General features: G+C 42.5%; 1 protein-coding gene across 1 annotated transcript; it reads left to right on the top strand.

Annotated features, from left to right (window-relative positions):
- Positions 1-1,123: 1,123 nt before the first annotated feature.
- Positions 1,124-195,407, top strand: LOC311146689 (receptor-type tyrosine-protein phosphatase N2-like). The gene is made up of 25 exons (XM_084183223.1): positions 1,124-1,370; positions 10,247-10,297; positions 28,831-28,950; positions 59,747-59,870; positions 60,508-60,652; positions 61,858-62,230; positions 62,954-63,066; positions 63,259-63,460; positions 63,758-63,804; positions 64,397-64,561; positions 67,018-67,235; positions 69,487-69,573; positions 73,051-73,130; positions 122,921-122,985; positions 156,189-156,401; positions 163,110-163,316; positions 170,500-170,647; positions 171,136-171,209; positions 178,998-179,075; positions 182,413-182,532; positions 182,928-183,094; positions 186,813-186,866; positions 189,631-189,695; positions 191,966-192,039; positions 192,973-195,407. The coding sequence occupies exons 1-25, from the start codon at positions 1,286-1,288 to the stop codon at positions 193,042-193,044; spliced, it is 3,147 nt and encodes a 1,048-aa protein (XP_084039349.1). The 5' UTR covers positions 1,124-1,285; the 3' UTR covers positions 193,045-195,407.
- Positions 195,408-237,243: the final 41,836 nt, after the last annotated feature.

The raw sequence follows: 237,243 nt of genomic DNA, 5'->3' as shown, positions 1-237,243 counted from the left end.
CCACTGTGTTCTTGGGGACCTTCAATGCTGCAGACATTTTTTGGTACCCTTCCCCAGATCTGTGCCTCGACACAATCCTGTCTCTGAGCTCTACGGACAATTCCTTCAACCTTATATAGACAGGTGTGTGCCTTTCCAAATCATGTCCAATCAATTGAATTTACCACAGGTGGACTCCAATGAAGTTGTAGAAACATCTCAAGGATGACCAATGGAAACAGGATGCACCTGAGCTCAATTTTGAGTCTCATAGCAAAGGGTTTGAATACTTATGTAAATAAGGTATTTCTGTTTTTTATTTTTAATACATTTCCAAAAATGTATAAAGACCTGTTTTTGCTTTGTCATTATGGGGTATTGTGTGTAGATTGCTGAGTTTTTATTTTTATTTAATCCATTTTAGAATAAGGCTGTAACGTAACAAAATGTGGAAAAAGTCAAAGGGTCTGAATACTTTCCGAAAGCTAAAGTATCAGGTCCGTTAAAATTCCGGTCCTGGAGAGCCAAAACACTTATGTTTTTTTTTCTTCTACCTGGTAGTTAATTGCAATCACCTGGTGTCCCAGGTCTGAATTAGTCCCTTTATTGGAAGGAGAGGATGAAAACCAGCGACATTGAACAGCTCTGTCCTACATTCTAACAGAAGACGCATATTGGCAATTGGCACATTCGGCTGTTCAATACTTTTCAGGCAAATTTTACAAAGTTAAACAGGCTAGGTTACTTAGTACAGTACCAAACTACAATCATAATATCACCATTTTTATTATCAGTAACCAGCTTCTGTTGACATGTGCCTCTTATAATGGGTTAATGTTCATCAGACCAGAGAATCTGGTTTGTCATGGTCTGAGAGTCTTTATGTGCCTTTTGGTAAACTCCAAGCGGGCTGTCATGTGCCTTTTACTAAGGAGTGGCTTCCGTCTGGCCACTCTCTGCTAAATGAATAAAATGTAAAATGTAAAATGTTAATAAAGACATTTAGGGTGGCTGTATAATGGTGTGCGCTCAATGATGCGTTAGCTGCGCTCTCAGCATGTGCGCTTCTCCTTGGCGTCAGCTAGGAGGGGCCAACGCTGGTATGTTCCTAGTGCTGATCATCGTAGTGAGACTGACTGCAGGAGTCGAGACCCATGGAGCTTCTGCCTGAATCGCCTTGCATCCTCCCCCTACCTTCCAACCTCCATCTCTCTCCCTGATTCTGTCTCTCCTCTCTCCTTTCATAAAACGAAACGAAACCATAGACATGAATTGTTAACTACTGCATGTGTGTCATGGATCAAGAATGAGAAACATGGATTCGATTTACATTCTTCTCGTCCTCCTTGCTTTCCAACCCTATTTTTTAGCCTCTGCAGACAGGAAATTCGGTGAGTAGCCTACATTTATTTATATGAGGAGCATAATGTTCCCACACTGTATCAGCTGCCAGGAGACGCACATACGGTTATTTTGGGTTTGTGTCAATATTTTATTGGCCATTAGACAGTCGATTCTACGACTCCAGCTCTTGTTTAGAGTAAGAGATAGGCTAACAGCTATATCTATAATGGTGGATCGGTGTAATATAGAAACATTTGCAATAAATAGTCTAGAATCTAGGCCTATATTATTGTTTAGACCTGTTGTTTGCATGTACGTCTTTAACGTGCAGGCTAAAGCGCACCTATCAATATATCAATGTCAATTGTTTACTACTTTTAATGATGACTATTTTAATAGCCACTGAGTAGCCTAACTGTTTTGTAATGTAATAAATGCCATTATTTAGGATACAGCATAGCTATTTTGCAGGGAGAAATACCAGAGAATCACGTTAGGCCGTCGTGATGCGTTTGCTGTCTAATATCTTTCTATCACGAAGATGGTGAGAGTCAGTGAGGGAATAGCCGTGGTAGTATCCGAGGCAACATGCCTGCTATGGCGACCAGGGAGGGTAGCTATGCTCATTGGGAGGAAAACCAAAACATTATTAGGCTCCAAACCTTCCAAACCCCATTAGTTTGTAGCCATATCTATGATTAAAAAGAGACGCATTTTAAGAAGAGAGATGTAAAGAAATCCGATTTTAAAACGCCTCCTACTTTTAGTATTAGATAGGGTATAGGTGGACTATTTCTTATATATTTTAAATGCATTATTTTTTACTTACATATGCTACTATTCTGTATAGGCTATGCAATACAATACTCAGCCCATATAAACCATATTTTCCATATCAAACCGTGTCATATCAAACAGTGATTTCCCTTTATTTCAATTTCTGTTGTTCACCGTTCAATTTAATGTTGTAGCCTCCTAAGAAATGTAATTACATTTTTGATAACTGCCACCATGCTACATTGTGGATTTTTCATTGACTTCGATAACTTGCCCTTGTTTGACACACAATAATTCAGGGAATTGTTCTCCATACTATATTATAAAGAGGGTGTACAGTAATATCATACTGTGTTAGAAAAGTTGTCAAGAAATATATACACAATGCCACGGACTAATCTATAATACTTAACATTATGCATCTGATTACACCTGTGTAATAACCTATTATTACTCTAGTAATATTGTATAAACATGTTGTAGCCATGTAGCCTAGTAATTACGGTGTTACTGCACAGGTACAAGAGCAGCCTTAGTATCACCAGCTCACTCTGGCTGTTCTACCCTCCATAGCATTTACTCTCTAAATATTATGAACCATATTGTACAATACACTGCCTTGCCTGTATCACTTCCCATTTGTTTTATTGCATGGGATGTAGGGTCGTTTTCCCGGACACAGATTAAGTCTAGTCCTGGACTAAAAATAACTTTCATGGAGAATCTCCATTGAGTGTGCCTTTTAGTCTAGGTTTAGGGTCAGGGAAAGAGCCCCATAATGTTCAACATTTTATTTGGGTTGCAGTTAATGGAGTGGTCGTTCTACCACCACACTCGGAGGATAACAATAACACACTGATTTAAAAGCACTTGTGGTTATTTTTGGATGCCTGTACTCCACTGGCTGAGTCACTTTCACTTCCTGCGTCAGTTGATCAAAAGCATTTCTTAATTGGCTGTAGTTTCACTTATGTGCAATTGCTGATCAGATGAAGAGGCCTAGTGGGAAACTAAACCTACGTTGTTGTGTTGCTTTTTTAAGTAATGAGTTTCTTCCTGGGTTGGTTGCTTAAGTTGAAAGCATACTTGGATCAATTCCCCAATGACAGCAGGGAGAAAGAAGAGAGGGCATTATCATCCCCACTGTATCCATAGTGACTGGGAACCAACAGCCTACAGAGATGTAACTTGTCTGAGTACAGGGTTAAACTGGAAGGTGAAAAACAATCACGTTGACAGAGTGTAACTTTCAATTGGTCAATTTAGAGGGGTGCACAGATAGTGGTTTGGAATAGCAGTCCCGATATTTGCTCCATTGTTTGTGGACCTTGCCAGAACTACCCTGGAAAATAACAGTTTCAATCAGGAGGTGTGCTCACACAAAGCTCTTTAAATTGATAGTAATCTCTGTGTGTTTGTGGTGCCTGACTAACTGCCCCCTTTAACACCCTCCTGCTCTCATCCCTTCCTCTCTCCTCCTGAGACTGACAGCCTGATCCAAAGCTCCAGCATTGATCCACCAGACTGGAGCGTGGACACGATACACAAAGCTTTTCTCAATCTTCTGAAGTCTCAGCCACAGCCTGTATCCACTGTTCACTGTCCTTGATCTCAAGGCACATTTATTCCCTTTTGCTTTCAGTTTTTAGTTGTTTGGTTTATGGATATTAATAATTTCAACTCAATATACATTAAATTGGCTCCATATATAACACTACCTCAGGAATAGGTAATAGGCCTGTCACAATAGGTAAGGGCATTTTAATATTGCTCAGACTGTTCTGCAGCTTTGGTATTTCATGAGGACAGTCTGTTTATATGCTGTGACGGGGTCATGTCAGGGTATATCCTCCTGTCCATGTAGTTTCCAGGTGCAGCCAGGTGATGTCAACCGCGATAGTTGTCAGTCGTGCCATATGCAACTGAACAATCAGCATGAATTAAAGATGTTAATACCTGTTTCTATGGACACGGGTGCACAGGCATGCGTGGGATGACCTTTTCCGAGGCCTTGGCGAGCTAATGATTACAATATTTGATTTGGTTTCCCTCTATTCTAAGTATTTCTAGTCAGGCCGATGGGTTAAGTTATTTGGGGTGACTGACTCAATTTCCACAAAGATAATAACTAAAGACTGTCTGTGACTGAAAGCAATGTGTTGTGTAACGAAGTTGAATGTACTCTACTTTCATTCAAAAAGCATGTCTGCAGCCATCATTGGAATGTCTCCAATAGGCATGACACTGAGTAACGTTTTACTTTTCATAAAGGAACCTCTGAACTTAAAAAGAGCAACTCCTTATCTTTATTTTTGCTTCGTTGGCCTAATGATTACGACCCTGGGCTCTGTCCTTCAGGAACAATAGGTGTCTGGTCAGAATAGGCAGATTGTAGCGTGGGATATGGATGCATCCCAAATGGCACTCTATTTTAAGGGAATAGGGTGCCATTTGGGACGTGGACTTGGACTCTCGTTTGTTAGAGAGATAACAGGTTGAAATGGTTATGTTGCTTGGCAGCATTAAAGCCAGGGTAAGGACAGTGCTCTTTGCACACAGGGTGAAGTTGATTGAAAAATCCATCTCCCATTTCCAATTCTTATTTGTCTGGTGTTCCGCCCACAACCTATTTCACACTCCGCAGGCCCACAGAGCAAGGCTCAGAAGGACACAAATGTCAGATCAGACTGGTTAAAAATACCAATTTCACATTGGTTTCTCTGTTTATATGTGTTGCTCTGTTTGTAATAAGTTATTTGGCATGTTAAAGATGCACTCTCAAACTTTTGTATAATTTCAGCCAGTAGTTTTGAAAGTGGTGCCCACTAGCCAAAACATGTCCCCGTTGTTTGTATACTACGTCATCCAATTTGTGTGATATGTTAAGAATTTAGCAAATCGTATGATAGGTTCCTAATCAAATTCGTGTAATATGTTACACATTTATTGTGCTTAAGATCCCGGAGTGCATTACTTGTATCAAAGACCACCACATCAAATCTGTGACCAGAGAGAGTAAAACCCATGCAGCTGTGGATTTCAAAATGACACAAAAATAGGATGAAACTATAGGTAGTAACATGCTATACAGTAGAGAGTATGTCTGTCTCTGAAATATTGTACAGTAACATCTTACTGTATTTCTTCAGAGCCAAAATAGGGCCATGTTGAATACAAGAGAAAATGTAACAGAAACTGACATGGATCGTAAACAAGGGCACACTTCAGGGAAAAGGATGGCTACTATTATTAATTCACTTTACAATAAGGGGTGGACATGAATGCAATGACTCAAACTAAATGTCAAGTGACAAATGTGATGGAGAGGAGGGGAGGGCGTTACTGTTGTCATTGTTTGAATCACAACAGCATGTAATCACATGTTGCTTTACATGTTGTCACATGTTGTCACATTAACGTCATGTAAGATCACGTGTTTTGTGAAATTCATGTGGTTTTTCCGTAAGGGCCTACTTTACCCCATCGCTCTCTCTCTGTTGCCTCCCTACACAGGTCTTATGAAGGTTGACAGTCAGTGGAAATATAGATACTTTTATCAGTTATGACAGTAATGTGCACAGTATGACTTGTGTCAGCATTTTTAATGTAACTTTGTTTGGTAAAATATTCAACAGCATCCAGAAACGTTACTTGATCTCTTGATTAGCCTCTGTGTGTTCTGTAGGTGTAGCCATGTTTAGGTGTGGCTACGCTCTTTCAGTCGTCAATAATTATTTAAGCAAATGTTGACAGTCAAAGAACACAGACACAGAATATATAGACACAGTGTATATGTCTGACAATGTCAATCAACAGGCGGCAGCCATTTGAGCAACAACGGTTGTAATGTATATACGCTAGGAGTCAGGAAGCAGGTGCAGAAGGTAAGTTTAATAATGAGAATAAGCAGATAAACAAAACAGGGGAAGCGTACTGAATGTGAAGAAAACCAATACTGCCCGAAGACTGAGGCTACTGAGGCTGCTGAGGGCTAAATAAAGGGGAAGTAATCAAGGTAACGATGGGGAGCAGGTGTGCGTAATGATGGTTGCCAGGTGTGTGTAATGTGGGTTGCCAGGACCGGTGGTTAGTAGACCGGCGACGTCGAGCGCTGGAGAGAGGGAACGGGAGTAGCCAACGGTCAGTGTATTGGGATGAAATCTTTAATGCTCATTTAAGATACCAATAAACACAGAGACATTTATCTGTCTTTTACACAGAGATCAAATTTTCCAGATGGACAAACTTTATTCCTTTGCAAGTAAAGAGCAAATCCAAGATAGCCTTGTGGAAAACCACCCACAGTGTTGTTAAATTATTAATTTGTCAGAATGACTTTTTTAGTAGCTACATCCTTCACTTGTGTGTGCCTATAAAAATAACATCTTGGTAACACTTTACTTTGAGTGGTGATATGTAGCATTCATAAAGCAGTCGTAAAGCCTTTATATGCATGGCATAATGAGTCATAATGCCCTATATCACCACTCTAGAAAGTCTTGGTGTTATTACTTAGCCTCACAATCAACTTCAGCTATCACTTAGTTTCCCCCAAGGTTACCTCTGTGCTCATTAGGTTGATCAGTATGCCAAGCACACTCTCCTCTTGATGTTTGGTTTTGGTGCTGTTGCTTTCTGAGAAGCTTCTATTTCGCCTACGCACTACCAGCCCACTCCCAGACACAGACACAGGAAGGAGCAGAGCAGACTCCTTCATCAGTAGCAGGCCACGATGAAAGGAGTCTGAGTCTGTCTGTCTGACTATCTGTCAGACTGTCTGTCTGTGTCTGACTAAGAAATAGTATGTGGGTCCCTTCTTAGTCATACAAGTACCTCCAAAATCTCCTTTCACACTCAACTTCAAAAGTACACCATTTTTAAATACGTTAAATTTCAAAGGCACACATACTTTTTTTTTTGTCAGTATTGCTAGCATGTGTAATACAGTCACATCAGCACCAAGGCTGTAGAAACAACTACAGAAGGTGGTGACTTATGTATGATGCACAGCACACGTTGTGTCTTCGCTCTCCATCATGTTAGTGGTAATTGGCCACGCCTCCCTGCCTGGGGTGTCCTATGTGGGTGTCCTATGTGTCCTATGGAGTGTGTCACCAGTGGTACTGCTGAGGTATGACAGCAATGTGACATATTGAGCCCAAAACACCCCCAGAAACACTGCAGGGGATGGTGGGTGGACTGGATGTGTGTACTGTAAACCCAGGCCCTGACCCTTTCCTCAGCCCCCATCCGAGGACCACATGCTGTGACAAGAGTGCTTTATATAGCATAGTATCCTAGACTGGCTCCCAAATGGCACCCTATTCCCATAGGGCTCTGGTCAAAAGTAGTGCACTACATAGGGAATAGGGTGCCATTTGGGACAGCAGCTCCCGACCATAATAAACAGTGTATCTTTCTAAATCCCTTATGATGCAAAAATGTGTTCAGGAACCACTGGGGAGAAAATGAATCACTAAAAACTAGAGATAACAAAACAAATATTTATATAAACTTGAGGAAACTGTGACATCGAGGAAAGTGGATCCATGCAGCCTCCCACATCCCATCCCATCATATAGCTGCTTTGGCCCCAGCCTGAGACCGATTTAATACTGCAGTTCAATGGGATTTATGGACAGGGTTATAAATTGTGTCCTACAGTGAAGGTAAGGGGTTGTCAAATGGAGAGAGAACATTGTGCCCCGATAGGCCTGCTCTTCTCCTGGCTGTCCTCCTCTCCTCTCCCCTCCTCTCCGATCCCCCTCTCCCCTCTTCTTTTCTATTCCCCCTCCCCTCTTCTCTCTTCTCCCCTTCTCATCTCCTCTTCCCCTCCTCTCCCTCCCTCCCTTTCCCCCTCCTCTAGCTGTATGGATGGAACAAAGATGTGTATTAAATGGCCTAAGGGCAGTGTGTACTGCCAGATCCCTGTTAAGCAGAAATGTCAGTTACGAACGGCTGCTGGAGCACCTAGTGAGATGGATACAGAAACAGCATCCCCCAGCAGCCTGCTCCTCCATGTTAATGGATCACCCTGGAACACTGTGGACGTGTCCCAAATGGAACCCTATTCCCTATATAGTGCACTACTTTTTGACCAGGGCCCATATGGTTCTGGTTAAACCATTGTGCACTATGTAGGGGTTAGGGTGCCATTTGGGAAACAGTCTGTATTTTATGACTGGCCTAAATGTTAACTTAGAATAATGGCCCCATGGCTGTGCTGTTTATGCGTTGTAGCTGTGAAACACAGTGCTGTATGACATTGTAATCCATGACGCCTCGCCCACGCAGGAAGATGGCTCATCAGTGGGATATTATATTGTATATCTCTGCTCTTTTTATAGATTCAGCTATAGCCTATAGAATAGCTGCATCTATAAAAAGCTGAGATGTACAATACAGTGAGGGAAAAAAGTATTTGATCCCCTGCTGATTTTGTACGTTTGCCCACTGACAAAGAAATGATCAGTCTATAATTTTAATGGTAGGTTTATTTGAACAGTGAGAGACAGAATAACAAAAAAAATAATCCAGAAAAACGCATGTCAAAAATGTTATAAATTGATTTGCATTTTAATGAGGGAAATAAGTATTTGACCCCTCTGCAAAACATGACTTAGTACTTGGTGGCAAAACCCTTGTTGGCAATCACAGAAGTCAGACGTTTCTTGTAGTTGGCCACCAGGTTTGCACACATCTCAGGAGGGATTTTGTCCCAGTCCTCTTTGCAGATTTACATTTACATTTTAGTCATTTAGCAGACGCTCTTATCCAGAGCGACTTACAGTTAGTGAATACATTTTTTTTTTTTTTTTTTATACTGGCCCCCCGTGGGAATCGAACCCGCAACCCTGCCGTTGCAAACGCCATGCTCTATCAACTGAGCTACATCCCTGCCGGCCATTCCCTCCCCTACCCTGGACGACGCTGGGCCAATTGTGCGCCGCCCATGAGTCTCCTGGTCGCGGCCGGCTGCGACAGAGCCTGGATTCGAACCAGGATCTCTAGTGACACAGTTAGCACTGCGATGCAGTGCCTTAGACCACTGCGCCACTCAGGAGTTAGATCTTCTCCAAGTCATTAATGTTTCGAGCCTGACGTTTGGCAACTCGAACCTTCAGCTCCCTTCACATATTTTCTATGGGATTAAGGTCTGGAGACTGGCTAGGCCACTCCAGGACCTTAATGTGCTTCTTCTTGAGCCACTCCTTTGTTGCCTTGGCCGTGTGTTTTGGGTCATTGTCATGCTGGAATACCCATCCACGACCCATTTTCAATGCCCTGGCTGAGGGAAGGAGGTTCTTACCCAAGATTCCACGGTACATGGTGCCGTCCATCGTCCCTTTGATGTGGTGAAGTTGTCCTGTCTCCTTAGCAGAAAAACACCCTCAAAGCATAATGTTTCCACCTCCATGTTTGACGGTGGAGATGGTGTTCTTGGGGTCATAGGCAGCATTCCTCCTCCTCCAAACACGGCGAGTTGAGTTGATGCCAAAGAGCTCGATTTTTGTCTCATCTGACCACAACACTTTCACCCAGTTCTCCTCTGAATCATTCAGATGTTCATTGGCAAACTTCAGACGGGCCTGTATATGTGCTTTCTTGAGCAGGGGGACCTTGCGGGCGCTGCAGGATTTCAGTCCTTCACGGCGTAGTGTGTTACCAATTGTTTTCTTGGTGACTATGGTCTCAGCTGCCTTGAGATCATTGACAAGATCCTCCTGTGTAGTTCTGGGCTGATTCCTCACCGTTCTCATGATCATTGCAACTCCACGAGGTGAGATCTTGCATGGAGCCCCAGGCCGAGGGAGATTGACAGTTATTTTGTGTTTCTTCCATTTGCGAATAATCGCACCAACTGTTGTCACCTTTTCACCAAGCTGCTTGGCGATGGTCTTGTAACCCATTCCAGCCATGTGTAGGCCTACAAACTTGTCCCTGACATCCTTGGAGAGCTCTTTGGTCTTGGCCATGGTGGAGAGTTTGGAATCTGATTGATTGATTGCTTCTGTGGACAGGTGTCTTTTATACAGGTAACAAACTGATGTATGTATAGTACAGTAGGCTACTGTTGATGGGTCTTAGGATAGCATGATATTATAAAGTTGCAATGTACAAATTGTTTTCTCCACTTTTCCAACAGGTTGCCTGTTTGAGAACGAGTTGTGCACACCATACGAGATCTGTGTCAACGGTAAGCTATTTTAATTTAATTCAGAAACCATACAGCTATAAAGGAGAGCTCACAAATCAAAGCCATCTGTAGACACTCAAATATATTTAATCTAAAAGGAAGTGGACATTCATGGCACAATATCAGATGACAGTCAATTGGAGAAAAAACTCTATTGAACTGAATATTTTCTCTTCACTTCTCCGCTTTGAATGGTTGGTTCAGAACACAGGACTAGAATTAGATTATATTTCTATGGTTTAGAATGCACAGGTGGCAACACAACAGGTGGTCAGTTCAGAATGCACAGGTGGCAACACAACAGGTGGTCAGTTCAGAATGCACAGGTGGCAACACAACAGGTGGTCAGTTCAGAATGCACAGGTGGCAACACAACAGGTGGTCAGTTCAGAATGCACAGGTGGCAACACAACAGGTGGTCAGTTCAGAGTGCACAGGTGGCAACACAACAGGTGGTCAGTTCAGAATGCACAGGTGGCAACACAACAGGTGGTCAGTTCAGAATGCACAGGTGGCAACACAACAGGTGGTCAGTTCAGAATGCACAGGTGGCAACACAACAGGTGGTCAGTTCAGAATGCACAGGTGGCAACACAACAGGTGGTCAGTTCAGAATGCACAGGTGCAGCCACAGGAAAGAATAGATAAGAGAACGCCACAGACAGACACAGCTGGTGAGATGGTGTCCACCTCTCTTCCTGTGTGCTCTCTTTGGGCCTCTACTCCCTCAGAATTAATTTGTTTAGGCTGTGTCCCAAATGACACCTTATTCCCATTACATTTACATTTACATTTTTTTCATTTAGCAGACGCTCTTATCCAATAGTGCACTTCTTTTGACCAAAGCCCTTTCAGACTTGGTCAAGAGTAGTGTACTATATAAGGAATAGGGTGCCATTTGGGACCTTTTCCTCATTTGAAATGTGGCCTTGTCTCTGATCTCATTGTGATAGGAATAAAACAATGCCCTGTGCTGCTGGGGGGAAATCATATTCATAGCTAAACTATTTTTGGCCCAGTTCAGCTCTCAGTCTCTGTTTTGTCTGCGCTAGTTGTAGCCTGGGTTTGGCCATTTAACAGGCCATATGTCATAGGAACACACTCATATGACAGGGATTCACTAGTTTTCAATGGGGAAAGTGCATACTGTCTGATGGGCTGTATTAGATAGACACTATGTCCTTGAGGTGAACATAGTTTCATGAATATTGTTCTTCTCATGTAAATATAATCACTAGAATGGACATATCCCCCCAGACCATGGTGATGGTTCTACCTCCGTTGACCTGATTAAACATCTGGTTGAGGGACTATTGACCTAGTAGGTATGCCAGGGGGGAGAGATTTTTAAACTTCTCGTGAAGGTATCTCATAACTTCACTTTTATTAGTTCTGTGTGGGTTAAAGTACAGTGAGTACAGGGAGGTAGGTTGTATTGTAGGTGTTGCTGTTCGCACCCTTCATAACACACTCAGTCACACTTACCAATGACTCACCGATAGCACCAAAGTAGTTATACACATCAAAGCAACACACTGTCCATATTTAGGTGCCCTTCTTACAACAGTAATTAAGCTATACTGTATTGGCAATTGAGATCATATGAGCCATAAAACTTTATTTGATGTGAACAACATGGCATATATTATGCCTGATATGTTACATATTTTTACACCACTCCTAATGGCTGAATACGTTTAACCTTCAGACAAAATAAAAAAAATCAGCGTAGATTGACGTGCTGCCTAGCGACAGGCTGGAAGTGCTACTTTGAGTGTATGCCAGCCACTCTGACGTTTTCTCTCTTTGACTACCTGTTTGAAGCTGCTACTATAAATGTCAACTGAGCTGAGGTTAGGCTGACACTTGGACAACGCTGTGGAAAAGCTACAGTGAGTGAGCACCACCAGCTCAGCCTTGGTCTTTCTCTCTGTGGTGTGTGCCAGTGACAGCCAGCCAGTGTTAATGACAGTTGTCAAATTACCCTGGGACGCTGTCGCTGCCTGGTAGGCACATTGTCTGTCTGAGTGGCAGTATCAGGACACACATGCTCCCCAGGCTAGAACCACAACTACAACTATAGACGTCCCAAATGGCAACTTATTCCCTATATAGTGCACTACATTTGACCAAATGTAGTGCTCTATATAGGGAATAGGGTGCCATTTGGTACAAACCCTAATACTGTTGTTTCCAGGCAGGGAAATGAGATGCACACAGAGGCTAATGTGTGATGATGGGACACAGCCCCTCTTATCTCCTGCTTGTTGGTAAGCTACTGGTGGTTTGCCTGCCCACGACTCTCAGTTGTTCTTAGTTTGTGCCCAAATGCAACCGCTCAGTAGGCGGTTGCATTTGGGGTGGGGTGGGGGGGCAATGCAAATAGTCCGGGTAGCCATGATTAGCTGTTCAGAAGTCTTATTGCTTGGGGGTAGAAGCTGTTAAGAAGCCTTTTGGACATAAACTTGGCACTACGGTACCGCTTGCCGTGTGGTAGCAGAGAGAACAGTCTATGACTAGGGTGGCTGGAGTCTATGATCATTTTTAGAGCCTTCCTCTGACACTGCCTGGTATAGAGGTCCTGGATGGCAGGAAGCTTGGCCCCAGTGATGTACTGGGCCGTACGCACTACCCTCTGTAGTGCCGTGCGGTCGGAGGCCGAGCAGTTGCCATACCAGGCAGTGATGCAACCAGTCAGGATGCTCTCCATGGTGCAGCTGTATAACTTTTTGAGGATCTGAGGACCCACACCAAATCTTTTCAGTCTCCTGAGGGGGAATAGGCTTTGTCGTGCCCTCTTCATGACTGTCTTGGTGTGTTTGGACCATGATAGTTTGTTGGTGATGTGGACACCAAGAAACTTGAAGCTCTCAACCTGTTCCACTACAGCCCGTCGATGAGAATGGGGGCGTGCTCATTTTTTTTTCCTGTAGTCCACAATCATCTCCTTTGTCTTGATCACATTGAGGGAGAGGTTGTTATCCTGGCACCACACGGCCAGGTCTCTGACCTCCTCCCTATAGGCTGTCTCATCGTTGTCGGTGATCAGGCCTACCACTGTTGTGTCGTCGGTAAACTTAATGATGGTGTTGGATTCGTGCCTGGCCATGCAGTCATAGGTGAACAGGGAGTACAGGAGGGGACTGAGGACGCACCCCTGAGGGGCCCCAGTGTTGAGGATAAGCGTGGCAACTTACCACCTGGGGGCGCCCCTTCAGGAAGTCCAGGATCCAGTTGCAGAGGGAGGTGTTTAGTCCCAGGGTCCTTAGCTTAGTGTTGATAGAGTAACAGGGTTACTACACAGGCATAAGAGCAACCTATTGTAAACTGTTATAATTTGGTTATTATGTGAAACAAAGATGAGGATTTGGAAAAAACATACAGATGAAATTGCCACCAAGCTACAAAGATTCTGCAGTTTTTAGGAAGTAGTTTAAAACTGAACTAAGGCAACCGTAAGGCAGATCATTGATCAAAGACACATTAATCAGAGACACTGAGAGCTCTCTGTGTGCTTTCTGCTCTCTCTCGCCATGTGCAAAATGAATCCTTGTTTACACTGAACATCAGCTTCTGATGAAGCTTCCTGGATCCTGAGATAGAGAGGCATATTAGTGGGTTTGGCCATTTTTATGTTCTAGAACACATCTCCCCACCAACAGGGGTGTGTCTGAAATGGCACCCTATTCCCAGCACTATAGGGCCCTGATCAAAAGTAGTGCGCTATAAATGGAATAGGGTGCCATTTGGGACGCAGCCCAGGTCTGATAAAGAACACAAAAGGAAAGGGCAGTCTCAATGGTCGGTCGGCAGTGAAGAGGCTAACTTTGATCAGTGACTTGACATTTTCACTGTGATAGTTGTCTGAGGATGAGCAGTCCTAAATTTGGAGCAGGATGACCAAGTGTTCTGTGACATTATAGGCACATCTCATGATTCTCAGTTACCTGTCTTCAGCAGCATGGATGGAGGCAAGCCTGGACAGAGAGATAAGGGCAAGGTAGGGTCTGCAGTCAAGATCCGTCCCAAATGGCACCCTATTCCCTATATAGTGCACTACTTTTGACTAGAGACTAGAGCCTAGAGTGCACTATATAGGGAATAGGGTGCCATTTGGGACATAATTGTTGTTCTATAATCTGCTCCCTGGTGGTCACTCCCAGGTGTTGCATGTGACACAAGATTTTCAGTAGCCTATATCAGGGTTTCTTAAACTATTTCAGCTCAATACCCAAATGAGCAATTGACCACCCTCCGGTGACCCAAATCATCCTTAAACGACCCAAATTAAGAAGAAACAGTGTGTGATTATAGATAACTCGCGACCCACCTCGCACGTGCCCAGGGCCCACTTTGGGTCCCCACCCATAGTTTAAGAAACCCTGGCCTATATGTTGGTTCTATCTAGGTGTTGGAGTGGTCAGCTCAGGTCAGGTGCAAATAAGCTGTGGAAAATCAGCCTAGGCGGTGGAAAGTGTGCACTATGCACACCCTATTTGCTTAACCCAGTTTCAGCTTGATGTGGTAGGTGTGATGTTGCTATCAGATAACATACACTACATGAACAAAGGTATGTGGACACCCCTTCAAATTAGTGAATTTGGCTATTTCAGCCACACCCGTTGCTGACAGGTGTATAAAATCGAGCACACAGCCATGTAATCTCCATAGACAAACATTGTCAGTAGAATGGCCCGTACTGAAGAGCTCAGTGACTTTCAACATGGCACCGTCATAGGATGTCATCTTTCCAACAAGTCAGTTCGTCAAATTTCTGCCCTGCTAGAGCTGCCCCGATCAACTGTAAGTGCTGTTATTGTGAAGAGGAAAGGTTTAGGAGCAACAACGACTCAGCTTGCGAAGTGGTAGGCCACACAAGCTCACAGAACGGGACCGCCGAGTGCTGTAGAGCGTAAAAATCATCTGTCTTCGGTTGCAACACTCACTATCAAGTTCCAAACTTGCCTCTTAACGTCAGCACAAGAACTGTTCGTCAGGGGCTTCATGAAATTGGTTTCCATGGCCAAGCAGCCGCACACAAGCCTAAGATCACCATGCGCAATGCCAAACGTCGGCTGGAGTGGTGTAAAGCTTGCCGCCATTAGACTCTCGAGCAGTGGAAACGCATTCTCTGGAGTGATGAATCACGCTTCACCATCTGGCAGTCTGACGGAGAAATCTGGGTTTGGCGGATGCCAGAAGAACGCTACCTACCCCAATGCATAGTGCCAACTGTAAAGTTTGGTGGAGGAGGAATAATGTTCTGGGGCTGTTTTTCATGGTGCGGGCAAGGCCCCTTAGTTCCATTGAAGGGAAATCTTAACGCTACAGCATACAATGACATTCTAGACGATTCTGTGCTTCCAACTTTGTGGCAACAGTTTGGGGAAGGCCCTTTCCTGTTTCAGCATAACAATGCCCCAGTGCACAAAGCGAGGTCCTACAGAAATTGTTTGTCGAGATCGGTGTGGAATAACTTTACTGGCCTGCATAGAGCCCTGACCTCAACCCCATCGAACAGCTTTGGGATGAATTGGAACGCCGACTGCGAGCCAGGCCTCATCGCCCAACATCAGAGCCCTACCTCACTAATGCTTGTGGCTGAATGGAAGCAAGTCCCCGCAGCAATGTTCCAACATCTAGTGGAAAGCCTTCCCAGAAGAGTGGAGGCTATACTTAAGTATCAAAAGTAAATGTATAAATCATTTTAAATTCCTTATATTAAGCAAACCAGACAGCACAATTTAAAAAAATTACGGATAGACAGGGGCACACTCCAAGAGTCAGACAACATTTACAAATGAAGCATTTGTGTTTAGTGAGTCCACCAGACCAGAGGCAGTAGGGATGACCAGATATTTTCTCTTGATAAGTGTGTGAATTGGACCATTTTCCTGTCCTGCTAAGCATTCAAAATGTACTTTTGGGTGTCAGGGAGTAAATGTATGGAGTAAAACGTACATTATTTTCTTTAGGAATGTAGTGGAGTAAAAGTAGAAGTAAAAAATATAAATAGTAAAGTACAGATACCCCAAAAAACTACTTAAATACTACTTTAAAGTATTTTTACTTACGTACTTTACACCACTGCTGAAGTGTACACTACCAGTCAAAAGTTTGGACACACCTACTCATTCAAGGGTTTTTCTTTATTTTTAATATTTTTTACATTGTAGAATACAGAACCTTACAATCACCTTGCACTTTCACCACCCTGTGAAGTTCATAACTTACTACATTGTAGAATAATAGTGAAGACATCAAAACTATGAAATAACACATATGGAATCATGTAGTAAACAAAAAAGTGTTAAACAAATGAAAATATATTTTATATTTGAGATTCTTCAAATAGCCACCCTTTGCCTTGATGACAGCTTTGCACACTCTTGGCATTCTCTCAACCAGCTTCACCTGGAATGCTTTTCCAACAGTCTTGGAGTTCCCACATATGCTGAGCACAATTTGGTTGAGGTGGGGGGATTGTGGAGGCCAGGTCATCTGATGCAGCACTCCATCACTCTCCTTCTTGGTAAAATAGCCCTTACAAAGCAAAGAGGTGTGTTGGGTCATTGTCCTGTTGAAAAACAAATGATAGTCCCACTAAGCCCAAACCAGATGGGATGGCGTATCGCTGCAGAATGCTGTGGTAGCCATGCTGGTTAAGTGTGCCTTGAATTCTAAATAAATCCCAGACAATGTCACCAGCAAAGCACCCCCACACTATAACACCTCCTCCTCCATGCTTTACGGTGGGAAATACACATGCGGAGATCATCCGTTCACCCACACCGCGTCTCACAAGGACACGGTGGTTGGAACCAAAAATTTCAAATTTGGACTCCAGACCAAAGGACACATTTCCACCAGTCTAATGTCCATTGCTCGTGTTTCTTGGCCCAAGCAGGTCTCTTCTTATTATTGGTGTCCTTTAGTAGTGGTTTCTTTGCAGCAAATCGACCATGAAGTCCTGATTCACACAGTCCCCTCTGAACAGTTGATGTTGAGATGTGTCTGTTACTTGAACTATGTGAAGCATTTATTTGGACTGCAATTACTGAGGCTGGTAACTCTAATGAACTTATCCTCTGCAGCAGAGGTAACTCTGGGTCTTCCATTCCTCTGGTGGTCCCCATGAGAGCCAGTTTCATCATAGCGCTTGATGGTTTTTGCAACTGCACTTGAAGAAACTTTCAAAGTTCTTGAAATGTTCCGTATTGACTGACTTTCATGTCTTAAAGTAATGATGGACTGTCGTTTCTCTTTGCTTATTTGAGCTGTTCTTGCCATAATATGGACTTGGTCTTTTACCAAATAGGGCTAGATTCTGTATACCCCCACCTTTTCACAACACAACTGATTGGCTCAAACGCATTAAGAAGGAAAGAAGTTCCACAAATTAACTTTTAAGAAGGCACACCTGTTAATTGAAATGCATTCCAGGTGACTACCTCATGAAGCTGGTTGAGAGAATGCCAAGAGTGTGCAACGCTGTCATCAAGGCAAAGGGTGGCTATTTGAAGAATCTCAAATATAACATATTTTTTGATTTGTTTAACACTTTTTTGGTTACTACATGATTCCATATGTGTTATTTCATAGTTTTGATGTCTTCACTATTATTCTACAATATAGTAAGTTATGAACTTCACAGGGTGGTGAAAGTGCAAGGTGATTGTAAGGTTCTGTATTTATTTTCTTAGTTCACCTTGTGTTCTTGAACGTAGCCTTGCCTTTCATTTTTGTTCATTGATTTCACCTGTGTTAGTTACTCACCTGGTCTCATCAGCTCCTTATTTAGTTCTGTTCATTCTGTTTGTGCCTTGTGAGGTATTGTTCATTTTGACTCTACTAAGCCTTTTCCTAGCTCGTTTGCGAGAACCAGTTTTAGCCATCCGTCCTAGTTTTGTTTCACCTGCCTGTTTGCCTACCTGTGTATGACCATTGCCTGCCTGTGACCACGATTCCTGCCTTCTGCGAAGGCGTAATAAACACCTGCCGCGCTCTGCCTGTGAATCTACACCTTTTTGTGGAAGACAATTCATATTTTGGTTTGTTTGTTTGCAAGACTCACTCACAGGGTCCTGCTGTTTTGTTTACTTAATATTTCTTTGCTTGACTGGGATTCTCATAAATTTGCACGCTGACACACGCTCATGGTTCATATTTTATGTTTGTTTCACGTGGGAGGAAGATATCATTGCTGCTTGGAAAAGGGATATGTGAAACAGGATATGTGGTGAATAGGGTGATCTGTGCTACTTGAGAATGGATATTCATATTTATAAAATGACTGAAATCTACTCATCAGCAATGCATCGCAAACATAAGTGATTTGTAGCAATGGAAAATCCATAGTACTCTCTAGGCTACAGCATTTGACACAATACATTTCACTTGTATGGTCAGTTAATCCCCACCTAGTGGTGCAATTAAGGACTGTTTCATAAATCTACCACAAAACACTCAAGACATACAGTGCCTTGCAAAAGTATTCACCCTCCTTGGCATTTTTCCTATTTTGTTGCATTACAACCTGTAATTTAAATTTATTTTTATTTGGATTTCATGTAATGGACATACACAAAATAGTCCAAATTGGTGAAGTGAAATAAAAAAAATTACTTGTTTCAAAAAATTCTAAAAAATTAATAACGGAAAAGTGTTGCGTGCATATATATTCACCCCCTTTGCTATGAAGCCCCTAAATAAGATCTGGTGCAACCAGTTACCTTCAGAAGTCACATAATTAGTTAAATAAAGTCCACCTGTGTGCAATCTAAGTGTTACATGATCTGTCACATGATCTCAGTATATATACACCTGTTCTTTATTATTATTATTATAAAAAAATGGAAAGAATATGGCACCGCAACAAACCTGCCAAGAGAGGGCCGCCCACCAAAACTCACGGACCAGGCAAGGAGGGCATTAATCAGAGAGGCAACAAATAGACCAAATATAACCCTGAAGGAGCAGCAAAGCTCCACAGCAGAGATTGGAGGATCTGTCCATAGGACCACATTAAGCCGTACATTCCACAGAGCTGGGCTTTACGGAAGAGTGGCCAGAAAAAAGCCATTGCTTAAAGAAAAAAATAAGCAAACACGTTTGGTGTTCGCCAAAAGCTATGTGGGAGACTCCCCAAACATATGGAAGAAGGTACTCTGGTCAGATGAGACTAAAATTGAGCTTTTTGGCCATAAAGGAAAACGCTATGTCTGGCGCAAACCCAACACATCTCATCACCCCGAGAACACCATCTCCACAGTGGTATTTTTCATCGGCAGGGACTGGGAAACTGGTCAGAATTGAAGGAATGATGGATGGCGCTAAATACAGGGACATTCTTGAGGGAAACCTGTTTCAGTCTTCCAGAGATTTGAGACTGGGATGGAGGTTCACCTTCCAGCAGGACAATGACCCTAAGCATAGTTATGCACGCTCAAGTTTTCTGTTTTTTTGTCTTATTTCTTGTTTGTTTCACAATATAAAATATTTTGCATCTTCAAAGTGGTAGGCATGTTGTGTAAATCAAATGATACAAACCCCCCACAAATACATTTTAATTCCAGGTTGTAAGGCAACAAAATAGGAAGAATGCCAAGGGGGGTGAATACTTTCGCAAGCCACTGTATAGCAGGGCTCTCCTACCCTGTTCCTGGAGAGCTACCCTCCTGTATGTTTTCACTCCAACCCCAGTTGTAACTAACCTGATTCAGTTTATCAACCAGCTAATTATTAGAATCAGGTGCGCTAGATTAAGGTTGGAGCGATAACCTAAAGGACGGTAGCTCTCCAGGAACAGGGTTGGAGAGCCCTGACCTGCAGTTATGCTTTACTGATTCTGAATGATTGCTACAAGAATAGTTGATGTATAAATATATACAATGATATTGAAAGTGTGCTGGATGTGTCTAGATTATTCTCCTCTGTTTGATTAATTTCCCTGTAAATATTAATCAGTTTCCTAAGCTGTATTGTGTACTGTGTGACTTATAATTAAATACCGGTAGTGCAGAACGCTTCCTCAGCCTGTCTTCATTCCACAAGGAACACCCTCTGTGTGCTCAAGAGTGAAATTGAAACATTGTGTTCCCTGATACAGGAAAGACTGTAATCAATAAGTGTTCAGTAGAAGTATACATAGAAGTGTACAAGGTGCTTTTTTACATTGTTTATGGAGTCATTTTGCAAAGCATCAATGCAGAACTAATGTGGTCTTGGTGTGGTTTTGTAACAGTGAAGTACAGGTCTTGGTGTGGTTTTGTAACTGTGAAGGGCAGGTCTTGGTGTGGTTTTGTAACAGTGAAGGGCAGGTCTTGGTGTGGTTTTGTAACAGTGAAGTACAGGTCTTGGTGTGGTTTTGTAACTGTGAAGGGCAGGTCTTGGTGTGGTTTTGTAACTGTGAAGGGCAGGTCTTGGTGTGGTTTTGTAACTGTGAAGTACAGGTCTTGGTGTGGTTTTATAACTAATAAATTCATACTGTCGTTTATTACGTTAGGACCTATAGGTCTCTGTTGAACGCACCTGTCTGTAGTTTTGCTGTCTTTGCAAAAATATGGTTTTGGATGAGCCATTTATGCATGCTTGGCTTGCTTAAGAAGGAAAGGGATATTTGCATAACATGTTCAATCAATCAAGTAGGATCACACACACACACACACACACACACACACGTAGACAATGTATTCTATTCTTAACAATAGAGAACCGTGGAGAGCAGATGTTCCACAATTTAGCGCCAATTTATGATCATTTCCATGCATGTTTATAATTAATATAAAACCATTAAGATTCTGCTAGGACAAGCACATACTGTGATTTCCTTAGAAGTGCCTGATGTTGGCTAGGTGAATCCAACCCCCTCTCTCTCAGTAAAACAACAGACTCCAGGTACTCTTTGAGATGAGCGGTATAAGAGGCATCAGATGTTGATGCCTGTTGAAAACCTGCTGGAGCTCCACACAAACAAAAGAGGATGCTCTTCTCTGTTCCAGCTCCTACTCTGATTAGCTAAATGGGAGTAGGGAACAAACACATCACCATGGCAACTGGCAGAACAGGGAACATAACTAAATTGGCCCATTACCCAGCTGTGTCCTCATGTCTTCATCCAACATGTCACAAACTGATTCAGATTGCTGTGTGACTCCTCACAGCTACAGGTGTAGCTCTTAATTTGACCTAGCTACCTGTATATTGGCACAGCAAAATAATCCTGCAGCAACAGCATTTTTACGTTTAGTCCATAATGTTGCTTGATCGGTGGTTAGGCTATTAGCTGGCCAAAAGTAGACTACATGAAAAGTGCAACAATGTTCATACAACTGTGTGTTAGTGCGGGTTTTCAGTGAATTCATGTAAATGACAAAGCTCATCTGCACTTCCTGCGGTGCAGGAAAATTCTCAGCATCAAAAGATTGATCAAATTAAGATCTGTAGTAGGTTTTGGTCTCTGATAACAGGAAAGCCTGTCTCTACCAGCTCTAAATTTACCAACTCTTATACCGATTAGATAAATAAATAAATAAACTCAGCAAAAAAGAAACGTCCTCTCACTGTCAACTGCGTTTATTTTCAGCAAACTTAACATGTGTAAATATTTGTATGAACATAACAAGGTTCAACAACTGAGACATAAACTGAAGAAGTTCCACAGACGTGTGACTAACATTTAATAAATGTAATAATGTGTCCCTGAAAAAAGTCAAAAGTAACAATCAGTATCTGGTGTGGCCACCAGCTGCATTAAGTACTGCAGTGCATCTCCTCATGGACTGCACCAGATTTGCCAGTTCTTGCTGTGAGATGTTACCCCACTCTTCCACCAAGGCACCTGCAAGTTCCCTGACATTTCTGGGGGGAATGGCCCTAGCCCTCACCCTCCGATCCAACAGGTCCCAGACGTGCTCAATGGGATTGAAATCCGGGCTCTTCGCTGGCCATGGCAGAATACTGACATTCCTGTCTTGCAGGAAATCACGCACAGAAAGAGCAGGATGGCTGGTGGCATTGTCATGCTGGAGGGTCATGTCAGGATGAGTCTGCAGGAAGGGAACCACATGAGGGAAGAGGATGTCTTCCCTGTGACGCACAGCGTTGAGATTGCCTGCAATGACAACAAGCTCAGTCCGATGATGCTGTGACACACCGCCCCAGACCATGACGGACCCTCCACCTCCAAATCGATCCCACTCCAGAGTACAGGCCTCGGTGTAACGCTCATTCCTTCGACAATAAACGCGAATCCGACCATCACCCCTGGTGAGACAAAACCGAGACTCGTCAGTGAAGAGCACTTTTTGCCAGTCCTGTCTGGTCCAGCGACGGTGGGTTTGTGCCCATAGGCGATGTTGTTGCCGGTGATGTCTGGTGAGGACCTGCCTTGCAACAGGCCTACAAGCTCTCAGTCCAGCCTCTCTCAGCCTATTGCGGACAGTCTGAGCACTGATGGAGGGATTGTGTGTTCCTGGTGTAACTTGGGCAGTTGTTGTTGCCATCCTGTACCTGTCCCGCAGGTGTGATGTTCGGCTGTGCAGGTGTTGTTACACGTGGTCTGCCACTGCGAGGACGATCAGCTGTCTGTCCTGTCTCCCTGTACGGACATTGCAATTTATTGCCCTGGCCACATCTGCAGTCCTCATGCTTCCTTGCAGCATGCCTAAGACACGTTCACACAGATGAGCAGGGACCCTGGGCATCTTTCTTTTGGTGTTTTTCAGAGTCAGTAGAAAGGCCTCTTTAGTGTCCTAAGTCCTGTGACCTTAATTGCCTACCGTCTGTAAACTGTTAGTGTCTTAACGACCGTTCCACAGGTGCATGTTCATTAATTTTTTATGGTTCATTGAACAAGCATGGGAAGCAGTGTTTAAACCCTTTACAACGAAGATCTGTGAAGTTATTTGGTTTTTTACGAATTATCTTTGAAAGACAGGGTCCTGAAAAAGGGACATTTATATGTTTTTTTCTTCTTCTCACAAATAAAATAATACATAGGCTATAATGAGAAAATAACGGTTTTATTCTGGCCCTCCTGCTTAGGCTACTGTAATGCTCTTGCTGTCAGATTAAATGTTCTGATATGAGAATTGTCATGCCAGCTCTGTGGTAAATGTGTTTGCTTGGATGCACTGCTCCTTTTTTTTCAATTTTAGCCTAAAATGACATACCCATCATACCCAAATCTATACTGCCTGTAGCTCAGGACCTGAAGCAAGGATATGCATATTCTTGATATCATTTGAAAGAAAACACTTTGAAGTTTGTGGAAATGTGAAATTAATGTAGGAGAATATAACACATTAGATCTGGTGCAAGATAATACAAACAACAAAACATGTGTTTTCTATTTATTTTTTTGTTGCATCACCTTTGAAATGCACCAGATGGCAGCAGATGGCAGCAGATGGCAGCAGTGAGTGTGCAAAGTTTCAGACTGATCCACTGCTCATTAATGGGAGAACACTTCAATGGACCACAGATGTAATGCTTTGTATTTAGCATGGAAAGCCTTCCGTTAGGAATACCCACCTCTGAAATAATCATGAACCTAACATATTTGTTTAATAATTTACTATAGAGGGTCACCACAGCAGCAGACTCAAGCTGTTTTCCTGGCTGCGTTGTGTTCTTTTGAATGTCGCTCCTCTGCTGTGGGATGTGGGAGGGGAGCTAGAAAAGAGCCCATGTCTGTGTCCGTTATGGGCCCAGGTCAAGAGTAGTGTACTATATAGAGTGCTTTTTGGGACGCAGCCCATATCTCTACACTGAAGCCTAATGAACTGGATCAAGATCTTTTACAGGGCCGGCCCCTGAGGGCCAACCAGAGACTGACCAGACTATAGCCATACAGAGTCCCTCTTTTCCCAGACCACTCAACCAGATCGATTACTCTGGCCTCCCCCGGCACAATCTGACATGTTTATTAACACTGTCCACATCCAAATGTCGCTCTGTTCCCTATATAGTGCACTTCTTTTGACCATACCCCAGGCTGGGCTCTGGTCAAAAGTAGTGCACTATATAGAGAAAGAATAGGGTGCAATTTGGGACACAGACACTGAGCTGGATGGGAAATAAAAGTCCTCCTACTCTGGCAGCAGCTAGCATCACCATGGTCCATTAACTCACAGCCTCCCACTCAGAGAACCTTCTATTGGCTATAGCATCACTCACATGATTGACTGCATCGACTGATGCCGTGCATGGCTTTGGTCTACAACACACACTGGATAAACATCTGAAGTGTAGTGCAATGCAGAGATCTTTTTTTTCTATTTAGGCTTAAAGTATCATCTTGTTTTTTTGTACGAGACAATCAGAATTCAGTGCACTTATCCATTTCCTGATCATTCATTTATTGGTTTACCCTTATCATTTTTGGTGATATCGTATAGATAGATGGAGATGGATTGGTCAAGTTGCATCCTATTTACTTGATTGAATATGGGAGTTGTTTACAGTTGCTCTAGCTGTACAGACCGGTGTAGCACAGCAGAACACGACCACCTGGCCACTTCCAAGCAGAGATAATACATCAACAACAATTCAATGAGGCATTTCTAGACTACAACCAGCGAGCATCTCCTCAATCATAATGCAAACCACTCCCATGACAATGGCCTTTAAATTCTCATTTGCTGTAATTCCACGCCGTAAATCAAGTGGAAGGAAGGGGGTTCTGGCTCTGAAGTACAGCTCCAGGTACGGGGGCGAAGATAGATGAGAGAGAAGCTGTTCCTGACTTAAAAATGGATGGCTATAATTACGAGTAATAATTCAAACGTTGCCATAACTAGAGTACAGTACAGCAAGTGGAAGATATGAAAAGCAGGGGCTCCAAAGATGCAAGCCTGATACAACTGATGCTTTACTGAATGACATTTGATAGGATACAGTAGATTATTCTATGCTATGTTTTGTGAATATAGATTGGATTCAGTTAGATTCATTTACTTAGTCATAAATTAACAAAAACAAGAAAATCGTCTTCCTGTTCGTACATAAGCAAAAAAAACATACATTACACAATATTGACAACACATACAATACAATAAAATGTGTCATTGCACAAGTAGCAGTGCTAAGTGCATAGGTTACAGTCTCTTATCTCTCAGGGACTACAGATGAAAATTAGCTAGCTATCTAAATCTGGTGCAATGGCATGTTGTAAGTGGTCCCTGACAAATAAACAAATAAAGAAATAAATATGTCCATTATAGAACATAGGTGGTAACAGAGAGGGAGTGCTTGATACAGGCAGTAGAGAGACTGATTTGACACCATAGAGCCAGGCCACAGGTCACTCTCAACTAACTAGTGAGTATAGCTCCTCCTCTTCTCCATTTGATAGCGATGGTTACAATGTGTGGTAAAAAAAAGACTTGGCTTTTACCATGGAGGATTGCAATTATGTAACTTCATCTGAGGTGCATACTCTAAGGGTTATTGATTTGTTAACCCTTCGTTCACCTCGGCAGCGCTATAGCAACCCACCCTATAGCAACACTAGAATACTGAATTGAAATGAGGAACATTTATTTTTACCTGGCCCTCACTGAGCGTTTGAAAAAAAAAAACATGTAACCGTCCCCCTCCAAAATTATCATTAAAACAAAATAGCAGGGAATATTAAATCCCTTTTTAGTAGAATATCATTGTTGCAGTTGTGATTTCTATCAAATCAACCTGTGGTTGAGAACCCCTGCTGTATTCATACCATATTCATGTTATCCGCTAGAAGGTGGCATTTACCAATTTAAGTGTTAAGGACCATCCACACCAAGGATGAAAACTATAATGATAAAACTATAAAACGCTGGCGAGCATCCACACTAGAGGAACGTTTATCGTTCTACAGCCTACACCTGTCAATCAACTGATCAAAGTTTCCTACTACATGCTACATGCTGTATCAATCACAATTATATTTTCTGTTGTATTTTTGACTTTATGTTTTTTACCCCATATGTAACTCTGTGTTGTTTTTATTGCACTGCTTTGCTTTATCTTGGCCAGGTCGCAGTTGTAAATGAGAACCTGTTCTCAACTGGCTTACCTGGTTAAATAAAGGTGAAAAAAAAAAACAAAAAAAAAACAAAAAATCAATCACATTTATTTTTCAATCAAATCTATTTATAAAGCCCTTTTTTTATCAGCAGATGTCACAAAGTGCTTATACAGAAACCCAGCCTAAAGCAAGCAAGCAATGCAGATGTAGAAGCACGGTGGCTAGGAAAAACTCCCTAGAAAGGCAGGAACCTAGGAAGAAACCTAGAGAGGAACCAGGCTCTGAGGGGTGGCCAGTCCTCTTCTGGCTGGCTATTAAAGCTAGATAGTTTTTCAAGATGTTCAAACGTTCATAGATGACCAGCAGGGTCAAATAAAAATCACAGTGGTTATAGAGGGTGCAACAGCTCAGCACCTCAGGAGTAAATGTCAGTTGGCTTTTCATAGCCAAGCATTCAAAGGTCGAGACAGCAGGTGCAGTAGAGACAGTGGGAGAGAGAGAGAGCGAGCGAGAGGGAGGGAGGGAGGGAGGGAGGGAGAGAGAGAGAGAGAGAGAGAGAGAGAGAGAGAGAGAGAGAGAGAGAGAGAGAGAGAGAGAGAGAGAGAGAGAGAGAGAGAGAGAGAGAGAGAGAGAGAGAGAGAGAGAGAGAGAGAGAGAGAGAGAGAGAGAGAGAGAGAGAGAGTAAATACAGTTTTTACCTGTCAAAGTGCAAGAAAAAAAACCTTGACAGATGATGAAATGGCAGATCTGTGCATTCCTCCAGGCTACGCGCTGCAGCAGTTGGGCATGCAAAGCCCCTCTACTGATTAGGCCTACGTTTTTAGACAATAACATTATTCTACCTAGGCTACAACAACACAGTGCAATAACAAAAAACTTTATTGTTATCAAGTGACTACACAATTATTGGCTAGGGCTGTAAACTGTAGGCTAATTAGATTACTTTTTTTTTTATTAGGATTAGCTGTGGCGATTGCAGCAGCTACTCTTCCTGGGGTTCACACAGAACATGAAACATGACATAATAAAGAACATTAATGGACAAGAACAGCTTAAGAACAGAACTACATGCATTTAAAACGCCACACCTAGCTGGTGGGGTAAGTGTTGTGTGTAAGTTGTTGCAGGCTAGCTTCCCATTTCATCACTACAAGTGCTATTTGATTCGCCAGATACGCTACACGCCCACATTCTGGATATGCTAAGCACAAAGAGGGACTGATCAAATACTGACATTTAATAGATTACAAATTACATAACCCTCCCCTGGACTAAGTTAATTGCACCATTTGAATTGGATCTCACTCAGCGATGGAAGTTATACTTGTGAACTAAAAACAATGATGAATTTGCAGTGTTACTCTACTGTGCTTTTACCATGCACAAAACATTTAAAGGTGAATTTCCCCCTTAAATTAAGTGAAAAAGTTAAGGGTGCCCATGAGGACCCTTAACTGCTTCATTCAGTATGGATATCAATGTAAACAGCATTTGCGGAGGTGAATGTTGCTTTCATTTGCTCTGGTTACAAAAGAAAAACATCAACCAGCTAGCTAGCTACTTAGCTAAACAATGGAAGGTGCACAATCCATGGCTACAAAGCTAGCTTGCTAGTTAGCTATAGATACTCTTTAAGCTAGCTTGATGTACTAGAAAGTAATATAAACAAGTTGAGAAAAAAAGTAACTACAAGAAACATGGTTTATTATCTTCTGAAGCAATTTGGTTATCCTGTCTTGATTGTAGAAGTTCTATTTTGCTATCTCACAAAATGAAAGAGATCTCTTTGATGGAGACTTTTAGTCAGTGAATCAGGTCATCTCTATGGTAACCAGATACTCTTTCTGCCATACATGCCTTCAAACTACCGTAAAACCCCTTAAGTATGCCCTTACCTAAGGAAATATTTGAGGGGCTCTATGCAACACCCTTAAACAATTCCCTTAGGTAAGGGAAAATTATTCCTTAAGGTAAACCCTTAAGGAAAACATTCAAGATGTCTTATGCAACTGGGCCCAGGCCCGCTGATATGGAGAGAAGGCTAGATGAGCCTTCACTGATAACGTCTCTCTGTTGATGAGCCAGTGCTTATCACCATGCTGATAGCATCCCCTGTAACGTGAGAAGCATTATCTCCCATTGAAGAATATCTCAATCTCTGACAAAAGCTGCTCTATCAGCGTTGATACTGAAGAAGAGAATGTTGTGCTTCTTGGTGAGAAGCTTTTATAAAAATACATACTTAAAAAAAAGGCTACTTATAATAATGATTTGTATCAAAGTATGTTTATTGGTACCTAACATTATTACTGTTTGAAGTCTCTGGGTGGGGAACATAAAAGGCAGACTTTAGTAGTGGTCCTTTGTAGCTCAATAGGTAGAGTATGGCTTGTAACGCCAGGGTAGTAGGTTAAAATGGTTAAAATGTATGCACGCATGACTATAAGTCGCTTTGGATAGATGGCATATACTGTATATTACCATACTGTATGTTCCTGACTCTCTGTCCTTCTTTCCCCAGATGGAATGTTCGGGAGGTGTCAATCCACGCCCGTTCCGGTGGCAGAGGTATACACGTATGATGTGTCTCCGTCTGTGGTTCAGCGCTTCAGGTCTTTGCTGCAGAAACTCACCGACAGAGGTAAGTACAGTACAGTACACCAACGCTATCACTACCGTTTCTGCTGCTGCTACTGCTGCCGTCACTGTCAGGGTATGTCAATGTAACGTTGCCTGGCTACCCAGACTCCTTGCTCCGGTCAAACTCTACACCACGCCCACGGACGTTAGTTTCTTCTCCACAATGAGTCTGGATTTGAGTACCTCCCCGACCCTTCACCAAATGCGAATACATTCGGGACCGTCTGATTGGTCCCGAAACCGATGGGTTGGTCCAGAGCCAGAACACACATGGGTAAAGGGGCGGTTTGAAAATGTGTCATTGGCTTTGATACTGTGATTGCAGTGGCGGTCGGTGCCGTTTAAGATTAGGGAGGAAGATGTATTTTTATGAGCATAGTTTTATTTCTAGTACAGCATATTGGATGACTGTTGGATCACCCAGCTCAATGTAACATCGATAGGTTTAGGCTACTACATGATACTCAAATCTAACTCATCTAGGGTGTATGTAATCATTACAAACTGTTGCAAAACAAGAGTTTCTATTGGACAAATTTGTGTAGGTCTATCCACGTTTCGTTCCTTTTGCTTCCGTTTAGGAAACTTTTTCAACAGAATCGGCGGAATGAATACACCAATGATCAAATCAAATCAAATTGTATTGGTCACGTTCACATATTTAGCAGATGTTATTGCGGTTGTAGCGAAATGCTTGTGTTCCTAGCTCCAACAGTGCAGTAATATCTAACAATAACCAACAATACACACAAATCTAAAAGTAAAATAATGGAATTAAGAAATATATAAATATTAGGACCAGCAATGTCGGAGTGGCATTGACTAGAATACAGTAGAATACAGTATATAGATATGAAATGAATAAAACAGTATGTAAACATTATCAAAGTGACCAGTGATTCCATGTCTATTTACATAGGGCAGCAGCATCTAAGGTGCAGGGTTGACTAACCGGGTGGTAGCCAGCTAGTGACTAAGTTCAGGGCAGGGTACTGGGTTAGTGATGGCTATTTAACAGTCTGATGGCCTTAAGATTGAAGCTGTTTTTCAGTCTCTCGTCCCAGCTTTGATGCACATGTACTGACCTCGCCTTCTGGATGATAGCAGGGTGAACAGGCCGTGGCTCGGGTGGTTGATGTCCTTGATGATCTTTTTGGCCTTCCTGTGACATCGGGTGCTGCAGGTGTTCTGGAGGGCAGGCAGTGTGCCCCCGGTGATGCGTTGGGCAGTCCGCACCACCCTCTGGAGAGCCCTTCGGTTGCGGGCGGTGCAGTTGCCGTACCATGCGGTGATAAATCACGACAGGATGCTCTCAATGGTGCATCTGTAAAAGTTTGTGAGGGTCTTAGGGGCCAAGCCGAATTTCTTCAGCCTCCTGAGGTTGAAGAGGCGCTGTTGTTTCTTGTTCACAACACTGTCTGTGTGGGTGGACCATTTCATATTTTTTGTGATGTGTACACCGAGGAACTTTAAGTTTTTTACCTTCTCCACTATGTTCCCACAATGTGGATGGGGGCGTGCTCCCTCTGCTGTCTCCTGAAGTCCACGATCAGCTCCTTCATTTTGTTGACGTTGAGGGAGAGGTTATTTTTCCTGGCACCACTCTGCCACACACAGCCATACACAGTTCACACACAGTTCACTTTCATAGCAGCCACATACAAACAGCATCATCACTTTGTTCGTTGTATAATTCCTTCTCGCATCTACGCGCTCTCCTCCTCTCACCTTTTCCCTTATCTTGTGGACTTCAGTGCACAACACAACAGCTGTCTGTGACCAGGTGAAAAAAACTCTCCAAGCCAAACCTTCATACCATAACTGCTAACTGCTACACACAGCCTACATCGTTGTCACCATATTAGCTAACGTCAGAGTCAACATAGCTACTAGAACCAGTATTGGATAGCCTTAGCCAGCAAGCTAATATGGCATTCCTCTCTGTTTGAGCCAGGTGTTTGAATAGGCTGAATTAGCTATCTGCATTAGTTAAGTAAGTGAAAGTGAAAAAAATTAAACAAAATATACCTAGCTCTCTCTCTCTGCTGCTTCTCATACATTTTTGAATAAATTAATTTGTTCAAAACCCTTAAACTATTGTATTTTTCTCTCTTTGAGTTAGCTACTCACCACATGTTATGCACCGCAGCGCTAGCTAGCTGTAGCTTATGCTTTCAGTACTAGATTCATTATCTGATCCTTTGATTGGGTGGACAACATGTCAGTTCATGCAAGAGCTCTGCTAGGTTGGAGGATGTCCTCCGGAAGTTGTCATAATTACTGTGCAAGTCTATGGAAGGGGGTGAGGACCATGAGTCTCCTAGGTTTTGTATTGAAGTCAATGTACCCAGAGGAGGACGGAAAATAGCTGTCCTCCGGCTACACCATGGTGCTACTCTACAGAGTGCTGTTGAGGCTGCTGTAGACCTTAATTGAAAAACAGTGTTTTTTAATCAGTTATTTGGTGACGTGAATATATTTTGTATAGGTCTATCTAAAAAGGCTAACTTTTTTAATGTTTTAACTATTTTTATTTTTATGAAATTCACTGAGGATCCTCCGCTGTCTGATTGGTTAGAGACGATCCAATCACTGATGACTTTGTTTTGTACAACGCCCCTTGTGCCCCTCATCACCACAAACGACTTCAACGATGGCAGTCTCAGGCTAAAGTATGTAGCGAACGACAGAGCAGTGGATTAATTTAGTGAGAGTCATCAGGCTAAATGTAACGCACCATTTGGAGGGTTCAAAGAGTGGAACGTCAACTAGAAGGCAGGATATAGGAGGTCATAAACGTGAATTCATTCTTAAAAGCAACACATTATTGGAATTTATAGACATTTGTCAGGCATACTAATCAATGATCATTAACTCAAATTTCCACTCTTACACCAGCGCTACCACTTACTGCTGCTGCCATCACTGTCTGCCACAGCCCTCTCTGAGGCATCCTCAGAGACCCAGCCACCCCATTGGTATTGGTGGGGAAATGTCAGCAATGCATAATTGTGTGCTTGCTTCAGTCAATACTTCTTCTACTACACTATGCTCAATTTTACAACACTGACAATTAAAACTTCTAAACTTCTTCCACTACCATAAAAATAAATTTTAAGAACGCTGAACAAGCACACAAATGTTCATTTTCTAGTTATTAATGTGCTTGCTACAGCAAGACCACTCTATATATTCCACATACTTCTGATTCATTATTAGTATGACTTTCTTCAGCACAGAGGTCCGTACAGTACACCCACGCTACAGCTGTCACCGTCACTGTCTGTCGATCAGACCTCCTGAGGCATCCTCAGCACCCCAGCCCTCACTGGCATTGGTGGGGAAATGTCAGCTATGCATAATTAGATTGGTATATTCCTGTATTCCCATCATCAGAAAGCAGATGTTTCTTCCTGATGTCCTGTCTTCACCAGGAAACTGTTGAATCAGATTACAGTGGGGAAAAAAAGTATTTAGTCAGCCAACAATTGTGCAAGTTCTCCCACTTAAAAAGATGAGAGAGGCCTGTAATTTTCATCATAGGTACACGTCAACTATGACAGACAAATTGAGAAGAAAAAATCCAGAAAATCACATTGTAGGATTTTTAATGAATTTATTTGCAAATTATGGTGGAAAGTAAGTATTTGGTCACCTACAAACAAGCAAGATTTCTGGCTCTCACAAACCTGTAACTTCTTCTTTAAGAGGCTCCTCTGTCCTCCACTCGTTACCTGTATTAATGGCACCTGTTTGAACTTGTTATCAGTATAAAAGACACCTGTCCACAACCTCAAACAGTCACACTCCAAACTCCACTATGGCCAAGACCAAAGAGCTGTCAAATGACACCAGAAACAAAATTGTAGACCTGCACCAGGCTGGGAAGACTGAATCTGCAATAGGCAGCTTGGTTTGAAGAAATCAACTGTGGGAGCAATTATTAGGAAATGGAAGACATACAAGACCACTGATAATCTCCCTCGATCTGGGGCTCCACGCAAGATCTCACCCCGTGGGGTCAAAATGATCACAAGAACGGTGAGCAAAAATCCCAGAACCACACGGGGGACCTAGTGAATGACCTGCAGAGAGCTGGGACCAAAGTAACAAAGCCTACCATCAGTAACACACTACGCCGCCAGGGACTCAAATCCTGCAGTGCGAGACGTGTCCCCCTGCTTAAGCCAGTACATGTCCAGGCCCATCTGAAGTTTGCTAGAGTGCATTTGGATGATCCAGAATAGGATTGGGAGAATGTCATATGGTCAGATGAAACCAAAATAGAACTTTTTTGTAAAAACTAAACTCGTCGTGTTTGGAGGACAAAGAATGCTGAGTTGCATCCAAAGAACACCATACCTACTGTGAAGCATGGGGGTGGAAACATCATGCTTTGGGGCTGTTTTTCTGCAAAGGGACCAGGACGACTGATCCGTGTAAAGGAAAGAATGAATGGGGCCATGTATCGTGAGATTTTGAGTGAAAACCTCCTTCCATCAGCAAGGGCATTGAAGATGAAACGTGGCTGGGTCTTTCAGCATGACAATGATCCCAAACACACCGCCCGGGCAATGAAGGAGTGGCTTCGTAAGAAGCATTTCAAGGTCCTGGAGTGGCCTAGCCAGTCTCCAGATCTCAACCCCATAGAAAATCTTTGGAGGGAGTTGAAAGTCTGTGTTGCCCAACGACAGCCCCAAAACATCACTGCTCTAGAGGATATCTGCATGGAGGAATGGGCCAAAATACCAGCCAGCAACAGTGTGTGAAAACCTTGTGAAGACTTACAGAAAACGTTTGACCTGTGTCATTGCCAACAAAGGGTATATAACAAAGTATTGAGTAACTTTTGTTATTGACCAAATACTTATTTTCCACCATAATTTGCAAATAAATTCATAAAAAATCCTACAATGTGATTTTCTGGATTATTTTTTCTCATTTTGTCTGTCATAGTTGATGTGTACCTATGATGAAAATGCAGGCCTCTCTCATCTTTTTAATTGGGAGAACTTGCACAATTGGTGGCTGACTAAATACTTTTTTCCCCCACTGTATTTATTTCCCCTTCCCTCACATAGACCCATACCTACTGTAGTTGGGGTTTTGTGTGGATCATATCAGGTACATTTCGTAAGCCTTTAAGCATAACCTTAAAATTCATCCACTGACTTTTATTCCACAGACAAAGTATAAAGCCATACTGACAACTGATTTTCTACAGTATGTTCTAGAATGCCATGAACTTCATACCTCAGACTGTGCTTGGCAAATGGGGCTGTAATGACCATAAATAACCACCAGAGGGCGACCAATGCCTCTGTATCATAGACCATATATATGCTGTGGATTCCATCCTCCCAACAGCAGTATGTCGTTGATGTATAAAGAGAGTAGACATGTAAGGACATGTTTATACAGCACATGAAGAGCAATATTGCAGAATTGGAGAAAGACATGACTTTTTAAGTTAAATCCAATTTTACACAGCCACCAAGTCATCATGTTTAATATTTACTGAGCTATTGACAAATTATGATTGTTGTTTTATATAGATAAAATACCTTATCCTCTAGCAAGCCCCTGAAATCTACTTACATTTCTAGAAATCAGCTCTAGATGGGCAAGCTACATAATGATATTCAGATTCCATAGTGCACAGTGCTGATTAATTTTGAAGAGTTTATCAACATATCCAGCTGAAATGAAATATGCTAATAGCAGTGGCGGCTGGCCGATAGAGGGCGCTAGGGCGCCGCCCCCTTAAATAAAATTATTTTAAAAAAATAAAATAAAAAATAAATAAAAATAATAATAATAATAATAAAAACATCAGTATGTCAATATTTGTGTGTTTGAAATATGGAATGCACACAGTAATATGTGTAAGATATGATAGAAAATCATATTCGCAACCTTTCCTCTGCCTGTCAAACGCCTCGTCAGCTCTGGGCGATACAGAAAGTGCCCCGAGGAGGCGGGTCTACGTAGCAGTTAAGCCAATTGCTAATTTAAGATATGAATGTATGACATAAAATGTAGCTAATCAGCGATTTTAATTTGAATCCAAGGAGGGCGATTATTTTATCGCCCCAAGCTCGCCCCTGATAAAATAAGGACCGGGCTCCAGTGGCGCCATTTTTACTAGACGACAATGGTGAGCGCAAACGTTACTCCTCCAAGACCCAACCCTAACTCGGTGAAATCTCTCCTCCAAGATCCGTTTGAGAGGAGAACTTTGTCAGAGAAAGTTCGGGTGAAAGAGCTGGGCCCAGATCAACCTGACCTCTCAATCAGACAGCAGGCTAGCGAGAAAGGGAAGCAGTATATGCGCGGCTTCTCCCGTAGCTGGTACACCAGGAAGGCTTGGCTAGCTGGGTGCACTGATGCTAATGCTTTATTTTGCTTTCCGTGCTTGCTTTTTAAAACGACGGGCCGGACGGGGTCAGATTCAGCATGGACAGGTACCGGAGTGAGGGATATGAAGCACCTGTCAGAGAAGGTAAAGAAACATGAGAACACCAGGGCACACATGGACAACTCTGTAAAGCTAGCTGTATTAGGAAGGGTGAACATTGCTACGCAGCTGGATGACGGCCACAGGATTGCGGTGAGGAAACACAATGAGGAGGTGGATAAAAACAGGCACATTCTATCCAAAATTATCGATTGTGTGAAGTTCTGTGGGGCTTTTGAGTTGGCCTTGCGTGGGCACGAGGAGACTGACTCCTCGGACAACCCCGGCATTTTCCGGGGCTTAGTGGATTTTGTTGCCTCCCTCGACAGTGTGCTGGAGGAGCACCTGAAGACAGCTACCGTTTTTAAGGGCACGTCAAAGACGATACAGAACGAGCTGTTGGAATGTATGCTGTCAGTGCTTAAGGATTACATCCTGGAGGAAGTAAAGAGTGCTGATTTTATCGCCATTCAAGCTGACGAGACGACTGACGTTTCCACCCACTAACGTGTTTCCAGACCATCAGAGACTCTGGGAACTTTGATGCCCCGACTGTCAGAGAGGCGGGGGGCTTTGTGAGGATGCTCGAAGACGAGGCTTTCTGTTTTTTCCTGGCACTGTTCCACAAGATCATGCCAAATGTGGACATGCTTTTCAGCCAGCTGCAGAAGAGGAACATCGACCCTGTCTTCATTAAAGCACTTGTCCAGAGGTTCACAGACAGCATGCTAACAATCAGGTAAATAACTATATTTACTATTGGCTGATAAAGATGTTGTTAGAAAGATGAATAGTTCACTTACAACAGTTTAAAAGCCTAAATGTGTCTGGTCATCAAAGTGAGTGATTATCATAGAGCCGTCACAATTATATTTGTTTTAGTATTTTAAAAGGAAAGAGAAGACACAATCAGACGTTGATAATAATGCAGGAAAGTACTACACAGTTTGTAATAATTATTCAGGTGTCCACCAGGTCAATTTCTAGAAGAGGCTGTGATACTCTGGCTCCATGGACTTTGATTATTTGAGCCAGGGTTGTTCATTTTCATTGTTTGGGTGTATTTCTATGTTGGGTATTCTAGTTGTTCATTTCTATGTTTGGGTATTGTTCTCGATTAGTCATATGACTCCCAATCGGAGGTAACGAGTGTCAGCTGTCGGCTCGTTATCTCTGATTGGGAGCCATATTTAAACTGTGTGGTTTCTCCTTGGTTTTGTGGGTTTTTGTTCCATGTTTCTGTCAGTGTTACAGAGGACTTCACTATCGTCATTTGTTGTTTTTCATTTACATTACATTTTACATTTACGTCATTTAGCAGACGCTCTTATCCAGAGCGACTTACATTATTATTATTTTTTTCATACCCCCTGTGGGAATCGAACCCACAACCCTGGCGTTGCAAACGCCATGCTCTATCAACTGAGCTACATCCCTGCCGGCCATTCCCTCCCCTACCCTGGACGACGCTGGGCCAATTGCGCGCCGCCCCATGGGTCTCCCGGTCACGGCCGGCTACGACAGAGCCTGGATTCGAACCAGGATCGCTAGTGGCACAGCTAGCACTGCGATGCAGTGCCTTAGACCACTGCGCCACTCAGGAGACATATTTTTTCGTGGTTGCTTTATTAAATAAAGTCATCATGTTCACTCCACGCGCTGCGTATTGGTCCGCTTCTTCAGACGATCGTGACAGAAAAACCCACCATCAAAGGACCAAGCAGCGTGTCAAGCGGCAACAGGACCCAGCTCCAAAGGCTTCCTGGACATGGGAGGAGATTTTGGACGGAAAGGGGTCCTGGACTTGGGAGGAGATCCTGGATGGGATGGATCGCCGTCCATGGAGCGAGACGGTGGAGAGGCGACGGCGAGAGGAGCAACGGCGTCAGCAGGGCCATCGTCGGAAGGACGAGAGGCAACCCCAAAAAGTTTTTGGGGGGGGCACATGGCTTGGGCGGCTGGGCAGCAGGAGGCTGCCACAGGGCTGACGGAGGCAGTGAAGGGGCGAATTCAAGAGGCAACCAGGTTACGGGGGTCACTGGCCAAAGTAGGGAAAGGAGATGTAGAGGCACGGCGTGAGAGACTGAGGTGTGTATCCAGTCCGGTCCGGCCCGTTCCAGTTCCCGGGGTAGAGCCAGTGGTGTGTGCCTCCAGTACGGTCCGGCCTGTTACGACCCCTCGCACCAAGGATACGGTGCGCTTCGCCAGCCCGGCCCGGCCTGTTCCGGCCACTCGCACCAGGGATACGGTGCGCTTCGCCAGCCCAGCCCGGCCTGTTCCGGCCACTCGCACCAGGGATACGGTGCGCTTCGCCAGCCCAGCCCGGCCTGTTCCGGCCACTCGCACCAGGGATACGGTGCGCTTCGCCAGCCCAGCCCGGCCTGTTCCGGCCACTCGCACCAGGGATACGGTGCGCTTCGCCAGCCCGGCCCGGCCTGTTCCGGCCACTCGCACCAGGGATACGGTGCGCGTCGCCAGCCCTTTCCCACCAGTGCCTACACCACGCCCCAAGCCTCCTGTGTGTCTCCCGAGTCCTGTGCGTCCTGTTGCTGCTCTCCGCACTAGGCTTAATGTGAGTCCCCAGGGTCCAGCATGCCCTGTTCCGGCTCTCCGCACTAGCCCTTATGTGCGTTCCCAGGGTCCAGCATGCCCTGTTGCTTCTCCCCGCACTAGCCCTGAGATGCGTGTCCTCAGCCCGGTACCTCCAGTTCCGGCACCACGCATCAGGCCTACGGTGCGTCCCCAGGGCCAAGCATGCCCTGTTGCTGCTTCCCGCACTAGCCCTGAGATGCGTGTCCTCAGCCCGGTACCTCCAGTTCCGGCACCACGCATCAGGCCTACGGTGCGTCCCCAGGGTCCAGCATGCCCTGTTGCTTCTCCCCGCACTAGCCCTGAGATGCGTGTCCTCAGCCCGGTACCTCCTGTTCCGGCACCACGCACCAGGCCTACGATGCGCCTCAGACGGCCAGAGTCTGCCGTCTGCCCAACGGGGCCTGAACTGTCCGTCTGCCCAACGGGGCCTGAACTGTCCGTCTGCCCAACGCCGTCTGAACTGCCCGTCTGCCCAACGCCGTCTGAACTGTCCGTCTGCCAAGCGCCGCAGGAACTGCCCGTCTGTACTGAGCCTGCAAAGCCGCCCGTCTGCCATGAGCCTTCAGAGCCGTCCGCCAGACCGGAGCCGCTAGAGCTCTCCGCCAGACAGGAGCAGCCGGAGCCTTCCGCCAGACAGGAGCAGCCAGAGCCTTCCGCCAGACAGGATCAGCCAGAGCCTTCCGCCAGACAGGATCAGCCAGAGCCTTCCGCCAGACAGGATCAGCCAGAGCCTTCCGCCAGACAGGATCAGCCAGAGCCTTCCGCCAGACAGGATCAGCCAGAGCTTTCCGCCAGACAGGATCAGCCAGAGCCTTCCGCCAGACAAGATCAGCCAGAGCCTTCCGCCAGCCAGGATCCGCCAGAGCCGTCCAGCCAGGATCCGCCAGAGCTGTCCAGCCAGGATCCGCCAGAGCCGTCCAGCCAGGATCCGCCAGAGCCGTCCAGCCAGGATCCGCCAGAGCCAGCCAGCCAGGATCCGCCATTCAGTCCGGTGCTGCCCCTTAGTCAGGTACTGTCCCTTAGTCCGGTGCTGCCCCTTAGCCCGGTGCTGCCCCTTAGTCCGGTGCCGCCCCTTAATCCAGTGGGGTTTAATTGGGGGGTGGTCAGGTGGAGGGGGCTACGGAAGCGGATAGTGACTAAGGTGGGGTGGGGACCACGACCTGGGCCAGAGCCGCCACCATGGACAGACGCCCACCCAGACCCTCCCCTAGACTGTATGCTGGTGCGCCCGGAGTGCGCACCTTTAGGGGGGGGTACTGTGATACTCTGGCTCCATGGACTTTGATTATTTGAGCCAGGGTTGTTCATTTTCATTGTTTGGGTGTATTTCTATGTTGGGTATTCTAGTTGTTCATTTCTATGTTTGGGTATTGTTCTCGATTAGTCATATGACTCCCAATCGGAGGTAACGAGTGTCAGCTGTCGGCTCGTTATCTCTGATTGGGAGCCATATTTAAACTGTGTGGTTTCTCCTTGGTTTTGTGGGTTTTTGTTCCATGTTTCTGTCAGTGTTACAGAGGACTTCACTATCGTCATTTGTTGTTTTTCGTGGTTGCTTTATTAAATAAAGTCATCATGTTCACTCCACGCGCTGCGTATTGGTCCGCTTCTTCAGACGATCGTGACAGAGGCCTAGTTGTTATTGAAGATTAACATTATTTTTAAGTACACAGCAGACCAAAATTATGTTGCATTAAAACGTAATAACATCAGTTAATTATGTACATCACAGGTTAAAAGCAGTTACTAGACATAGTTTGTGTGTATATACACACTGTCTGTCTGTCTGTCTGTCTGTCTGTCTGTCTATATATATATAAAATTCCTGTACAAATAAGATGACAGACACACACACACAGAGCAGCTCTGGCCGCATGTTTCTTTGTATATAGTTGACCTTAGCATAAAAAATCCAGTTATATATGGTACTCTAGAAAGTCTTAATAGTGTCTTTGCTAATATTACTGTATATATGTTGTTTTGTATCAATTAATTGTTGCAGTTCTGGAGCACATTAACAATTAGTCACATTTAGTATGATCATAAAATACTGTATGCTATTCTTCCAGTCAAAGGTTTGAGTTCAACCACTTGATATCCATTTCTATATTATACATCCTTTTATACAGTGTAAGATTTCCTATAAACTTTATAATAATTTCATGTTATTGTCCACTTTCCACTCTGTTCTGACAGCATGCCTGTTGCGTTGCCTGTTTACTACCAATGGTGAAAAGTTCACTTTAAATGCAAATGAAAGGCTTGGGTTTGTGTAATATGTTTTTGTGTAAGAATGCCTCAACTTTTTAATATTGGCATTAAATAATTACTGAATGTTTCACTGAGCACTGCTTTCCTGCAGTTTGTGTTAAAATATATCGCGATGGTTACAGGAAAAAAAAAGTATGGCACAGCCCCACCGAGAATATTTTTCACCAGCCGCCACTGGCTAATAGTTATTTTACCCTTGCTGTCTGAAAAACCATTAGGGGAACAAAACTGCAAAGAGCATCTGCATTTCAATCCCAGAACAGAGCACAGCAAAGCAACATGATGAGCAGAGCAGCACAAACCTAGGCTGCATCCCAAATGGCATCCTATTCCCTACACAGTTCACTACTTTTGACCAGATCCCTATGGGCTCAAAAGTAGTGCACGATGTAGGGAATAGGGTGCCATTTGGGATGCATCCTAATAGTCTCGGAACATTCAACATAACAGCCACCGCTGCCTCTGCTCTGACCCTCCGAGTGCTGGTCGGATGAAACAACAAAAACAGAAACGCCTCCACAGTTCTTGTTTCTCCTCATCACAAAAACACAAACACTGCTGATGGAGCACAGAGTTATGGGGCTTAAACTTAACACTGAGGTTTTCCAGAAATCTTGGTTGGGAGACTTCTGGATGTCCTGCTTCTCCCTCATGATTCTAGGAATCTGGGATTTTCTGGAAAACCTGGAAATTTGGGGAAAGTTACTAGAATTATGCAACTATTTCTGTTAAATCAGCCCCATAGCTTATACGTCTAATACCCAAACCCTAACTCCCTCCCTCTCACAGCTCTATCTCTGTTAACCCCAGATGCCCAACCAAGCAGACCTCTTCTTTATGTTCCATTGCTATGGACCCGTATTGCCTGCGTGGTTGTGAAAACCTAAGCTGTGTGTGAATGACTTGGCAGGGGTTACAGTTAATCACGCTGCCGTGCCACATAGCGTCTGCTCCTGTGAAAACACTGACTGTGCTCTCCTCTCACACAGACAGCCATCAGGGCCCCATTAAAGCCGTCATTGAGCACAGTTATTTTCTGTGTTTGATAGTCTACCCTGTTTTACTGAGCCAGACCTGCTCTGAGAGATGTGTGGCAGACAGGCCAAGCTGTAGCAGCAGACAGCAGTATGGTGGATTCCGTGTGTTCCATGTGTTCTATGTGTTCCGTGTGTTCCGCTGCTCCTCCCTCCTCAGGCTGTGGTGGATCTAGTGGTTGGCTGGGTTCCAGAACCCTGGCCTCTACCTTCTGTACTCCGCTCAAAAGCATCATGGGACCCACCCACCACTGAGTGATCTGCATTGCTTGATGCTCTCATCTGGTAGCCATGATAGTACATTTGCATACCTAAGTAGCTAAAAAGGATATATAATTTTAGACCAATGTACCGATATCGACATATTTTCGAATCCATCCATATTATTTTATTTAGTTTGTACTGATTATACTACATTTTTAAGAGTGATAACCCGTAACAATGCATGTTATATATATATATTTATAAACTGGGTCGTTCGAGCCCTGAATGCTGATTGGCTGACAGCCGTGGTATATAAGACTGTATATCACGGGTATGACAAAACATTTATTTTTACTGCTCTAGTTACATAGGTAACCAGTTTATAATAGCAATAAGGCACCTCAGGGTTTTGTGGTATATGGCCAATATACCACGGCTAAGGGCTGTATTCAGGCACTCCGCGTTGCGTCGCGCTTAAGAACAGCCCTTAGCCATGGTATATTGACCATATACCACATCCCCTCGTGCCTTATTATTATTATTATTATTATTATTTTAGGAGGTAGATCAGCTTTAATATTTCAGATAGATTGAAACTTCCATCAATGTAATTGTCTGCATCACTTCCAATCCCCCATATATATTTGAGAGAGAAAAAACATATATATATATATATACAGTGGGGAGAACAAGTATTTGATACACTGCCGATTTTGCAGGTTTTCCTACTTACAAAGTATGTAGAGGTCTGTAATTTATGTAGAGGTCTGTAAAAATCCAGAAAATCACACTGTATGATTTTTAAGTAATTAATTAGCATTTTATTGCATGACATAAGTATTTGATACATCAGAAAAGCAGAACTTAATATTTGGTACAGAAACCTTTGTTTGCAATTACAGAGATCATATGTTTCCTGTAGGTCTTGACCAGGTTTGCACACACTGCGGCAGGGATTTTGGCCCACTCCTCCATACAGACCTTCTCCAGATCCTTCAGGTTTCGGGGCTGTCGCTGGGCAATACGGACTTTCAGCTCCCTCCAAAGATTTTCTATTGGGTTCAGGTCTGGAGACTGGCTAGGCCACTCCAGGACCTTGAGATGCTTCTTACGGAGCCACACCTTAGTTGCCCTGGCTGTGTGTTTCGGGTTGTTGGCCAAGATCTCGAGATACATGGCCCCATCCATCCTCCCCTCAATACGGTGCAGTCGTCCTGTCCCCTTTGCAGAAAAGCATCCCCAAAGAATGATGTTTCCACCTCCATGCTTCACGGTTGGGATGGTGTTCTTGGGGTTGTACTCATCCTTCTTCTTCCTCCAAACACGGCGAGTGGAGTTTATACCAAAAAGCTCTATTTTTGTCTCATCAGACCACATGACCTTCTCCCATTCCTCCTCTGGATCATCCAGATGGTCATTGGCAAACTTCGGCCCTGGACATGCGCTGGCTTGAGCAGGGGGACCTTTTGTGCGCTGCTGGATTTTAATCCATGACGGCGTAGTGTGTTACTAATGGTTTTCTTTGAGACTGTGGTCCCAGCTCTCTTCAGGTCATTGACCAGGTCCTGCCGTGTAGTACTGGGCTGATCCCTCACCTTCCTCATGATCATTGATGCCCCACGAGGTGAGATCTTGCATGGAGCCCCAGACCGAGGGTGATTGACCGTCATCTTGAACTTCTTCCATTTTCTAATAATTGCGCCAACAGTTGTTGCCTTCTCACCAAGCTGCTTGCCTATTGTCCTGTAGCCCATCCCAGCCTTGTGCAGGTCTACAATTTTATCCCTGATGTCCTTACACAGCTCTCTGGTCTTGGCCATTGTGGAGAGGTTGGAGTCTGTTTGATTGAGTGTGTGGACAGGTGTCTTTTATACAGGTAACGAGTTCAAACAGGTGCAGTTAATACAGGTAATGAGTGGAGAACAGGAGGGCTTCTTAAAGAAAAACTAACAGGTCTGTGAGAGACGGAATTCTTACTGGTTGGTAGGTGATCAAATACTTATGTCATGAAATAAAATGCAAATTAATTACTTAAAAATCATACAATGTGATTTTCTGGGTTTTTGTTTTAGATTCCGTCTCTCACAGTTGAAGTGTACCTATGATAAAAATTACAGACCTCTACATGGTTTGTAAGTAGGAAAACCTGCAAAATCGGCAGTGTATCAAATACTTGTTCTCCCCACTATATATATATATATATATATATATATATATATATATATATATATATATATTTATATATATATATATACATACACATACACATACACATATACACACACACACATACACATATATATACATACATACATACTTACATACATATATACATACATCCATACACACACACACATATCCTTTTTAAAATTATATTTCCCGTCATTACTTTCCAACCCCTTCCCCAATTGGAGTAAACTAGTGAACAACAGCGCTTAGGCCTCTACTTCCAGCCCATACATACTATATATATTTTATGGACACAGTCAAATTCTACAATAATTATATTTTGTTTGTTTTTACTCCTGAACTTCCTCCGATCATTTTCATGATGTCCATCTGGTTTGCTTCTATATGCCATATTTTTCTAACTGTGCTCTTTCACAAAAGCTATCAACCTATAACCAATATACTTATTATGGACACAGTATGCTTTACATTAGTTATCTTGTTGTTATTAGTTGTTGTTATTAGTCCCATCCTTCAGCTTCATTCAACACCTCCCATCTATCTCGTAACACCATCCATATTGGATTTCTATTTGCCATATATTTTTCAACTGTACTGTGATGTTTTACAAAGGTTCTGAACCTTTCTATTCTCATTGTTTCTACAGATCGTAAATTGAATATAAACATTTTTGCTAAAAGTATTATTATATTATTGATCTATTGACTATGACTTTTCAGATCACCCAGTAGTGCTATCTGCAGGGTTAGCTCCAGGTAAATATTGCAATCCTTTAGCCATTCCTGGACCTGTGTCCAAAAACAAGCTACAAATGGACAGTACCAAAACAAATGATCTAATGAAACTGTCTCTTTGCAGCAATATCTGCAGAGCTGGGAAGATTGTATCCCCCATATAAATAACATTCTATTGGTAGCAAGAATTTTATATAATTATTTAAATTAAAAAATTCTAAGTTTTGAATCCGGCGTCGTTTTGCGTCTCAATTCATAAACACTATGCCATGGAATCGGTACGTCAAAAATCTCTTCCCAACTATTTTGCAATCTATATGGGACGGTGTCAATCCTTTGGTCCTTAAATGAAACTGGTATACTTTTTTATTTATCACAATTTTCTTTAACCAATTATATTCTTTAATGCATGGCCGACAGACAAGTTCCTTACTTTTTCCCCCTTCCACTTTCCTTTTCCATTTTTGCGGTAATGCTGCAATTATTTGGTTGTAATTTTGGGTAGAGCAGACATTTCCATATGTTATTGTTAGCTGCATGTGCGACATAACTCCACCATTCCTACCGATAATATAATTTACGAAGATTATACCTTTTTTAAACATTTTGTCAAATTTGATCAATTAGTATATTTGAGTTTAACCACAATATTTGTTGCATTATTTGTTCTGTCGTTTCTGGAGGATTAAATTGAAATTGCAACCAACTTTCTATGGCTTGTTTTAGAAATAGTGATATTTGGGAGATTATTTCCTTTTCAAATAACTTAAAGTGAGAGGTTGTAATCTGAATAAAGGGAAAAAGGCCATTCTTGAACATTGGGTGAGACAATCTTACTAATTTGCTAGAGAACCAGTTCTTATTTAAGTATAACTTTTGTATGACTGAAGCTTTTAGTGATAGGTCTAACGCTTTAATATTTCATAATTTCCGTCCTCCGAATTTATATTCATTATATAAATAGGCCCATTTAATTTTGTCTGGCTTGCCGTTCCAAATAAAATTGAATATTTTTTTCTCTTATAATTTAAAAATCTGTTCGCTAGGCGTAGGCAAGACCATAAGCAAATAGGTAAACTGGGATAATACTAAAGAGTTAATCAGGGTGATTTTTCCACAAATTGACAGGTATTTACCTTTCCATGGTAGCAAGATCTTATCTATTTTTACTAACTTTCTATTAAAATGTATTGGAGTGAGATCCTTTATTTCATTTGGGATATGTATTCCGAGTATATCCACATCACCATCAGACCATTTTATTGGTAAACTACATGGTAATGTACATTTTTTATTTTTTAGTGATCCAATACGTAATATAGTACATTTATCATAATTTGGTTGTAATCCAGAGAGGTTAGAACATGTATCTACGTCCTCTATGAGGCTGTGAAGGGATTCAAGTTGTGGATTTAAAAGAAAACATTAATCATCAGCATACAATGACACCTTTGTTTTTAAACCCTGGATTTCTAATCCCTTGATATTATTGTTGGATCTGTTTTTAATAGCTAACATCTCGATGGCAATAATAAATAGATATGGACAACCTTGTTTCACTCCTCTTGACAGTTTAAAACTTTCTGAGAAATAGCCATTATTTACTATTTTACACCTAGGGTTACTATACATGATTTTAACCCAATTTATAAGAGATTGTCCAAAATTGAAATGCTCCAGGCATTTATATATAAACCCCAGCCTTTTCGAAGTCTGCTATGAATAGTAGGCCTGGTTTCCCAGATTTTTCATAGTGTTCTAAGCTACAGGACTGTTTTGCTAGCACAGACTGGAACATGTTCCGGGATTCTTCAGACAGCATTGAGGAGTACACCACATCAGTCACTGGCTTCATCAATAAGTGCATCGATGATGTCGTCCCCACAGTGACCGTACGTACCCACCCCAACCAGAAGCCATGGATTACAGGAAACATCCGCACTGAGCTAAAGGGTAGAGCTGCCGCTTTCAAGGAACGGGACTCTAACCCGGACGCTTATAAGAAATCCCGCTATGACCTCCGACGAACCATCAAACAGGCAAAGAGTCAATACAGGTCTAAGATTGAATCATACTACACTGGCTCTGACGCTCGTCGGATGTGGCAGGGCTTGAAAACTATTACAGACTACAAAGGGAAGCACAGCCGCGAGCTGCCCAGTGACACAAGCCTACCAGACGAGCTAAACCACTTCTATGCTCGCTTCGAGGCAAGCAACACTGAAGCATGCATGAGAGCACCAGCTGTTCCAGACGACTATGTGATCACGCTCTCCGTAGCCGATGTGAGTAAGACTTTTAAGCAGGTCAACATTCACAAGGCCGCAGGGCCAGACGGATTACCAGGACGTGTACTCCGAGCATGTGCTGACCAACTGGCAAGTGTCTTCACTGACATTTTCAACATGTCCCTGACTGAGTCTGTAATACCAACATGTTTCAAGCAGACCACCATAGTCCCCGTGCCCAAGAACTCTAAGATAACCTGCCTAAATGACTACCGACCCGTAGCACTGACGTCTGTAGCCATGAAGTGCTTTGAAAGACTGGTCATGGCTCACATCAACAGCATAATCCCAGAAACCCTAGACCCACTCCAATTTGCATACCGCCCCAACAGATCCACAGATGATGCAATCTCTATCGCACTCCACACTGCCCTTTCCCACCTGGACAAGAGGAACACCTACGTGAGAATGCTATTCATTGACTACAGCTCAGCATTCAACACCATAGTGCCCTCTAAGCTCATCACTAAGCTAAGGATCCTGGGACTAAACACCTCCCTCTGCAACTGGATCCTGGACTTCCTGACGGGCCGCCCCCAGGTGGTAAGGGTAGGTAACAACACATCTGCCACACTGATCCTCAACACGGGGGCCCCTCAGGGGTGCGTGCTCAGTCCCCTCCTGTACTCTCTGTTCACCCATGACTGCATGGCCAGGCACGACTCCAACACCATCATTAAGTTTGCCGACGACACAACAGTGGTAGGCCTGATCACCGACAACGATGAGACAGTCTATAGGGAGGAGGTCAGAGATCTGGCCGTGTGGTGCCAGGACAACAACCTCTCCCTCAACGTGACCAAGACAAAGGAGATGATTGTGGACTACAGGAAAAAAAAGAGGACTGAGCACGCCCGCATTCTCATCGACGGGGCTGTAGTGGAACAGGTTGAGAGCTTCAAGTTCCTTGGTGTCCACATCACCAACGAACTATCATGGTCCAAACACACCAAGACAGTCGTGAAGAGGGCACGACAAAGCCTATTCCCCCTCAGGAGACTAAAAAGATTTGGCATGGGTCCTCAGATCCTCAAAAAATTCTACAGCTGCACCATCGAGAGCATCCTGACTGGTTGCATCACCGCCTGGTATGGCAACTGCTTGGCCTCTGACCGCAAGGCACTACAGAGGGTAGTGCGTACGGCCTAGTACATCACTGGGGCAAAGCTCCCTGCCATCCAGGACCTCTATACCAGGCGGTGTCAGAGGAAGGCCTTCAAAATTGTCAAAGACTCCAGCCACCCTAGTCATAGACTGTTCTCTCTGCTACCGCACGGCAAGCGGTACCGGAGTGCCAAGTCTAGGTCCAAAAGACTTCTCAACAGCTTCTACCCCCAAGCCATAAGACTCCTGAACAGCTAATCATGGCTACCCGGACTATTTGCACTGCCCCCCCACCCCATCCTTTTTACGCTGCTGCTACTCTGTTAAGTAAGTATTTATGCATAGTCACTTTAACTCTACCCACATGTACATATTACCTCAACTACCTCAACTAGCCGGTGCCCCCGCACATTGACTCTGCAACGGTACCCCCCTGTATATATAGCCTCCCTACTGTCACTTTATTTCACTGTATATATAGCCTCCCTACTGTCACTTTATTTTACTTCTGCTCTTTTTTTCTCAACACTTTTTTTGTTGTTGTTTTATTCTTACTTTTTTTGTTTAAAATAAATGCACTGTTGGTTAAGGGCTGTAAGTAAGCATTTCACTGTAATGTCTGCACCTGTTGTATTCGGCGCATGTGACCAATAAAATTTGATTTGATTTGATTTGATTCTATTGTTTCCAGTACTTGCCTTATATTACCTCTGTCACGATCGTAGGAGGAAGTGGACCAAGGCGCAGCGTGATATGCGTACATACTTATATTTATTATTCACCACACGAACAAAACAACAAAACGATAACGTGAAGTCCTTGGTTACATACACAAACCAACACGGAACAAGATCCCACAATACACTGTGGAAAACAGGCTGCCTAAGTATGGTTCCCAATCAGAGACAACAAGCAACAGCTGATACTCGTTGCCTCTGATTGAGAACCACCCCGGCCAACACAGAAACACATGAGCTAGATAATAAACCTAGAAAACAAACCCATAGAAACTACACACCCTGGCTCAACATAACAGAGTCCCAGAGCCAGGGCGTGACAGTACCCCCCCCCCCAAAGGCGCGGACTGCGACCGCGCCAAACATGAACAGAACAGGGGAGGGCCGGGTGGGCATTCCTCCTCGGAGGCGGTTCCGGCTCCGGGCTTGACCACCACCCTCCAACAATCCCCCCGTAGCGCCCCTGGTCCGGTCTGGCCCCGCTGGCTGGAGCTGGACTGGACATCGGTGGAGCGGATTGCTTAGGCTCCGGTGTGGAGCAGCTGACCGGTACCTGACCAGGCACCGGTGACCCAGGCACGGGCTGTGGCGGACTGACGACGCGCACCATTGGCTTGGTGCGGGGGGCAGGAACAGGCCGGGCCGGGCTGGCGACGCGCACCATTGGCTTGGTGCGGGGAACAGGAACAGGCCGGGCCGGGCTGACGACGCGCACCATTGGCTTGGTGCTGGGAGCAGGAACAGGCCGGGCCGGGCTGGCGACGCGCACCATTGGCTTGGTGCGGGGAGCAGGAACAGGCTGGGCCGGGCTGGCGACGCGCACCATTGGCTTGGTGCGGGGAGCAGGAACAGGCAGGGCCGGGCTGGCGACGCGCACCATTGGCTTGGTGCGGGGAACAGGAACAGGCCGGGCCGGGCTGGCGGCGCGCACCATAGGCTTGGTGCGAGGGGCAGGAACAGGCCGGACCGGGCTGGCGACGCGCACCATTGGCTTGGTGCGGGGAGCAGGAATAGGCCTGGCCGGGCTGGTGACGCGCACCTTAGGCTTGGTGCGGGGAGCAGGAACAGGCCGGGCCGGGCTGGCGACGCGCACCATAGGCTTGGTGCGAGGGGCAGGAACAGGCCGGACCGGGCTGGCGACGCGCACAATAAGCTTGGTGCAGGGAGCAGGAACGGGTCGGGCCGGACTGGGAACACGCACCACTAACTTAGTGCGGGGAGCAGGAACGGGTCGGGCCGGACTGGGAACACGCACCACTAACTTAGTGCGGGGAGCAGGAACGGGTCGGGCCGGACTGAGAACAAGCACCACTAACTTAGTGCGGGGAGCAGGAACGGGTCGGGCCGTACTGGGAACACGCACCACTAGCTTAGTGCTGGGAGCAGGAACGGGTCGGGCCGGACTGGGAACACGCACTACTAACTTAGTGCAGGGAGCAGGAACGGGTCGGGCCGGACTGGGAACACGCACCACTAACTTAGTGCGGGGAGCAGGAACGGGCCAGACCGGACTGGTAACACACACCACTTGCTTGGTGTGAGGAGCGGGACTGGGTTTCTTCATAACCCTCCGCTCCCTCAGCTGCCTACACAGTTCCTCTCGCCGTGCCTCTACTCTCTCCTTCTCCCTTATCGCCTCCAGTAGCTCCTCCCTCTGACCCACTAACTCCTGCTCCCTCTGGACCAATAGCCCCCTTAACCTGGTGGCCTCCTCTCCTATTCTCCCGATACGCCCTGTAGCTGCCTCCTGCTGCCCCGTCATCCATGCCGTGTGCCCCCCCCCTAAAAATGTACATACATTTACATCAACATAACAGAGTCCCAGAGCCAGGGCGTGACAATCTCCAATGTATCACCCATGTAAAAAACCTGTCTGATTAGAATGAATAATGTCCGACAATACCTTTTTAATTCCATGCGCTATACAAATCACAACACTGAAGTGTAAGGGGCCGGCAATTTTTTTAAATGGACTGGATCTTTATATTTTCCACTTGTATCCTGTTTCAGTAATAATTAAATCAGACCTTTTTCTTGAGTGTCTGATAATCTACCATTTACATAGGAGTGGTTAAAACATGCAAATAACGGTCCTCTGAGTATATCAATTTTTTTTTGGTATACCTCAACTGGTATGCCATCCAACCCTGGAGTTTTCCCGGACTTAAAGTCTTTAATTGCATCCAGAAGTTCCTCCTCTGTAATTTCACCTTCACATGAGTCTTTCTGCATGGCTGTTAATTTTACATTATCAATAGAAGAAAACAAATCTACAATTTGCTTCAGTTAGAGGAGATGGAGGCGACTGAAACGAAAACATATGCTTAAAGTACTTTGTTTTCTCCTTCAAAATATAATTTGGTGAATCATGGGTGACTCCGTCATTTGTAACCAGTTTCAATAAATTATTTTTGGTAGCATTCCTATGTTGAAGATTAAAAAAGAAGTGGTGCATTTTTCTGAGCGTCTATTTTACAGTTTTTATTGCTATCTATCTGTTCTGTTAGACCTTCTATTTCCTTTGTTAGTGTGGACTCTTTTGACCTAAATTGCTTTTGTTTTCGAGATGAGTACTGAATTGCATGGCCTCTAAAGGCACATTTAAAGGTGTCCCATACAATAAGGGGGTTTGCTGTACCTATTTTATGTCAGAAAGAATCAGTTATAAATTCCTCTGTCCTAGTTAAAAACAAGTTATCATCCAATAGGCTTTGATTAAATGTCCAATATGCTAGCCCAGGTGGAAATTCAGTAAGAGTAATTATATGCCAAGTATATGATGATCCGACCGCATTCTGTCCCCTATCAACACTTTTTAAACTTTTGGTGCCAACGAAAATGACATAAGAAAGAAGTCAAGACGACTAGTTTGATTGAGTCTCCGCCATGTATATCTCACTAGATCAGGATATTTAAGCCTCCATATATCTACTAGTTCTAATGTATGCATGACATTCACGATTTCCTTAAGAGCATGAGGGTAATTGTTTGTTGTGTGATTTCCTTTACGGTCCATTGAGCTATTTAAAACGGTATTATAATCTCCCACCATAATAATAGAGTCTTGAATTGCTTGCAGAGTTGATAATTTATTTTAATATATTGTCAAAGAAGTGTGGATCATCATTATTTGGTCCATAAAGGTTAATGAGCCATATCTGTTTATGGTCCAATAACATATTTAAAATAATCCATCTACCTTGCGTATCTGTTTGGACAATTTGCACATTCGGATCGAAATTACTGTTAATTAATATCATCACCCCTTTTGAGTTTCTTAGCCCATGGGAGAAGTATATTACGCCCCCCCATTCCTTTTTCCACGCAACTTCATCTAGAATTGTTGAATGAGTTTCCTGTAAACAATAGATATTATATTCCTTCTCTTGGAGCCATATAAATATTGTTCTTCTTTTGTTATTATCTGCTAAGCCATTACAATTATAACTGGCTATACTTATTTCACCTCATACCATAATGGGATACAAGTTTCAAATCTATTTATCATTATATATGTTTGTAAATTTACCAATAAAAAATACCAGAGCGATTGACTGTCCATATACAGTGAGGTCAAAATGACAAAGTCATGATCAGTCTATAATTTTAATGGTAGGTTTATTTGAACAGTGAGAGACAGAATAACAACAAAATAATCCAGAAAAACGCATGTCAAAAATGTTATAAATTGATTTGCATTTTAATGAGGGAAATAAGTATTTGACCCCTCTGCAAAACATGACTTAGTACTTGGTGGCAAAACCCTTGTTGGCAATCACAGAGGTCAGACGTTTCTTGTAGTTGGCCACCAGGTTTGCACACATCTCAGGAGGGATTTTGTTCCACTCCTCTTTGCAGATCTTCTTCAAGTCATTAAGGTTTCGAGGCTGGCGTTTGGCAACTCGAACCTTCAGCTCCCTCCACAGATTTTCTATGGGATTAAGGTCTGGAGACTGGCTAGGCCACTCCAGGACCGTAATGTGCTTCTTTGTTGCCTTGGCCGTGTGTTTTGGATCATTGTCATGCTGGAATACCCATCCACGACCCATGTTCAATGCCCTGGCTGAGGGAAGGAGGTTCTCACCCAAGATTTGACGGTACATGGCCCCATCCATCGTCCCTTTGATGCGGTGAAGTTGTCCTGTCCCCTTAGCAGAAAAACACCCCCAAAGCATAATGTTTCCACCTCCATGTTTGACGGTGGGGATGGTGTTCTTGGGGTCATAGGCAGCATTCCTCCTCCTCCAAACATGGCGAGTTAAATTGATGCCAAAGAGCTCGATTTTGGTCTCATCTGACCACAACACTTTCACCCAGTTCTCCTCTGAATCATTCAGATGTTCATTGGCAAACTTCAGACGGCCCTGTATATGTGCTTTCTTGAGCAGGGGGACCTTGCGGGCGCTGCAGGATTTCAGTCCTTCACGGCGTAGTGTGTTACCAATTGTTTTCTTGGTGACTATGGTCTCAGCTGCCTTGAGATCATTGACAAGATCCTCCCGTGTAATTCTGGGCTGATTCCACACCGTTCTCATGATCATTGCAACTCCACGAGGTGAGATCTTGCATGGAGCCCCAGGCCGAGGGAGATTGACAGTTATTTTGTGTTTCTTCCATCTGCGAATAATCGCACCAACTGTTGTCACCTTCTCACCAAGCTGCTTGGCGATGGTCTTGTAGCCCATTCCAGCCTTGTGTAGGTCTACAATCTTGTCCCTGACATCCTTGGAGAGCTCTTTGGTCTTGGCCATGGTGGAGAGTTTGGAATCTGATTGATTGATTGCTTCTGTGGACAGGTGTCTTTTATACAGGTAACAAGCTGAGATTAGGAGCACTCCCTTTAAGAGTGTGCTCCTAATCTCAGCTCGTTACCTGTATAAAAGACACCTGGGAGCCAGAAATCTTTCTGATTGAGAGGGGGTCAAATACTTATTTCCCTCATTAAAATGCAAATCAATTTATAACATTTTTGACATGCGTTTTTCTGGATTTTTTTGTTGTTATTCTGTCTCTCACTGTTCAAATAAACCTACCATTAAAATTATAGACGGATCATTTCTTTGTCAGTGGGCAAACGTACAAAATCAGCAGGGGATCAAACAGTGGCGGCTCCTGAAAAAATTCTCAGGGGGGGCAATTTTTCTGATGATTTAGGTGACCTACACACATTTTAAAAAAGATATGTCCAGCAACAACATGAAGACAGGGGCAGCATATAAGTCAATACCAGAAGCATTTATTGACTGATCTCAAAAGTGTTGGCTTACCAGGGTTGGTGGAGCCCTCAGTTTCATCTTTTTAAAATGTCTGCACACAATGTTTCGGGGCTCTCTTCAGATAATAATAATAATAATAATAATAATAATAATAATAATATGCCATTTAGCAGACGCTTTTATCCAAAGCGACTTACAGTCATGCGTGCATACATTTTTGTGTATGGGTGGTCCCGGGGATCGAACCCACTACCTTGGCGTTACAAGCGCCGTGCTCTACCAGCTGAGCTACAGAAAGTGGATACTCATGGATGCGCATCGCAATTGTAAAATGTCAACACAATTGGCGACACCACGTCATTTTTGGAGACATGTTATTGACAGTAAACTATTGTAGATGCGACTGCTAACTAAATAAAACATTTTAGCTGGCTAGCTAATCATCTTAGCTAAATGTGGGGCAAACAATTCAGTTATTTACCGTTAATTTGAGGGATTGGGGTGAAAGAAATCGAGTTACATAGTGATACTTTACGATATACTGTATTGACAATATCGCAATATTTTAGCGCTAGTTGGCTGTACCTGCACCAAAACACCATTATTGTTCCTTCATAGCTTGTTCTCAATCTTTTCACATTGGGAGCCAATTTGTTTTCAGCACTTTTATTTCCATGACTGATCAAAACTCGTTCTCATGGCTTTCTGATCCCTCTGCAACAGACATATGGTGCGCAATAAAATCACAGTATCGAATCGCAATACGTATAGAATCATGAGACTCGCAATGCATATATCTTATCGTGAGGTTCCTGGCAATTCCCAGCCCAAGTTCATTTGCCACAACAAATCTCTTCGCTAGCAAACGCGATGTCTTCTCCAAAACGGCAATGTGTCTCCAGCAATGTTTACTTTTTTGACGTTCTATGGCATCTCCACATTCCAAGCATATATGACCACATGTAATATTTTGGTAAGTGATGCAAATAGTGAACTATGTAGGGCCAGGATGTAAAATATATGTAGCTGCAGCAATTTCTCTTATCTGATATGGTAAGTAATGGGGCTTAATGTATAGCTCCCTAAGAGTTTGACGAACGGGTCCGTGCACGCGATTCCAGATATCTTTACCTCTGAATAAACTGCCTTTATTATACCATATCCACCCTGTCCAAAGTCTCTACTTGGTCTCAGTTCTCCAGTAAACTTGTGATTATCAACACTAACCTCATCGTTGTGGCGGCGGACAGCTAGCCTGTATCCCTCATCCAGTTGAGTGGCAATGTTATTTTTCCGTTCGTACCAATTTTTGGAAAATCCTCGGGTGTAGGACTTTCCGCCTTTAGTAGAAACCTGTTGAATTATTAAATTTGGTCTGGGAGGTCCTAATTGTTTCGTTGCCAATTTATCTTCATTTGTTCGCCGACAAAAAGGAACTTCTTTCAAAGACACAATCGAGTTGCATACCCGCTCTTTTCTTAGTTACGTTCATGGTTACGTTACGTATGACGAAAGCGCGTAAGTGCAAGCCCTCAGACACCCATAGAGATTGTATTGAAAGCTCTGAAATTTGAAAAAAATAGATTTTACATGGGAGTCTATGACAGACTTCTGGGCGATTTTCAACCTGACTGAAATCGCCCCAAAAGGGGGGGTGGCCATTTGAAGCACGACTTTAGCATGATTGGACATTTAGTGGCAGTGTGGCACTGTGGCAGATTAGACGTCTAGATTACAACACTGATAACTACTGTTGCCGTGATATAATTGATTAGAAAAAAAATCCCTTCCTTTTCCCGTTTGGCAGTGCGTCGCCCATATCGCCCTATTGAACAGGCCGCCCCTGGGATCAAATACTTTTTTTCCCTCACTGTAGCTGTACCATGATATTTGCATTGCTACTAAGTAACCCTCCAATTGTTCTCCAGTAATTCCCCCGCTAAAGCCCCTCCCTATCCCAAGTTGGGCCATCATCCCGGTGTTCAGCATACCACCCCCGTCCCCCCGAATCCCTAAGCCCCCGAGAGGCCAGGACCCATCCATTGAAAACAGCACACAGTGCCACCCACAAAACAGAAGCAGGTTAACCGCCAAAAGCATTTCCAATGCTCTCACCTCAATATATATATATATAGCTATTTAAAAAATATATATCCATTCAAATATCTTGCATATCTTATTTTCCATCATTATCGATTAATATGCGTAATAATGTCAGCAATTCATGCGTAGGATTTTAACCTATAACCCGGATTGACATTGTATTACATTACATTTTTGACAAGCAATTATTATTTTAGCAAACAATTATTGTGGTTCATTCTATATTCTCCCTAACATCCTTACCCCCTTGCAACAGATGTGGGATAAACATACACACACATACTCTAACACACTCAACCACTTTCCTCCACAATCAACCATAAGATCAGATGCTCAACGGTTTTTCCCAAGCATCTCCGTGCAGTCAGACCTTTGATTATTTTGTGTCACCTGGGCCACAATTATAAGCCCCCTCTCTGATTGTCCGAGTGTGACCCCTTCCCCATGGGTTACTGCAGCCAGTGTTGCCAGCACTGCCACTACCTGGGTGGGGGTACCCCACCGGAATCCCCACTGGCTAGGTACAAGGTCTTCAAGGTTCTCATTAGCAGCTTTGAGAATTGCCTTGTATATTATGCTCTCCCATCAGGGGGCTCTGGCTTTGTAGGACCAACCCTGCCAGGCAGGCTCAGAATTTTGAGGGGGCGGTGCTGCTCAAGTAGGTCTCTGACTGCATTTATTTTTCTATTTAGGCTGCATATAGGCAACTCACAGCAGGTCCATAAAACAGATGGGAACTTCTCTTTGGTGTATGGGTCACTCAGGTGGGTGTCTAGGATATAGGGTTGGGGATCGTTCCATCATGATAGGACAATAAAAAAATAGATTAGATGTATACTATATTTTAAAATGTATATCCCTCATCTGCACAAAATTGAAAGCTGTCTCTCACAACCCCTGCTCACAGACACACGTTGGTTCTTGGATATGCAACCATTTCCTTTCTCACTCACTTAACGCCACACTTATTCAAACACAAAATGGACACCACACCTTCCATCACCATTCATCCACACATACCCACATACTGTGCCTTCTATGTCTTCTGTTCGCTATGTTTTTATCTTCACTATGTTGATTGAGTACGTGTGTTCTAATTAGTTGTATTTGAAGATGTATTATTTTGCTTGTTATATTTTCCCCTCGTGCCTTATTGCTTAAATATATATATTTAGCCTTTTGAGAAGTGTAACTTGGTATAAAAAAAAACAGTTGATTTCAACATTCTTTCATAAAGAGCACATATACTTCATAAAAAATACGTATTCCCATCTCAAGAGAAAAAAAAGAAAAAAAAGACTATAGTAAGTGCCTATTAAGTGCCAAATAAAGTAACATGGTTGACTGTAACAGGGTTGACAATTTTGACAGGGCGAATTGAAGCTTGTTGTGTGCAACAGGGTGTGGCATTTGAATGCAAGCTTCATCCCCAAAATCTAATTGCTAAAACATTTCTAGCCTGTCTATCTATTGGTAACAGGGTTGATGTTTTATGCTCGACCCGCTCATTTTTCCACCACAAAACACCAGAAAATTGCCACACATTCTTTGGAATAGTTTCACCATATTAAAACGAGAGTTCAGTTCACGTAACAGGGTTGACCTTAAAATGAGGGACAGACATAAATGAATCACTAATCATGAACTAAATAATAATCTTCAGAAATGACTTTGTCAAAGCAATAAAGTAACTAGGGGTTTACAATGATGGTGAAACTTGGATAATTGTTTTAATGAAGTGGGTTGAAATCTTCCTAGAAGTCACAGAGGGTGCACAGAGGGACATGTCAAAATCCAGAATTTTGGCACTTTATTCATATATAAAAATCTGATTTATTACATTCTCCATGTGTTCTATATTAAAAGGCGATTACACTTCCTGATTTGGCCTCGTTTTAGATTTGGATCATTAAGAAATGCTAGCAGCCATGACTGAATTAAAATGTGAGTTGGTTTCGGGGTGTGGTTTGATGTGTGTTCGCAGATGGGTAGAGTTAGCCAAGTAATTTAGCCAATTAACTTCAGCCAAATTGTGTGCAACCGTGGCAAAGTTGGTTTGACTTTGGATAGCCTATCTCTGGGGATAGTTAGGGACCATCAATAAATTACACAATGTAAATGGGACAATATTTTCATGTAGCACATATTTTAGTTGTCTCATTAAATTCTTTCAATAATTTATAGTTGGTTTGAGGTTTTTCAGTCATTGAAATTTGGAGCTATTTACCTTTTAAAATATTGTCCTATGTATACAGTATTATGTAATTTACTGATGGTCTATAACTAGCCCCGAAGAGAAAACGAATGTCATACCAAATTGACCATAGGCATTACGATAAACCCAACCCACGGAAAACTGTTACGGTACCCTTCATTCTGTGACATACCATTTTTTCTTATCCTCTCGCAAATCTCTGTTTAGGACAAGAAAGATTTATGACCGAAATGATCCTATTTACACTTTATAGTCAATTTTGACACTACAATAAAAAAAAAAAAATCTGACTCATATCGATGCCATATAGGCCATTTTCAAAACGAGGAGTTGCTTTTTAGGGGCAGTCGCTCTTTAAAGGGCACTTCATATTAATATAACATGCTTTTAACATTCAAAAATGGGGTACAATTTCTACTTAAAAGAGACACACTCTTTTTGTGGAATGACCCACATGCCTTCTTGGAAAAATGTGATTTATAGAAGCCAAGCTTATCTAGCCAAAATGCTCACTTTAAACAATAAGATTCACTGTGCAAAGTGACGTGTGTCCTGCATTCCCCGTTCCTACTATTACAAGATAATGATGTCATTGCAGATGCTATTTGCTGTGCATTCTAGTGTTGCTTGTATATTTCATGAATGCTGCTTCTCATCTGTGGAATGTCTCTGTTGAATTGTTTAAGTGTGCGTGGCCATATTCTGGGTTACATTTGGTTCCGCCACCCCATCTGGTATTGGCACCCATCCTCAGTTCGGTTGCCAAAATGTGCTGTAGTTAAAGAAACAGAGGGGAGTACATATGTGGCCCATCATGTAGCCTTTAGCCTTGGACACCTACTAACATGATGAAAGAATATTACAGAATGAGAATGACTTAGGATGTGTCCCAAATGGCACCATATTACCTTTATAGTGTGTTACTTTTGACCAGAGCCCTATGGAGAATAGGCTGCCACTTGGGACACACCCTAAGTCATTCTCATCCTGTAATATTCTCTCAGCATGTTAGTAGGTGTCCAAGGCTAAAGGCTACATGATGAGCCTCATGTGCATTCCCCTCTGCTTCTTAGTGACCTTTGACCTAATCCACCAGGGATAACATTTTTTAACACCTCTTTCTCTGTGTTTCCTTTTGAGATGTCAAATGATGCAATATATAGTACATGTTCAACCACTTGAAGAGTTTATTTCCAAAACACTATATCCACCAATTTTTCACCAGAAATGATTGCTTGTGGGTACCTTCATGTGTGTGTAAAATATTACTGTTTTTGGATTTTTTATTCATATATTTTAGGTGTGTATTAAAATGTGTTTTATTGCAAAATGCTATATGTCCAATAATTGTTTTTTAAACATAGCTAATTTACCAACATTTAAGAAAATGTATATATAGCGTTTTGGAAAAAAAACTCTTAATTTGTTCTAGTCATTCTAGACATTATGAATGTTCCTGTTGATGTGTTGTGTGCAGGGTTGAACTGGGAGGATATCATATTTATTATCAGACACCTCTTAGTCTCTTCTCCTAACCTGTCTTTGTTTCCTTCCATTGTTTGTCACATAATGAAATACATGTTCAATGTATTTATATTTGCTGGTTCTAGTCTGACATTCTGTGTTATTCCTGTTGATATGTTGTGTTGCAGAGTTGACCTGGGAGGATGAGACCACCCAGCAGATCCTATCCAAGGAGCTGTCTAAGCTGAGGAAGATCCCCTACAGACGCCTACAGGACTCCAGCCCCCCTGTCTACAGCAGCAGCAAATCCAGGTCTCTGTTCTGGCTGCCAGCACAATACATTACACCTGGTCATACACACACAGACTAGTGGAGGCTGCTGAGGGGAGGATGGATCACAATAATGGCTGGAACGGAGCAAAGCACCTGGAAACCATGTATTTGATGTATTTGATACCATTCAACTCATTCCGCTCCAGTCATTACCACGAGCCCGTCCTCCCCAATTAAGGTGCCACCAACCTCCTGTGACACGGACACACACCTACGCACCCAGACAGGCAAGCATGCACATATGTATGCACACACACACACGCATATAGTGGAGCTCTCAATAGGACGTTGATTTACACTTCAGACTCCAGGAGGGCACATGTAATGAGATGACTGATGAGCTACAGTAGCCGCCTTGAATGGATCTAGTCTATCTCTGGATAGTCCATGTTATCTGTCTGTCTCTCTCTCTGTCTCTAGTACTCTGTTTCTCTGTCTTCATGTGTCTCTTCCTGTCTCTCTCTCTTTCTCTCTCTCATTATTTATTTCTCTCTCTTTCTGTGTCTTCATGTGTCTCTTCCTGTCTCTCTCTCTTTCTCTCTCTCATTCTCGCTGTCTCTGTCACACTCAGCCACACCACTCATTCTTACTCTCTACGTCTGCTTGTCTGGTCCAGGCCCTCTACCCAGGCTATGGACCCAGGAGACCGGAGGATCAAGCCAGTGGAGGTGGAGCTCAGTAGAAACCTCCAGAACTACCTGCAGCGTCTGGGCTTCCTTCCCCAGGCCTCCTCCCCCGACAGACCCAAGAGCCCCAGCAAGGTGAGGGCCCCTGGGGGCCACTGGCCATCCTCAGGCCCCTCCAGACCCCTCCACGCACCTGCTTTAGCCTGCGACGAGCAGCTGGACCATGTTTTACTTCTACATGCATGGACATCTCTAAATATGCACACACACACACTCACAAACAAACACACTTATGTACACACACAGACACACACACACACACACAAACTGATACAGCGGGAGCTGTGGATCATCTTTAGTACTCTGTATTATTATCTATCTCACTTCTGAAGGTTGGTGAATGGCTGTTGGTTGACCATTCACAGGGATAGTTTCCTGCTGGAGTATTATGAGGGAGATAATGCCAACTGAGGGTTCAGGAGTTCAGTTCCTTAATTAATAACGTCTCACATGATGGACTCTGTGTCATTTCTGTTCAGGGCGGTGACCAACATGGCCTGGCTGAATGAGACGGCCAAGCCCCTGCTGAGGGCCAGGCATTGGGGGGTTGGGGAGGGTACCCCTTTATTTATCAAGGATGGGGTTGGGGAGAGTACCCCTTTATTTATCAAGGATGGCAAGAGTACCCCTCTATTTATCAAGGATTGGGTTGGTGGCAAACAAGGGGGAGTTGCCTTTAGTTTGAGATGAACGTGTGGAAGATGGATGGATCTTGGAATGTTGTTGACCCATCCCTATATTGTACTTCAATAGGAGATCATATAGGCTTATCCCACTGTTAACATAATAAATTAACCTTTCATTTGATGCTGGTGTATTAGCTGGGGATTTAAGTGAAGCACTAAGTAAAGACGAACACATTTGATTTATTTGGTCATAGCACTTTTAATGCTAGGATAGTGGGTTCGATTCCCGGGACCACCCTTATGTAAATGTATGCATGCATGAATGTAAGTCACTTTGGAAAGAAGGGTCTGCTAAATGGCATATATTATTATTATATATTATTTGGTAACTCTTTCTATGAAGTGTATATTATGCTTTATAACGTCCTTTATAATGCCTTATAATACATTTACATTTTAACATTTTAGTCATTTAGCAGACGCTCTTATCCAGAGCAACTTACAGTTAGTGAGTGCATACATTTTTCATACTGGCCCCCCGTGGGAAACGAACCCACAACCCTGGCGTTGCAAGCGCCATGCTCTACCAACTGAGCTACAGGGGACAATTATAATTATAATACACTTATAATGTGTTTATTTATTATCTTGCAGAGTGACCGTTACCCATCTGGGGTTTCCTCTGACTACTACTGGCCCACATCCCAGGGAGAGGGAAACTTCTCCCCACTGATGTCCTTCAAGCCTCCCTACCAGGACAGATCTTCTGTGGGGGGTGGAGACCTCCTCTTGGCTGCCCTCAGGCACTACCTGTCTGGGCAGGTATCATCTCAGACCGGTGGGGCCACCAACGACCCGGCCCTGCCCTCCCCTCGCCTACGCCCCTCCTACAGCAACAGGATAGACAGTGCCGGGCCAAAAGAGACCTCTCAATCTCATACACCTAACCTGGACAGACTTCTACTCCTCCAGACAGCTGAGGCCAGCCAACCCTCTGCTCCCAAGGACCCCCTCAGTACAGTGGATGGTATGTGGCTCATTAAAAAGCCTTTCTTACTCTTTTTTACTGTACAAGTTGTTCCTCATTATTTCACTATGAACAGATGATCACCATTAGTAGTCATGATACTGTATGCATCCACTGGAAATAATGGTATAGCATGCTATTAGTTGTTAAAGGAATAGTCCACTCCCAAAAGAGTTGGGGGTATTTGTTTTATTAGTCCACTGTTGATACAGTCCCAAAATGTTTTGCATGTCAGCAATCAAGTTTTCAAGATATAGAACTTTCAAAACGCTTATTGTCACTGCCGGTGTCATGCATTTTGTATTTCTGCCTGCTTGAACGGCAATAGCTCAGATACACATGAAAACATGAAATGATCGATATAACATCTCTCAGACATGCACAAAAACGATATAACATTCTAAATGTGTGAATCTTTCCTTTCTGTGGAGGAGGGATTAGGAGAAGGGGGAATGAGAGGAGGAGGGAAGAGGAGAAGGGATGAAAGAGAGAAAGGGTTAGAGTACCTATGTCAGTGGTTGTTTCTCAAATGGCACTATTTTCCCTATAATGCACTACTTTTGATAGTACCCTGGTCAAAAGTAGTGCATTATAAGAAATATGGTTCCCTTTGAGACACAACCATTGATATAATGTAGGTACTCTACCATAGTTATAACCCTTCCTCTCTCTAATCCCTCTTCTCTCCTCTTATCTCCACTTCTCTTCCTCCCTCCTCCACAGAGGTGTTCATCCAGAAGGTTCTGAAGAACGTGGGCAGACAAAACGTGGACGTGGACGACCTGAGTCCTAAAGACCTGGACCAACTCTCTACGCTGATCACTGACGGCCTACAGGTAGAATAAACAATAACATCTTGATACTTCTTGCAGTAACGCTCCCACTTTTCTTACCAGCTCTGATTTCACTGTTGTTGTTTTTTAGGTTGGTTTTACTTGGAATGAATGTGATATGTGGTTGTCTTACCTAGCTACCTTAGTTGAATCTGTCTGCAGTTGTTCTGGATAAGAGAATATATGTAAATGCAGGTAGTGGATCAAGAACAGACCCAGGCCCAGGCCAGAGCAGGACCCAGAGACCTGGGGAAGGAAGAAGAGGAGGAAGGGAATGAGGGGCCTGGAGAAGAAGGGCCTGGGGACCAGGAGGAGGAGAAGGAGGAGAGTGTCCCTCCATCCGCCACAGAGAAAACGGCTCCGAAGAGCACTCCAGTAGAGGAGGCTGTGGTCCAAGGTACACAACCCTGACCGACTGGGAGAAGCCTTCCATCTGTAGTATTATCCCATAGTTCTCTCCAACACCTTTATCTGCTCCTTGTCTTTCGATGCCAACTTCAGGGTGACAGGTTCAAATGAGCTGTTCTGTTGATTTTAAATGCAGTCAGACTTACTGGCAAAAAGTATCACCTGAAAGGAGTGAATGGGAGAATATATCTGCATGTTATTTGAGATATGCAAAGTTGGTGTGCTTTCTGCTTAATATTATTCTTGTTGTCAGTAAACATAGTAATTCTGTGTAATTTCCTGACAGAGCGACAAATGGAGGGAGACAGAGAGCCAGCAGACTCCAATGACAAGGTACCCCATTTGGACTCTTAAAGAGATAAATGGTTTGAAAGCTGAGTGTAAATGTCAAACGGAAGAATGACATTCTAAACGGTGATATTATACTGTGTGTAGGGTATGAATCATCCAGAAGAGGTGGTTTTCAAAATGATTTTAGTAATTTTATGTTACATCTGCAATGTAGACAGTAAACCCGTTGGTATACACAATTTAGAGAAGAAGTAGATTTTTAAAACGGATTAAAAACGTTTCAAGTGTTGTATTGACTTATTTTTCAAAAGGGAATGTTGATGCTGTCAATTTGCAGTCCTATCTTTCAGATGAGGATTATTGGCTTGTATCCTATCGCTCCATGTATTCTTAGACTTTGATGAGAGAAGCAAATCGCCTCTTCTCCCCTATCAAAATAGTTCCTTTATTCAGTACACATGCAATATAAGAAAAAATGTCTAATCATAATCAAGATGAGAAAAATCCATAGTGTAATTATTATTTGATTCGTATTTGTTCTCTTTCTGAGATCACCATGACTTGGGATCACTATGACGGTGATCTAGCTGTAGCTGTAGCTAGATCACCGTGACATTGTTCCGTGTTATTTCAGCCCCAGGATGCCGTCGGCTTATTTGGCAAGCTGCTGGTGTACCTGGATAATATTGAGTCCCCAGCCCAGAGAGAGTCCCCAGGCCAGGCTGGTGTGGGTGCAGGGTTGGGTGAGGGAAGAGGTGTTGGTCTGGAGAACGTACGCAGCAGGACCACTCAGGCTGAGGTGAGGACCACAATGTAAATAAGTAGGATCATAATGAAAATAAGTAGGACCACAATATAAATAAGTAGAACAATAATGGAAATAAGTAGGACCACAATGGAAATAAGTAGGACCACAATGGAAATAAGTAGGACCAGAACGGAAATAAGTAGAATCATAATGGAAATAAGTAGGACCACAATGGAAATAAGTAGGACAAAAATGGAAATAAGTAGGACCACAATGGAAATAAGTAGGATCATAATGGAAATAAGTAGGACCACAATGGAAATAAGTAGTACAACAATAGAAATAAGTAGGACCACAATGGAAATAAGTAGGACAACAATGGAAATAAGTAGGGCCACAATGGAAATAAGTAGGACAACAATGGAAATAAGTAGGACCACAATGGAAATAAGTAGGACCATAATAGAAATAAGTAGGACAACAATGAATATGTTGTTAAACTTTATTATTCTTTTAATTTTTAATTTTTTTGTATATATACAGTGGGGAAAAAAAGTATTTAGTCAGCCACCAATTGTGCAAGTTCTCCCACTTAAAAAGATGAGAGAGGCCTGTAATTTTCATCATAGGTACACGTCAACTATGACAGACAAAGTGAGAAAAAAAAATCCAGAAAATCACATTGTAGCATTTTTTATGAATTTATTTGCAAATGATGGTGGAAAATAAGTATTTGGTCACCTACAAACAAGCAAGATTTCTGGCTCTCACAGACCTGTAACTTCTTCTTTAAGAGGCTCCTCTGTCCTCCACTCGTTACCTGTATTAATGGCACCTGTTTGAACTTGTTATCAGTATAAAAGACACCTGTCCACAACCTCAAACAGTCACACTCCAAACTCCACTATGGCCAAGACCAAAGATCTGTCAAAGGACACCAGAAACAAAATTGTAGACCTGCACCAGGCTGGGAAGACTGAACCTGCAATAGGTAAGCAGCTTGGTTTGAAGAAATCAACTGTGGGAGCAATTATTAGGAAATGGAAGACATACAAGACCACTGATAATCTCCCTCGATCTGGGGCTCCACGCAAGATCTCACCCCGTGGGGTCAAAATGATCACAAGAACAGTGAGCAAAAATCCCAGAGCCACACGGGGGACCTAGTGAATGACCTGCAGAGAGCTGGGACCAAAGTAACAAAGCCTACCATCAGTAACACACTACGCCGCCAGGGACTCAAATCCCGCAGTGCCAGACGTGTGCCCCTGCTTAAGCCAGTACGTGTCCAGGTCCGTCTGAAGTTTGCTAGAGTGCATTTGGATGATCCAGAAGAGGATTGGGAGAATGTCATATGGTCAGATGAAACCAAAATAGAACTTTTTGGTAAAAACTCAACTCGTTGTGTTTGGAGGACAAAGAATGCTGAGTTGCATCCAAAGAACACCATACCTACTGTGAAGCATGGGGGTGGAAACATCATGCTTTGGGGCTGTTTTTCTGCAAAGGGACCAGGACGACTGATCCGTGTAAAGGAAAGAATGAATGGGGCCATGTATCCTGAGATTTTGAGTGAAAACCTCCTTCCATCAGCAAGGGCATTGAAGATGAAACGTGGCTGGGTCTTTCAGCATGACAATGATCCCAAACACACCGCCCGGGCAACGAAGGAGTGGCTTCTTAAGAAGCATTTCAAGGTCCTGGAGTGGCCTAGCCAGTCTCCAGATCTCAACCCCATAGAAAATCTTTGGAGGGAGTTGAAAGTCTGTGTTGCCCAGCGACAGCCCCAAAACATCACTGCTCTAGAGGAGATCTGCATGGAGGAATGGGCCAAAATACCAGCAACAGTGTGTGAAAACCTTGTGAAGACTTACAGAAAACGTTTGACCTGTGTCATTGCCAACAAAGGGTATATAACAAAGTATTGAGAAACTTTTGTTATTGACCAAATACTTATTTTCCACCATAATTTGCAAATAAATTCATAAAAAATCCTACAATGTGATTTTCAGGATTTTTTTTCTCATTTTGTCTGTCATAGTTAACATGTACCTATGATGAAAATTACAGGCCTCTCTCATCTTTTTAAGTGGGAGAACTTGCACAATTGGTGGCTGACTAAATACTTTTTTTTCCCACTGTATATATATATTTTTTAGGGGGTTGACCAGCTTCAATATTGCAGATAGATTATGGCTTCCATCAATGTAATTGTCTGCATCATTTCCAATCCCCCATATTTCTTGGGTAAATATAAAATATATATACAGTATATATTTTAAAATATATTTTCATTTATTATTTTCCCCTAACCCTACCATCCCTACCCTAATTGGAGTAAACTAATGGGCAACAACACTTAGGCTTCTACTTCCAGCTTATACATACTATAAACATTTTTGTTGTTCAACTTTTTTGTGTTATCCTCAATTACTTTAAATGCATTGTATCCACATGTGTGGTTGAATTGTGTTTTTAAATGGTCAAATAAATCTAATCAAATCAAGGTGGCAGTGCAGAAGAAGTCGACCCACTCAACAGACGTGGAGGAGGTGGCTGCGGTGGAGGGCTGGATCCAGGCAGTGGAGCCTCCTGCTGCCAAGGTGGTCTACCAGGAGCCCCATCAGAAGAACGTGAACGTCCAGGAGCTGCAGCTAGATGTCAAAGCTGCTGTGGCCACGAAGAAGACTGATGATGACTATGGATATGTCATCACCGACACAGAGTGAGTAGTGCCTGTTATAACCAATGAATGAGGCAACAACAGCTAATCAATCAATGTTCTACAGTAGGTCTTTGTGGAATTGCATGTAGTATAGTACAAATGAGTCTTTTTTAGTCCAGGGTCATCTATGGTGAATTGAAAGGTGTCAACATGTTGCATTGCGTTGCTGTCTGATGATTATTAAAATAATTTTTTTACATTACATTTAATGAAGGCAGTAACTCCCCTCAATGTACATTTTATGACTCTAGGACCATGGAAATGTATTCAAAATAGCTTCTGAAGTCTCATAAATGTACAGTACCAGTCAAAAGTTTGGACACACCTACTCATTCAAGGGTTTTTCTTTATTTTTTACTATTTTCTACATTGTAGAATAATAGTGAAGACATCAAAACTATGAAATAACACATATGGAATCATGTAGTAACCAAAATCAAAATATATATTATATTTGAGATTCTTCAAATTAGCCACCCTTTGCCTTGATTACAGCTTTGCACACTCTTGGCATTCTCTCAACCAGCTTCATGAGGTAGTCACCTGGAATGCATTTCAATTAACAGGTGTGCCTTGTTAAAAGTTAATTTGTGGAATTTATTTCCTTCTTAATGCGTTTGAGCCAATCAGTTGTGTTGTGACAAGGTAGGGGTGGTATGCAGAAGATAGCCCTATTTGGTAAAAGACCAAGTCCATATTATGGCAAGAACAGCTCAAATAAGCAAAGAGAAACAGTCCATCATTACTTTAAGGTCAGTCAATCCGGAAAATGTCAAGAACTTTGAAAGTTTCTTCAAGTGCAGTTGCAAAAACCATCAAGCGCTATGATGAAACTGGCTCTATGTAGATATTCCATTAAAAAACAGCCGTTTCCAGCTACAGTAGCCATTTACAACATTAACAATGTCTACACTGTATTTCCGATCAATTTTATGTTATTTTAATGGACAAAACATTTGCTTTTCTTTCGAAAACAAGGACATTTCTAAGTGACCCCAAACTTTTTAACGGTAGTGTATTTTGAATTGTTTAACACTTTTTTGTTTACTACATGATTCCATATGTGTTATTTCATAGTTTTGACGTCTTTACTATTATTCTACAATGTAGAAAATAGTAAAAATAAAGAAAAATTAGCAAATGACAAAATGATTTATCAAGACCATACCCCAGTGTGGTATATTATATGCATGTGTAATAAACATCTCACATGCGTATCATTCAGTAGATATTAGATAATGATTTAATGGTGTTCAGGTTCAAGTCCCTCTCCAGGGCACAGAACCCACAGTCCATCAGGCCACCCTGGACTAGAGCCCACGTCCCTTCACTGCTCCATAATTATCATGTCTGGAGTGCCTCCACTCTCTATAGGGGGCTGGGGATGGTGGCTGTGCTGCTGCTATGGAATATCAATATCTGTATATATAATGTCTCTAGAATTCTTGCTTTAATCTCCATACTCCTGTTATGTGATGAACTAGGACAGTGTGGTTTATAGCTCTATACGGTATGGCTTATCACCACCAACAGGAGGAAATATAAACAAGTCAAACTGAGTCATTTACTGCTATACTGTATGCACAGTAGCAGGTACTCCTAATGGCCCTGGTCAAAAGTAGTGTACTATATACAGTAGGGAATAGGGTGCCATTTGGGACTCAGACCATATTAGCTAAAGGCAGGGCTGAACTGAGCCACCTCCTCACCATCCCATCTGAACCTTTATGTCTGGCCTGTAGTCTGAGAGAGTGGCTGTGTATCAAATTGCCCCCTATTCCCTATATAGTGCATTAGTTTTGACCAGGGCTCTGATAAAAAGTATTGCACTATATATCGAATAGGGTGCCATTTTGGGACACGTTCAGAGCACACAGGTGATTCATCATGCCGGAGGGAATGCCTGCTCCCCCAGCTCTCACACCTCACCCCCGCCTCATATCCTCCCTCTCTGTCTCCCTTTCGCTCAACTACCTATCTGGCTCTCCTCTTATGGCCTTCCTCTTATGGCTCTCCTTTCTTTGGCCCTCACTCCCTTCCCCCCTCCCTCATCTCCTCCCCCTCCGTCCCTCCATCCCTCTGATCTCCATGCCTGTCGCCCCGCTCATGTCCCCATTTCTCTCCTCTGAGTGTGACAGGAATGTCATGTGTGGGAGCGCTCACCCACACTTAACAGGCTTAGGTAACAACTCTGTGGGGACCTTTAGGAGAAAGGCCAGTATTGATGAACTCTGTATGTTTCTCTCCCCAGCGCGTTGCAGACTGATGAGGGCATCCACTTGATGGAGATTCTGACACGACGCGCCAATCTGCAGATGACTGACTTCCTGGAGCTCTCGTACGTATTTTTGGTGGTCATTTTTTAAATAGATTTATCACACACTCAATACAAAGAACAAACAGTACAGACCCAACCAACAGAGTCAACACCACTCTTGTATGTATTTAACCTTTTTATGTAGATCTATTCATTTTTGGCTGCATGCTTAAGAGACATGACTAGATTTTCCCCAGAAAGCTTATACGGTTCAGGGCAGAATCTAAAAGGGGCATCTTTAAATAGTAATTCCCCGTAGCAGGTAGATAGGTGTACATCCAGTGAATAATGCAGACTGAAATGCAGAGCAGTGCATGGAGGGAGTTTATACAATATACTGTATAAAAATACCTAAAACCAAACAACTGTGTTTTAGGTGGCAAGTGCACCATGTCATGTCAAACATTACCTGAGGGGCTTAAACACTTTTATTGCCAAAAATAAATAAATAAAATAAAACAGAAACACTCAAATAATTTAAACTGTCAAACAGGTTGAAAGCTGAAAAAAAGCACCCTTACTGAGAAACAAGATATGCAGGGACACTTGTCTTATTCATATTCTGTAAACATTCGAGCTGGAGGGTGAAGATGGGAAACTTGCTCATGCACATTATTGACATGAGACGCCATATAGAGTCTTGGCTGCAATCATTTATTAACGAGACTGAACTTTTCATGAACCTCCCTCTCTTTCTCCAAAATCGTTATGTTTTTCCCCGCAGGTATCTGACTTTGAACACCACACACACGCACATGCGCACACACACACACACACACACACATACACACACACGCGCACACACACACACACACACTTAGAATGCAATGAGGCTTTTAAAGCCACCCACAACAGAAATGAGAATCTAGTGACATACTGTGATGGCCTGTGTGTTCAGTGTCATCTCTTTCACATACTCTCACCAACAGCTACTCTACACACATTTTACACACAAATGCACAGCTAGATATTGCACCGAAGCACATTATTCAAAGATGACATTCAAAATAACATCAAAGAGAAAATCATATCCACATTCTATAGAAACATGGCGCCATAACCTGTCACATGTTCATTTCCCCAACCATCATGCCCTGTACCCAACAACTACACACAGCTTTACAATGGGCCTCATTCTTACATTACTTATGTTCAAGTCTGACATTGTGGTCATTGTAATGCGTTCATTCATCAAATTAACATACACTGCCATACTTAATAACCTTAGCAGTATGAATGCAGTAACAATTTACCACCATTAAATACAGTGGTGACGTAACGTGCTGATGACAGGCATAAGAAAGATAGTGTTGAATGGGCTGGTAGGCCGCCTTTCTGTCTTTCTAACTACTAAGCTTGTTTGTTGGCGGTAAAGGTAGCGATTGGTCGACTCTGTATCATGTGACCCTATTTTAGTATGGTTCTGAAAATGACATTGTTTCTGAAGTACCTCACGGCGCTAGGGCGGTATACACTGCTCTGTATTCAGCCCTTCAGCCCATGGGTGGCCCTACAGGGCCGGGCTAATGTACCTTTTGTCTTTATCCGTTTCTGGAGCTGAAAGGGCGTTGGTATGGGAGAGTGATAGATTGGGTGGGAAAGAGCCGGGGCCCTTTGTCAGAGCGCCGAGCCGACCCAACAGGGGCCGCAGTCTGGACAATTTGTCCAAGCCACCACGCTTATTTTATTTCCTGCTCCTTGCAGCTAACCGCTGCCGCTCCTAGACCACGACCCCACCTAGGAGCCTGGGAGAATGGCCGTCCCTTAACTCAGCCCGGCCAGCATGGCTCCTCTCACCCTTCATGTTGACTCATTTGTGTTAGCATGACTTAGTCCTGTAGGGCTTTGAAATGAGTGTCTATCATGTTTTTCATATTGAAGGAAAATATGGATGCATACATACAGGGTAATTCATTGTTACTGTAGTACTAACACAGTATGCAAGTCACAAGGCCAAACATTACACACACAAGTTAATCAATCATAAAATCCATTATTATTTAGTATGACTGATGATTGACAGAGGAGATGCTGTCAGAATCGTCTCATAATATCTGGAATTGATCATGTCAGGCTTGAGTGGTTGAAAGCAGATACGTTAGTTTTGATGTGCCAATGTGGGTGGTTTGCTTCAGAACCCTCTAGCATTAGTTCCCTCTGAATAATAGTTGTTGTGCAACCATTACCGACTTTAGTCAGACTCCAATTTGAAAAAGAAATGGAGGTGACGTAATGTCTGACTTCATATGCTGCTCATTTCAAAGTATAACCACTAGGTGGAGAGATGCATCTATGCTGGTTGCTTGTAATGCAGTCTATGTAGTACTGAACAGACATGGACTCATTTACTTTCACAGTAGAATTATAGATTACAGTTGATGAACAATGACAGTTTGACATTTCGATACTTGATGTTGTAATGTACAGTAACTGGCCAGTCAAAAATAATGATTATATATGTATTCTAACAGACTAAAATGGAGTGTTTCGCTTCGACAGTGGAGTAATACTGTGCTAAAGAAAAGCATGAGCTTCAGTTTGAAAACCACAAGGTCATTTTTTACTTTTGCTGTATTGAATTTTGAAAAACGTTCATTGGGTGGCAGTGGCGTAGGTCAGGAAACACATCAATGTGTTATAAAGTCACAGTGAGTGATATTCCTCTTCAACCGCTAATAGACCACTATGGCAGGTTGATCTATCTCCTAATATATGTGATAGATCTATACATCTATAGCTTTTACGGAGGTAAATATAATATTATGGTTGAAAGGCTGGCTGCTGGTTGAAGTATCCTCCACACATTGCTAGAGATCTTAACCTCCTGGCTGGATACATTCTGAGTCTTTGACTTCAACATACAGCAAAGCACATTCTGTTCAAATAAATGTACAACATTTTATGTTCAATATGTTGCCATTACCTGGTTTTATTCAGGGTGGTTCACCCATGCCCTCCTTCATCACCTTTAGCCCTTTTCAGCTCAATATATATTTTTTACAGCCTGAAAGTACCTGTTTAGTGTCCACCCTAGTTTTGCTCTTTGGAAATACATTGTGAGGGGAAAATAATATTTGTACATTTTATTTGTACAGCACTTTTCATTACATGCAAAATTCACAAAGCTCTGTACATCAGCAATTGTCCCTATGACTGTCGTTGAAGGAACAAGCATTACGTATGTGTATCTCATTGTAGACCAAAACCCCCCATCCTTGTCATTTGTTGTTTGTAAAATGCCCGGAGGCACATTGAGATTCAAGAGGGTATCCGGCGGCTCCTGTGGCTACAGGGATTCTAACTGCTGGGGTAGCCAGAGGTGAAATAGTATTCAAGCACCGTGTGTGTACAGCTCTGCTTTAATGACCTGGGCTGTTTTTTTTATGCAAGAGGGTAGAAAAATAATGCTTCACCACCATGAAAAATAGATTCCTGCTCATGTTTGGATTGTCTCATCTCACTGTGTGTGTGTGTGTGTGTGTGTGTGTGTGTTTACAGAGTGGTAGGCCCAGCTGTGACCTTCAGAGTACGACCTAACGCCCAGAACGTCAGCACCGCAGATGTGGCCAATGTAGCAGGTAGGTCAGAGCTTTTCTGATAGATAAATATGATGTAATGTATGAAGAATTTCATTCCAAAACGCTATATATCCAATTTCAGAAATGTTGGTAAATTAGCTTTTTTTTGTTTAAAGAACTTATGAAAGAGATTGGTGTTAAATGACAGAAATATATTGATTTGAAACCTATCACTAGATAGTTTAATTTCAGAGAGACAAACAATCACATTTTGTTGCAAAAGGAGATATATCTGCCTCACTCTCAGAGAAAATAGTCTAATGTGACAAACAAAAAAACAAAAAAATATATATAAAGAACTGCACAAATTATACATTTGTAACATCAATATTAGATCTCATCTGGGCTCTGGTCAAAAGTAGTGCACTATAGGGAATAGGGTGTCATTTGTGACTAGACCTAACTCTAACTAAACACTATAGCATGAGGCTAGATTTATGATGTGTTGAATTTATATGTTAAATTTATAGGATACGAACATTCCATTCCAGCTTAACAATTGATGTATAGCGTTTTGCAACAAAACCAATTGTAATACACATCTAAAATCTACGAATGAAAAATCTGAGGACAGTAATATTTTGCACAAACATAAAGGTATCAATAAGCAAACAGTTCTCATGAAAAAAACACAAATGTGAAAAATTGGTGGATACAACGTTTTGGAAAAAAACTTTTCATATATAACTTTACAAAAAAAGTTTAGTCCTTTAGTGGAGCATATTGGATCTGAAATGGACATTTGACCTTTTATCAAATACCCAAGGTTTTGTTGTCATGTTGGAACTGAAATGGACATTTGACCTTTCATTTGGCGTCCGTTCAGTGTAATCTGCTCTACCTTTGACCTCTATACTATGCACCAATCACATTCCTCTATGGTGAATTAAATACAGATATGCATTGTCAAAGAACCCCCAAGGAAAGGAGAGAAAATAGCTGTATTTGAGCTGTATGTGGTTAGTATTACTGACAAACGTACAAGGCTGCATCAACAGGTACAGAGAAAATATGGATATAAATATGAGAAGGTCATGTTTTTCTCCACTGACTTAGATAAATATTAGATGCTTGCCATTATTGTATAAGACCTTTTAGCTCTGGTCAAACGTAGTGCACACTATAAAGGGAATAGCAATATAAATGGAATGTTATTCCCTAGGAGGGACCGGCTAGATTCTCATAATGATCCCTGGCTGGGGCTGTGCCGGGATCTAGACTACCTCCTCCAAATCACCTACACACACACACACACGCACGCACACGCACAGACACACACACACAAGTTCATGAATAGCTAAACCTTGTTTTTTTCCCTTATTGATGACAGCTTTGATAATTGAACTCCACAGCCCACACTCTTGATGATGTGATTATGTAATGGCTACTTCACCCACCTGTTTCGTAAGTGCTATTGTTCTTGTTCGCACCGTCGTTTCTCATTTCCAGTGTTTCTAAGTTTTGAGAGGTCATGGATGAGCCTTGATTGATATTAATGCAAACAGTTGACAGAACCGCACTTGAAATGAAATATATCTGCCTCTTACCTTAAATGCAGTACTGTGGGTGAGATGCTGTCTTTAAAGCATCATTTGGCATAGTCAACAAGAATATCGGCAGAGATTATTTAAATAGCCCCAGTTTATGTTGTTTTTCTGAGACATTAAGCAATACAAGGCCATCATTTTATCATAATTTTACAGATTCTTCCAGATGCATTGGAGAAATCTGTGTTCCCATCTTTTAAGCAGTTTGAGACTAAACACATTTTGAGAGTCTTCACATTATTTCATTTAAATGGCACTATAAGATATTTCAATATGACATCATAGGCCACCATAAATAAGATGTTTTTAGTGTTATTATACCATTATAAAAAGAAAATGTTTTGGGGTGTATCCCAAATGGCACCCTATTCCCTATATAGTGCACTACTTTTGAACACTACTTTTGACCAGTGCCCTGGTCAAAGTAGTGCACTATATTGGGAATTTGGGACACATCCTTGGACCGGCTGGACAAAGAAGTCAGCCTTATCATTCTTCTCCTTCAAGTGAACAATACTGGATCGATAAAGAGCCAGCCTCCCGGGCCATGGTGGAGGAGGGTGCTTGCTGTCTGACAACGGTGCTGCAGTATGGCCCAGTTTGCGTCCCAAATTGCACCCTATTCCCTATATATTGTGCACAACTTTGACCAGGGCCCATAGGAATAGCACTATGGGCCCTGGTCAAAAGTAGTGCACAATATATAGGGAATAGGATGCCATTTGGGATGCAGACCTGTATGGTCCTGGCCTGCTGAGTAAAGAGCCCTGGAGTGGAGCTTCTGGAGCTTCTGTCACACGTACCCGGCCATTGTTAGGTACCCAGGGCCAGGCGAGGGCCATTGTCAGAGGGGATGTCAAGATGGTGGGCAGCGGGGTGATGACCCTCATTGTCAGGCCTATTCATGCGCGCTGCAATGTTGCGGAGTGGCAGGCCCAAAGGCCACTTCCAGTGGTGTGTCCCGGCCGTGAGAACCGGCCTCCTCTATGGGCTGGAGGTCAGGGTCAGGCCAGCCGGCAGCGTAATTAGCACTTTAAGCAGGAGGACACCAGCTGAGGACCACTGACACTAAAAAGCAGAAAGACACACAGACACACACCACCTGCTGTCTATCTGAAACCCAACCCTTATCAGCCTCAGATGGCTACTGTAGATATGCATGTTGTCGTTAACAAACAGTGGAGTAAAACAAGTAAGCTCATGAGGCATTTTTAAGTTATATTCTTCAAGAATCAATGGCTATATATCATTAATTTAAATTCCCACAAAAAGTCCAGAATAAAATGCATATATGTGTTGTCTATAAACTGTCTCCACTTTGAATGTTATTTAGTCAAATAGATTTTTTAAGGCCCAACTGGTTTGACTGACTGTGCATTATTAACCATTAAACTGAGTCTCTTGTGTTTTCTATGAAGAGGAGTAAATGCATTGTATTCCCTGCAAATAGCTAGTTACTCATTCACTGGCTAAGTGTAATATCTGAGATTTGATTTGTATGTTGACATGGAAATAAGTCTTTGTCACAGAGGTCACAAACAGTTCAATAAGTTATAAAGGCGGTTTCCCATTGGTGAATGGCTGAATTTGTATGCTAATTGATGGAATTACCCCTTTTAAAAAGTAGAGAAATCATGATCATTCTGATATTTTTCACATACATCTATTAAACCAGTTTTTCTTCTGTCAGTTCCTCACGTATGCAGACAGCTCTGTAGAGCTGCCCTGTAGCTCAGTTGGTAGAGCATGGCGTTGCAACGCCAGGGTTGTGGGTTCGATTCCCACGGGGGGGCCAGTATGAAAATTTATGCACTCAGTAACTGTAAGTCGCTCTGGATAAGAGCGTCTGCTAAATGACTAAAATGTAAAATGTAAATGTTGTTTGAATATACTGTATCCAAAACCGTTTTTCCGCTTTACACCTATGCTTATTCACTTCCTGTCTCTGGTAGCCTCTTGTCCTAACTTTCCCTTGAATCTCAATCACCTCATCCACTATGAACCATGAGTCATTTCTGATCACTGGTTAATACATGTGGCACTCAGGAGTTGAAATGAAACCCTAATTCCTCAGATTTTTACAAAGACCATTGGTTGTATTTTTTCTCTCTCTTTTCTTGTCTTTTCGCAGTTCAGTGGTTTAGCATAGATCTCATAATGCTGACAGCACTGACCTTCACTCTAGCTAAACACATGTCAAAATGTAAAATCTAATTACCTGGCTCTTTAGGAAAAAGTCATGTGATTTATCTACCTAACTTATCTTCTCCTTATTGATGTGGAGAAAGCCTTCAACCTATGGTTGGCTCAGTCTTAGCGGTTAGCTTTTAGGGCGCTGACTTGTCCTAAGTGTTTGTATTTTCATGACATTTAATCCATAGAATGGTCCTTTGGGGGAAGGATTGTAGACATACACTCCCGTTCAAAAGTTTGGGGTCACTTAGAAATGTCCTTGTTTTCCATGAAAACATACATGAAATTAGTTTGAATAGGAAATATAGCAAAATGCATAGGAAATGTAGTCATTGACAAGGTTAGAAATAATGATTTTTAATATAAATAATAATTGTGTCGTCAAAGAATCCTCCATTTGCAGCAATTACAGCCTTGCAGACCTTTGGCATTCTAGTTGTCAATTTGTGGAGGTAATCTGAAGAGATTTCACCCCATGCTTCCTGAAGCACCTCCCACAAGTTGGATTGGCTTGATGGGCACTTCTTACGTACCATACGGTCAAGCTGTTCCCACAACAGCTCAATAGGGTTGAGATCCGGTGACTGTGCTGGCCACTCCATTATAGACAGAATACCAGCTGACTGCTTCTTCCCTAAATAGTTCTTGCATAGTTTGGAGCTGTGCTTTGGGTCATTGTCCTGTTGTAGGAGGAAATTGGCTCCAATCAAGCGCTGTACACAGGGTATGGCATGGCGTTGCAAAATGGAGTGATAGCCTTCCTTCTTCAAGATCCCTTTTACCCTGTACAAATCTCCCACTTTACCACCACCAAAGCACCCCCAGACCATCACATTGCCTCCACCATGCTTGACAGATGGCATCAAGCACTCCTCCAGCATATTTTCATTTGGTCTGCGTCTCACAAATGTTCTTCTTTGTGATCCGAACACCTCAAACTTCGATTAGTCTGTCCATAACACTTTTTTCCAATCTTCCTCTGTCCAGTGTCTGTGTTCTTTTGCCCATCTTAATATTTTCTTTTTATTGGCCAGTCTGAGATATGGCTGTTTCTTTGCAACTCTGCCTAGAAGATCAGCATCCCGGAGTCACCTCTTCACTGTTGACGTTGAGACTGGTGTTTTGCGGGTACTATTTAATGAAGCTGCCAGTTGAGGACCTGTGAGGCGTCTGCTTCTCACACTAGACACTCTAATGTATTTGTCCTCTTGCTCAATTGTGCACCGGGGCCTCCCACTCCTCTTTCTATTCTGGTTAGAGCCAGTTTGCGCTGTTCTGTGAAGAGAGTAGTACACAGCGTTGTACGAGATCTTCAGTTTCTTGGCAACTTCTCACATGGAATAGCCATTATTTCTCAGAACAAGAATAGACTGACGAGTTTCAGAAGAAAGTTATTTGTTTCTGGCCATTTTGAGCCTGTAATCGAACCCACAATTGCTGATGCTCCAGATACTCAACTAGTCTCAAGAAGGCCAGTTTTATTTCTTCTTTAATCAGCAGAACAGTTTTCAGCTGTGCTAACATAATTGCAAAAGGGTTTTCTAATGATCAATTAGCCTTTTAAAATGATAAACTTGGATTAGCTAACACAACGTGCCATTGGAACACAGGACTGATGGTTGCTGATAATGGGCCTCTGTACACCTATGTAGATTTTCCGTAAAAAATCAGCCGTTTCCAGTTACAATAGCCATTTACAACATTAACAATATCTACAGTGTATTTCTGATCATTTTAATGGACAAAAAATAGCTTTTCTTTCGAAAACAAGGACATTTCTAAGTGACGCCAAACTTTTGAACGGTAGTGTATATTTGACATTTGTATCTAAAAACATAATTGAGAAATAATTGATCAAAGTTGACACATTTAACATTTTGGTCTTACCCAGGCCTCCTTTAAGACTTCATAATGATTTATCTGTAGGTGCTACAAAGCCAACATTAGTGTCATATGAAGCGTTACTGCTTGCTCTGTAATATAAGTAGTATTTTGATTTCAATAACAATTTTCTTACATACATTGATGAATATTGAAAAATATAAACATGAATATTGAAAGATTGTTTTTGTTGATTTGGTAAATTTGTCAATACATTGTTGAACATAATATACTGTACGGGCATATCAAAGTTCCAGAGTGGGGTCTCTGCTACATTTAGAGTTATTATCTAATTTGTAAGCATTACAACAGAGTGAATGTGAAAATGGGCAATGATACAAATAAAAGGAGGGCTGTGATTGGTTATTGCCTACAATGCCAATTTCTCTGTATAAAATGGGCCATAACTTACAAACTAGCAGAGATCCCACTCTGGAACTTTGATATGCCCATAGAGTATATAATGTTCAACAATATATGGAAAAATGTGCCAAATTAATTTGTTTTGCTTTGTAACACCTACATATAAAACATTATGGAGTATTCAAGGAGGCCTGGGTAAGGCCAATATGTCAAGGTCAATATGTCAACATTGATTAATCATTTCTCAATTATGCTTTTAAATACAAATGTGAAATATATGTCAACAATCCTTCCTCCAAACGACCATTCTATGGATTAAATGTTGTGAAAATCTCAAAAATCATGGTATTTTTTTATCCTGGTTTCGCGATGAATCATCCATGCAGCTGTACAGAAAAAGGGAATATTATTTATACCTCTTTAACATGATTTATTGTCATCTGTGTGACTGTAAACGTGCATGATGTTGATGTGCAAAGTGAGATTTGTGACATGGTGTCATGCCCTGACTCAGGGGACTCTTATATGTTGAGTCAGGGTGTGTATATTCCTTGTTGTGCTTTTTCTATGTGTGGTATTCTAGTATGTGTATTTCTATGTTGGCCGGTGTGGTTCCCAATCAGAGGCAGCTGTCGCTCGTTGTCTCTGATTGGGGACCATACTTAGGCAGCCTTTTGGCACTGTCTAGTTGTGGGATCTTGTTCCGTGTAAGGTATGTTGTGTGTTCTACCTTGGACGTCACGTTTCGGTTGTTGTTTTGTCGGTTGTTTATTCGTGTTAAATAAACATGTACGTATATCACGCTGTGCCTTGGTCTGACCCGTCATTAAACGAACGTGACAGAAGATTCCACCAAACGAGGACCAAGCAGCGTGCCCAGGAGCAGCAGACACTCTGGACACAGGTGGAGTAGCAGAGAGTATGGACTTGGCGGGAGATAAGAGAGGATCTGGCAAGGCAGATGGAGGCCCTGAAAGGGATCAGGGTGGAGAAGGAGAGACAGCCCCAAGAACATTTTTGGGTGCCGGCTAAAAGGGTGGTCGGGGAGCGACAGAGAGGAGCCCCGACCACTGCACTCGTGGGGGCTCAAGGAGGAGTCCTCACTGGAGGAGGACGGGGCGCGGAGTGTAAAGGACGGAGACAGTCATAGACCTCCAGCGCCGGTTGCCAGTCCGGTACGCCCCGTACCTGCTCCCCGCACCAAGCCAGTGGTGCGTGTTCCCAGTCCGGCCTGGCCTGTTCCTGCTCCTCGCGCCAAGCCTGTGGTTCACGTCGCCAGTCCGGCCCGGTCTGTTCCTGCTCCTCGCACCAAGCCAGTAGTGGGTGTTCTCAGTTCGGCCCGGCCTGTTCCTGCTCCTGGCACCAAGCCAGTGGTGCGTGTTCCCAGTCCGGTCTGGACTGTTCCTGCTCCTTGCACCAAGCCTGTGGTGCGCCTCGCCAGTCCGGCCCGGTCTGTTCCTGCTCCTCGCACCAAGCCAGTGGTGCGCGTCGCCAGTCCGGCCCGGCTGTTCCTGCTCCTCGCACAAAGCCAGTGGTGCACGTCGCCAGTCTGGCACGGCCCGTGCCCGTTCCACCGGTGCCTGGTTCGGCACCGGTCAGCGGCTCCACTCCGGAGCCAGAGCAGTCCGCTCCACCGGTGCCTGCTCCACTCCGGAGCCAGAGCAGTCCGCTCCACCGGTGTCCAGTCCAGCTCCGGTCAGCGGCTCCAGTCCAGACCATGACGTCAGCCCCTCTCCAGGTTCGGGGTCTCCCACACCGGGGTCCATGCGGGGCCTGGCGTGTCGTTGGAGGAAGGAGAGGGGAGGCAGCGCGCCGGGGTCCAGACCGGACCGGGGATGAAACAGGGAGGCGGAGAGTGGGGGGGTCGTCACGCCCGGAGCCAGACCTGCCTCTGAGGCGGAATGCCCACCCGGCCCGTACCCTGTTATGTTTATGTTGTGCGGTCGGAGTCCGCATCTTTGGGGGGGGGGGTACTGTCACGCCCTGACTCAGGGGACTCTTATATGTTGAGTCAGGGTGTTGTGCTTTTTCTATGTATGGTATTCTAGTATGTGTATTTCTATGTTGGCCGGTGTGGTTCCCAATCAGAGGCAGCTGTCGCTCGTTGTCTCTGATTGGGGACAATACTTAGGCAGCCTTTTGGCACTGTCTAGTTGTGGGATCTTGTTCCGTGTAAGGTATGTTGTGTGTTCTACCTTGGACGTCACGTTTCATTTCGGTTTTTTGTTTTGTCGGTTGTTTATTCGTGTTAAATAAACATGTATGCATATCACGCTGCGCCTTGGTCTGACCCGTCATTAAACGAACGTGACACATGGCATTGCAAATCTTGTCGTAACGTTACTTCTCTATGGTCATCATCAGCAGCAGCTTAATCCTTTTGCATTATCTGAGAGAAGTCACTTGCCTACCATAAAAGTACCATATACATTCCATTTTGAAGTCTTCCTAGATCCCTGTATGCTTGTCTGTTTTAACATACAAAAGCCTAACACATTAGTGTATAAAAACACATTTTCCACCTCCGTACTACTCCCCCCAAGCAGGCCTGGTGCCCTTTCACATAATCCTCATCAGTAGCAACAAGGCTGCATCCCAAATGGCACCATATTCCCTATATAGTGTACTACTTTTGATAAGAGCCCTATGGGTATTCAGACCCCTTGACTTTTTCCACATTTTGTTACGTTACAGCCTTATTCTAAAATGTATTCAATTGTTTTTTTCCCCCTCATCAATCTACACACAATACCCCATAATGACAAAGCAAAAACAGGTTTTTAGAAAATGTTGCTTATTTAATAAAACATTTTTGGGGAAATATCACATTTACATAAGTATTCAGACCCTTTACTCAGTACTTTGTTGAAGCACTTTTGGCAGCGATTACAGCCTCGAGTCTTCTTGGTTATGACGCTACAAGTTTGGCACACCTGTATTTGGGGAGTTTCTTCCGTTCTTCTCTGCAGATCCTCTCAAGCTCTGTCAGGTTGGATGGGGAGCGTCGCTGCAGAGCTATTTTCAGGTCTCTCCAGAGATGTTCGATCGGGTTCAAATCTGGTCTCTGGCTGGGCCACTCAAAGACATTCAGAGACTTGTCTTGGCTGTGTGTTTAGGGTCGTTGTCCTGTTGGAAGGTGAACCTTCATCCCAGTCTGAGGTCCTGAGCGCTCTGAAGCAGGTTTTCATCAAGCATCTCTCTGTACTTTGCTCTGTTAATCTTTCCCTCAATCCTGACTAGTCTCCCAGTCCCTGCCGCTGAAAAACATCCCCACAGCATGACGCTGGCACCACCATGCTTCACCGTAGGGATGGTGCCAGGTTTCCTCCAGACATGACGCTTGGCATTCAGGCCAAAGAGTTCAATCTTGGTTTCATCAGATCAGAGAATCTTGTTTCTCATGGTCTGAGAGTCCTTTAGGTGCCTTTTGGCATAAAGGCCTGATTGGTGGAGTGCTGCAGAGATGGTTGGCCTTCTGGAAGGTTATCCCATCTCCACAGAGGAACTCTGGAGCTCTGTCAGAGTGACTATCGGGTTCTTGGTCACCTCCCTGACCAAGGCCCTTCTCCCCCGATTGCTCAGTTTGGCAGGGGGCCAGCTCTAGGAAGAGTCTTGGTGGTTACAAACTTCTTCCATTTAAGAATGATGGAGGCCACTGTTTTCTTGGGGACCTTCAATGTTGCAGAAACTTTCGGTACCCTTCCCCAGATCTGTGCCTCAACACAATCCTGTCTCGGAGCTCTACGGACAATTCCTTCGACCTCATGGCTTGGTTTTTGCTCTGACATGCACTGTCAACTTTGGGACCTTATATAGACAGGTGTGTGCCTTTCCAAATCATGTCCAATCAATTGAATTTACCACAGGTGGATTCCAATCAAGTTGTAGAAACATCTAAAGGATGATAAATGAAAACAGGATGCACCTGAGCTCAATTTCGAGTCTCATAGCAAAGGATCTGAATACTTACAGTACCAGTCAAAAGTTTGGACACACCTACTCATTCAAGGGTTTTTCTTTTTTGTACTATTTTCTACATTGTAGAATAATAGTGAAGACATAAACACTATGAAATAACACATGTAGTAACCAAAAAAGTGTTAAACAAATCAAAATATATTTTAGATTTTAGATTACTCAAAGAAGCCACTCTTTGCCTTGATGACAGCTTGGCACACTCTTGGAATTCTCTCAACCAGCTTCACCTGGAATGCTTTTCCAACAGTCTTGAAGGAATTCCCACATATGCTGAGCACTTGTTGGCTGCTTTTCTTTCACGCTGCTATCCGACTCATCCCAAACCATCTCAATTGGGTTGAGGTCGGGGGATTGTGGAGGCCAGGTCATCTGATGCAGCACTCCATCACTCTCCTTCTTGGTAAGATAGCCCTTACACAGCCTGGAGGTGTGTTGGGTCATTGTCCTGTTGAAAAACAAATGATAGTCCCACTAAGCCCAAACCAGATGGGATGGCGTATCGCAGCAGAATGCTGTAGTAGCCAGGCTGGTTAAGTGTGCCTTGAATTCTAAATAAATCACAGACAGTGTCACCAGCAAAGCACCCCCACACCTCCTCCTCCATGCTTTACGGTGGGAAATACACATGTGTAGATCATCCGTTCTCCCACACCACGTCTCATAAAGACACAGCGGTTGGAACCAAAAATCTCAATTTGGACTCCAGACCGAAGGACACATTTCCACCGGTCTAATGTCCATTTCTCGTGTTTCTTGGCACAAGCAGGTCTCTTTTTATTATTGTTGTCCTTTAGTAGTGGTTTCTTTGCAGCAATTCGACCATGAAGGCCTGATTCACGCAGTCTCCTCTGAACAGTTGATGTTGAGATGTGTCTGTGAAGCATTTATTGGGCTGCAATCTGAGGTGCAGTTAACTCTAATGAACTTATCCTCTGCAGCAGAGGTAACTCTGGGTCTTCCTTTCCTGTGGCGGTCCTCATGAGAGCCAGTTTCATCATAGCGCATGATGGTTTTTGCAACTGCACTTGAAGAAACTTTTAAAGTTCTTGAAAATTTCCGTATTGACTGACCTTCATGTCTTAATGTAATGATGGACTGTCATTTCTCTTTGCTTATTTGAGATATTCTTGCTGTCGTGACGTGACTTTCATTATTGTGTTGGCTATTATTTATCGAATAATTACCTACTATGTTTAATTGTTACTAGATTCAATTAATCATGTAACAATTAACTTATTAGGAATTTGGGGCACCACAGGAAAAGTTGTTTAACGAGTTACCATTTCTCGAATTAACTCTAAAGATATCTAGATATCTCTTATCATTTAACAGTCATTTATTAATCATTTACCTCATATCAGTCTCATTCTGAAAGTCGTAGACTCTTTAAGTCTGCACGGACCCGGGACTTACTGATCATTCCATACCACACAAATGTATTTAATTATTTATTGACTAACTAATTAAAATGATAACACAAGATACAAACATGTACACGGTATAGGTAGGGATTAGAAACTTAATACAATGAAAACGGTTCCCTAGCGGACTATCACAATATCACACATCTACAAAAGATGGCGAGTTAAAGAGAGAGAGAGAGAGAGAGAGAGAAAGAGAGAGAGAGAGAGAGAGAGAGAGAGAGAGAGAGAAAAAACACTTGGATACACATGGAACTACGCTCACAATAATCCTAATACCTTGCCCCGAACTGCCACCCGTTTGGTAAGAAGTAATGTATGTATTTCCGTGTTGGAGGTATTTTTCGTGTATCTCTGTTGGACCCAGGTCTTCGTGGGAAGGGGTCGATTGGGCCTTCTCTTTCGGATGGCCTTTTAGATGTAAGGCTCTGATTGTCCACAAGAGGTCACAATGTCCTTCTTCTTAGTTGTCTATTTACTTTCACTCGTTCTTGAAGTGGTCTTCTGAGAACGTCTAATCAGCCGTGTCGATGATCCCCTGTGGGGTGATGAGAGCAATGTAGTAGACGATGGTTTGAAGAGAGTAACAGGGTGGTCCCACTTAAATTCACCTTCTTAGAAACAGTACTTAGAACAGCTACTCAGCCGTAACATTGATTGTTAGTGGAGGCAACTTTGTCGTCTTCACCTCGTGTTGATTTTCAGGGTCGGGACCAATATGGACCTCGCTGCAGCTTGAGGTCCGTCTAGTCTGATCTGATAATTCTTAACTCAATCTTTTATGCACTCTGGTAAAGAGGGGCGTTTCCGTCATACTGACACGCTCTCTGAGCTCCTTCGGGCGTGGCTAGTTACGAGGCAAAAGTATTATCATCACTATGATCTTGTTAGAAAGCTAAAATCACATTCCTATCTTCACAAAAACACTATCTTCCTCCTTGATATTTTCTACACAAGGTAAAGGATGTAAGCCTGATATCCACAGTGTAAAAGCTCTTCAAGTCACAATGTTTTCATTATAACGCCTTTATACCATTGTTAATGACATCACAAAATATACATTAATTTTCCATATTCCATTTCTCATCATTCCCATCATTTGGATGTTTAAATATATTGTCCCAATGTTCATTGTTGGATGTTGATGTCTTTGGGCAGCAAAAAGTATCTGAAACAAGGCATTCCTTTCACCATACTAGAGTGCCAGAGATAGATTCTCCTCCTCTGTAATTTATGGCAGTGTTAAGGTGTCAAGACCGGCACAAGACCGGCTGGTTGAGAGAATGCCAAGAGTGTGCAAAGCTGTCATCAAGTCAAAGGGTGGCTACTTTGAAGAATCTCAAATATAAAATATATTTTGATTTGTTTAACACTTTTTTGGTTACTACTTGATTCCATATGTTATTTCATAGTTTTGATGTCTTCACTATTATTCTACTATGTAGAAAATAGTACAAATAAAGAAAAACCCTTGAATGAGTAGGTGTATCCAAACATTTCTAGAAACCTGTTTTCGCTTTGTCATTATGGGGTATTGTGTGTTGATTGATTTGATTTTTATTTATTTAATCCATTTAAGTCTATGGCTGTAACGTAACAAAATGTGGAAAAAGTCAAGGGGTCTGAATACTTTCCAAATGCACTGTATAAGGAATTGGGTGACATTGTCTCCATTGATTTCCTGTGTGATTGCATTGGAGGTCTCCCCAGTGGGACTATGGGCCCACCTAAGCCCTACAGGAGCCACCAGATCCATTGAAGTTAACTTCATGTACTTTGGCTGTTGATCAGTTCTCATGTAATGCTGAAGGATAGTCAATTCAGAATTTTCTTTCGCTAGTAGCTGATAGCTAGCTGTTGGTCAAAATGTGCTCAAAATTAGTGGGAAATAAAATGAAAAAAAGGGTTTCCTGTTGTTTATTCATGTAACAGGTTGGTTTTGTGATTTCTGAGAAATCCCTACAAGCGAGACCCCGATCGTTTGTGTTCCCTGCGGTTCAGTCACTTCAGAGAGAGCTGGGAGGGTGTGTGGTGGCATCCTCCAGAGCTTTGGGAGCAGGGGCGGTGTGTTCATTAGGGCGATATGGGCGACGCACTGCCAAACGGGAAAAGGAAGGGATTTTTTTTCTAATCAATTATATCACGGCAACAGTAGTTATCAGTGTTCTAATCTAGACGTCTGATCTGCCACTAAATGTCCAATCAGGCTAAAGTCGTGCTTCAAATGCCCCCCCCCCCCCCCCCCCCCTTTTGGGGCGATTTCAGTCAGGTTGAAAATCGCCCCAGAAGTCTCTCATAGACTCTCATGTAAAAACATTTTTTTTCAAATATCAGAGCTTTCAATACAATCTCTATGGGTTTCTGAGGGCTTGCACTTACGCGCTTTCGTCATACGTAACATAACCATGAACGTAACTAAGAAAAGAGCGGGTAGCAGCGTCAATCAATTCACGTACTACTATCAAGATGGCTAACGTTCAGTGCAACTCGATTGTCTCTTTGAAAGAAGTTCACATCAAAGACCATTCAAAACGAGCTACTGGAGTGTATGCTAGCGGTCATGAGGGAACATATTGTGGAGGAGGTGAAGTCGGCGAACTTCGTAGCTATCCAAGCTGACGAGACCACGGACGTTTCTACACAGACACAGCTGGTGCTTGTGCTGAGGTACATAGATAGCAACCACAAAGTGCAGGAGCGCTTTTTTGAGTTCCTTCCCATCTCGGAATCAACCTCAGTCTCAATCGCCAGTGTGCTTTTGGAGAGACTGAACGGTATTTTTGCCGACGACTAGAAAGTCAAACTGTGGTGCACTGGCACTGTACCAGGTTCTCATGAGCTACAACCTCCAGGAGACGTTCTCTGAGACTGACTCTGTTGAACATCCTCATAACTACTCCCATGACAACAGCTGAAGCTGAGAGATGTTTCTCAACTTTGACACGAGTTAAGACATTCCTGCGAAATTCAATGGGCCAGGAACGTCTGAATGCACTGGCCATGCTTTCCATGGAGAGGGAACTAGTCCTCAGCATGCCTGATTTCAATGAGAAAGTCATTGACCGCTTTGCTGCATTGAAAGAGAGAAGAGAACAGTTTCAGTACAAGTAATGTAGCCTCTCTCTCTCTTTGTCCCTCCCTGTCTGTCTCTTTAACACACACACGCCCAAATCAGTTCACAGTTGATGTTGTTTAAAATAGTTATTTTTCATTTTAAAAAAAGTTTTAAAAAAAATAATAATCTGTTCATGTTCATTTTTACAAATCTATATAATTGGCCAGAATATGGTTGTTCATATTTACAAATCTATACAATTGGCCAGAATATGGTTGTTCATTTTTACAAAGCCATACAGATAGCTGTGTTTACCTTTTCTATAAATTATTTTCAAATTCTGTTTTCAGGCAAAATGTCTATCACTGTTCATTTTCACAAATATATACAAGAGGGCAGAATATGGAAGTCTATAAAAATTTCTTATTACCAATAACTTGCATCAATGTTTTCAGTAGCCTCTATCAAAAGCTCCTGCTTGCTTGTTGTGAATTATGCTCAGGTGCACATATTTCCAATTCAACCATGAGGCAAAAAATGTGGTAAAAGCTCTTGTTGATCCTGCAATCTGAACAAATACCAAGATGCTGTATTTTCAGCTGATATTTCATTTGTTTATGGAAATGCATATTGTTTATGCAGTGTTGAGGAATGTGAAAGAACACCCTTGATTATTTTTACTGTGATAACTTATTTTGCTTTTGTAAGCCAACACTTTTGAGATCAGTCAATAAATGCTTCTGGCATTGACTTATATGCTGCCCCTGTCTTCATGTTGTTGCTGGACATATCTTTTTTTAAATGTGTGTAGGTCACCTAAATCATCAGAAAAATTGCCCCCCCTGAGAATTTTTTCAGGAGCCGCCACTGTTTGGGAACATCTGTGATTCCTGCTGTGGAGAAGGTGGAACACAGGTGTTGTGTGGAAGCTGAGTTTGTTCAGCAGCAGTGGCAGCGCGGGCGTCATGGTCCTCAGCCAGCCCTGTCTGGGCAGGCCTCTCAGGGTCCAACTCTCACAGCTGACAGCTCTACTGTGGCTACGTCCCAAATGGCACCCTATTCCCTCTGGTTAAAAGTAGTGCACTATATAGGGAATAGGGTGCCATTTGGGATGCAGCCTCTGTGTTGGCCCTGCTCCTGGAACTCCAGCTTCGGCTCGGGTTCCATTCCGTTGGCAGCACTCCTACAGATGGCACCCTATTCCCTATATAGTGCACCACTTTTGATCAGGGCCCATAGTGCACTATATAGGGGAATATGGTGCCATTTGAGTCTCAGCACTCCTACAGATGGCTTGATTGACTGGATCTCATGCTGGCTCTGCTGCCTGCATGGTTCCACTCTTGCATCGTTCTATGGCAGGCAGCGACTGGCTGGCTTGGAGAGAGAGAGGTAAAGGGAAAGCTTCCATTTTGCTGCGGTCTGTTTCTCTGTGCTAAAAAGGCAGTACGTGTGGGATGTGTGAATGAATGCTCTAAGCTTGGATGTAGGTCTAGTTCACATATGAAGATGATGGAAAATAATGAACGGCGTGGAAGGTGGGTTCGACGATGCACTAGCAGAGTTTTCCAGAGAACCCATAGAGCCCCGAGTTGATTATCCCTTTTATACCATGGCTATAATTTAACACATTTGCCACTAGAAATGTGTTCATTTGCAGGTAGAAATGTGTACAACATCCACTGAAGTAACTAGCTAGCAAGTTGTCGTGGAAATTCATGTATACTGAGAGAGACTTGGACAATTATTAAAACAATTCATCTTTATTTAACATCGATTAATTCTTGCAATAATGAAGCTGGTTGACCGCACACTCTGAAGTGTGTGTGCTGAGAGCTTGATCTTACAGAGGAATCCTGGTTCTTATATAGCTGACACTAAAATGCTTAGTCATGGCTGGTTCCACCCTTCCCATGCAGATCGGGTGGCATCATAAGCCACCTTTGGTTAATCCTATGGTTATCTGCACCTGGTGTTGTTTTAACCCCCAGCCTGGCTTAGTTTCTCAGATGCAAGAATGATTAGAAACAATGAGGGGTTTAGCTCAAGCTATCTCTAGTGACCATACGCCCAGATTAGCTGCAGGGAGCTGAAGTGTAAACCATCCCTTTACCAAAACACAGCATTAGTAGAACAGAAATGTCTTACTCTTTGTTAAGTATAGAATTGTTAACTATTAATATCAAACAAATCAGGTAAATACGTAATCTTTCTCTCACATTCCCCTCTCAAGAAACTCAGTTTCTTCTAGAAAAATGTAAGGGTACAAGCATTACATAATTATTGTTAAACATACAAATAAACAAACAAAATACATATTTCTGGTGCCTGACATTTCATCCATGGTAAACAACCTTCCTTTAGGTTGCTGAGTTTTAGACCTTTCTTATCAAAACACAGTCAATCTGGAACAGAAAATGAAACATAAAAAATAAAAAATCACACACAAGCTTCTTTACAGCAAATAGGACAGTCACCACACTGGCACCATGCACAATGGTAGGGGTCAGCATGATGAAAATGTCCATCCTTACCATTCATTGATTTTTAACACCAAGAACACCTACCTTTCTTGGGACATTTGCTACAAACTGAGTGGACCATTAGTTTAATACCCTTAGCCCTAAGATCAGGGTTGGGGTCCTCATCATCAGATATGTAATCATGACTGGGAAATAGGTCTGGAAAATCAGGCATTCTATCATTTATAGATACATCATCATTATTCTCATCATCAGATTCAGCATGATCATCAAGCAATAGCATAGTGAGGGCAGTATCCAGCACTTTTTTTTTTTTTTTTTCACCTTTATTTAACCAGGTAAGCCAGTTGAGAACAAGTTCTCATTTACAACTGCGACCTGGCCAAGATAAAGCAAAGCAGTGCGATAAAAACAACAACACAGAGTTACATATGGGGTAAAAAAACATAAAGTCAAAAAAAAAAATACAACAGAAAATATATATACAGTGTGTGCAAATGTAGCAAGTTATGGAGGTAAGGCAATAAATAGGCTATAGTGCAAAATAATTACAATTAGTATTAACACTGGAATGCTAGATGTGCAAGAGATTATGTGCAAATAGAGATACTGGGGTGCAAAAGAGCAAAATAAATAACAATATAGGGATGAGGTAGTTGGGTGGGCTAATTTCAGATGGGCTGTGTACAGGTGCAGTGATCGGTAAGGTGCTCTGATAACTGATGCTTAAAGTTAGTGAGGGAGATAAGAGTCTCCAGCTTCAGAGATTTTTGCAATTCGTTCCAGTCATTGGCAGCAGAGAACTGGAAGGAATGGCGGCCAAAGGAGGTGTTGGCTTTGGGGATGACCAGTGAGATATACCTGCTGGAGCGCAGACTACGGGTGGGTGCTGCTATGGTGACCAATGAGCTAAGATAAGGCGGGGATTTGCCTAGCAGTGATTTATAGATGGCCTGGAGCCAGTGGGTTTGACGACGAACATGTAGTGAGGACCAGCCAACAAGAGCGTACAGGTCACAGTGGTGGGTAGTGTATGGGGCTTTGGAGACAAAACGGATGGCACTGTGATAGTCTATATCCAATTTGCTGAGTAGAGTGTTGGAGGCTATTTTGTAAATGACATCGCCGAAGTCAAGGATCGGTAGGATAGTCAGTTTTACGAGGGCATGTTTGGCAGCATGAGTGAAGGAGGCTTTGTTGCGAAATAGGAAGCCGATTCTAGATTTAACTTTGGATTGGAGATTCTTAATGTGAGTCTGGAAGGAGAGTTTACAGTCTAACCAGACACCTAGGTATTTGTAGTTGTCCACATACTCTAGGTCAGACCCGTCGAGAGTAGTGATTCTAGTCGGGTGGGCGGGTGCCAGCAGCGTTCGATTGAAGAGCATGCATTTAGTTTTACTAGCGTTTAAGAACAGTTGGAGGCCATGGAAGGAGTGTTGTATGGCATTGAAGCTCGTTTGGAGGTTTGTTAACACAGTGTCCAATGAAGGGCCAGATGTATACAAAATGGTGTCGTCTGCATAGAGGTGGATCTGAGAGTCACCAGCAGCAAGAGCGACATCATTGATATACACGGAGAAAAGAGTTGGCCCAAGAATTGAACCCTGTGGCACCCCCATAGAGACTGCCATAGGTCCAGACAACAGGCCCTCCGATTTGACACATTGAACTCTATCTGAGAAGTAGTTGGTGAACCAGGCGAGGCAGTCATTTGAGAAACCAAGGCTATTTAGTCTGCCAATAAGAATGCAGTGGTTGACAGAGTCGAAAGCCTTGGCCAGGTCGATGAAGACGGCTGCACAGTACTGTCTATTATCGATCGCGGTTATAATATCGTTTAGGACCTTGAGCGTGGCTGAAGTGCACCCATGACCAGCTCGGAAACCAGATTGCATAGCGGAGAAGGTACGGTGGGATTCGAAATGGTCGGTGATCTGTTTGTTAACTTGGCTTTCAAATACTTTCGAAAGGCAGGGCAGGATGGATATAGGTCTGTAACAGTTTGGATCTAGAGTGTCACCCCCTTTGAAGAGGGGGATGACCGCGACAGCTTTCCAATCTCTGGCGATCTCAGACGTTACGAAAGAGAGGTTGAACAGGCTAGTAATAGGGGTTGCGACAATTTCGGCGGCTAGTTTTAGAAAGAAAGGGTCCAGATTGTCTAGCCCAGCTGATTTGTAGGGGTCCAGATTTTGCAGCTCTTTCAGAACATCAGCTGTCTGAATTTGTGTGAAGGAGAAGCGGGGGGGGCATGGGCAAGATGTAGCGGAGGGTGCAGAGTTGGTGGCCGGGGTAGTGGTAGCCAGGTGGAAAGCATGGCCAGCCGTAGCAAAATGCTTGTTGAAATTCTCGATTATTGTAGATTTATCGGTGGTGATAGTGTTTCCTAGCCTCAGTGCAGTGGGCAGCTGGGAGGAAGTGCTCTTATTCTCAACTTTACAGTGTCCCAAAACGTTTTGGAGTTAGTGCTACAGGATGCAAATTTCTGTTTGAAAAAGTTAGCCTTTGCTTTCCTGACTGCTTGTGTGTATTGGTTCCTAACTTCCCTGAAAAGTTGCATATCGCGGGGGCTATTTGATGCTAATGCAGTACGCCACAGGATGTTTTTGTGCTGGTCAAGGGCAGTCAAGTCTGAGGAGAACCAGGGGCTATATCTGTTCTTAGTTCTGTATTTTTTGAATGGGGCATGTTTATTTAAGATTGAGAGGAAATTACTTTTAAAGAACAACCAGGCATCCTCTACTGACGGAATGAGATCTATATCCATCCAGGATACCTGGGCCAGGTCAATTAGGAAGGCCTGCTCGCTAAAGTGTTTTAGGGAGCGTTTGACAGTGATGAGGGGTGGTCGTTTGACCGCGGACCCGTTACGGACGCAGGCAATAAGGCAGTGATCGCTGAGATCCTGGTTGAAGACAGCGGAGGTGTATTTAGAGGGTAAGTTAGTCAGGATGATATCTATGAGGGTACCCATGTTTACGGATTTAGGGTTGTACCTGGTAGGTTCGTTGATAATTTGTGTGAGATTGAGGGCATCTAGTTTGGATTGTAGGATGGCCGGGGTGTTAAGCATATCCCAATTTAGATCACCAAGCAGTACGAACTCTGAGGATAAATGGGGGGCAATCAATTCACATATGGTGTCCAGGGCACAGCTGGGGGCTGAGGGGGGTCTGTAGCAAGCGGCAACAGTGAGAGACTTATTTCTGGAAAGGTGGATTTTTAGAAGTAGAAGCTCAAACTGTTTGGGCACAGACCTGGATAGTATGATAGAGCTCTGCAGGCTATCTCTACAGTAGATTGCAACTCCACCCCCTTTGGCAGTTCTATCTAGACGGAAAATGTTATAGTTGGGGATGGAAATTTCAGAATTTTTGGTGGCCTTCCTAAGCCAGGATTCAGACACTGCTAGAACTGTGTGCTAACGCAGTGAATAACTCAAACTTAGGAAGTAGACTTCTGATATTAACATGCAAGAAACCAAGGCTTTTGCGATTACAGAAGTCAACAAATGTTAGCGCCTGGGGAGTAGGAGTGATACTGAGGGCTGCAGGGCCTGGGTTAGCATCTACATCACCAGAGGAACAGAGGAGGACTAGAATAAGGATACGGCTAAAGGCTTTAAGAACTGGTCTTCTAGTGCGTTGGGTACATAGAATAAAGGGGGCAGATTTCTGGGCGTTGTAGAAAAGATTCAGGGCATTATGTACAGACAAGAATATGGAAGGATATGAGTAAAGTGGAGGTAAACCTAAGCGTTGGGTAACAATGAAAGAGATAGCATCACTGGAGGCACCAATTGAGTCAGTTTCCGCGTGTATGGGGGGTGGGACAAAGGAGCTATCTAAGGCAGGTTTAGCTGGGCTGGGGGATCTACAGTGAAATAGTACAATTAGAAATAACCGAAACAACAATAAGCTAACCATATTGACATGGGAGAGAGGCATAAAGAAATCACAGGTGTAATTTGAGAGAGCTAAGACAACAGCTGGTAATGACGACACAGTTTGGGCTGAGGCTAAACATAAACAGAATGCGGTACCGTAAAAAGGAACAGTCCAGCAGGTATCAGCTGTATAGCTGAGTTATCATAAGGTCCGGTGAACAGCAATAGGATAGTTTGGAGGTAGTTCGGGGGCTGCTAAAGCACTAGCGAGCAAGGGGCCATGGCTAGCGTGTGCTAGCGGGCCGGGGCTAGCAGATGGAATCTTCGTGTTCGACGTCGTAACGGGAAGCCTGTTGTAACCACATCAGACGATTTCGTCGGCAGACCAGTCGTGTAGGATCGGCGGGGCTCCGTGTCAACACTAGGTGGTCCCGTCCGGTTGACAGAGAGGTAGATAGCCGGGAGATGGGCCTAGCTCAGGATGATTAGCCAAACCACAACGTCCATTTTGTTGCAGCTATCTGGTAGCGATGAATCCGGAGTTAAAGGTCCAGTGATTCAGTGATTCCGGCAGAAAAACTGATATGTTCTGGGTCGATAACGCACTGTGCAGACAGTGCAGACTGGCCGAATAATAGTCCAGGCTAGAGCTGGCTGGTAGGTGGTGCAGGCCATGGACAATGGTGAAAAACCGCTAACGGTAGCTGATAGCAAGTAGCTAGTTAGCTGGCTACTCCCGTCCGGTAGACCGAGAGGTAGATAGCCGGGATATGGGCCTGGCTCTAGGCTAGCTCGAGGCTAACTGGTGCTTGCATCGGGGCTGTGGTGATTAGCCAAACAGCAACATCCATTCGGTTGCGGCTAGCTAGTTGCGATCCGGTGATTAATGTCCAGTGATTAAATTATTCCGGCAGAAAATCCAATGTTCTGGCTGAAATACCGCTAACTGTGGCTAATAGCAAGTAGCTAGTTAGCTGGCTAGCTAGTTTCAACTGGAGATTCTAGATAAAGATAAGTCAATAATAGAATCCGTTCCACATTGAGTGAGGCGGGTTGCAGGAAAGTATATTTTGTAGAAGGATGAAAAGTCTGATAGGGAAATATGTACGAAAAATACAAAAAAAACTGGGTATTTACAGGCTATTTACAGACACACGACAAAAACAGGACTGCACTACTACGCCATCTTGGATTTTTTTTTACACCGACAATGAGAAATAGCACAGCAAAAAAGATTACTAGGCCATAAATGAGCCAATGGAAAACTGTTGCTCCCATAACACCAAATAATGACTGAACCCATCCAAACAGATTCCAATCGTTGTCTGGTTGGTGTTCTTTTGCGAGATCGCTGCTGAACTCTTTCAGATGTTCCACTATAATAGTCAAGTTACCCTCACCCTGGTGTAAGAATGTACAACAATGTTCACCTATCATTTGGCACACTCCCCATTCTCATGCTAGTTATATGTCAAGTGCTACTCTATTCTGTATAGCTGTGAGGTCTCATTATTGAAAATCCTGAAGTGGTTATATTTACCAAAGATTCTAAATGATATCCCAATCGGTCTAAGTCATGGACATTTTCCGATGCCCCATACCAAGGAATTAACCCACACTGAAACTTTTTGAGGATCGTCATGACTCAATTGTAACGTCATTCAATTGTGAAATGCTCCTTCTAATCCGTTTTAATCTGCTAGGAATGGAGGCATTAGTTTTATGCATTACAACAATGGAGATATTTAGTTTACCAAAAACAAAGCACCCTGTCCAATTTGTTGGTAGATAAACGTATGCCTTATCACCACAGATCCAATAATGATCAGTAAACGTGGCTGAGCCATATAGCGATCGTCTGTTTCCGTCCAAATAGTGGTGTGCCCTAAATTCAGTTTACCGGGCCCATTAGAAATGCATGTTCCATTTATCCGGCTACATCCTATTGGGAAGACTCTGTAATTAACACATGTTGACATTCCCAGATAGGATTCATTAGATTGTGATATGGAGATATTACTTGGGTTGTGACAATGCCAGGTTCGGAATGGGGTTCGCCGGGGTTGGATTATAATAGGTTCTGGTACACGATGTCTAGGTTCTAAAATAATTTTGGTGCACCAATGCTTACAATCAAATCCGCCACTCATATTTCTTGTCAATCACCAGTAATGCATTTTTCCTTCATAGTATTACCCTGTGAAGGTCCACCCCATGAAGTTTCATTTGATAAGAGCACTTCCAGTGCATATAGAGTGTCATTAATGCTGGCCTCTACCGAATACTGTAAGAATGGTGAGATCGCAGTGTGGAAAAAGACTACATACATACAGTGGCTTGCGAAAGTATTCACCCCCCTTGGCATTTTTCCTATTTTGTTGCCTTACAACCTGGAATTAAAATTGATTTTTGGGGGGTTTGTATCATTTGATTTACACAACATGCCTATCACTTTGAAGATGCAAAATATGTTTTATTGTGAAACAAACAAGAAATAAGACAAAAAACTGAAAACTTGAGCGTGCATAACTATTCACCCCCAAGTTCAGTTTTTACTGTATAGTTAAGCAGTGACCACCAAGTGTTTCCCTCATGATTCCGGCTGTGATGCTCATCCAGTGGATGCATCGATATCCACCTTCTTTTGGTCTCAGGGCGGCTATTGTTTACTGGACTCCTGTCCTGAGCCTGCCATTGGCTTGAGCTGAAGCCGCTGTTATTTAAGTTCCGCCATGGGACTGCGGTGGCATTTGGGCCTTCCTCCCCTCTTGCCTGTTCCCCTCTCTGCAGGGTCCAAACAGTCATCGTGATGAAGAGGCTGGCAAAGAATGCAACTACCAGGATTCTTCTGACTTCATCCTGATTTTCCCACAGCCAACTAGGTCGTGGTGGGCGGAGGCCCATCCTCCAGTACATCTGGAACTGGATCATATGGCACCTTCCTGCAGTGGCTGGTGTGAACCCACGTCAATCTCTCAGCCACTCGATCAGCGGTGGGGGTTATCAGCAACACCTGGAATGGGTCCAATGCTTCCTCCTCAATTACTTGACCAATACCCAGTCACCAGGTTGAAGCTTATGTAGGATTCCCACCAGGGGCTGAGGCAAAGCTGCTTTCACCCTGGAAAAAATAGCCTTCAGAACATTGTTTAGAGCAGTACAGTAACTTACCATGTCGTCGTCGCAGCCCATCAGATTCGGCTTGTTCTGATGGAAAGGGGTATTTAGTATCCTCATAGGTCTACCAGTCAGTATCTCATGAGGGGCCAACCCAGTGGTTCTATGAGCCCACCCCCTCATGTACATCAGCGCCAAAGGCATCACAATGACCCAGGGGAGGCCAGTCTCTGCCAAAAGTTTAACCATCTTAATTTTCAGGGTCTGATTAGCACGTTCAACTAAACCCGCAGACTGAGGCCTGTAACTGCAATGGGTTCTGAGGTCTGTCTGCAGACTATCAGACAGGTTTTGATTCACAAAATGGGACCCATTGTCACTGGTTAATTTGGATGGCAGCCCCCACCTGGGTATGATCTCTCTCAGGAGGTTCTTGGCTACAGCTGTATCTGTAGCATGTCTGCAGGGGAAGGTCTCTACCCACTTGGAGAAGGCATCCACTACAACCAAACAATACTTGTAACCCTGACAGGGTGACATTTCAATGAAATCCGTCATCACATGCTCAAAAGGCCCTTCTGTGATTGGATGACCAGATATAGGCATGGGCATTCCCCTTCCTGCATTGTTATTCATACAAATCACACAGTTTGCACAATATTGTTCAGCAAACACAGAAAATCCAGGTGCAAACCAAAAATGATTTACAAAATCAACCACTCCCCCCTTTGACACATGGTCCTGGCCATGTGCCAACTTAGCAAGATAGGGGAAACAATAACGTGGTAAAGTTTGTAGCCCAGCCGGGCCCAACCACAGTTTCTGCACCTGGTCGTATGTACACAGCCTCTTCCATTTCCTCAGCTCGACAGGACCTACAGAAGACTGCAAATCAGAAATGTCAGTGGGAGAGAAGAGGTTCTGAACTGGAAATGAAACCATCTGTAATACGGGTGAGTCAAAAGACACAGCCGCAGCTTTGGTTGCCAAATCAGCCATAGCGTTTCCATTGGAGACAGGATCAGAGGAGTTAGTATGTGCCAAACACTTACACATTTCAGGGGGAAGAAGATTTGCTTTCAACAGGTTATCAACAAGTTTGGAGTGAGCAATAGCCTTGCCGGAGGAGGTGAGGAAGCCACATTGTTTCCACAGAGTTCCAAAATCATGTACCACACCAAATGCATATCTAATGTGTGTGTAAATGGTGACTGACTGGCCTTTAGCCAATATACAAGCTCTGGTGAGGGCAAACAACTCTGCAGCTTGTGCAGAAAGGTGGGATGGTAATTAGCACTCTTCAGTGTGGTTGCTGCAGTGGTAACTGCATAAGCAACAAGTGGTTTCCCTTTCTGAGCGGAGCCATCCACAAATATTTCCAGATCAGCATTCTGCAAAGGAACATAAGTCAAATCTGACCTTGGTTTAGACACAAGCTCCACCAGAGCTGTACAGTCATGTGGCTCTCTGTCCTCCTCGGTTGGCAACAATGTTGCTGGATTGAGCACAGTGCACCTTTTCAGGGTCACATGAGACATGGTTAGAAGCACATTGTGATAGTGGAGTAGCACCTCGCTGGAGTCAGATGAGCAGTCTTAGCCTGTGAGATGAGAGCATGAACAGTATGTGGCACATGCTAGTACAGCTTCAGTAGCCACAGCCACCGCCCTCAAACAACATTTTAGTCATTTTAGCAGACGCTCTTATCCAGAGCGACTTGCAGTTAGTGAGTGCATACATTTATTTTATTTTAAATCATACTGGCCCCCCGTGGGAATCGAACCCACAACCCTGGCGTTGCAAACGCCATGCTCTACCAACTGAGCTACACAGGACTGTACACACACCTAACCTCTCGCCCCACTATCCAACAGCTTAGAATAATAACCCACTGGTCTCTGTTTCCCCCCATGGTCCTGAGTCAACACAGAAGACATAAACCCATTCTTCTCACACACAAACAGATTGAAAGGCTTAGAATGGTCAGGCAGACCCAAACATGGGGAAGTAGTCATGAGCTGTTTCAGTTACGTCAAGGTAGTCAGTCCTTCAGGGGTCCATTTAATCTTGTCATTCATAGCCATCTTGTGACCATAGATGAGATCTAAGAGAGGCTGGACAACCTTGGCATAGTCAGGCAGCCATGCCCTACAGTACCCTGCCATACCAGCCAGTGACATCATGTGCTGTTTGGTAACAGGCTGTGGGACAGAGAGAATAGCTCTCTCTGGACCCATCCGCCTGCCATTGGGGATGATATCATGTCCCAAATACTTTACAGTTTGGGAGACAAGTTGCAACTTCTTTTTTGATACTTTGTGGCCGTTCAATGCCAGAAAGACCAAAATAGCTCGAGTATCAGTTTCACACGCCTCAAGAGTTTCAGAGCACAATAACAAGTCATCAACATACTGTATTAGAGTGTTCCCCTCCGGGGGAATGAAACCCTCAAATGTTGTGAAAAAATTGCGGGGGACTCAGTGTACCCCATAGGGGCCACAGTCCACATAAATCTCTTACCGAGGAATGTGAACGCAAACTAGAACTGTGACTCTGGTGCGACAGGAATGCTAAAAAAAGCATTAGCCAAATCCACGACAGTAAACCAATTAGCTGTGGCTGGAACTGCAGATAACAATGTAGTTGGATTGGGAACCACAGGGGCACGGGCAAACACAGCATCATTGACAGATCTCAAATCCTGCACAAAACGCCAATCAACTGAGGCTTTTCTTACTGGCAAAATAGGGGTATTGCAAGGTGACTCTGGACACAGGACTAACGCTCCGTGCTCTAACAATGAAGCATGAACAGGAGTAATACCAGCAATAGGTTCTTTACTGAGTGGATACTGTGCTCTGGAGGGGCACCTGGTATCTTTAGGAGTAACCACAAGTGGCTCAACTCCCTTCATCCTCCCAAAATCATACTTGTCCCTTGCCCATAGGCAATCAGGGACCCCTCTCAAGAGGGGTGAGTCCTCACTCAAAAGCATGATGTTGGTGACAAATGAGGGATGGTCCAGTCCATGCACACCCCTATCAACTGGTGTGTCCGAGTTGAAAGGGTAACAAAACGTTAGTGTGCTGGGTGAATGGGTTGACCCATCTGGATGCATTTCCCAATCAACAGCATTTACCAGCCCCTTCATCTAAACCCCAGTATCCGCCCACTCAACTCTGTGTGATTTTGCCAGGGACACATGTGGTGTGCTATCTTCAAACATGTAGAGCTCCCTCTGTGCAGGGGTTAAATTAACCTCTAAGGCACAGAAGTCGCTGCTACAGTACAGACCCTCACACTGTACTGATTCTGGCGCTACACTTTCAACAGCCATTTGTTCTCATATCTCAGGTCTCTTGTCAAAAGAAACTCTCCTTCCCTATGCCACAATTGCACCTGGTCCAGAATGTCCCTTCCCCACTTATCTGCTATAGCCTTCAGGGCCCCCATTTTGGGATCTGGAATGTCGTGTTCTTTGCTACTGTGTGCTCCAATGGTTCCTGCTCCTTCACTCACACACTCACAGAAAACACAAACACAGGACACACAGGGGAATGAGACAGACAAGAGAAAAACCGGTTAGTGCTGTTTTTAGATTTCAGACCCTGTCTATATGAACAGGGTAACCCATACCATTATCAGAATATTGCCTAATTAGTGGTCCCACAACAGGGTGTTGGATCCACACTGGGATATCGCCTACTGCGATTACTGTGGTATAGATTATCTTACGTCTATCCAAATGTGCAGAACTACCTATAGAGTACCCATGTCTTCTATCTAATTGCGTAACATGGCCCCAAAAATCCAATCTTACCTCATATTATCTAACCTCCACCTCAGGTGAAGTGCCAGGAATAACAAACACTCACAATAACACCTAACAATAGTAACCCAGGGCATGCCAGTTTACCTCATTTATCAAAACATTTCAACAAAACATTACACGTTATAATTTGAACTTTCACCAAGCCTGATGCCCTCGCAAGACATGACCTGCGCTCTAGTCCCTCGTTCAATGAGCTTCACCAAGCCGAGTTTTCCCGCAGGATTACTCGCGCTCTAGTCCCTCATTCCACGTTAACCTCACCAGTCCTACTGTGATCAACCCGGTACCACAGATCTGGACTTTTGGTTGCCCGCAACTGGCTAATTAACAATGACGTCCAATGATACCTCACTCTTATCAACTCAACTCAGTCCTGCTAGTTACCTCAGCTGTGGCCCTCTTAAGGAAGCGCTCACTCTGAGCGTACCCTCAACAGGGGCTTCTTAACCTATTGGGAGATTGTCCAAGTTCACTTCTCTCAGTACCATTTTCTGGATCAGGCATCCACCTGCGCCCACTTCCTCTCAGATCTTAGGCAGGTCCAGCTGCTCTTTCATGAGTGTGGTTTCCCTGGGATCCCAATTGCGGATCCCCTCTGCACAGTTTACCCAGATCTTCAGGAGAGGTCTACAGGTGAAGTTGCAGATCCCATCCTCGTCGCCAAAATTGTTGTGGAAATTAATGTATACTGAGAGAGACTTGGACAGTTATTCAAACAATTCATCTTTATTTAACATAGATTAATTATTGCAATAATGAAGCTGGTCGACACTCTGAATTGTGTGTGCCGAGAGCTTGACCTTACAGAGGAATCCTGGTTCTTATATAGCTGACACTAAAATGCTTAGTCATGGCTGGTTCCACCCTTCCCGTGCAGATCGGGTGGCATCATAAGGCACCTTGGGTTAATCCTATGGTTATCTACACCTGGTGTTGTTTTAACCCCCAACCCGGCTTTGTTTCCCAGATGCAAGAATTATTAGAAACAATGAGGGGTTTAGCTCAAGCTATCTCTAGTGACCATACGCCCAGATTAGCTGCAGGGAGCTGAAGTGTAAACCATCCCTTTACCAAAACACAGCATTAGTAGAACAGAAATGTCTTACTCTTTGTTAAGTATAGAATTGTTAACTATTAATATCAAACAAATCAGGTAAATATGTAATTTTTCTCTCACAAAGTTTACTAGATAGCTACAGTAGTTACCTTGGTAACCAAACAAACATACTTGCTAGTTTAGCTAACCAAACCATCAGTCCTAGCTTGCTATTATAAAAATCAAATTCAGCAATGCCAATAATGTTTTCAATTCGACTTTTGCTTTCAAAAACAGCTCAAACATAGAACATGTAAGCCATTGAATTTTACCGTGCTGATATACAGTGCATCCGGAAAGTATTCAGACCCCTTCCCTTTTTCCACACTTTTTTACATTACAGCCTTATTCTAAAATTGATTAAATAAATACAAATCCTCATCAATCTACACACAGTACCCCATAATGACAAAGCTAAAACAGGTTTTTAGAAATGTTTGCAAATGTATTACAGCAATACCTTATTTACATAAGTATTCAGGCCCTTTGCTATGAGACTCGAAATTGAGCTCAGGTGCATCCTGTTTCCATTGATCATCCTTGAGATGTTTCTAAAACTTGATTGGAGTCCACCTGTGGTAAATTCAATTGATTGGACATGATTTGGAAAGGCACACACCTGTCTATATAAGGTCCCAGAGTTGACAGTGCATGTCAGAACAAAAACCAAGCCATGAGGTCAAAGGAATTGTCCGTAGAGCTCCGAGACAGGATCGTGTCGAGGCACAGATCCGGAGAAGGGTACCAAAAAATGTCTGCAGCATTGAAGGTCCCCAAGAACACAGTGGCATCCATCATTCTAAAATAGAAGAAGTTTGGAACCACTGAGATTCTTCCTAGAGCTGGCCGCCCGACCAAAATGAGCAATCGGGGGAGAAGGGCCATGGTCAGGGAGGTGACAAAGAACCCGATGGTCACTCTGACAGAGCTCCAGAGTTCCTCTGTGGCGATAGGAGAACCTTCCAGAAGGACAACCATCTCTGCAGCACTCCACAAATCAGGCCTTTATGGGAGAGTGGCCAGACGGAAGCCACTCCTCAGTAAAAGGCACATGACAGTCCGTGTGGAGTTTGCCAAAAGGCACCTAAAGGACTCTCAGACCATGAGAAACAAGATTCTCTGGTCTGATGAAACCAAGATTGAACTCTTTGGCCTGAATGCCAAGCATCACGTCTGGAGGAAACCTGGCACCATCCCTATGGTGAAGCATGGTGGTGGCAGCATCATGCTGTGGGGATGGTTTTCAGCGGCAGGTACTGGGAGGCTAGTCAGGATCAAAGTAAGATGAACGGACCAAAGTACAGAGAGATCCTTGATGAAAACCTGCTCCAGAATGCTCAGGACCTCAGACTGGGGCGACGGTTCACCTGTAGCGTCATACCCAAGAAGACTTGAGGCTGTAATCGCTGCCAAAGGTGCTTCAACAAAGTACTGAGTAAAGGGTCTGAATACTTATGTAAATGTAATATTTCAGTTGTTTATTTTTAATACATTTGCAAACATGTCTAAAAACCTGTTTTTGCTTTGTCATTATGTGTGTAGATTGATGAGGGGGAAAAAACAATTTAATCCGTTTTAGACTTTTTGAAGGCTGTAAAGTAACAAAATGTGGAAAAGTCAAGGGATCTGAATACTTTCCAAATGCACTGTACCTTGCGTTATAAATAATGCACGCTCTAGAATGCCCTTCAAGCCAATCAGAAACTAGTATTCAACAATGCCATGCAGTGGAGGCTCCTCAGAGGAGGAAGGGAAGGACCATCCTCCTCAGTGAATTTCATAAATATAAAAATAGTGAAACATTTAAAAAGTTATCATTTTTAGATAAAACTATGCTAAATATATTCACGTCACCAAATAATTGATTAAAACATACTGTTTTGCAATGAAGGTCTACAGTAGCCTCAGCAGCACTCTGTAGGGTAGCACCATGGTGTAGCCGGAGGACAGCTATCTTCTGTCATCCTCTGGGTACATTGACTTCAATACAAAACCTAGGAGGCCCATGGTTCTCAACCCATTCCATAGACTTACACAGTAATTATGACAACTTCTGGAGGACGTCCTCGAACCTATCAAAGCTCTTGCAGCCTGAACTGACATGTTGTCCACCCAAACAAAGGATCAGAGAATGAATCTAGTACTGGAAGCATAAGCTACAGCTAGCACTGCAGTGCATAAAATGTGGTGAGTAGTTGACTCAAAGAGAGAGAAAGACAATAGGTGAACAGTTTTTAACAAATTAATTTATTCCAAAATTAAGGAGAAGGAAGAGAGAGAGCTAGCTATATTTGGTTGTATTTTTTTTCACTTTCACTTTCACTTAGCTAGCAAATGCAGCTAGCTAGTTTAGCCTACTCAAACACCCAGCTCAAACAGAGAGGGATGCTATGTTAGCTAGATGGTTATGGCTATCCAACACTGGAACTCTTCCAAGTCAAGGTAAGCTTTTGGTTTTATTAATTTATTGCCACCGGGGCCCACCAGTGTAACTGGTAACTGCTAAACTGCTTTCTGACTGTACACTGTACTGCAGGATTGTCGTCCACAAGCGAAGGGAAAAGGTGAGAGGTGAGCGTCTAGATAGTTGTGAGAAGTAATGATATATACAACGAGCAAAGTGATCATGCTGTTTTTATGTGGCTGCTATGAGAGTGAACTGTTTGCGTTTAATCAGGGGTGTATTCATTCCGCCGATTCTGTTGAAAAACGTTTCTTAAACGGAAGCAAACGGAACAAAAAGGGGATAAACATACCTGAATTTGTCCAATAGAAACTCTAATTTGCAACTGTTGGACTAATTATTACACCCTAGATCAGCTAGATGCAGGCAAGAGTGTGCAAGGCGGTATTGAATGTGTCACTGTCTGTCATCTTGATTACTCAAAATTCTCTCGACCTGTGCACCTACGTTGTAAACTTTCATTCATAGACTAGGTTGTAGCAACCTCATGATGGGTATAGGGATAATTTGAGCATCATGTAGTAGCCTAAACCTATCACAGTTACATTGAGCTGGTTGAATGAATATGAATGACAGTCATCCAATATACTGTAATATAAATAAGGCCATGCTCATTAAAAAAAATAAAAAATCCTACCTCATCCTTAAACTGCACCGACTGCCACTGATGCCATGGTAGAACACAACATTAATACGGGGGTTTCTGTAACCATTTATATAACATTTACTATTCCATCACTATCACTATGTTATTACTGCAGGATGGATAAAACACCCTGCACAGTCCCTTGTCACATCAGCCATGACAGTCTTCTCTGTAGGTCTGTAAAAAAGCCATGTTCCTCCAAACTTCCTAGTCAAGGTTCCTCTCTCGCTCTCTCTCTCTCTCTCTCTCTCTCTCTCTCTCTCTCTCTCTCTCTCTCTCTCTCTCTCTCTCTCTCTCTCTCTCTCTCTCTCTCTCTCTCTCTCTCTCTCTCTCTGCAGTGAAGAACGTTATTAGAGGCTGATGAAATGCTCCTGTTGTTCGCTCACCTTTGGTGGCCTGATCAGGCTACAGCCCGCTTCTCGTAGTGGGCTCTGAGATCCCTGATGAGAACAGAAGCAGACAGCTGAATTGATTGGCCCACTTCAGCGTATGAACCTTGATTACAGCCGCATTCAAGTGTTGTTCTGTTCTCTCCACTGCTCCTTCACTCATCAGAGCAGATACAGGAGAGAAGAGAGGAGGAGAGAAAAGCAGAGTGACTCACTAGGATTAGGCTGTCTGTCTGCCTGCTGCACATAGCCAATTGGCTGTGTTCCCCTCGAAAAACCTTCACACACAGACCAATGTATTTCCCTGTATTATATGTTGTTAATGTAGTTGCATATAGGTAGGCTAAAGATTTAGGATAATACCAAAGTATCTGTATGCACTGTTCTGTTCCCAGAATAAGACATCTTTCTTGTAATTTGGAAAAAGATTGATGCCGACCTTGAATGAGTAACATAACACGTAGTGATTGATGGCTTCAACAATATGTTATTAGTACTGTCGTTTTTATAAGTACGGACAGTATGTTCTACAGTGTGATTCACAAATGTCAATGTGTGCTGGCTGAGTGAGTGATAGAGAACGTTTGGGCCATACAATGGCTGTTTGCCATTGAAAGGTAGGGGTTGCTGTCTCCATAAGATTACAGTAGGAGGTGAAGAGCGTTTGATGGTTGGAGCCAACATGAAATGTCCCATTGAAACCCTGTCTGGGGTTTCTGTCTGTCTGGTAAAGAGTGTTTTATGTATTCTAACAGAGAGACAAAGGCAGCCCAGGAACATCAAAGCTGCTGGGTGACATTTAAGGCTCTGCATCTTCAAAGGCCCTCTCCCTGCTTTTGTACTTTATGTCTATAATTAATGTACTCCTTCTATTCCTCCTTTCTAATTCCGAGCGGGATTAGAGCGCCAGATTATAATTAATCGTCCTCCTCATAATTTTAATTTGCATCCCAGAGACTAAGCACCAAATCACCAGGAACTGGGTGGATTTACTGGTAGTGTCATTGCATGATCTATTGAAAGGACTAGTGTACAGTGGGGAAAAAAAGTATTTAGTCAGCCACCAATTGTGCAAGTTCTCCCACTTAAAAAGATGAGAGAGGCCTGTAATTTTCATCATAGGTACACGTCAACTATGACAGACAAAATGAGGAAAGAAAATCCAGAAAATCACATTGTAGGATTTTTAATGAATTTATTTGCAAATTATGGTGGAAAATAAGTATTTGGTCAATAACAAAAGTTTCTCAATACTTTGTTATATACCCTTTGTTGGCAATGACACAGGTCAAACGTTTTCTGTAAGTCTTCACAAGGTTTTCACACACTGTTGCTGGTATTTTGGCCCATTCCTCCATGCAGATCTCCTCTAGAGCAGTGATGTTTTGGGGCTGTCGCTGGGCAACACGGACTTTCAACTCCCTCCAAAGATTTTCTATGGGGTTGAGATCTGGAGACTGGCTAGGCCACTCCAGGACCTTGAAATGCTTCTTGCGAAGCCATTCCTTCGTTGCCCGGGCGGTGTGTTTGGGATCATTGTCATGCTGAAAGACCCAGCCACGTTTCATCTTCAATGCCCTTGCTGATGGAAGGAGGTTTTCACTCAAAATCACACGATACATGGCCCCATTCATTCTTTCCTTTACACGGATCAGTCGTCCTGGTCCCTTTGCAGAAAAACAGCCCCAAAGCATGATGTTTCCACCCCCATGCTTCACAGTAGGTATGGTGTTCTTTGGATGCAACTCAGCATTCTTTGTCCTCCAAACACGACAAGTTCTATTTTGGTTTCATCTGACCATATGACATATGACATTCTCCCAATCCTCTTCTGGATCATCCAAATGCACTCTAGTAAACTTCAGACGGGCCTGGACATGTACTGGCTTAAGCAGGGGGACACGTCTGGCACTGCAGGATTTGTGTCCCTGGCGGCGTAGTGTGTTACTGATGGTAGGTTTTGTTACTTTGGTCCCAGCTCTCTGCAGGTCATTCACTAGGTCCCCCCGTGTCGTTCTGGGATTTTTGCTCACTGTTCTTGTGATCATTTGGACCCCACGGGGTGAGATTTTGCGTGGAGCCCCAGATCGAGGGAGATTATCAGTGGTCTTGTATGTCTTCCATTTCCTAATAATTGCTCCCACAGTTGATTTCTTCAAACCAAGCTGCTTACCTATTGCAGATTCAGTCTTCCCAGCCTGGTGCAGGTCTACAATTTTGTTTCTGGTGTCCTTTGACAGCTCTTTGGTCTTGGCCATAGTGGAGTTTGGAGTGTGACTGTTTGAGGTTGTGGACAGGTGTCTTTTATACTGATAACAAGTTCAAACAGGTGCCATTAATACAGGTAACGAGTGGAGGACAGAGGAGCCTCTTAAAGAAAAAGTTACAGGTCTGTGAGAGCCAGATATCTTGCTTGTTTGTAGGTGACCAAATACTTATTTTCCACCATAATTTGCAAATAAATTCATAAAAAATCCTACAATGTGATTTTCTCAATGTTTTTTCCTCAATTTGTCTGTCATAGTTGACGTGTACCTATGATGAAAATTACAGGCCTCTCTCATCTTTTTAAGTGGGAGAACTTGCACAATTGGTGGCTGACTAAATACTTTTTTTCCCCACTGTATGTGTGTGTGTGTGTATGTATGTATGTTAAAGCTGGGCGATATGGACAAAAAGTCATATAACGATAAATGTAACTATTTTGCTCGATAACGATAAATACAAAGATATACTGTATATTATTGTTTTATGGACTTTCCATTAGTGGCAGGTTTGTTTTCCCAGTGCCAAGAAAGACTATAGCCTACAGTATGATTCAAAAAGTAAGCTATTTCATCTAACATATACAGGGAATGCATGATTGATATTTTGATGTGCAACCTGTCAAAATAGGATCCAAAATAATCAGATTTATTTTTGGCTCTTCAGAGATGAATTTGCCGATGTCTTTGTGCATAGTCCTATTGGCCCAGGCTATACTATTCACCACCTGAGGAAGTGGGAACTCAAAACACTTAGCTAGATTGCTAACTGTAAATATGATCTTATTGCTAGATAGCCATGTAGGCTAATTGATTAATCTATCAGTAGATGTAATGTAAAACTTTCCAGTGCTAGGCCTAGGCCACTTGATGTAGGCCCCTTCAGTGCAAATGGCGCGCTCCGCTCAGCCAGGCGCATCAAAACCATACTCTGGTTGCAAAGTGGTGCCATGAACTCAATATTAAGAGGTAAGAAATAAATTATATACTCACAGAAAGCTGTGACTCTCCGCTCTGTAGCTAAAACAACAGTAGTTGCTTTTAAAACTGTCTTTGTCCAGCAATTGCATTTTGAGCAACGGTCATATGCTTGTGGTTATCAGATAGCATCTCTCCCTCCTCCTGTGCGCACAGTGGGGAGAGGGAGTGAGTGGCTTGCTCACACAGCAGCGGACAGTGAAACAGGGCCAGGCAGATACTTTCACAGCAGGAATCAACATACTGCAAAGGCTATTACTGTTGACCAAATAATGGTTTTAGAAAACAAAAACATCTGCAGGAACGTTGTGTAGCAAAAACACCGAAAATTACCAACCTAAGCAAAATGTCGGTTTCGGTAATTTTCGGTTTATTGTCCCAGCTCTAATTATGTATGTACAGTATGTATGTAGCTATAAATTGGGTTTTGGTAAGATTAGCCATTTATCTTATTGGTAACATCCATATTGATCCAATAATTTTACGCATCACATGCATGTGCCCACTGCAGCCTAGGATCTGTATTTCTCTTGTACTGACTCAATGTGCCACTTATGTGTTTTCCTACCTGAACTATATGGACATTACTCTGTCTCATTCTGTGTGAATGGATCAAGTATTTTCCACTGGCAAGAACAGATCTGTTCATTCTGCTTTAATGGATCAAGTATTTTCCAAAGGGCAAGAACAGATCTGTCTGGAAATTGAAAGGGTTTATTTTTCTTCCCATCATGAAAGAAAGAAAGGAAGGGGTGAATTATGTATGGGTTACGAGAGACGAGTCTTCAGCTCATTCTCACCCCCTGGATCGAGGCTCAAATTGATCTGTCTGTAGCCATAGGTGATGTAGGTCAATGTGGCTCACGCCCCAAATGGCACCCTATTCCTTGTGTAGTGCGCTACTTTTGACCAGGGACCATAGGGCTCTGGTCAAAAGCAGTGCACTTTATAGAGAATTGGGTGTCATTTGGTACTCAGCCTATGGCTCACCTCATGCCATGCTGAAGGGATCAACATCACATGATGAAACTCATTCCTATCTCGTTCCTGATGGACAGTGGCTGCCATGTGGTCTGACAAAAACAAAGTCTGCATTTGTTCAATGTAAAGTGCATCATACACTCTTAGAAAAAAGGGTTCCAAAAGGGTTCTTTGGCTGTCCCCATAGGACACGTTTCAAACTCATTCCACGGAGGGCAGAGTGTCTGCTGGTTTTCGCCCTTCCCTTGTACTTGATTGATGAATTAAGGTCACTGATTAGTAAGGAACTCCACTCCCCTGGTTGTCTAAGTCTTAATTGAAAGGAAAAACCAAAACTCAGCAGACACTAGGCCCTCCATGGAATGAGTTTGACACCCCTGCCATAGGAGAACCCTTTTTGGTTCCAGGTAGAACTATTTTGGGTTTCATGTAGAACCCTCTGTGGAAAGGGTTCTACATGGAACTCAAAAGGGTTCTAACTGGAACTAAAATAGGCCTCCTGTAGCTCAGTTGGTAGAGCATGGCACTTGCAACGCCAGGGTTGTGGGTTCGATTCCCACGGGGGGCCAGTATGAAAAATGTATGCACTCACTAACTGTAAGTCGCTCTGGATAAGAGCGTCTGCTAAATGACTTAAATGTAAAAAAAAAAAAAAAAAAACGGTTCTTCAAAGGGTTCTCCTATGGCAGGGGTGTCAAACTCATTCCATAGAGGGCCTAGTGTCTGCAGGTTTTGGATTTTTCCTTTCAATTAAGCCCTGGACAACCAGGTGTGAGGAGTTACTTAGTAGTGACCTTAATTCATCAATCATGTCCAAAGGAGGAGCGAAAACCCGCAGGCACTCGGCCCTCCGTTTGATGAGTTTGACACCTGTGTCCTATTGGGACAGCTGAAAACCCTTTTAGGTTCTAGATAGCACCTTGTTTTCTAAGAATGTATAGATAGCATTTTTGGTCTTGATCCAACATCGTAGAGACAGGGAAATCCCATAGTCACCTCGAATAATCTATGTGAAACTGAATGAACACCCAGCACCAATGACGCTGTCCATCTGACTGGCTCTATTCAATATTCATGCCTAGAAACAAGACAACTGCCTATTAAAGTGAGCTTCAAATGGGTCTGCTTATCTTTTTAATTAGAGAGCCAGTTCAGAGGAAAGCAATATTGTCCTGTTGGCTGATGTGTATGTAATGTTGAACGGCTGCAGTCTTATTGATCATAGTGGAGGAGAAAGGAGGCTGTTCAAACGGTGAAGCAATTAAACAATGATGATAATACATAATATTGAGCCTAAACCTGGCAGAGGAATCAGATAAAACCTTTATTATGCACAACCATTGGGAAAGTACTAGCTAATTATTTACTGTGACAAGCCTAGTGACATGATTTTACATAGAATTTGTATCTGGCTAAACAAATAAAGAGTATTTTTATTTATTGTTTATTTGCATGAACTGATTCATGAGCAAACAGGCATAAAATAGGGGTTTTGTCTAACTGATGATGTTTATAATCTTTTGGAGTTGTTTCTTCTGTTTTGGGACAGTTAAATTACTATTACTCCTGTGTGAACTGCCCTCGTTACCACAGTGTAATAGACAATATGAAGGCTATTTATACTTCAAGGTGCTAATGCAACACTTTCCACATCTTATTACGGGAAAGAGGAATTACAACCCAAAGTGATATGACAACAATCCCCTGTCCCAGACAAGATGGTCTGTCCCAAATGACACCCTATTCCCATTATTGTGCACTACTTTTGACAAGAGCCCTTTGGTAGTAGTAGATCCCTATGTAGTGCACTATATAGGGAATAGGGTGCCATTTGAGATGCACACATACACACTGACCTTTACAGCAGACAATTACATTGTTGACTTTATTCTCCATAACAAAAATGTAATTTAAGGCATGCAAATCAGGTGATCGTATTTTGCAGCAGAGAGAGAACGGATTTTCCTGAGTTCTGGATGAGTGATTTCAGATCTAATAATGGTCTTGTTGCATTTTATCAGAACAGCAGCAACTGTGACAAACTGTGTTTGGTTTGTCATTTACTGTGGCCTGCAATTCAGTCATATACAGTCGGCTTAATTCAGTGAGGTTGAGGTGACCCGATATTCAATTGTAGACATTGTACAGTTACATTTGGCCACCCCTCTGGGCCTGGTTCCTCTCTAGGTTTCTTCCTAGGTTCCTGCCTTATAGGGAATTTTTCCCTAGCCACTGTGCTTCTGCCTCTGCATTGCTTGCTCTTTGGGGTTTTAGGCTGGGTATCTGTTAAGCACTTTGTGACAAATGCTGATGTAAAAAAGGCTTTATAAAATAATGTTGGTTGATTGATTGATTAAGGGTGCCATTTGGGACACAGACATTGTGAATCAAGAAAAAGCCTACTCTACCTGCTGTAGTGCTGTGATTTGGTGCAGCTGTAGTGCTGTGATTTGGTGCAGCTGTAGTGCTGTGATTTGGTACAGCTGTAGTGCTGTGATTTGATGCAGCTGTAGTGCTGTGATTTGGTGCAGCTGTAGTGCTGTGATTTGGCACAGCTGTAGTACTGTGATTTGGTACAGCTGTAGTGCTGTGATTTGATGCAGCTATAGTGCTGTGATTTGGTACAGCTGTAGTGCTGTGATTTGGCACAGCTGTAGTACTGTGATTTGGTACAGCTATAGTGCTGTGATTTGATGCAGCTGTAGTGCTGTGATTTGGTATAGCTGTAGTGCTGTGATTTGGTACAGCTGTAGTGCTATGATTTGTTACAGCTGTAGTGCTGTGATTTGATGCAGCTGTAGTGCTGTGATTTGGTACAGCTGTAGTGCTGTGATTTGGTACAGCTGTAGTGTATCTGTGATAACACATTCCTTAAGACACGTGTGCAGGCCATTGTATCCCCCTCTGCCACATGCTACTCAGGAAGCTGGTTGGCAGGAGTGTGCCACCTGTCTTTGTGCCACCGCCACCACCCCTTCCCCTTTTAACCCACCACACACATACACACACACATACATACATACATGCAAACAAATGCAAGCATGCTCTCGCTCTCACAAACACACACATACATACTCTGTACATTCATATATTCCACTTTGAAATGTCAGATTTGATTTGCCCTTGTGCATTAATTATAATCCACATAATAATTCACATTTCCTATTGCTGAAGGATAATTTTTCTGCTGTAGCAAACTGGCTCCACTGTTGGCTGGCAGGAGACCAAGTAATGCATAATGGTTCTGCCAAGGCCGATATGTTAGCAAGTTAACTGCCAGGCTCTCACACTGCCGCTACCACACACATGCACTCACGCACACAAGCACGCACACACACACACACACACACACGTACGCACACCCACACACACACTGCTGCTTCGACAGGCAGAAGCCATGAACAGCTACAGCTTCTGCAGCCGCTGAGCTCAGCAACCCTGTATTCTTAGAACACTGCTGCCTTGCTGTTCACTGCTCAATGTGGGCCACTGCAGTTGATATAATATTTATATTTATTTATATCATTTATTTGTTCATTCTATTAAGTAACCTAAGTGCAATGGAAGATAATTTCCAGCTTCCCCTTTTCATGGATTTCAATGCAGTAATTCAGTTGTAATATACATTTCCCAGGTGAAATTCAGCAGTAAAGCTCATAAGGTTGTTACTGTAATGTTGTAATTCAGTAACTGTCCGTTTTTATGTAGTTTACAGTGATATATCACAGCACATAGCCATTCTAGAGATCACAAGGTGCTGAGAAGACTGCTTAACTACGTGATAAATAAACTCTCTCGCTTCGCAGCCTAGAGGATCAGACACAGTGTGTAACCTCAGCAACCTTAGCTTATGACTGTAGCCGAGTGTTGATACAGCCTGGTCAGCTACAGGTCATCTTTGCCTTTCCTGGTTGCGTCGCGAATGGCAATCTACTCCCTACATAGTGCACTACTTTTGACCAGGGCTTTGGTTAATGGTAGTGCACTATATAGGAAATAGGGTGCCCTTTGGGACACAGCTATACTGTAGCTTAGCTCTGCCGGACAGAGAGATTTCCAGCTGGAAAATGAGATCACAGATTCTTCTGACTCCAGGGTCACTGATCATGAGATGTCAGTAATGTCTGTCTCTACTAGTGTCTGCAGTGTCAGGGCTTCCTATTGGCTTCCTGGGTTTTGAGTGACACTGCGTGTGATTTATCATGACAACCGGAACAAATTCTGTTAATGAAGTCACCTTGGGTTCTAGATCAACTGCCTGACTTCCATTTCTCCAAGAAATCACAACCCACCATGTTAGACTGCGTCCCAAATGGCACCCTATTCTCTGCGCTACTTTTGACTGCACTACTTGGGCTCTGGTCAAAAGTAGTGCACTAAGTAGGGAATAGGGTGCCATTTCGGACGTAGTCTTAGAGTCATCTAAATGAAAATGTAGTGCCTACCGCTTGATAAAGGGGAAAGGACAGAAACAAGATAGCTGTCTATTGTCCTGGTTTGATATGTTTCCCTGTGGATTTTGATTTTTACCTTGTTTCCATCTTGAAATAGGAATAGAGTGTTTTCTAGGATTCTGTGGTATATTTTGTATTCTTCTCTTTTCTCTTTTGTCTGTGAGCCCATTCCTGACTCAGTTCTGAGGGTTACAACGTGGGTGTGCTTCAGTATACACCTCTCTTCCACTGCCTTCTGTCCCATGGGCATCAGCAGGCTGGCTAATACCTTTCATCTGGCTGTGTGTGTGTGTGTGTGTGTGTGTGTGTGTGTGTGTGTGTGTGTGTGTGTGTGTGTGTGTGTGTGTGTGTGTGTGTTTACGTGTGTGTGTGTGTGTGTGTGTGTGAGATGAGTGAGTGAGAGAGAGCGAGAGAGCAAGAGAGAGAGAGCGAGAGAGAGAGAGAGACTCAGCGTCTGAACACATAAGTAGTGCCCACTTGCCGATGGGCAGACAGGGAACAGAGGCAGCTCATCTCAGTGTCTGAAAGCATACACACACACACTCCAGAAGAAACACCAGTGAAAGTGGAGAAGAGAAGCGTGGGGGAGGGGTATCGAGGGCGTCAAATTCTCCTATTGCAGAGGAGAATAGTCATGAACATATTCACATTAAGTTCATGAAAAATATGCTTTATGAATAATAATATTGTCACAAATTAATTTATATGTGGTTTGGCTGACCTAATGTCAGAGGTGTAGGTGGTAGACAGAAATGCAGCATCTCCCTGGACCAGTACAGATCTACTAGTATTCAACACAGTGTGGTAAACTGGTTTCTCCTCTCCTGCAGGTGTAGCTAGGCCTTGGATATGTTATCCAGGGGGGTATGAATCTCTGCTTCTCATCCTTTGATACCATCAAAAAAAAAAAAGAAGGTAGTTTACACTGAGTGGGCACTGCCTGCCAGCGCTGTGCTGCCAGGGACTCACTACACTGCCTGGTGCCTTCTCTTCGTTTTGTAGTCGCTAGCATCTGACGAGCACGGCAGGGCCAGGCGGGAGTCAGAGCCACGCAGGCTTGCCCCTAGGCTTTCCTTTATTTACAATCTGGACTCCATCGGCTCCATTCCTCAGGGGAGAACGAGGCGAGCGAGCCAGCGATCTAACCACTCATAAAGGCAGCGTCTGGCCAGTCTCCAGCCTCCCTCTAACCGCTCATAAAGGCAGCGTCTGGCCAGTCTCCAGCCTCCCTTCCTCCGCTCATACAGGCAGCGTCTGTAGCCCTGGGCTGGGGTGATACAGGTGTGCTCCGCTGCTGTCCTCCCAGCATAGTGACATTGTCACGGTCTCCTGGTGTCCACGCAACTGAGTGTGTACAGCTGTCCAAGGGTGCTAGGTTATTATTACGGTGTTATTAGTAGAGGTCTGACTGCAGGTAGTGTACACACCTCTCAGGACAATGGATGACTGTCCTAAAAGACAAGTGAAATAATCTGGTTGGACTGGACACGCCAAGCATGTGGAACACCGTTGTCAGAGCCTTGAGCATTATGAATTCCTGCAGTGTTTATTTTCCTATTATCAAGTATTCTACTTTCAAACGTGTGCAAATGCATTTTACAGCTGACCCCATCCTACCCACACATTCAGTCACATAATGATTATTTGACACAAAAGGTCATGGACACCTTAAAGACTGTCATACAGAATGGATTGTTTGTAATAAGCATCAGCCGATATCCACTGTCTGAAAAACCGAGTACAATTGACATAATACAAACAATATGAACAAACCCAGCACAATCTAAGAAATAACCTGCATTGGATATGGAGCTTCCAGTGCTTGGAAACAATTGAAAGTTCAAGGTTTTCCCAGTATGTCAGCCCTTGTCCTCCCTGCAGCAATAATAGGAGACATTTCCTGTAAGTGTGATTTCAATGGAAAGGCTCTGACTGCACTGCAGGCTCCACAGTAAGTGCATCTCCTGCCGAGATGGCCTTGACCATGGAACTGTGCCAGAAGGCTTTAAGTCTCTCTGCTTTCAGACACACACGCGCGCGCCCCGGCACACGCAGGTAGCAGGCACACACACGCACACACACCAACACCCACACATGCACACAAAAGGATAAACTACAAACACATTTGAAAGCATCAGATAACCTTGTGTAATGTTTTGTCTATTTTTCTGCTTACAACTGTGCATAACCTCTGTTAAAAATACAATTTTGCTTACAAAAAGAAGCAATCCACAAACCACAAGGTTTCTCACACTAAGAATGAACCATCTATCTTTTACTCTAGCCTTTATTGGACTATTGACATGTATTGGGCTGTCAAAGGGTCTTTAAAATGCTTGAGTGATCATGCAGCAATCATATCTGAGCGAGCTGAAGCTGGCTGGCGGCTGCTGCCAGCCGGTCGGTCCTCACTCACTCAATCGGCTGGAGAGATGAGAGATGAGTCAGACGTAAAAGTCACCCCTCGGATGTGCTGAGAGGGAGGAGAGAGAAAGAGAGAGGGAGGAAAGAGAAAGTGAGATAGAAAGAGAGAGGGAGGAGAGCAAGGCGTTAAGTGTTTGCCAGTCCGTGTGACTTTTCCTGTCATGAACAAAAGTAGTCTCTAATTCGGAAAGATACTGTATTGTACTGCGTCCCAGGTTATGGTTATGTCACAAATGGCACCCTATTCCCTTTGGGGTCTGGTCAAAAGTAGTGCACTATATAGGGAATAGGGTGCCATTTGGGATACATACTATCTCCTTCCTCCTCCTCCCAGTATCCAACTGGGTCAGGCCTGGTTATGTGGGAAGTGGTGTGTCAATGGTTCCTGACAGTCGGGTGTCTAGGACAAACACTCCTGATAAGACCAAACGCCTTTTTTACATCCCAAATGACACCCTATTCCTTATATAGTGCACTACTTTTGACAAGGGCCCATAGGGCTCTGGTCAAAAGGTAGTGCACTAAGTAGGGAATAGAGTGCCATTCGGGATGCAGACCTTCGCTTTACCAGGAGTCCCTGTGGTCTAAAGTCTACAGCTGCTAGTGGACTGGAACTGGCTAACAGGCCAGACTACTCTTACTGTCACTGCCCTGGTTTATGTTGCTGGTACTACCAGTGTTATGTTATATATTTGACCTTTTATGCTAAAACTATTGAATTAATATGAAAAAAGGGATTTACAGTAATGTTTTTTTTTGTTCTGTTTTAAATTAGAGTACCTTATGGAAAACAGAAAAGGTAGAATGACTATTTGAAGTTGAAGATGGAGTGCAGTGTCTTTATGTTTCTCAATGTGAGCGCCCCCTGGTGGTTCAGATCCCTGCTGTGGACAGGCTGATACTGTCTGTCCTGGCGGTTCAGATCCCTGCTGTGGACGACCTGAAACTGTCTGTCCTGGTGGCTCAGATCCCTGCTGTGGACGGCCTGAAACTGTCTGTCCTGATGGTTCAGCTCCATGCTGTGGACGGGCTGAAACTGTCTGTCCTGGTGGTTCAGCTCCATGCTGTGGACGGGCTGAAACTGTCTGTCCTGGTGGTTCAGCTCCATGCTGTGGACGGGCTGAAACTGTCTGTCCCATTTGTTGTTGCTTATCTGCTGCCAGTGAATTATCATCACCTCCACTTATCAAACCTCAATGCCCTCTCTCTCCCTCCAGCCCTCCATCCATCCATCCATCCCTCCCTCCATCTCTATTTCCCTCCCTCCCTCTCTGCCTCTCTGCCTCTCTCCCTCCATCCCCGGATAGGTGCAGTAAAATGTGTTGTTTTACAGCAGGGATCATCAACTAGATTCAGCTGCGGGCCGATTTTTTCTTGAGCGCATGGTCAGGGGGCCGGAACATAATTACAAATATTTTGTAATCTGCAAATTGACTACAAGAAGCCCAAACAGATAGAATGATTGACTAAAACATAATAATTTCAAACCTTGCTTACATTTGTATACGATCAAATCAAATGTTATTTATCACATGCTTTGTAAACAACAGGTGTAGACTAACAGTGTAATGCTTACTTACAGGCCCTTCCCAACAATGCAGAGAGAACAAACAGAGAAATAATAACACAAGGAATAAATACACTGAGTAACGATATCTTGGCTATATACACGGGGTACCAGTACCGAGTCCATGTGCAGGGGTACGAGGTAATTGAGGTAGATACTGTATGTACATATAGGTAGGGATAAAGTGACTAGGCAACAGGATAGATAATAAACAGTAACAGCAGCGTATGTGATGACTCAGCATGGGCATACTTTGGAACAGATTCCAAAATGTAAATCACTTAGAGCTGTTTTGCTGGTGTTTTTACAGTCTTTTATGTCCCCCCCCCCAAAATAAAAATATAACAACTTTTTGCTAAAAAAACTTGGGGGGACAAATAAAATCACCTGCAAGCCAAATTCGCCAGTTGGGGAACCCTGTTTTACATGGTCAGCCATACTACTACAGAGCCCCTGGAGCAAATTGTCGGCTCGGGTATTCGAATCAGCGACCTTTCGGTTACTGGTCCAATGCTCTAACCGCTAGACTACCTGCCCACCATCACACCATCCCTCACACAGAGAAAAGTGAAACAGCCCTATTCTATGAATCATGGTGGATGAGACAGATGGGCAGAATTCAGATGAGGACAGGAAGCCCACATGGACTCTGTGCAGACTAGACATTCTCTTACTTTTAAAGATATCTTCTTTTAGACTGTGAGATCCTTCATGAGAATGTATAGATATTCATAGATCTTTGGGCTTAGTTCTTATATAGTATGTGTGGTTTGCTAAATGTATGCATCACACTAATACTTGGTTCATTACCCATCACATGACAGCGTTAACAGCACTGTACGGCATTAAAGCTTCCATTACAGATTGTAATATGATGCTGATTGCTGTTGAAAGTCGAGGATGTGATGTCGTAGTCTGTATTACATCTTAGTGCAGTAACCTCAATTAATTTATGCAGGGTCATTAATTGTTGTTGGTGGGTGTTGTTGTTGTTTACCCTCTGTAGGACGGTTGTTTGTGTCATAGGCTGCATCCCAAATGGCACCCTTTTCTCTATATAGTGCACTACTTTTGAACAGGGCCCATAAAATTACAGTTTAGAACCTGCATCTAAATGCAACAGAAAAATAACAGCCAGTGTGGAGTGACAACATTACATAACATGTCACCATCTAATACCCCCCAAAAAATATGAATAACAACATCTAATAGCCAAAATAAAATATGAACAACATCTAATACCCCCCCCAAAATATGAATAACAACATCTAATACCCAAAGAAAATATGAACAACAACATCTAATAGCCAAAGAAAATATGAGTAACAACATCTAATAGCCAAAGAAAATATGAACAACAACATCTAATACCCAAAGAAAATATGAACAACAACATCTAATACCCCCCCAAAATATGAACAGCAACATCTAATACCCAAATAAAATATTAACAACAACAAAACAAAAGTATTGGCTCAACAAAATTGCTCAGATCTTGCATAAACTGCTGTGTTGTGAAAATCTGTATCAGTTTCATATTGAGACCAAGCATATTCTTAGATACCACGTAACAGTAACTTACAAAGTGTGTAAAATGTTTAAGGAATATCATTCCATTCCCAGTGTAAGCCAGACTCTCCAAACAGTGGAGAGTGATGATAAATGTTTCGATAGAGATGGAGCTTGTTTACCATTATTCAGCTGGCAGACAGTGGGTGCTTCCCAAACGTTAGCTTATTCCCTATGTAGTGCACTACTTTTGACCAGAGCCCTATGGCACTATAAAGGGAATAGGGTGCCATTTGGGATGCAGACAGTGTGTGATGGAGTACTGCTCTCTCCCCTCCATAGAGAGTTAATGGCTCCTTGCCCCAGGTGGCCTGGATGCCATTTCTCCCCCTGCTTTTAATTTGATTACATATTGCATTGTCTTTGTGATGCTCTAAGTCGTCTCCCATTGCTCATTGCTTCATATTGCAGTTTAAATTACTGGAGGCAATAAGGCTAGGGTGTTGGAGATTGGAGAAAAACATCATTTGAAACAGATTGAAGGCTGAAATGTTGATATCAAAAATCTAATTAATGCAAGTGAGACCTCCGAATACAATATATAATTAAAAGCATTTGAAAAATGACTCTGGAATTGGTTTTGACAACCGGATGTTGGGGATGGCGACATGGTCTTTAGACTAAATGAAGGTTCAGGCAGGAAAAATAGAAATATTACTTATCGGGGCTGTTGTTGTTTTTTTTTTCTCCTTCCTTCTCACTCTGTCAAATATTTTGTTCAATCCACAAGACAGTGACACTTGGCTTGAACAACATTTCAGGGAGCAGAAAACACACTGCAATATATTAGAATTTGTTTAGGGATCACTGCTATCATGATCAGGTAATGTGATTACATCTGTGTACTGTATCACGGTGATGGGGTTGTTCCTCCTTGCTCCTCACCTTTGAAGGATGGCGTTGTTTTCTTCTCCTCAAATGTGCTCAGAAACAGTCTCCGGTGCGACACAGCATCCCATTCTGGGCTCTGAACTCATAGACCTCATAGAACCAGGCCTTTTCCTTCAGTCAATGGTGAAAGATTGAGCGTTTTTTGAATCCCGGCTGCTTTGTTCCCCTCAAGGCACCTCTGATACATTGAGTTAACATAAAGCAGAACTCAGGACACGGGGTGACAAATGAAACTCCTGTGTATTTTCGAAGGAAAAAAGGCAGCTACTCGCTCATAGAATGAGATATATTTATTCCGCTGCCCACTGTTTCTTATACAACATAATCTGGCATGTGATACTGTGTAACAAAAGATGGAGCACACTGAAAATGGTATATATAAAATGGAATGATGTGGATATGGAAATAATATAACACATGCAATGAAAATATGAATATAGTTTACTTTTGCAATTTGTATTCAAAATGTCTCATCATATCTCAGACTTATTTCGAAACCTGCAGGTATGCAAAAAAATTGCCAATTTGCCCTCACCTGCTTTGTAGTTTGTTAGTAGTTTCAAAGATCCATCCATGCAGGTTGTGATTTGGGAACCACTCAGTGTGGTACAAATGAACCTGCTCATTCTGGCTGTTGAGTTGCCGTGCTCTAGTTAGGCTGCTACTCATTAAGAGTCTGTGGGAGAGGAAATGAGATGAGATGAGATGAGATGAGAGGAGAGGAGAGGAGAGGAGAGGAGAGGAGAGGAGAGGAGAGGAGAGGAGAGGAGAGGAGAGGAGAGGAGAGGAGAGGAGAGGAGAGGAGAGGAGAGGAGAGGAGAGAGGCAAGGAGAGGAGGCTGGATGTGGGGAAGCCATGCTCCACACTGTGGTGTTGCGATGCCAAAAGTATTGTCTAATGAGAGACTGTCTGGCTGTAATTACATCACATTCAAGCACCAGGAAGAGAAGTCCCACTTGTTGCTGTGTACTTGTTGGATCACTCCCATGGAGAGCATGGGGAGTCTTTTCATGTTCATTTGTCTGTTTACTTGTTTGATTGTTTATTTTATGCTCATCATGCTGTGATGTATGGTTGTAGTTAATTGACTGTCTGGGTTTTATGTCCATGTCTTTGTGGGCATGTCTCACTTGCTAAGGCAATGCGTTACCACTGGCTGCACCCAAGTGTCTGCTCTGCAATGTATTTACTGGACAGTGGTGTAATGGCCATGGAGTAGACTGACTCCAGTGGTTGTGGTTCAGTGGAAACGGCCCAGTGCTCATTACGTTTGTGTGTAGCCCAGGTGGTCTCGCTCTGACAGCATTATTAAGACATCCTCTTTGACAGCCTGATCCATGGCAGACATGGTCACACTCCCCTCCTCAGGTTCACAGCTTAGTTCAGTTCAATCAAATCACCCATCTGAAGCCGCATGGCGCAATTATACGGGATTCTGCATAAATTGACAAGAGCAAAGAATTACTGTGATAGATTAAAACACTCATTAGGCTATTGGATGGATTTGGAGAACATTATAGAGTTGAGGGTTGTGTCTCAAATGGCACCCAATTCCCTACACAGTGCACTACTTTTGACCACAGCCCCAGTCAACAATAGGAAATATGATGCCATTTGGGACCTAGAAGAGCTCTCCCCAGGTTATTTGCATATCCTTCATCTACCGGATGCGTCAACAAAGGAGGTGCTTTCACATGGAAAACAAAGTGAATGCCAATTATGCACAGTTTTTCATAACATTTTGTTCTTCCTTTAATATTAGTCCTCCATGAATTTCAATTAAACCTCACAATTATTTCCTCTTAAGGAAGGAAGGAAGGTTTCAACGTGAGTTTTATAAATCTATTTCAGGGAAGATTTGCCTTAATATATTCAACGGTTGAAAAAAGAAATGGAAATATAATTTATCAGGAAGAAAATATACATACTGTACTGTATTGCTAGTTCAATCAACAAGAGGAAGATAAACCTTGATTTAGTTTTTATATCAAATACTCTCAGGCCTATTTGAAATACACTCAATACCGTACGCACATTATTTAATCTATTGCTAGTTATTAACCAATTGCGTAGAAATAGATTAGTAGACAGTGGTGGTGTGTGTCCCAAATGGTACCCTATTCCCTATTGAGTGCCCTACTTTTGCCCTTGGTCAAAAGTAGCGCACTATATTGGCATAGGGTACCATTTCGACATAGACTTTCTCTACTTGGAGCTGCTCCTCTAACCACGAGCTTCACATATTCTACTATAAGAGTGATTGACAGAAGTCTAATCTCACACATGCCCCTGTTTCTCCCGTTCCCAGTTCGCCAGAAGGATGCAGTGGAGAAGGAGGCCAAGGTGATCATTCTGGAGGCTGGAATCACAGATGTAAGTACACTTCTTTATATGGGTGGCATCTCAAATGGCACCCTATTCCTTAAATAGTGCAATACTTTTGGGGAATCAGCTATGATGTTAGACTCTGTTGAGTTTATTATTCGTTGTTTGAATTGTCCTATGTCATTTATTTGAGAGATTTCCTCATGGCCTGCTACAGCAAAGCATATTTGTGAGGAAGTATGTTTTTTTTTTAGCATAAAGACATATAGTACCAGTCAAAAGTTTGGACACACCTACTCATTCAAGGGTTTTTCTTTAGTTTTACTATGTTCTACATTGTAGAATAATAGTGAAGACATCAAAACAATGAAATAACACATATGGAATCATGTAGTAACCAAAAAAGTGTTAAACAAATCAAAATATATTTTATATTTGAGATTCTTAGCCACCCTTTGCCTTGATGACAGCTTTGCACACTTTTGGCATTCTCTCAACCAGCTTCACCTGGAATGCTTATCCAACATTTTGGAGTTCCCACATATGCTGAGCACTTGTTGGCTGCTTTTCTTTCACTCTGCCGTCCGACTCATCCCAAACCATCTCAATTGGTTTGAGGTCAGGGGATTGTGGAGGCCAGGTCATCTGATGCAGCACTCCATCACTCTCCTTCTTGATAAAATAGCCCTTACACAGCCTGGAGGTGTGTTGGGTCATTGTCCTGTTGAAAAACAAATGATAGTCCCACTAAGCGCACACCAGATGGGATGGCGTATCACTGCAGAATGCTGTGGTAACCATGCTGGTTAAATGTGCCTTGAATTCTAAATAAATCACAGACAGTGTCACAGCAAAGCACCCCCACACTATAACACCTCCTCCTCCATGCTTTACGGTGGGAACTACACATGCGGAGATCATCCGTTCACCCACACTGCGTCTCACAAAGACACGGCGGATGGAACCAAAAATCGCAGATTTGGACTCCAGACCGAAGGACACATTTCCGCCAGTCTAATGTCCATTGCTTGTGTTTCTTGGCCCAAGCAGGTCTCTTCTTATTATTGGAGTCCTTTAGTAGTGGTTTCTTTGCAGCAATTCGACCATGAAGGCCTGATTTACACAGTTCCCTCTGAACAGTTGATGTTGAGACGTGTCTGTTACTTGAACTCTGTGAAGCTTTTATTTGGGCTGCAATTTCTGAGGCTGGTAACGCTAATGAACTCCGGTCCGGGTCTTCCATTCCTGTGGCGGTCCTCATGAGAGCCAGTTTCATCATAGCGCTTGATGGTTTTTGCAACTGCACTTGAAGAAACTTTCAAAGTTCTTGAAATGTTCCGTATTGACTGACTTTCATGTCTTAAAGTAATGATGGACTGTCGTTTCTCTTTGCTTATTTGAGCTGTTCTTGCCATAATATGGACTTGGTCTTTTACCAAATAGGGCTATCTTCTGTATACCCCCCCCTACCTTGTCACAACACAACTGATTGGCTCAAACGCATTAAGAAGGAAATACATTCCACAAATTAACTTTTAAGAAGGCACACCTGTTAATTGAAATGCATTCCAGGTGACTACCTCATGAAGCTGGTTGAGAGAATGCCAAGAGTGTGCAAAGCTGTCATCAAGGCAAAGGGTGGCTATTTGAACAATCTCAAATATAAAATATATTTTGATTGGTTTAACACTTTTTTGGTTACTACATGATTCCATATATGTTATTTCATTATTTTGATGTCTTCACTATTATTCTACAATGTAGAAAATGGTAAAAATAAAGAAAAACCCTTGAATGAGTAGTTGTGTCCAAACTTTTGACTGGTTGTGTACTTTGACAGATTTTGTGTGAAACATACATGTAAACAGCGACCATGATAGAGCAAATAAACTGGACAAATTCTTTAGTTTGTCTGACTGACTGGCTGGCTGGCTGGCTTTCCTGGCCTCAAGTCGTGAACATTACCATTCTCTGCCACGTCTCTTTTAAATATACTGTGGAGTGTCTCTCCTATCTCTGTTACTGATTCAGCAGTAAGTATGTCTCAATGACTGTGTCACATTCAGAGAGAGAGAGAGAGAGAGAGAGAGAGAGAGAGAGAGAGAGAGAGAGAGAGAGAGAGAGAGAGAGAGAGAATTCAATACTAGGCCTGAATGGAGCCTATTATCACCAATTGAACTGCTGTTGTGAGAGGGGAGGGCAAGGGTCCCAAATGGCTCCCTATGTAGTGCACTACTTTTGACCATGGTCCATAGGGGTCTGATCACATTTTACGTATGAGTGGCCCCGGAAAAAAGTAATATTGCAATATGTTGGGAATTTGGTGCATTTGGGACACAAATAAGGCCTATTCAGATGATGTCTGGTGCTGCACTGCTACTGCTGCCCCAATCTCCCTCTCCTTTGCCTAGCCTGGGTCGGGTGGAGAGAGTTACTCCATTTCACGATTCTGCTCTGAAATGGATTATCTCAGAACTCTGAGATCGATCATGTCTACTGTAATCAGACAGAGGAGACTGAGTTAAGTTTTGTCAAAGTGCCCACCTTCAAGGTTTTTCTATTCTACATACTTTATGTTCTGTTGGATATACTATATATTGCTCATTGTAGATTGTAGGAGTCAGAAAAGGTCATGACGGGTAGAGCACTCATTTAATTAGTCAATATCTGAGTTTGAAATAAAACAGAAATTCACATTTGATGTTATAGCTACAGTGAGGGAAAAAAGTATTTGATCCCCTGGTGATTTTGTACATTTACCCACTGACAAAGAAATTATCAGTCTATAATTTTAATGGTAGGTTTATTTGAACAGTGAGAGACAGAATGACAACAAAATAATGCAGAAAGACGCATGTCAAAAATGTTATAAATTGATTTGCATTTTAATGAGGGAAATAAGTATTTGACCCCCTCTCAATCAGAAAGATTTCTGGCTCCCAGGTGTCTTTTATACAGGTAACGAGCTGAGATTAGGAGCACACTCTTAAAGGGAGTCCTCCTAATCTCAGTTTGTTAACTGTATAAAAGACACCTGTCCACAGAAGCAATCAATCAATCAGATTCCAAACTCTCCACCATGGCCAAGACCAAAGAGCTCTCCAAGGATGTCAGGGACAAGATTGTAGACCTACACAAGGCTGGAATGGGCTACAAGACCATCGCCAAGCAGCTTGGTGAGAAGGTGACAACAGTTGGTGCGATTATTCGCAAATGGAAGAAACACAAAATAACTGTCAATCTCCCTCGGCCTGGGGCTCCATGCAAGATCTCACCTCGTGGAGTTGCAATGATCATGAGAACGGTGAGGAATCAGCCCAGAACTACACAGTAGGATCTTGTCAATGATCTCAAGCCAGCTGGGACCATAGTCACCAAGAAAACAATTGGTAACACACTACGCCGTGAAGGACTGAAATCCTGCAGCGCCCACAAGGTCCCCCTGCTCAAGAAAGCACATATACAGGCCCGTCTGAATTTTGCCAATGAACATCTGAATGATTCAGAGGAGAACTGGGTGAAAGTGTTGTGGTCAGATGAGACCCAAATCGAGGTCTTTGGAATCAACTCAACTCGCCGTGTTTGGAGGAGGAGGAATGCTGCCTATGACCCCAAGAACACCATCCCCACCGTCAAACATGGAGGTGGAAACATTATGCTTTGGGGGTGTTTTTCTGCTAAGGGGACAGGACAACTTCACCGCATCAAAGGGACGATGGACGGGGCCATGTACCGTCAAATCTTGGGTGAGAACCTCCTTCCCTAAGCCAGGGCATTGAAAATGGGTCGTGGATGGGTATTCCAGCATGACAATGACCCAAAACACATGGCCAAGGCAACAAAGGAGTGGCTCAAGAAGAAGCACATTAAGGTCCTGGAGTGGCCTAGCCAGTCTCCAGACCTTAATCCCATAGAAAATCAGTGGAGGGAGCTGAAGGTTTGAGTTGCCAAACGTCAGCCTCGAAACCTTAATGACTTGGAGAAGATCTGCAAAGAGGAGTGGAACAAAATCCCTCCTGAGATGTGTGCAAACCTGGTGGCCAACTACAAGAAACGTCTGACCTCTGTGATTGCCAACAAGGGTTTTGCCACCAAGTACTAAGTCATGTTTTGCAGAGGGGTCAAATACTTATTTCCCTCATTAAAATGCAAATCAATTTATAAAAAATTGTACATGTGTTTTTTTTGGGATTTTTTTGTTGTTATTCTGTCTCTCACTGTTCAAATAAACCTACCATTAAAATTATAGACTGATCATTTCTTTGTCAGTTGGCAAACATACAAAATCAGCAGGGGATCAAATACTTTTTTCCCTCACTGTATACCATAAGTCAACGCGAGCATCGGTTGTGCCCAAATGTCACCCTAGTCCCTATATAGTGCTCTAGTTTTGACCTAAGCTCTATGGGGGCACTATATAGGGAATAGGTTACCATTTGGGATACAACCATTGTTGTTTCCAAACTTCTTCTACACCGGTCCAATTATGAGTAGTGTGAGATAAGGAGTCTGGGCAAAACCCAGATTATAATTGTCCTGGAGAAACTACCACTAATCCCAGTCAGTCCCCTGTGCTGCAACGCTGCTTTGTTCAGCTTGAGTTGTTCTCCTTCCAATCTGTCATCAAAACTGTGTTTTAGACAGCAAGGGGAAGGAATTAATCAAAGAGAAACACAGGAGCGTGGTTTGTGATTAGATAGCCCCACACAGCCATTTGAATTGATTACAACCGTGGTGGCTACAAGGGCCCTATCCTGGGAGAGACTGGATAGTGTCCCAAATGGCACCCTATTCCCTATGTAGTGCACTACTTTTGACCAAAGCCATACAGGCCCCTGGTCAAAAGTAGCACATGAAATAGGTTATAGGGTGCCATTTGGGACAAATCCACTGACTGCACAACTCTGTCTACAAAAAGGATTAAAGCTATCTTTTATGGTTTTGGCGCTCTAAATACAATACACTTTATTGCCTTTACTGTGTGGCTGCCTCCTGATGACATGTTATAATTGTTTTGATAGTAATAAACAGACAAACATTGATTGCATTTTAAATAAATAAATAAATAATGATTATTTAATTATACGGCTGTTTACACCCATTTCACATTGATTTCCAATCTATCTCATGCCTAGATGCCCTATCGCAAACATTTGTTGATATTGGATAGGAATATTACAAATTATTCATTAATGTGAATGATGGAGACCCATTTCAATGGATCAAGAAAAAAATGAAATATATACAGTACCAGTCAAAAGTTTGGACACACCTACTCATTCAAGGATTTTTCTTTATTTTTACCATTTTCTACATTGTAGAATAATAGTGAAGACATCAAAACTATGAAATAACACATATGGAATCAAAACATGTTAAACAAATCATAATATATTTTAGATTTTAGATTCTTCAAAGTAGCCACCCTTTGCCTTGATGACAGCTTTGCACACTCTTGGCATTCTCTCAACCAGCTTCACCTGGAATGCTTTTCCAACAGTCTTGAAGGAGTTCCCACATATGCTGAGCACTTGTTGGCTGCTTTTCCTTCACTCTGCGGTCCAACTCATCCCAAATCACCTCAATTGGGTTGAGGTTGGGGGATTGTGGAGGCCAGGTCATCTGATGCAGCACTCCATCACTCTCCTTCTTGGTCAAATAGCCCTTACACAGCCTGGAGGTGTGTTGGGTCATTGTCCTGTTGAAAAACAAATGATAGTCCCACTAAGCGCAAACCAGATGGGATCTTGTATCACTGCAGAATGCTGTGGTAGCCATGCTGGTTAAGTGTGCCTTGAATTCTAAATAAATCACTGACACTGTTAACAGTGAAGCACCCCCACACCATCACACCTCCTCCTCCATGCTTCACGGTGGGAACCACACATGCGGATTTCATCCGTTCACCTACTCTGCGTCTCCCAAAGACACGGTGGATGGAACCAAAAATCGCAGATTTGGACTCAGCAGACCAAAGGACAGATTTTCTCCGGTCTAATGTCCATTGCTTGTGTTTCTTGGCACAAGCAAATCTCTTCTTATTATTGGTGTCCTTTAGTACTGGTTTCTTTGCAGCAATTCGACCATGAAGGCCTGATTCACGCAGTCTCCTCTGAACAGTTGGTGTTGAGATGTGTCTGTTACTTGAAGTCTGTGAAGCATTTATTTGGGCTGCAATTTCTGGTAACTCTAATGAACTTATCCTCTGCAGCAGAGGTAACTCTGGTTCTTCCTTCCCTGTGGCGGTCCTCATGAGAGCCAGTTTCATCATAGCGCTTGATGGTTTTTGCAACTGCACTTGAAGAAACTTTCAAAGTTCTTGACATTTTCCGGATTGACTGTCCTTCATGTCTTAATGTAATGATGGACTGTCGTTTCTCTTTGCTTATTTGAGCTGTTCTTGCCATTATATGGACTTGGTATTTTACCAAATAGGGCTATCTTCTGTATACCACCCCTACCTTGTCATAACACAACTGATTGGCTCAAATTCCACAAATTAACTTTTAACAAGGCACTCCTGTTAATTGAAATGCATTCCAGGTGACTACCTCATGAAGCTGGTTGAGAGAATGCCAAGCCAAGAGTGTGCAAAGCTGTCATCAAGGTAAAGGGTGGCTATTTTGATTTGTTTAACAATTTTGGGTTTTCTACATGGTTCCATATGTCTTATTTCATAGTTTTGATGTCTTCACTATTATTCTACAATGTAGAAAATAGTAAAGATTAAGAAAACCCCTGGAACAAGTAGGTGTGTCCAAACTTTTGACTGGTACTGTATATGTTTTTATTGTCACATACACAAGATAGGTGCAGTGAAATGTGTTGTTTTACAGGGTCTGCCATAGTAGTACGGCACCCCTAGAGCAAATTAGGGGTAAGTGCCTTGCTCAAGGGCACATCAATAGGTTTTTCACCTTGTCGGCTCGGCTATTCGAACCAGCAACCTTTCAGTTAGTGGCCCAACCACTAAGCTACCTGCAGCCCACTACTAAGCTGCCTGCCCAGAGAGAGTAGGGTTTTCTGTTTACCGGCACACAGACGTTATCCCAGCTCAAATTTCCATTACAAATAGAGAAAAATATTGGGACATCAGCGCGATGGAGAAAAATACATCTGCATCTATTGTAATAGATACTCAAATGTATCTATGTGAAAATTTAATCAAGAGGCTATTGAAGTGCTACCTCCATTTTTATGCCGAAGATATCAGCATCTAAATAGGGTTTGATATGGTAATAAGGCCCATTGTGGATCCAAAATGGCATACCTTTCCCTATATAGTGCACTACTTTAGACCAGACCCCTAAGGGCCCGGTCAAAAGTAGTCTATCATATAGAGAATAGGGTGCCATTTGGGATGCATCCCCACTATGAGGCCTGTGGCCAGGGGGATGCTGGGATAGCTCTGGAGTTGTTCACCACATCAGATGCTGCTCCTGGATCGCTGTGGTGCTGTTGCACATAACTATAAATACAGTGGCTTGAGAAATTATTCACCCCCCTTGGCGTTTTTTCTATTTTGTTGCCGTACAACCTGGAATTAAAATTCATTTTTGGGGGGTTTGAATCATTTGATTTACACAACATGCCTACCACTTTGAAGATGCAAAATATGTTTTATTGTGAAACAAACAAGAAATAAGACAAAAAACAGAAAACTTGAGCGTGCATAACTATTCACCCCCCCCCCAAAGTCAATACTTTGTAGAGCCACCTTTTGCAGCAATTACAGCTGCAAGTCTCTTGGGGAATGTCTGTATAAGCTTGGCACATCTAGCCACTGGGATTTTTGCCCATTCTTCAAGGCAAAACTGCTCCAGCTCCTTCAAGTTGGATGGGTTCCGTTGGTTTACAGCAATCTTTTAGTCATACCACAGATTCTCAATTGGATTGAGGTCTGGGCTTTGACTAGGCCATTCCAAGACATTTAAATGTTTCCCCTTAAACCACTCAAGTGTTGCTTTAGCAGTATGCTTAGGGTCATTGTCATGCTGGAAGGTGAACCTCCATCCCAGTCTCAAATCTCTGGAAGACTGAAACAGGTTTCCCTCAAGAATGTCCCTGTATTTAGCGCCATCCATCATTCCTTCAATTCTAACCAGTTTCCCAGTACCTGCCGATTAAAAACATCCCCACAGCATGATGCTGCCACCACCATGATTCACTGTGGGGATGGTGTTCTCGGGGTGATGAGAGGTGTTGGGTTTGCACCAGACACAGCGTTTTCCTTGATGGCCAAAAAGCTCAATTTTAGTCACATCTGACCAGAGTACCTTCTTCCATATGTTTGGGGAGTCTCCCACATGGCTTTTGGCGAACACCAAACATGTTTGCTTATTTTTTTCTTTAAGCAATGGCTTTTTTTCTGGCCACTCTTCCGTAAAGCCCAGCTCTGTGGAGTGTGCGGCTTAAAGTGGTCCTATGGACAGATACTCCAATCTCCGCTGTGGAGCTTTGCAGCTCCTTCAGGGTTATCTTTGGTCTCTTTGTTGCCTCTGATTAATGCCCTCCTTGCCTGGTCCGTGAGTTTTGGTGGGTGGCCCTCTCTTGGCAGGTTTGTTGTGGTGCCATATTCTTTCCATTTTTTAATAATGGATTTAATGGTGTTCCGTGGGATGTTCAAAGTTTCTGATATTTTTTTATAACCCAACCCTGATCAGTTCTTCTCCACAACTTTGTCCCTGACCTGTTTGGAGAGCTCTTTTGTCTTCATGGTGCCGCTTGCTTGGTGGTGCCCTTTGCTTAGTGGTGTTGCAGACTCTGGGGCCTTTCAGAACAGTTGTATTTATTTAACAAATTATGTGACTTCTGAAGGTAATTGGTTGCACCAAATCTTATTAAGGGGCTTCATAGCAAAGGGGGTGAATTTCCGTTATTTATTTTTTAGAATTTTTTGAAACAAATTTTTTTTTTCATTTAACTTCACCAATTTGGACTATTTTGTGTATGCCCTTACATGAAATCCAAATAAAAATCCATTTAAATTACAGGTTGTAATGCAAAAAGGGGGATGAATACCTTTGCAAGGCACTATACAATGGGTAGGTGACTCTCACAGTTCAAAACCAAACAGACTCACATATATCAATCACAATATCCATCTCTCTGTCTCGATCTCTCAATCTCCATCTTGTTTCTGTGCAATCATGGGATTTTAGAGCTGTAATGCAAAGAGCTGTACTGTATTTGTCATGTCGTTCAAAATGACTTGCAGTCGTACCATCTCAGCCTCAGTGATCTCAGCAGGGACTCACTGTTGGTAGTGACATATGTGTTTTGGGTCTGTAATGTGTAATGTATTGGTATGTACTCATAGGGTACATTTTTTGTCTTCTTAACAGCCCTCGCAACTCACTATTTTCATTATTGGGAGGGGGGAGGGAGGAGCTGAGCAGTGTGAGTTCATTCCTGACCTTTAGAGCAGGTGGGTTCCCAGGGCTGTTACGGTCTGAGATATGAGGAGACAGTTTGTCATCATCAACTCCTTCCCTTCTGCTTTGTGAAGACATTTAGCATCATCATGTGACTCAGGAGGGGTTCTCATCAGATGCTTTCTGCAGAGATACATCCGAAAAAGAAAGAAAAAAACCTATACCGGTTTGGATAGGAGCTTTGGTTTTTCTTTGTATTTTATTAGGATCCCCGTTAGCTGTTGTGATAGCAGCAGCTACTCTTCCTTGGGTCCACACAAAACATGAAATAATACAGAACATTATTAGAGAAGAACAGCTCAAGGACAGAACTATATTAATGTAAAACATCACACATAGCCTACATATCTGTGCATTCACACAATATCTAGGTCAAATAGGGGAGAGGCGTTGTGCGGTGAGGTGTTGCTTAATCTGTTTTTTGATACCAGGTTTGCTGTTCACCTTAATGGAAGGGAGTTCCATGCAATCATGGCTCTATATAATACTATATGTTTTCTTGAATTTGTTCTGGATTTGGGGACTGTGAAAAGACCCCTGGTGGGGTAAGTGTGTGTCTGAAGACGGAATCTAAAACAAAAATCCAGAAAATGACATTGTATGATTTTAAAGTAATTAATTTGCATTTTATTGCATGACATAAGTATTTGATACATCAGAAAAGCAGAACTTAATATTTGGTACAGAAACCTTTGTTTGCAATTAGAGAGATCATACGTTTCCTGTAGGTCTTGACCAGGTTTGCACACACTGCAGCAGGGATTTTGGCCCACTCCTCCATACAGACCTTCTCCAGATCCTTCAGGTTTCGGGGCTGTCGCTGGGCAATACGGACTTTCAGCTCCCTCCAAAGATTTTCTATTGGGTTCAGGTCTGGAGACTGGCTAGGCCACTCCAGGACCTTGAGATGCTTCTTACGGAGCCACTCCTTAGTTGCCCTGGCTGTGTGTTTCAGGTCGTTGTCATGCTGGAAGACCCAGCCACGACCCATCTTCAATGCTCTTACTGAGGGAAGAAGGTTGTTGGCCAAGATCTCGCGATACATGGCCCCATCCATCCTCCCCTCAATACGGTGCAGTCGTCCTGTCCCCTTTGCAGAAAAGCATCCCCAAAGAATGATGTTTCCACCTCCATGCTTCATGGTTGGGATGGTGTTCTTGGGGTTGTACTCATCCTTCTTCTTCCTCCAAACACGGCGAGTGGAGTTTAGACCAAAAAGCTATATTTTTGTCTCGTCAGACCACATGACCTTCTCCCATTCCTCCTCTGGATCATCCAGATGGTCATTGGCAAACTTCAGACGGGCCTGGACATGCGCTGGCTTGAGCAGGGGGACCTTGCGTGCGCTGCAGGATTTTAATCCATGACGGCGTAGTGTGTTACTAATGGTTTTCTTTGAGACTGTGGTCCCAGCTCTCTTCAGGTCATTGACCAGGTCCTGCCGTGTAGTTCTGGGCTGATCCCTCACCTTCGTCATGATCATTGATGCCCCACGAGGTGAGATCTTGCATGGAGCCCCAGACCGAGGGTGATTGATCGTCATCTTGAACTTCTTCCATTTTCTAATAATTGCGCCAACAGTTGTTGCCTTCTCACCAAGCTGCTTGCCTATTGTCCTGTAGCCCATCCCAGCCTTGTGCAGGTCTACAATTTTATCCCTGATGTCCTTACACAGCTCTCTGGTCTTGGCCATTGTGGAGAGGTTGGAGTCTGTTTGATTGAGTGTGTGGACAGGTGTCTTTTATACAGGTAACGAGTTCAAACAGGTGCAGTTAATACAGGTAATGAGTGGAGAACAGGAGGGCTTCTTAAAGAAAAACTAACAGGTCTGTGAGAGACGGAATTCTTACTGGTTGGTAGGTGATCAAATACTTATGTCATGCAATAAAATGCAAATTAATTACTTAAAAATCATACAATGTGATTTTCTGGATTTTTGTTTTAGATTCCGTCTCTCACAGTTGAAGTGTACATATGATAAAAATTACAAACGACATGCTTTGTAAGTAGGAAAACCTGCAAAATCAGCAGTGTATCAAATACTTGTTCTCCCCACTGTATGTATAAATACACATACATACACATACATACATATACGCATATACATATATATATATATATATATATATATATATATATATATATATATATATATATATATATATATATATATATATATATATATATATATACATACATATCCTTTAAAAATATATATGTTTCCCTTTATTACTTTCCAACCCCACCATCCCTTCCCTAATTGGAGTAAACCAGTGAACAACAATGCTTAGGCCTCTACTTCATGCTTATACATACTATATACATTTTATGGACACAGTCAATAATTATATTTTGTTTGTTTTTACTCCTGAACTTCCTCTGATCATTTTCATGATGTCCATCTGGTATGCTTCTATATGCCATATCTTTCTAACTGTGCTCTTTCACAAAAGCTCACAATATATAACCTATATACTTATTATGGACACAGCATGTCTTACACTAGTTATCTTGTTGTTATTACTTGTTGTTATTAGTCTCATCCTTCAGCTCCATTCAACACCTCCCATCTATCTCTTAACACCATCCATATTGGATTTCTGTTTGCCATATATTTTTCAACTGTACTGTGATGTTTTACAAAAGTTTTGAACCTTTCTATTCTCATTGTTTTTACAGTTTGTGAATTGAAAATAAACATTTTTGCTAAAAGTATTATTATATTATTGATCGATTGACTATGACTTTTCAGATCACCCAGTAGTGCTATCTGCAGCGTCAGCTCCATGCAAATATTGCAATCCTTCAGCCATTCCTGGACCTGTGTCCAGAAACAAGCTACAAATGGACAGTACCAAAACAAATGATCTAATGATTCTGTCTCTTCACAGCCAAATCTGCAGAGCTGGGAAGATTGTATCCCCCATACAAATAACATTCTATTGGTAGCAAGAATTTTATATAATAATTTAAATTGAAAAATTATACGTTTTGAATCCGGCTTTGTTTTACGTATCAGTTCATAAACACTATGCCATGGAATCGGTACTTCAAAAATCTCTTCCCAACTATTTTGCAATCTATATGGGATGGCTGTAAATCTTTTGGTCCTTAAATGAAACTGGTCAACTTTTTTATTTATCACAATTTTCTTTAACCAATTATGTTCTTTAATGCATGGCCGACAGACAAGTTCCTTACTTTTTCCTCCTTCCACTTTCCTCTTCCATTTTTTGTGGTAATGCTGCAATTATTTGGTTGTAATTTTGGGTAGAGCAGACATTTCCATATGTTATTGTTAGCTGCATGTGCGACATAACTCCACCATTCCTACCGATAATATCATTTACGAAGATTATACCTTTTTTAAACATTCTCTCAAAAAATAATGTTTTTTTAATCAATTAGTATATTTGAGTTTAACCACAATATTTGTTGCAATATTTGTTCTGTCATTTCTGGAGGATTAAATTGAAATTGCAACCAACTTTCTATGGCTTGTTTTAGAAATAATGATATTTGGGAGATGATTTCCTTTTCAAATACATGAAAGTGAGGGGTTGTAATCTGAATGAAGGGAAAAAGTCCCTTCTTGAACTGTTCGGATTTAAGTATAATTTTTGTATGACTGAAGCTTTTAGTCATAGGTCTAATGCTTCAATATTTAATAATTTCTGTCCTCTTAATTCATATTCATTATATAAATAGGGCCGTTTAATTTTATCTGGCTTGCCGTTCCAAATAAAATGGAATATTTTTTCTCATATAATTAAAATAACTGTTCGCTAGGCGTAGGCAAGACCATAAGCAAATAGGTAAACTGGGATAATACTAAAGAGTTAATCAGGGTGATTTTTCCACAAATTGACAGGTATTTACCTTTCCATGGTAGCAAGATCTTATCTATTTTTGCTAACTTTCTATTACATTTTTGGGGAGTGAGATCATTTATTTCATTTGAGATATGTATTCTGAGTATATCCACATCACCATCAGACCATTTTATAGGTAAACTACATGGTAATGTAAAAATTGTAGTTTTTAGTGATCCAATACGTAATATACTACATTTATCATAATTTGGTTGTAATCCAGAGAGGTTAGAACATTTATCTAGATCCTCTATGAGGCTGTGGAGGGATTCAAGTTGTGGATTTAAAAGAAAACATGAATCATCAGCGTACAATGACACCTTTGTTTTTAAGCCCTGGATTTCTAATCCCTTGATATCATTGCTGGATCTGATTTTAATAGCTAACATCTGGATGGCAATAATGAATAGATATGCCGATAGTGGACAATCTTGTTTCACTCCCCTTGACAGTTACATTTTTTCTGAGAAATATCCATTATTTACTATTTTACACCTAAATACAATGCTCTTAGTTTAAGAGATGTTCACGACTAGTATATTACTAGCCACCAATTCTAAAACTGATTGCAAATCTCTGTTTAGGGCTGCAGTGATTTCACTAACTGTGGTTGCTGATGTGTATAGGGTTGAATCATCAGCATGCATAGACACACAGACTTTGTTAAATGCCAGTGGCAAGTCATTGGTAAAACATTTAAAATAATAGAGGGCCAAGAGAACTGCCCTGTGGTACACCACCCTTTACATGTTTAGCATTAGAGAAGCTTCCATTAAAGAAAACCCTATGCGTTCTATGGCAGAGGTTGAAATGCCATAACACATACGTTTTTTCCACAACAGGTTATGGTCAATAATATCAAAGGCCTCACTGAAATCTAACAGTACAGCTCCCACAATCTTCTTATTATCAATTTCTTTCAACCAATCATCAGTCATTTGTGTCAGTGAATGTGAAGAATGTCGTATACATACCATGTGACTGCTATTGTTGTGTTGAGACATCCTCCTAGCCAAGTAAGAGGTAACCATTGCATATTCTATTTAATGATACCATGCTTTTCAAAACATTGGGCAATGTGCTCAATGACCCGTGAAGGCAATTTAGTTGTCAGGCTATGTTGTCTTCCATGCAAAATAACATCGGCCCATAAGGCTCTGGTCAAAAGTAGTGCTCTATATGGGCTACACGATGAGAGAACTGGAGACAACTACAGTTGATATGGATTAGCTTCTGCTTCTGTACTCATGCCAGGAGAGACAGTGCTTGGGACCTTTAAACCATGTTATGGTATGATGTTCATGCTTTTTGGTAGTGAGACGGAAGAGGAGCCATCCTAACTGACAGTCTGCTGTACAGTACAGTATGGTCCTCTGACATTGACTGGACCTGACTGAGTTACGTAGTCTTCTTCAATGGTCATACGCAGTAGTTTGATGTGATGCTCTCCCTCCATCGCTCCATCCCTCTCTCCCTGCATCCTCACTTTCCTCCCTGCCTCCCTCCCTGAATCCCTCCCTTCCTCCCTTGGTCTCTCCCTCCCTGACTCCCTCTTTCCCTCCCTCCCTGCAACTTTCCCTGAATCACTCCCTCCGTCCCTACCTCCCTCGCTCCTTCCAGAGCTATTTATTTATCTCATATATACATGTTGTTTGTTTGTTTATTGTGTGTCTCTACTTGGGGTTCTATTTAATCCGCATCGCGGAAGTTCAGCTTTACAGTGTGATTGAAATTTAAAGGCAATGCTCCCATTTAGCGGAGACTTCATTCGCGCTAAGTGCTGCCTATGTCAGCTCAATCGGAAATTACCTTTACATTTCTATCACGGAATCTGTTACGCTTCAGCTTTACAGATTGAATAGAGCCCTTTGTTTTAATAAGATCAACATTACAGCGTTGTCTCGCATTAATTTATCATTATATTAATTGAATTGAATTGAAATCATAAAAGGTCAAGGTAACATTTGTTCAGTTGTAGGCTGCTACTGGTATTGTTGCTCAGTTGTTTTATGTGTGCATTTAATACATTACTTTGGTCGTAATCTTGTTGTTTGTCTTCCTCCTATGTCGGAGGAATTTAATCAGAGCATGCAGTGGATGCTGAACAATTAGCTGGAGTTAATTTTCCCTTTAGCGTATTACTGGTGTCTGTTATATTCCCTACCTGATCAAACACAGTAGGATGTCTACATCTCTATTATGATTAGCAATTGGAGAGAGAGAGAGAGAGAGAGAGAGAGAGAGAGAGAGAGAGAGAGAGAGAGAGAGAGAGAGAGAGAGAGAGAGAGAGAGAGAGAGAGAGAGAGAGAGAGAGAGAGAGAGAGAGAGAGAGAGAGAGAGAGAGAGAGAGAGAGAGAGAGAGAGAGAGAGAGAGAGAGAGAGAGAGAGAGAGAGAGAGAGAGAGAGAGAGAGAGAGAGAGAGAGAGAGAGAGAGCAATCTGCCATCGGATTGACCTTGGTAGTTTTTATCAACTAATTACTGAAAAGATTTCATCATTTTGATGGCAATACAACTATTTACTGCTCACCCCCAAACAGTGCATTTATCCTATCCCAGAGCAACAAAAAAAAACAATTTCACTATTGACAGATTTTATCAAGTTTATAATTTGGATCACAGTGTTTTATCTGTTGCCTCTCAAAGGGCATCTCAACACACCCCTGTAGGATAGAAAGGTCTCAGTGGAGATCAGGTACTTTCACTACCAAGAGAGACATTTAAAATGAGTAGCTAATAATTACATATTTTCATTTTAATACGCATAAACAACAAAAGTAGAACAGGCAGGCACCATGAAATGAGCACAAGCCCAAATGTAATGGATGGATACCTGTCGGAGGTATCTGTCTCAAGTGACTGATTGCATATCAATTATAAATGCATAAGGAGAAATTTGATTAGAATGTTTCTTAAATTAAAATAGAAGGTTCAGGAGTTTCCCTCCTCCCTTCTTCCCACATACCTGTCAGTCAATGAGTAATAAAAGAAAGGCAACATTTATTTGGAATATTATTTGTTTTTCATTTTTGTTTGTAAATATATTTGAATTGCGCATTGCAGAGCTGTGCAAGAGAGCTACTGTGCTGTAAAATGCTTCTTAGACCTGAAAAGGATCCTGTGGAATATTATATGTAGTAGCACTCTTCATTACAAATTCATGTTTGCTTAAGGGTACAAAGTCTTCATGTAAAAAGAGTATCAAGCTCAGAAACAAATCCTAGATTCTTATTCCAACACCCTGTCCTGACATTCCCCCATGTTGCTGCTTTGTGTGTGTGTGTGTGTGTGTGTGTGTGTGTGTGTGTGTGTGCCAGCACATTACCATTGGCCACACTTCCTCAGATTAGCACTAATTAAACTGTGAAATCAGAGCCATTGCCTTAAGTCACTCTGTACACCATGAGACACCACCAGACATGAGCCAGGCTGGATGGCCAGAGAGAGGGGTGGCAGAGAAGGGGACGGCTCATGCTCAAGCGCCCTGGCCCACTGCCACTCTCCCCTCCCTAACCATCAGAGACATGGGGTAATGTATATGTCCCAAATGGCACCCTATTCCATATATAATGCACTATGCTCTGGTCAAAAGTAGTGCACTATGTAGGGGATAGAGAGCCTTTTGGGAAGCAACCATAAGCTACTTGCCCGGAGGACATTTTCAGTTGAAAGCGGGTCACATTGGTGTTTGGTGTTTGAGGGGTGGAGTAGGGTAGGGTGGGGAATATTGTTGTCATGACAATGACATGGGCCTGGCCCAGAGGGGGTGCAGCTAATTATGAATAATTATGCACGCTTTTATTGTTTTCTTTTTTCTCTCCTTCCCGTTGTGAAAAATGTGACCGCGCCCCCTTCCTGACTTGTAGTGTTAAAAAAAAAAACATTATATTGATAATTGTGAGAAGGTGATTTGAAGGAGTCAGGTGCAGGAGGGTAAATCACAGAATACAGAGTTTATTCCGTAGTACACAGTTACGCTGGATAGCGTCAACAGTCCAGTGCGCAAAACAGGCGCACTGGAACAAATACAGGCACACGGGGAAAACTACCCCGGCAATACAAAGAACGGGTAGCTCCACCGAGCTCCACTCCTCTCACATAAAACAATCACCCACAAGGACAAGGGGGCAGAGGGAACACTTATACATGTACTAATGAGGGGAATATGAACCAGGTGTGTGTAATTGACAAGACAAGACAAATGGAATGATGAGATATGGAGCGGCAGTGGCTAGAAGGCCGGTGACGATGAACGCCGAAGCCTGCCCGAACAAGGAGGGGAGGCAGCTTCGGAGGAAGTCGTGACAGTACCCCCACCTTGACGTGCAGCTCCAGCAGCGCGCCGACCCCGTCCTCTGGGACGGCCAGGAGGACGTGGAGCAGGGCAAGCCGGATGGCGAAGGTGGAAATCCCGCAACAGGGAGGGATCGAGGGTATCCCTCACCGGGACCCAGCACCGTTCCTCCGGACCGTACCCCTCCCACTCCACGAGGTACTGAAGGCCCCCCAACCGATGCCGTGAATCCAGGATGGAACGGACAGAGTACGCCGGGGCCACCTTGATGTCCAGAGGAGGCAGAGGGACCTCCCACACCTCAGACTCCTGGAGCAGACCAGCCACCACCGGCCTGAGGAGAGACACATGAAACAAGGGGTTAAAACGTTCATCAGGGGGGAGTAATAACCTATAGGTGACCTCGTTGATTCTCCTCAGGACTTTGAACGGCCCCACAAACTGCGGGCTCAGCTTCTGGCAGGGCAGGCGGAGGGGCAGATTCTGGGTTGAGAGCCAGACCCGATCACCCGGTACGAAGACCGGGGCCTCACTGCGGTAGCGGTCAGCGTTGGCCTTCTGACGACGCACAGCGCGTTGGAGGTGGATGTGGGCAGCGTCCCACATTTCCTCCACGCACCGAAACCAGTCGTCCACCGCAGGAGCCTCGGTCTGGCTCTGGTGCCACGGTGGCAGAACCGGTTGGTAACCTAAAACACACTGGAATGGCGTTATGTTAGTGGAGGAGTGACAGAGAGAGTTCTGGGCATATTCGTCCCATGGCAAGAACACCGACCACTCCCCCGGCCGGTCCTTGCAGTAGGACCGCAGGAACCTACCCACATCCTGATTTACCCATTCCACCTGCCCATTAGACTCGGGGTGGAAACCAGAGGTCAGGCTGACCGAGACCCCCAGACGTTCCATGAACGCCTTCCAGACCTTGGATGTGAACTGGGGACATCGGTCAGAGACTATATCCTCTGGTACCCTGTAGTGCCGGAAGACGTGTGTAAACAAGGCCTCCGCAGTTTGCAGGGCCGTGGGGAGACCGGGCAGAGGAAGGAGGCGACAGGCCTTGGAAAAGCGATCCACAACGACCAGGATGGTGGTGTTACCTTGGGAGAGGGGAAGATCAGTTAGGAAATCAACACTCAGGTGAGACCATGGTCGTTGTGGAACTGGTAAAGGTTATAACTTACCCGCTGGGAGTTGCCTAGGTGCCTTACTCTGGGCGCACACCGAGCAGGAGGAGACATACACCCTCACGTCCTTAGCCAAGGTAGGCCACCAGTATTTTCCGGTCAGGCAGCGCACTGTAAGGCCTCTCCTCTGTGTCATACAGCCGTGACAATGCGTCTGCCTTCACGTTCTTCGTACCCGGGATGTATGATAGTGTGAAATCAAACCGGGTGAAGAATAGGGCCCATCTGGCCTGGCGAGGATTCAGCCTCCTCGCTGCCCGGATGTACTCCAGGTTACGGTGGTCCGTCCAGACGAGGAAAGGGTGTTTCGCCCCCTCGAGCCAATGCCTCCACACGGTCACGGCTCTGAAAACAGCCAACAGCTCCCGATCACCAACTTCGTAGTTCTGCTACGCCGGGCTGAGCTTCTTAGAGAAGAACGCACAGGGGCGGAGCCTGGGTGGCATGCCCGAGCGTTGAGATAGGACCGCACCTATCCCTACCTCGGACGCATCCACCTCCACTACGAACGGTAGTGATGGATCGGGGTGGGCCAGTACCGGGGCTGAGGTGAACAGACCCCTCAGGTTACCGAAGGCCCTGTCAGCCTCAGCAGACCAGCGGAGCCGGGATGGCCCACCCTTCGACAGAGATGTAATGGGAGCTGCGACCTTGCCAAAGCCCCGGATAAACCTCTGATAGTAGTTGGCGAAGCCAAGGAAGCGCTGCACCTCCTTAACCGTGGTGGGAGTCGGCCAATTACGCACGGCTGAAATGCAATCTCCCTCCATCTCCACACCTGAGGTGGTAATTCGTTATCCGAGGAAGTAGACGGACTGCTGGAAAAACATACACTTCTCTGCCTTGGCATAAAGGTCATTTTCCAACAGTCGGGCCAGCACTTTGCGAACCAGGGACACATGTTCGGCGCGCATAGCGGAATACACCAGAATGTCATCAATGTAGACCATTACCCCGTGACCAAGCATGTCCCGAAACCCCTCGTTCACAAAGGACTGGAAGACGGATGGAGCATTCATCAAACCGTAGGGCATCACCAGGTATTCATAATGCCCCGTGGTTGTGCTGAATGCTGTCTTCCACTCATCCCCCTCTCGGACACGCACCAGGTTGTACGCACTCCTGAGATCTAATTTGGTGAAGAGGCGCGCCCCATGCATTGACTCGATCACTGAAGGAATGAGGGGGAGAGGATAACTAAATCTTATCGTCTCTTTGTTCAGTGGTCGGTAATCAATACAAGGGCGCAGACCGCCGTCTTTCTTCTTCACAAAAAATAAACTTGAGGAGGCGGGTGACGTGAAGGGACGTATATACCCCTGGTGCAGGGACTCGGTGACGTATGTTTCCATAGCCTCCGTTTCCGCCTGTGACAGGGGATACACATGACTCCTGGGAGGCACAGCATCTACCTGAAGGTTTATCGCGCAATCCCCCGCCCGATGAGGTGGTAACTTGGTCGCCTGCGTTTTAGAAAACGTGTGCACCAAATCGAGGTATTCGGGGGGAATGCGCACGGTGGAGGTACTGTCTGGACTTTCCACCATGGTTGCAACAACGGAAACATCTAGACACCTACCCTGCCTGCCGCCTCCAGACCCAAAAGAACGCTGACGACAACGTGCTGTGTAATGTCCCTTCGTGCCACCAGAGTGACACTGGCGCTGTCGTCCTCCGCTCTCTCGGATCGCGGTTCCACCCAGCTCCATCAGCTCGGGATCCGAGTCGGCCGGGGTGGGAACGGGTAGACCCCCTCCAGGACGTCCTCCCGCAGATGGCACCAGAAGTGGTCGATAAGGGCCCGCTCGTTCCACCCGGACCCAGCTGCTAGAGTCCGAAACTCCAAAGCGAAGTCCTGCGCAGTCCTCGTCCCCTGCCTCAGGTGGACCAGCTGCTTGCCCGCCTCTCGACCTTCGGGCGGGTGATCGAAGACAGCCCGAAAGAGGCGAGCGAACTCCCCGTAGTTGTCCAACGCGGCTCCTCCTTCGTTCCAGACCACGTTGGCCCACTCCAAGGCTTTCCCCGAGAGGCAGGAGACGAGGGCGGACACCCTCTCCCGCTCCGATGGGGCCGGCCTGATGCTGGAGAAGTAGAGCTCCAGTTGGAGGAGGAATCCTTGGCAGAGAGCAGCCGTCCTGTCGAACTCCCGTGGTCGGAATATATGGATCCCTTTGGGTGCTGGGGTGTGGGTGGCTGGATCCGGTTGCCCAGCTGGTCTTGACAGATCGGGTCCTCTCCTCTCTAGGCGTTGGACGACCTGAAGAACCCGATCCATCGCTTCTCCCAAGCTGGCTATCATCATTGAATGCTCCTGGATCCGTGCCACGACTCCAGGCATGCGCTCCTCTCCCGCTGTCTCCATTATGGTGGGTGATTCTGTGAGAAGGTGATTTGAAGGAGTCAGGCGCAGGAGGGTAAATCACAGAATACAGAGTTTATTCCGTAGTACACAGTTACGCTGGATAGCGTCAACAGTCCAGTGCGCAAAACAGGTGCACTGGAACAAATACAGGCACACGGGGAAAACTACCCCGGCAATACAAAGAACGGGTAGGTACACTCCTCTCACATAAAACAATCACCCACAAGGACAAGGGGGCAGAGGGAACACTCATACATGTACTAATGAGGGGAATATGAACCAGGTGTGTGTAATTGACAAGACAAGACAAATGGAATGATGAGATGAGGAGCGGCAGTGGCTAGAAGGCCGGTGACGACGAACACAGAAGCCTGCCCGAACAAGGAGGGGAGGCAGCTTCGGAGGAAGTCGTGACGATAATGGCCACAAAATTGTTGCAAAATATGTGCCACAATGTTACCCTCTGGCTGTGTAGCAGATGTTGTTACTAGTGCTCTCAGGTCATCAGTGTTTAAAAGTCACCCAGTTGTCTGTTTTCTTCTTCACCTAATGTGGCTAATAAAACACAGCCAGCACCACACGCGCTGCATAAACAACACTGTGAGGGTCAGGTGATGAAACATGTCTGTACCAAGGGGGAGGCCTATCCTGTCTCTATTACAGTACAAGAACATTAAGAAGTCAATATTGTATTTTCTTTCTTTGTTTCTGTAAGTTGAATTATATTTTAGTTATTGTATTCCTTACTGTATTTCAGTGAGACTCTTATATCTTTACAATAGAATAGAATAACATAATTTTTAGGTTCTGTATAAAGTATATGACTAACAGCACAGCACATCCCCTCTAACATTATGCCAGTGAAATGCATGCTCTCGGAGAGCAATCCTATTCAGTGGATATGCATTAAACATCCTGCTCACTTCATTTCAAGGTTTCTTCATTCACCCCAGCACATACACATGGTCAGTCAAAAGACACTTGGGAGAGAAAACGTCTCCTCCCAACAAAAACTATTTTCAGAATGCTAATTGTGTTCGTAGCATGCATAGAGCTTTTCAACATAGAGCATGCGCGCGCACGTACACACACAACTGAGAATGCCTCAGAGTCTCCTAAATGAATTGGCTCTTTTTGTTTGACGCAGGCTGAGGGGATTGTGATAACAATAAGGTCCTTGCCAATTATAGGCTTTTTTACATCTGGTAGTCCTTTGCTTTATGATGTACACCCTTCTTATGGAGCCAGACCTCAGTCTACTCAGTACCAGTCTACTACTACTCCTCTTCTTGTTATACTGTGTAGTGGCAGAATGTGCTAAGTAACTGTACCTTATCTGAACTACTGATTCCTTACACTCTCAAGCACTAGCTGTTTTTTCTATTAACTCAAATCCTACATTCTGGATACAATTTATGCTTATATAACCATGGGATAAAGGGTGTGACTGTAAGAATTGATCATTCATTTATTTGAGAATTAATTGTGAGAAAATAACTAGAATACCTAGGTGGCAGATTGAAGGGGTGGAGTATGTTTTCTAATATGTTTTCAAATGTAAATTAAAGCCTACCTGTATTAGCCCTTTTTTTTAAGGACTGATCACACTATTCTGTGATCAACCAAGGACTATGTGACCTGGGTTGTGAAATCAAGCACACAGCATGAAATGCTCAATTTGGTGGAAATCCTGGAGACACCTGTCAGACTGCAGACAGAGCCTGAGCCCGGCCAGTCTCTCCAGCACACACACACACACACACACACACACACGCAGGCTGGTTATGTGGGCTTGCTTGTCAAACAATTTTCCACCTTGTGAAGTGAGCTTACTCTGGTCAACAGCAATGCACTATACAGGGAATAGGGTGCCATTTGGGACACTGGCCTCTGTGTGGGCTGTCTGGACAGGTACGGCTTGAGCAGCGTGAAAAAGCACCTGGACTGCAGAGAAAAGAGGTTTCCTTTGCTTGCTTATTGTCTCTGTGGCCAATCTTTTTCACTATCACTATAAATCCTCTCTGCCCATATGAAGTGCCTCATCACAGTTGGTTTTTTAGCAGCAACGATAGGATGTGGAAGCGAGGTGTTATAGGTGCATAATGATGTACTGCAGCCTATGTTGAGTGGTTACGAAGGTTAGCCATGGGCCTGGTCAAAAGTAGTGCACTATATAGGGAATAGGGTGCCATTTGAGACTCATCCAGGCTTTTGCTTTGCATGTTTGCTTTGTTCAGAATAATAAGAGACACAGGGGCTCATGGGGGATGGGAAATCAGTGGTCTCTGAAAGGTGGAGAGATTAGTTTGGTGGGCTGCTACTGAATATGTGCTCTCAGCTTGGCAAAATAAGTTACACTTATTTTTCCCCATCTCTCATATCAAACGTATTGCCATAGCATGATGGACAAGAGAGGTCAGGGAACTCACTGCAGTTGGTTTTAGATCTGTACCTCATTCGGAGCGGAAGCTATGAATAGTAAATTAATATAAATTAATACATTCCTAAACAACCTTTTGGACCTGAGTTCATTTTCACTTTTTTAACTCCAATGTTTAATCCACCACATAGTTTTCTTGCTGTGTCTTGCCTTTTAAGATGCTGCTTAGAGGGAGAAAACCCCTGGGCTAGACAACCTATCCTAATGGAGAGTGTTTGCATGCTACTAAGGGGGAAATTATATATTGGAGCTGTAAGCTGTAGCTGGCTGTGGCATCCTTTCTGTTTGTCCGAGTGCGGCCCAGTGCAGAATGAAAGGGCCCTGTTTTGTCCCAGAGCTGAGCCTGTCACCTCCAGCTGTCACACAGGGGAACAATGGACCAACGAACGCAAGAGTGGGGCCAGAATAGAAAGATACACTGAAACGTCCCACCAAGACATGTCATCTGCATTAGGCAGGATCTCCTTCTCTCCCCTTCAAGGACTGCGTCCCAAATGGCACCCTGTTCCCTATATAGTGCACTACTTTTGACCAGGGCCCCTATGGGTAGTGCACTATATAGGGAATAGAGTGCCATTTGAGACTCATCCAGGCTTTTGCTTTGCATATTTGTTTTGTTCAGAATACCAAGAGACACAGGGGCTCATGGGGGATGGGAAATCAGTGGTCTCTGAAAGGTGGAGAGATTAGTTTGGTGGGCTGCTACTGAATATGTGCTCTCAGCTTGGCAAAATAAGTTACACTTATTTTTCCCCATCTCGCATATCAAACGTATTGCCATAACATCATGGACAAGAGAGGTCAGGGAACTCACCGCAGTTGGTTTTAGATCTGTACCTCATTCGGAGCCTGGGCCCTGGTCAAAAGTAGTGCACTATATAGGGAACAGGGTGCCATTTGGGACGCATACCTTCTTTAACCCTTTCTCTTCCCTCCACTGCTCCCCTCGCCCTCCCTCCTGGTTTCTCAGACCAAGCAACCCAGCCTTCCTTCCCCCATGTTTGCTGCAGCTGTTGCCCTCCATAGAAGCAGTCCTTTCTGGTGCTAATAACTAATTACCAGTATTTGTTGATTGGTTTTTGAGGGGATGTTTGCCCCTGTGTGTACTGTAGCGGAATAAGTCTCTGCTCCCTCTCTCTGCATACTGTGGTCTTTTGAGGATAGGAAATTGTGAGTCACTACTGCAGTGCATGGTCAATGCTGACACTTGCAAAACCAAAAATCAGATACATAGTTTTGTGTCTCAGCAGGACTGACATAAGACAGCAGGAATGATGGTTGTCAGGTTTCACTTTTTATGATGGAAATATTTTTTGGAGCAGGTGAATGATAAGGTAGGCTACAGTTGAATAGCATAGGCCTACTGTAAATCTGAGGACAACATGGACAGAATACAGTTGAACAGGTAAAGGATGATTTTCAACCCATAGATATAAAACTAATTATATGGTTTCACCCCTTAACTTCCATTAATTTGGTCATTCCATGAAATGAGTGCCTTTTGGGGTAGTGTAACTTGGTGAAAAAAAAGGTTGACATTCTGTCATGAAGAGCACATGTTCAACTTAATAAAAAACATGTTTTCCTATCTCAAGAGGTTAAATAAAAAAATTACTATAGTAAGTGCCTACCAAGTGACATAAAGTAACAGGGTTGACGATAACAGAGTTGACCATTTCATATTAAATCAGCTATAAATCCCCTTTTGACAGGGTGAATAGAAGCTTGTTGTTGTGTTAACAAACCTCCAAACGAGCTTCAAAGCCATACAACACTCCTTCGGTAGCCTCCAACTGCTCTTAAACACTAGTAAAACTAAATGCATGCTCTTCAACCGAACGCTGCTTGCACCCGCCCACCCGACTAGAATCACTACTCTCGGCAGGTCTGACCTAGAGTATGTGGACAACTACAAATACCTAGGTGTCTGGTTAGACTGTAAACTCTCCTTCCAGACTCACATTAAGCATCTCCAATCAAAAGTTAGATCTAGAATCGGCTTCCTATTTCGCAACAAAGCCTCCTTCACTCATGCTGCCAAACATGCCCTCGTAAAACTGACTATCCTACCGATCCTTGACATTGGCGATGTCATTTACAAAATAGCCTCCAACACTCTACTCAGCAAATTGGATGTAGTCTATCACAGTGCCATCCGTTTTGTCGCCAAAGCCCCATATACTACCCACCATTGTGACCTGTTCTCCAAACCCACTGGCTCCAGGTCATCTATAAATCACTGCTAGGCAAATCCCTGTCTTATCTTAGCTCACTGGTCACCATCGCAACACCCATCCGTAGTCTGCGCTCCAGCAGGTATATCTCACTGGTCATCCCCAAAGCCAACACCTCCTTTGGCCGCCATTCCTTCCAGTTCTCTGCTGCCAATGACTGGAACGAACTGCAAAAATATCTGAAGCTGGAGACTCTTATCTCCCTCACTAACTTTAAGCGTCAGTTGTCAGAGCTGCTTACCGATCACTGCACCTGTACATAGCCATTCTGAAATTAGCCCACCCAACTACCTCATCCCCATATTGTTATTTATTTTGCTAATTTGCACCCCAGTATCTCTATTTGCACAACATCTTTTGCACATCTATCATTCCAGTGTTAATACGAAATTGTAACTATTTTACACTATGGCCTATTTATTGCCTTACCTCCATAACTTACTACATTCGCACACACTGTATATATATTTTCTGTTTTTTTTTTTACTTTATGTTTTGTTTACCCCATATGTAACTCTGTGTTGTTGTTTTTATCGCACTGCTTTGATTTATCTTGGCCAGGTCGCAGTTGTAAATGAGAACTTGTTCTCAACTGGCTTACCTGGTTAAATAAAGGTGAAATAAAATGTTTTAAAAAAATACAAACAGGGAGGGGCAATTGAATGCAAGCTTCACAAAAAAATGGACAAAATGTCTAGCCTGTTTATCTATGGGTAACAGTTTTCTGCCACAAAACACCAGAAAAGTGCCAAAAATAGTAGAACCAGTTCACCTGCTTTTACACTATGATTTGACTATTAGATGTTCAATGTTTCTTTAGAAAAAAATATTTAAAAAGGAATAGTTTCACCATATATATATCTTTTTTTTACCTTAAAATGAATCACTAGTCACATTAAATAAATAATAATCTTTAGAAATGAATTTGTCAAAGCAACAAAATAACTAGGGCTTTACAATGATGCAGAAAGCTTGGAGAAATGTTGGGGTTAAGTGTGTTAGAAATCTTCCTAGAAGTCACGGAGTGCACAAAAGGACATGACAAAATGATGAATTTTGGCACTTTAGCAAGTCTTTATTCATATTAAACATCAGATGTATTGAATTTGCCATGTGGTCTATTTTAAAGGGCACTTAATTTAATATAACAGGCTTTTAAAATGCAATATTGGTGCACAATTTCGACTTAAAATATCAGAGGGACGCAAAATGCACTAATTTCGTGGAACGACCCAATTAGTAATCATATCCAAGAAGGAAACAAAAGAAATAGAAAGAAAGCCTAGTTTGGCTATTCCATAAAATAACCCTAAACAATTTTACAAATGAGAGGTAAGCAATTGCGCAGGGTCCATTCATATTCCCGACAAGCTTTTCAACAGCCAGCTCTGAGCTCTCCTCAAGTTTTCACTATGTTCACAACACTGTCCGCAACATGTGGAGGCATCACCATAGCAACCAGTGGATGTGACGTGATGTGTTACAGACAGGGACTCGAGGACCACTGAATATAAGGAGCCTCTCACTTTCTAATCTTCTAAAGCGAAAAAATCACCCACAAGCTTCTCTTTTCCGCTTGAGCAGCTTTCAGCGTGCTGGTAGAGTTGAGACTTATCTTACTACTGAGTTTGTCTAGGAAAAAAAAATCTGTTGGTGTATTACATTTTTCTCCAAGGTTTCACCTCATTTGAGAAATACGGTGCAGGGCAACCACTGCGGTGTGTGCGCCTTTGTCACGGATGAAATGAATGGAAGAGAGAGGCTGTGAACTTTTTGAGAGACGAAAGCCAAGATTCATTCACGCTGATGTCGCCGCCGCTGCTAGTGTCTGTGCATCGGCTGCCGTGTCGCGCGTGCTCTCAGATGGAATAGGGAATAGCTGAAGCTCAAGGAATCTCTGTAGCATCTCAACATGGATTTGGGTAAATACTCGCATACGCTTACGCATTATTGCAACAGAATTTGGCTTCGCTTCTCTCTATCTCGAGATAGCGCATGTTCAGCAGGTGCATGTTGTGTAGGCTATTGATCATAATTTTGATTGTGCTTTGAGATCATATGCTTATCTATTAACATATTTTGTTTGTCATGCATAGGCTATAGCCTAGGATACAGCTCATATGGATAATTGCGCACTACCCATTACGTTTTTGTATTTCATATGGTGACCATGCGTAGTCCTCCGTTGGTAATATTGTATATTAATTAACCAAAGCCTGAAATATAAATTCAATAATATGCTCTTATTTTTATGTCTCTCACGTTTTCGATCTATTTTGACCACACTTCTATAGCAATCTGAAGTTAGCACGGTGCAGTACCTGGAGTTTACGCATTATGGTGATGGATGGCTCACAGTTGCCAGGGGTGGACTCAGTGCATATTTCTGTAGCCTAGACAGTCTTTAGAATTATAATTTTTTATCATAACGTTTATTTTTGTCTAGTCTATTCAGTATTCTCTGGAATTACATTTACATTTGAGTCATTTAGCAGACGCTCTTATCCAGAGCGACTTACATGAGCAATTAGGGTTAAGTGCCTTGCTTAAGGGACATCGACATATTTTTCACCTAGTCGGCTCGGGGATTAGAACCAGCGACCTTTCAGTTACTGGCACAACGCTCTTACCTACTAAGCTACCTGCCGCCCACATATATTGAAGTGAACAGACCTTATTGAAATATAGAACAGTTATTATGCCTGCAATAGTGGCACTTCATGTTGTAATTTATATGGATAATTTACTTGTTTTAATGTTGTGTACATATAATACATTTGGAGGACCATCATGCATCACAATGTGAGTGTGCATAATATCAAAGTTGTATAGCTATGTTTTCCAGTTTTCCAGACTGAGATCCAAAGAACAGAATAGAATGGAAGCAACTTCCAGTAGAGTAGGCCTATATATATTTGATATTATGTGTGGTAAATTGTGTGAAAATTGTGTTATCAATTTATACAATCTTGAATTGTTAAATTGCTCTCTTGAAAAGTGTGTGTGTGTGTGTGTGTGTGTGCTCACACGCCTGTTTGCTGAAAGGTTTTGTAAATGGGGCTGAACTTTTCAAAGGCATTGTATTATCCTAGGTTAGGGAGAGATCATTTTTTCCTCACAAGTAGCTGGCTGGGAACAATAGTTAGGCGCCTCTCTCCCCCTGACCCTTTTTCAATGATTTTGAATGAGCCAGAGCTGTAGAAATCCATCTGCCTTTTATCTAAGGGAGCCTCACTAATCCGCCATACCCCCTCACCAAGCCAACCAACATCCCTCAACTCAAGCCCTCTCTCTATGCCTTCTATTTCAAATGTAAGAATTGAAGAATTGAAACACGTATTGGATGGGATTTAGGAGGTCTCTAATTTTGCAAGAGAGAAGAAGAGACCTTGGTCTCAATATGACTCCCTGTTAAAATAAAGGTGAAATAAAAGTGAAAATAAAGAGCCCGTTACTCAAATCCACCTCTGCATTTGTATTGTCCATGTTTTTCTGCCCATTTAATTCAAAAGTTTTAGTATCTTTATTTTGTATGTCTCGCTATAGAACAGAAAAAGATCTTGCTTAACAGTTTTCTGTCATCATATTGTAAACCTGTATAACCTACGGATTGTAGGAGAAATACACTTGTCTTATATGCTGACCATATTGCAGCAATAAATCATCTATTTGAATGAATTTATCTGCATCACCCCTCAGATCATTAAGTATCCTTTCTCTCTCTTTTTTGAGATTATTGCAGCCTATAGGATATTCTTTCTCTTAGGAGAATCAGTGTTATTTTGGGCAGACTCGCCTACATCTGATATGTGTTGAAATGAAAAGCTTGAACCCAGAATGTGCAGCATCCATCCTTGACGGCTATGCTAATGTTTTTCTCCAATGCATGCTGAGGAGGAGCTGTGTATGTCAGATCACATTTGCCTATGTGATATGGAAATTTGCAAGTACAATCACTTTAGGACAGATGGACAATAGACCTCTCGTCATAAAAGGATATCCCTTCTCTTTTGCTCTCAGACAATATTTTCAGCTTATTCTATATATTTTTTTGCATTGCATTAAAAAGGATTGAAACTAAATATGTATTTCTTAAAATGGAGCTAGACAAGTGTAAGTTAAAAACCCAACAGTAGCCAAAGTGATTTATATTATTACAAATTATCTTCATACCAATCACATTTGTTTTCAAGGAATGTGTGTCAATTTATGAAAAATAGTTTAATAATGATTAATATTGGCACATATATATTTTTTTGTTAATCTATTTTTGACCAAACATAATTAAGCAATGCAAATGTTTTTGCATTTCTTTCCATATATAATGTGATTCAGTCTTACACAGTCCTCTGTGCGTCAAGATGTTGCCATGTAATTTGATTGAAAGTGCTAAGCCTTTGGCGAGAGAGTAGGAAATGAAGGCCCTGGAGCTGCAGTATTGAAGAGAAGATTCTGTCTGTCTGTCTGTCTGTCTGTCTGTCTGTCTGTCTGTCTGGCTGTCTGTCTGGCTGGCCTGCCTTTCTGTCTGTCTGTCTGTCTGGCCTGCCTGGTAATCTCTATTCTTTGTTGCCTTTGTACTAAATAAAAGGTAACACATTATCTTGGTGTTTAATTTTATTTGTAAATGCATGAAAGAATGTAGGCCTTCAGATAATAATCACACACACTGTATATACATATTTACTTTGAACATTCTCCCTCCACAAGCTTTTTGCTTTTCAATTATTATAATTGTTTTGCTCTATGCTACAGCATCTGGTTCTGTGGTTCTGCACCACAATCAGAACCTCAGCTCCTCATTTTTCATAGACGTGATTTAGAACATCCCTACTACACTGACAACCGCACCCAACGTTGATTAAGCAGGTGAAGTCAGGCTACATTTATTTGAATCGAGAGAGAGAGAGAGAGAGAGAGAGAGAGAGAGAGAGAGAGAGAGAGAGAGAGAGAGAGAGAGAGAGAGAGAGAGAGAGAGAGAGAGAGAGAGAGAGAGAGAGAGAGAGAGAGAGAGAGAGAGAGAGAGAGAGAGAGAGAGAGAGAGAGAGGAAGGCAGCTATGAAGAAGAGAGTCAGTATGTGTTAGAAGCTAAAGCATCTGTCCAGTGAGGACAGTTACAGATTGAAGACTATATATGGCCATTACTATCCAAGCAAGATGCCATCGATCTTTCTCTATGAAATTTAATTTGACAAAACAATGAAATGACAAAAAAAATACAAATTAAGTCATTTGATCCGTGGAAAAATATATTTTATATCAAAGCAAGTGTGTCATGCAGTTAAAATGTATTATTAATGAGTTTGTTTACAATAAACATTCTGCTCAGTTTATTTTTCAATATTTCTGTAAGATACATCAGAGCGTTACATTATTTTTTTTCTCTCCCAGAGACTGAGAGAAGGTCACTGGAAATAGAATGTTAAGAATCTTTTAGAATATAATCTTTAGAAAGAATATTATCTTTTTCGGATTCTATCTCCCAGACTGAGAAATGCTAGTTTTCATCATAGCACTGAGGGCCTTAGTGAGACAGAGATAGGAGAGCTTTCCACTGTTTCCTTTTAACACCATCACATTACCATTCAACCAGGCTTTACAGTAGGACTTAATGCTCCCAGGCAAGTTGGACCCCATAAAGCATTGGGCAACTGATGTCTCCCTTTGTGGGGCTTTCTGCGTCCATTCTTTTAAGGTACTGGATACAGCCAGCTATGAATGAAATCAGGGGGAACAGATCTACACCGCTCAGTGTAGTGGTGGGGTACCCTGCTTTACAGCCTCACAACACAAGGCATTCCAGAACAATCCTTTTGCAGCGTTCGTTGGCCGCCCCTTCCCTTCCACCCTTCCACCTCCCAGGGGCTTACACGTCTGTGACAGGCAGGCATGCCCAAGCAGAGCCCATCTCACAGGCTGCGTCCCAAATAGCACCCTATTCCCTATATAGTGCACTACTTTTGACCAAAGCCTTGGTCAAAAGTAGTGCTCATATATGGAATAGGATGCCATTTGGGATGCCGTCACAGCCTCTTTCAACACACATTTCCATTAACTGGGATGCAGACTGGTCCGGCCCTAATCCCTATGACCCCTGGCCTGCCACCGACCGACCAGGTTCCACCAGGCCTTTTTGTTTTTTTTAGACCAACAATATTTGCTTGCCAGGTCTTTATGATGCAGAGATAAAAGAGCCTTCACTGTAAATGAGGGCCTTGCATTTCTGCAATATAATACAGGGTAGAAAATAGAATGTGGCACGCTGAATACATAGCATTCAATTACTATTAGAACAAGATAATGAATAGCCTAGTGAGGCATTTATAATGGTGAGAGAGGGGGGGGTTGGAATGTTTTTATTTTGTAACACTACAATGAGGATGTAAAAAAGAAGAAGAAGAAATCGGTTAACGAATTATTCCCATCTTGTAGCAAGCAGCAGAGTGTCAAGCCAAGCAACCAAGCCTTTTTCGCTATTGATTTCTTTTGATAATTCTGTATAAAGGGGAAATTGTAGGTCTGGTAGTTGGGATTGCAATTTGCAGCTCTCGTCTCTTCATTCTTCCCACTGCTCCATATTGTTGCTAACATCATTTATGCTGTCTCTAATGAGAGAGAATTATCAGGCTATTGTTGATTTACTGTGGCTGGGGCTGTGTCCCAAATGGCACTTTATTTCTTTTCCCAAATGGCACCCTAGAGACCTTGTTGAAAAGTAGTGCACTATAAAGGGAATAGGATGCCATTTGGAACGCACCCCAGTTAGAATGGAGCAGGGCCATTATCCATAGATCACTGGCCTCTGAAATGAATTCCATGTAGCAGTAAGACAGTCTGCTTTTAATGAATAACATAATGAATTTCCCTTCTTTAATATGTTTTTGTAAATGTAGTGCTTTTTCCATATGTAGCCTATTTGGTTGTAGGTTTATATGGTGTTTTAATTTAGCACTCTGTATATTGTTGGGCTTTCTTCCTAGCAATGTACTGTATCAAATGAAGTAGGCTATTTCACATCCCAATGTTTGCTTAGATGTATTGTTCTTGGCAGTGGATTAAGTGCTTGACAGGTTGTAGCTACTCGACTAGTCATTGGCTACGAGTCGCAGGTCCTATTGTTTGTAATGATGTCAAAAAAAATACAGTGGTTGGGTTACTGATTTTCAAAATATGTTATTTTATTCAATATGTTCCTAAATCATCTACATTTTGGGGAGCTTATCTATTTGTGGAGTGTATCTATTCAGTGCACTATTACACACAGATGATGGAACAAAAACATTATCTGATTTCTATCTGCAACATCGATGTGCATACCTATGTCCAACCAAACCATAAACATTTTTAGATAAGGAAAATGTGTGAAGTCTGAAAACATCCTCCCATCATGTAATCCTCTCTCTCTCTCTTTCCCCCCTCCCTCCCCCTCCCTACAGAGAAGCCAGATAAACCAGATCCCCACCAAGTACAGCACGGCCGAGTCCACCAAGTACATGATCCTGACGGTGGTGTCAATCCTGTGTATCGTGGCTGTGCTGCTGGCCTCCACCGTGGTCTACTGCCTCCGACACCGCTCTCACCACAAGCTCAAGGAGAAGCTCACCAACCTGGGAACAGACACAGGCAGCGATGCTACCTCCACCTATCAGGTAAGAGGATATATATCAGACATTAGTTAGTCTTTATTTCAATGTCCCAAATAGTACCCTATCCCTATGGGCCCTGGTCAAAATTAGTGTTCTATTTAGTGAATAGGGGACCAGTTGGGACTTACACAAAAAAAAATATAGATGACTTGATCTTCTTGGTCATTTTTTTTCATTGATAAAAACGGAGAATCACAGGGAATGTTAGATTGTTTTGAGTGTGTGTACACTTGTTAGTCTACTTGGATTGTATAATAGATAAAACATTTTGTGGTGTAATTTATGTCTGTATTTGACATGTTTCTTACTGTGGAGTAGTATATAGTTATTCCATTCCATTCTGAGTGTTTGGGAATTGGGAAAATGGAAAATGATATGAACCCAACAGGTTTGTGGGTGGCGTTGTCTGTTTGTGCTGGAAGTCATTTCAATTCCCCTCTAACTGGTGTAATTATCCAACGGCCTGCAAGTCCAGGTGTGAAATTCAATTTATAGAATCCAATATTAAGTGCCTTTTTAAGCAAAGAGTTCGATTTTAATTTCCGCCACTGACCTTTCGCCCTTATTTTTTAAATTAGAGCATTGATTTAAGAATGCCCATCTCTTTAGTACTTACATTTACAGTACTGTAGGTGCTTTTCTCAAGTCATTCTTATTTCAAAAAATAATACTAGTTTAGGGTATTTTACTTTTTAGTCATATAGCAGATACTCTTATCCAGAGTGACTTACAGTTAGTGCATTCATCTTATCATAGCTAGGTGGGAAAACCACAGACCTCAGTCATATTAAGTAAATGTTTTCTCAATAAAGTAGCTATCAGCAAAGTCAGTGGTAGGAGGAAAAGGCCAAGTGTTAGTCTTAGTTCATGAAAGGCAAGAGTGCTAGTTATGTTTTGGGGGGGGGGGTTCAGGGTGGGGGGATGAGGTGGGGTTTCTACTTTGAAATATGTATGTTTTACTGTGACATTATAGGATGTATTTCATATTAACCAACAAGGTGGCTGGATAGTTTTATTAGTCTTAAATCATTTTCATGATCCACTTACTGCTGGGCTCCTGCACATTTCCACTTAATTGATGTTTACTGGGCCTTTACACAATTCGAGTAGGAGTCAGTGGCTTTTCCTAATGCATTTACCACCTTGGCCATGCAACTAAAACACTCATATTTTAAATGTGTGTGTGTGTGTGTGTGTGTATGTGTGTGTAGCCCAGCACAAGGAAGCAGGGGACTCTTTAGAGCTACATGCAATTAAAGCAGACGGGTAGCAGCGGGCAGCCTGACTTCCGTACTACACACACTCACACACACACACACACAAACACACACATACATATATACATACACACACACACACACAAACACACATTCTCACAGTATCGCTGCATGCTAATGACCAAGGCCCTGGGTGTGTCTGTCTGAGGCCATGCTCACACACACACACAGACACACACACACATACACACACACACACGTCTATATGACTAACCTGTACCCCCGCACATTGACTCGGTTCCGGTACCCCATGTATAAAGCCTTATTAGTGTTATTTTAGTGTGTCACTTTTTTTTTTCTTTCGTTTATTTAGTAAATATTTTCTTAACTCTATTTTCTTAAAACTGCATTGTTGGTTAAGGGCTTGTAAGTAAGCATTTCATGGTAAGGTCTACACCTGTTGTATTCGGCGCATGTGACAAATAATATTTGATTTGGATTTGATATACCCCCACACACAACGCTCCCCTTGCGTCAGTGTCCAACCAGCTTACTGTTTATCACAGAATCCTCTGAGCCTTAGCTAGGTCTCCAAGTTGTCAGGCATATTTTCCTGTGTTATGAAAGTATGATGTTGACAATGAGATAGAGAGCTTGACTGACAGGCTGCCTGTTGTACCTGAGTGCTTGCTGTTGGCTTTCATCTGGGAGGGATATTGTGGATGATGCCTCTCTGTCAGTCTCCTTCTCCCTGGATAACCAAGAGAGACATGGGAACTGCCAGTCATACTGTTGAACAGTCTACTGAGGCTTATGTTATCCCTCCCTGGCCTTCCTCCTCTCTCCTCCTCCTCCTCCTCTCTCCTCCTCCTCTCTCCTCCTCCCTCTCACTCCTCTCTCTCTGCCCACCCAACCTCTCACCCTCTCACCCACCATCTCTCTCTCTCTCTTTCTCTCTCTCTCTCTCTGCCCACCCACCCTCTCACCCACCCTCTCTCTCGCGCGCCCGCTATTTCCTCTCTCTATCTCTCTATCCACCATATTGTGCCAGAGGGCCTTTGTATGTTTGTTTTAGCATGGGGGCAAAGTGGTGAGAAAGGCCCCTATATTTGTTGGAGGGCGTGCAAACACAGGCGCCCTGTGCTGTTGTAGCCTTGCTACCCTCTGCCACCCTCCCTATTAGCACTCTATTATAGATGGCCTGCATCCCAAATGGCACTCTATTCCCTATATAATGCACTACTTTTGGCCAGAGCCCTACGCGTAGCAGTACACTATATACGGAATTGCATTCCATTTGAGACGCAGCGATGGACTGGTGTTGGAGGCTCGCCCACACTGGTCACTCTTCACAGACACTCCCACTGCCCAGGGTGATGTATGGATGCTTCCCAAATGGTATTCTATTCCCTATTTAGTGCACTGCTTTTGACCAGAGCCCTATGGGAATAGGGTGCCATTTGAGACACATTTGGGAGTCATGTGACTCATAGGCCTCTTTTGTCTTTGTCTTTGTTATTATTTTATGTCAGGCCAGACTTTGTTTTGTGAGATAGCTAGTGCTTTCTGTATCATCTGAACCAAACGCATTGGAATACATTTCCATCATAAAACATTTTCTAAATTTCTACAACGTATGCTTTAACAAAACATCGGTGTTAAATTCCCGATTTTTGTGAAATATAAGATAACACATCCATAGCTTGTTTACAAAAATCATTTGGAAGCATGAATAATAAAACATAGTCTGTCTCTGGCTCACACTGGAGGACCGATGTATCTTTTCATGCAGGATTTTGTTTTCAACATTCCTCCATATCCTACAATACAACATGGTGATCAACCTTGTACAGTGGGGGAAAAAAGTATTTAGTCAGCCACCAATTGTGCAAGTTCTCCCACTTAAAAAGATGAGAGAGGCCTGTAATTTTCATCATAGGTACACGTCAACTATGACAGACAAAATGAGCTTTTTTTTTCTCCAGAAAATCACATTGTAGGATTTTTTATGGATTTATTTGCAAATTATGGTGGAAAATAAGTATTTGGTCAATAACAAACGTTTCTCAATACTTTGTTATATACCCTTTGTTGGCAATGACATAGGTCAAACGTTTTCTGTAAGTCTTCACAAGGTTTTCACACACTGTTGCTGGTATTTTGGCCCATTCCTCAATGCAGATCTCCTCTAGAGCAGTGATGTTTTGGGGCTGTCGCTGGGCAACACGGACTTTCAACTCCCTCCAAAGATTTTCTATGGGGTTGAGATCTGGAGACTGGCTAGGCCACTCCAGGACCTTGAAATGCTTCTTACGAAGCCACTCCTTCGTTGCCCGAGCGGTGTGTTCGGGATCATTGTCATGCTGAAAGACCCAGCCACGTTTCATCTTCAATGCCCTTGCTGATGGAAGGAGGTTTTCACTCAAAATCTCACGATACATGGCCCCATTCATTCTTTCCTTTACACGGATCAGTCGTCTTGGTCCCTTTGCAGAAAAACAGCCCCAAAGCATGATGTTTCCACCCCCATGCTTCACAGTAGGTATGGTGTTCTTTGGATGCAACTCAGCATTCTTTGTCCTCCAAACACGACGAGTTGAGTTTTTACCAAAAAGTTATATTTTGGTTTCATCTGACCATATGACATTCTCCCAATCCTCTTCTGGATCATCCAAATGCACTCTAGCAAACTTCAGACGGGCCTGGACATGTACTGGCTTAAGCAGGGGGACACTGCAGGTTTTGAGTCCCTGGCGGCGTAGTGTGTTACTGATGGTAGGCTTTGTTACTTTGGTCCCAGCTCTCTGCAGGTCATTCACTAGGTCCCCCCGTGTGGTTCTGGGATTTTTGCTCACCGTTCTTGTGATCATTTTGACCCCACGGGGTGAGATCTTGCGTGGAGCCCCAGATCGAGGGAGATTATCAGTGGTCTTGTACGTCTTCCATTTCCTAATAATTGCTCCCACAGTTGATTTCTTCAAACCAAGCTGCTTACCTATTGCAGATTCAGTCTTCCCAGCCTGGTGCAGGTCTACAATTTTGTTTCTGGTGTCCTTTGACAGCTCTTTGGTCTTGGCCATAGTGGAGTTTGGAGTGTGACTGTTTGAGGTTGTGGACAGGTGTCTTTTATACTGATAACAAGTTCAAACAGTTGCCATTAATACAGGTAACGAGTGGAGGACAGAGGAGCCTCTTAAAGAAGAAATTACAGGTCTGTGAGAGCCAGAAATCTTTCTTGTTTGTAGGTGACCAAATACTTATTTTCCACCATAATTGGCAAATAAATTCATTAAAAATCCTAAAATGTGATTTTCTGGAAAAAATAATCTCAATTTGTCTGTCATAGTTGACGTGTACCTATGATGAAAATTACAGGCCTCTCTCATCTTTTTAAGTGGGAGAACTTGCACAATTGGTGGCTGACTAAATACTTTTTTCCCCCACTGTACAGTATAACAGACTGATACCAGGGTTGCGCCTTAAATGGCACCCTATTCCCCCTTCGGCCCTGGTCAAAAGTAGTGCACTAAAAAAGGAATATGGTGCCATTTGGATCGCAAGAGGCATAACAGGGACCATAAATTGCTGATTAGTGTGTATAGATGAAAATCAATAACCCATAAATGAGGATACATCTGAACTGCATCTCAAATGGCACCCTATTCCCTATAAAGTGCACTACATTTGACCAGGCTCTGATCAAAAGTAATGCACTATATAGGAAATAGGGTACTATTTGGGACGCTGTTAATTTTTCCATTGCCTGGGCAGTGCCATACTAAAGCTGTAAATATGTGTTATTCAATGTCTGGTTAATTTGGGCTTTTTGCAGGCAGCTTATTGAATATCTCAGGAGAGGCCATTTTCATATGGGGCCTTTTCTATTAGGATATATCTGGTAACAACAAAGTTAGAGTTGTTTTAATGTGAATGTTAGAACCTGCGGTAATGGTGGGGCTGTCTGGCTGTCTGGCCATCTGGCTGTCTGGAATGGGGCTGTAGCAGGGAGGTGGGGGAGAGGCAGGCCCTCCCTGGGGGTTACTGGGACAGATAAGCGAGCTAGCTGGCAGACAGACAGGCAGGCAGATAAACGGTCAGGCAGGCAGGCAGACGGTCAGGCAGGCAGACTGACAGGCAGGCAGGCAGAAGGACAGGCAGGCAGGGAGGCACACGGACAGATTTTCATCAAATTTAGTGGTTATAAGCTACTAAACGTATAGCATGTTAATAGAAATATGACTAGCAGGATTCCTGAATTTTTCTATAACGTTGCAGATATTGAGTGTGCTTACACTGAAGCAGATTGTAACAACACCTTATATACTCTTACCAGTTAATGGTACTAAGTTTATGGTTGCTGGTAAAACAGAGACAGACCTAATTGCCGTGGTTATAGTTTAGACGACAGCCAATAGATCAATGTCACAGGGAAAATGAGGATTAGTGAGATAAGATATCAACTGTAATGGAGGGATGGTGACATGACTTGTGTTGTCACTCACAGCAAGTGTTAATCATGATCATCTCTCTCCTAATGACTGAAGCATGTGTAGCTAGACGTCCTCTGACATTAGCTAGGTTACATCACCAGCTGCATTAGATCACTGCTACCCCAACAGATATCCTCACTCAGCTGTGACTGAGAAAAATTATCATTTGAACTCAATGTCTTGGAGAAAATGTCATTCCATAGTCTGTCCCTGGCTCACACTGGAGGACAGATGTCTCTTTTGATGCAGGTTTTTGTTTTAAACATTCCTCCATATCCTACAATACAACATGGTGATCAACCATATACAGTATAACATACTGACACCAGGGTTGCGTCTTAAATGGCACCCTATTCCCTACATATTCCCCTTCGGCCCTGGTCGAAAGTAGTGCACTAAAAATGGAATATGGTGCCATTTGGAACGCAACCCAGATCATGAAGCAGAGAAAAATAATCATTTGAACACATTGTCTTGGAGAAAATGTAATAACTATTTCAGTATTCCTTAAATATTCCTCAAATAATATTTCAGTATTACTGAAATAGCAGGTTGAACCCATGCTGGAATACAAAATCCAACATCATGTAAGCTGATAGTATGCAAACTGTAAATGTTAATGTGCGCATTAGCAAATATTATATGACAGCAGTCAAACCCCCATTGATTGTGAATGTGCACTCCCAGAGGTAGTGTATAATAGTGACGTAACTTTAGCGACGGATGCCGTTTCCTTGGAGATGGTCATTAACATAGTCATTAACACTAAAACCGCCTGGACTTGACGCATTCAAGAAGCAGCCTATGACGCCTTAGGAACATCTACATTTTTAACAGCCTATTAATAATCAATTTAATGTATACCATAAAAATCCATTGTTTCTGTATAGGTAGGTCTTCAAAAACATTAGGATATGAAAAACATGTATTTCAAAACAACAGAATAAGTGTGTTTACTTTGTTACTGTGCTCATAGTCTGCCGTGTCCCTCCTTCTGCTCCTAGGAGCTGTGTCGTCAGCGGATGTCGGTCAAGCCGCCGGCGGAGCGTCCAGAGCCGATGCACAGTGTGTCGTCACGGCTCAACAGTGTGTCGTCCCAGTTCAGCGACGGGGGGCCCATGGTCAGCCCCTCGGCACGAAGCTCCACCTCCTCCTGGTCTGAGGAACCCGTCCACTCCAACATGGACATCTCCACTGGACACATGATCCTGGTAAACATCACTATACCCTTATAGCTGTCTGACTGTTTGTCTGTCTGTCTGTCTGTCTGTCTGTCTGTCTGTCTGTCTGTCTGTCTGTCTATCTATGTGTCTGTCTGTCTGTCTGTCTGTCTCTCTCTCTCCCATCTGTCTTTCTTTTTCTTTCTCTCTCTCGCACATAGTCTCTTTCTTCCTCTCCTCCTACTCCATCTCTCTCTTCGTTTCTATTCATCTCATTACAGCCACATTTCAATGAGCAGGCTTGTTCCACATGTCTTCTTTTCCCACAGATTAAAATATCCATTGATTCTGAATAACTGTCTACCATAATTGCAATACATAGCTATTCTTCACATAACCCTGTCCTCCTGCTCTGAGGCTACATGCACAATGATAGAAGGACCCTGGGATGTGTTCAATAGGCATGAAGCTCTTAATTGCCCTTGAGATTTACATATCGGGGCAATACATATCATATATATGAGACACACAGACATGAGCACGCACACACACACGCACACACCCACACACACAACGGTTGACCCTCTGTCTGGCTGGGCTATTCTGACTGACTGGCAGTGAGTGGAGCAGCAGTGTAACGTGAGAGAAAGCTCCGTGTGCTTCAGTACCTCGGACAGCTCCCTGGCAGCAGATAGCAACGTGCTGCTACTCAACTGAGCCCATTTTCAACGGTTTGGCCAAATTGTTTGTCCCGTCCTCCCACGTACGCCAGTTTAAATATGAGAATGAACTGGGCCACGAGGCCGTCATTGGAGAGATTCTGTTCAGTGTTCATGAGACTGGGGCTATGGTGGGTTAGTATATATAGGAGCCAGCTAGGGCAGGGAAGCAAAGGCAAATTACCCAGGAGGTGTGAGCCACGCTCCCTGTCTTCCCACTGCCGACTGTGCCCCTGGCCCCTCCCCCCGTCCTGCTTCATTACATACTGCAAGAGACTGGGGCAGATCCAGGGGCACGCCTCTCTCTTCTTCTGCAATGAATCCCCCCTCTCTCCTCTCTCCTCTCTCTCTCTCCTCCTCCCCCTCTCCTCTCTCTCCTCCTCCCCCTCTCCTCTTTCTCTCCTCCTCCCCCTCTCCTCTCTCTCTCCACCTCCCCCTCTCCTCTCTCTCTCCTCCTCCCCCTCTCCTCTCTCTCTCCTCCTCCCCCTCTCCTCTCTCTCTCCTCCTCCCCCTCTCCTCTCTCTCTCCTCCTCCCCCTCTCCTCTCTCTCCTCCTCCCCCTCTCCTCTCTCTCTCCTCCTCCCCCTCTCCCCCCTCTCTTCTCCCCCCACTCCCCTCTCTCTCTCTCCCTCCCCTCTCTTCTCTCCCCTCTTCCACTACTCTTCTCTCCAGCCCATTTTCATCTCCTCACAGGGGGTCCCTTTCTCACAGCTGAACTGTCTCTGTCTTAGATATTAACTACAACTACAGGCCAAATGCAGTCAACAACAACAACTGCTACTGTGATCCACCTGCCAGTAAAATCAACACTGAAGTCCATAATGCACTATATCATTATGCCCTCAAATGCCCTTTCTTAAAAGTGATTGTTCATCTAGCCACAGTAAATGTTCTGAGTAGTTTCCTCAGACATATCATATGACCAGAGTCAGACCAGCACTATTCTGAGCTCATATTGAGTTTTCATAAGCAGTACATAAAGACAGTACCAACAGTACAAGCTGCATACTTACAGTACAGTACATTGTAGAGTGATTAAAACTGTGGGGGTCAGAAAAAAGCATAATTGCTTACTAGGTTTCCCCCCCAAAAAACGTAATTGCCTTCTGTAAAGCTGCAAATCCCACATCATCATGATCCCCGACTGTTTTTAATTTGAGAAATGCCTTGCACTATCTTATCTATGTTAATGTATTACTTTTTCCCATGTGACTTGTTCAGAATATGACTTCATACAGAGACTTGGCTATGTCTTAAGCGGACTAACTTACTCTATATAAAAATCATATTATCTTGTCTTTTGTTGCTGGCCAGTAAGTGTTATAGATTATACTGCGTGGAGTCTATATAGATTAGGGGTTTGCGAAGCCGGCGAGTAGGAAGTTATTTTGAAGCTAGCTGAGTGTGAGGGGTGTGTGCCAAGTTGTAACTTGGAGTGTTGAATTATACCAAAATGTCGCAGGCACCATGTGTGTGCCATATATGAAGAAAGATGTTGTTTAATCACTTTAATACAGGACAGTGTCAGAGGAAAGCCTATCGGGAGCATTTATGTTGGAAAGCACAATATGTGTTCAGGAGCAGGTCTTAATCTTCCATGATACCCCCTATTCCATGTCTGCGTCCCAAATGACACCATATTCCCTTTATAATGCATTCCTTTTGATGGGCTCTGGTCAAAAGTAGTGCCATCTGGGACACATCCCATATAAACTTAATCCAGGATTTAAAAAACTGTGCCTTATTAGAACCATGTGATACTGTAGGTACCTCACTGTACTGTGTAAGCTGCAATTGTACACTAGTTCCCTTCCCTTTCCTGGCATCTCCATGTGTGCGTCCGAAATGGCTCCCTATTCCCTGTTTAGTGCACTCCTTTTGATGGGTTCTGGTCAGAATTAGTGCATTACACTCCTTTTGTGACACACCCCATCAGTGTAAAACCAAACAGCTTATATGTGCAAATGGCCTTCTCTCACCCAGGTGCTGTAGTCTAGTTCATTATGAGGCTCTAGCCCTGCCTCGACGTCATTGACAGCTCTGAGCAGCCCTGAGACGAGGGCTAGTTCCTCATCTAGCGTTATTTCATTCTGATTTTATTGAGCACCTTTGGCAGCTGTAAACCCAGCAGTAAGGGGATTAGCCAGTGTTTGCCTGACACATGGTGATCTCAGCACCTCCAGATTGGATTGGAATAATCCCTTTACACAGTACAAAACCCCATTACTCTGGCATTAGCACAGAGGAGAGTGTGTCTCTCTGATGCCCTGGCAGGTAGGGCTGGTGGAGGAGGAGGGGGGATGCAGGAGTAGAGGAGAGGAGGTGGAGGAGGAGGGGGGATGCAGGGGTTGAGGAGGGGAGGTGGAGGAGGAGGGGGGATGCAGGGGTAGAGGAGGTGGAGGAGGAGGGGGGATGCAGGGGTAGAGGAGAGGAGGTGGAGGAGGAGGGGGGATGCAGGGGTAGAGGAGGTGGAGGAGGAGGGGGGATGCAGGAGTAGAGGAGAGGAGGTGGAGGAGGAGGGGGGATGCAGGGGTAGAGGAGGTGGAGGAGGAGGGGGGATGCAGGAGTAGAGGAGAGGAGGTGGAGGAGGAGGGGGGATGCAGGAGTAGAGGAGAGGAGGTGGAGGAGGAGGGGGGATGCAGGGGTAGAGGAGGTGGAGGAGGAGGGGGGATGCAGGAGTAGAGGAGAGGAGGTGGAGGAAGAGGGGGGATGCAGGGGTAGAGGAGGTGGAGGAGGAGGGGGGATGCAGGAGTAGAGGAGAGGAGGTGGAGGAGGAGGGGGGATGCAGGGGTAGAGGAGGGGAGGTGGAGGAGGAGGTATTTGGGATGGAGATAAGTGCAGAATGAAGCTGCTATTCGATAAGGGGCTGAATCAAGGAAGGGCGACGGATTCGTGCCCTGCTAAAAAATGTCGCCCGTTTCCCAGACTGTGTTCAGTGTTTTCAGCACATAATGTAATAAGTGTTGATATGATATGGAGACCGAGGCCAAAATTGCACCCTATTCTCTAGTGCACTACTTTTGACCAGGGTCCATACGGCTCTGGTCAAAAGTAGCGCACTATACCCTGTTAAGAGAAAGTCTATTAAGCCTCTTTGAGTAATGAACATGAATCCAGATTATGTCCCCCCCCCCCATTTGTAACCTTCTGTTATTAATAGAATGACATTAGGGCTGTGTCCTAAATGGCAGCCTATTACCTACTGTATATAGTGTACTACTTTTGATCAGATCCCTATGGGTAGTATGTTAGTAGTGTACTACATAGGGAATAGGGAGTCATTTATGACGCAGACATGGAGTCCGTTTTAGGAGACTATTTTATTTAATTAATACAAATTCTAATAGTTCACCTAATTTAAGTTTATGTGACAAAACAAGCAATGTAGAGAATCATTGTACCATCTAAAGTGTTGTGAAATATATTTTCAATAACCAAAAATATTGTATTTTGAGCTGTTTGAAACTGGTGTACCAAATCGAAAGTACAGTGGGGAAAAAAAGTATTTAGTCAGCCACCAATTGTGCAAGTTCTCCCACTTAAAAAGATGAGAGAGGCCTTTAATTTTCACCATAGGTACATGTCAACTATACAAAATGAGAATATTTTTTCCTGAAAATCACATTGTAGGATTTTTAATGAATTTATTTGCAAATTATGGTGGAAAATAAGTATGTGGTCAATAACAAACGTTTCTCAATACTTTGTTATATACCCTTTGTTGGCAATGACACAGGTCAAACGTTTTCTGTAAGTCTTCACAAGGTTTTCACACACTGTTGCTGGTATTTTGGCCCATTCCTCCATGCAGATCTCCTCTAGAGTAGAGATGTTTTGGGGCTGTCGCTGGGCAACACGGACTTTCAACTCCCTCCAAAGATTTTCTATGGGGTTGAGATCTGGAGACTGGCTAGGCCACTCCAGGACCTTGAAATGCTTCTTACGAAGCCACTCCTTCGTTGCCTGGGCGGTGTGTTTGGGATCATTGTCATGCTGAAAGACCCAGCCACGTTTCATCTTCAATGCCCTTGCTGATGGAAGGAGGTTTTCACTCAAAATCTCACGATACATGGCCCCATTCATTCTTTCCTTTACACGGATCAGTCGTCCTGGTCCCTTTGCAGAAAAACAACCCCAAAGCATGATGTTTCCACCCCCATGCTTCACAGTAGGTATGGTGTTCTTTGGATGCAACTCAGCATTCTTTGTCCTCCAAACACGACGAGTTGAGTTTTTACCAAAAAGTTATATTTTGGTTTCATCTGACCATATGACATTCTCCCAATCCTCTTCTGGATCATCCAAATGCACTCTAGCAAACTTCAGACGGACCTGGACATGTACTGGCTTAAGCAGGGGGACACGTCTGGCACTGCAGGATTTGAGTCCCGGCATAGTGTGTTACTGATGGTAGGCTTTGTTACTTTGGTCCCAGCTCTCTGCAGGTCATTCACTAGGTCCCCCCGTGTAGTTCTGGGATTTTTGCTCACCGTTCTTGTGATCATTTTGACCCCACGGGGTGAGATCTTGCGTGGAGCCCCAGATCGAGGGAGATTATCAGTGGTCTTGTATGTCTTCCATTTCCTAATAATTGCTCCCACAGTTGATTTCTTCAAACCAAGCTGCTTACCTATTGCAGATTCAGTCTTCCCAGCCTGGTGCAGGTCTACAATTTTGTTTCTGGTGTCCTTTGACAGCTCTTTGGTCTTGGCCATAGTGGGGTTTGGAGTGTGACTGTTTGAGGTTGTGGACAGGTGTCTTTTATACTGATAACAAGTTCAAACAGGTGCCATTAATACAGGTAACGAGTGGAGGACAGAGGAGCCTCTTAAAGAAGAAGTTACAGGTCTGTGAGAGCCAGAAATCATGCTTGTTTGTAGGTGACCAAATACTTATTTTCCACCATAATTTGCAAATAAATTCATTAATGTGATTTTCTGGAGAAAAAAATTCTCAATTTGTCTGTCATAGTTGACGTGTACCTATGATGAAAATTACAGGCCTCTCTCATCTTTTTAAGTGGGAGAACTTGCACAATTGGTGGCTGACTAAATACAAATTTTCCCCACTGTAAAAGGCACAAAAACGAAACTTAAGATCGGGAAGCATAGAAAAGCGCACATAGAAAATATCTACCGCTTCTTAGACTTGTTTTCAATGAGAATGACAGATTTATTACTCACATTTATATGTGAATTTGGTCTGGTCACCCAAAAAGTTACATATTGCAGCTTTAAAGAGACATTCCTGGTGATTGTTTCCTGCCTGTTTGTGTATGGACCCTGGATAATCATTGATGTCCAACAACCATCTCAGCCCAACTGTCCTCTATCAACAGAGAGGAACAATAGCTAGCCTACCCTGTTGGCCCCCATGCTAAAACATGCTAGGTTTCACATTTAGCTTTGACAATCTCATTAGCGACAGTTAATCAAAGTCAGTGCTCCTGACTTAATGATGAATACAGTATGAGAGGTAATGGGCTCGGTTGAATAGCTTATCATTTAGAGGGAACTATTCCTGTTCCTGACTACAGATGTAGGATCTTAATTTGAGCCAGTTTGCTACACCAGGAAAATAATCGTGCAGCAACAGGAAATGTTAATTATTATGTGGATTATAATTAAAGATGTGCTATGCAGAAATCGCTCTGCCATTTCCTGTTTGCTAAAATTCTAATTGTTCACTTAATTTCAGTTTGTGACAAAAGTATCATTGTACCATCTAAAATGGTAAAATATATATTTCTATAATCAAAAATATTTTATTTTTGGCTTGTTTGAAGCTGGTGTACAAAACTGAAAGTAAAATATTAAAAAAAGAAAAGATTGTGAAACATAGAAATAGTGCACATAAAACCTACCACTTCTTAGACTTGCTTTCAATGAGAATAACAGATCTATAACACACATTTCTCTGTGAATTTGGTAGGGTTGCCCAAAAACGTACATATTGCAGCTTTAATGGACATTTTTGTAGGGGTTGATACATTTTTCGGTAGGGCAAATCAAGTCAAATTTCAAAGTGGAAATGACTAAGTATAGAAGCCTTTTTAAACAAAAAACACAGTACAAGATTGCATATCCTGCTGTGCAAGAAATTTCTCAGCAACAAAAGAGTGATCAGATTTAGATCCTACATCTGTACGGCTAGGACTACATAGAGACCATAGATAATAGAGACCATAAACAACAATAATAAAGACCTCGGAACCAAATGCCACAACACATTAGCATTATTATTCATATAATTATAAGAACATTTCTACTGGCTCATCTTTACTCCTGTTGAATTAAGAATATTCTATTTTGAGTCCTTGTTGTTTGTATAGCTTGTTGGTCAGGTCATTATTGTCAAAGAGAATGTGTTCTCAATTTACTTACCTGGATAAGATATTATCTTTCCTCGACCTACCTTGTCTTACATTGAGGAGGAATACACACCAACTGACAAACATGATGGGTACAACTATAGTTATTGAATGCATATTGACTCCGTCTTCTCTTTCCTCGCTAGTCTTACATGGAGGATCACCTGAAGAACAAGAATCGTCTGGAGAAGGAGTGGGAGGCTCTGTGTGCCTACCAGGCTGAGCCCAATGCCTCCACTACAGGCCTGGGTGCCGGGAACACCAAGAAGAACCGCTCCAATGCTGTGGTGGCCTGTAAGTTATCATCCTTCCGTATTCTTCCATGTTTATTGGATAGAGAGGAAAGGTAGACGAGTGTGTGCTGAAAGAGCAGTGAATGGGATTTGAACCTATGGTCACAGCAGTACATCAGGCAGCAGCTTAGACCACTAGATCACCCCAGGTCACAAGGCCTGTAAGTTCTCCTCCTGTTCTCTATACGTTGACCTTACAGAGCCTTACCTTCTTAATGCACTTGGATTTGTCCCTGCATTATAGGTGACTGACCTCTGAGTTAAAATACTGTTCTAAAATGCTCTTAGATATCATGTTACTGTCAATTGTACCCATCTTAGACTATTTCAAATTATAAGATATATGGAGCAGGTTTGCTTTTGGTTCGAGGTTATGTTTGAGAGTGTTTTGAGTATTTGAGCATTCCAGTGCAGGCAGGCCGGGCAGGGTGATGAGTCCTTGTAGAGGAGGTTGAGTTGGTGCGATAAATTCCTCCATTTATATTTCAGATGATCACTCAAGAATAACCTTGAAGGTTGAAAACAGCCACAGCAATTCAGATTACATCAATGCCAGCCCAATCGTAAGTACCTTTTCAGTATACTAAACTCTACTTTATAGTGTTGTGTGCTGTACTGACAGTCCCACAGGGATTTAGAACGAACAAAAGCAAAGCAGTGCTTTACAATATACAATTTGATGCAACAGGTTGCTTAGCTTTAGTAAGATACATTGTATTGCTTATGCACACTGTGTTTCATGCGTTGAATATTAATGATTGTTTTATAAGAAATAATGAGTGAATATTCACATGGGGAAGGGGTGGGGAAGGGTACCACGCATGATTCACCCTATTCACCCCCATTTTGAAAGAACAGTTGATCTTTCACTATTATTGACCTTGAATTATGTTAATGTAGACTGTTTACTGTTTGGCACAGCTATGCAGTTCAGTTTTGTTGTGCTTTGATGTTGCCTATATACACTGAGTGTACAAAACATTAAGAACACCTGCTCTTTCCATGACATAGACTGTCCAGGTGAAAGCTATGATCCCTTATTGATGTCACTTCAATCAGTGTAGATTTTTAAATGTTTATTTAACCTTTATTTTAACAGGGAAGACATATTGAGACTTACAGTAGGTCTCTTTTGCAAATGCGCCCTGTATAATACAACATAAATATACACATTATACCCCAAATAAATAAATACATACATATATATATATATATATATATATATACTGTACACAGGAGGTTGGTGGCACCTTAATTGGGGAGGACGGGCTAGTGGTAATGGCTGGAACAGAATAAGTGGAATGGTATCATTCCAATCACTACGTTCCAGCCATTATTATGAGCCATCCTCCCCTCAGCAGCCTCCTGTGATACTGTATATATACATTACATGACCAAAGGTATGTGGACAGTTGCTCGTCGATCATTTCATTCCAAAATCATGGGCATTAATATGGAGTTGGTCCCCCCTTTGCTGCTATAACAGTCTCCACTCTTCTGGGAAGGCTTACCATTAGATGTTGGAACATTAATGCAGGGACTTGCTTCAATTCAGCCACAAGAGCATAAGTGAGGTCGGTCACTAATGTTGGGCGATTAGGCCTGGCTCGCAGTCGGCGTTCCAATTCATCCCAAAGGTGTTCGATGGGGTTGAAGTCAGGGCTCTGTGCAGGCCAGTCAAGTTCTTCCACACCGATCTCGACAAACCATTTCTGTATGGACCTCGCTTTATGCACGGGGGCATTGTCATGCTGAAACAGGAAAGGGCCTTCCCCAAACCTTTTCCACAAAGTTGGAAGCACAGAATCGTCTAGAATGTCATTGTATGCTGTTGCGTTAAGATTTCCCTTCACTGGAACTAAGGGGCCTAGGCCGAACGATGAAAAACAGCCCCAGACCATTAAACTTTACAGTTGGCACTATGCATTTGGGCAGGTAGTGTTCTCCTGGCATCCGCCAAACCCAGATTCGTCCGTCGGACTGCCAGATGGTGAAGCATGATTTATCACTCCAGAGAACGCGTTTCCACTGCTCCAGAGTCCAATGGCGGCGAGCTTTACACCACTCCAGCCGACGCTTGGCATTGCGCATGGTGATCTTAGGCTTGTGTGCCGCTGCTCGGCCATGGAAACCATGGAAACCCGAACAGTTCTTGTGCTGACGTTGCTTCCAGAGGACTCAGTAGTGAGTGTTGCAACCGAGGACAGACGATTTTTACGCGCTACGCGCTATGTGCTTCAGCACTCAGCGGTCCCGTTCTGTGAACTTGTGTGGCTTACCACTTCGCGGCTGAGCCGTTGTTACTCCTAGACGTTTCCACTTCACAATAACTGACTTGTTGGAAAGGTGGCATTCTATGACGGTGCCACGTTGAAAGTCACTGAGCTCTTCAGTAAGGTTAATCTACTACCAATGTTTGTCTATGGAGATTGCATGGCTGTGTGCTCGATTTCATACACCTGTCAGCAATGGGTGTGGCTGAAATAGCCAAATCCACTAATTTGAAGGGGTGTCCACATACTTTTGTGCGCAAAGCTGTCATCAAGGCAAAGGATGGCTATTTGAAGAATATATTTTTATTTGTTTAACACTTTTCTGGTTACTACATGATTTCATATGTGTTATTTCATAGTGTTGATGTCGTCACTATTATTCTACAATGTAGAAAATAGTCAAAATAAAGAAAAACCATGGAATGAGTAGGTGTGTCCAAACTTTTGACTGGTATTTTAACACATTAAAATACAAAAACATAGTCATGGGAAGCACAAAATAAAACATCACAAATCACCCAGATAAACAGTTACATTCCTCCACAAATAAGTCCTCAATCAATACTTTAAATTGCCCGAATGACACCAGAACATCAAGATTAAATGTGTTTAGAATTTTGTTCCAGCAATACGGTGCATTAAAACTAAAAGCAGATTTACCTAGCTCGTTGGAGACCCTAGGAAGCTCAAGAGTTAACCAATCCTGTGAACGGATTAGGCAACTCAGGTGTCTATACTTCAACAGCAAAGTTAGATAAGATGGACGTTTATGAAGTAGGGCCTTGTAAACAAAAATGAGTAATGTAGAGATCTATGGGTCTTTAGTGAAGTCCAGCCAACCTTTTGATATGGAATGCAGTGATGAGTATCAAAACTGTCCCCTGTAACAAAACGAAGGGCACTATGGTAGATGGCGATAATTATTAAGATCACTACTATCCCTGCACTTGTGGAGTGGCAGCACAAGAGCTGATTTCCATACTTTTGGAATATTTCCTGATAACAATAACATTTGGGTTATTTAGTTATTTGGGTTATTGAGACAACAATGATGGGGGCTGCACACTTAAGCAGACCAGGATCCAATTGGTCGACCCCTGTGGATTTCTTGTTGCCTATTGCTAGCAAAGCATTCAGGACTTATTTTTCTGTAAATAGCCTAAAAGAAAAGCTTTAACTATCATTTCTCTGATCATTCAGCAAGTCATTCAGCATGTTTCCCCTATCAGCATCCTGCCCAATATCATTGTGAATAGGTTTAGAAGTTATTTCAAAGAGATAGCCCGCTGAAATAAAATGGTGATGAAATGCATCAATGATGGTATTTCTTTCCATAATAAGGCCAGTGTCTGAATGAATTTGTTGTGGCAGAGAGGAGGAAGTAGAACCCTTCAGGGATTTGACAGTTTTCCAGAATTTAGCCGGGTTCAATTACAATCTGAAAGAGTGGTTACATAATAATCAGATTTAGCCTTTCTGATTTGTCATACACAATGATTCTTCAGTTGCTTAAAAGCTTGCCAGTCCGGGCCTAAGCCTGTGTTCCTGGCCTTGACCCAAGCATCGTCTCTTTTATGAATGACTTCTGATAAAGAGTGTACCAGGCATTTGATCTACCTTTAACCCTTAATTTTCTGAAGGGGGCATTTGATCTACCTTTAACCCTTAATTTTCTAAAGGGAGCATGATTATCCACAATAGTATTGAAGACATCTGCAAAAAGGCTAAAAGATAAAATCAGGTTCAGGGATAGCGGAAATAAAATCAAGGTCACAAAAATAAAGAATATGTAAAAAAAAAAAAGCCTGTTCACTGAAGTTTTTAATGTTCCTCTTTGTGATAACACGAGGCTTAGATTTTGTATTCTCACATCTCTAACACAAACAACTGGGCAATGGTCACTAATGTCTTGAGCAATGACACCAGTAGAAACATATTCCTCTGGTTTATTCATTAAAATGAGATCAATCAGAGTTGACTTTGAAGGATCTTTAGGGTTGGGCCGTGTAGGCTTAGTCACCAGCTGGGTTAGGTTTAGATCATTACACGTCTTTTAGATTGTCTGAAGCCTGCATTTCCCAATCATAATTTGGGTCACCCAGGATAATAACTTTGGATTTAATAAAAGAATACAACAAACTAGTTAACTCCTCGAGTGCACAAAGGTTAGCCGAGGGAGCCTTTACCCCAGACAAAGGCTTAAATATAGTAGCTAAAGATTTTTGGCAAGGGAAATGGATTTCAGTAAAGAGACAGAGAAATTATTTTTAATAAGAATGTCCACTCCACCACCTCTACCCTGTCTGTCAGCTCTGAACCCATTATAACACTCAATATTAAAATCCAGAGTCCAGAATGTCCCCAGAGATCCAAGTTTCAGCCAATACTAGAAAGTCCGAATTCGTCTGCATAGCCCAGATCTTGATGTAATGAAGTTTAACTCAATATTAGGAAGGTGATCTTAAAGTTTTGCACACTCACTTAAAAATCCTTCTATAACCTGTCTCCTCCCCTTCATCTACACTGATTGAAGTGGATTTAACAAGTGACATCTTTAAGGGATCATAGCTTTCACCTGGATTCACATGGCAATCTATGTCATGGAAAGAGCAGATGTTCCTAATGTTTTGTACACTTAGTGTATATATTCATGTTTAGTTGATTCCATGTAAGCCTACACATTGGCAGCAGGGAATCAAGATGGGAGCTGATGCAATTATTTATACCGTTTATACCGGTGCATTTTTAAAGGCTAAATCAGGAGTTTAAAGACACACTCCGGCTATTTTTGAACTATTTTTGAACTTTCCCCACTGAGAAATGACAACTAGTGTATAAATAGGGTAATTTACACACACTTAAGCGTCAAACAATACATTTTGTGCAAAAGTATTTTTTTACTCAACTGTGGATGTCCAAGGACCAAACATTTGTAAGAAAGAGAGAAATAAGAGCCATGTGAATTCAGTAACTGAGCATACCCATTTGACAAAGGTGGTAAAATCAAATAGATGCAGTTATCTTCCCCTGGAGGCAGATACAGAAGCATTCCATTAAAATAAACAGAAATGCAATGCATTTCAAATCCAGGGTCGTGTCCCAACTGGCACACTGTTCCCTTTATAGTGCACTACCTTTGACCAGGGCCCATAGGGTTCAAAAGTGGTGCACTATATAGGGAAAATGGTGCCATTTGGGACACAGCCCAGGCGTCGTTGCACCAAAGTGACAGGATGTGACTACACAGAAGAACCTTTTCCTACACACCGAGCGGGATGGGTACAACTAGTTATTTACAGAAATACCTTTGCTGCTGGCAATTTGATTTCCTCAACAACACCACTTACTGGCCCACGTGCAAAACATTGTTGTCGGCACTCTGAAGAATGTTTGTCTGCAAAGTAATACTGTGAATCACTGTAAAACGTATGACGATGTTATAAGAGGAATTGTGTAACTCCCTTGTGATTGGCACATAAAGAGCTTGTTATTATTTCTCTCTCTACTGTGGGATCTCTGGCTTCAAGCTAATTAATCCTGAGCTGTTATTGTATGGCTTTCTTTAGAAGACAGCACTGCTGTTGGTTTTACAATGATGAAGTAGAGTTTCTATGGATGCTCTAGATCGTCTTATGGACTCTTGCTTTCACATCATCACTACTAGCCCCTCACAATACATGGGAAACCTATTCAAACACCTCTGAAATGAGGACCAGAACATAAGTGAATTTCCTGTGAGAGAGTATCTGTGCCTCGCTCCTTCTCCCTGGTCTCACAGTGTGGTGGGAGAAACAAAGAGCTGACAAGCCTTGGTCCCCCACGGTGCGGTGGTGACAGACAACCAGAGACAGAGCAGTGCTCTGCAATAACTACTGCTGCCACCAGCAGCCACTGGCCAGTAGGGAAGAAAGGCTGATAATTACAGCACACAGACCCTGGCTGGGCAGAACAAAACAGCCATGATTACGCCTGTCTCGTTGCCGCTTGCTCCTCATTAGATCCCAGGGAAGCAATGTTTAATCTCTCTCTTTCTCTCTAGCTCTCTATCGCTCTCTTTCTCTCTCTCTGCAAGTCCAACTGAGGAGTTGGGTGGGTGTAAGGAAGAGGGAGGGGTGGGGGAGGGACAATGGGTTCCTGGAGACCCATCAACAGCATTAGCCCCTCAGCCTACTGACGGCTGAATGGACGGACACACTCAAGAATGTCATTAGCACCCGTTCTTAGTTCAGAGACAGCAGACACTTGAAATTGTCAGGAAACATTGTGTCTCCAAGAGATTGGAGAGAGAGAACGAGAGACAGAAGGGGAGAGAGAGAGAGAGAGAGAGAGAGCGAGAGAGAGAGAGAGAGAGAGCGAGAGAGAGCGAGAGAGAGAGAGAGAGAGAGAGAGAGAGAGAGAGAGAGAGAGAGAGAGAGAGAACAGAGAGAACAGAGAGAGAGAGAGAGAGAGAGAGAGAGAGGTAGCTAGAGAGAGAGGTAACGAGAGAGAGCGCTAAATGGAGTGACCGAGAGAGGGAGCGACAAAGAGTACTGTTTCTCTGTACTGAGTGTACTGCAGACACTGATGTTCTCTCAGTATTGCGTCTAGACCAAGGACAGTCAGTCACTCTGTTGCAGCAGCAGCAGATACTCTCCAGGGGTACTGCATCAAACACTAGACATTGTGTTTTTCTTTTTTTCTTTTTTGGGGGGGCCAAAGCTAAGATGTTTGACTTGTTGTTAGCGTTCATCATCATTGACAATTATATAAAATAACTTAAAAGCATTCTAACCATTCACAGCCACTCCTCTATTCTTCTCCATCTGTTAACAAATGCACTTTGCAGTGACAGTTTTTCCACTTTAATTGAAATGCAAACCCCCAGTTAGTACTGTGGCTTTCTTTCCCCAGTTAATAGATTTACGTTAAAAGTGTAATCTTCTGTGTAAACCCGAGTTTATAAAAAAAGTATATTATTTTAGTTCATAAAGCAACAGAAGACTATTAAACACCATTTTGTGTGTGCAAGCCTTGGAATTATCTCTTTTCCCATAATTGCTTCCAGATAAATTGGCCTATCCAATTATAACATTTTCCATACAATTTTCATGGTAATAGGTATGACTGTCACTCAACTATTCTCGCATTCGCCACACATTTCTGGACCACGCTTCTTTTTTTAAGATGTCATTGCTCTTCAATTTGTGAGAGTTTAGCAGCCTTGTTTTAAGCACTGCAGAATAAGAAAAGACGGCACACAGACAACATTTGGGATTCATAGAAAGGCGTTCTTCCACAAACATTCGGTTAACAATACATGGAAAAACCCTGATCTCATTCCTATTGAATACCTATTCAAACACCTCCGAAATTATGACCAGAACATAAGTGAATGGCTTTGCACACTGTATTAAACCTTGAACGTTTCACTGACCACCAAGACTGTTTCTCAGGGAGGGATGAGTAGGCAGTATTACTCTGAATTTCCTTGTTCTACAGTCAATGTGGGTGTTACTTTAAAGCGGCAATAAGCAGTTGAAACAATAGCGTTCTCCTCACCCCTGTTTCGGTAAAAAGCTGAGGGATGGGGCTGGAGAAATGTGACCACTCTCAAATTCATAGACAGCGCTATGGATGCAAGGACTGACCATCCATGATATCAGAATAATAGTTTTAACCATGTTTTTAGGCTACATAGTGTTTGTTTACAAGAGTATAACAAGCTTATATTTTGGGATCTGATGGGGTACGACAGTTGAACTAAGCTCATGAGGCATTTACAAGTTATATTTTTCAAGAATTCATAGATACATATCAGTAATTTATAAGTTCAAAAATGGATGTAGCAACTATGGATTGCCCCTTTAAATCAACATTTTGCTATATAATTCTTACAGATTGTTTTATTGCCTTTTTAATCGGATAATAATTCTGGAACGTTTTCATTGGAATCAATGATAATTTTTGATTTTAAGTTGGTCTGTTTTTCACTATATCCAGTTTAAGAATATTGTTCTTTCTCAAAGCACTCACTAGGGTAAATCTTGTGGTCCTTTACTTTATCAATAATTAAATAATAACATTGCTCTCTCTCTCCAGATGGACCACGACCCACGGAACCCAGCCTACATCGCTACTCAAGGCCCTCTTCCCTCAACGGTGGCTGATTTCTGGCAGGTACAGTCCTCTCTTTCATAAAATCAATATCTTCTCCAGACTTAAATAAGAAGGGAACAGTGTTATTAGCAGTGTAAGTCAAACTGGAGACAAGTGCTTTTTGTAATCCCACTATAGCCTCCATATATACCGCTACACAATCTACTTGCAAATGATAATGAAATATTGGTGCACATTTTATTTACAGTCGTGGTCAAAAGTGTTGAGAATGACACAAGTATTGATCTTCAGAAAGTTTGCTGCTTCAGTGTTTTTAGATATTTTTGTCAGATGTTACTATGGTATACTGAAGTATAATTACAAGTATTCCATAAGTGTCAAAGGCTTTTATTGACAATTACATTAAGTTTATGCAAAGAGTCAATATTTGCAGTGTTGACCCTTCTTTTTCAAGACCTCTGCAAATCGCCCTGGCATGCTGTCAATTAACGTCTGGGCCACATCCTGACTGATGGCAGCCCATTCTTGCATAATCAATGCTTGGAGTTTGTCAGAATTTGTGGGGTTTTGTTTGTCCACCCGCCTCTTGAGGATTGACCACAAGTTCTCAATGGCATTAAGGTCTGGGGAGTTTCCTGACTATGGACCCAACATTTCAATGTTTTGTTCCCCGAGCCACTTAGTTATCACTTTTGCCTTATAGCAAGGTGCTCCATCATGCTGGAAAAGGCATTGTTCATCACCAAACTGTTCTTGGATGGTTGGGAGAAGTTGCTCTCGGAGGATGTGTTGGTACCATTCTTTATTCATGGCTGTGTTCTTAGGCAAAATTGTGAGTGAGCCAACTCCCTTGGCTGAGAAGCAACCCCACACATGAATGGTCTCAGGATGCTTTACTATTGGCATGACACAGGACTGATGGTAGCGCTCACCTTGTCTTCTCCGGACAAGCTTTTTTCCGGATGCCCCAAACAATCGGAAAGGGGATTCATCAGAGAAAATGACTTTACCCCAGTCCTCAGCAGTCCAATCCCTGTACCTTTTGCAGAATATCAGTCTGTCCCTGATGTTTTTCCTGGAGAGAAGTGGCTTCCTCGCTGCCCTTCTTGACACCCGGCCATCCTCCAAAAGTCTTTGCCTCACTGTGCGTGCAGATGCACTCACACCTGCCTGCTGCCATTCCTGAGCAAGCTCTGCACTGGTGGTTCCCCGATCCCGCAGCTGAATCAACTTTAGGAAACGGTCCTGGCGCTTGCTGGACTTTCTTGGGCGCCCTGAAGCCTTCTTCACAACAATTGAACCTCTCTCCTTGATGTTCTTGATGATCCGATAAATGGTTGATTTAGGTGCAATCTTACTAGCAGCAATATCCTTGCCTGTGAAGCCCTTTTTGTGCAAAGCAATGATGACGGCACGTGTTTCCTTGCAGGTAACCATGGTTAACAGGGGAAGAACAATGATTTCAAGCACCTCCCTCCTTTTAAAGCTTCCAGTCTGTTATTCTAACTCAATCAGCATGACAGAGTGATCTCCAGCCTTGTCCTCGTCAACACTCTCACCTGTGTTAACGAGAGAATCACTGACATGATGTCAGCTGGTCCTTTTGTGGCAGGGCTGAAATGCAGTGGAAATGTTTTTTGGGGATTTAAGTAAATTTTCATGGCAAAGAGGGACTTTGCAATTAATTGCAATTCATCTGATCACTCTTCATAACATTCTGGAGTATATGCAAATTGCCATCATAAAACTGAGGCAGCAGACTTTGTGAAAATTAATATTTGTGTCATTCTCAAAACTTTTGACCACGACTGTATACAGATATGCCTGGTTGTGTCAAACTATAGGAGAGAAAGGCAGGTTGTCTTGAATTAGATTAGATTATTTCATGCAATCGATAAGGTGGTGAAGTATTATTTTCTACCTCTCTGATAATGGGAGAATTCCAAGGATGGAATTGTTCTGAGTTCATCCCAAATGGCACCCTATTCCCTATATAGTGCACTACTTTTTTTCATCAGGGTGCATAGTGCTCTGGTCAAAAGTAGAGCACTATGTAGGGAATAGGGCGCCATTTGGGATGCATCCTCTGTCCCCCGTGTGTTACTTTAATTGTGCTGCTGAGTGGACGGAATGCCTGGCCCAGCATGAGGACAACCGGAGTATGGGCCTCGGCCTGGACCTCTCTGCCTAATCCCTGTTGGGCCCTGAACACACTCTGAGAGGGGGGTGGAGGCTCTCTCTCTCCCCTCTTCTCCCTAATCTTCCCCCTCCTGTCATTCACTGGCCCTCTCGAGTCCCCACACAGCATGCAGCTCTCTCTCGCTCTCTCTCTCCCCCTCTCCCATAGTCATTATGGCGGCTCAGTGTTACAGAGTTCAAGGAGCTTCCATATTCAGGCTTTCCTGAGGTTATTTTTTAGTGTCTATTCTACCCAGTCAGCAGAATTATGTTTTACCATCATTAAGTACTCTAATGAGCACTGATAGTCTTAGTAAATTAGTATTTTTTTTAAGTGCATTTTACATGGGTCACAACACACTTTACATCATTAAACTCTATTAGAACTTTGTCAACTGTGCTATACTTTGTTCGATGTGCTAAACATTAGCAAATGCTCTTGGTAACTGTGAAATCATGAGCCGTAGGTGAGAGAGCATCCTGGTCATCTGATGAGTGTGACAATAATGTTTTATTAGCTTCATTAACCTGGCTGCTGTTTTTCTATCCTGCCAATGGCTCTCTAGAGCCTACCCAACTTCTGACCAGCGCCATCTAGACTGTATGTCAGCAAGAAAAATACACCTAAACAGACACTCCTAGTTGTGGAATGACACAATAGGGAGAGGGACTGTCTCAGTAACAATAATGTATTTATTTGTTAAGGGACAGATACAATTAAAACATTGATACTTTGAATCATCAAAAGTCAGATGCATTGCACCATCATGCTTTAGCTTGCGCCAATTTGCACCATCAGTCCCCCCTCCATATGAAGCTGTTACTTTTTTAACCAAACTGTTTTACTATTGTTAAAGTTGACAAAAACGACCATTTAGAGGACTTTAAGAATTTCACAGCGACAGCTAACAGTGTTTTTCCCAATTATATATGGAAAGTAGATGGTACTGTAATTTAGATGCAGATGATTCAATAAGAAGGAATGGATGATAATGAACCATTTTAATAAGCGTTTTATTCAATATTCCTGTTTGTCAAGTTTTGTATTGTTCCTCTAACACTAGTAAATGGACTCGTACATAAAAGTTTGAAGTGTGTGTGGGAGCATCTCAATAAAATAGCGTGAGGCAAGCACAGTGTGTGTGTGCCTGCACAACCCGATGCAATTACTGGGTGTTGCCTTGTGACAAAATGGCTGTTCTCTCTCTTTTGTGTGCAGATGGTTTGGGAGAATGGCTGTGTGGTCATTGTCATGCTGACGCCCCTCACTGAGAGCGGAGTCAAACAGTGCTACCACTACTGGCCTGACGAGGGGTCCAACCTCTACCACATCTACGAGGTACCAGGCCTGGCTATCCAATGTCTGATGTTCGCTCAAAATGACAATTTGTCGTTATTCTAGACTTATCTATTGTTATTGTTCTAAATCGGAAATATGGTTGTAGTTGTTTAGATTTTTAAATGCATGTGAAACAGTGTAATTTCAGCATAATTTGGTTGTAAATGTACTCACTTTTAATTGTATTCAACCATTTACTAATATACTGTAATAGCACAGTCAGTAATACACATTTTCTAAAGTTTCTATAAGGTACACAATGCACTGCATGTTTAAAATCAAGTGCACTTCTAATTGCATGATTTACTGTGTATTCAGGGATAACTCTTACAATAGAATAAGAATGAGAACTCTTTCTATTTCTATGACTGACATCACTTCCTCTTCCTCTATAGGTGAACCTGGTGTCGGAGCACATTTGGTGTGATGACTTCCTGGTTCGTAGTTTCTACCTAAAGAACATGCAGACCAACGAGACGCGCACCGTCACACAGTTCCACTTCCTTACCTGGCTCAACCAAAACGTCCCTGAGTCCAGCCGGACACTCCTGGACTTCCGCAGGTAGGACTTCCTAGAGTCAGGGCTCGACAGGGCTGTCCTCACCACTATCTAGAGTTGCAAAAATCCGGGACCTTTCCCAAAATTCCCAGGTTTTCCAGAAATCCTGATCAGAAGATTCCTCGGAAAACATAGATTTCTAGAATGTTACCAGATTTTTGCAACCCTATTACTGTCAGACACGGTAACAATAAGGTATTTTGTGGTATTAAACCTTTAGTTCCCTTCTTCTCCTCTTTCTTTATGTGCCAGTCTTCATATAGATATATAAGATATACTATGACTCAGTAAATCTCTTTATTGCTAGCTCTAATGCTCTCTTAGGTCCACTGAGGAATTTTTCAAATAACAGGACAAGTCTGAGTACTGTGATGTTATATAGCCTGGTGTTATTGTATTTGTGCTGCACACTTATGAGGTGAGATCTTCCGGGAAAGAGCAGGGCCAGGATATATGGTGAAACACATCATACTGCCATCAAGCCACCAACTGTGGTCAGTGTGGAATTGTTGCCTTTTCTCATGGGGTGAGGGGAAATACTGGGATTAAAAAATTTGTTCGCGCTCAATTTTTTATTTACATTTGACATTTTAGTCATTTAGCAGACGCTCTTATCCAGAGCGACTTACAGTTAGTGAGTGCATACATTTTCATACTCTATTGCAGTAACACTTGAATCTGAATCTTGGTTTGTGGTTTCGACAGCAATTATCACACTTAAGGGTTCGAGAACATAAACTGCAAGCTAATTCCTCTCTCTGTATTTAATTAACAAGTCTTACTTATGATCGAGCAGCACATTCTTTTATTTCTCAGTTTCATAGCAACCTACCTGTTTTGTTTTGTTTTCTTCCTTTTGTTATATTGCCAGCTAATTAGCGGTTGCCAGTGTCATTTTTGTGATGTTGCAGCTAGTAATATGAGCCCAGTTGCATAGTCACAAAAGTGATCATTGGAAACTGTGACTCTGCAACCAGGGGCCTTGCGGAACCCCCCTGCTCCTCCTCTCTCTCCTCAGCCTCTCCTCCTCTCTCTAACGACCTCTCACCTTTTGCTTGCTCATGATTTGCTTTACTTTCTCTGACTGATACTCTATAAGTTTAACTTATCTAAGGATCGCCTCCCTCCTTTGAATTCCCCCACTTCCCCCCAACCAACCCCCCATTGGTGATCTGCTGTTGTTCCTATGGTAACTTGGTTCATGGTGGGATCGGGACTTCTGAATTGTGAATTGATTTTTCGTTTTGTTGAGTAACATTTTCTGTCAATTTACTTTTGATCGATGAAGGAATACTATTCATTTAAATCCAGTTTATTAAAGAGATAATCATTGGGTATTATAGCGAGAGCTTGAAATAAATCCCTAGGCATAAGTATTCAGTGTCCTGCCCCACATACAGTAAATGTATAAGTACTGTAGTAGGGTTGAATATTTTCCCGGTATTTTACAAACGTTCCATCCTGAGAATAAATCACTTTTCTCCCGGGTAGCCCGGTATTTCCCGCCAAAACCAGACCATGTCATTCAAAAACATTATAAAGAATAGAAATATGTCTGGATTTGATTAGAGCTTTGATCAACATGAAAATTAAAACCTGATGCTACCTGAGCCTGATGATTTATGTATTTAATACATTTTATGATCCCTACATTAACGACATATAATGAGCCCAAGCCCAAAAAAGCCCAAATGATTGTGCCATTATCCAATACATATAGTATATGATATAGGCTACTGCACATTATGCATGACAGAAAAACATAAAAGCCCATAGATGTAGCTAGCTATATGCTCTCTTGGGTAAATAAATGAATCTGGCTCCAGTAGGCTAATATTTTTGAGTGTGAACTGTATTACTGTAATGTATTGTATTATACTGTATTATATGGACTGGAATTACACGCATTGTTCAAACCATGATTAAACAGGGAGAGAACATGCGATTCTGGTGCAGCACATGTGGCCTACAAAGTTACAAGTATAGGCTAACGAATTTGATTTTAATTTTGAATAAAAGGGCCTATTTGTATAATTAGTAGGCTGCCGCATATATAAAAAATGTAAATGTAATAATATTTCCCATAATGTTATTAGCCTACCTCTTTCTCTCTCTATTGTTGCTTCATTCCTTCCTCACTTTCAACAGTTAAATGAAACAAGTTTAATTGTGGAACTGCAATTAAAAAACAAGGTGACCCCTGAAAGCCAGATGGAGATGGGTAAATTAGACGCGCATTCGGTCTTTATATTACTATAGCATAGGCTATGCTGCAGCAAATGTATGCCTACCTGTCACAAGAAAAAAAGTGACCATGATGAGATGATAGGGCTACATGCATTGTAGAGTGCACTCCATACTGAGATGGTCTGTCCCCACCCTGAGCGTTGATTCATCATGCGGAGTCCATAGAGAAACCAGATTTAGACATTGCATATAATTTAACAGTTCCATTTCACGCCATGCTGTTCATATAAATAATTTATTCGAATTAACCAGTTTCTCACAGTTATTTATCCTGGGAAAAGGGAGTGGTTTTGGGCGGTAAATCCCGGTAAAGCTTGGTAACCAGGTTCACGCCATTCAACCCTATACTGTAGTATACATACAGATGGAAGTTGAATTCTTATTTAGTTCTAGTTCTTTAGAAGTTTCAGTAAGATCATTAGCCTACTGCATGTACTTTTATGGGAGTGAGTTTCCCCTAACCCCCACCGCCCCTTCCCCTAACCCCCACCGCCCCTTCCCCTAAACCCCACCGCCCCTTCCCCTAATCCCCACCGCCCCTTCCCCTAACCCCCACCGCCCCTTCCCCTAAACCCCCACCGCCCCTTCCCCTAACCCCCACCGCCCCTTCCCCTAATCCCCACCGCCCCTTCCCCTAATCCCCACCGCCCCTTCCCCTAATCCCCACCGCCCCTTCCCCTAACCCCCACCGCCCCTTCCCCTAACCCCCACCGCCCCTTCCCCTAACCCCCACCGCCCCTTCCCCTAACCCCCACTGCCCCTTCCCCTAACCCCCACCGCCCCTTCCCCTAACCCCCACCGCCCCTTCCCCTAACCCCCACCGCCCCTTCCCCTTTAACATTTTAGTTATTGCGCTCCATGATGAAAAGATCTGGTCCAGCATAATTCACCTCCACAACAACAGCCAATTAACAATGTGAGGGCCGCTGTACGGTGCTGCTGGCAGGAGTGTGTCTCGCCACTGTGTAATTTCTTTAATTGTACAAGGTTAATGCATGGCGGACAAAATGGCACCCTATTCCCTGTATAGTGCACTATATTTGACCAGAGCCCTGGTCAAAAGTAGTGCACTAATGTGTCATCTGGGACGCATATACCCAGCAGCCACCACACCTCATTACCACAATCCAATATATCACCACTGCAATGGCATATCTTCATTAAGTCAGTCTTCATTAATTATGGTTGTGAAATTTGGATTTATATATTCTTTTAAATAGATTGAGAAGGGATGTATCTTTTCAAAGTCCACAGTATCATTATAATATTTAACCTTGATGTAGACTTGTTCTTGCCTTCAGGCCCTTATTAATTTGAGAAGTGTTGACCAATTAAAATCAATCATAACTGAGAATAAAATTGGTTCAATCACTTGGTGTACTCTTTTATTTTATATTTAATTTGATCTAATTTTGATGTTGGGATTTGACATAAGGTTTATGATGCTTTATGTCTTCTGTCTGTTCTGTTGCAGAAAGGTTAACAAGTGCTACCGGGGACGGTCTTGTCCTATAATAGTCCATTGCAGGCAAGTATAAAGAGTATTGTACCTCAGTAGAGGAAGTAAATGATGTAATCACAGTATGCCATTTGTCTGTAGTGGGTCTTACATCTATGATTATAACACCCCTCTCTCTCTCTATTATGCATAGATCTATTATGCATAGATCTACTGTGTTTTCCTTTCATGTATATGTTCCAAACCACAGTTCCCAAAAATAGATCAACCCTGAAACCTGAAATAAATGGTTGGAATATAGTTTATACACTGAACAAAAATATAAACACAAAATGAAAGGAGTTGGTCCCATGTTTCATGAGCTGAAATAAAAGATCCCAGAAATTTGCCATACATACAAAAAGCTTATTTCTCTCACATTTTGTGCACAAATTTGTTTATATCCCTGTTCGTGAGCATTTCTCCTTTGCCAAGATAATCCATCCACCTGACAGGTGTGGCATATCAAGAAGCTGATTAAACAGCATGATCATCACACAGCTGCACCTTGTGCGGGGGACAATAAAAGGCCACTCTAAAATGTGCAGTTTTGTCACGCAACACAATGCCACAGATGTCTCAAGTTTTGAGGGACCGTGCAATTGGCATGCTGACTGCAGGAATGTCCACCAGAGCAGTTGCCAGAGAATTTAATGTTCATTTCTCTACTATCGTGACGTTTTAGAGAATTTGGCAGTATGTCCAACCGGCCTCAAACCGAAGACCACGTGTAACCAAGCCAGCCCAGGACCTCCACATCCAGCATCTTCATCGTCTGAGACCAACCACCCGGACAGCTGATGAAACTGTGGGTTTGCACAACCGAAGAAGTTCTGCACAAACTGTCAGAAACCGTCTCAGGGAAGCTCATCTGCGTGCTCGTTGTCATCACCGGGGTCTTGACCTGACTGCAGTTCGGCGTCGTAACCGACTTCAGTGGGCAAGTGCTCACCTTCGATGGCCACTGGCACACTGGAGAAATGTGCTTTTTACGGATGAATCCCAGTTTCAACTGTAACGGGCAGATGGCCAGCGGTGGGGTTATGGTATGGGCAGGCATAAGCTACGGACAACGAACACAATTGCATTTGATCAATGGCAATTTGAATCCTGAGGCCCATTGTCGTGCCATTCATCCGCCACCATCACCTCATGTTTCAGCATGATAGTGCACAGCCCCATGTCGCAAGGGTCAGGTCAGTACACAATTCCTGGAAGCTGAAAATGTCCCAGTTCTTCCATGGCCTGCATACTAACCAGACATGTCACCCATTGAGCATGTTTGGGATGCTCTGGATCGACGTGTATGACAGCGTGTTCCAGTTCCCGCTAATATCCAGCAACTTCGCACAGCCATTGAAGAGGTGTGGGACAACATTCCATAGGCCACAATCAACAGCCTGATCCACTCTATGCTAAGGAGATGTGTCGCACTGCATGAGGCAAATGGTGGTCACACCAGATACTGACTGGTTTTCTGATCCACGTCCCTACCTTTTTTTAAGGTATCTGTGACCAACAGATGCATATCTGTATTCCCAGTCATGTGAAACCCATAGATTAGGGCCTAATGTCATTATTTCAATTGACTGATTTCCTTATATGAACTGTAACTCAGTAAAAAAAAATGAAATTGTTGTATGTTGCGTTTATATTTTTGTTCAGTGTAGTTTAAAGCTTGTGTTTTCAGTTTTCATATAACCATTAGCACAAGCAGCAACATTAGCATAGCTATAGCTTTGTAGACTACACATAGGCACCTTGCAGATAAATCACAGGTCTCTATCTCAGCTCAGATCAGCTTAGCTCAGCTCTGAGAGGCGAGCCAGTCGAGGCCAGGCAGGCAAACAAACATCTTAAAATGTGTTTTCTGTGGCCCAGGGCTTTGTCCTCAGCCTTATCTTTGATCAGTTCATAATAACCCATGCTAGGCATTGCTAAGTATCGATACATACTGCAAACTACAGATCACAGACATAGATAGCAGCGTCCCCCCGGAGTCCCTGTCTGCATTCCAAATGTCACCCTAGTCTCTTCATAGTGGTGCTACCAGGCCCTAGTCAAAAGTACTGCACTACAAAGGGATAGGGGGCCATTTGGGAAGCACATCCTGTAAACTGCAACGGGATTGTGCTCAATTACCATTGCCCAGATTGTTCAGATACACAACAGACAGTGTGTTTACTGTGTTTATGTAAACCTCTCGTGCTTTTTTAAGGGGATTTGGTGTCTCCTTTTTTTACAGTGCCAACACCAGTCGAAGTAGGTGATTTATAAGTGAAAGACATAGATTAAAAACATAAATGAAAATAGTATTGCATCTCTATTCATCAAACTAAATGTTCAGTATACCCCCTCTTTTTTCTATATGTACTGAGTGTTTTTGTTTGTTAGTTTTTCACCAGCAATTTTAATAAAATAAATGTACTCTTCTTTGCATCATATTGCAGCTTTGCCACTTTTGAGGATGGTTTATTATTCTTGTTATTACATTTAAACCCCAGAACAACCCTTTTATACAAAAATCAAAATAGCATTAGTAATTTTATATGCTTGGAATATTAAACTCTCCTCTATGTTGCCACCTGTTATGACTGAATAAAGACAGCTCACATTTTTACAAGCTGATACAATATCAACAAACAAAAATATTAGCATTCAAAATTAACAACTTTCATTTAGGCCTGTAAGTAAAAATTGTATTGACCAAAACAATAACACATTGAAATAGTATTGTGTCTGTTAAGTCATGCTAATCACACCCCATCTCTCTCTCTCTCTCTCTCTATTGCAGCAATGGCGCCGGGAGGAGTGGAACATACATTCTGATTGACATGGTTCTCAATAAGATGGCTAAAGGTGGGAGTCAGACAGCTTTTCTTTTCTCTTTAGGCTTGTTTAGCAGCATCGCCAATTCAACATTAAAGCCTTACTCTTTTTCAGCTGTGGGTCTTGAAATGCATTAGAGGGTGACTAGCTCGGGTGCAGCTTCAATGAATGAATGATCAATGGAAATGGAGAGAAAAAAATATGGAGATATTTTTTGGTTAATATCAGTATTCCCAATCACATTGATTATTTCAGATATACATGTAGTTTAAGAGTTCCTATTCTGGCAATTTATGTCAAACAAATTGTAAATTTGTTAATGCAGATACATTTATCATGTTTATTGGAATGTAATGCCATTTCTCTTCAGCAAACAGCATACCTAATTGTGTTCATGTAGGCTCACATGCACTTTTGTTGGAATGTGCTCTTCCATTCAAATTGAAAGCACCTTACACCAATTGCTTCAGCATGGCATTCACACAAACACACACACACACACACACACACAAACACTAATTTGTTCTTGACCTATTCTCCTCTCGGTTTGTCGTGGTGGTGGTGGTGGTGTGTGTGTGTGTGTGTGTGTGTGTGTGTGTGTGTTCATCCGTGCATTTACATTTGTGTGTATTAGTGATTTCAAAATCTCCTGACCGGTGCTGTGGCCCTGGCCTTAAGCAGGCATCTTAGGCCTGCTGAGAGGGGCTTTTCCCAGGCTGTCACACTGTGAGGCAGCCCAAAGGCTTTCTTCTCTGTGCCGTGGAGGAATCTGGGCCCGGCCAGTTAGGGTTAGGGTCCTCTTTGTCTGTCTCCTGAGAAGCAGGAGGCCCAGGTTCCCTCAGCCTGATCAAAGACCTGTATGCCCTTGGACACAAAATCATTCTCTTCTCACTTTTTTTACCCTCTCTTTTTCTCCCAAGGAATGAATTGTACATTCGGAGGCTGAGAATTATGCCTTTTTTTTTTACTTACTACCAAAGCCTCTTTTTTTTCTCCTGCTGTAATGTTCTCTCTAACTTAAGAATCAGCAGCACAAGTGCAGGAGTGCTTTCAGCCCGGGGTCCAGCTGCTAGCCACGGCTCTGTCTCTTTCACAGCTCCCACAAGGACTTGGGGCTTTCTCTTGATTCTTCTCAGAGCACCCCTCCTTGAAGGGATTCTTGCAAGGGAAACTCAAATGAGCCATTTATACTGTTCCTCCACAGTCTGGTTTATTACAACCAACACAATAGCCTGGCTGTTAAGTCCTAGAAAATGAAGAACTTATTAGTGTGGTGCTCATAGAACTGTGTGAGCACCAGTCTTGGGTGGGAGGAATAGACTTGAGTTACTCTATTGTAACTGTAGAGTAAAAACTGTCATTGAAAGAGAATGGCTTGAATTAGCTATTCTTGCTTATTATTTTATCTTTTGTGTAAAACAGAAAAGTTTGCTCTTTTGATGCACAGGAAAGATTTTCTGAGGAAAGTGTGAGAGGGGTTAAGGTAGTTAGCTACAGAAAACAAATCAAATCCAGTTTATTTTTCAATTTTCCTCACCACTCCTCATGAATGTAATTTTGTTGTGTTTGTCTCCCTCACTCTGTTACTTATGATTTTCTCCAAAGCTTTCACAGTAGGCCTTCAGCGCCACACAGACGATCATGTAGTCTGGCCCCAATTCCAGACCCAGATAGCTGTCTTCTTTGTGATCACAGCCATGTTTGGTCGGCAGGGGAGCATAGAGCAGTGCCAACTGGGCACTGGGTCTGAGGGCAGGGCCCGCTGCCAGGCTGACTGGGCACTGGTGCTGCAGGGATGGGGAAGAGAGGGTTCTCCACTCTGCTTGCCCAGTATCCAACACATCTAGCTATTCACCTGGGTGGTAGCTTGCCAAGTAGGAAGGCAGAAATACAGACAGGTAAATAGGCAGGCATCCCTTGCTGCTTGAGACTGAGACAACCTATGGGGCACCTTGGTTAGCTCACAAAGCTTTGATCAAAACAAATCGTTATTTGAAGTGTTTATTTTGTTTTATTTTATCCTAAGAGAATCCCTCTGATTCCTGTATCTTACATTTTGTGGTTTTACAAATACCTTTGCAAACATGTTCTTTCCCCACCCTCTCATTTTCATCCAGCCAACAAAACAATCGGAGCCTTGTTTGTAGCGTCTGTGTGGATATGGGATGAATGTAATACTTTTCAATCGTTGCATGGCGGAGGTTCCAAAGGGAGCGAGTAAAAATGAGATTGACAGACGCTGCCTGGATGATCTCCTGGCTTTGAACTCTGTCCAATTTGTTGTTGGTGTTGTGTTGCAGGTGCTAAGGAGATTGATATTGCTGCCACCCTGGAGCACTTGAGGGATCAGCGGCCGGCTATGGTCCAGACAAAGGTAATGTCCTCACCTCTGCTGGGAACTCTAATGGACTCTGATTTCTCAAAGGAGAGGGAGGGAAGGTATGAAATGGCTAGCTATTTAGCGGTGCACTAATAGCGTTCAAATGTTCAAAGCCTTTGCTTTAGTGCAGTGCTAGGTTTGTAGTGGGTGTATGGTGTTTCCCAAACTAGAGAGAGAGAGAGAGAGAGACTGGCATGCTCAGTTAGTTGTGTCTTGTCTACAGAGTCCTCAAGAAATGTGGAGCTTTTATGTCTGTTTCATAAAGCAGAGTATCAGCTCAAATGAGACCCAAGTTGTTCCCCAACACTAAACACAAAGAATGAACAATATGTGTTCTGGTCAGACAATCGACAGCCAGTTTGGAAACATCAATCATAGTGTGGATTCCCTGAGAATTATTAGATTGGCCCAGCAGTCATATCGATCCATTCTTTATTAAACCATGTATCCTCAATGAGTGACTGTCATGTTTTCACAATTATTGGTGATGAGAAATGTTTTATTAGTATACGTTTTGTTTTCTGCAATATCGTATAAGCCTATCGTATATAGTTTGATTTCTGTAGGTAATGGTTCTACATACATAGTACATTTTAGTCGTTTGTTTAGTTAGTAAACTCTACAGTTTTACTCCCCCTAGTGGTTGCTTATTGAATCACTTCAGCATCAAGTGACCAATGGCAGTGAAGTCATTGTTTTCTAGACTTCTTAGACATGATTCTCTATAGCTCCTCTGTAAGTCTGATCTGTGAGTCTATTTCTGTATTGCAATTCATCTGGAAAGAACATTGGCTTAAACTCTACATTGACTCTTTCTCTCGCTCTCGCTCTCTCTCTCTCTCTCTCTCTCTCTCTCTCTCTCTCTCTCTCTCTCTCTCTCTCTCTCTCTCTCTCTCTCTCTCTCTCTCTCTCTCAATCCACCCTCAGGAGCAGTTTGAGTTTGCATTGACAGCTGTTGCGGAGGAGGTGAACGCCATACTCAAAGCTCTTCCACAATGAGAGCATTACCCACTACCAAACATCAGCAGACCTCCCCAGGGACCTCCCTCCTCTTCTCCTCCTCTCCCCCACTCCTCCTCTCCCCCACTCCTCCTCTCCCCCACTCCTCCTCTCCCCCACTCCTTCTCTCCACCTCTCCCCCACTCCTTCTCTCCTTCACTCCACCTCTCCCCCACTCCTCTCCCCCAGTCCTTCTCTCCACCTCTCCCCCACTCCTCCTCTCCCCCACTCCTTCTCTCCACCTCTCCCCCACTCCTCCTCTCCTCCTCTCCTTCTCTCCCCCACTCCTCCTCTCCTTCTCTCCCCCACTCCTCCTCTCCTTCTCTCCACCTCTCCCCCACTCCTCCTCTCCTTCTCTCCCCCACTCCTCCTCTCCTTCTCTCCCCCACTCCTCCTCTCCTTCTCTCCACCTCTCCCCCACTCCTCCTCTCCTCCTCTCCTCCACTCCTCCTCTCCTTCTCTCCCCCACTCCTCCTCTCCTTCTCTCCACCTCTCCGTCTTTGTGGATGTTGTGCGAGAGAGCGTGACCTGATCTTAGTCTTGTATAAAAAAAATAACTTGTTTCTAAACAGACAATTTAGTGCATCAAGACTTTTACTGATTGAAAAACATGTTTATCTATTAAATTATTAGAATATATTAATGACAGAAATATTGTTTTTAGATCTCTATGTATGTGTGTGTAAATTATGATGTTGGTCATGACATCTGTATCATAGGGCATACTTCGTTTTTTTTCTATTTTTTTTCTTTGGTTCTATTATGCGGTGTACTAAACCATACCATGTAATGGAAAACTGCTTAATTTGGTCAAGTCGACTGAAGACTGATAACAATGATGCTGATGTTAATTCTAGTTACCATAGTGATAATGACACCAAGCAATATGGTTTCTTCAGCTTGTCCAGACCTGGACAAATAATTGTATGTTGTGGACAACGATTGTGAGTAAACTAAACTAACTAATGTCAGTAAACTAAACTAGCTAATGCCTGCCTCAAGTAAAGCAGTTCTATGATTTGGTGTACTGTATGTATGATGAAAACGATATTGTCTTTTTGTAAATAAAGCAGTTCTTCTAATCTAGTGTCTGGATTCAATCCGTATCGCCGAAGTATCGCAGAAGATCCTGGTTAAAATGTAAACGTAATTTCCAATTGAGCCGACATACGCAGCGTTTACCGTTAATGCAGTCTCCGCGACCGCGGGAATATTGCCTTTAATTGTCAATCGTGCTATAAAGCGAATCATCAGTGCTACGGATTGAATAAAGCTCTAGATGTACATGTTGCATCAATGGCTTAGGTCTGAATATAAGCTGCCACTGGATGTCCCTGTGTCTTATTTACTGTGTTCCAAATGGCACCCCTTTCCTTATATACAATAGTTAACTTATTTTGACCAGAGTTCTGGTCAAAACAAGTGCACTATGTAGGGAATAGGGTGCCATTTGGGACACCAACCAGGCAGGTTCGTCTGCACTACAGAGTACTGTCAGCTAAATAATAATAATAATAATTAATAATAATATATGCCATTTAGCAGAAGGTTGTATCCTGTACAGTCACCGTGTGCATACAACTCTACCCCAATACTTTGTGCTTTGACTAGACTCATGCCATTCGATCACAAAATCTTGTGTCAAGCTTTCATATGTTTGTCCATTGGATTCTGTTTTGTACATCCAATATTTTCTGAATTGCAGATGATATGACCTGTTTTTTTACCATACACTAGCACATGGCTATTTGAAACTATTATTCCCCAAATGTATCTCCTTCAGCCTCAAAATATATCCTAGAGATACCCTGGTTACGTCTTTTGCTTAGCAGATACTTCACTTATGTTCGAGGAAACATGATTGTACATGATATATCATGTCACCATGAAGAAAGCCAAGGATGTGATTTACTATTTACTTTGACAAGCCAAGGATATATAATCATGCCATTTGAGACATTAATTTCTGAAGAATAGTAGTGCAAGTACAGAGGGGAAATAGTGGATTGTTATATTACATATTGGCAAAAACTCCTCCTGCGTACAAAATGGCAACTGATTCCCTTTCTATTACACTTCTTTTCCTTTGGTCCCTGGTCAAAAGTAGTGCACTATAAAGGGAATAGGGTGCCATTTGGAACGCATCCAGAGTTAAAACGGGCCATGTTTATGTGTCCTATACTGTCACCCACTGCAAAAAGCTTTTATCTTTCAACTCATTTATTGCAAGAGATGGCTGGTCTGTTACATTGATCTGTATATATATATGATTATTCAAAAACCAACAGAAAATATTTTGTTCTAACAGTGAAGATAAACTATTGTGAATAAAGTCCCATTATCGATGGTGTGTTGTATTGCAACCTTGTACTCCCAGATGTTGTCATTCTTTCCACCACTATCTTCTTGTGCAGTACGTATTTATTTTTTGCATTGTCTGAGTAGGCAAGAAACCTCTATAAAGACTACATATAACAGTCATACCTATTCAAAATAAGACCTGATCCTATTTCCCAATACCTCTAAAATGGTCTCAAAGAAACCTTAGTTTCTTTCTAAGGTTCTAAGTTTCCTTCTGGTTCGAAGGTTCTTTCTTCTTAGCCAGAGTGTCTGAATGGCTGGGTGCTATTCTGATCTCCAATCTGCATGGTGATTCACATGGCTTGGCAGCTTCATGCTACTTCAGACTGTAGATTATGCTGTCAACACTTCCTACCAACCACACAGTAACAGGATGGAACACTGACTGACTCCTGTCTCATAACCACACTCTCACGCACGCACGCATGCACACACACACACACACACACAGAGAATGAAGAGAAAGAACTCACCTAAAGAAATGTCACAGTGATATTTTAAAATATATAAATAAAGAACAAGCTTCATAGACAGAAATTATTCTGCTTTTCATAGTAGAAAGTTAATTTAAAAAGATCGACAGGTGGCATGGTGAGATTGCAAACTAAATCTGCTCTTATGCCTCGTCATCTTTGAGGGCCTACTGTAGTCTCTCAATACATCAATTTGTTGTTTTATGCTTTCTAAGTCAACATCTCAGCTATATACAGTACAGTATGTACCAAGCTCAAGGATATACTTTTCTCTCAATCAATAAGCACTTGTTTTGCCTGGATAAGCATACTAAATAAACAGTAGAACACTATTTGAGTCCTAACCTTGCTCCTTCGGTGCCTCTAAGAAGTGACACCTAGCTAATAAAAATGACCATGGTGTATTGTATTGCAACCTTGTACTCCCAGATGTTGTCATTCTTTCCACCACTATCTGCTTGTGCAGTAACTATCACCACCAAAATAAAGTATTTATATTCCATTCTATTCTATTCTTCTACCCTCTACAAATAAGGAGCCTTTTCAGGACCATGGTCAACTCTCTTCCCAGCATGGGCTCTAGTCTGGTCTACTGCATGTTACGTAAGAGCAATCTAACTGGTGGATGTATCTCACTGGAATACTTGGAACACGCTCTTGTTAAAAGTCAACCTGTTTACAGAAACGCCACCAAGATTTGTCATTTGACAGCTAGCTACAGGTGGTGGTTGACCCTGAAAACAGCCACTCCCCCGACTCCCCCTTTTTGTGACATCATGCCAATACTGTGAATACTTGAAACAGGGCCTTGTTGAAAGTCAACCTGTTTTCATCCCTATCTGACCATGTGAATGATGTGAGATTCCACACACAGCAACCGTGGTCTCGTTTTGCTATAGTGTAATGCAAAATGATCAACAGTTGTAGTTTGCTATTGGTCTGAGAGCCACAGTTAGGTTAAAGCTTCAGGGCCATGATATGGTTGCCTGTGTTATGTTTTGGGTTTTGAGTCCAATCTCTGAATGAGGCTGGCTGTAGTGATGTAGGCTACAGATGTAGAACAGAAGCCTGATGGGTGGGGTCAACAGAGAGGTCAACTGAATGAAACCGCCGTGGAATATTTGAATGACTGTTGCTCCAACAGACTGCCAACATCTGAGAGAATGAACGGAGGAAAGTCTGAGTCCCAAATGCCAAGGCTCTGGTCAAAAGTAGTGCACTATATAGGGATAGGTGCCATTTGGGGTGCACTATATAAGGATAGGGTGCCATTTGGGACACACAAGACTCAGCCTCACTTCAATCACTATGAAAATCTTTTCTCATTACATCCAATCCAATTTGATTATTAATAGGCGTCGATGTTACTCTGGCATTTCACTCTGTTTCATCTCGTCCCCCACGCGTCCGTCCTGGACACTTCTGCCGTTTAGTTGATAATTTTCATTGGTGTGATACGTGTGGTGACCCCAATATTGCATGGTGTCACTCATCATTAGGCGTTTATCAGCACCTCTTCAATTGCCGCACTCTGGGGGAATTTAACTATTTGCATACAAAAATTGCTTTCCTTCTGCATGGCATGAAAAGACTGCTTTGCATAATTACAAGTGATACGGTGATCTCAGACAAACCGTGTACTGGGGAATCAGGATGAAAAATATGACTATAATAGAAAAGAAATCTACACTACAAGACATGAGGAGAGGTCGTTAAGAAATTCCTCATGTTATTTAGGTCTGTAAGTAAGCGTACCTCACACACTGCTGGTAATCAGCTTGTTATCGCCCATTAGAATGAGTGGAATCATGTCAGAACATTGACCTCCATGCATTGTCTTTTTGTTCTTTTCATGGAAGTTCTTTTTATAGAATCTTAAAGGGGACTTTGATCCTTTCTTTGGCTAAAAGCAAAAGGTCAAGTTGGAGCCGAGGATGGTAAACTTTTTTTTATTAACGTTATCTATTGTAGAAAGTATTATTTTAAAAGGGCAAGGACATCTAATGCTCCCATTGAAGGAAAGCTGAATTAATGGTGTTTTGGTTGCATGGTCTAAAATAATTTGGACTGATTTGAAGAATAAAACTATGGAACAGCAGCTAAATAAAACCTAAAAGAAGAGTTGCAAAGAATGATAAGAATCAAACTACATCTGATAGTGATTTGACTAGTGATTTGATTAGTGACAGGACTAGTCAGAGGTATTGCCCATTAAAGGTGATGTGTGCGTGCATGCGTGTGTGTGTGGGGGGGGGGGGGGTTAGGGGCTACCTCGGATCAACCCTAACCCTAGCCATTATCCTAACCCTTACCCTAGCTTCTTGTCCACACCTCGGATCAGCCCTAACCCTAGCCATTACCCCAACCCTAACCCTAGCCATTACCGTAACCCTAAACTCTAACCCTAGCCATTACCCTAACTGAACAGCTATTAGAGATCAGCACAGTGGGCTTGTCATCATGTTGCTGCTGTGCAGGTGTCTGCTACCTTCTATACTGGAATCAAAGGGAGATATGTTCAGATGGAAGAAAGGAAAAACCCGCACCCACTGAAATATTATTTAAGTTTTAATGTCTTATTTTTTAGCAGCAGAGGTAAAACGGATGCGTTTCAACGGCAGCCTTCATCAGTGTTTGGAGAACAATAGACATCCACCCATATTTACAGATGACGTCACATTGTAGTACTGCCTCTTTCTTTTTTCACAATCATTATTTACATTCATTACAGTTACGTGTATTCATGGATGCCAAGGGAAGCCAGCCTTCCCCCTTTTTTATAAAATAATGTTTCTTTCATCTCTCTGTGTTTCATAATTTTCCTTCAGTTTGCAAGAGGCTGAATGTATCTCACCGGAGAAAGCATCCGAGCGAGCGACACAGCGCCCCTCTGTTTCTATGTGTAGCCCATCTATCTGATGCTGTCTGGTCAAAAAGAGTATGATATTGTTGCCACCCGTAGCATTGAATGCAAGGGAAGCCAGCGAGCATTTGGCCTCCCTTAATAAAGAAATTATACAATAATAGCCGATCAGCGTTGTGCTAAACTGAGTGATCTCAGCTGTGAATGGTCCTGGCGCACCAAAAAAAAGTGTCAAGGGAAGCCAGTTTGGATTTGGCTTCACACCTATCACATCACATCAAGCCAAACGTCATTTGATAGAAAACAAAACTGAATTGTTGCATCTCGTTGTGTTGTCCTCCAGTGGCTAGCTAGCTATCTAAAATGGTGCCTTTCCTAAATTAGCCATGGACAGAGATAAGGATTTGGACTTAATTCTCTGTACTGGCCAATGATTATAACGGCGATTCTGATCCAACAATAAATTCATACATTGTGCCTCTGGCCTGAGAGGATGGAATTTCAATATGTAGCTAGACGTAGTAGGCTAATGTTAACTAGCTGGGTAATCGTTGCCCATGAAAGGAAGTTAGGCTAGTGAGCAAGCATTTTATCCAAGTAGCCTAGGATAACACAAACTAAAAGCATGTACTGTATGACAGAGTCATAGACCATTTCGGCAACATGAAAGACAGGAGGATGGCATTGGCGTTTCTCTACAAGTAGAGTGAGTCAACATGTTTTTTTCTACTTACGCACACACACATAAATCAGTACCATGGCCAGCAACATGATATTTAGCTTACATTGATTGGACTAAATTATTTTTGGAATCTTTTAGTTGTCACTGAAGTAGACTAAGCATAGGTGATTTGATAATGTTGAAGTTGAAATGGTGCTGGAATAGTGGAGGCAGCTCTTGTTTTCTTTGCGACTTGCAGTAACTCTCCGGTGTTCTAAATCAATAGTTGTTTAGTAGTCCAAAAATGTCGGAAACATTAACTTGCTTGACCATGCTGTAGGTCATGTAACTGTCTGTTACTATACATGCAATTTGCTTTGTGGACTATATATCACGGTGGCAAGGCATATGAACGAACATGTTACAGATCAAACAATGCAATTATCATAACACAGGTTGTAATATGTTTTTTTCCGCTGGCTTGGCTTCCCCAGTGATTTTACCTACGCACTGCTATTTATTCATTATTTACATTCATTATTTACACTACCAGTCAAAAGTTTTACAACACCTACTCATTCAAGGGTGTTTCTTTATTTTTACTATTTTCTATGGAATCATGTAGTAACCAAAAAGTGTTAAACAAATCAAAATACATGTTATATTTGAGATTCTTCAAATAGCCACCCTTTGCCTTGATGACTGCTTTGCACACTCTTGGCTTTCTCTCAACTACCTTCACCTGATATGCGTGGTTGGAAACAAAAGACAAAAGTCAAGCTTTATCGCTTGATCAAGACTGCGGGTAGGATCATTGTTATAGATCAAGAATAGGCCGCCAACCTGTATACAAAACTCATCCTCCTAAAACTTGAAAGCATTTTACTGGACAGTACTCATCCCCTTCACTCAAAACTCAGTCACAGCAGCAGCCAGACAAGGGGATAGATATGGGGACTCTTTTATTCCAACAGCCATTAGGCTGTATAACGGATAGTTTGTTGGTCCCTCCAGTATACAGCATATTGCACTTTCACTTTAAATGTGTAGCTATAGCACTTTCAATTAATTATATTGTGTCATTTCTGTGTTTTCATGTTTTATGTTCCGTCTTTTTAAGCACATGACCAAATGAATTTCCCCCTGGTGGGATAATAAATTTGATCTGAATCTGTATCTGAAATGACCATACAGGCAGGAGGTAGAGTTTCCATTGCCGGTTGGACGATCAATTCTGACTTATGTATCCTGAGTTCACCTACTTACCTCCTCAACCCTTATAACTCAAAGTGAATGCCATGTGTGAGGAGTTGTAGAAGACCCAAGGCCTGGAGTAGCAGCAGTTTTAGAGCCAGCAGGCTTAGCAGACGGGCTCTCAGGCAGTGTACTCATCAAAATGGATAAGCAGGTGCTCATCCATTTCTGTAACCTGTCTCCTGTAAGCACAAAATTACCACAGGGTACTTGGAATCCTCATTGAGGCCGACCTCCGGCCCACAGTCAATTTCTGAAATAACAAGTGCACCCCAGCAGCGACTCCCCTCAGCCACAGATACGACGCGTCCAGACAGTAAATGCTCTAGACCTACCTGATTTACATTTGACATTTTAGTCATTTAGCAGACGCTCTTATCCAGAGCGACTTACAGTTAGTGAGTGCATACATTTTTCATACTGATCACCCGTGTGAGATGTTCACTACATCAAGCAAAGACTTAAGCGATACTCAACAAGAGCAATTCATCAGCCTACTCCTGGAGTATCAGTCAGTCTTCACCACCAGTGACAAAGATCTGGGTCACTTCAATACAGTCTTCCATTGCATTGACACTGGAGATGCATGGCCTGTGAGAGAGCCAACACGGCGCACACCACTTGCATTCCAAGAAGAGGAAGAACAGCACCTTCAAGCAATGTTGGATAGTGGTGTTGTCAACCTTTCTACTTCAGAGTTGGCGTCTCCAGTAGTGCTCGTCTTCAAAAATGATGGAAGAGACAGGAGGTGCATAGACTACCGCAAGCTGAATGAATTGACCCTGAAGGATGCCTATCCGCTTCCAAAGAATGAACAATGCTTGGACACACTAGGGGGCACCACAGTTTTCTCCACCCTAGACTTGCAAAGCGGGCACTGGCAGATTGAAGTCCATGAGCAAGACTGCTGCAAGACTGCTTTCATAACAAGGTATGGGCTGTTTGAGTAGACAAGAATGCCTTTCGGTCTGTGTAACGCACCGAGTACATTCCAAAGAGCTATGGAGATGGTTCTCTGGGGAATGCAGTAGCAAAGTGTCCTCATATACCTTGACGATGTGATCATACTAGGCAAAGTAGTTGAAGACAGTCTACAGAACCTAGTGGAAGTCTTCAGTCACATGAAACTGCAAGGACTCAAGCTGAAACCATCAAAAGTGCCATCTCCAGAAGGATGAAGTGCTCTTCCTGTGGTCAATAGTCAAGGTATCGGGCCAAACCCTAAGCTCATCCAGGATGTCAAAGAATGGAGCACACCCACCAACCTGCAGGAGCTGCAGGCATTCATGGAGCTCTTTAACTATTATCGTGGCTTTGTGCCGGCATTCTCAGCGATCTGCAAGTCATTGAATGATCTCCAGAGTAAGGATGTGGAGTTCCAGTGGGGCAAGGCACAGCAGCAAGCTTTCGAGGAACTCAAGGGCAGACATACAGCAGCTCCTATACTGTCATACCCCACATCTGAAGGGCTGTTCATACTGGACACATATGCTTCGAACTTCAGCATAGGGGCTGTCTTGTCTCAACTTCAAGAGGTGGAGGAGAAAGCATATGCCAGCTCCCACCTACAGAGCATCCATCAGTGCTACAGCATAACAAGGAGAGAGCTTCTATCAGTGGTGAAGTTCACCAGGCAGTTCAGACACTACCTCCTGGGTCGACAAATTGTCCTTTGCACGGTTCACAACAGCTTGAAGTGGCTGTTCCGCTTCAAACACCCTGACCGTCAGATAGAACACAGAGCTGGAGCTCGGCATGGAAACGCTGATGCGTTGTCGCAGAAGGAACCAAACTCTGCATGTGACTGTTACTATGCAGGCAAAGACGTGACCACGTTACCCTGCGGTGGATGTTCACATTGCCGAAGAGTACACCAGCAGTGGACTTCCTTTGAAAATGAGGTGGACGATGTGGTGATGCTCGATGTCAGATGTGCTGTGAGGTGCAAAGAAGAACCATATGTGGCAAGTTCAGACTCAGCTCATGACACTGAAAGCTCAGAGGATAGACATGAAAGGTCACCTGAACACACACAAAGTGGACCAGGAGCCAACTGGACTTCGCAGTAGGGTAAAAGAGAGTTGGATCATTCCCTCTCGGTGCTGCATCTGTGGAAAGATTCAGAGGAGCTACCTACACAAGAACAAGTCACAAGTCACCGACAATACTGGCTCTGCTGGCCTCAGATAGAATGTCATGAAAGTGTCCTGTAATGATGGCGCCGACAGACATGGCAGCTCTGCTTCTAGCTCCTAAGCAACTTTGCAGTATTTTGTTTTTTTTGTGTTGTTTCTTACATTATTAGCTCAGAACGTTTACTTGTGTTATTACATACAGCCGGAAATAACTTTTGGATATCAGAGCGGCGGTAACTCACCAGCATTATGACCAGAAATACGACTTTCCCGAATTGGATCCTTTGTTCGTACCCCCCAGGGCAATTGAACTTATCCCAGAGCCTGCTCCAAGATGCCGCCAGCAGAGAAGAGGTATTCGGAGTGGACTTCTAGTCCAACTCAGGAGGCGTGCACACCATCCACCACTTCCGAGTATATTACTCGCTAATGTTCAGTCTCTGGACAATAAAGTAGACGATCTCAGGGTGAGGATCTCCTTCCAGAGAGACATCAGAGACTGTAACATACTCTGTTTCACAGAATCATGGTTCTCTCCGGATATACTGTCCCCTTCCATACAGCCAGCTGGGTTCTCAGTACATGACCCAGACAGGAATAAAGAACTCTCCGGGAAGAAGAAAGGCGGTGGTGTATGTTTCATGATTAACTACTCATGGTGTGATTGTGATAATGTACAGACACTCAAGTCCTTTTGTTCACCCGACCTAAGATACCTCACAATCAAATGCCAACTGTATTACCTCCTGATATGACGTGTTTTATGATGTGACTGATATTGTGTTGCATAGGATTTTGAGGATGAGTGCATTCCATTTATTTCTGTCACTGGTGAGTGTCAGAAGGTCGGCGTGCCAAGGAAGGCTGGGGGGCCACTGATGTTAATCTTAGAATGAGCATGTGATGGAATGTCCTGACTAGGGTGCAAGATGATACCATCTAGGGTGATACTATTGTGGTTGGGAGTGACACCCAATAATGGTTGGCAACTGTTGGATAGAATTAGCTTGCAAAGCAGTATATAAACTGAGCGATTTTGTATGCCTATCATTCAGATAACAAGGGGCAACTCACGTGCCGTTCGTTATGCTGAATCCGGTACTGTATCTATTAAATACTTTGTATCAACTCTCCATCTAAGTGTTAAATATATTTTTGCATCCTTAATTCCTCGATACCAGAAAACTCATCATAACAGATTGGCGTCTAAATGAACAGGATACAGTTTACAGCCGAACTGACAGGTAAGCAGACTTTTTTAAATTATGTTAATATCTGCTTATCTGTGGTAAAGCTGAGCTGTAAAGAACGTTTAAAATTCAATATTTTTGAGGGGGACGATGAGTGATATTGAGTTATGTGTAAGGGATGTAAGGATAAATATCAAATTAGACAATGACATGGTGCTACGATTCAAAACAGGGTGTGTTCAGAGTAATGAGTAAAAACAACAGAGGATAAACGAGTGGGCACAGGACTTCCCTTAATGTGTAAGGCATTACAAAGAGTGAGTGGGTTTTGTCCCTTAATGTTTAAAGTACATTATAAAAAGATTGGGCGCAGGCATCCCTTAGTGTATAGAGACATTATAAAGAGATAGGTTGCGGGCCTTTGATGTGTAGAATCATCATAAAGTTGTTCAGGTTTGAGTACCTTGGTGAAGAGAGAATAAGTCCTTTGTGAATTATTCAAAACGATCATATTGGATCATGGCACCAAGATCATAGGCAAACAACATTTTAATACATATCAAGTTGGGGATTTGATTCAAATATTTAATTACTAATATTGCATGAACTAATAAAAACAATGGGGAGCCAACTCAGTAGACCGCTATCTGGCAAGACGGTGACAATTAAATCAGAGCTAGATTTACCGCAACGGGAACGAAAGGCAATGACGAAATTATTACAGACAAATCCGCATCTAAAACATGTCGCTTTTAAAAGTATTGAAAATCAGACAACGCGCGAATGGATGTTAATTAAATTAGGGTTTTTCTATGTGGAACCATATCTCAGTGATTTATCAGCATGGACAGGTAATGAGTATCCTCAAGATGGTAGTTTTAAAAGGGATACATTACAGAAATGGGATTTAGATTATATGAAAGAGGCATATAAAGCATTGGATTTAATGAGCGCACAATGGCCGGGTAATATAATAAGGAAGGATAAAAAATCTGTTCGAAAATTAAGTAATTTAGCAATGGAACAACATAATCTACCTTAAGAAAAGAGTCAGTCCACATGGGCTATAAAAGGATCTGACAATATGAAAGGAATTTATCTGCAGTTAGCAAACTCTATTCAGCCTCCAGCTTATAGTACAGAGGATGACGTAGAAGAGGATAGTGACATACAGTGGGGGAAAAAAGTATTTAGTCAGCCACCAATTGTGCAAGTTCTCCCACTTAAACAGATGAGAGAGGCCTGTAATTTTCATCATAGGTACACGTCAACTATGAAAGACAAATTGAGATTTTTTTTTCCAGAAAATCACATTGTAGGATTTTTAATGAATTTATTTGCAAATTATGGTGGAAAATAAGTATTTGGTCACCTACAAACAAGCAAGATTTCTGGCTCTCACAGACCTGTAACTTCTTCTTTAAGAGGCTCCTCTGTCCTCCACTCGTTACCTGTATTAATGGCACCTGTTTGAACTTGTTATCAGTATAAAAGACACCTGTCCACAACCTCAAACAGTCACACTCCAAACTCCACTATGGCCAAGACCAAAGAGCTGTCAAAGGACACCAGAAACAAAATTGTAGACCTGTACCAGGCTGGGAAGACTGAATCTGCAATAGGTAAGCAGCTTGGTTTGAAGAAATCAACTGTGGGAGCAATTATTAGGAAATGGAAGACATACAAGACCACTGATAATCTCCCTCGATCTGGGGCTCCACGCAAGATCTCACCCCGTGGGGTCAAAATGATCACAAGAACGGTGAGCAAAAATCCCAGAACCACACGGGGGGACCTAGTGAATGACCTGCAGAGAGCTGGGACCAAAGTAACAAAGCCTACCATCAGTAACACACTACGCCGCCAGGGACTCAAATCCTGCAGTGCCAGACGTGTCCCCCTGCTTAAACCAGTACAGGTCCAGGCCCGTCTGAAGTTTGCTAGAGTGCATTTGGATGATCCAGAAGAGGATTGGGAGAATGTCATATGGTCATATGAAACCAAAATAGAACTTTTTGGTAAAAACTCAACTCGTCGTGTTTGGAGGACAAAGAATGCTGAGTTGCATCCAAAGAACACCATACCTACTGTGAAGCATGGGGGTGGAAACAGTTTTTCTGCAAAGGGACCAGGACGACTGATCCGTGTAAAGGAAAGAATGAATGGGGCCATGTATCGTGAGATTTTGAGTGAAAACCTCCTTCCATCAGCAAGGGCATTGAAGATGAAACGTGGCTGGGTCTTTCAGCATGACAATGATCCCAAACACACCGCCCGGGCAACGAAGGAGTGGCTTCGTAAGAAGCATTTCAAGGTCCTGGAGTGGCCTAGCCAGTCTCCAGATCTCAACCCCATAGAAAATCTTTGGAGGGAGTTGAAAGTCTGTGTTGCCCAGCGACAGCCCCAAAACATCACTGCTCTAGAGGAGATATGCATGGAGGAATGGGCCAAAATACCAGCAACAGTGTGTGAAACTTCTGGATGCAATTAAAGAGTTTAAGTCCGGGAAAACTCCAGGGTTGGATGGCATACCAGTCGAGGTATACCAAACCTTTTTTGACATACTCAGAGGACCGTTATTAGCATGTTTTAACCACTCGTATGTAAATGGTAGATTATCAGACACTCAAGAAGAAGGTCTGATTTCATTATTACTGAAACAGGATACAAGTGGAAAATATAAAGATCCAGTCCATTAAAAAAATTGGAGGCCCCTTACACTTCAGTGTTGTGATGCAAGAATTCTAGCAAAATGCGCATAGAATTAAAAAGGTATTGTCGGACATTATTCATTCTAATCAGAAAGGTTTTTTACATGGAAGATACTTTGGAGATAATATAAGGCAAGTACTGGAAACAATAGAACACTATGAAAAATCTGGGAAACCAGGCTTGCTATTCATTGCAGACTTTGAAAAGACATTTGAGAAAGTACGACTGGGGTTTATATATAAATGCCTGGAGCATTTCAATTTTGGAAAATCTCTTATAAAATGGGTTAAAATCATGTATAGTGTAGGTGTAAAATAGTAAATAATGGCTATTTCGCCATGAAGTGCAGTGCAGTGCAGTGAAACAAGGTTGTTCACTATTGGCATATCTATTTATTATGGCCATCGAGATGTTAGCTATTAAAATCAGATCCAACAATATCAAGGGATTAGAAATCCAGGGCTTAAAAACAAAGGTGTCATTGTACGCTGATGATTCATGTTTTCTTTTAAATACACAACTTGAATCCCTCCACAGCCTCATAGAGGAGCTAGATACATTTTCTAACCTCTCTGGATTACAAACAAATTATGATAAATGCACTATATTACGTATTGGATCACTAATAAATACAATTTTTACATTACCATGTAGTTTACCAATATAATGGTCTGATGGTGATGTGGATATTCCCGGAATACATATCCCAAATGAAATAAATGATCTCACTCCAATACATTTTAATAGAAAGTTAACAAAAATAGATAAGATCTTGCTACCATGGAAATGTAAATACCTGTCAATTTGTGGGAAATCACACTCATTAACTCTTTAGTATTATCCCAGTTTACCTATTTGCTTATGGTCTTGCCTAATCCTAGCGAACAGTTTTTTAAATTATATGAGAAAAAAATATTCCATTTTATTTGTAACGGCAAGCCAGACAAAATGAAACGGGCCTATTTATATAATGAATATGAATTCGGAGGAAAGAAATTGTTAAATATTAAAGCATTAGACCTATCACTAAAAGCTTCAGTCATACAAAAGTTATACTTAAATCCGAACTGGTTCTCTAGCAAATTAGTAAGATTGCCTCACCCAATGTTAAAGAACGGCCATTTTCCATTTATTCAGATTACAACCTCTCACTTTCAGTTATTTGAAAATGAAATAATCTCCCAAATATCAATATTTCTAAAACAAGCCATAGAAAGTTGGTTGCAATTTCAAATTAATCCTCCAGAAACGACAGAACTAATAATGCAACAAATATTGTAGTTAAACTCAAATATACTAATTGATAAAAAAACATTATCTTTTGACAAAAAAGTTATAATCTTCGTAAATTATATCATAGGTAGGACTGGTCGAGTTATGTCGCACATGCAGCTAACAAAAACATATGGAAATGTCTGCTCTACCCAAAATTACAACCAAATAATTGCAGCATTACCGCAAAAATGGAAGAGGAAAGTGGAAGGGGGAAAAAGTAAGGAACTTGTCTGTCGGCCCTGCATTAAAGACCATAATTGGTTAAAAAGATTGTGATAAATAAAAAAGTATACCAGTTTCATTTCAGGACCAAAGGATTGACAGCCATTCCATATAGATTGCAAAATAGTTGGGAAGAGATTTTTGACGTACCGATTCCATGGCATAGTGTTTATGAACTGATACGCAAAACGACGCCGGATTCAAAACGTATAATTTTTCAATGTAAATTATTATATACAATTCTTGCTACCAATCGAATGTTATTTATATGGGGGATACAATCTTCCCAGCTCTGCAGATTTTGCTGCGAAGAGACAGAATCATTAGATCATTTGTTTTGGTACTGTCAATTTGTAGCTTGTTTCTGGACACAGGTCCAGGGTTGGCTAAAGGATTGCAATATTTACCTGGAGCTAACCCTGCAGATAGCACTACTGGGTGATCTGAAAAGTCATAGTCAATCGATCAATAATATAATAATACTTTTAGCAAAAAAAATTATTTTCAATTTATAATCTGTAGAAATAATGAGAATAGAAAGGTTCAGAACTTTTGTAAAACATCACAGTACAGTTGAAAAATATATGGCAAATAGAAATCCAATATGGATGGTGTTAAGAGATAGATGGGAGGTGTTGAATGGTGCTGAAGGATGGGACTAATAACAACAACTAATAACAACAAGATAACTAGTGTAAGACATGCTGTGTCCATAATAAGTATATAGGTTATATATTGTGAGCTTTTGTGGATGGTGTTAAGAGATACTGTAGATGGGTGGTTGAATGGAGTTGAAGGATGGGACTAATAACAACAACTAGCAACAAGTAATAACAACAAGATAACTAATGTAAAGCATACTGTGTCCATAATAAGTATATAGGTTATAGGTTGAGAGCTTTTGTGAAAGAGCACAATTAGAAAGATATGGCATATAGAAGCAAACCGGATGGACATCATGAAAAAGATCGGAGAGGTTGAGGGTAGAGGAAGTTCAGGAGTAAATACAATGAAAATATAATTATTGTAAAATGTATATAGTATGTATACGCTGGAAGTAGAGGCCTAAGCATTGTTGTTCACTAGTTTACTCCAATTAGGGAAGGGGTGGTGGGGTTGGAAAGTAATAAATGGAAATATATTTTTTTAAAGGATATGTATATGTGTATGTATATGTATTTATGTGTATGAATGTTTATGTGTATGTATAAATATATATATTTATATTTATATGTGTATGTATATATATGTATATGTATGTATGTATATATATATTTGTATGTGTATATATCTATATATATATACAGTGGGGGGGAAAAGTATTTAGTCAGCCACCAATTGTGCAAGTTCTCCCACTTAAAAAGATGAGAGAGGCCTGTAATTTTCATCATAGGTACACGTCAACTATGACAGACAAAATGAGAAAAAATAATCCAGAAAATCACATTGTAGGATTTTTTTATGAATTTATTTGCAAATCATGGTGGAAAATAAGTATTTGGTCAATAACAAAAGTTTCTCAATACTTTGTTATATACCCTTTGTTGGCAATGACAAAGGTCAAACGTTTTCTGTAAGTCTTCACAAGGTTTTCACACACTGTTGCTGGTATTTTGGCCCATTCCTCCATGCAGATCTCCTCTAGAGCAGTGATGTTTTGGGGCTGTCGCTGGGCAACACAGACTTTCAACTCCCTCCAAAGATTTTCTATGGGGTTGAGATCTGGAGACTGGCTAGGCCACTCCAGGACCTTGAAATGCTTCTTACGAAGCCACTCCTTCGTTGCCCGGGCGGTGTGTTTGGGATCATTGTCATGCTGAAAGACCCAGCCACGTTTCATCTTCAATGCCCTTGCTGATGGAAGGAGGTTTTCACTCAAAATCTCATGATACATGGCCCCATTCATTCTTTCCTTTACACGGATCAGTCGTCCTGGTCCCTTTGCAGAAAAACAGCCCCAAAGCATGATGTTTCCACCCCCATGCTTCACAGTAGGTATGGTGTTCTTTGGATGCAACTCAGCATTCTTTGTCCTCCAAACACGACGAGTTGAGTTTTTACCAAAAAGTTATATTTTGGTTTCATCTGACCATATGACATTCTCCCAATCCTCTTCTGGATCATCCAAATGCACTCTAGCAAACTTCAGACGGGCCTGGACATGTACTGGCTTAAGCAGGGGGACACATCTGTCACTGCAGGATTTGAGTCCCTGGCGGCGTAGTGTGGGACTGATGGTAGGCTTTGTTACTTTGGTCCCAGCTCTCTGTAGGTCATTCACTAGGTCCCCCCGTGTGGTTCTGGGATTTTTGCTCACCGTTCTTGTGATCATTTTGACCCCACAGGGTGAGATCTTGCGTGGAGCCCCAGATCGAGGGAGATTATCAGTGGTCTTGTATGTCTTCCATTTCCTAATAATTGCTCCCACAGTTGATTTCTTCAAACCAAGCTGCTTACCTATTGCAGATTCAGTCTTCCCAGCCTGGTGCAGGTCTACAATTTTGTTTCTGGTGTCCTTTGACAGCTCTTTGGTCTTGGCCATAGTGAAGTTTGGAGTGTGACTGTTTGAGGTTGTGGACAGGTGTCTTTTATACTGATAACAAGTTCAAACAGGTGCCATTAATACAGGTAACGAGTGGAGGACAGAGGAGCCTCTTAAAGAAGAAGTTACAGGTCTGTGAGAGCCAGAAATCTTGCTTGTTTGTAGGTGACCAAATACTTATTTTCCACCATAATTTGCAAATAAATTCATTAAAAATCCTACAATGTGATTTTCTGGAGAAAAAAAATCTCAATTTGTCTGTCATAGTTGACGTGTACCTATGATGAAAATTACAGGCCTCTCTCATCTTTTTAAGTAGGAGAACTTGCACAATTGGTGGCTGACTAAATACTTTTTCCCCCACTGTATATATATATACAGTGCCTTGCAAAAGTATTCAGCCCCCTCTGGTGTTTTTCCTATTTTATTGCATTACAACCTGTAATTTAAATGGATTTTTATTTGGATTTCATGTAATGGACATACACAAAATAGTTCAAATTGGTGAAATGAAAAAAATTACTTCTTTCAAAAAAGTAAAAGAAATATATAACGGAAAAGTGGTGCGTGCATATGTATTCACCCCCTTTGCTATGAAGCACCTAAATAAGATCTGGTGCAACCAATTACCTTCAGAAGTCACATAATTAGTTTAAAAAAGTCCACCTGTGTGCAATCTAAGTGTTACATGATCTGTCACATGATCTCAGTATATATACACCTGTTCTGAAAGGCCCCAGAGTCTGCAACACCACTAAGAAAGGGCACCACCAAGCAAGTGGCACCATGAAGACCAAGGAGCTCTCCAAACAGGTCAGGGACAAAGTTGTGGAGAAGTACAGATCAGGGTTGGGTTGTAAAACAACCCACGGAGCACCATTAAATCCATTATTAAAAAATGGAAAGAATATGAAACCACAACATACCTGCCAAGAGAGGGCCGCCCACCAAAACTCACGGACCAGGCAAGGAGGGCATTAATCAGAGAGGCAAAAAAGATACCAAAGATAACATTTTCATCATTTAGCAGACGCTCTTATCCAGAGTGACTTACAGTTAGTGAGTGCATACATTATTTTATTATTATTATTATTTTCATACCGTGGGAATCGAACCCACAACCCTGGCATTGCAAACACCATGCTCTATCAACTGAGCTACATCCCTGCCGGCCATTCCCTCCCCTACCCTGGACGAATTGTGCGCCGCCCCATGGGTCTCCCGGTCGCAGCCGGCTACGACAGAGCCTGGATTCAAACCAGGAGCTCTAGTGGCACAGCTAGCACTGCGATGCAGTGCCTTAGACCACTGCACCACTCGGGTCGCCACGAGGAGCTGCAAAGCTCCACAGCAGAGATTGGAGTATCTGTCCATAGGACCACTTTAAGCCATACACTCCACAAAGTTGGGCATTACAGAAGCGTGGCCAGAAAAAAGCCATTGTTTAAAGAAAAAAATAAGCAAACACGTTTGGTGTTCGCCAAAAGGCATGTGGGAGACTCCCCAAACATATGGAAGAAGGTACTCTCGTCAGATGAGACTAAAATTGAGCTTTTTGGCGCAAACCCAACACCTCTCATCACCCCAGGAACACCATCCCCACAGTGAAGCATGGTGGTGGCAGCATCATGCTGTGGGGATGTTTTTCATCGGCAGGGACTGGGAAACTGGTCAGAATTGAAGGAATGATGGATGGTGCTAAATACAGGGATATTCTTGAGGGAAACCTGTTTCAGTCTTCCAGATATTTGAGACTGGGACGGAGGTTCACCTTCCAGTAGGACAATGACCCTAAGCATACTGCTAAAGCAACACTCGAGTGGTTTAAGAGGAAACATTTACAGTGAGGGATAAAAGTATTTGATCCCCTGCTGATTTTGTACGTTTTCCCACTGACAAAGACATGATCAGTCTATAATTTTAATGGTAGGTTTATTTGAACAGTGAGAGACAGAATAACAAAACAAAAATCCAGAAAACGCATGTCAAAAATGTTATAAATTGATATGCATTTTTATGAGGGAAATAAGTATTTGACCCCTCTGCAAAATATGACTTAGTACTTGGTGGCAAAACCCTTGTTGGCAATCACAGAGGTCAGACGTTTCTTGTAGTTGGCCACCAGGTTTGCACACATCTCAGGAGGGATTTTGTTCCACTCCTCTTTGCAGATCTTCTCCAAGTCATTCATTAAGGTTTCGAGGCTGACGTTTGGCAACTCAAACCTTCAGCTCCCTCCACAGATTTTCAATGGGATTAAGGTCTGGAGACTAGCTAGGCCACTCCAGGACCTTAATGTGCTTCTTCTTGAGCCACTCCTTTGTTGCCTTGGCCGTGTGTTTTGGGTCATTGTCATGCTGGAATACCCATCCATCCACGACCCATTTTCAATGCCCTGGCTGAGGGAAGGAGGTTCTCACCCAAGATTTGACGGTACATGGCCCCGTCCATCGTCCCTTTGATGCGGTGAAGTTGTCCTGACCCCTTAGCAGAAAAACACCCCCAAAGCATAATGTTTCCACCTCCATGTTTGACGGTGGGGATGGTGTTCTTGGGGTCATAGGCAGCATTCCTCCTCCTCCAAACACGGCGAGTTGAGTTGATGCCAAAGAGCTCGATTTTGGTCTCATCTGACCACAACACTTTCACCCAGTTCTCCTCTGAATCATTCAGATGTTCACTGGCAAACTTCAGACGGCCCTGTATATGTGCTTTCTTGAGCAGGGGGACCTTGCGGCCGCTGCAGGATTTTAGTCCTTCACGGCGTAGTGTGTTACCAATTGTTTTTTTGGTGACTATGGTCCCAGCTGCCTTGAGATCATTGACAAGATCCTCCCGTGTAGTTCTGGGCTGATTCCTCACCGTTCTCATGATCATTGCCACTCCACGAGGTGAGATCTTGCATGGAGCCCCAGGCCGAGGGAGATTGACAGTTATTTTGTGTTTCTTCCATTTGCGAATAATCGCACCAACTGTTGTCACCTTCTCACCAAGCTGCTTGGCGATGGTCTTGTAGCCCATTCCAGCCTTGTGTAGGTCTACAATCTTGTCCCTGACATCCTTGGAGAGCTCTTTGGTCTTGGCCATGGTGGAGAGTTTGGAATCTGATTGATTGATTGCTTCTGTGGACAGGTGTATTTTATATAGGTAACAAACTGATATTAGGAGCACTCCCTTTAAGAGTGTGCTCCTAATCTCAGCTCGTTACCTGTATAAAAGACACCTGGAAGCCAGAAATCTTTCTGATTGAGAGGGGGTCAAATACTTATTTCCCTCATTAAAATGCAAATCAATTCATAACATTTTTGACATGCGTTTTTCTGGATTTTTTTGTTGTTATTCTGTCTCTCACTGTTCAAATAAACCTACCATTAAAATTATAGACTGATCATTTCTTTGTCAGTGGGCAAACGTACAAAATCAGCAGGGGATCAAATACTTTTTTCCCTCACTGTATAAAATACCAGTTTCATCAGCTCAGGCTGCTGAATTAATTGCATTAACCAGAGCATGTATTTATGCTGCGAATAAAACAGTTACCATATACACTGATTCAAAATATGCTTTTTCAGTGGCACATGATTTTAGTAAGATATGGGAAAATAGAGGTTTTGTGACGACTGCAGGGAAACATATTCAACATGGCGATTTAGTTAAAAGTTTAATTGAGGCGATGATGTTACCAGCTAACATTGCTATTGTAAAATGTAAAGGTAATTCTAGGAAAGATTCGGAGATAGCAAGAGGGAATAATTTAGCAGATAAATATGCTCAGGATGCAGCTTAGAGTGGATATTTTCCACCCTGTAGCTCAGTTGGTAGAGCATGGCACTTGCAACGCCAGGGTTGTGGGTTTGTTTCCCATGGGGGGCCAGTATGAAAATGTATGCACTCACTAACTGTAAGTCACTCTGGATAAGAGCGTCTGCTAAATGACTAAAATGTAAATGTAAAAAATGTAACTGGTATCTATACAACTAACTAGTCAAGCGGATCCTCCGTTCACTTGTGATAATTTAAGGTATTTTCAGAACCAAGCGATGGAATATGAATTAAGATTATGGGAAATTAAGGGTTGTAAGAAGGATGACCTAGGTTTGAGGAAATGTACTGATGATAGAATTGCATTACCAAAGTTGGCTTATGATTCTGTTATTTTCTATGATCATGGAGTAACACATGTAGCGTACAAGGGCGTGACACCTTATATTACGAAGGTGTTTTTTACGATAGGTTTGGAAAAACAAGTAAGACAATTTATCCAAAGATGTTTAATTTGTGCTAGATGTAATCCATGCCTCAATCCACCTAAAAGGGAACATTTACCAAAGCCGGAGGGTCCATTTCACAAATTGATTTTACGCATATGTAGGGTGTATTCATATCTTCTGGTAATTGTGGATAGATTTTCTAAATGGACAGAAGCTTTTGCGACGAGAAAAAATAATGCTCAAACAGTAGTGAAGTGTTTAATGGAACATGTTATTCCTAGGTTCAGAATTCCTATTGGTATTGATTCCGATAATGGCACACCTTTTACGTCCAGAATAACTAGACAGTTATCAGCAGCGTTAGGGATTAAGTGGACATTTCAAATTCCTTATAATCCGCAGAGTTCTGCTCAAATTGAAAGAACAAATACAACTATTAAAGATAAGATCATGAAAATACAGTGGGGGAAAAAAGTATTTAGTCAGCCACCAATTGTGCAAGTTCTCCCACTTAAAAAGATGAGAGAGGCCTGTAATTTTCATCATAGGTACACGTCAGCTATGACAGACAAAATGAGAAAAAAAATCCAGAAAATCCCATTGTAGGATTTTTAATGAATTTATTTGCAAATTATGCTGGAAAATAAGTATTTGGTCACCTACAAACAAGCAAGATTTCTGGCTCTCACAGACCTGTAACTTCTTCTTTAAGAGGCTCCTCTGTCCTCCACTCGTTACCTGTATTAATGGCACCTGTTTGAACTTGTTATCAGTATAAAAGACACCTGTCCACAACCTCAAACAGTCACACTCCAAACTCCACTATGGCCAAGACCAAAGAGCTGTCAAAGGACACCAGAAACAAAATTGTAGACCTGCACCAGGCTGGGAAGACTGAATCTGCAATAGGTAAGCAGCTTGGTTTGAAGAAATCAACTGTGGGAGCAATTATTAGGAAATGGAAGACATACAAGACCACTGATAATCTCCCTCGATCTGGGGCTCCATGCAAGATCTCACCCTGTGGGGTCAAAATGATCACAAGAACGGTGAGCAAAAATCCCAGAACCACACGGGGGGACCTAGTGAATGACCTACAGAGAGCTGGGACCAAAGTAACAAAGCCTACCATCAGTAACACACTACGCCGCCAGGGACTCAAATCCTGCAGTGCCAGACGTGTCCCCCTGCTTAAGCCAGTACATGTCCAGGCCCGTCTGAAGTTTGCTAGAGTGCATTTGGATGATCCAGAAGAGGATTGGGAGAATGTCATATGGTCAGATGAAACCAAAATATAACTTTTTGGTAAAAACTCAACTCGTTGTGTTTGGAGGACAAAGAATGCTGAGTTGCATCCAAAGAACACCATACCTACTGTGAAGCATGGGGGTGGAAACATCATGCTTTGGGGCTGTTTTTCTGCAAAGGGACCAGGACGACTGATCCGTGTAAAGGAAAGAATGAATGGGGCCATGTATCATGAGATTTTGAGTGAAAACCTCCTTCCATCAGCAAGGGCATTGAAGATGAAACGTGGCTGGGTCTTTCAGCATGACAATGATCCCAAACACACCACCCGGGCAACGAAGGAGTGGCTTCGTAAGAAGCATTTCAAGGTCCTGGAGTGGCCTAGCCAGTCTCCAGATCTCAACCCCATAGAAAATCTTTGGAGGGAGTTGAAAGTCCGTGTTGCCCAGCGACAGCCCCAAAACATCACTGCTCTAGAGGAGATCTGCATGGAGGAATGGGCCAAAATACCAGCAACAGTGTGTGAAAACCTTGTGAAGACTTACAGAAAACGTTTGACTTGTGTCATTGCCAACAAAGGGTATATAACAAAGTATTGAGAAACTTTTGTTATTGACCAAATACTTATTTTCCACCATAATTTGCAAATAAATTCATTAAAAATCCTACAATGTAATTTTCTGGATTTTTTTTCCTCATTTTGTCTGTCATAGTTGACGTGTACCTATGATGAAAATTACAGGCCTCTCTCATCTTTTTAAGTGGGAGAACTTGCACAATTGGTGGCTGACTAAATCCTTTTTTCCCCCACTGTACATCTATCAAGAGGGATGAATTGGTTGGAAGCATTACCTTTAGTACTCTTGTCAATTAGAGCAATACCTAATGCGTGTACTGGATTGTCTCCTCCTGAAGTATTGATGGCTAGACCTTTTCCTCTAGGTGCGTTGATGAAAGAGAATCCATTGGGGGATAAAACACGACTACAGGAATTGGAACAAAATTATGTTCAACATTTGTTTTCTTTTGTTTCCAAATATTCTCCACAGGTAATCGATTCCCTTCCCTCACCAGAGGAGAAACCAATACACAATTTTCAGCCAGGCGATTACGTTCTGGTACGAAGTTTAAAACCTGTGGTTATTCAAGGAGAGCCACGTTATGGATGTCCAACGCAAGTTCTTCTGGTAACACGTACAGCGGTTAAGGTCAGAGGTCAACCACAGTGGATACATGCATCCAGGCTTAAGGTTGCACCGGCGAGGCAAACACCAACTTCGGAGTAGTTGGGAAGGAATGAAATTGAGAGGACATATGTATAGGATTCGATCTTCATTATAGTGTTGTGTTATTCTTATATTCATTATAATTTCTTTGTTTGTTTTTTGTATTTGTTTTTCTTTTATTATACATAGGTGTTGGAGGTGTGAAAGGACAAGATGCAGACTCATTGGAAGGATGAGTGGAGATATTGGATCAGTAACATTTATCATAGGCATGATAACACTGACAAATGTTATCTCTGGGGGGCTAGTGATTGATGATTCTAACCCGAGGGAGAAGATGGTTATTAACAATACTGAGTCCAGAGAATCTGACAATGAGAATGGAAGTTTGATGCATGAATATAGGACAACAAATATAGGCATGAGTATTAGCGACCATGACCAACACCATGAGCGTACACATAGACAGGTTAGAAAGCCTGAGTCTGAGGATGACATGCATTGTTTATATTATCCTCTCAGAGCTACATGGAGTAAGCCTTTTTATGTTAATAATGTTACTTTTGTAGTTCTAAGTGAGGAATTAACAGGGGCCAAGGTTGAATATGAATCTGTTGAAGGAGAGGAAGTATTAATACTTATAATGTCATTAGCGGCAACAAGTGCTAACACACCCACCATAGAATACTGTAATGAATTATGGAAAGGGTTGATACCTAACTTTTGGTTCAAAGAGATTTGCAGGCTTATGCAAGTATGCAACCAGTAGCAATTAGGACTAAACAGAAAGCAGTACCTTTAACCTGCGTGACGTCGATAGCTAGTCATACAATTCTATACAAAATGGGGATTACACAGGGTTGTCCAAATAAAATTATTTTTTTGGAAACGAATCTACCTTGGCCGGCAACTGATTGCATGGTATGGTATTGTGGAGATCACTTATATACCTACCTTCCACAATATTGGCAAGGTGTTTGCGCCCCTTATTGGATACCAAGGAAAGTGGTATTTGGGGGTATAGACGCTCCAATTACATGGCCAACGACTTTACCTGAGGATAAGAATGCTGAGTTGGTAGAGAAGGAGGAAGCTCTTATCTATGAGGATATTGATTCGCAAGTAAATTCTATTCACCCCATCGCGTCTAATTTGTGGTACAAAACACTCAAGCAAGAAAGTTAGAAGATTGACTCAAAATTCATGTTATGTGTGTTCACTAATTCCTAAATCAACTGAGAATGTATTTCCTTATTGGGCGGTACCACTTCAGGGGTCAGAAGTATTGCCAACACTACACATTCTTGCTTATCAGTATGTATTGAACACTCATCCTGTGATGGGAGTAAACTCAGTCAGACCGATAATTTTGCCAAATAACATTTACATAGGCAAAACTAATAACATGATCATCAAGAATGATGGGATTATGCATAAGATGTCTCAATATGTTATTTATTCTAACATCTCTGTAAGACAGCAGAATGGTATAGATTTGCATAAGGTTAATTCAACCATATTCGCGATACCGGAACATTTTCGATCTGTTACTGGATGTCCCATTTTCTATAAAAGACATGTGATTCAAGTACCTAGTGATTTATAAATTGTACCCACTAAAGTATCAGCTATGGTAAATGCGTCTTCTGTATTTAATGTGTGCGTAAATGGACGACAGAGGGACGAGTTTTCGGCAATAGATATTGGGTTTTTGAGAGCTTCTCAATGTCTCATTATGTTTAAGGATATGGGAGAAAAATATCTCATTTCAAAAGTGAGAACCCTACCGATTCCAGATTTCTTTTGGTGTTGTGGAAATAATATACAGTGAGGGAAAAAAGTATTTGATCCCCTGCTGATTTTGTAAGTTTGCCCACTGACAAAGAAATGATCAGTCTATAATTTTAATGGTAGGTTTATTTGAACAGTGAGAGACAGAATAACAACAACAAAATCTAGAAAAACGCATGTCAAAAATGTTATAAATATATTTGCATTTTAATGAGGGAAATAAGTATTTGATCCCCTCTCAATCAGAAAGATTTCTGGCTCCCAGGTGTCTTTTATACAGGTAACAAGCTGAGAATAGGAGCACACTCTTAAAGGGAGTGCTCCTAATCTCAGCTTGTTACCTGTATAAAAGACACCTGTCCACAGAAGCAATCAATCAATCAGATTCCAAACTCTCCACCATGGCCAAGACCAAAGAGCTCTCCAAGGATGTCAGGGACAATATTGTAGACCTACACAAGGCTGGAATGGGCTACAAGACCATCGCCAAGCAGCTTGGTGAGAAAGTGACAACAGTTGGTGCGATTATTCGCAAATGGAAGAAACACAAAATAACTGTCAATCTCCCTCGGCCTGGGGCTCCATGCAAGATCTTACCTCGTGGAGTGGCAATGATCATGAGAACGGTGAGGAATCAGCCCAGAACTACACGGGAGGATCTTGTCAATGATCTCAAGGCAGCTGGGACCATAGTCACCAAGAAAACAATTGGTACCACACTACGCCGTGAAGGACTGAATTACTGCTGCGCCCGCAAGGTCCCCCCTGCTCAAGAAAGCACATATACAGGCCCGTCTGAAATTTGCCAATGAACATCTGAATGATTCAGAGGAGAACTGGCTGAAAGTGTTGTGGTCAGATGAGACCAAAATCGAGCTCTTTGGCATCAACTCAACTCGCCGTGTTTGGAGGAGGAGGAATGCTGCCTATGACCCCAAGAACACCATCCCCACCGTCAAACATGGAGGTGGAAACATTATGCTTTGGGGGTGTTTTTCTGCTAAGGGGACAGGACAACTTCACCGCATCAAAGGGATGATGGACGGCGCCATGTACCATCAAATCTTGGGTGAGAACCTCCTTCCCTCAGCCAGGGCATTGAAAATGGGTCGTGAATGGGTATTCCAGCATGACAATGACCCAAAACACATGGCCAAGGCAACAAAGGAGTGGCTCAAGAAGAAGCACATTAAGGTCCTGGAGTGGCCTAGCCAGTCTCCAGACCTTAATCCCATAGAAAATCTGTGGAGGTAGCTGAAGGTTCGAGTTGCCAAATGTCAGGCTCGAAACCTTAATGACTTGGAGAAAATCTGCAAAGAGGAGTGGGACAAAATCCCTCCTGAGATGTGTGCAATCCTGGTAGCCAACTACAAGAAACATCTGACCTCTGTGATTGCCAACAAGGGTTTTGCCACCAAGTACTAAGTCATGTTTTGCAGAGGGGTCAAATACTTATTTCCCTCATTAAAATGCAAATCAATTTATAACATTTTTGACATGCGTTTTTCTGGATTTTTTGTTGTTGTTATTCTGTCTCTTACTGTTCAAATAAACCTACCATTAAAATTATAGACTGATCATGTCTTTGTCAGTGGGCAAACATACAAAATCAGCAGGGGATCAAATAGTTTTTTCCCTCACTGTATGGACTAATCTTCCTCCACTATTCAGGGGAATATGTGGAGTGTGTACTTTAAACGACCTTCTCTATGTGGTTCAGCCTGTTGAATTTGTCCATAAAAACATTACGGGAAGATTTAGAAGGGAGACTTCAGAACTTATAGGTTATGTACATTTAAAGAATTCGGATCCGATTGATTTGGCTACTAGATACAACACAATACCTCAAGATTTTAGAATATTTACGCATACTCAGTTAGTTTTTAAGACTATTTTTAAGAATACGGAATTACAATATTCCAATCATTATCTCATAGCATTGACACGTCATGACATTGCTAGAGTGGCTAATGCAACAGTCATGGGTTTTCAAGCAATTGGGTCTGAGATGGCACTCATTAGACAATATTCAATTGATAATCACATAGCATTGGATGCTATTACAGCAGCTCAAAGGGGCGTGTGTGCAATTGTAGGAGGAGATACATGTTGTACATACTTACCATCAAAATCGGAAGGTCTTGGGAATTTAACTAAAGCTATGGGAAATATTAGAGAAATACAGAATGGAATTAAGAATACGAATAGAGATGCAAAGATTGTGGGGGGGATATACCAATTTGAACGCTGTTGAAGTCATTTCAAGATTTTTTAGTGGTAATTCAATAGGAACATGGATGGCAAGCATTCTAGGTCCCCTAGTGGCCATAGTACTTATTGTAACCATAGTTATGGAGTGTTGTTTTCCCATATTTCGGGGATTGATTTTGAGATCTGTTCAAATATTAATGCAAGGAGGGAGAGTACAAATGCATCATCTATATCATCTTATTCAAGTGTAGAGTCCATTGATAATGTTGATTAAGGAGTGGGGAATGTGATGTTGGAACTGTATAATGTTGGATATCAGGTTTACAGGATTGGAAATGTGGAAACAGGACTACCTCAATCGATCAGATAGCGCCCCAAGTGACCAGAGAAAAGATTGGGGTTCCTCTGAATGAATAAATGTATACCTTTGTTGATTAAATATATTGTGAATCTGGTTCGATTCAAATATAGTGAATGTAGAGGAGGGATGAATTCTCAGTTATATGGAATAGTTAGACTCCAAGCATATAAAGTGAGGGAAAAAAGTATTTGATCCCCTGCTGATTTTGTACCTTTGCCCACTGACAAAGAAATCATCAGTCTATAATTTTAATGGTAGGTTTATTTGAACAGTGAGAGACAGAATAACAACAAAAAAATCCAGAAAAAAACGCATGTCAAAAATGTTATAAATTGATTTGCATTTTAATGAGGGAAATAAGTATTTGACCCCCTCTCAATCAGAAAGATTTCTGGCTCCCAAGTGTCTTTTATACAGGTAACGAGCTGAGATTAGGAGCACACACTTAAAGGGAGTGCTCCTAATCTCAGTTTGTTACCTCTATAAAAGACACCTGTCCACAGAAGCAATCAATCAATCAGATTCCAAACTCTCCACCATGGCCAAGACCAAAGTGCTCTCCAAGGATGTCAGGGACAAGATTGTAGACCTACACAAGGCTGGAATGGGCTACAAGACCATCGCCAAGCAGCTTGGTGAGAAGGTGACAACAGTTGGTGCGATTATTCGCAAATGGAAGAAACACAAAAGAACTGTCAATCTCCCTCGGCCTGCGGCTCCATGCAAGATCTCACCTCATGGAGTTGCAATGATCATGAGAACGGTGAGGAACTACACGGGAGGATCTTGTCAATGATCTCAAGGCAGCTGGGACCATAGTCACCAAGAAAACAATTGGTAACACACTACGCCGTGAAAGACTGAAATCCTGCAGCGCCCGCAAGGTCCCCCTGCTCAAGAAAGCACATATACAGGCCCGTCTGAAGTTTGCCAATGAACATCTGAATGATTCAGAGGAGAACTGGGTGAAAGTGTTGTGGTCAGATGAGATCAAAATGGAGCTCTTTGGCATCAACTCAACTCGCCGTGTTTGAGGAGGAGGAATGCTGCCTATGACCCCAAGAACACCATCCCCACCGTCAAACATGGAGGTGGAAACATTATGCTTTGGGGGTGTTTTTCTGCTAAGGGGACAGGACAACTTCACCGCATCAAAGGGACGATGGACGGGGCCATGTACCATCAAATCTTGGGTGAGAACCTCCTTCCCTCAGCCAGGGCATTGAAAATGGGTCGTGGATGGGTATTCCAGCATGACAATGACCCAAAACACACGGCCAAGGCAACAAAGGAGTGGCTCAAGAAGAAGCACATTAAGGTCCTGGAGTGGCCTAGCCAGTCTCCAGACCTTAATCCCATAGAAAATCTGTGGAGGGAGCTTAAGGTTCGAGTTGCCAAACGTCAGCCTCGAAACCTTAATGACTTGGAGAAGATCTGCAAAGAAGAGTGGGACAAAATCCCTCCTGAGATGTGTGCAAACCTGGTGGCCAACTACAAGAAACGTCTGACCTCTGTGATTGCCAACAAGGGTTTTGCAACCAAGTACTAAGTCATGTTTTGCAGAGGGGTCAAATACGTATGTCCCTCATTAAAATGCAAATCAATTTATAACATTTTTGACATGCGTTTTTCTGGATTTTTTTGTTGTTATTCTGTCTCTAACTGTTCAAATAAACCTACCATTAAAATTATAGACTGATCATTTCTTTGTCAGTGGGCAAACGTACAAAATCAGCAGGGGATCAAATACTTTTTTCCCTCACTGTATATACCACTATTGGAGAATATATTATTGTGGATGTGGAGTGTGGTGTGAATTGTTTGGTTTAAGTAATGTTATATCTGTGGAATTTTAGGTCCTCTGTAGCTCAGCTGGTAGAGCACGGCGCTTGTAACGCCAAGGTAGTGGGTTCGATCCCCGGGACCACCCATACACAAAAAAAATGTATGCACGCACGACTGTAAGTCGCTTTGGATAAAAGCGTCTGCTAAATGGCATATTATTATTATTATTATTACTTACAACAGAAAAATAAAGAAAATGGGGTTTTATATGATGTGTTTTATGATGTGACTGATATTGTATTGCATAGGATTTTGAGGATGAGGGCATTCCATTTATTTCTGTCACTGGTGGGTGTCAGAAGGTCGGCGTGCCAAGGAAGGCTGGGGGGCCACTGATGTTAATCTTAGAATGAGCATGTGATGGAATGTCCTGACTAGGGTGCAAGATGATACCATCTAGGGTGATACTATTGTGGTTGGGAGTGACACCCAATAATGGTTGGCAACTGTTGGATAGAATTAGCTTGCAAAGCAGTATATAAACTGAGAGATTTTGTATGCCTATCATTCTGATAACAAGGGGCAACTCACGTGCCATTCGTTATGCTGAATCCGGTACTGTATCTATTAAATACTTTGTATCAACTCTCCATCTAAGTGTTAAATATCTTCTTGCATCCTGAATTCCTCGATACCAGAAAACTCATCATAACACCTCCCAAGAGAATTCTCTTCGGTTATAGTCACAGCCGTGTAATCAACCTTAAATCGATACCACGATGGCCCTCAAGGAACTACACTGGACTTTGTGCAAACTGCAAACCACATATCCTGAGGCCGCATTTATTGTAGCTGGGGATTTTAACAAAGGAAATTTGAGGAAAACGCTACCGAAGTTCTATCAACACATTGCCTGTATTTCTTGCACTGCAAAAACGCTCAACCATTGTTACTCCCCCTTCCTGGATGGCTACAAAGCCTTCCCCACCCTCCTTTCGGCAAATCAGATCAGGACTCCATCAGATCAGGACTCCCCTTCCTATAGGCAGAAACTCATACAGGAAGTACCCGTGCTAAGGTCTATTCAACAGTGGTCTGACCAATTGGAATCCTTGCTTCAAGATTGTTTTGATCACGCACACTGGGATATGTTCCGGGTAGCCTCTGAGAATAACATTGACGTATACACGGACACGGTGACTGAGTTCATCAGGAAGTGTATAGGGGATGTTGTTCCTACTGTGACTATTAAAACCTACCCAAACCAAAAACTGTGGATAGATGGCAGCATTTGAGCAAAACTGAAAGCGTGAACCACCACATTTAACCATGGCAAGGTGACTGGGAATATGGTTGAATACAAACAGTGCAGTTATTCCCTCCGTAAGGCAATCAAACAGGCAAAATGCCAGTACAGAGTTGCAATTCAACGGCTCAGACACGAGACGTATGTGGCAGGGTCTACAGACAATCACGGATTACAAAGGGAAAACCAGCCACGTCGTGGACACTGACGTCTTGCTCCCGGACAAGCTAAACACCTTCTTCGCCCACTTTGAGGATAACACAGTGCCACTGACGCGGCGCGCTCCCAAGGGCTGTGGGCTCTCGTTCTCCATGGCCGACGTGAGTAAGACATTTAAGCGTGTTAACCCTCGCAAGGGTGCCGGCTCAGACGGCATCCCTAGCCACGTCATCAGAGCATGCGCAGACCAGCTGGCTGGAGTGTTTATGGACATATTCAATCTCTCCCTATCCCAGTCTGCTGTCCCCACTTGCTTCAAGATGTCCAACACTGTTCCTGTACCCAAGAAAGCAAAGGTAACTGAACTAAATGACTATCGCCCCATAGCACTCACTTCTGTCATCATGAAGTGCTTTGAGAGGCTAGTTAAGGATCATATCACCTCTACCTTACCTGATACTCTAGACCCACTTCAATTTGCATACCGCCCCAAAAGATCCACAGACGATGCAATCGCCATCGCACTGCACAATGCCCTATCCCATCTGGACAAGAGGAATACCTATGTAAGAATGATGTTCATTGACTATAGCTCAGCCTTCAACACCATAGTACCCGCCAAGCTCATCATTAAGCTCGGGCCCTGGGTCTGAACCCCGCCCTATGCAACTGAGTCCTGGACTTCCTGATGGGCCGCCCCCAGGTGGTAAAGGTAGGAAACAACACCTCCACCTCGCTGATCTTCAACACAGGGGCCCCACAAGGGTGTGTGCTCAGCCCCCTCCTGTACTCCCTGTTCACCCATGACTACATGGCCACGCACACCTCCAACTCAATCATCAGGTTTTCAGATGACACAACAGTAGTAGGCCTGATTACAAACAATGACGAGACAGCCTACAGGGAGGAGGTGAAGGCCCTGGCGGAGTGGTGCCAGGAAAATAACCTCTCCCTCTACGTCAACAAAATGAAGGAGCCGATCGTGGATTTCAGGAAACAGCAGAGGGAGCACCCCCATATCCACAACAAACAGATCACAAACAGATCACTGACCATTTCGAATCCCACCGTACCTTCTCCGCTATGTAATCCGGTTTCCGAGCTGGTCATGGGTGCACCTCAGCCACGCTCAAGGTCCTAAATGATATTATAACCACGATCGATAAAAGACAGTACTGCGCAGCCGTCTTCATCGACCTGGCCAAGGCTTTTGACTCTGTCAACCACCGCATTCTTATTGGCAGACTAAATAGCCTTGGTTTCTCTAATGACTGCCTCGCATGGTTCACCAACTACTTCTCAGATAGAGTTAAATGTGTCAAATCGGAGGGCCTGTAGTCTGGACCTCTGGCCGTCTCTATGTGGGTGCCACAGGGTTCAATTCTCGGGCCGACTCTATTCTCTGTGTATATCAATGATGTTGCTCTTGCTGCTGGTGAAGCTCGGATCCACCTCTATGCGGACGACACCATTTTGTATACATCTGGCCCTTCATTGGACACTGTGTTAACAAACCTCCAAACGAGCTTCAACGCCATTCAACACTCCTTCCGTAGCCTCCAACTGCTCTTAAACACTAGTAAAACTAAATGCATGCTCTTCAACCGAACGCTGCTTGCACCCGCCCACCCGACTAGAATCACTACTCTCGGCGGGTCTGACCTAGAGTATGTGGACAACGTGGTCCTCTGTAGCTCAATTGGTAGAGCATGGCGCTTGTAACGCCAGGGTAGTGGGTTCAATCCCCGGGACCACCCATATGTAAAAATGTATGCACGCATGACTGTAAGTCGCTTTGGATAAAAGCGTCTGCTAAATGGCATATTATTATTATTATTATTAACTACAAATACCTAGGTGTCTGGTTAGACTGTAAACTCTCCTTCCAGACTCACATTAAGCATCTCCAATCAAAAGTTAGATCTAGAATCGGCTTCCTATTTCGCAACAAAGCCTCCTTCACTCATGCTGCCAAACATGCCCTCGTAAATCTGACTATCCTACCGATCCTTGATTTCGGCGATGTCATTTACAAAATAGCCTCCAACACTCTACTCAGCAAATTGGATGTAGTCTATCACAGTGCCATCCGTTTTGTCACCAAAGCCCCATATACTACCCACCATTGTGACCTGTACGCTCTTGTTGGCTGGCCCTCACTACATATTCGTCGACAAACCCACTGGCTCCAGGTCATCTATAAATCACTGCTAGGCAAATCCCCGTCTTACCTTAGCTCACTGGTCACCATAGCAACACCCACCCGTAGTCTGCGCTCCAGCAGGTATATCTCACTGGTCATCCCCAAAGCCAACACCTCCTTTGGCCGCCATTCCTTCCAGTTCTCTGCTGCCAATGACTGGAACGAACTGCAAAAATCTCTGAAGCTGGAGACTCTTATCTCCCTCACTAACTTTAAGCGTCAGTTGTCAGATGCACAATTGAGAGCATCCTGTCGGGCTGTATCACCACCTGGTACGGCAACTGCACCGCCCGCAACCGCAGGGCTCTCCAGAGGGTGGTGCGGTCTGCCGAACGCATTATCGGGGGAAAACTACCCGCCCTCCAAGACACATACAGCACCCGATGTCACAGGAAGGCCAAAAAGATCATCAAGGACATCAACCACCCAAGCCACTGCCTGTTTACCCCGCTATCATCCAGAAGGCGAGGTCAGTACAGGTGCATCAAAGCTGGGACTGAGAGAATGAAAAACAGCTTCTATATCAAGGCCATCAGACTGTTAAATAGCCATCACTAGCACATTAGAGGCTGCTGCTGCCTATTGAAATCACTGGCCACTTTAAGAAATGGAACACTAGTCACTTTAATAATGTTTACAGTCACTTTAATAATGTTTACATATCTTGCACTACTCATCTCATACGTATATACTGCATTCTATTCTATAATATTCTACTGTATCTTAGTGCTTGTCCATATATGTATATTTTCTTAAATTCCATTCCTTACTAGTTTTGTGTGTATTAGGTATATGTTGAGCTAGAATCACAAGCATTTCGCTACACCCGCTATAACATCTGCTAAACATGTGTATGTGACAAATAAAATATAATGTAAGTCGCTCTGGATAAGAGCGTCTGCTAAATGACGTAAATGTAAAATGTAAATGTACATTATAAATGAAAATGGGTGCATGGCACCCTTAATGATAAAACATTAAAAAGAGAGTGGGCGCACGGTACCCTTAATGTACAGTACATTATAAAGAGAGTGGGTTTTTAGTCCCGTAGTGTGTAAGACATTATAAAAGAAATAGGTTACGGACCTTTGATGTGGTAAATCGTCATAAACAGAAGGGAGAATTAATCCCTTGTTAATTACTCAAAACGGCTAGGAGATGGAGCCAAATGCAATGTAACATATTGAATCATAGCACCAAAATGACAAATAGGAACTACATTTTAATACAGATTAGGATGGCGATTTAATTTAAGTATTTAATTACTAATATTGCATGAATTAATAGCAGTAATGAATGGCCAGTTTAGTAGACCGATATCTGGAAAAACAGTCAACATTAAGAGTAAACCAGAGCATTTAACTCGAAGAGAGAGACAGGAAATGACTAAATTATTTCAGGCAAATCCGCATTTAGAATAAGTATTTTGTAAACGTAATGTAAAGTTAAGTAATTGAATGGGACAGCATGGGCTATCTTATGAACAAAGAGCAGAATGTAATTTGAATCTGAGGGGTGCATAATAAGTTCTAAAAATGGGTATAATAATTTGATATAAGTTTGGATAAGAAGTTACAATATATAACATAATTAAGTCATAGAATATCAAGGAGTGGTATGGAGATTGTGAGGTTATTTTAGGGAGTAGTGGAAAGGTCTGTATTTTCTGGACAGGCAGGGCAGTGTCCTAAAATTACAGTCTATTTTATTGGTCCGCTGGGAACATGTAGAAGTGATTTGTGTCTATTGAGAATTGGTTAAAAACACCACAAAGGGATTATTTGATGTGAGTACCTATAAGTTTCTAACGTTATATATGTATTAACTTGCTCACTCAAACGTAGACGTACGTCATGGGTGGGGAAGTAATTAATATGGGTTTTCTAAGTTTGTACCGTTGTTGGATCATGTGATAGAGATAAGGTTTAAGGAATAAACTGACCATAAGTAATGTGGTCATGGACGTAATGTATAATATAGTGCAAAGCCAATATAGGGTTTCCATTGCACTAATTATCAGGGTAGAGCTAAAATGGTGAAGTGATGGAACTTCATTTTGTATCAGAGGGTAAGATGACAAACCATTGTAATTGCGCTATTTGTGGAATTTATTTCTCACTTCAATGGCATAGAGTAAAATCTGTATTTATGAGTGTAATTCAACTGCTGGTATGTGTTGCTTGAACGGATACTACAAAGTATTTGGTTTGGTGATGTTGAATGGAAGATTTGTAGCGTGTTTTGGTTCAAATAGAAAGACTCACTTATTTAACAGGTATAGAGAGACGATTGCGTGGTAGTCATTTTTTTGGCGTTGACTAAGGGTTTGCTAGATTAAACGATTGAGAATGGTGGCGTAATGTCTATAAATAAATTGGATATTGATAATATGGATATGAATTCAATATATACTGGTAAACTACAGCAAGTGTTTGGTCTTACTTGTAGCCTACTTAGAAAGGACAGTTACCTAGATCTGATGTATTCTGATAATGGCGGATTGATGGTTTCATATGAGCTGTGGCTATGATCTTAGTTGATTACAGGGGAAATAGAATGTAGTTTAGGACGCACAGAGAAGCAAATGTCTTATCTTTATGGGAATTGAAGCAGGGGAATTCTGAGAATAAAAGGAAATATAACATTGACTGAGGAATATGGCAACTTTTGGTTGAGGTCAATACAGAAGTATTATGGACATACTATCGTAATAGATAAACTGAACTAAACATGACGTTACTACAGCAATTTAGGATGGTTAATGTTGTTACGTTAGTTTTTAAACCCTACGATAGAGTTAAATGCAGAACGCTGTTTGAGAATGTGTTATTTTGTCTACTAGTAAAAAAAATGGAAGAGTTTCCATGTTTTTGTCTGCGAGTGTTAACCATTGGGGCTCACTGAAAAATGAGAGAGATGTAAGTTACATTATGGGTTACGTTAGGTGTACAAGGATCAATGGTTGCTGTGGAGAAGGAAGTCATAGGGGGTTGAATGTTTGGTGTGAAAGGGATAGCTAGTTAGTGGTGAGAACTAGTGACGTTTAGAGTGGTGAGGTAACTTGCTATGCGACGTGGAAGTAGTTGTTTAACGTGCTGTGCAAGGACCGCGAATTTTGTGGAGTGACGGGTAATGGTGTTTCGATGGTGAATGTTGTCGATGTGTGCAGAGGGTTCCTGGTTAGAGCCCAGGTAGGGACAGAAAGTACAACTTTTACATTGATGCTATTGACCTAGATTACTAGGTGAATTGATAACATTATGTGAAAGAGATTGTCTTACCAACACATAGCGGATAGGATAACATAGTAATTAAAGTTGCATCGCTGTGAATAGATGTTTTGTTTGTTTTGACTATAATTGTAAAATAATTTGTCATCTGTTGAGGTACCGTTAGATGGAAAGTTAGCGGTAGAGTATGATAGCTTTGTAGATGGTTTTCTGTGTTAGAAGGATAAGTAGGATCATTGGGAGATGTGAAATGTTGAATTGAATTGTTTGAAGAAGGTTAAGTAGGTTTATTGGGAGATGTGAAAGGTTGACTTGGATTGTTTAATAGACTGGTATTAAAATAATTATTTATATTTGTTATTAGGTAGTAGTGCTTTGTGGAGACAATTTACTAATGACATCGCTCTGGATAAGAGTGTCTGCTAAATGACTTAAATGTAAATGTAAATGATTTCGTAAGAGGGTGAAAGGAAGTAGTGATAGTTGGGCTGTATTGACATATGAAGGACGCATTGGGATAATGTGAAGCACATATCTAGATAGTTGAATATGGAACGTTCTTTGATAATTGGTAATTATTATTATTACATTATATTGTTTGTTTAAACAACATTGAGTTATGCAGACAGTTCATTAATTCTAAAAACAATAATCTGTTTATGGTATGTTGAACAATGGGAGATAGTTGTTACTGTTAGGCTGATGAAGAAGTAAACATTTTTTGTAAGTTATTAAGTTATTAAACAATAGGTTTATATTTTAAAACATCAATGCAACAGGTTGCGATGATTAAATTACTAGAAAGGGGTTATAGGTTTATAGTAGAAGGTGTAGTGAACTTAATTAAACGTGGTATTATCTAGTGTCTTCTGAGTGGGAGTTTTTTTTTCTCCAGGATTGATGGAAGTCTACTATAGTATTGTGTAAAGGGGAAAGTAGGAGACAACGTATCAAACCATTTTTAAATAGATGCCTGAGATAAAATATCAAGACTTACTTACAAGGAGTACGTGATTGTATTGGCTAATGAATGAAATATGACATTTACAGGGGTTTCAGGAACAATAGAAGAGGAAACAGATATTTCCTATGTTGTTGATTAAGTAAACGATAAGGGATCATTTGATATGGGATCACATGGAGCAAATTTAGGGGTTCAATAATCATTGTGAGATTTAAAGAGGATATGGTCTGAAGGGTAATCAATTAAAAATACTCAATATCAACTCGAAGAACTTTGAGTGGTTTTCATCTTTTGAGAGATTTTATACAATATTTTTATGGAGTAGTTATGATTGATACAAACTATTATTAATGAGATAGGACTGTGTATATCTGTATCATGTTTTGTGTGTAATTACTATCTTTGGATTACTGATTGTAATTGAATGTTAATAAAATGTATAATTTCTCTTCCAGGAGAAAGGGGATTTCCTTATCTCATTGGAATGTTGCCCAGGGCTAAGGGGAGCAGTTTAGTGAAGTTAGGCAGTATTAGGTCGTAAAAGGGAGCTACCAAATTAACTAAGGCCTGGCTATTTTTGTTTGGTGTTTTCCAATAGGGTTTTTCAAATAAACACACAACCCACCTAGGATGATGTTTATATAGGGTTCTTATTTTGATTGTAAAGGCAAAGGTGATACGTCTTAAAGGAGCACATAGTTCATTTTATGAAGTTTTTTTCTTTTTTTGAGTGAGTTTTAGGTACAAACGTGGTTTCTTTTGAGAAGAAATGTCATGAGGACTTAATGTACACTTGGGATAAACAACATTTATGAAATGTTTTGAATGTTGGTAATGATTAGTATACTATAGAATGGAACAATTCGGTGAAGGTTTCAATGACCTCTGCACTCTGTCCGGACTTTCTAGTGTGAATTGGTCACACACACTGGAAATGCCAGAGGCATGGGATGAGGAATTTAAGGTAATTTATTATACCGAATTGGGGGTTAGTTATACTAAGGATAATTGTGAAGAAGTTTATAATTTGGTAATATATATATATGATTCGGACCATGAATAGAAAAGAGAGAGAGCGCTATCCCTGGATGAAGGATAACTGGGGCTAGTCAATTGTACTATTCTTTAATTACTTTACAGGATAGAAGTAAGTTAAGGTATTATCAAATGTTGTCATTTTAATTTCATTTTAATTTTGGTTTAATAAACAATGTTGGTGTTTTGTTTTTGAAAGCATGAATCACATTGTGACTCATGTGTTCAAAAGGGGGTATTACTGATGGTATGAGGATGTATTGGTACATTTGCATATTGTAGTAAGAATATGAGCAGTAGTAATTAATGTGTTATGGGTTAGATTAAATGTTTTAGGTGAAAATGTATTTGTGGTATAAAGTAGAATGTAGTGGAGGCATGTCTATGGAAAGATTGACTATAACAAGCTGCAAGTATGTGCACTTCCTAATCGAGGCTTTTCCTGACTGACAAGAAGACAGTGTAAAGTAGCATATTGTGTCTCAACTAAGAATATTCTGCAGACTTTCTTTCAAAAGGGTGAAGGCAACTCTGACAACATGAAAGGAGAATCTGGGCATTTTCTGTGCATGGGAGACTGTGTGACAGTAGAGGATTATAGAAGTCAGAGCTGGACAGAATCTAGAAGGAGTGGTTAGTACTAGGTGTTGCTGGCTACCTCGATGGAGGGGAAAGTAGCAGAGCGAGATACCTGCATCTATTTGTCCCACTGTAGGAGGTAATAAATATCAGAGGAGGAAGATGGAACTGCCACTGGGGAGCATTGTTTTTGTGTTTGTGTTTATGTCTGTGTGTCGTTGCAGCAGTGAATCTTGGCTTCCATATTGGTGCAATGCAAGAAGGACACACTACACGGAGCGATATTATTAGAAATTGAGAAATATATAAGAAATTGGTATTAAGAATAATTGTTAAAACATAATAATTTGTCATATGGTCAATGATTATATGGATTTCTTGGATTAGAAATGTAATCAATTAAAATGTTATGTTTGTCTTCTAGTGAGGTAAATACAGATGGTGTCTTGATGCATAGCAGGGATAATTTGGCCTAGAATGGTGTGAACCTAAATAAAAGTAACAAACTATGAACCGGCTGAAGATGAATATCAGAGGCGTTGAATATATTTTGTAAAGCACCACTTCTACATGCAACTGGTGTACAACAGACAATCGAAGCTATCAACGGATTTTCTCATGTTTTTATCTCGAAGGAGTGGGAAAGGAGTCCACCCTTGAGTGAGAATGGAGAAATATATGTTCAAATGCAACATTTCTAATGTTGTGGGCATAATGGTTGGCAAATGGACAAGACAATGAGGTTGTGGAGTTAGTGGTGACTCGAATGAGACATTGTAGTTGTGACATTGTCATTTTCAAATGTGAAGATGTCTGAAGAACATAATGAAGAGACGCCAGAAGATTTAAGTGCCGGGAAAAATAAAGGGGTTGCTTAGCTGTGTTGATAATAAAATTGGGTTTATCTAAATTTGCTCATTTGGGTAGTAGATATACACACTGCTATATTAACAGTATTAAGACTGCATTGAGATAATGATCTGTATTTATTATCAGGATGAGGAAAGTCATAATAGAATTATGGATGTTTATACTGTATGCTAATATAAGTGTACATTCTGACAGTTGTAATGGGTGATAAAGTTAAGGGTTTGAATTTTCATTGATAAGGATAAAGTGAATCAATAAGGATTGTCATTTTAAATTTGGTTGAGTTAAGTCATTTGGTTTTGGGTTATAAGCTATAAGATGACTGAGTGATTTAAGTAAATCATTAGTATGTATTAGTATATAACTGTTTTATATAGATATTATGGGTTAAAACAGTGATACATTATGGTAATGTCTTAAAATACACTTATATGATTTATTTTGAGTAGACATTGTTGAATCATACTGTTTGAAACATGGAAGTTAATGTGAGGATTGTGACTGAAATCATGAATACGTTGATTAATTGGGTTAACATATTAACATATTAGTCATTATATACATTTGAAGTATTGGGTGATATTGATATGGATGTTTAGAGTGGTACATATCTATGTTGCTAGGCAAGTACTTAGATGGTTACTATCATGGGGTTATGCTATTTTCATATGATCTGATTTTGGTTGAATTCTTAAAGCATGAATAGTTCACAGATGTACTGATTTATCAGGGAGTGAAAATAGAGTGTTATAATGTGTATGTCTTCTCAGGTATATTAGTAGAACAAAGTCGGAGTTCAACATTGTATCTTTTAACAGTCTTGGATTTTTAAGCAATTGGGTCTGAGATGTAACTCATTAGAATATGAAATTAATAATCACATAGCATTGGATGCTATTATAGTAGATAAAGAGGGAATGTATGTGATTATATAGGGGATACATGTTGGCCATCAAGATGAGGAAGTCATTAAGAGTAATAATTCTTAATATATATAATATTATTCCAGTTTAGAGTCCATTGATAATGTTGATTGAGGAAAGGGGAATGTTAAGATGGAGATGTGTAAGGTGGATTTTAAGGTTTACAGGATTGAAGATGTGGAAAGAAGTTGATCAGATAGCGCCCCAAGTGACCAGAGAAAAGCTTGAGGTTCCTCTGACTGAACATGGATGAAGAAGACTGACGTTATTTTATTTTGATATATTCATTTGAATATATTGTAATATCCATGTAACTTAGCAAGTGTCATGGATCTTTGTATTTGTGGGGATGATGTCATGATGGTCACAATTTATTTCTATGGATGTTTTTCTTGTTAGCATGTCTAAGATGATGGGTCAGTTATCTAGCATAGTTTAGGATCTAGTCAGATATATACTACTGATTGGAGAATATTGTATTTTATATGAAGTTTATGTGAATTGTTGGTGGTTAAGTAATCTTACTTACCACAACAACAACAAAAAAGTGGACTGTAATGATGTCATTTCATAGTGTTGTGTGACCCAGGGGAGAGTTGGTAGATAAGTGGCTTGGTGCCACAGAGTCTGCATTCCTTATGTCAAAGGAGATTACTGAGGTTGATCTTAGAATAATTGATGGACAGGATATAGTGACAGGGGTAAAGGGTAATAACATCAAAGAAAGGGAGTGCCCATGGAGGTTTACCAGATGTCCGTGAAGAAACGTGTAACAGAGTGTATATATAGAGAGAGTGGTTCTTTGTTCAAATCAGTTTGGAATGGTAAGAGGCAGGACTATGTCTGTTGTCATATCGAACCATGGTACCATATTAAATATCTTATATGAACTCCCCATCAAAAGTGTCTAAGTACATCCTTACATTCTTAATCACTTGATACCCTAGAAACTCATCATAACAGTATGTCATTTTAGGCGAAAATTTGAAAAAAGGGTCAGATTCTTAAGAGGTTAATCAGTTATTTGGTGACGTGATTATATTTAGTATAGTTTTATCTAAAATGTGTAACTTTTTCAATGTTTTACCATTTTTACTTTTATGAAATTCACTGAGGAGGATGGTCCTCCCCTTCCTCCTCTGAGGAGCCTCCACTGATACCATACCAATCGTAACATATCATACTAATTTGAGTGTCCCGGATGTTTGTTTACTACGTCTACCCCTGAGGCCAGGTTGGCAATGCAGATGCAGAAGCACAGTGGCTAGGAAAAACTCCCTTGAAGACCCACAGTAATAGGTCAATAATAATCAGATAGGCCTAATAGAAATCAGTCTGCATTTTTTAAGGTTAATAATGATCTGAAATTTACAACATTTGATAAAACAGAGATTTATCTAATCCATTTATAAATCAGAGATTGCATCTACTCCTAAATACACTACATGACCATTATTATGTGGACACCTGCTCTTCGAACATCTCATTCCAAAATCATGGGCATTAATATGGAGCTGGTCCCCCCTTTGCTGCCAAAACAGCCTCCACTCTTCTGGGAAGGCTTTCCACTAGATGTTGGAACATTGCTGCAGAGACTTGCTTCCATTCAGCCACAAGACCATTAGTGAGGTTGGGCGATTAGGCCTGGCTCGCAGTCGGAGTTCCAATTCATCCCAAAGGTGTTCGATAGGGTTGAGGTCAGGGCTCTGTGCAGGCCAGTCAAGTTCTTCCACACCGATCTCGACAAAGCATTTCTGTATGGACCTTGCTTTGTGCACGGGGGCATTTTCATGCTGGAACAGGAAAGGGCTTTCCCCAAACTGTTGCCCCAAAGTTCGAAGCACAGAATCGTCTAAAATGTAATTGTATGCTGTAGCGTTAAGATTTCCCTTCACTGGAACTAAGGGGCCTAGCCCGAACCGTTAAAAACAGCCCCAGACCATTATTCCTCCTCCACCAAACTTTACAGTTGGCACTATGCATTGGGCAGGTAGTGTTCACCTGGCATCCACCAAACCCAGATTAGTCCGTCGGACTGCCAGATGGTGAAGCGTGATTCATCACTCCAGAGAATGCGTTTCCACTGCTTCTGAGTCCAATGGCGGTGAGCTTTACTCCTGCCGACGTTTGGCATTGCGCATGGTTATCTTAGGCTCGTGTGGGCTGCTCGGCCATGGAAACCCATTTCATGAAGCTCCCGACGAACGGTTCTTGTGCTGACGTTGCTTCCAGAGGCAGTTTGGAACTCGGTAGGGAGTGTTTCAGCACTCATCGGTCCCGTTCTGTGAGCTTGTGTGGCCTACCACTTCGTGGCTGAGTCAGTTGTTGCTCCTAGACGTTTCCACTTCACAATAACAGCACTTACATTTGACCAGGACAGCTCTAGCAGGGCAGAAATTTGAGGAACTT

This window comes from Coregonus lavaretus (assembly GCF_964263955.1).
Source record: "Coregonus lavaretus genome assembly, chromosome: 19".
Classification (NCBI taxonomy): domain Eukaryota; kingdom Metazoa; phylum Chordata; class Actinopteri; order Salmoniformes; family Salmonidae; genus Coregonus; species Coregonus lavaretus.
Note: the sequence above shows the minus strand (reverse complement) of the source record. Positions and strands in the feature narration are given on the sequence as shown.

Coding starts and splice junctions, on each gene's coding strand:
- LOC311146689 (XM_084183223.1), top strand. CDS start 1,286: ATGAGAAACATGGATTCGATTTACATTCTTCTCGTCCTCCTTGCTTTC. Junction 62,231..62,953: donor CCCCCTCAGTACAGTGGATG/GTATGTGGCTCA, acceptor CCTCCTCCACAG/AGGTGTTCATCCAGAAGGTT. Junction 69,574..73,050: donor ACTGACTTCCTGGAGCTCTC/GTACGTATTTTT, acceptor GTGTGTTTACAG/AGTGGTAGGCCCAGCTGTGA.